The following is a 281755-nucleotide window of genomic DNA, read 5'->3' on the forward strand; positions in this document are numbered from 1 at the left end:
TTTAAAAAAATAATATATTAGCATATCAATTAAACATACTAAAACAAGCGAGTGGAAGAAATTGTATCATATCCTTAGCTGCTGTAACACATATAGTCAGACCTACATGAGTAATACGTATTTATTTACTGACAGAAGATTATCAGAGAAAGATTTAAGTTGGTCTTCTTCATTATGAAGTTCTCCAGAATGGGAGCAGCCTATCCCAATGATAAGGTACCTATGCCTTGCAAGGTAGACCAAATTAGAAACACGGCTAGATGGCTAATTCTACTTTATTGAAAGATTACATAAACAGTATAAACAGAAGGTATGCTTCTGCCCCATGCCCTTTACAGCTCAAGAAACTAGGGAGAATCCATTCTTGCCCTGTTCAATTTCCTGCTGCAGGCTAGGTTTCCTTTTATCTGATTATTCTCTTGGCTGCATCTCTTTGCTTTCTCTTCCAGGGTCGTTTCTCCCCCACGCCCCCATATAATTATATAGTGTGTGAAGGTTTCACTGGACAGGAATCTCTGGCAAAATCCCTCATATTAGGATTTCAGAGGTCTTTCTCAGCCCTAGACTTAGAAACTGAGCACATCGGCATAAAAATGTGTTCCACCATTAACTTGAGACTCTGGCTCTTCCGCACTAGGTGGTGAACATAACAATCTTTGGAAAACGAATTGGTATATGTAACTGCAGAGACCATTTATTTTGAGGAACTATGCGTATAAATTTCTAAATAAAAATCGACCACTCATTCATGTCTGGAACACCAATACCCTGCTGGTGCATGCACTGTTGATAAAGAGAGCAAAAATGTGACACACATGCAGTGTGGCTTTTCCTGATACTCAGAGCACTCTGTAGTGGCAGGAGTTAACATTTGACCTGTTTTCCCCATTTTACTGAAGGTTTGGCAGGATTCTAAGGGACAATAAGTAAGCCTTAAGTCTTGCAAAGGCACCATTTCACCCCTCAAAGGAACAGGAACTTGTGCACCCTGAAGCATCAATTACTCAAAAGTACCTTGCAGCCCATAAGTAGATCTGCATTACACTACAAAGCAATTAGAATCTAGAATTAAAATCATGGTTCTTTAACATAAACAATGTTATCAGCCTTGTTTTAAAAGGAGCGATTTAAACTAGGAATAGCCTCTGTTCATTACTCTTCCCTCTCCATACTGCTTTCAGGATTGATATGTATTAGATTGATGAGCAGATAGATCTGAAGAGGAACCAAGAGGATCCAAGGAAGAAGTTTGCTAGTTCTTCCTTCCATGGAAGGAGGAGAGAGGGAAGGCATCTTTTAAGTCAGGCTATATAGCAACTTTTCTGGACTCTTCTGAATCTGTCCATCCCAGCACGAACTGACTTTAGTGCTTCTGCTTCATTCCAGAATTTCATTGTCGCCACTCCAAATAGAAATCCCTGCCCCAGATTCAGTTCTACCACATGTGCTGCCCACTGGATTTATGCTAAAACAAATATCGACAATAGTGAGATGCTCAGGAATATCCTTAGATTTTTTTTTTAAAGTTCCATTTGCCCTATTTTAAGAGGTCTAGTAATAATCTTAATGCTAATCTTGGCACAAGCCGCATGTTTATAAAAAACACTTCTATTATGATAGACTCTATGTTTTATGAGTATAGGGATTTTTAAAACTGAACAAGAGGCTGCTTTTGTTCTGTTGAGGAGTAGACGTGCTAATTCTCCTTCTCTTCAAAGATCAAGGAGGCATAAAATCAAAACATTATTTCTCCAATCTTTCCAACTTCAATTTTAAATCTTCATCCCATTCTGGAAAATACGTAAGTCCTTTGAACAGAGAAGATTCTTTAGTATTTAGTATGGTCCAGAAATGAAGAAATTGGATTTATTCAACGTTGGTCTGAATTCGAATCTCTGCTGAGCCACAAAACTCAGCAGGGACTTGAGACCAGCCAGCATTGCTCAGCTGGAGCTACCAAAGAGGGTTGCTGTGAGGATAAAACCAGAAGAGATTGTGGAGGAATATCAGGATTAACCTACAGTGCATAAAGCAACCAAAATATGTGTTGCTGTCAAAGGCTGAAGAGCCCAAACTCTCCTTCACCCACCCACCCCCAATCTTTTATTATCCACATCATAGATAATCCTTTTATCTAGAAAATGTTGAGTAGGCATTGTACCTTCAGTTCCTGAACTCTTGTAGCAAAGATGGAATTACTAGTGGCACTAAAGATTAGAATTTAAAGAGAATATATCCCTTGTGCATCAGCTTGTTTTGTAAATGTGTTCCTGGGCTGATTTTTGTCTTTCTGGTGTGTGGGTGTGTGTGTGTGTGTGTGTGTGTGTGTGTGTTTTAAGGTCTTTAATGTCATGCTGGAAAATCAATTTGAGGTCAGGAGCACATGCCACTGTGATCTTTGATTTTTTTTTCTTCCACCAATCACTGTTCTCTCTCCCGCCCTCCCCCTTCAACTTCAGATGCACAAAAAACTAAACACTTCCAAATGTTAGTAAAGCGCAGACTCCAAATGACCACAAGAACTGCCGTATCTTTAATTAGTGGCTTTTTCTTTTCCTAACTAAGGAGAAAATCCAAGCAAAGGGAAGGCTCATTGGCTCCACAGCAAGGTCTCCTATGTCAGGCATAGAGGATGAGGGTGATCATAAAAATGAGAGGGAAGAAACTTTATATCGAGTGGTGATGGCGATGCACAGCAACTCTCATAGGCAGATTAATATGGTTTTTTGGTTCACACTGAAATGGTAGACACATCTGGAAGATACTGATTATTTGGACCTACTTTAATTAGGTTTGCAGCCAAGATACAATACTGAGCTTCTTTTAATTTGCCTCAGTGGATGATCTACACTGGAAACTGGTTAAGTAAAGTGCTATCCTGCTCATTCTAAACCTCTCCATGATATCATTAACCATGGTGTCCTTCTAGACTTTCTGATGGAAGTGATCCTTAGGAAAACTCTTTTGTGGCCATTTCAATCCATCCTGTTGGGTCAGGTCCAGAAGGTTATACTGAGAAATGATTGGTTGATATGTAGGCCATTCACCTATGTCATCCAACAAGGCTCCATCTTGTCTTCTTTGTGGGGATATCCACCTGGTGCTATTGATAGGGGTACCATTGTTTGTTAATAGCACCGCTTGTGTCCATCCAACTCTGGATGAAGGAGAACAAGCTGAAATTAGTATTGGACTAGGTGAAGGAGTTATTGTGACTAGGAAACCAGACTCATGTACCGTGTTCCACCTATTTATTCTGTGGCAGTCTCCTTGAAAAAGGTTTGAAGTGCTCCTCAGCTGGCAAGGCATGTGCAAAAGAGGACTTTGCAAATAGTGCCTTTGTACAATTAAAGCTAACATGACGGTTGTGAACTCCTTGAATAAATTTTGTGGTAGTAATTGCATCCTCTCTTGATTACTGAAATATATAGGGAGGTCTACCCTTGAAATATATATATTTATATGTGTGTGTGTGTTTGTGTGTATGTGTGCGTATGTATGTATATACGTGTGTGTATGTATGTATGTATGTACGAGTCCCTTCGGGGAGAGGGAGCGGTTTATAAATGTAATAAATATAATATTATGTATGTATGTATGTATGTATGTATGTATGTATGTATGTATGTATGTATGTATGTATTTGTGTTACAACCCCTGGTATGCCTAAATATGGGAGGAAAGTCACTACTCCCTCTTTCTGTCCTTCGGCTCATCACAGAAGACCATGCAGGCAGAAAACCATATTTTTATTTTTAATGTTGCCTTTTTATATTTGTGTTGTATTTGTACTGATAAATAAATAAAGGGAGACTAGTATAGATCTATTTCGAGCTAATTAGCTCTCATCAGCTAGCCATACCCTTACTGGGATTTGAACCTGGGCTGTATGATATCTTAGGCAGGAGTCTTAGCCACTAAGCCACAGGCTCGCCTCCTTATCAGTTGAGCCAGGGAAATAGGTATGTATTTGTGTTACAACCCAACTGTGGTATGTATTTGTGTTACAACCCAACCCACTATATATATAGTGACACAGTAGCTCAGCGATGAAGATAATGGGCTTGTTGGCTGGAAACCCAGCAGCCCAGGTTCGAGACCCAAGCACCAAATGATGGGGTGAGCTTCTGTCCCTGCCTCAGCTCCTGCAAACCTAACAGTTCGAAAGCATGCATATGTGAGTAGATAAATAGGTACTGTTAGATCTGGGCAACGAGAGAACAGACTGCGGACACGAAGTGACTTAACAGCTCTTTATTAGTAGTAGTAGTGATCCAGCTTACTCTGTGGTCGGAGGGTTCCCCTTTTATAGGGATCGGGTACGCCCCTCGACCAATCAGAACGATACCTGTTTCCCGCTGAACTTGCTTTATTAAACTGTCTTTAGAGGAGAACCTTGCAACGTCGCAGGAAGAAACCGGTCCAGAGTCCAAACAGTCAATGAGCAACACCGGTACTTCGAGAGTGGGGTCTGGCAAAAGGTCCGGTAGTGGGCAAAGGCTGAGTGCGTCTGCGTGTCCTAGAGTGGAGCCCAGTCGATGAATCAATTTCAAACATCGTCGAACTCCTTAAAGATCTGCTCAGCGCTGCTGTTCTCCACGCTGTTGATCCCGGTGACTTCCAGCCCCAAGGCTTCAAACCAATCTAGTCCTAGAAGGTTCTGTAATGGTGCGGTGGCGACGGTCACGGGCAGCTGGGCTACGATGTCCTTGAAACGGATCTGGAATGTGCCCTGGCCCACGATGGGGACTTGGTTCCCCTGGTAGTCTTGCAGCAGGATGTCTGGAACACGTAGTTGGCTCTTTTTGAGGCTAGGGATAGCCTGTTTCATGGATGCCCATGAAATGATCGTCAGGGACGATCCTGTGTCAACTTCTAGCTCGCAAGGTGAGCCCTCCAAGAGGACTGTGACTTTCAGCTTTTTTGGCCGCTTGGTGCGGACCTGACTTATCGTGGTGAGATACGTTCGCAACTCCTCTCTCTGGGTCAACTCTATCTCAGCATCTGTATCCTGAAAATACTCTCGTTGAGCGTCTTGATAGAACGCTCTTTCAGCTCTTTGTGTGTAATCTCTCTGGGGATACGCTCGCTCAGCTCTTTGGGAATTTTCTCTCTGGGTAAACACTTGTGGATTTCTCTCTGGGCGCCCTTTTTGATTTCGCCAAGCCCCTGGGTTGGGCTTCTGTTGGCGGTACATGGGTGGCTGCCTTGAGGCAGGGACTTCGCTCCGGCACACTCGTGCGATGTGCCCAAGTTTGTTGCAGTGCGAACAAACAACGTTCCTGAACCTACAGGTAGACCGGGGGTGATTCCCTCCGCAGCTTGTGCAGGGCGGCAAACGGAATCCGGGTCTCCCCCCAGGTCTCACGTGACTGCTCTTCATCAGGTGACTTTCCTCGAGCTCGGGATCCTCGAAATCTGGAATGGTGTCCTCGTAGTGGACTCTGGTGTGTCTTGGCGCTGGCTGGCCTGTGTTGAATCCGCGTTGAATTGTCTCCGCTGATCTGTCTGCTGCTTCTGAAGCTCTTGCCTCGTCGAGTACAATCTGTAGGCTTAAATTGGTTTTGGCTAACAGCCGTTTTTGTAGGGAAATGTCTCTCAGCCCGCTAATGAGTCGATCCATAATCTGCTCATCCAGGTCTCTGAATCCACAATGTGTGGCTGCTTTTCGTAGAGCTGCAACGTACTGGTTGATAGATTCTCCCACCTTCTGGTTCCTCGTGTTGAATGCTTGGCAGCAAACATGGCGGGAAGGTTTTGGCGCGTAATGAGTCTGTAGAGCCTGTTGCAACGCCGTCCATGATACTGCCTGTATTGGAGTAGGCGCGGTGAGGTCTCTGGCCGTGTTGAAGACTTCTTTTCCGCAGTAGCCGAGGAAGATGTTTTTCTTCCGGGCGTCGGTGATCCCCGTGTATTCGTTCGCTTCGAGAAAACACTCGAAACGAATCATGAAGGCTTCCCATTCGTCGTTCGCTGGGTCGAATGGAGCGGGGGGAGTGTGCATCGCCATCTTCTCTCGTTTGAATTTGCCGCGCTGTGGTGACCTGAGATGGCTGCCGGAATTTCTGCCGAATTCCTAGGCTGGATCAAATCCGGAGATTCTGGAGGTAGCGTTCTTCGTCCTATCTGTCTCTCGATCCCACCTTCGTCGCCAATGTTAGATCTGGGCAACGAGAGAACAGACTGCGGACACGAAGTGACTTAACAGCTCTTTATTAGTAGTAGTAGTGATCCAGCTTACTCTGTGGTCGGAGGGTTCCCCTTTTATAGGGATCGGGTACGCCCCTCGACCAATCAGAACGATACCTGTTTCCCGCTGTAGCAGCGGACCAGAGAGGAGACTTCCTACGATATATGCTAATATCTAACAGGTACCACTTCAATGGGAAGGTAACAGTGCTCCCTGATGTCATGCTGGCCACATGACTGCAGAAATGTCTTTGGATAGCGTTGGCCTTGAAACGGAAATGAGCATTGTCCCCCATCAGTCAACAATGACAAGCAGAGTTAAATCCACAGGGACTCCTTTACTTACTACCCTTGAAAAGCAGCAAAAATTTGAAGCTGGGGTATAATGCAGAAATTAGTCTTTTAAGAAGTACAGAGGCCACCGAGATCTGAACAATTTAGAAATGCTGTAAGATCCGCTCTGGTTGCTAATAGGTTGTCAGGAATAATTATTAGGGTTCATATTGATCCTTGAACATTCTAGGCATAGAGCCAGTTTGATGTAGATGAAAGTGCTGGCCTAGAAACAAGGAGGCTGTGAATTCTAGTCCCACCTTAGGTATGAAAACAAGCTGGGTAACCTTTGGCCAGTCACTTTCCCTCAGCCCAATTTGCCTCACAAGGTTAATGTTGCAAGGAAAACGGGAGAAGAAGGATTATCAGGTTCACTAAGTTTCCTGCCTTGAATTATTTATAAAAATAATAAAGGTGGGGTATAACTAATTAACTAAATAACTATCTGAGTGTATTACTTCCCAATATAAGCCTGAAAGAGTAGCCCTCCTGAAAGATACTCCTGCTGTCTGAGTTTGTCTCACTCATATAACAGGAGACAATCCCTTGGATTCATTCCAGATTGTGGAATCCATAGCTGCATTTGGCCTTCATTCTGTCAACATTTAGAAATCTGTGAAGACCCATATGTTTTTCAGGATTTTATTTATGAATTGATGTGAAAATAATATAATTTAGATTATTAGCTTTTAATTTTGCTAAATCGATTTGAATGCTCATCTGAGCATAAAGAAAAGAGCATGATTTGAATAAATAAAATAATTGCATTATAGTTTATAGTAATTGTATACCCAAACTCTGAGAACCAATATGTGCAATGATAGGTACCTTACTATTGGACAAGATTCCGGTTCTAATCCTTGTTTACCGTTTATCCTCATTGGGTCATGTGGAGTCTGTCATTTTTCTTCAGCCTAATCTACCTCAAGGGCTGTTGCAAAGGCTAAAGGGATAACTGCATATCCTGGGATAAAGTTAATCCCCCAATTCCTACCCATTACACACTAAACCCAATTCCACTACATCAAATGAAGGTGGATTTCAGGCTTGTTTTGTGATATTTTTGTTTGATGTAGCCAGTCTGGTGCAGTGGTTAAGGCACCAGGCCAGAAACTGGGAAATTGTGTGTTTTAGTCTTGCTATAGTTATGAAATCAGCCAAGTGACTTTGGATCAGTCCCACTCTCTCAGCCCTAGGAAGGGAGCAATGACAAACGACTTGCCAAAACTGCAGGACAGATACAAACACGAATCTCTAATATCTACTTAGTAGAGTCAGGTGAAATCTGGTGTCTGAGGATCTGAGCCCAGCTTTCTGCTACATTCACATGTAGAAGTGAATATCATGAGTTATTTTCTAATAGAGGAGAAATACACTTTTCATTGTTAATCATTTGGTAGTAGGAAAGAAGACTGATCTAGTCTATAAATGACTGACAGATCCAGCAGTAGATCTACTAACCCACAACCTATATAAAGGAAAATGGTTTCCAGACTAAAATCAACCTTTTTGTAATTTGAATTTATTCCTCTAAAATATATTTTTCCCAAGGTAGATATATTCAATACTACATTATCCATACCACACACTGGTTTCGGGATAAAGATAACAGGTCTGGAAGCTGCTTTCTGAATCTTTGCTCTTACAATAATACAATACAATAGTAGAGTTGGAAGGGACCTTGGAGATCTTCTAGTCCAACCCCCTGCCTAGGCAGGAAACTCTACACCGTTTCAGACAAATGGTTATCCAACATCTTCTTAAAGACTTCCAGTATTGGGGCATTCACAACTTCTGGAGGCAAGCTGTTCCACTGATTAATTGTTCTGACTGTCAGGAAATTTCTCCTCAGTTCTAAGTTGCTTTTCTCCTTGATTAGTTTCCACCCATTGCTTCTTGTTCTACCCTCAGGTGCCTCTTAACTTGTGATGCTGAAGCAGTATAAATGCCAAAGCTCTAGAGCACTACTGTTGCCATCTTTTGAATTGACTTGGCTTTCCACCATCTTAAACAGTTGTCTGACTAAAAATTTGCACCTTATGAATCAATGTTATACTTTGGGTCAGCTTAGTTGAAAAGCAATTTAGCAGAAGTCGTCTGAGATCTCTGGGGAATTCCACTACAAGTTTTTTTTTTAAAATGAGAGATACCTGGAGTTTTTCGAATTAACTCAAATGTTGCCCTATGACTCATAAGAAATTATGACATTCTGTGGAGTCCTTGGTGCTCTCTGAGCTTGACTGTTTTCTTGCAGATGTTTCATTACCTAACTAGGTAAGATCTTCAGTGCTAGAAAGGAGTGGGGCTTGCACCAGCAAGGAACACCCAGATAAGCAGAGAACAGCACCAGACCAAGAATAAAGCAATAATAATACCCCAATGAAAGAGCTACCAACTCAGACAAATGATCAAACAAATAGGAAACAAAAGCCTAATCAAAGAACAACCAAGAATGAAACAACCCTCCCACAAACACTGACAGGGCAAACCACTGTATATAAACAGAGTGTAAACACCACTCTTTTCTAGTTCTGAAGATGTTACCTAATGCGGCAATGAAATGTCTGCAAGAAAACAACCAATCTCAAAGAGCACCAAGGACCCCACAGTTCAACCCTGAGCTACATTGGTATTATCAGATTCCTCAGAAATGATTGGAGAAACTTCACTAACAAAATTTCTCTACATCTTTTTCCCAGCAAAATAACTACACGTGTTCCTTCATTCCTCTAAACTATATTGGGGGGGATGCAATGTTCCGATTGAAAATAGTTGGCAGAATTTTATCCAAGATCTCTGAGGTCAGCATTCTGTGTCTTGCGGCAATTTAAAGATGTTGAATAACAACTTTTCATCATACTGCCTGGAGATAATGGGAATTGTGTAATCCAAAGCTTCTGGAGGGGCGCCAGTCGCAGGCCTACATGTTTGTCATTGACTATGGTATCTGCATACATTTGTATGATGCCATGAACACTTATCAAATATTCTTTACAGGTAGTCCTCAAGTTACGATCACAATTGAGCCCAAAATTTACGTTGCGAAGTGAGATATTTGTTAAGTGAATTTTGTCCCATTTTATGACCGACCTTGCCACAGCTGTTAAGAGAATCATTACAGTTGTTAAGTTAGTAACGCGGTTGTTAAGTGATTCTGGCTTCCCCATTGACTTTGCTTGTCAGAAGGTCACAAAAAGTGATCACATGACCCTTGGACATTGCCACCGTCATAAATATGGGTTATTTGGCAAGCGACTGAATTTTAATCACATGACCATGGAGATGCTGCAGCAGTCAATCATGTTGCTTTTTTCAGTGGTATTGTAACTTTGAACAGTCTCTAAATGAACTGTTGTTAAGTCGAGGACTACCTATAGTATGTAGTGCAATCAATTATTCTTTACCATATGTTTTGTCCTTGTTGAATAAACGATGCTTGCCCCTGGCGAGGAAAGCTATGCCAAATCTAGACAGCATACTAAAAAGCAGAGACATCACCCTGCCAACAAAAGTGCATATAGTCAAGGCTGTGGTTTTCTCAGTTGCAATGTATGGCTGTGAAGGTTGGACCATAAGAAAGGCTGAGAGTCAAAGAATGGAGGCCTTTGAACTCTGGTGCTGGAGAAGTCTCCTGCAAGTTTCTTGGACTGCAAGGCGATCAAACTGATCAGTCCTAGAAGAGATCAACCCTGACTGCTCTTTAGAACGCCAGATCCTGAAGATGAAACTCAAATACTTTTTGGCCACCTAATGAGAAGGAAAGACTCACTGGAGAAGAGCCTAAGACTGAGGGTAAAAGAAGAAGGGGAGGACAGAGAATGAGGTGGCTGAATGGAGTCACTGAAGCAGTAGGCATGAGCTTAAATGGACTCCGGGGGATGGTAGAGGACAGGAAGGCCTGGAGGAACTTTGTCCATGGGGTCGCGATGGGTTGGACATGACTTCGCAACTAACAACAACACTCTAGTGAACAGAAATGATTAAACTGGATAATTGCTGGGATAGAGCTCACTATTTCAACTATCTGAAGCGTACAAGCATTTTTCAGCTTTGCAAATTCCTAGTTCTGTAAATATCTCGTTTGAAAGATTTGGTTTTAGTTTACAATAAAAGGACTGAGAAAATTCAGCCTTAGACAAACTTTGCAAAACTGCTCCCATCCATGGTCGGTAAATAGGTTTCATGGTAGACCATTATTTTGTTTTTGCTCAAAGATTTCTCAGGTGGTTAAGAGATAGAGAAGATATACTCAGGAAAAATGGAAGGATTTCTGACTAAGCAGAACCAATATTTTTCAGATGTTTGAAATCTCAAGGTTTCTTTCTTTTCTTAATTAAATTGGAAAATAGAGACAGAGAATGCTGGAGACCCAAACAAATTAGAGGTGTGTGTGTGTGTGTGTGTGTGTGTGTGCTCGTGCATGCATGCACGTGCATGCATATGTATATATCTGTGCATATTTCTTAACCTCTTTTTCAAATAATAAGTAAATATCCTCACTGCAATTAAGGGTTAGCCCAACTAATAGTGATATCTCCATCCAAGTTTCCTGGGCAGTGGATGTTGCTAGAATGTCCCTTGGACTATCAGCTATAAGCAGGTTATGTCATGGATTTTCCATCCTTAATTCTTCCCTTGGAGAATTGCCATTGGCCACAAACAAAGGGATCAACGCTAGGAGATGCTCAGAAATTCTACAGCAGAGAGGAAGTTGGGGATTTAGATCCTTAAGATGGATGAGGGAACAGAAGCAGCACTGTGAAAACTTGGAAGAGATGCTGATGGATTCTATATTTTATGAAACTTTAGTAAAATCTAAGTGAAAGAGCTAGAACCGTTTCTCAATATCGTCACTGACAGATAACACCTATGTGGTCTATTTATTACAAGAAGTTTATATCAATAGAAATAAAAAGTGTCCATTCATTATTTTGTTTACATTTATGCAGAATAAACAAATACTTTCCTGGCAGTAAGCCTACTGAACACATGGGATTTAGTTTTCTATACATCTGCACAGGATTATGTCATTGGTTTCATGGAAGATGCACCCAACAGTAGGATCTTTGAATTGTCATTTTTTAAAAAAGCAATTCTCAGAACCTAGATATGTAGATACAGTATATAGACACTACGAAAGATGTAGCTTATCTTACAGTAAATCTCAGAAGACCACTTTAAAATTCTTTACTGGGTGAGCAACATGTAACCTTTCAGATATTGTTGGACTGCAATTCCCATCATCCCTTACCATGCTGGCTGCTGGTGATGGGGCTTGGAGTTCAAGAATATCTGCTAAGACACGTTATCCTTTGTTGCTATATTTTTAAACATTTCCTTCTAGTAAGCCAGCCAAGGAGTTCCAAGCAAGCCTGCTTTGGTGCTGGACAAGAAAATCAAATGATGTCCTGTCCACTCATCTATATACAATACAATACAATAGTAGAGTTGGAAGGGACCTTGGAGGTCTTCTAGTCCAACCCCCTGCCTAGGCAGGAAACCCTATACCGTTTCAGACAATTGGCTATCCAACATCTTCTTAAAGACATCCAGTGTTGGAGCATTCACAGCTTCTGGAGGCAAGCTGTTTCACTGATTAATTGTTCTAACTGTCAGGAAATTTCTCCTCAGTTCTAAGTTGCTTCTCTCCTTGATTAGTTTCCACCCAATGCTTCTTGTTCTACCCTCAGGTGCTATGGAGAATAGTTTGACTCCCTCTTCTTTGTGGCAACCCGTGAGATATTGGAACACTGCTATCATGTCTCCCCTGGTCCTTCTGTCTATTAAACTAGACATACCCAGTTCCTGCAACCGTTATTCATATGTTTTAGTCTCCAGTCCCTTAATCATCTTTGTTGCTCTTCTCTGCACTCTTTCTAGAGTCTCCACATCTTTTCTACATCGTGGCGACCAAAACTGAATGCAGTATTCCAAGTGTGGCCTTACCAAGGCATTATAAAGTGGTATTAACACTTCATGTGATCTTGATTCTATCCCTCTGTTGATGCAGCCTAGAACTGTGTTGGCTTTTTTGGCAGCTGCTGCACACTGCTGGCTCATATTTAAATGGTTGTCCACTAGGACTCCAAGATCCCTTTCACAGTTACTACTGTTGAGCAAGGTACCACCTATACTGTACCTGTGCATTTCGTTTTTGTTGCCTAAATGTAGAACATTACTCTTTTCACCATTGAATTTCATTTTATTAAATAGTTCCCAATGTTCAAGTTTGTCAAGATCCTTCTGTATCTTAAGCCTATCTTCTGGAGTATTGGCTATTCCTGCCAGCTTGGTGTCATCTGCAAATTTGATGAGTTCCCCATTTATTCCCTCATCCAAATCATTGATGAAGATGTTGAAGAGTACTGGGACCAAAACAGAGCCTTGGGGTACTCCACTGCATACTTCCCTCCATGAAGATGCAGTTCCATTGAGGACTACACGTTGAGTGCGGTTGGTCAGCCAGTTACGAATCCATCTGGTGGTGATGCTGTCTAACCCACATTCTTCTACTTTATCTAGTAGTAGATTATGGTCTACCTTATCAAATGTCTTACTGACGTCCAGGGAAACTATATCGACGGCATTCCTCTGGTCCACTAATCTTGTCACATTATCAAAGAATGCAATAAAATTAGTCTGGCATGATTTGTTTTTGACAAACCCATGTTGGCTTTTTGCTATTACTTTGTTTGCTTCTAGGTGTTCGCTAATTCATTGTTTGATTATCTGTTCCAGAATCTTTCCTGGTATTGAGGTCAGGCTGATAGGTCTGTAGTTTCCTGGACCTGTTTTTTCCCCATTTTTTGAAGATGGGAACCACATCAGCTCTTTTCCAGTGCTCTGGTAGTTCCCCGGTGCTCCAGGATCTCTGAAAAATATAGTTCAGTGGTTCTGAGATCTCATTTGCCAGTTCCTTCAGAACCCCAGGGTGTAATCCATCCGGTCCTGGTGATTTGAACTCATCTAGGTTCATATATTACTCACTTTGGGCCAGCTCAGCCTACTTCACAGGGCTGCTTTTTTTTTTTGCTGGGAATAAAATTACGACTTCCTTCACATATAAGACACCTTCAGCTTTCAGAGAATGGCAGGACATAAGTATGTCTCTTATACTTTCTGATCATTGATCATATTCAGAGGGGGAGTTATAGTCCAAATCCACGGACCGCTCCAAATTAAAACTCCCACTTATTCCAAGAATGGTGCCCAGTGGATTTATTGTCACCCGTTGCTAAAGCCGCCTTTACCTACTACACTTAGATCTTGAAACTTCCAGTGTACCAGCTGGCCACCGGACCAGCCTGTGAAGGGCTATATATGTTGTTCCTGTGTGTATGTGTCACAAAGCTCTTGTTTTCTTTCTTTTCCTTCCAGGGAGTTCCTTCTTAAATTTCTATTCCCCACCCCCACCCCCGGCTTCCTTTTTATTCCTTCCTGTGCTTTGTTTTTTTCCTTTCTTCTTTTTAATCTCTTTCTATCCCTCTTCCCCTCCTCTTTTTCACCCTCCAAAGTCTGAGAAAAGGGGGGGGGGAATAGGAGAAGCCACTCATTCTTGAAGATGTTGACTGTTCCCCCCCTCCATACCACCACCACCACCACAGTCCCTCCTCCTTTATTGGATACTAGCGGGTCCTCAAAGGCTCCCAGGCTGTAATTAGAGGGTGGATCCTGTAAAGCAGAGGAGCTCTCTCTCTCTCTCTCTTCTCCCCCCCCCACCCCAGTCTCTTCTAACTACAGACCAACCCGTTCTCTTTTTTTGCTTGTCTCTCTCCTTCCTTCTAAAAAAAAAAAACTGCAGCAAACCCCCTCAGGCTGGGACAGAGATGGCAACGCCACTGCTCGAGGTAGCCTTCCTGCTGGGTGCGATCAGGGGGCCTGGAGAGTCCTGACTTGAAGGAATCTGGAGCTTTCCTCAGACCAGGTGGGAAGTAAAGTCCAAGCCTCAAGGACCTGGGAAAAGTAAGCATCTATGACTTTATTTATCTTCTTGTCTTTTCCTCCTCATTTTTTTGTTTTCAAAATAAAAGAACCACGGCAGGCAGGCTTTTAAATTTCAGAAGTTGGAAAGCTGCAATTTAAAGCTGGGGGGGGGGGGGGGGAATGTGGACAACTTGAAGAGGAGGCTGTATATATCAAAGGTTAGCAGCGGACTGATCAAGGTTATTCCGTCGCAACTTTTGAAAAAGTCCGTTTGATGTTTGAAGGTTTTCCTTTCCGAATTGCCCGAGTGTCATCTGTATTTAGTTTGTCATGAAGGCAGACTTTATTTTTCTTTTTAAAACGATTATTCGATTTCCTAATGTAGTGGATATGTGTATAACTCTCTCCCTACCCCACCCCACCCACACCCCCATTGAGTAGAGAAACTGCAAATGTTTCTCCAATCTGGTTTTTGAAAGAGAAATGTTGAATCCAGAAAAAAATTATTTCATTCTGAAATATCACCACACTCCTGCTTCTGGAGAGAGTAGTAAAAAAAAAGAAACCTACTGGAGAAAACCAACTTCTCAACCACCGTATTCACAAATATTTAGGTTTCATCTGAGAACAAAAATCCTAGTTCAGGGCTATTTTCAGATTTTACTGGCTACAGATATTTTCTTCCTCTCATTTAGCTGTTCTGTTTACAGCCTTGTTTTTAACTTTAAAAAAAAATGCTAAAAGTTAATAGCTGATGTAACTTAAAAGTGTAAAGTTTGAACATTTGAAAAGTTAAGTTGATAGTAATCTTTTTAAAATTAAAAACTGACTAAGAAATGACTCTAGAATAAAACCAACACCAAGCATAGAGGGGTTTTTTTTTTAATGGCAAGTTCTTTGAAGTTTGGCTTTTTTTTCTAAAAGAGTTGAGCAATATAGACTTGAAATAGGTGCCCTAGCAAGGTTATGTTTCACATTTTAAAAAATCTAGATACAGACTTCCCTTCCTCAAGGCTTAAATGTGTAATCTTGGAAAAATGAAACATAGAGGCAAAATAGTGACATTTCATTAGTCAGGATTCCATTCTTGGCATTAGACTTAGGTGTTCCAAGGGAGAGAAAAAGTGTATTTGCGCTTTTGAACAAAAAATTATTAGAAGCATTGGGGCTTAGTCAACCACCGAAAAAAATTGAAAATCAGCTAAATACCTACCACAGGGAAGCACACACACACACACACACACACACTTACTTTAAAATAATGTGATTCTTGCTAGCTGTCACTTAAAGTGTTCAGGAAGTTTTTTCAGTTATTAAATAGGATTATGTTAATGACAAGGGTACTGCATAGTTGATTCATTTGGCTAAAACACCTTCCTTCCTAGCAAAAACTGTTTTTGTCCATCTAAGGTAGTATTAAGTAATACCGGTTATATTAAGTGTATTATCCCTCCAATACAGTGGCTATACAGGTCCATTTTATTTCATCCCACATTGCAGAAATGGAAACAAATCTGAAAGTCAATGATTTGTCGAAGCCCAAAGATTTCAACTGATTATTTTGGTTCAGCTCCCAAAAAAATTAATTCTTGATTTTTCAGTTGACTGAAAAATGACATTGGGCTTAATATTTGGTTGATTGAATGGTCTAAACTATGTATAGATTGGTAACATAATTGGCTGACTATGATCCAGGGACCATGGTACATAGTAGTTCTTTATTACAATCTGCAACACCAGATTATTGGGGGGAAATTGCAGTTGCTCCATTGATCTTAACTAATCATTAAGTCATCTTTAATCTAAGAGGTTGTCATGGAGTTGCCTTGTAAAGTCAAGCGATTGATCTCCCTAGTTTTGTGCTCTCTAATCACAGGATGGCTCTCAAATGCAACTGTCTTTGAGCACCTGGAAACGGAGTTGCTGGAAGACTGCACCTGAGAACTTCTATAAAGCAAATACTCTTTAACTTAGCTTTAACAGCTACCCTTGCAAAAAACATTTCATATAATATGATATGAAAGACTGCACTGCAGCTAAATTCTTAGATAGCATTAATGATCGTTATGGACAATGCTCAGTTTGATCCAAGCAAGCTTTGCTTTACTGGCATTTATAGCAGTAAATTTGTCACTGACTAATACAATGTTTGCTAAATTTGGCAACTATAAAACAAAACCTTTAGTTAAAGTCTGTGTGAAATAGTTGTCCTCTCCTTTGCAGTATGCTAGGTCACGTTTTCAGTAGTTCCAAAGCAAATCAAGGATGTTCCGAGTTTTGGTAGATCCCTCAGAAGTGTTGGCCAAGAATTCTGGGATTTGAAGTCCAACATGTAGGGAAACACTAGTTGGGGATACTGGTCTGTACTTTGGGGACTAATCTTTCATTTTGGATTGTGGTTTTAAAAACAAGGAAAGTAGCAAAATAAGGAGAGAAATGAAGCAGATCACACAATCAAAGTATCTCACTAAAGGTTATCTTGATTTTTTAATCTCCAAAGATGGCCTTCACCCAAATATTGAAAAGGGAAGCATACCTACATTTTGCAATATGAAGAAAACACTGATTGGTAGGGACATTGTCAAGTTTTCTATGTGTATCCATGAGAGGAAAGAGGATGTAACATGTCTTAGAAGGAAAGAAAGAGGCCGACCCATTTAAACGCCTCAAAAATGCTCCTGTGAATTGTGCCTTTCAGTAACTAAGTGCAACTGATTTCAGAAACTATGACATATATCCACATAAAAACAGAGAAGCTTTTCAGGTATTTAAAGAGATATTGCCAGCAGCTGGCATTGCTTTGATCACTGGGATCCATCTGCCTGGGAGTTCCTGTACCCGCATTTCCTTTGAGATACTAACTTTCCTTTGCTTAGCAATGCCTTGACATTTTTGAACAGATCTCTGTCTTGCTTTGGACCCTTTGCACCTTTTAAAAGGAAGAAGAAACAATCGGGAGGGGTTACATTAAATTCAAAATGTACCCCACCCATTTTATGGCCATTTCTTTCCTCCTAAGAAGGAAGACGCAGCTCAAGAGAATAAATAAGAAAGAAAGAAAAACCTAATCAGAGAGTGTTTGTTCGTGGAGAACAAATAAATGTAATGGATAAACTAAAAAGGCATATAAATGATGACATGATTAAATTCACAAAAGCTTGTGGCATAATACATTTATTAGTTTTTAATTTTCAGAAAGATAGCTGTATTAGTGATTTGCAGCAGCCTTGCAACTGAAAACGTGTATTTATTGTACATCTAATAATAAATTTAGTTGATCGTTAAGGAACTGCAAATTTTTTTATTGTTAATGTCTTAAGTTTGAGGAATGGAACTATTCTGTCTTGAATAAAATAAAGTAAAATAAGCAGAACAATTGACAAATCCCTCCACTTCCATTGCCATCACCACCCGCTTTTCAAATGCTTCCTCTTGGCAAATGTTGTTTTTATATATTTCATTTTGGACTTTTGTTACCTGTCCTGGAAAATATTTAAAGGGAAGAAAATGTTTTAAATTAATATTGGTGAACATGCACAAAAGAAGGACTGGGTTACTGCCAGTATTCAATTTCTTTTTCAGAGAAAAAGAAAATTATTATTATATATTTGTTGACTCTTGTACAACCTGAAAAGAGTTAATTTGTAATCAACTATTTTTCAGAAGTCATTGGAATGCAGGAATAGTTAAGATTTTGGATACAATATCAATCAAAATGAATGTGGATGTAAGAGAGACCAATTGTTCAACGATGATATGGAATTAGACTTGACTATATTATATAACCTGTTATCACTTGCAGAACAGAAAAGAAAGATTCTTGGGTTCTTTGCCCTTAGTTTGGAAAAAGGAGTTGGATATATAGGCAAAAGTCATTCATTTTCCATCCAGTTTTGGACTGAACATATTAGGTTAGCCCAGTCATTCCCAAACTATGTGCTGAGACACAGACAAATGATGTAAGAAAACAGCCAGTAGTATGGGGGGGGGGCATTAATAATTAAAACTTCCCATTAAATCTAATGCATCTCCCTTTAGAAACTTTTTTTAGTATCTGAATAATCTATTAAGATCGAATAATCTATTAAGGCATTAAGATAATGCCTTCCAATCAGCCTAGATTGGGCAGTGTGTGTGTGTGTGTGCATCTCCATCCTAGGCTGCCTATAGCATCTCTGCATGAATCACTGCCCTGGGATTCTTCCTTCTAATTAGATACCTTTTGGAGTGTAATCCACTTCTATTACCAAATGTCCAAGAAATGTGCTATTTTTCTTTCTGATGCTTTGCCAATGAGTGAGTCATTTGCTTCTTCAGCACACTTCAATGTTGATCATATAGATTCCATTTTACTAAGTTGCTGCTCTGTTTGTCAAGAAGCAAAGGGAGGAACAGAAATACAGTTTCTATTTCTGCACGCTGATGATTGAATTTAACCAAGTCTTCATTAAGCACAGTGGCGCTTGCTTACAAGTAAATATTATCCATTATTTATCTATTTATTATTTCAACACAGTGTTTAATATAGTGTGAATGCTAAACTTGACTGGAACCTGTCCAACAAAATCTCAATTTATGTGCGTACTTGTAGCCAAGCTTGAGGCTTTAGAGCATTTATTGAATTTCCCAGAAGATGTCGCCCCTGCTTATGATCCTAAAGTGTGACTGTTTATCGACGCTGAATCTGTTAATCAATGTAGTTTGTTAGACTGTGATTCCTGCACTCCTCAACAGTGATATAATGGACTAGTTTGTAATGGTGATCACATCACAAATTTCTCTCCCCATTTCATATGCTATTTTATATCCGCTACACATCTAATCTATTTTTCCTCCCTCCCTTCTTTGACACCTTGTGTTTGACTCCTTGTACTGCCCAGCAGTTAAAGTATGTATTTTCTAGAAACAGTACTTTTTAAAAGCTAATTCTCTTCTTTTTAAAATAAAGGAACAAACTGCTGATTAGAAACAGTATTAACACACTAATATTACCAGCATTACCTAATGAAAAGAGGGTCTTTGTTTTGAGTGGGTGAAGCGTAGGATTAATGAAAACCAGGTATAGAGAAACTTTGGTAGCTATCAGCGCATTGACTGAAAGACCCAAGATTGTAGGGCATTTTAAGCTTGGAGAAAGGAATATAAAGAGCAATAGCACTTAGACTTATATACCGCTTCACAGTGCTTTACAGCCCTCTCTAAGCAGTTTACAAAATCAGCCTCTTGCCCCCAACAATCTGGGTCCTCATTTTACCCACATCAGAAGGATGGAAGGCTGAGTCAACCTTGAGCCGGTGAGATTCGAACTCCTGGAGTGAGCAGTGAGTTAGCCTGCAGTACTGCATTCTAACCACTGCACCACCACCTCTCTTTTGTATGCAAAATAAATGGTATGCAATAAGTGGAAAGGGAGAAATCTCTCCTTCTCTGAACTCTGTTTCACCCAATCACAATGATTGACAGTAGCAGTGGCACAGCTAGGTCATATTTAACTTTTTTTGCGTTCATAGGTATACCGCTGCCATCCTCTCTTAGTTGATCAGTGGTGTTCTTTACCTTACTTTAACAAGTTGGCATTCCATCTAGCTTCGTTTGTTAGCTTTGCTTACAGATCACGTATGGACACATTTTTTCTACTGGCCTAAGACTACAATACACTGCTGGCTGATTGTTCTTATTCAGCCTGCTGAATAAGAATAGCACCCTAGGCTGCTCCTTCATCCCTTATGGGTGCCATGATAAAGTAAATTCAAAGTTATTGGTAATTAAGAAATTAAAAATGTGGCAAGATAGGGTCAGGAGTAGGGACTGCAAATGTTTTGCTATTAAGAGGGTTTTTTTCCCAGCTCAAGGGCCAATGAATTGTGTAATCCAAAGTGTAATCTGTGTGGGGCAATGATCCTCACTGAAGCTCTCTCCAAACTGAATTGGGTGCATCATCCAATGAAAAAAGAGAGCAACATAGTTAAGTCTCATATTAATAGATGAATAAGGGTAGAGGGAGCTGTTATTTAGGGATAGATACTAATTTTGCACTGCTTTATGTTATTTGCATGATGATGTCATTATACAAATGAAGCATATTGCATTATTTGTGTTATTTATTTATTTTTGCATCATTTGTGTGATAACGTATGTGCAAAGATATAAATTGAAACAAATGATGTAATTTGTGTGATGTTGTCCAAGCACAAATGATGTAAATCCCAATAGAGATTGGGCCCTTTGCATGAAAAATCCATTGTACTGAGATCTAATCATGAAGCTTATTTATGTTAGGTGCCATTCCTTGTTGCATAAGATTAATTCCAAATATTGGAGTTCGGTGTGAACATATGTACAATGTAATGGGCCGCCTGTGTTTCTGTATATGTTAGGATTGGTCATTCAGCAAAACAATTGTTGGTAGAATCCTGACATGGTGGTAGTATTACTTCAGATAGCAGGCAAAGTATCGTTTAGAAATATCCTTCTGCATTTAAGAATAAGCACAGTTCTTTCAGGTTGAAAGAAGGTGCTTCAAAAAAAGCAGGTCACGTCCAGCCTACTCTTGTGCATTTTCTACTTCTAAGTATTTAATTGTGTGCTGCAAAATTTGGTGACCATTTCTGAAGCGGTACAGTCTGCCCCATCACCTCAGGAGAATTCCACCCACCTCATTTTGCTGCAAGAATAGACTGTGCCTGTATTACTATTGTTCTCGATATTTTATTTTGCCTCACTATATACAACTCAAGATGGGAAACATACCTAATACTTTCTGCCTCCTTCACTTTGAAACTTTTCAAGAAAGGGTGGTAGCCATGTCTCTTTGGATGTTTTGTCTAGATAAAGGAGGTATAGTTAGGTTCTACATTAAATGACTACCCAGCCAGAAATTTTTCAGACCAGGGACGTGCGGTCAGAGGAGGCAGGGGAGGCAGAGCCTCACAGCTGTCATCATGAAAAGAAAAAAAAAGGGAAAAGGGAAAAGGCACACGTGGTCCGATTCCCTGCCTTCCTGAGTCAACATGAAGGGGACCACGGAGCGTGCTCCGCCGGCTCGCGCTCCGTGGTCCCCTTCATGTTGACTCAGGAAGGTGGGGAATGGGACCACGTGTGCAGGAGGCTGAGGCAGCCTCAGCCTCCTGAAACGTGGTCCCATTCCCCGCCTTCCTGAGTCATCATGAAGGGAACTGTGGAGCGCGAGCTGCGCGACCGCGGAGCCTCAGCCTCCTGCACACGTGGTCCCATTCCCCGCCTTCCTGATGACATCACCAGCCTCACCAGCCATAAACCTCACCGCACGTCACTGTTTCAGACAAAAGACAGAAATTTAATATTCTAGCTCAAAATAACTAGACATTCCCAACATTTCAAGGGGTTAAATAGTAAATAAATTACAGGTCAAAGGAACTCACCTGGGGTGGGTTCCGGCTGCTGCTACTGCCGATTTGCTCAGGGATGTGCCGCGCAAGCGCAGTAGTAAAGAAAATACTTCTGCTCATGTGCAGAAACCAAAAACAAGCCTAAGGCGCTGTCGAGAGAACCTGTTGGAGGGCCTGGCAGGCCTGGGTCACTGCCAGTTCCAGCGACCCAGGCCTCCAAGTTACTACCTATTCAGCCGAACCAGTCAAAACCGGTAGGAATCCACCTCTGAACTCACCCATCTTCATTATCGTGTCCCTTGAATGCTCAGCTCAGGTATTATAGAATATAGGAACAAACACGGAATTCCAGGATCAAACAGAAAAGGTTTATTGCGCAAGATTCAGTCGCAACACAAGGAAGCACAGACTGAATCCCGAAGGATTCGTTTGCAAAACTATTATAGATCTGACAGGCTCCCCCCCCCACAAGCCCTCCCCTTTCCTTCTCTCAAAGCTAAAATAACATGTGGCTTTTCTAGTAAGTCACAGGTACTTGCAAAACTATCTAAGTTTCCTGTCTTCAATTCTGCGGTTTGGCTAGGTGTGATTTAAGCTTCCTCTTGCAAACCCTTAATCTCCTCACTAAAGTTTTCCTCTTACAGAAGTCTTAACATGCTCCATTATAAAGACAGTTACATATATTTAAGATTCTTATTATCCCGTATTACAGGTGTGTCCAATCCACGGCCATCAGGCCACACGTGGCTCTGGACAGCTAGTAATGTAGTCCCACAACATCAAAAAAGTTTAATATTATTATGTGATTTATGCATGTTAACTATATTATGCATTTTATATCCGGCACAAGAGCATTCCTCTTCACTCAGGCAAGCTAAAATGTTGGGCACCCGTGGTTTAATAGTGCTTTTGCAAAACCAAAGGGAACACAAATTTTCTAGAATTAGCAGGAGTTAAGACATGGACCTCACATACTATATCAAGGCAGGGGCAGGAAACATGCTACCTATGGAAATTCATGCGCCTCCACATACCTCCATTTTAAAATTAAAACCTTTAAAACAAGTTTTTTTAAAAAAAATATTTGAAACATAAATGCATCAAGCTAGCACGCTGCAAAACAAGTCATTAGCCTTTAGAATTATTTTTATTTGAGGTCATGCTTTTCAGTCCCACTGAGGTGGCAGAAGAGAATCTCGTGCATTTAGTTTGCTTGTGGGCGGCTGTGCCAGTTGCAGTGGCCATTTTGTGAAAATGCCATTCTCTTACATCAGGGGTGTCCAAACTTGGGAACTTTAAGACTTGTGGACTTCAACTCCCAGAATTCCCCAGCCAGCATAGCTGGCTGGGGAATTCTGGGAGTTGAAGTCCACAAGTCTTAAAGTTCCCAAGTTTGGACACCCCTGTCTTACATGAAAGATTTTGCAAGTGTATCTCAGAATCCCATTTATGCCCCCAACCCCAAAATATAGTCTTTCCTCCTTATTAAGCCCCCCACCACCTGTTTACTTCTTCTAATAAGCTGAGCACTGAATATATAAGATAAAAGGAACCCCTGCCCCCAGGACTAAAAGTACATTTGGTTCACACATAGAAAGGCATTTCTCTGCAAAATACCAGAACTAAACAGTTTTATCAATAAAAGATTTTGTCAGGCCCAAGTCCAAAGATACGTCCAGTTGTTTATTTTTTACAACTCATGGACAGAATCTGGCCAAACTAAAGCTATAATCTTTTAACTATTAGATGTATCCTGAGAGGGATTACCCCAAACCTCTTCCCTCCTCCCTCCCCCAGGTCTGGATTGTGTAGTCTCTTAATCCGAGTCCTTCTGGGAAAGCTCTGACTTGCCCAAACTCCTATCCACTGGTTCTCTATGTGCGCAATCCATCAAAGATAAGTTGCATTTTAATTTGGGTGCTTCCGTTATATTACCCAACAGGGATATAATTTTATCATGTATATGTTTTGCTGTTTTTCACCATCTCCTTCTGAACTGATAGAAGTGTGTGTGTGTGTGTGTGTGTGTGTGTGTGTGTGTGTGATGAAATCTAAAGAAATGTGATATTCCAAACTCTTCCAAATATCAACTTTTAAAGTAATTGTAGATCTGCAGAATAGTGTACAAAATGGTTGCATCCCATCACAATGATTGTGTCTAAAACACAATAATTGAAAATTATAAGAGCTGAAGTCCACAGCATGAAGAGCAGAAAGATGCCCAAAATCAGCAATTCTCGAAACATTTTGATCTCAGGACTCTTTTACATTCTTAAACATGATAGAGGATCCCAAAGAGCTTTGGTTCAAGTGGGTTTATATTGTATCTACTGATATGTAGTGTATTGGAAGTTAAAATGGAGAAATATTGAAATATTTATTTGATTTCATAGACCCCTCAAGACATGTCTCAAACGTTTCCATGAAATAATTGATGTAATATTTATTTATTTTTTCGTTTTTAATCCTGCCTTTATTATTTTTACAAATAACTCAAGGCGGTGAACATATCCAACACACCTTTCTCCTCCGATTTTCCCCACAACAACCACCCTGTGAGGTGAGAGTGACTGGCCCAAAGTCACCCAGCTGGCTTTCGTGGCTTGAAGTTACATTAAATGGAACAAAAATATGGCATTTTCTTTTATAATATAATTAACCTTCCCAACATGGCACCCTACAAATATTTCAGATTACCATTCTTAATAGCCTTTGAAAAAGTGTGATAGGTGTTGTAATCAAATCTTTTGAAAGCAATACTCCTAGTTGTGGAGTGTGTGTGTATCCTGTATAAAATATATATATCCTGTATAAAATATTTGCCCTTGCAGGCACTATTTAACTTTGGTTAACATTCTGAGATTGGGTAGAATTACCTACTACTTGCCTTCACTTAGTTGGCCGTGTTATGAAAGAACCTGGTAACATACATTTCCTAAGAAGCTGCATTGAATATCAGATTTTTCCTACCAAGGGCCCACATCACATAGAAATATCAATAGAAGCCACAGGAGATGAAAGCTGGAGCTACAACAAAAAATGGGCAGAGATTCCCAGCTCAAATGTATAGATTGCAATTGCTGTCTGATTTACTTCTATACTTGCCAATTTTGGGGGGTATATAACCAATTTTGGGGGGTATATAAAACAGGCCGTCAATTTATAATTAATATAACTTTAGCTGCAGGAGAAGCATTTCTGATTGATAGTTTCTGTTCCTCTGTTTGAGTCTCTTGGGAAGAGTCTATGATTTCTTGCCAGTAATTTTCTGTAATAAATCCGTACTTATCTTTTATATACTGTGGTCTGGATTCATAGATTACAGTAACTGAATTTCTTACTGAGAGTTGGGGAGGGGGGTGAAGAGGGAGGGGGAGGGAAATGTTCTCTAATTTGTTGAGAAGGCTTACTTAGCCATTATTTTTAATCTCTCATCCCTCATGGGATGTCGATCAGTGAAAGTTGAAATCCTTAGCATGATTACCAAGAAGCAAAGACAACTGAATTTCTTAAGATTACTTCCCAAGGGAATACATTTGGCATGGAAAAGGAAACAAATTGGGTATTGGCAGAAAACATGGTCTTAGGAACCTGGCCTGCTGCTGCTTTGTTGCAAAGGGAAGGTGGGACAGAGGGAAAAAGTTGTAGGAGAAAATGCATATAGGTGAGTAATAATTACTCATCTAGGATGAATATTTATCTATAATCCTCTTTAGCCAGTCTTCCAAGCAAAAGGGAAAGCAAATAGATCAAGAGGAAAGGGGACAGCGATAGTTGTGAAAGAGTTATGCTTTGGAAAAACAAGTGAAAGAGCAGCACCATGAAAGAAACCCTTTTCTAGAGGTTATGTTTAAAGGTTATCTCCTCTTTGAGTTAACTTTGCTTTACGCAATCTGATGAATTCTGGATATACCGTAGAACAGTGATGGCGAAATCTTTTCATCTCGGGTGCCAAAAATGCCCCGTTTTCTGACTTCCAGTGGGCCCGGTTGGTCTGCTTTGTGGGAGTAGCTTGCCAGCCATGTGACTGAGTGGGAGTGGCTTGCCAGCCATGTGACTGCATGGGCGTGGCCAACTTATAAAATGTGGTGAAACACTCTTGCTTAGCAACCAAAATGTTGGCTCAGAAACTCTGGCATTTGAAGCACGCAAGTCTTAAAGCTGTCAAGTTACAAGACCCTTGCACCCCTAACCCTTTAGAAAAAACCCCCAGGGGTGTTCAAACTTGACAGCTTTAAGACTTGTGGACTTCAACTCCCAGAATTCCTCCTCTCACTCTTCAGCTTGATGATGTGCGGAGGGTGGAGGGAGGGAGCTGGAACCAGTTCTAAACGGCACTGTAGATTTGTGGAACCTAAATCCACAAATTTAGGTTAGAACTGGCAGGAACCCACCCCTGGTGCTAACTTCCTACAGTATCAAAGCTAACTAATAGTTTTGTCTTTACTTATTTATTGTGGGCTTAGGAAAGAGATCAGTGGAGTCTCTTGGCTTTATTTTACTTCCCACGAGATGCCACCTAATGGCAAGAAAACTAAGCAGTCACTTTGGTGTAGTGATTAAGGCACCAGGCTAGAAACCAGGAGGATTTGAGTTCTAGTCCCACCTTAAGTACAAAACCAGCTGGGTGACTTGGGCCCAGTCACTATCTCTCAGCTTTGGGAAGCAGGTAATGCCAAACCACTTTTGAAAAGGTTTCCAAGAAGACTGCAGGGTCCAGTCCAGTCATTCCTCAGGAGTCAAGATTGACTTGAAGCCATCAAACAAACTAAACAAAGACACTCTACGCTCCTTAAGATGGAATTGGGAGCAGTGGCCAAGTTTAGATTGAAGCTTAGAGTGGCAGATTTAGCTACCCTTCAAGTTGCCCAACTAATAATGGCAGGCACTGGGGTTGGGGTTAAGAAACTAAGATAGGAAAATAATTATCCTGGGATAAGAAAAAATACTCCTGATGTTCCTCATAACCTTTCTTTTTTCTAAGGAGTTTACTGACACTATTGAACCTCTACACAGAGGAAGGGCTGAATGGATCTGATCTTGTACACCTGAAAAGACCTAAGAAACACTTGGGGAGCTTCTGGAAGTCCCGGCTGACAATTACATTATCTGGTCATCTTCTACAATAAGATATCAGTGGTGTTTCTTGATGGGATTGTTCCCAAGCAGCCTTACTCTAATTGTTGATCCACGGGAACTTCTTAGCTTATTGAAAAGCTCCAGCACGTTAAGCTGTAGAAGTGATATGGTCCCATAAAAACTTGATAGAGTTCCTTGAGAGAGTAAAGGGGGGGGGGGAACCCACTTGATTGCAGCAAACTTTCTGTGTCTAGAGCTTTGCCTCTTGATCAGGGATTCCAGGACTTTTAAGAACCTTAAAATTCTAGAATGTTGCTGGAGTTGGATCCTGACTGGGTAAATGCACCTAAGATGCCAGAAGTTTTGTCTTTTGGAATTAACTTCAACTGAGGAAGCATGCAGTTCATCTGTGCTATTAGCTCTGCAACCTATGGATAAGATTTCTGCCCTACCTAGTTGGTGAAAGTGACCAGGGAAGTGACAAGAAACTAAGTGTGAGAAGTGGAAAATGCATCCTTCAGTAATAAAAGCAGTGCCTCTTACTTAAAAAGAGGTGTTAGTATGTCCCCGTCTCAAGATTCCTTCAGTCAATCAAATAACTGTTGACTTGTATAAATCTTCTCCTTTAGGGAAGATGGTTACAAAGAGACCTAAATGAAACGGATTAACTAGACTCAAAATGACTTAAAATAAGTTAAGATTTAGACCTGAGTTTATATGTGAAACAATAAGTCACTGTTGTTGACTTTTGACAGTACAGTGAAATCTCGGTACTCATTGTTAATCGGTTCCGGGAGGTGTGATGAGAACCAAAAACAATGAGTACGAAACAAATTTTCCCATAAGGAATAATGTAGTGAGTCACAAGACAGCTGACACCAAGAAGTTTTAATTTGTGTATTGAGTACTAAACAAACAATGAGTACCAGGACAAATTTTTCATGTCAAAATACATTGAGTACCAAATACAATGAATTTCAAAGCACTTGAGAAGCAAGGTACCACTGTATTGGGATGCATAGAGGACTGTCTTGCTAGACTTCTGGCTTTTGCTGTCATTAATCCTGATATTCACTGGCTACAAGGCCTGGGAGTGGAGGCTATTGTTTTAGAGTGGTTCTCTTTCCAGAGTGACCAATTCTAACATGGGTATGAGCAAACACTTGGATTGGGGTTGGTCCTCACCTAATAACCAGTAGAATTGGGTTTGGCAGTGGGGAATGCTTGAATTGCCATCACAAAGCAATGCTGTCACATAATATTATACGTTGCGACCAATTCAAGGCCTTGCTTGCTGGTGGCTGACCATCCAACCTTGGGTAACATTGCCCGAGGTTGGATGGTCATCTTGCCACTATCACTTCATCTTCAGGACTAGGGACTAACATGGAGCTCTACAGAGATCCCAAAAGATTAACTGATCCCAAATGACCTTCCACTATTTAGGGACCACCTATTGACCCACAGATATTTACTTGACATCAGTTTTACCCCTAGTCATTTATCAGCTCCTTGGATAATCCCATTGACCTTTCAATATCGACTGCTTTGGGGGACTCTGTCCTAGTGTCTGAAGTGTCTAGAATATGAAGAGATATTTCATGGAGAAGCATTTGTCATGAGATTATATATGTCTCTAAAATGTTTTGAAGTGGCTGGGAAGTACTTAGGCAGAATTTCTAATTTTCTACCTATTGAGAAATTTAGCGCTCTCTCACTCTTTCTCTGTCTCTCTCTCTCTCCCTCCCCCTCTCTTTCTGTCTCTCCCCCTCCCTTTCTATGGGGGTGGGGGTGGGGAGGGTTGCATTATATGGGTCCCAAGGGAGCAGTTTTACAGGACTTTTCTGTGGGTAATTTGTTCTACCTAAGTCAGTTAAGCCTTATTGGCTGTTCATGAGGTCACTGCATAGGCCTAACTATTACCGATGCCAGCTAGGATTGATAGGAGGTGGAAATCAATAAAATCTGAAGGGCCACACATTAAATAATTGTATGCTACACAAACTGCGGCCCTCCCCCTCATTTGAGAACCATCTTTTTAGGCACACTCTTTATGCTTTTGCTTTTCTGCACACACAATCAGCTCCTTCCATCTCTCGTTATACAGCAGCATTCTGACTTTAAAATTTTTGTATGCCTATCTAAATGGGATTTGTGTTTTTGGTCAAGATAATTCAATAGCTGGTCTTGACTTTAGAGCTGGAGCAACATGTCCACAAGATGAGATGAGAGGTGGGAAAAAAAGTCAAGATAGTATGGTGGCCATGTAATCAAAACCTCACCCCTTTTTATGTCTGCCAGACAATGTACCTAAAAGGGGGACAGGTTTTTGATGGCATAGATATCATCTTGACTTTTTTTGACACTCCCCCCCCCCCATACTTCTGTCTTTGGCTTGTTAGTTAGTGGTCTATCCTAGCGCTCTTGTTCCCAAGTAGCAGCATGTCTTCCAAATTTCAGGCTTAGATTTTTCCAGGTCTTGGGTGAGATATCAAGAGTCAAACCGAAGACTCTTTGGATTGCTTTTTATCAGGTCTGCTTTCTAGAAATTGTAATAAACAAACAGCTGGATAGATCTCATAACTGCCTTTCTGGTTTGATGGACCTGCTCATCCTACAAAATTAGAATGGGATAATACAGCATAATTGCTTCAACATGGGTCCTAGAAACACCTTTTTGTTAAAAAAAATAACCCCTCACTGCCCCCAGAACACATACTTCACAGCAAAGTTTTGATAGAGGAGAATTATCAGTTGTGATATGGCATCGGTATGCAAAAATACTAATAATATAAAACTTCCAGTAAGGAAGATAAGAGCACAAGGTCCTCATTGACAAATATTGATTGGAAAGTTGCAAACTAGTCTAATTCTGGGACAGATCATCAGGGGTAATAGTATTCCTAACTTCTAATGAGCAGCAACTAAGAGTTCCCCACCCCTTCCTTTGGTGCATCTTCATATTTGCCTTTCCTTTGATTTCTTGAGGTAGAAAGCTCAAGGCTGTTTAGAAGGTCAAAAGTCAAAACGCAGGTGTGATTCTATTGTGTTCATCCCACACCCTCTTCTCTCTATGCCTTCCTTTGATCTTTCTAGTGAATATCCCAGCTCAAAGATTCCAGGGAATTTCCCAAAGAGCAAAGATACTAACTGTTCCAAGCTGAATATGTGGCTTTCTTAGCTCAGGGTTACAGACCAAACATGAGTCAACAGGATGTGAAACCAGATGACAACTATTGTATTTTGTTTTCAGCTCTTTGGATTGTGAGAATTCAACACAATTTTCCATATAGTTCTTAATTTTTTTAAAAAAAATCAACAATAATTGGCATAGATTGTAGAGCAAGTTAATGGCTGTAGAATTAGGGTTGACGCAACAATACAAGTTTGAATTACTGTCAATATATGCAGATTAAACAGAAAAACCTCTACTGTTTTTGAAGGCTATTATTCTTTTAGCAAGACAGATATGAGAAATTTGTGGTCTGACTTTTTTGCCATGTTTTGTTTCCCAACATCCAATACTGCAAAATGCTATTCTTGCCAGAAATGTGTGATAATGATCTGAGAAGTGGTGTCTTATAGTCACTGGGAAGCAATTAAGGCCAGACTGAAAAGAATGAAAGAAAGATTTAGGTGAAAACCAACAGAATCCTAGTTTGAGTTGACCAGCAGAAATGAATGAAACCTAATTAATTCTAACAAATGTATGATCCTTTTTTCAGTAAGCCTGGATTTTACCCATACTTTCCATTTTTCTTTTTGTGCCTGTGTGGGTTTTGGTATAATCAGAAAAAGGTAGCACCTGGCAATCTGAATTAGGTATAAACCAGGGGTGGGTTCCTGCCAGTTCTAACCTCTTCTATAGAAGAGGTTCCACAAATCTACAGTGCCGTTTAGAACCGGTTCCAGCTCCCTCCCCCCGTCCATCTGCACATCATCAAGATGAAGAGCGAGAGGAGGAATTCTGGGAGTTGAAGTCCACAAGTCTTAAAGCTGTCAAGTTTGAACACCCCTGTTTTTTTTAAAGGGTTAGAGGTGCAAGGGTCTTGTAACTTGACAGCTTTAACACATGCACACTTCAATGCCAGAGTTCCTGAGCCAACATAACTGGAGGAGGAATTCTGGAAGTTGAAGTCCACAAGTCTTAAAGCTGTCAAGTTTGTACACCTCTGGGTTTTTTTCCTAAATGGTTAGGGGTGCAAGGGTCTTGTAACTTGACAGCTTTAAGACTTGCGTGCTTCAAATGCCAGAGTTTCTGAGCCAACATTTTGGTTGCTAAGCAAGAGTGTTTCACCACATTTTATAAGTTGGCCACGCCCATGCAGTCACATGGCTGGCAAGCCACTCCCACTCAGTCACATGGCTGGCAAGCCACTCCCACCCAGTCACATGGCCATCAAGCCACTCCCACCCAGTCACATGGCTGGCAAGCCATTCCCACAAAGCAGGCCACACCTACAGAAGAGGTTTTTAGAAAATTTGAAACCCACCACTGGCATAGGCAGAGAATGGTTATGTGGTAAATGTCTGTCCATGGTTAATTTGCAGTTTACTGAACCCATTTTTTGAATTCACATTACACATTACATGATGGATTCTCAAATTATGAAACTCTGGGGAAAGGGGCTTCACACAACTTTTGGTGCTTACAATTTTTTAAGTTGCACAGATTGTATAGGCCAGTGATGGCTAACTTTTGTCCTCGCAAGCCGAAAGTGTGCGTGCGCACACCCCAGTGCAAACACAGGTGCCCACACCCATAATGCAATGTGTGTGTGACTCCCTGTGCTCCCCCACCCCACCCCCATTTTGGGCTTAGCAGGCCTCCCTGAAACCTCCTGAGATCAATAACAGGGTGCAGGGGGCACCCCCCACAAGAGTGTGTGACCTCCCTCTTCCCCCCACGCATGCACACGCGTCTCTCACATGTGTGGCAGAGACCCAAAAATCAGCTGGCCGGCAGGAGGCGCACACACACATGCACGATGGAACAACGGCTCACATGCCAGCAGAGAGACCTCCATGTGCCACCTGTGGCATGCATGCCATAGGTTCACCATCACAGGTACTATAGGCAAAGCAGAGCACTAGCAAACTATACTTCCACTGTTTGTGTAAAGTGTGCTCATAGGTAAAGTACGGAACAAAATCTAAAATGAAATTTGAGAAATGGCTAAACCCCTGGTTCTAGCCCTCTATCAAAAAATCTCCACTCCATCTGTTTTAATCATTACTTTTATTCAGAATTTTAGTAATTATTTTTAGGAAGGGAGTGTCACACAAATGTATTTGTCACTTTAGGAAGTTGAAGGACCACCAACTTAGAGAAGCCCAGCATTGAATTAAAATGGGGCTGGCTACTTTGGGATTCAGAGTATTGAGTTAACCCAGTGAATATGGCCAACAAAAGGGCTGGCGATTTGATTTTTGGAAGCAGATTTGAAAATAGGGCAGCTTTTCCAAAGAATTTGAATGAACTGAATGGCTGAATCAGATGTAAAATTTTACAGAATATGATTAATTTGTGGGAATCTGTGGCTGGACACTGTGTCTAGGTTTAACAGCAATGTTCAGACAAATGTAAAGGATATCCTTGAGTTGCAAAATTTAGCCTGACTGATATGCTAAAATTCTGGAGATAAAACACAAGAGATCAAATGTTCCAGCCTTGGTTTGAGACTCTTTTCTTGATGCTATACATCGAATAACAACCCTTTCTTGGGAAAATGGAAAACGGCCACTAATATTCTCCCATCCTGGGGCAGTTTTTCATTAGATACAAAGATTTCATTAGTTTGTCCATGTGTGGTTGGATGGGAGTTATCCACATACAGGTTTCTTTCTCACCAGGTGGCTGAGACAGAGCTTGAGGCAGGCTCTGACACTTTCAGATAATGTTGACTTACAACTCCCATTGATATCCCAGGCAACATGATGATTTATCAGTTATATTTATCGATTGGAGAAGAAAGTGACACTAAGGAACAGAGAACTGCCTGGTTATCTATTTTGAAGCAAATAGTTCCTCCTCTGTTTGATACATAGTGTTTTTCTGGTACATGAAAAAAACAAATTACATAGGATGGAAAAGCCAGTTTGTTCTGTGTTGGAAACATTGACCAAATGCTTACTTTAACACTGTGCCCATTTCTTATAGCAATTGTATTGCTTGTTATGATTCCTCTTATAGCCAAAAGGAGTACCTCCTGATGATGGAGCCCAATATTGCCTCTCGAACAAAACTGAGTCCTGTTTCATCTTTTCCTCCATAATAGATTTCTTTTAATGTAAAGAAAAAAATATCATAAGAACACATGGGAGGAATAGAATGGAAGACAACAATAGAATGCAATCTGTAACATTCCTTGAATGAAACAGGATGATTGCTTGATTTAAAAAAAAAAAACCCACCTGGGAGTACACTAGATGCTTGCCATGCTTTCCCCATTCCAACATATATACATTTATTTATTTAATTTATTGGCTGCCCATCTTAGGTAAAGGTAAAGGTTCCCCTCGACATATGTGCTAGTTGTTCCCAACTCTAGTGGGCGGTGCTCATCTCCGTTTCAAAGCCGAAGAGCCAGTGCGGTTCGAAGACGTCTCCGTGGTCATGTGGCCAGCATGACTGTTTAGTCATGCTGGTGCACAAAACGCTATTACCTTCCCACCAAATGTAGTTCCTATTTTTCTACTTGCATTTTTACGTGCTTTCGAACTGCTAGGTTGGCAGAAGCTGGGACAAGTAACGGGAGCTCATTCCATTACACGGCGCTAGGGATTCCAACCGCTGAACTCCCGACTTTTCTGATCGGCAAGCTCAGCGTCTTAGCCACTGAGCCACCACGTCCCTTAGCCACTGAGCCACCCATGCCCATCTTATCACCGGATAACTCTGGGCAACTTGCAAAACCTTCTCAATCAATCATGAGAGGAAAATGCATCTCCTGGTGTCAGAATTGCTCCTTCTAATCCCAGAGATCCATACAACTAAATCAGTGGTGGGTTCCTACTGGTTCGGACTGGTTTGGAGTGGCTCAGCCTGCATGGCAGACTGGTTCTTCCATGCCCCGAACTGGTTCTCCTGACAGCGCCATAGCCAGCGCCATCTTGTTTTTTGCTTCTGCGCATGCGCAGAGCAATTTTAGTTGTACTGCGCATGCGCGCGCAACACCCCTGACTGAACCGGCAGTAGTCTCTGCCGTAACCCACCCGTGAACTAAATGGCTGAGTCAAAACGTCCTCTTAACCTAGATATGAGAAAAAATTAAATCAGGCCTATTTTCCTGTTTAGGTTTTTCATCCAAGATATGTCATCCCTTTGGTTCCAGAATCAAAACAAATTTACCTGAAATCATTGTAAAAGCTTTTACATTATTTCCCTGAAGGGTAATACTTTATGATTCAGTTGCAGATCTGAATGTCATTATGACATTTGTGTGGGATAAAAATTAAGATATGTAAGTCATAAACATGCACTCAAACCAGAAACTGTACCTTTGGTTTTATTAATAGAATTCAATAGCAATATCAGGTTAATGTACTTAAAGCAGCAACATTGCCGCAATGAAAATTTATGTTCTACTGATGGTGAGACATTATTATCAGAGTGTGCCTATATCATTAAGCAGTATGACATGCCCTGTCTTGGATTGCAGTTTGCAGGGATTATAATTAGCAGATCTGGATTTATTTTATAAACATTTAGCTTGTACATAGATTTCTCATCACTAAATTCCACTATATTCAGCAAAATTCTTAATTTTGCGCATGATTGCTTGATTATTACAATTATTGGGAAGGCACCATATGGTTTCTATCTTGGGCACTAAAGTTTTGTAGACTGCCTCCATCAGGTACAGGTGGTCCTCGACTTACAACAGTTCATTTAGTGACCATTCAAAGTTACAACAGCACTGGGAAAAGTGATTTATGGCCGTTTTTTACACTTTCAAGCTTTGCAGCATCTCCAGGTTCATGTGATCAAAAGTTGGATCCACGGCAACTGGCTCATATTTATGATGGTTGCAAAGTCCCAGGGTCATGTGATTGCCTTCTGACAAACAGAGTCAATGGGGAAGCCAAATTTACTTAACAGCGGTATTACTAACTTAACAACTGCAGTAATTCACTTAACAACTGTGGCAAGATAGGTTGTAAACTGGGGCAAATCTCATGTAGCAACTGTCTTGCTTAGCAACAGAAATATTTGGGCCAGGGGTAGTTCCGGCAGGCACTACAGCCGATTCGCTTGTGTGTACATCATGCCTGCGCCCGCGCTTGATGTGCACTGCGCACACATGCGCAGTGCAATTAAAATTGTTCTGCTCATGCACAGAACTCAAAAACAAGATGGTGGCGCCTATGGCGGTGCCCGGAGAACCGGTTCAGGGGTGTGCCAGGCCTGGGTCGCTGCTGGTTCCAGCGAATCTAGGCCGCCAAACAACTACCGGTTTGGCCGGTAGGAATCCACCACTGGTTTGGGCTCAATTGTGGTTGTAAGTCGGGGATTACCCATTGCCCAGTCTGCCAAGTAAAATTAAGCTAAATAATTTAATTAAAGAATTAGTGAAACAGTTGATACACATTTCAAAGCAAACTATGTCTTAGTCTGAGCGGATTTGGGAAATCTGGCATTACACAAACTGGCTACATGGCAGTCAAGAAGAACATCAAGAGCAACATAAACATACATTAATTTTTTAATCAGATGCAGATAGAAATGACTGAATATACGGTTTTGTGACTAGGACCTGCAGAATCTTTGATTGAGAGTCATAATATATCTGTGAAGAGGGACATGTGGTGGGCTGCATGTAATGACAGGAATATACTAATAACAGGATCTGTTCCATTAAGTAAATGAACATTTGGAGAACTTATGGAATGCCTACAGATTTCTCTGGCTTTGTGTAAATACCCTATTTGAACTATCTGGAACACATGGAGTGACATGGATTTTATTTGTGGCTTCAACTGGCCTAGCAGATCTTCTATGGGACCAACCCTTCATGTCCATTTGCTGAATGCTGTCCCCATTATGTACTGTTGTTTTGCCTGCAAGAGAGATTAGAACACTGGCTCTGGAGCCATAGCTGTATTTTGAATGGAGGGTCACCAGAGGTGGTATTCAGCTGGTTCTGATCAGTTCTGGAGAACCAGTAGCAGAAATTTTGAGTAGTTCAGAGAACCAGTATATACCATCTCTGACTAGCCCTGCTTGCATCTATTCTCTGCCTCCTGAGTTCCAGCTGATCGGGAGGAAATGGGAATTTTGCAGTATCCTTCCCCTGGAGTGGGCATGGAATGGAGATTTTGCAGTATCCTTCCCCTGCCATGCCCACCAAGCCACACCAACCAAGACATGCCACGCCTACCAAGACATGCCCACAGAACCCCTAGTAAAAAAATTTGAATCCCTGCACTGAAGTTCACCTATTGATATAGCACAACTACCCGTTTCTCAAACATTGGCTCTCCAACATTTTTATTTTTTAATTCTATTTTTTATATCCCCCCCAAAAAGTTAAGATACAAAATACAAGTACAAAACTTCATTAAAAAAACAGATAAAAAATACAAAACAAACAATGCACATTTTAAAAGTGCATTGAAAAAACCTTTATCACATAAACACATATTATTCCACACAAACACACACACACACACACACACACACCGTAGTTGAATACTGATTAATGTATGGCAAAAATATTAAAGCAGGAGCTGTAAGAGGCAGTTGTTAAGTGAGTTTTCCCCATGCTACTACTTTTCTTGCCACAGTTGTTAAATGAATCATTGCAATTGTTAGTAACACGGTTGTTCAATTAACCCAGCTCCCCATTGACTTTGTTGTCAGAAGATCACAAAAGGTGATCACATGACCCTGGGACATTGCAACCGCCATAACTATGATCCAGTTGCCAAGTGTTTGAATTTTGATCCTGTGTCCATGGGGATGCTGCAACGGTTGTGTGAAAAACAGTCATACGTCACCCCTTTCAGTGCTGCTGTAATTTTGAGCAGTCATTAAACAAACTGTTTTAAGTCAAGGACTACCTGTTCTAGCTTTGTTGATTGATAGGTCCTGTTTTAGTTTCTCTGATCAAGACGTGGGGTTAATTGTCTGTCTATCTGTGTGTCCCATGCAGCGGGGAGACGATGAGGCTGAGTGGAGTATACATACATTGAACAGGGCAGTATCACATACCCTATTTCCCCCAAAATAAGACCTCCCCAGATAATAAGCTCAATCAGGCTTTTGAGCACATGTACTAAAATAAGCCCTCCCCTGAAATAAGCCCTCCCCGAAAACATTGCAACACAGCAGTAGCCAGGAGGTGACCACGTTCGCCACCTACTGCACCTCAAAAATAATAAGACTTCCCCAAAAATAAGGCCAAGAGCTTATTTCGGGGGTAAAAAGAAAATATGATCCTGTCTTATTTTGGGGGGAAACATGGTACATGCTGTGGTTTGGTGTTTTCTTTGTACTTCACAGTGTGCAAAGTCTAAAATAATGGGAAATTGCCTTTCTGGTTGCTGGCAATTACAACAATGAGATTTGGTGAGATAGACAAAGGGGGTCCCAAAGATTGCAAAAAAGGGGAGGGGGTTTAGAAAGGATCCCTTCTTTCTCTGTTGGATCATGTGGTTAGGAGAGAATATTCCTACTTACCATTTCCTATTCTATATGACTAGCTTGTGATCACTGGCATCTCCCATTTAGATAATCTTTTAGGTTTTGTTTTAAAGTACTGCGGTCCTTTCCAAACAATATTTTCATAGCACCTTAAGAACAAATCCTCCAACTCTAGTATGTTCTTGATACCTATCGCTGTGAACAAAATCCCAGTGTTCCTCTCTGAAATTCTTGTGTGATATTTTGGCCAAAACAGGCATCCTGCTTTACTGATTTGGTCCAGAGATACTAGGAAACTATTTTGGTCTAAAAGAGGCAAATCATAGTTCCTAGTGGCATCTAAATTTAAAATGTCATGGTTTATTTAAAACACACTTTGAAAACAAATCTGAATTTGAAACCACATCTGGCATTTACTGGTAGTTAGTTGTCACTATCTTGTTTAAAGTTCATATCTTATGAAAAAAATCTGGGCAGCTAAAACCAAAAGCCGCAGCTTCCAATTTGTTCTTTACTATTACAACAGGAAAGGAGATAGTTTTGGATACTACAAACCTGATAAACAATTCATACTTACAACAGGAAATCATAATGCATTTTTACTATTTATCGTGCTTCCCTGTGTGTGGTAATGTCCTAGAGCAGGGATCTGCAACCCGCGGCTCTGGAGCCACATGTGGCTCTTTCATCCCTCTGCTGCGGCTCCCTGTCACTCAAAATATGCGCCACAACTGCCAATGTGAGATGCCTGCCGGCACACAATTTATTGAGGTTTTACAACCATCTTTTTTTTTTCGGTGTTCAAAATGTTTTTGTTGCATGCAGAAATAAAAATTTGTTTTCTCTGTAGCAGTTAATTGATTTCATAAATGCAACACGCAATAGGTTTTTTTTATACACAGCATTAAGGTTAAAAAAAATAATATGTGCAGTGCTATCTTCAGATGTCAAAAGGGTTTTGTGACTCCTGGGGTTTTCTTTTCTGTGGGAGACGGGTCGAAATGACACTTTTGGTGTTTAAGGTTGCCGACCCCTGGCCTAGAATATCAGTTAATATCATTATATGTAATGTGTAAGTTAGGAAACCCAATTTTTGACAAAAATTGCAAGCTCATTTTCTGGATCAGTAAATTTCTTCTCTGAAGGACTCTTGCTGAACCAAGAAGTTGAATGTTGGTTGGTAAGCAGGCTGTGAATTGCTTGGGCCCCCTCCAACTCTCATCCCCATAGACTTCCTTTCCTAAAAGAGTTCAGGGTTCAACCATTTTATCTGTAAAGATGCAGCCAAATATATTCTTGATTCTTTGAGCTCCAGGAAGCAACAGAGGTGAAATTCATGCCCTTTGAGAAGGGGCGAAATTCGACCGGTTTGGACTGGTTCGAGCGAACCGGTTTGAATCGGTTCGCTAAACTGGTAAAAAACACCCCTGGTTGGCCCCATCCAGGTCTGCCCGCTCACCCGCCGCTCACCCCTTCTGGCTGCTCACTGACCACCCTTTCTGGCCACTTGCCCCTTCCAGCCTCTCACCCCGCCCACCCACCCAGCCCTGTGGGCGTGGCTTGGTGGGTTGCCGTGAGTGATGTGAAGTTAGCCATGCCCATTTAGTCACATGACCCCCTACACAAGCCATGCCCACAGAACCGGTAGGGAAAAAATTGAATTTCACCACTGCCTTTGAGCATAGCTGAACCTTCCCCCTCTTGAAATACTCAAGGCCCTTGCAGTGCTTTTCTTAATTTGTGCTTATTCTTTCAGAAACAAAGACAGCTTTCCCTTGCTTGATACTTTGCCAGGAAGTCACCATAAACGAATTGACTTCTCCAAAGCCAGTTTCACTCCTTCTTCATTTCCAGTCTTGCCTATGATCTGAGTGCCTTGTGCTTATGTTGCAAAACCAATAAGAATCACCAGTCTGCTTCAACAGGTCACATTTGACTAAAAAAAACAACAACCCAAACCTCTGAGATTTTGGGAGTATAGGAGAAGAATGTTTCTATAGAATCCTGAGCTGAAAAACAGCCACTGACTCTGCAAATTAAGCAGCTTTGCCAAAATTGGCTCAGGGAGCTTGTATGAGTAAGCCTAACACTAAACTGACAAAAAAGGTCATGTTCCAGGAGAGTCTGTAGTCAGGCCAGATTTATTGATCTTGTCTGTGGTAAAAGCAAATGGACTTTGTTCCACCCCCCTCTCCTGCAGAGTCCTGTCTCCTCTTGCTGGTGGTCTTGAGTCTGGGATGGATTCACTGTCTCCTCTTTTGGTTGTCTCAGAGTCCAGGAATGTCTTCAGGACACGGCAGAACCCACAAGCTGAAACCAAATAACAAAAGTGAAAGTGACCTTGTTAGAAACTGAGCTGGCTTTAACACTGCAGGGCTTTCAAAGAGCAGCAGAAGGTGGCTTTCCCAAATGGGGCGCCTTCCAATATAATGCACCATATTTACTGCCATCTTCTGTTAGTCTACTGGCTTCCTGGATGGAGAAGATGGGAGTTGCAGTCCTACATGCCAGGAGGGCACTTGGTTGATAAAAAAGTAGAATGGGGCTCCCTAAAAAAGGAGCAAACGTTGCCAGGTAGATCCAAATATACAAGAAGGTATGCATAAGGTTAAGAAATATGAAGTATAAATAAATAACTAAGCATGTTCTCTCTGTATCTGACCACTAAATGGTCAGCAATAAGGGGCACTCCCACACAAGGATTCTGTGTCATTTAAAAAAAAGTTTTAGACTTCTGTGTTCCTATGACATCAATGGAGTCACCAAAGCAGTAGGAGTGAGCTTAAATGGACTCCAGAGGATGATAGAGGACAGGAAGGCCTGGAGGAACGTTGTCCATGGAGTTGCGATGGGTCGGACACGACTTTGCATTTAACAACAACAACAACAACAACAACAACAACAACAACAAGAACAACATGGCTTCAATGGTATTGAATAGTTGAGCTGGTTTATTTTCAGTTCTGGGTACATAATGAAAACTGCAGCAAAGTTAGGTTTGTTTGTTTATTTGTTTGAGATACTCACGTTAAAAACGTGTGAAATGAGACCAGAGGATAAGACAAAGGTTTTTGTTCTTGGTTCTCAATATTACAAGTTAGCAGAAGTGAAAGACTGCTTCCATGGATTAAGGGAGGGAAGAGAAACAATGCTGATGTAGAAGAGCCCAAACTAGTATCTATGGAGATTCTCAGTCATCCAGGTTATGAATTGTCCCAAAGGTGCTTTTTCAAAGGGCAACTGGACTTCCTTTGTTTTTTCTCTTGATATTTCGCTTCTCATCCAAGAATCAACTTCAGCTCTGACTGAATGATGGGGAATGGAAGATTTATATTCCTTGGCAGTCATCTGGTTGTTAGCACTTTGAAGGTCGGCCATTAGCTGTCTGAGAGCCCTTGAGGCCCCTTGAATGCCCTCAGGGTCATCTGAATCAGAGTGCAAATGTGTGTGGAACCTTCTTGGAACTGCTGAAAGGACTGCGTTGTGAACAGGAGATAGGTGGTGTGGTATCTCCCCCCCACCCCACCCCGTTGAGAGAAACCTGCTCAATTTTAACAGAGGTGGCCTCTTTTATTCCCCTTTCAAACTGGTGGTCCTCTCTGTCCAGAATGTGGACTTTGAAGATAGAGGGGGGGGGACTCAATGACTTTCAGAGCGCTAACAACCAGATGACTGCAAGGAATATAAATCTTTCCATTTCCCCACCATTCAGTCATCTTGGATGAGAAGTGAAACGTCTTCAAGAGAAGAAACACAGAAAGTTCAGTTGCCTTTTGAAAAAGCATCTTTGGGATGCCCAAACTAATGTATCATAGAATTTGGACAGGATCCTAGAAGTCATCTGGAACTGAGATGAAGACCCTTTCACTCTTCAAATCTTGTTGAACTGTGTAGCTGTTAGAATGTTCACTGTGGGTTAGGAAAGATGGGGATTCTAGGAGTTGATTTTCAGCAACATTTGGAGGACTAGAGATTCCTCACCCCTGATCTTTGATCAGTGTGTTCTTCCCAGAAACTCCAACATAAGTAATTTTTGCAATATCTAAAGTGACACAAATTCTCCTGCCTTAAAAGGGATCTTTGCAGCTGTTCCACTGTCAAACAGTTGTTGCTGTTAGGAAGTTTCTCCTAATGTTTAGCCAAAATTTGCCTCCCAGATATTTTTCATCCGTTAGTTTTAGCTGTGTTACTTGAAACAACAGGGAACAACTCTTCTATATGACAATCGTCTTGCTATTTGAAAACCTTAATCTACTCTTCCCCCAAGGTAATCATTCGTTTTAATTTGCATGTAGTGCTTTTGATTCTCATTTTAAAATTTCCATTATATAAGCATCACAGACCTAAAAAATTGGTCCGTGTACTAAGCCATATGCCACATTTACATGATTGAATTTGTAACTGATTTTTTTTTTTTTTTTTGCGTTTTGCATTACTTCTCAAAATAGAAGCAACAGTGTAATGTTTTGCATTGGTTCTCAAATGTCAACAGTGGTGTTATTGTTAAGTGTGGACTGAACTTTTCTAAGTCTTTGGGCTAAAGGTTAGATCTAAAATTAATTTGCCCTCCAAGCTTCAGCACCACTGATTAATCATCAAATATATAATTATACAGGGAGTGAAGAAATTGGCACAGGCCAACATGTTTGCCATCTTTGGACTTAACTTCAGTACAAAAATATCTCTTTAAGTATAGGCAGATTTTGATCAAGTAGGCCAAAAGATATAATATGCCAGGAGGCAATAATTCAGTAGTTAATAAAAGGGAGTAACATAATTTATTTCTATATGCATTTAGGTTGCAATGTAATATTGGAATGAGACAACTCTGTGTGGCTAGCTGGGGGAAGGACCCCCACCACTGCTAAGTCACTTCTGCCCACTCTCTGCTGCCAAACCATTGCAGGACAATTCACTGCGGGGACAACCCGCTGTGGGCACCCAGATGGAGAGCCAGAGGGCAAGTCAGCAAATGAGGAGAGGCAGGCAGGTGGCTGGGTGAGCATCTGCACAGGTGGGCAGAGTGCACAGCGGTGATGGCAGCAGCCGGGGGCAGATTATGCTCAAGGTGAAATGAGATCGGAGTTTTTAGCACTTTGGGAAGCCCCCAGCTCCTCGTTGGTACGTGGTATTGGAAAAGCCAAGCAGGAAGGAAGAGAAAAGGAGAAAAACTCTACTCTCCAACAGTGAGCAAATAAAGATATACCAAAACATTTGCAGCAGCTGCTGCTGCTACATAATGGAACACCCCCGTCTCTTTGCTCCCTGGCACTGTTGGTCTTTCTTTCTCTCTCTCTCTCTGTCCCCCCACCCCAACGGCTCAGAGTTGATAATAAAAATTATATAGGTATCTTATATATATATATCTTACAGGCTCAAACATATATATATATATATATATATATATATATATATATATATATATATATATATATATATATATGCTGATAAATAAATAAAGGGAGACTAGTATAGATCTATTTCAAGCTATTTAGTGCTCATCAGCTAGCCATACCCTTACTGGGATTTGAACCCGGGCTAGCTGATGAGAGCTGATGATTATATTATATAATTTTATATTTACCTGTACCCAAACTTTGCAAATGCTGAACTGTCCATCTCGTCCATTCTCCTTTTATAACATAGATTTGTGATATCATCAGGTATCTTAAGCCTATGTTTGATGTCTGATAAATAATATTGCTTATTGAACTAAACCAGGAGGTATGTATAATCACATAGAGCCACTAAAATCAGTATGACTTTAAACAGTGTAATAATATTGATTTGAATATTTCTAAAATTTACATGTTGATGTAACTTTTTTGGAATCAGGTTTTGGAAACCACTACCTTTAAATAAAAATGTTAGGAAATTCTCTTCAGCAGAAAACAGACAACATATTTCTTTGGTTGACTGTGGGTCCCACCAACTTGTTATATTTGGAAAGCACATCACATACGGTTGGAATGACTGGAATTCTCATAAAAACACTTCCAGTACACAGAAGTAAAAACAGGGAGAGAAAGAGATGGTAACAGCCACAAATAACGTAATATGAAACATATAGAAATGAAGCGTCTAAGATAACAATCTCTCTCCAGTAGCAAACAGGTTTAGAGCCAGATACACAACAAACAGGATCAGAAAAATTACACATTGCTGCTCCAGTTGGATAGGGATCTATTCTTGACCTCAAGACAAGTTACTAGCTGGATTTTGCAGTCCAATATAAAGTTTATGGCTCCTGCTAGAGCTGCCAAGTTGTAGGTCTTTTTTTCCCCACTTCGGAATACTGAAGCACTAAAAGAAGTCGCCACTAAACTGGCCCTACTCTGTTTCCTTTCCAGGCTCAGATAGTCATAATTCTTTCTCATCTGCGTTTGGTTGACCGCGGAATGGGACAACACGCCAATTCACCACAGTCAAGTTGCCTTGGCTAACTCGCCACAGCCAACTCACCATGGCCAATCCTCCATGGGATAACTCTCATGGAACAATTCAACAATTCAATTTAGTTATTTTAAATTACTTTAAAAATTATTTTGATTTTTGTCACTCCCAATTCATTGTGTCCCTCCTTTGGCATCCTTTAATGATTATATTCCACCACTTCTTCGATATGAGTATAAAGTGTCCCGCGGAAAGTTGGCCACAGCAAGTTGTCCTGCGGTGAATTGGCTGTGGCTAGTTGATTGTGGCAGGTTGGCCACGGTGAGTAGGCCTAGCTCAGCACCAAATCCCAATTCTTTCCCTAGCTTTTAACATTGTCAGGTAAAAATGGGGCAAATGCAAAGAATAAGAACATCTGAAGATTTTAAAAATAATTGAAAAATTATTCATTACAAAAAATAAACTGTAACATTCCTGACTTGGAAATTTTGGAATGCCTTGCTCTCAGCCAAGGTTAAGACTTCTAGTCTATATCATTGCAGTGGCAAAGTGGTTAGAGTGCCGTACTGCAGGCTACTTCTGATGACTGCAGGCAGCCTGCAATTTGGCAGTTCAAATGTCACCAGGCTCAAGGTTGACTCTGTCTTCCATCCTTCCAAGATGGGTAAGATGAGGATCCAAATTATTGGGGGCAATTTGCTGACTCTGTAAACCGCTTAGAGAGGACTGTAAAGCACTCTGGAGCGATATATAATTCTATGTGCTATTGCTATTATGCACCCCATATACAACCTGCTTTGTGTGTGTTATAAGCTCAAGGGCACAGAAAGAGCTTCCAGAGAGAAGACCTATAGTGCTATGAGTCAAAAGCTATAGTATACTGATTAAAATATAGAAGAAGCAGTGTGTGGACACATAAAGGTTCTAAATGAAAGCATATGCCTTGTAAATGTTTGTGTCACAATGCAAACCCTTACAAATGAGTCAGGATGATGCCACAATGAAAGCTATACTTGGAAGAACCCTCAATCACAGGGGAGAGTAATATGAATTCAACAGTAGATGTTTTCTTGAAAGGAACTGCTTTAAAAAGCACTTGTTGGATTAGTTCCATAATGGTAACTCTATAGACTAAAAATACCGTCAACATACCACACCAAAGTATATCTTCTCTTATTCTTGTGGCAACCATTTGGAAGTCTGCTTTCAGCCACAGAAATATCCCAATGGAATGGAATGTGTGGATGACTTTGGGGAATGAAGGGAAGAGATGCTGCCTAAGTAACAGTCACACAAGAGAGTCACACCTCCAGCAGCTTACTAGTCAGAAAAAGAAACTGAGGAAGGACCCTTGCTAGTGGATCAAGCGGTTAAAAGGGAGGTATGGGTAGGGATGTGTGCATGTGAGTGAAGGAGAGATTCTTCTCTGCACAATTGGCAGCTTGCCAGCTTGGATGTGGACAAAAGTCCACAAGCTTGGAATGATGTGTGTGCGTGTGTGTGTGTGTGTGTGTGTGTGTGTGTGTAACCATGACTCCTGTATAGCGTATCTTTCTTTTCTGGGGGTGGGGGGGCTGCTGGATAGCGAGGCTGGGAAGCCTTCAGGGACAACAGAGAATGAAGTGGCTGGATGGAGTCGCTGAAGCAGTAGGCGTGAGCTTAAATGGACTCCAGAGGATGGTAGAGGATAGGAAGGCCTGGAGAAATATTGTCCATGGAGTCATGATGGGTCGGACACGATTTCGCAACTAACAACAACAACAACCAGGCTGCCTTTGGAAACCAGACTGGAAAGCCCAGGTTTGCAGCAAGTTGACTAGGACGAGTTGTCCCCTCAGTGAATTGCCGAGGGTGAGGTATCCCACAGCCAGGTGGCAGTGGCCAAGTGGCCGTGTGTCCCTTTCCGATTAAAAGTGCCAGTGGGAAGTTTGTACTTAATAACCTTACAGGTAAAATAGAATTAATACATCCAGGTACCGTACTTTCTGGAGTATAAGACGCACCTTCCCCCCCCCCAAAATAGAAGGTGAAAATCTGGGTGCGTCTTATACACTGAATACAGCATTTTTTGCCTCCTGAAACTCCGCCACTTCACCAAAATTGCCGTGCATAGTTTTTAGGAGGATTTCAGAGAGCTCCTGGGGGCTGGGGAGGGCAGAAATGAGTGAAAAACGGCCTGGTTTTTTGTCCCCCCAGCACCCAGGAGTACTCTATAAGTTTCCTAAAGGCTATCCATGTCCCTTTTTTTTGACAAAAAACGGGCCCATTTTCGCGAAAAACACCATTTTGGGGAGGTTTGCAGAGCGCAAAAACTTTTTTTTAAAAAAAATTCCTCTTCAAAACCTTGCTGCGTCTTATACTCCGGTGCATCTTATACTCTGAAAAATATGGTATGTTTCCTATCTGCTTACCAGCTGACACTCACATTCTAGGCCTTGAATCTTTAGTGTGATGCCCACGTGCCTTCAGCTATCTTTCTTGGGACCAGGCTCCCTGTTTTACCTGATTTTCTTTAAAATAAATATTTTCATACTAAAAACAATCATTTGGATTCTAACACTCTGTAGCTCAAGCATTACTGTTTTTTCTAACAATATTTTTGGATCACATATATCTTCTTGAAAAATAAAAATGAAGATTAGCTGCAGTCCAGAGCTTTGTTTGGAAATTTTCCTACTTGCCTAGTGGTGGGGGTGGGCGGGTAAATAAATGCAAATTAGGGAGAGACAGGAATTGTTCTCATGTGTTTGTTTTTGGGTATATTGTTGTGTTGTGACTTGTGGTATTCCCTTTAGCAGTCATTTTGTGAGAGCGTTTATAACATGCTTTGAATTCTAGATATGTTAATGGCTGAAAATGGTTGGAAATTTTTGTCCTGGGAAAATAAACCCTTTCCAAACTATGGAATGATAGACAGGGCAGCTGCAGCCAAAGTAGATGTAACAGTAACAATAGAATGGGATATTGTATACTGTACCTCTTACTCTGAACCAATATTATACCTCTTTTTATTGCATACAGAGGAAAATGAATAGAAAGACTAGGAGAATAGCAAGTGGGGATGCACCATTAATGCTGTATCTATGTATTACAAAAGCTCTCCTTGTATTTGTCTGTTTGTACCCTCAAGTTAACCCCAAAAGTGCATTGCACCACAACAATTTTGAATCAGGATACCAAAAATTTGCTAACGTAAAGAATTTTTTAAAAGCCCAGGACCCATGATTTCCAGGACCCATGATTTCCCTGGAAATGAAATTTTCACAATGTTCAGACCACTTTTATTCACAGTTTATGGCCCTTGTAGCATCCACACAATCACATGATCATGATTTTCAGCGCTCCCTGCCAGCTTCTCACAAGCGAAGTCAGTGGGGAAGCCAGTAGGAAGTCAGAGGTTGCTCCCACTCCCACTGGGTTTTTCTTTTTTTGGTTGGCCCATGGTCATAATGTTTATTTGTTTAGATAAGTAAATATGAACTTATGATTGAAGTATACTTGCTACTATAATTATTTTTCTATTTATAATACATTCTCTTCTTAGATGATCATGGGACCCTCCACCATAGAGGTAAAAAAATATGGTCAGCCCCAAATTTAATGCATCACATCAGGTTACACTAACTTTATGCAGCAAAGGATGACCCAATTAGTCTCAGGTTTATCTAGTTAACCTTAGAGTTAAGTCAATTTCTTTAGGTTGTGACTTGGCAGCCATACAAATAAAATCAATCCGTTGTCATTTGAAATAAATATGCTTCTTTTTTCCCCTTGCCATTTATCATTACCTTCCAGCTAATAATATACTGTAAATGCAAGGGGGAGGTGAGGTATGGAAATATCACAAGATTGTGAAGAATATGGGTTGAATTAAAAAGCTGTTTTAGGATTATTCCATCATTTAAATGTTTTGATTCTTAGGAGGCATCTCCTGTATTCAATACAGATTGATTTTTATTACAGGCTTTGGAAGATATAAATCTGAGTTAGGACTCTGAGTGATTAGCTGGAACAGGATTCATTGGATGGTGGATATGTCTGTGTACTGTATGTGTATGTGTGCATGCTTTTAACATAGCATTTCATGTCAGGATTGGCGAACCAGCACTGTTAAAGGACCGGATTAAAAACATAAAAGGAGCAAATGAAAAGGAAGTCATTCAGGGAAGGGAAAAGAGATGCTATAAAATGCCACAATGTAATTCAAAGACCCATTAAAAAAAAATAACGAGATTGAAAACACGAGTTGCTCAGAAGCCACATTGGTTTCTGCTTAAGGTTTACCGGCCTTTGTTAGATATGCAATTATGATAAATTGAAAAGCAAGCTTTGAATAGGGCTAAAGATTAAGCTGCCAAAATACATTCTTATCCCCTCCCCATTGTGTGTGGTAGCACAGAAATGTGTCTCTTAATAGAGAGAAACTTTCCCTGGGACTTTTAGTATTTTAAATTGGTAAATTTCAATGAATCTTTTAAACTGATCCACTTGCTGCTTATATTTTATGTGTGTGTACTATATTATTTTTTATTATATAATGAGGTTGTTTTGTCTTTGTGCCCCAAAGTCATTATTGTCTGCTCCTGATTGAGCAGACACCACAGTTTTCTTGACAAGTTTTTTTTCTGAAGTGGTTTGCTCTTGCCTCCTTCCTAGGGCTGAAAACGAGTGACTGGCCCAAGGTCACCCAACTGGCTTTATGCCTAAAATGGGACTAGAACTCACAGTCTCCCAGTTTTAGCCTGATACCTTTAACACACGGGTGGGTTCCGGCTTCTTCTACTGTCAGTTAGCTCAGGGATGGGCTTCGGGCGCGCATGCTACACACACATGCACAGTAGGTAAAAAATGCTTCTGCGCATGCGCAGAAACAAAAAACAAAATGGCGCCGCCTACAGCATCGCCGATAAAACCAGGTCGGGGGCGTGGCCGGCTGAGTTACTACCTACTCAGCCAAATCAGTCTGAACCAGTAGGAACCCACCGCTGTTTTAACCACTATACCAAACTAGCTCTTATACTGTAAGTTTAGGATCCTGGAAAAGTCTATTTTGAAATTTTATTAAAAACAATATATAACAATATTATTAATATTAATAATTAATATAACAAATATTTTATAATATATATAAATATATTTAATTATAATTAATATTATATAATTTGTAATAGCAATATTAATATTTCTATACAGCCTTTCTTTTGCCAATTCAAGGCAGTGTTCTTAGGACCAGTTTCTTTCCATGACTGGCTGTAAGAATATGCTTGAGCAAAAATAACAAAGTGAGCTTTTATGGCTAAGAGTGAACTTGAAGTTGAACCTGGCCCAACAGGTTAAACTCTACAAATTTGCTCTTGCTCCAAGAGAAACTGACTGGCCCACCATCGCTCATGATCTTCCATGGTTGCAGGGGGATTAGAAGATAAGTTCCTGGCTCCCAGCCTGGCATTTTAACTACTACACCACACAGGATGGCATTTAAACAGAAATAAAGACAGTATTAAGTGAAACGATTAATTTGTTTTATATTGAGAGCACCATACTGCTGATTTAAGCTGTTACTCAACAGCACACTTCCAATTTTTGAAGGAAGAACAAAGCAATTTAAAGCCTTAGTTTGGGATGAATAAAAGGGGATGGGCAGGTTTCCCAGTGAAATCCTTTTAATATAAAAAGGCAACTTCCAACTACATATTATACACTGATAAAGAAGCATGGCGTTAGGAACTAGTAAGCATTGTCAGTTGTAATCTGGCTACTTCTTTTGTGGTTTAGTATATTTTGTGAAGTATTTGGTTTTTATGTGTTATGTCAACCCATAAAATGGGTAAATTTATTAACCAAATTAAGCACATTATTCTGAGTCATCGTGTGAATTTCTTAACAGATGTGGTTTAGAGCCAAATCCAACATTGGACCAAATCTCTTGGTCCAAATCCAACACTCAATTATTACAACATAATCCAGTGTATGGTTAATTTGAAAGTAAACCAGTTTACTTTCTCACAGATTAATGTATTTAGATTTGCACCTAATTTCCCTTTTATATAACAGGCTGTTAGGCTAATTTGCTAAAGCTTAGAAAGGAACATTTTTACTTAGCAGTGGTAAAGTTTAGTTGGAACTACAATTTAAAGGTAAATTAATTTAAACTTGGAGACTATTTTGATTGCAATGAAGAAAATGCACACTAAAATAAATTAAAATGGACATAATTTCAACAAAGCAGTAGTGGTTTTTTATGCAGTGGTGTTTTTTAAAATGCTAATTTAGCATAATATTTTGTTCCTTTAAAAATAACGTTTGGGGTATATGTACATTTATTTTCACTTTTATAAATCTACAATTTATAAATTAGAGCATTAAAAGATAGGGTGTAAAAATGTAATCTTAACCATGCTAACTCAGAAGTAAGCCTTTATACATATTTTGAAATAAAGTAAGTTTATTTCAAAATATGAATAAATAGAATGTTGCAACCTTCAGCTTCTTTCATGATATGAGCCCTACAAACTAGATGACAGCTGAGACAGCCAGTCCGCTTGGCCCCCTAAATACAAGAACCGGAAAAAGAGCTTCTGCATTTACATATTACATGTAAGAGGAATGTGCAACTTCAGTAAGCATATGAAGTAGAGCGAACCAGTAGTAAAAAAATTAGAAAACCACCACTGATATGAAGAAGAGGTAGTGCCAACAGCTGCAAGCAGCACTGAACTCAGCTTCTTTTTATAGATAGTCCTTGACTTACAACCATAATTGACACAGGAATTATGGTTATAAATTGTGCCAGTCATTAAGCAGGTCATCATATGCTTGATCCAATTTTGCAATTTTTTCCCCCAGTGGTCATGAAGCAAATCACCATGGTCGTAAAGCAAAATTCATTATCTGCAATGGGAGTATTTTTTGCCATAAACAAAAAACTGGCTTTCAGCAAAAAATGGCATAAATCACAGTCATGTACACAGCAAATGGTCATATTCTCCCATTCTCGCTCTTATAAGTTTTCTGTTCGTTCCAATTGTGCACTTTCAATTGCATTTTGTGCAGAGGTGGGTTGCTCCCGATTCGGCCAAACCAGTAGTGGAATTCAGGCCTGGGTTGCAGAACCGGCAGTGACCCAGGCCTGCCACTCCTCTCAACCGGTTCCGTCGCCACCGCTGGGCCACCGCCATTTTGATTTTTAGTGACTGCGCATTGGCAATTCACTGTAAGTTGTTCTGCGCATACACGAAGAACAATTTACATTGAACCGTGCATGCGTACGCAGCGTGGTTGCGAACTGGTAGTAAAACTGGCAGCAACCCACCCCTGATTTTGTGGCAATTTTCCATAATTTACAGGTGCAATTCACAGTGCTATTTTTAAGCTACAAAGTCCTATACCTCTTGTTCTCCAGGCCAGTGGCCCCCAATCCTTTGGGCACCAGGGACCGGTTCCATGAGGAGAGGTTTTTCCATGGACCGGAGGGGTGTAGTTTTGTGTGCTGCCTGCATCCTGCAGATGGGGCTTCTCTTATTTGCACAGCCCGGTTTCTGGCAAGCCATGGCTCGGTGTTGGTCCATGGAGACCCCTGCTCTAGGAGTTAGCTGGACTGCTTACTCCATACAGAAATGGCCTGCCTGCTGCTCCCAGTCATCTCACCAATATTTTTTAATGGTCCTCCATGTCACTGCGTTAATTGTTTGCTAGCTGAACTGAAAGAGTTATTGCGCAGGTCATAAGCCCTTATCAGCAATTGATGTACTGCGCCTGCTCATCACACATTCCAGAGACTTCTTCCCTTTTGATCTTCTGTCCGTCTGCCAAGAAGGTGGACGAGAATTGCTTTTGCCAAAATGTAACAATTAGATAGATTTGTTTATTTTCTTATTTCTTATTTTTGTATTAAAGCTTGTTTTAATTAGAACATATTCTCGGGTTTTTATTTTTGTTTTTCTTGAAGATATGCTGTTTGGAAAAGCCGTCGATTCTAGACCTCATTAGCTCAGGGTGATTTTTCCCCTGACACCCCAGGCCTTTTAAGTCAAAGGAGAGTAGGCTCATGGGCTATGTGTTTCAGCTATGGTGCTTGAACTAAGGAATATCCTCTTTCTGGCACCCTTAGCATTGGCTTTCCAAATTAAAAGACTGAACTTTTTCTGGAAGGCATTTGGTGAATGAATGGCCACTATTGTGCTAACTCTATTATTGTACTTTTAGCCAATTAATTATTTTGGTGCTGTGTCTTTTTGCTGCTCATGCTTTCATGATGTAAATCACTGGAAGTGTTATAAAATTATAATGAATAAATGGTACTTTTGCGGTGTGGCTCCTTCTACTATGTGGTTGGGATTGAAAATATACGATGACATTAAAAAGTGAGTAGAACATCTGTAAAACTGCCTGTTAACTATTTTGCGTAACATCTGTCGAAGAGTTCTCTAGATCACAAACACATTTCTGTTTGCTGTTTAAATATAAAATTTCTTGAGATGCTGAATTCAGAATTATATGCCAAACTCTGAAGCTGAAATGATGGATGTGACCCTGGTAGATAATTCCCCATTGTTGCTTAATATGTCTCTGCTATATTGCTATACACAAAAATAGCTTCTTTTTTTTAGAAATAACAGTTTAAATGTTTTCAATCTGATAAATAGGGGCTGAGTAGCTTTCATTTGATACTAATGAAATTGGAGTTAGGAATACAGATCAACTCCCACATAAATCAACCACAAGAAACTATCACAGCACTAAACATGTTTGTTCGGAATCACATGTACTAAGTTACTGTTTCAATATTTTGTGTCCTTTTGAAATCTCAAGTGTTTTGAAGTAGGATATTTCAATTAGCCAGCTATATTCTGGAACCATTACAATGGCAGCTATAAGTCCAACTGTAAGGTTTATAGCACAGGACAAATGAATGCAGGAATTTTAAAAATCATCCAAATATTCTAAGGATAACATAAAACATGATTAAGACATTAGGAGAGTAAATACATTTTTATTAGGTACCAAAAAGAGTAAAATGCTAGAGTAGATTATTTACCATGAGAATATATACATATATATATGGCTGTGTGTGTATATTCCAGCATAACTCTGGAACGCCTCTGGCAATTTCAACCAAACTTGGTACACAGATGATTTACTCGCTGGAGACAAATACTGTGGGGGTAAGATACCCATAGCATCCCTCGGGGTAGGGGGTGTTCTGTTAAGATGCAGCCTGTTGTTGTGCCTTTAAATGGCTTCTACTGTACAGCACAGTGGAATTGCCATAGTAATGGCTTCACAGTACTCCACAAGGGGGCTCTCTCTGGTAAGGTGGAAAATCCAACATTAGAAATTACATTTGGTCCGGACATTTCCCCCCTATAAATAAATACCCGGGCAACGCTGGGTTATGGGCTAGTATTTCATAAAAATCAGTAGCATAGGAGAGGATCCCTTCTCTAGTCTGTTCTTCAGAGCTAGTAGAACCCCCAGGTTGAGTGTGAAATGTGAAGAAGGGAGCAATTCTTCAGATATGATTCCAAAAAGGTGGACATAGCAGCTTCAAAGAGTTGCAAGCAAGTGCTACATTCATTGGCTAATGCATACTAAAGCCCATTTAGAACTCAGGTCTGAAATGTCGCATAGGCTTAATTGGAAGATACATACATGTGTATGTGAATGTGTGCTCCATTGTTTCCAGGAGCATTAAAGCACAAAAATAGGGCTTTGAAATGCATACTACAAAATTAGTGCGCTCAGTTAACCTGTAATAGGCATATGGATGTTCTTATTCTTTATCGCAGTTATTAATGCTGAAGACAAACATACGATGCAGTGGTGGTGAAAGTATTGCTTGAAGAAACACTGTCCTTCCTCAATCAAACAGGGCTTTGATATTGCCTTGATTTCCAAAGGGACTGAACGTTTCTCCCTATTTTCTCTAGTCTCTGTTCCATTTGCAACCACCTCAGCCCCATCTTCGTTCATCTTCCCATGCTATGGAACAGGAACATTGCTGTGCACTTATTAAAGGTAGTCCTCAACTTACAAGCACTTGTTTAGTGACTGTTGAAGTTACAGTGGGACTGAAAAAGTCACTTACAACCGGTCTTTGTATTTATGATTGTCGTAGCATTCCCATGGTCACATGATAGCCATTGGCAAGCTTTCCAGTTGGCTTTTGACAAGCAAAGTCAATGGAGAAGCCAAATTCACTTAACAACTGTGTGATTCACTTAACAACTGCAGTGATTTGCTTAACAACCATGAAAATTTTTTTACACAATTGGGTGTGACTCACTTAACAACTGTCTTGCTTAGTAACAGAAATTCTGGTCCCAATTATGGTCATGTCAAGGACTACCTGTATATAGTTTAGACCAGTATAATCTGTGTATGATAGATTGTCTTACTAGAGTTGCATGAATGAAATAATCATTGTAGATGAATTGCCAATCTGTAATTAAACATTTCTGAAAAACAAGATCATGTGTATTGGCTCTAACTCTTACCCTTTACTCTTACTCTTTTCAGAACATGTTCCTATATATTGCCATAAATTACCATGATGGTAATTTTCCTTGCTTGTAGAAGAAATTTTTGAATTTCACCTCTGGCTGTGATACCACAAGGTGAGATTTGTGAAACAGCTAGAGTGAAATGCAAAGCTACTTGAATTTCAAGTTTTTTCACATTTTTGTTCCTGGCTTTGAAACGGGTACCTTTTCCATGGTTTAAGATGAATTTTTCCAGTAAAAGAGCCAGTTTTTTGTATCTCAGTTATGTAGCCATAATGCAGGTTACCAAAGAATACAGGTTCTAAATTAACTAATTAACAGAATAACAGAGTTGGAAGGGACCTTGGAGGTCTTCTAGTCTAACCCCCTTCATAAGCAGGAGACCCCATATCATTCTGGATCAAGGGCTGTCCAATCTCTTCTTAAAAACCCCACAACTTCTGAAGGCAAGCTGTTCCACTGGCTCCACTTATCTGAAACTAATAAGAACAAATGTAAAATTGAGAACAGGTTTTATGTGGTATGCAATCATTAATTATATGAATGGGAATGATTTAAGAAGAACACATAACGTTCACTTTGGGATAGTTATATTACTTTGTGATCCTTATGCCATAGGGGAAAAAAGATCCCTAGGCAAATAAGGCTGGCAGCTCACCTGAGACAAGGTAATAAAGGACAACTATCACAAGTGCCCAAACTCTGTAGCTACTTTAACACACACACCCAAAAATCTTTTAAAAAAATGTCTGGACAGGCAGAAGAATAGAGTCATTTATTCTTTGGGATCCAATCCTATGGTTTTTATTTTAACTCAGTGATGGTGAACCTATGGTACGTGTGCCACAGGTGGCACGCTTAGCCATTTGTCAGGGTACGTGAGGCGCTGCCCTGTCAGCTGGCCAGCGCGCATGCGCGCGCTGGCCAGCTGAGTTCACCTTTTTAAAAGCCATTTTTTGCCTTCCCCAGGCTCCAGAGGCTTTATAGGAGCCTGGGGAGGGTGAAAAGAGCCTCCCCGCCCCCCCAGAGGCCCTCCGGAGGCTTCAGGGACCGTCCGGAGGCTTCCCTGACGCCTTCGGAGCGCTTAAAACCACCCTCCGAGCAAACCGGAAGTCACTTCCGGTTTGCTCGGAGGATCCTTTTGAGCGTTCCGAAGGCTTCAGGAAAGCTTCCGGATGGTCCCTGAAGCCTCCGGAGGGCCTCCGGGGGGGGAGGCTCTTTTCACCCTCCCCAGGCGCCTATAAAGCCTCTGGAGCCTGGGGAGGGCGGAAAAAGCATGTAAAAATGGGGGGGCACGTTGTGCACGCATGTGCATTGGGGGGGTCGGGCATTGCATTATGGGTGCGACCCCCCTGAGTCCCCCCCCTTGTGGCACGCGAGCCAAAAAAGGTTCGCCATCGCTGTTTTAACTGCTATATAGCCCCTGCTTAAGATAACTGCAGCTTCTCCCTTAAGATTGTTTGAAAAATGTGTTTTCCTTTTTTTGCAATGGCAAGACTTAAGGTGTTTTACATGAAACCTTGATCATTCCAAGATGCATTCACACACCCTACCTGTGAACTTCTTAGCAGTGGGAACCAGAGCAGATGGAAGTTCCCATTCAAGGTTTTCCCTATCTCTTTAACTATACAGGTAGTCCTTACCGTATGACCACACTTGGAACTTGAATTTCTGTTGCTAAGCCAGGCAATTGTTAAGTGAATCACCTCCAGTTTTATGACCTTTCCCCCCCCCCCATGATTGTTAAGTAAATCATTGCACTGCACTGTCAAGTGAATAAGTGTTGTTAAGTCAATTGTGTTGTTATTGAGCAAGTTCACCTTCTCCCATTGACTTTGCTTGTTGGGAGCTGGCTGGGAAGGTGGGAACTAGTCACATGACCCCGGGATATTGCAACCATAAATACATGCTCGTTGCCAAGTGCTCAAATTTTGATGATGTGACTGTGGGAATGCTGCGGTGGTTGTGTGAAGACCGGTCATAAGTCACTTTTTCAGTGTTGCTGTAACTTTGAACAGTCACTAAACAAATGATTGTAAGTTGAGAACTATCTCTACATGTGCCATAACAGTGCTGAGAATGTAATATGACAAGTTGTAATGGCAACTTACAAACTTTTTTTTTTGCTTTTTCTCTCTTTTCCCACCCCCTAGGAAGAAGTGCAGTATGGCTCCAGTTCCCTGGCTATGTTGATGGACACTTGGGATAAATTTGGAGATTGTAACCCAGTTCAAGAATCAACCTCTCCCAGAAACTCTGAGAACAATTTGGGAAGAAAACCTTACGTTTTGGGAGTAGAGTCTTTTGCTCCGAAACTCTGGAGCACTGAAGGCATGGGCGATTCCTATGCAGCCACTTTCCCCAATGGGAATGGATTGATGTCACCTTCAGCAAGCCCTCAGGCTTCCACCACTTACAGCAATGATTACAGTCCTTTCCCCCATTCCTTCTCAGCCTCACCCACAACTCAAGATCCTTCTTCGTTGCTGGTGCCTAAGGGGCATCTATCCCCTGATTGTCTCCCCAGTGTCTATACCTCCTTGGACATGGCACACCCTTATGGCTCCTGGTACAAAGCTGGCATCCACCCAGGCATCTCTACCAGCTCTAGCAACCCTACGTCGTCTTGGTGGGATATGCATTCCAACAGCAACTGGTTGAGCTCTCAGCCACAATCAGATGGACTCCAGGGTTCCTTACAGTCCATGCCGAGTCAGGCGCCCATCAGCCCCCAGCTACCCAGTTACACTTCTGAGTTCACAACTTTGAATCCTGCTCCTTATCCTGCGGTGGGCATTACTTCTTCATCACACCTTCTCCCTTCAGGACAACATGTGCTACCCCAAGAAATGTACAAACCCAAGCCAGTGGCCAATAACTCCCTGATGGAAGGTGGGATTGCCTTGAAGCCTGGAAGAGGGGGCTCCTTTGGCAGCACAACCGGCAGGTCCACTTGTGACTGCCCTAATTGCCAAGAACTAGAGCGGCTTGGGGCCTCGGCAGCCAGCCTGCGGAAGAAGCCTATCCACAGCTGCCATATCCCAGGCTGCGGGAAGGTCTACGGGAAAGCCTCGCACCTGAAAGCCCACCTGCGATGGCATACTGGGGAACGTCCTTTTGTATGCAACTGGCTCTTCTGCGGCAAGCGTTTTACGCGCTCGGATGAGCTGGAGCGCCACGTTCGCACCCATACCCGGGAGAAGAAATTTACCTGTTTACTCTGTAACAAGCGCTTCACTCGTAGCGACCACCTCAGCAAGCATCAGAAGACCCATAATGAAATGGGAGTGGGCAAACCGCCAGAAGGTGAAGCAGAGCGCGAAGAGGTTGCTACAGTGGCTAGTTCTCCCAGCGCTGCAGCCCTTCAAGATGGCCTGGCTGGAGAGGAAAAAGATGCCACCAGCCCTGAGCAAAGCAGTCTCCTGGAAATCTAACGGGTACTGCGTGTGCTCCAGCTTGCTTACTTCGTACCATCTTCACCATTCTTCTTTGAGTGCTTCCCGCTAAATAATTTATTTGTGGATGAAACACAACCGCTGTTGCCGTTAGCCGTTCCTCTAGCTAAGATTGTATCTTATGTAAAGCTTCCCTAACCCCAATCCAGAAGCCGAATTCAGCTGGGACCTCAGAAGGTCTATGACTTTGTGGCTAAAGAATCGGAGGCAAAATCTGAAGCTACATCCTCTATTGTTCCTTAAGCTGTTAAAACCAAAATAGCTTCCCTGCGGAGGTCTCTATGTGATCACTTGGATAATGGCCAAAACGTTGAACTCGTAATATCATGCGTAGGACTAGCCAAGTAGCAGGCTGGGCTGGACTGAAATAAATTTTTCTCAGGGTATGTATAGGAATCACTTTCCATCTTATGTAAACCCAACTGAGCATATGATTCTGAGCACCTCTCCTAACCTCTAGCACCCATAGGTGATGGGAAAACACAAGGACCTTCTTTGAGATTAGAACACTGTATCGGCACCATTGAGCGTGCCCTTGTTCCCAGACACTAGTGCAACCTCTTACTCAGAAGATAATAGTCAAATAGTCATCTCACAGTAAGATGGGCGACAAACAAATTTGATAAGTACATAAATTAATAAGTTGGTTAGCTTCAGATGCTGAAGGAGTGCTTATTATAGCTTTAAGAGCTGCAAGGGAAAAAACATTGAGCAAGGAATGGCTCTTCAGGCGACTGATAGCATTGATGAGAAGCCACAGCTGGTAAAACTGTGCCTATTTGTCAAGCTCTTTAAGATTTGTAAGCCCTGGCAGGATCCAGATATGGAATTTTATTACTAAGCCTCCACCCTTTCTTTAAATAAACTTGGAAGCTACTGGTTAGAAATTGTTGCTTCAGTAAATATAAAGGGAACTTTTGCTATTAAAATCCCATCCTATTTAAAATTAAAAGTCTTGGTTTTGGGCAGTAGGAGGCCTTAGGTAATAATTCCGGAAGGACAAATTAGCAGCCAATTATACAGCCATCACTCTTTCATCAGTATAAACTGGGATTCTATTCTCCCTTGAGTTCTGTCCATGTTTTTTTTTGATGCAAGATCACCAAGGATTGTGCAATTGATTGGGTCATGCAGTGATCACTTCAAAGAAGATTTTGGCATTTCGCAGGTAGAATTTCTGCCTGTTCCCCTGGTTTTGTATGAATGTCACATATGATGGCAAGAGCTAATTTGGGCCTTATTTTAAATATTAGGGACATGACTTATACAGTACAAATGGACTGTTCCACAGAAGTGCGGAAATAGAGAAATTTAAGTGTTCCTTACCAAGGTAAAGGAAGTTGAAGAGGAACACCAATAATTTCAAAGGAGAAATAAGAAGAATAGCTCACAAGATGCCCCATATAGGTGCTGCAAGGCTGTTTTGAACCTTTCTCTTCCCATATATTTAATCTAGAAATATATTTATCCTTAAATTATGATGGAAAAATAAATAGAAGTGAGGAGGTGGCTGGATTCTCCAAAAAGCCTCTTAACCCAAGGCATCTATTTTCTGATCAGAATTGTCTCTCTGTCAATTGGGAAAGGGCTTTCCTTGTGCAAAACAGTGCCATCTGCAACTTGCTTTGTTCTTTTTAGTTGTAGTTTCATATTTCGGGGGAGAAGTTGAATATTTATAATCTAAAATGCTTTTTGTTTTAAGTTCTGTTCATTTTTTATTAAAAAAAAGATTCAGGTGGATTTGGAAGCTTGTTAATATTGGATATTTTGAGAAGCAAATTCTCAATATTTGAGTGTTCTAATTTTTGGTAGGGAACTACTTGGTTTAGCAAACCAACTAGCAACAGCTTAAGCGTTAGAAGGAAATCCCTGGCACAACCCTCTATTGTTTTGGGGCATTATTCCTTTTCAAGAGTCTAATGCCTGTGGACCTATGTGGTTAAATGCTTCCCATGTTGCTTTGATCTGTTTGCTTTTCAGCTCAGGCCAAGGCCACTGGATAGAAGACGAAAACTCACAGGGTTAATTACCAACAAGAGATCATTGCTAGAAAAAAATATTATTGTGTCCAGTTCTCCCCTTCCATCTTGCAGTATTTAAGCACACTATTTCTACTGAGTTTCTGTGTGCTGCCCCTCCCCCCCTTCCAACATCATTAATTGGCTTCTCAAAGGAAACCTCAAATGTGATTAACTCATAACATGGAGAAACTCTAAAGATTTTGAGAGAGGGGAGTTACTATTAACTAGTTAATACAAAATGTAGTGGAGTACATTGCTTCAAAGGGTGCAAATCATCACTCTCTGTTGTTTGCCTGCTCAGGCAGCTCATGTGGAAGCTCATTTTTGCTTTGGATTTTGCTTATTTTTAATTTAAAAATAAATATATAAGCTATGTTTGGGGGGGGAGAATGCTGAAAGAAACTGGATCCTTATGTATGGAAGTACAATCCAATCTGGTGCTACTGTACCACATTTCTAATAAAGTGGCACTTTTACTGCCTGCAAAGTCATTGTTTTTCTGGAGCCTTTGTAGCTGCTCACAAGCATGCAAGCTGGGGGAAACCTGGGATCTATATCAATCCCCCGTTACCCAATATTCAAATACACTCACATTTCCCTTCCACAACTCACGAGAATAGCAGGAGTCAAAAAGTGTGTAAGAGTGAAATATCTCCTCCTCCTTCTGCAATGCCCAGTCCATCCATCTGGAGCAGGGTTTCTCAAACTTCACAACTTTTAAGTCTGTGTGGATTTCAACTCCCAGAATTCTCCAGCCTGGACTTAAAAGTTCTCAAAGATTGAGATATGCTGATCCCTGCCTACTTGAGAGGGACGTGGTGGCTCAGTGGCTAAGACTCTAAGCTTGTCGATCAGAAAGGTCGGCAGTTTGACGGTTCGAATCCCTAGCGCCACATAACAGAGTGAGCTCTCATTACTTGTCCCAGCTTCTGCCAACCTAGCAGTTCGAAAGCATGTTAAAAATGCAAGTAGAAAAATAGGGACCACCTTTGGTGGGAAGGTAACAACGTTCCGTGCACCTTCGGTGTTTAATCATCCCAGCCACATGACCACCGAGACGTCTTCGGACAGTGCTGTCTCTTCGGCTTTGAAACGGAGATGGGCACCGCCCCCTAGAGTCGGGAACGACTAGCACAGGGGAACCTTTACCTTTACCTACTTGAGAAAGACAAACCTAGATGACCCTTTTAAAGAATGAGCCCACTGAACTGTGGTGTGAGGCACTCGACTTCCCTCCCTCTCTTATTAAAAGGCTTGAGTTTTGTCTTGTCTTCGTAGTAGTAGCATCTTTGCCCTTGGAGTCAGTTATCTTGGAATTGGCTAGGGAGCCAGGCGTTGGCTCTAGGGGTCACCGAGGGGCTGAGTCCCCTGCTTTTAGTTCCCATGGCCAGGGAGGAATTGCACTCCACAGGACAATTGCCACAAGCTGTCCTTCGGGAAATGTTGACTACTGCAGCTCCCAGCCTCCCTCCCAGATCACCCCTTTGGAACAAAGACCTTCTGTCAGCCGGGCTTTCACAAGAGCACAATAGACTTTTGTGAGGAGACAAACTCTCATCAGAAGGAAGGGCAATTACAGCCAACACTAGCCAGGCTGGACTTTAATTCCTTGAGGTTCCCTATATTGGCATAGTTCATATCTGGGAATGAGATGTCCCTTGGAGGCTTTCTTCCTGTCTAGGCTTACTCATAAGCTCAATATCAGTCTAAGGCAGGTCACAAAATGGCCCCTCCACCTGCTTTAAGAAATCCCAGTCACTGTGCAGATACACCCGCTCCACTGTCTGAGGTAGGCTGCTTCATCTTGTCACAAGGCTTCGTTACTTTCTGAAGTACAGTATTTTTCGGGCTATAAGATGCACCGGTGTATAAGACGTACCAAGATTTTGAAGAGGTAAGTAAGACAAAAAAGATTTTGCCTCAGCCCCCAGCAGCACTCTGCAGGCTTCATCGGGGCTGGGGCAAGTCAAAAAACCCTATTTTTCTGAAAAATGGCCCGTTTTCCGCCCTTTGTTTGCAAAAATGGAGGCATTTTTGCCTTGCCCCAGCCCTGCTGAAGCCTGCAGAGGGCTGCTGGGGGCTGAGGGAAGGCAAAAAAAGCCTCTGTTTCTGGGAAAAATGGCCCGTTTTTTGCAAAAATAGGGTGCGGGGTGGGGCTTCGGGAGGCCAAAAATGGCTGTATTCTGTGAATAAGACACGCCAACATTTCCACGCTCTTTTGGGGGGTTAAGGTTCGTCTTATACTCCGAAACATACGCTATTAAGCCTCTTAATGGCTAATAAACACCCCAAATTCTGGTGGAAGTTTGTTTTTCTAGCAGTACAAAAACAGCATTGGAATATTGGAAGTGGGGAATGGAATCTCGCATAGGAGGGCAGCTGGATGTCACTGGGTAAGTAAGTGCAATGGAAAATCTGTTTTCAAACTGCGTTTTTTTTGAAATATAAAATTCTGGGAACAAATAAACAGTAAGGTAGCTTTCGCTTCCTGCCTGCCAGCTTTTCAAAACCTGGCATGACACAGTTAGGAAGTGAATACTTAGCTAAACTGATTGTTGGCCTTGACCAGCAGAATACTGAGCAACCCACATTGTTTAAAGTTCTTTCAACTATTTGGTTTCTTTTCTTGACTTACAAAATAATAAAATACCATTTACAGGTAGTCCTTGACTTACAACAGTTTGTTTAATGACTGTTCAAACTTACAACAACATTGAAAAAAAGTGACTTATGAATGTTTTTCATATGACCATTGTCGTGTCCCTGAGGTCATGTGATCAAAATTCAGACACTTGATAATTGGTTCATATTTTATGAAGATTGCAGTGTCCCGGGGTCATGTGATCATTTTTGCAATATTCTGATGAGCAAAGTCAATGGGGAAGTCAGATTCGCTTAACAACTGTGTCACTAACATAATAATTGCAGGGATTCATTTAACAATAGGTGTAAGAAAGGACACAGGATGGGGCAAAATTCACTTAACAAATGTCTCACTTAACAACAGAAATGTTAGGCGTAACTGTGGTTTGTAAGTCAAGGACTACCTTTTATGTGAGACTAGGAATGTTTCACATATAGTTCCACTGAGGAGCTGTAATCAAGTTGAACACATCTGCTATACAGGCATATATCTGCTATATATGTAAAAGTCTCTTGGAGAGGAAATGCAGAATGAAAATTTAATAAGAGTATAACACCAGTGTGAGCATCATCATGGTTTTATGAATTACATCTGGGAAACTAGATTGGACTTTATTCAAAGAATTATGTAGTAATTCCTGCGTCCTTTCTGCAGAGTGATATTGTTCCAAGATTTCCTAGGAATAAATCTGTGAAACTCCATACTACTACCCCAGCTAATGGGCACCCATCACCACCTACTTATACAGAGCTGCATTCTAAAAGTTGCTTAATTTAGTCAGCCGCTAACTAGGCATAATTCTGGCTTGCTGGGTTTTGCAGCACATAATAAGGCTCATCGGCACTGGACTCAAAGAGGAAAAGCACCGAGAGAGCTAATTTCTCAGCTATTCCTTAAACCAGCCGCGTCTTTTCTCAAAATTACATGGTTATAATCACATCTGAAGCACAATCTTGTGGAAAGCTATCTTTGATTTCAGAAATCATCAACTGGTAATAGTTGATGATTAACAGCTTCAATCTCAAACTGTCTACTGTGGACCTCACCCCCGTCTGGTCCAAAAAGGGGGCTTGCATAAGCACACCAGCGTGCCTACCGTCCATGTCTTACTGTCCCTATTTATCTGTATTTACTTTCTTTGTTCGTGTTTATGTTCATACCTATACTTGTTATCTTGTACATGTTTGACAAGTAAATCAATAAATAATATAAAGGACCCTGATGTATTCCAAAATACTTTCTTCTCTTTGAGTCTGAAGCTGTCAGACACAAAAATCAAATTCACACATGTAAACTATAAACTAGCTACTTTATTGCTCAAGCCTATTTTACATCTTCTCAGACTGGCAGCTTGCCCCTGGAAAGACTAGATAAGGTTCAATGGCATTCAAGGGGTTTCCCTCTTGCGTTGGAAGGATTCTAGACTGATCCCCTGCTTGACCGCTCCTCCCAAATGGGACAGTCTCTGTTTAACAGAAGCACTGACCGCACAGCCCTAACACAGCCAAATGGCCATGGACCTGCATTTTAGAAAGCAACGAGTCCCTGCTTAATTCTTTCAATCCTGCATAATGTCCCATGACCCCCTGTGGCAAGAGAATGTGGCAAGGCTTCATTAAATCAATATTCCTCTGTTTGACCAAGCTGGCAATAGTAGATGAATAACCAACTAAAATTATAAAAGGGACATTTTAGTTTTTAGCCTTGTTTTTATGGGTTGTTGTGAACCTCCTGGAGTCATTTATATGAGATTGGTGACCAGAGAAGGCCTCTAAATAAATAATCACTTGCGAAAGCAGCTTCTAAATTTGTAACTTCTAAAGCTACATAGCACATGTTTATTAAAAGAAACCAACCGAACTAAAATTAACTTTCCATAGTTTGAGGGTAAAATGCCCTTGCATGGATATGATCCTAATATACTGCATCCACTCTACCAAGCAAGATACAGCCATATAGATGGCAATGATCCAATTCAGGAGGAAAGTCTATATTGCCACTTTTTTTCTTTTAAAACAACACTTTTTATCAGTAGTACGTTCCTACAGGTTTGGATTGGTTCGGCCGAACCAGTAGTAACTTGGCAGCCTGGATTGCTGGAACCAGCAACAACCCAGGCCTGCCACGCCCCTGAAACGCTTCTCCTGGTGGCGCCTATCACACCACAATCTTGTTTTTTGCTTCTGCGCATGTGCAGAGGAATTATAGTTGTACTGTGCATGTGCACACATCACATGTCAAGCATGCACAGCGCGTCCCCTGAGCGAACCGGCAGTAGTTTCTGCCGGACCCCACCCCTGCTTTTTATCCATTGTATGTATATGCAAAATTGACTATTATTGTACTCAGAAGAAATGTTTATGACAGATGGAAGGACTTGAATGCTATTTTGCAGCTATTTTGCAGGATGCCCAGTAAAAATAACAAGTTTTTAAAAGCATTTTAAAATTAGCACTGAAACACGCATTTCTTAGTATTGTGTAATAACTCCAAAATAGTTTTAATACTTGGAAACAGATATGCTTGTTGCCGAAGCATATGTGCTCAAAAACACAGAGAGGAAAAACAAGTTTAGTGCTCTGTCCCAGATTGTTGGTAAAGATTAAATGCTGCAGATGAAAAGGCATCTACCAAAACAGTAACTTCCTCCGGATGCATCACTGCCCAACTCAAAAGTTTAACATCTTTTTATATTGCAAAGGCAATTATGTTTGCGGATTAGGTTGAAAAAAAGCCGAGGTGTTGTTTGTTTTCTTTTGCTTCTGTTGTATTGGCAAGTGCTTAGTGCTTCCAGACAAGGTTTTTATTGTACAAGTGCCCAACCTCATTCCCTGAATGTTATGCAGACAGATGTTCAGCTTAAGGATATCTTGAGTTATCCCATGTTTTCCCAGACTTTATGTCAGGTTTTTTTTCTTTCTGCAGAAACTCAGGTAAAGAGGAAAAGACAACATGGCTAACTTCACACGTTGCACTAAATCTTAATATGACTGCTTGGGTTGAGCTCACTATATTGTACAAATCAGGGACGTGCGGTCAGGGGAGGCAGGGGAGGCAGAGCCTCACCTCTCTTCATGAAATAATAGTATATAACATTATATACTATATATACTATATATATATATATATATATATATATATATATATATATATATATATATATATATATATATATATATATATATATAATATTATAATATTATATACATCTGTCCGGCCGCGCCCGGGAGCTGTGGAGGCAGAAATGTTGTCGGTGCTCCCGGATGATGAAGGCACGAAAGCGACTGGGTCGCGGGAGCGCCGACAACATTTCTGCCTCCGCCCTCCGCAGCTCCCGGGCGCGGCCGGATGGATGTAGCCACAGCGACGCCGAGGCGGTCCGGGCAGACGAAAGAGCGAGCGAGGCAGCCTGATCCTCGGTCACTCGTCTGCCAGACTGCCTCGGCGCCATTCCGGCTACTTCCATCCGGGCGCGCTCAGGAGCTGCGGAGGGCGGAGGCAGAAATGTTGTCGGTGCTCCCGGATGACGAAGGCACGAAAGCGACTGGGGAACGACGAGAACCTTCCTGCCTCTGCTGGATTTCGCGTGCAAAGTCCAGCAGAGGCAGGAAGGTTCTCGTCGTTCCCCAGTCGCTTTCGAGGACTGCAGAGCGCGAGCCGGCGGAACACGCTCAGGAAGGCAGGGAATGGGATCACGTGTGCTGGAGGCTGAGGCAGCCTGAGCTTCCAGCACATGTGGTCCCATTCCCCGCCTTCCTGATGACGTCACCAGCCTCACCAGCCATAAACCTCACCGCACGTCACTGGTACAAATCCAGCCAACGGTGGTTTATTCATACGTAATAGCTTAGTGTGAATCCTGTTGGTAATAGCACAGTATCTTGTGATTCAGTATACCAGGAGTGCTCTATTTCTCTGAAAAAAATGTTAGAAAAAAGGAAAGCAATGATTGAGTAACGAGATCTTGCAAACTCTAAAAAAGGGGGGGGGGGATGAACAAAGCACAAATGATGTTCCTATATTGATTTGTTTTATTCTTTGTTGAATAAGCCATAATGGCCACATTGATGCATACTCAAGTCTGTTAACTAAGCCAAGCCCAAACCACATGATGGCTTAGTATGATATATGAACTCAGCCTTTGTCATTGCAATGCCATATGTGGAGGCACCCAATCTTAATATTATATTGCATCAGCTCTAGACCAAACATGTCTTTTTTTCATTGAAAGCACACTGACCTCACTTTGTTCCTTGAATACAGGAAGAGCAGGGATTGATTAAAAAGCTGGCAATACTAGACATAGCTATGTGGGCAATCTTTTGGTGACCAAGGGCTATTTTAATATTTAGGGAGGCAATTACCACAAAGTGACACGGCCACATCATACACGTGGGTGGGACAAGGTTTAAGGGGGAGAAATTTAGAGGTTTGCTGCTTTTTAACTGTGAAATGCCTATACACCATATGTAACTTTCCACCTTAGAATGGCAGAAGATGTGCCTTGTTTTCCACAATCAGGGCCAGAGCACTTCAAGAGCCTCAAAAAAGAAAAAGAAAAGAAAAGAAAAGAAAAGAAAAGGCAGAAGTATATTTTGGGTCCAATTATTAACCCACCCCAGCTAAGCATAATCAAGACATAGGAAAAGGATACCCTCCTTCCAGACATCATTTTTTCTGCTTTTCCTTCTTCTTTTTTCTTTTTAATTGCGCATCAAGATTAAAAAAAATAGAATACAGAGTTGGTTGGGTTTAAAAAAATCAAGAAAAAATGCAAAAAAAAAAAAACCTTTGGGAACATACATATACTACAAAGATGCATGCAACAGGTAAGGAAATAGAAAAAGATTTTTTTTTTAAAAAAATCAGCATTTCTATCCAAAACAATATTATAGAACCATTGTTAATGTATCTTAATGATATTCATATCTAAATCATCATATCCCTAATTTGTTTGGTTTTCCCATTTTTTGTTAATTTTTTTTAGCCAAAGCAACTTCCCACACTTTAAAATACCACTCATCCAATGATAGATGTACTTTTAATTTTCCATTGTTTTTCAAATAAGATATGTAATAGCTAGTAGCAGGAATCACATACCTTTACTGTATTTTTTAAATTAATAACTCTAAGTAAGAAACATACACAATACTTTCAACCTTTTGCTTTTCACTGTTTTGCAAATAAAATATGTAACAGCTAGTAACAAGAATCATTTACCTTCACTGTATTATTTTTTTAATATAAATAACTCTAAGTAAGGAACATACATAATACTACTCCCCCCTCCTATTTTCTTACAGCAGTTTCCTCCTCTGTATCAGTTTATGTTTGAATAAATATGGATAATTAGGCCAGTAGTGAGTTTTATTATTTTGAGAGGATTTTTGAAATTTCTTCAAAGACCTTTGACTCAAGGGAATACAAGCTGAAATGTTACTCTGTTAATTAATAAAAGATGTTATAGTATACTAATTAACTTAACACATGTTGCACCGCTACTTTCAAACCATTATTCAGTGATACTCAGCCACTTTTGATTTGCTGCCAAAGAATCTAGAGCACAGATGGTGAACCTTTCAAACTTAACATGTCAAATTCGGAAACTGCATAACTTGACTCTCCAGGTGTGTCATTTGCACCCCAACAAAACAAAAGAGAAACAAATCTTTATCTCTCCTTCTAGACCACCCTTAACCCCGGCACTTGGCAACAGCACTGAGGCTCAGCCTGAAATAAAGAACCAGGCCTTGACTTCATCCTGGCCCCATCACTGCCATCAAAAAGTCCACCTCATGCCGTCTCCCAAATTGTGCAAGCCTGGGGAACAGCACGATCGTCTTCTTGGCCCAGCGCTTTCCAGAATCTGCCACACACCGCTTACTGTCAGGCAGTGTTATCTTTCTGTTGACAAGTCCCTGAGGCTTACCAGTCTGCGCCAGGTCACATGAGGCCTTCTGTCAGGCACAGGAAGTCAAGAATGACCTGAGTAAGAGCAAAAAGCAGTTTCTTATTGTATGTTCGTCCATAGACAGAATCTTGCCAGAGTAAAGCACACTCTGCATAAGTATCTGAAAAATGCAAGAAGAAATTAGAGAAGTCCCCTTCTGGGCTGCTTCTTGTATAGCAACGATTCAAGCCTGATGTTTTTCTTTATTCTTTTCTCTTGAAACTTCAGTGCCAGATTCAACCACACCTTTTGTTCTTGAAGCATGTCTTCTGCAGCCTCCGCATCCTTAAAAAAAATGTGCAAGAACAGGTTGTACTTTCAAAAATAGTTATTGTCAGACATTGGTGAATGCTGGTGTGTCACCCAAAATGCATTTCTTGGATTTCTCATCACTGATCTAGAGATTTGTCGTGTAACACCTATTCAAAAATTATTTGCCCCTTGTCTACTTGAACTTAACAATGTTTAATATAGAAGAGGGCAACTTTTAGTAGACAAAGGGTTAGATCTGCTGGCTTTAACATTATCAGGGCACACATATCACACATGTCGTTGGAGGGAGCTGTTTAAGTTTCTTTGTGTTTTTCTACTATGATGAGGGTTACCATCTTTCCAGGTCTGTCCAAGAGATTCTGGTTTGTAGCCTGTTGATCCAGGCTGAACCACAGAACTCCATCCTCTACAGTGTGATGAAGAACAAGTCTACTCATCATAGCATGCAACCTTCCCCCCCCACCCCCAAAACACCCTCCACACATATACCTATCAGCTGAGAATCACAGGGCTGTTGTATAGGGAGGGAAACTCCTGTGTATTGCCCAAATCCTTATGCCCGTTGGATTGTATAATGCAGTGTGGAGGAGACTCTCAGTGTGCCATATGCTCCCCCCTCACCAGTGCAACTCACAACAGCACACACCCTCCTTTCTTCATGAGATTGTGCTGCGAGCAGAAGGGAGACTCCCTCTGCATTGGAGAAAAATTGCTTTCAACACTAAATCAGTGAAAGTGATGGGATGGAGGGGTTGTATGGTCTCCCAAGTATAACATATCGACCCATGATGGCAAACCTATGGCACATGTGCCCAAAGTGGCACATGAAGCCATGTCACCCGGCACATGTGGCCTTGCTGTTTTTCTTCTGAGTTTCTGGCGCACATGCATGCATGACGATCATCTCCCTTCGCGCATGCAGCAGTGCTGAAAACCGGTGTGCACATGCCAGTTGATTGCCGGGCGCGCATGTGTGCCAGAACTGGAAGTTCAGCTTTTCCGGAGCGCAGACCTTTCGCCTGCGCGGCAGTGCTGAAAACCGGCCTGCATATGCGCACCGGCAAGCTGATAGTTGGGCACGCATGCGCACTACAACCCAGAAGTTTGACTTTTCTGGAACACGGGCTGCGACGAGCATGCATGCGCGTGACATTTCTGCAAGTGCCAAAAAGATTCACCATCACTGATGTAGACCCTCTTTGCACAGATCATTTTTTTTAAGAAGCCTATCTTTAAATACACCTTTCATGTTCTCAAAGTCTCCAATCAAACACAGAAGAATATCTTAACTGGGATATGCCCACAGAGGATTTGCCCTCCAGTTTTCCATCTCAAAATAGTCAAACCCTATGCTGTCAGTTTTCAGCAATCACGGACAGAAGTGACTCCAGGAGCTATTAAAATATATTCTGTCAAGATTTCAAAATTTAAAATAGAAACATAACTCCAATAGTTCAATGCAGTTTTTGGCTCCTACCCCCTCAAATATTCCTAGCAAATATTCTGTCTTTCAAGTCCAGATTCAACAAAAGACCATTAAAAATGATAACATTGTTGAGGTGCTTTCCTGAATCCCAAAATCGGGCAGTAAGTTATACCACCATAAACTGTGCTGCCCTTACTTCTATTACATAGAAGTACATTGCACATATTCTATTTGCAAATTGGCATCAGTTTAGGGAAAAAATGAATTCCTTCACCACCTCACCCACCTTCGAACCATTGGCAAGTAATAATGCCTTTAGATATTATCAGGAAAATGCATTCATAATTTCTTCCTTGTGATTACATAGAGAACTTGACCAAAGTTAGCTAAATTTGGCCCACTGAATCACTTTGATGCCAAAGATTTTACACACATGCAGTGACATCACACAAATGCCACTATTATATTTTTGCTTCCTGACATCCTGACATCTGATGGGAGTAGAGAAGTTGTGGCATTTGTAGGATGGTGTTATTACACATGCTTTAGTTATTTGCGTCTCAATGGATGCCCATTGCTTTCCTTCTAAGTATTGCTCAGAAATAATAAACCTCTCAATTTCTGTATATACAGGAAAAACATAACCAAGGAAGAGGACTGAATTTTTTTATTTCATTATTCACAGGATTGTTTGCTCTGAAATGGTTGCAAAACGTAAATGTTTCCAAAATGGGAGGAAATTAAATTTTCCATCGATAAAATTGACAAAATGAACATGTCCAAAAGAAGCTCCCTACAGGGAAAGAAAATAAAACCAGAGTCTGGATAAACAGCTGTTTAAATTCATTCATTTTAGAAGATCCTGGATTTTTCTCCAGGGTAGAGTCTGCTTTGCGACTGCACAGTGAATAAAGGTGAGTTCTGAGAAATTCACTGCAATTGATAGATTTGGGATTTAAAAGCTATATTCAGCTCTTCTGCTACCAGTTGCCACTTACACTTTGAACCATCCTGTGCCTTCAAAGGGGGAAGGTTTTTTTTTTTTAAAGGAGCTGAAAGTGTACCCAAAGTAGATTGGGTGCTCTTCCTGGTATTTGTGGATGTTTCAGTGGTTCTGTGGACAAGGCAGATTAAAGAAACTGCAAAAGTATGCAGAAGAAAATATTTTTAAAAATGATCTTCTGTCTCATTATAAATGTGGCTTTGGTCAAGATTTACATAGGCTCAGAGCCTGGAGCTGCCTTCAGCCATCAAGAGCAATGCTCAAGCCAGATCTCAGTCTGGAATCTTAAAGGAGAAGTAATTAGCCTCACAGGTTGAAAGCCCTGAAAGATACCTCCGTGGACTCCAATTTCCTGCTTTTGGTAGGTTCATTTCAATCATCCTGGAGAATGACTCCTTGCAATTAATAACTGAGGAGAAAGCAAACTCTCAAGAGTTGGGTGTGTTCCAGAGGTTGGTTGCTCCCAGTTCGGACCGGTTCAGGAGAACCGGTAGTGGTAATTGGGCGTGAGTCGGCAAACCGGTAGTGATGGCTGGCTGGCCACGCCCCCGAACTGGATCACTCTGACGCTCGCCCTGCCTCGTCTTCACCATGTGCATGGGCTGCTCAGGGAGCCCTAAGGCTTCGCAACCACGACCTCATAAGTGGGATTGAGCCTCCCCTCCTCCCCGATGCATGGAGGTAGGAGACGGCAGTTTCGTTTGCTGCCTGCAAGCTCTGGGGGTGGCAGCAGCCAAGTGAGCATGCCAGGATCTGCCGGCTGCCTCTAATCTGCAGTTTACTCGTGAGCAAGTTTACTCATGAGCAGGGTGTTCGGCAGCGGGCAAATTGCTGGCTTGCTTGCTCAGCTGCTCCCCCCTCCCCCTGGAGCTCACAGGGAGCAAACAAAACCACACACTCTTCGGACCCATCTCAGCGCGGCTCAGGTTGCTGCTTTCTTTGGCCTTTAAAAAAAAAATTACGGCATTTTTTATTTCCCATCTACAATCTGAAACATAAAGTTGCCAAGCCATGCCCATAAAATAAGCCACACCCACAGAACCAGTAGTAAAAAAAATTGAAACCCACTCCCGGTGTGCTCACAGTTTAAGTGCCTTTAAATGGTATCAAACACGTTTAAACGCTGTCGGTTTCCTAAGATATCAAAAAGTAAAAGAAGGGGCAGCTAAAAAGTTTGGGATGAGAGCAAATCAAGGACAGAGTCATGGCCAGTCATGACGCTACTATGGTTTGATTCAAAATATGTCAGTTACCTTGTATGCAGAGCTTAGAGTACTGCTGAAAGATATGCTCAAAGGCTCAAGTACTCAGCAAAGACAGCACGCTACTCTGCAAAGAAACAACCGGATATAAAGATGTTTAGTTAGCCTTCAATACGTATCTTTCAACTGTGGGATATTCTGCACATTTACGTTTCAAATGTCTCTCCTTTTGTTTATTTTTTAAAAAATAAGATTGGGATGTGAAACAGGATCTGGACACAGCATGTGGGGAGTTGCTTTTTTAAAAAAAACTCACCTCCATATGCCATGTTCCCAACAAAAATATCGCACACTATGCTCAAAGCTGTTTTTGGCGTCAACAGAGGCTTTTTGGAACAAATGCCAGCTTCCGAGATAGGGAGAGGGGAAACGACAGTTTTCGTTTAGGTGAGGGAATATTTTAAAATGCTTTCCACAAATGCAACCATGACTTAAAGAAAGACGTGAAAAAAAATTATTCCAAATTTCATAAAAGTGGAAGACTGGATCCCTTACTGTGTTAGGATCTACCCTGTTAGGCTGTTTGCTGATGTGTACTTGAGAGAAGTATGTTCTGACCAAGGCTTCCCAAGAGCGTGAAGCAAACTCCTGATCCCAACAAAAAAAACTTTTATTGATTTACTGTGAATTCTGCTCATTCACATCCAGCAAAGTCTTTCAAGGGAGGATTTACAGTCACAGGCCTTATCTGGCTTGGAGAGCTGCCAGGCCGATAACTGCAAAACTTGACAAGGAGTCTCGGAGAGTCAGGAACCAATTAAGTGAACAAATTGTCTCCTGCAAACTCCACTCCCCTTTCGCTCCTCTTTTATTTCCTCTGGGAGGGGACATTCATCGTCCACCTGTGGCCTTACTCCCAAGTCGACCCTTGTTCTTTAGATGTTCCCTTCGTCTGGCAATTCTGCACATGCACACACCGGGAACAGGCTCCAGCTGTTTGTCTGCCTCACTGATCTCTGACTCTGAAGGCAGCTGATAACTGGCATACGGCTCTGACCCCACCTCTGCCTATGACACAGAGCCCTCATCAGAGCCTTCCCCAGACTCCAGGACTGGCCCATGTTTCTCCCCAACCTCCTCATTGCTGACATTTTTTGGAGGGTGGAGTGTTAACATTCTATGCCTTTCTTTAAAAATATGTGGCACAGATTTGGCAGGTGATATTTTTCTGGCATGGAGAACTCGTGTTAAATTCTTTGTTCATCGGGTTTTAAAGGCAGAAGAGCCTTGCTTGAACAAAAGGTGACATAATAATAATAATAATAATAATAATAATAATAATAATAATAATAATAATAATAATAATAATAATAATAATCATTTGAATTTATTAGCCGCTCCCTTTCCAGACAGGACTCGGGGCGGCGTACAATGGAGAATATAGAACATAAAACATGAGTACAAACACATAAACATACATATATACAAAGACACACATGCACGGAGGAGGTAACAAATTACAACATTAATTAGACAGTTAATTAGACAGTTAAAAATCACCATTAAAATACCCCAATTGTAAGAAACCCAATGTACAATTAAAATTTAAAATTTAAAAAGACAGTCAGGAGGAGTAAGAAAAATTACGGTTGAGCCAGGCCAGATAATTGAAAGAGGTGGGTCTTCAGCTGTACACGGAAGGAGCGGAGATCGGAAGTAATCCTGATGTCACGGGGGAGGTCATTCCACAGGGCTGGGCCCATCACAGAGAAGGCTCTGCTCCTGGGTGTCGCCCCCCGACACTGTTTGGCGGACGGCACCCGGAGAAGTCCCTCTCTGTGTGAGCGAATTGGTCGTAGGGATGTGTGGGGCAGGACGCGATCCTGCATGTAACTAGGTCCTGTGCCATGAAGCGCTTTAAAGATCATAATCAAAACCTTGAAACGCACTCGGTAGACCACAGGAAGCCAGTGCAGCTCGCGCAGGAGAGGTGTTACAGGGGAGTATCTAGTCCTCCCCATAATCACCCGCGCGGCCGCGTTCTGGACCAACTGTAGTCTCCGAGTGCATCTCAAGGGAAGCCCCATGTAGAGAGCATTGCAGTAGTCCAGGGGAGACGTCACTAGCGCATGGGTGACTGTGCGTAGGGCATCCCGGTCCAATAAGGGGCGCAATTGGCACATCAGGCGAACCTGATGGAACGCCCCCCTTGCCACGGCTGTTACATGGTCATCCATGGACAGCCGGGCATCTAGGAGGGCGCCCAAATTGCGCACTTGTTCCATGGGGGCTAGTTGCACGCCCCCGATGGTCAGAGATGGAAGCAACTGGTTGAACCGGGAGGCCGGAAGCCACAGCCACTCCGTCTTGGAAGGGTTGAGTTTTAGTCGGTTGCCATCCATCCAGACCCGTACGGCCTCCAAACACCGGGACATCATTTCGACGGCCTCATTGGGGTGGTTCGGGGTGGAAATGTATAGCTGAGTATCATCAGCATACAGATGATATCCCACCCCAAAACCACAGATGATCTCGCCCAGCGGTTTCATGTATGTGTTGAACAGGAGAGGCGAGAGCACTGATCCCTGTGGCACTCCACATGTGAGTGACCTCCGGGTCGATCTCTGCTCCCCTGCCAACACACGTTGCGTCCGGTCAGAGAGGTAGGAGCCAAACCACCGTAAAACGGTGCCCCTGACTCCCAGCCCCTCTAGCCGGTGCAACAGGATACCATGGTCGATGGTATCGAACGCCGCCGAGAGATCTAATAGGACCAGGATAGAGGAACAACCCCTATCTCTGGCCCTCCAGAGATCATCAACCAATGCGACCAAGGCCGTCTCCGTGCTGTGCCCGGGTCGGAAGCCGGACTGGCGCGGGTCTAGATAATCATTTTCCTCCAGGTGACGTGGGAACTGCTGTGCCACCACACTCTCTACAACCTTCGCTAGAAAAGGAAGATTGGAGACTGGATGATAATTGACTAGGTCCGTTGGGTCCAGGGAAGGCTTCTTGAGCAGGGGCCTCACCACCACCTCTTTCAAGGCGGCCGGTAGAAACCCCTCACCCAACGAGGCGTTCACTAGGCCCAGGAGCCAGTCGCGCGTAACCTCCCAGGATGCCAGTACAAGCCAGGAGGGACACGGGTCCAATAAACATGTGGTGGGTCGCAGACGTCCACGCAACCTGTCCAAATCCTCGATGGCAACCGAGTCAAACTCCTCCCAAAGCGGTCCCTCAAGACTCGCCACGGGCGTCTCTACTGGACCACTGAAAGGGGCCCATCCCATCCGGATTTGAGCGACTTTGTCCTGTAGATATTTCCCAAACTCCTCTGCTCTGCCCTGTAAAGGGGCTTCCCGCGGTCTCTCAAACAAGAGGGAGCGAGTCACCCGAAACAGGGCGGCAGGGCGGTTATCTGCGGACGCAATAAGAGCGGCGCAATGTTGGCGTTTGGCCGCTCTTAATGCCACAAGGTACGTCCTCAAATAGGCTCGTGCCTGTGCTCGGTCAAATTCGGAACGGGAGGATCTCCAACGACTCTCTAGGCGTCTCTTGTGGCGTTTCATCACCCTTAGCTCCTCGGTAAACCAAGGGGCCAGGGTGGTTCGTCGCCGCAGGAGAGGCCGCAAAGGCACCACCCGGTCTAGGGCCCCGGTAGTCGCACTATTCCATGCGTCCACCAGGTCCTCCACTCGGGGGCGGGTCAGGTCCACAGGAGGTGGCCCAAGCTCCGTCTGGAACCTATCTGGTTCCATCAGGCGCTTGGGGCGGAACCATCTAATACCTTCCGGTTCCGCCTCCTCGCGGCCGGGGGTAGCACCAGGGAAGTCAAGCCGGAGAAGTGAGTGATCCGACCATGACAGGGGAATAATGGCTGGATCCCCTATTCCCAGATCACTCATCCACTGGCCAGAGACAAAGACAAGGTCCAGCGTGTGGCCTCCCTCGTGAGTAGGGCCCTGAATTAACTGGGTCAGGTCCATGGCTGTCATGGAAGCCATGAACTCCCGAACCCCCTCAGACGCTTCTCCCATCGACGGCAGATTAAAATCCCCCATCACTAAAAGTTTGGGGGTCTCAACCGCCACCGATGAGATCAGCTCAAGGAGTTCAGGCAGGGCCACTGATGTATAGCGAGGAGCCAGGTATACTATCCGCAGGCCCAACTGCCTCCCTGGGCCCCATCTCACGACAAGGGACTCACACCCGGATGTCTGTGGCACAGTGAACTCTCTCGGCTCTAAGTCTTCCCGGATAATCACTGCTACCCCGCCGCCCCTTCCCTGGGCCTGAGGCTGGTGAAATGCTCGATAACCTGGCGGGCACATTTCCACGAGGGGTAAACCTCCCTCGTGGCCCAACCAGGTCTCGGTTATTCCTGCGAGGTCCGGCTCCCCCTCCAAAATTAGATCGTGAATGAGGGGGGCCTTATTAACAACGGACCTCGCGTTGCATAACAGCAGTCTCAGGCCTTGGGTCTGTAGATCCTGACCACCTAGTATGCAGGGGTTGGTACAAACGACCGGGAATGACCAAAAACCCCGGTCTCCCAACCGACTACGCGCTCTTAATCTGTTCTCGCACCTGCCCCTCCCCACGACCGTTGGTATCAAAGAGCCCTGCACAGGAATGCTATCTTCCCTCTCCTCCCCCACTCCTCCCCCACTCCGCTCCCTCCTCCTTCGACCACACCAAGGTGCCTGGCTCTCCCATCCCTCCTGTCTTGTTCCCCCCCCCCCATCCCTGTAACCCCTTACAATTTTTAAAAAACAATTAATTAAAAAACCCCTCAACGAGCGCTTCCTCCACCTCTCTGGGTTAATGAACCCGTCCTCAAGGTGGGCCCTCGAAAGGGCTGGAGGCCATAACTGCGAGAGGGGGGACTCTCGTAGCTGTAGCAGGTCTAGCCTCGTGTATAACATAATTGGACAGGGCCAAGTTCATCAAGTGGGTGCTGTAGATGATAATATGCATCAGCAGCCGCAATTCCCACTAAGGGGATGGTCCTGGCAAGAGGATAGTCCAGGCAAGGGGATAGGCTGATGAAATACTCCGCATCAGAATGGAAATGATGGTTGATGGAAATAAGATAAAATAGCCAGTTGATGGATAAAAGATTGCAGCTAAGAAATAGTTCGTAATAGATGGTAGGTCATAATAGGCGGTAGGGCGAATAGCCCATAGTAAGTAGGTGGTAAATGAGTGGGGGGGTAGTGGTGAGTACAGCAAAGCACTGGGTCTGACCTTCTGCATGGGCCTCTGATGTTCCAAGCCTCCATTCCATGGCCTGCCATGGTTGTGAATGGTCCTCCGTCCATTTGGCAATCCACATTCGTTGTTATTGGGCCCGGGAGGGCTGCATCGGCCTCCCTGCGGCCTCCCTGCAGCCCTTCCACCGTTCTTTCCGTTCTCTACTTCCTCCGGCGCCTCAGGCCTCACTCTCCTTCCCTTCTTCCCTTCGGCGCCTCGGATCTCACGGGCCTCCCTCGGGCCTTGCACTCCTTCCCAGGGCCCTCTCGCCGGTCTAAAGCACAATCGCCGGCTAGCTTGGAGCTCAGCGATCCATAGATTTATAGTTTGGGCTGCTCGGCTCTCCTGGGTTGCCACCATCTTTTTAAGTATCCCAAGCCAAAATCCGCCCAGTCACACAGTCACACAGACCCCCGCCGCCGTCCTCCACCTCCTCCAGCCTTCTCCGCCCTCTCCACTCAAGTCTTTACCGCTGCGCTGCTCCGCTGGCGCTGGCGCTCCGTTTCTCTGCCGCTCCGACTCAAAAAACGCCAGCCGCCATGCTGGCTTAAAACGCCAGCCGCCTTGCCGCGCTGACTGGCGCGCTATCTTCCTCCTGTCCGGCTACCCGGCCGACCCAACGGGCCAGCTTGGAGCCGGGCAGGGTGCCAGGATCTTCGGCGCCCGAAATCCCCGACCCTCAAGGTGGAAATGAGGGTCGGCAGCATCCCGCCCGTCAAAGAGCCCTCCGCATTTAGCGGAGCTCAGAAGCAGTCCTCCATTCCCTTCATGAAGGGAATGGAGGACATGAAGGACATGAAGGGAATGAAGGACATGAAGGACCGTAATGAAATGCAAAATTAGAACAGTCAACTGTTTATAATACGCTGCACAACAACGCAGGAGATTTCCCCCGCAGGAACTCGTTAACCTAATTTTGCTTTGTGTGAAATCTTTTGTCTTTCCTACATTTATTAGCATCCGACTTAAAAGGATGGTATTGCATTCCTGTTGCAGATGTTCCAAGCTGTTTGTTATTTGGAAGTATCATCTGGACATTTTATTACCTTCTTCTCTACGCTTAACAACACAGAGAAACAAAACTTGTGAATGGCTTTTTACAAAGAAGAAAAATTAAAGATTGACAAGTTTAACATTGTCATCCCCTGCATTAAGACTAGATAGTGGCCCTGCTCCTTGTTTAATCATGATACTTGACAATTTAACAGCATTTCCGTAGTCTAAGACTGCATGCGCCCCCATGTGTTAAATTCAAGAATAATAAAATCCCTTTCAGACATTTTAGAGATAGTAGAAAAATCTCTAGGCATTAAACTAAGTAAAATTTACCCTGGCTAGGTAATTAGAGGATGCAACTTAATTATTTCTTTTGCATGATGTTTGTTTTAATCCATTGGCCTGCAGCTAAACAGGTGTTAATTTGAATTGTGTATGCACTCTTTCATTAGGGCAACCATGTCTGGTTGAATCATCTATTCAGACACCAAATAATGACAGAAAATTTTTTTTTGTCACCTAAAGGTCCTTAAGATGTTGGTAGTCCAAATGTGGAAATCTGAACTGTACATCTTTTGAAGAAGAAATTAGGAAGATAGAGAGGAAAAAAAGAGAGAAAATGCACCAGCAGGCAGACAATGGGTTGCAACAATTGGACCCATGAAGCTCAATGGCTATTAGCCTTGATGGCAAGTGTGACTGTCTCTAAGACCACCTGCTGGGACAGTGGTGGGCTTCATTGTGCCATTAATTGATCACTGTGAGAACAAAGAGTTGGATTAGATGGGTCCAATCTTGCTTGTGGTTTTATCTTCTTCGTGCAGGAGAAAGAGAAAAAGAAGAATTAGTATAGATCACAGGTGTCAAACCCACGTCATCACGTCATCATGTGATGTATCGTGACTTTCCCCTCCTTCATTAAACCAGGGGAGGGGGGGTGTATGGCCAGCATGTGAAGCATCTGGCCTGTGGGCCGTGAGTTTGAGACCCCGGTCTAGATCAACTTTCATCGATCCAGTATTCTTCCAGTTTAGGAGCACTTATAACACTCCTGGTGTAATGGGTTGGTTGGACAGTTGCCACAGTTCCCATTTGCTATTGGTGGGGGTGGGGCATGTGAGAGGTGCTGCATTTGAGCACAACTGAAAGGTAAGATATTTGCACAAGCTAATAAACAGAGAGAAACAGTAGGGATACATATAAAATGTAGGTCCTGTATCAGGGATAGTATATACTTACCTTCCCTACTGGTTTGCAAATGTGAGCACACGCATGCACTTTTGGCGAAAAAATGGCCTAAATGGGATGCCATAGAGCTGGGCGTAGGTGGGTGGAGCCACCCGCAATTTCTGCTACCCGTTCAGGCGATCCAGTCCGAACCAGTAGAATACCAACTCTGTCCTGTATATGGAAGTCTTGAATTTCACTCCTTCAGACTCTACACAGTTATGCTTTTCCTCTTTCTTGTTTGTCCTTCTCTTTCTAGCCTATCCTATATATTTGGTATAATCACTTGAGCAGGAAATATCCTTTTTGTTCAAATTAATTCTTAAAATAAAATGAAAAACGTAACTCACCAATTCAACAGCTTAGCCCACGCTGCATACCATCCTTTCTTCCTGTGCTTTTGAGGTAGCTTAAGTAAAGTTTTAAATTTGCAGACTGATCTGTAGCAATCTAACTCTTTAAAATCATTATCTCCATGCCAGAAATATTTCCCCAGTTCGGTTTCTGCAGAAGAAGCTGTACTGCACTTAGTTCAAGGCATATAAAAGTTAACTACCATTGACATACATTAAGGGGTGGAGGTAGGTAAAATAGATAACTTAAATGAAGCTAGAGTGGGGCGGGAAATCTGTTTATGCAGGAATAGCAAAGGATTGACAAAAGACAAAGGAATGAATAACAATAATAGTAATAATGAAAACACCTTTGTTCTAAAAGCTATGGGTAATAAAAATTTTGTCATCCTTAAAAATAGGCTTTTATTTATGGCAGAAACAGGCAAATTTACCAATTTCTTCCTAGGTAATTGCAGGCAACTGATAAGCATGTAGATTTCCAGAGGTTCAAAACAGTAGCAGTGACAAAAACAAATGCCAATGCACCAGTGCTGGGATTCAAAAATGTTTACTACTGGTTCTGTGGGCGTGGCTTGGTGGGCGTGGCAGGGGAAGGTTACTGCAAAATCCCCATTCCTTCCCGATCAGCTGGGACTCGGGAGGCAGAGAATAGATGGGGACAGAGCCAGTCAGAGGTGGCATTTGCTGGTTCTCCAAACAATTCAAAATTTCCACTACCGGTTCTCCAGAACTGGTCAGAACCTGCTGAATACCACCTCTGCAAGGCACATAAAATTACACTGCAGAAATAAAGAAAACTTTGGGTAAACAGAAAAGGCTTTTGGTATAAAAGTATGTGAGCAATTTTCTGTTCTGGAACTCAGGGTGGATAATGTTTCCATTCTAAGGATATACCTTTTATAACCAGGTCAGGCTTATCTCAGATTTCTCAGGGGGAAAACAGACCCCCCCAAATCAAAGTAGCTGTCACAGTTTTGAAATCTGTCAATTTCTGGTTTAATGTGTTGCTTCTTGCAAACACCAGGGGGCCCCCATACACCCCTCTGGATGATGTCTCCCACCGCGGTTCCTGCAGCAGCCTTCAAAGCGCTCACCAGAACGACCTCTGTGGACCACACACCGTCAGCATACAGTAGCCAGGCACAGCTGGGAGCACATCTGTTCTCCCTTTGCCTTATGCAAACACACATTGCCGCGTGCAGTCTGCGCCTCTAAACCCCCCCCCCCGGGAGCCTTAAGCTCAGAGGAAATCAGTGCACCATGGCACAATCCAACCCACGGCCTTAAGACAGGATATCCTCTCTCTTGCTAGGCATTCCAGACAGATGCTTATCCAATTCCTCCCTCTGCCTCTCTCTCTCTCTGTCTCTGTCTCTCTCTTTCTCAAACACACACACACACACACAAAAGGAAAGGAAGGCCCAGGTAACTCTTCTAAGCATCTTCCGAAATCTGAAATATGTCAGCTTCAGCTAGGTTCTCCAAATGTCTCTCTGCCATATTGTTTAAAGGTAAAGGTTCCCCTCGTACATATAAGCTAGTCGTTCCCGACTCTAGGGGACGTTCTCATCTCCGTTTCAAAGCCAAAGAGCCAGAGTGTCCAAAGACGCCTCCGTGGTCTTGTGACCAGCATGACTAAACACCAAAGGCGCACAGAACGCTGTTACCTTCCCACCAAAGGTGGTTCCTATTTTCCTACTTGCATTTTTTACATACTTTCGAACTGCTAGGTTGGCAGAAGCTGGGACAAGTAATGGGAGCTCACTCCGTTACGCAGCGCTAGGGATTCGAACCACCAAACTGCGGACCTTTCTGATCTTAGCCACTGAGCTAAGTTTAGGCAAAATTAAAAGGAGGCCCTAATTCCTGCCTTACTTCTTCTTTTCCTTTAAGGGTTCAGGAAGCCTTGAGCTTCCCTTCCATGCAGAGATAGGAGAGGCTCTTATTTCAGAAGCCGGGGGGAGGTAATGGCTGCACCAAGCTAGAAGGAGGAATTATCTGATTTGGCATTAAGCAGCTGCCTAATTTCAGTGGGAAAGGTTATCTTTTGTGGCGAACCTCTTTTTTTTTGGCTGGGCCATGACTCAAGGCTTGTATGTGAAGGATCTCCACAGGTTTATCCTTTGACCCCCTTGTGCTCCTCCAGATACAGGTAGTCCTCAACCTATTATTACAATTAGGACCAGAATTTCTGCTGGTAAGTAAGGCAGTTGTTCAGCAAATTTATAACCTGTTTTGCCACAGTTAAACAAATAATTGTAATTGCTAAGTTTATCAGGTAGTTGCTAAGTTGATCTGACTTTCCCCCATTGACTTTGCTTGTCAGAAGCTGGCTGGGAAGGATGCAAATGTGGATTATGTGCCCCCAGGACACTGTGAATGTTATAAATACATGCTGATTGTCAAGGGTCCAGATTTTGATTGTGTAACTGTGGATGCTACAATGATACTACGTTGGAGAACTGGTTGTTAAGTCATATTTTCCAGTGCCATTGCAATTTCAAATGGTCATTAAAGGAATGCATGTAAGTCAAGGACTACCACTAATTGTGAAGTGGAGGAGAGGGAAAATTTGGTGGGTGTTTACACCCTCTTGTAGGATAATCTTCCAAAAGACACTCACTGGGAACCCCTTGGAATTTCCTCCTGGCACCTGCAAATATTTAATCAGAGTAGAGCAGGAAGGGACCTTGGAGGTCTTCTAGACCAACCCCCTACTCAAGCAGAAGACCCTATACCATTTCAGACAAGCGACTGTCCAGTGTCTCTTCTTAAAAACCTCCAGTGACGAAGCATCCACAACTTCTGAAGGCAAGCTGTCCCACTGGTTAATTGTCCTAACTGTTAGGACATTTCTGCTTAATTCCACATTGCTTCTCTCCTTGGTTAGCTTCCATCCATTGTTTCTTCTGGTGCTTTGGAAAATAAGTTGACCCCCTCTTCTTTGTGGCAGCCTCTCAACTACCCTTATCATGTAGTCCTTCTTTTCCCTAGACTAGCTGTACCCAATTCTTGCAACCTTTCTTCATATGTTTTAGTCTCCAGGCCCTTAAACAGCTTAGTTGCTCTTCTCTGCATTTTATATACTATTATAACAATAGTGTTGTCTTATGGTTTGTAGTTCTTTAGATTGAACTAACAGGGATATCACTCCTAATTGTTCTTTATTTTTCAGAAAGCCTTGCTAGATGTAGTACAGTTCCTTCTTCTTCCAATCCTTTATATGCTACCTCAGTCCCACTGAATTCAGTGAGATGTACATAGCAGGGTGGTGCACATTTTGGAAATAATTTAGATGTCCTTCTGACCTCACACAAGCACAGCACTTCTCTGTTATTCATTAAAGCAGCCTTCCCCCCCTCCACCCCACCCCACAATCACACAATGGCTGATTGTGTTGTTTTCCGTGTTTTAGACTTGATTATGTTACATGTAGTTATGATCTAACCAGATTCATTTAGGAAAAGGGGTCGGTTACAGAATAAATAATAAACAAAGAAACATTTCCTTTTGAAAAACAACCCCTACTCCACCCCGGTTTTGGGATTCTGCGTGAAATAGAAAGCCAGTGTTGTTTTGAATCTGAAAAATGATTGCACGCTGGAAGTCCTGCCAAACTGTTTCTGCTGAACTGGGGTTCAGCAGAAACAAAGTCTATCCCACCAATATGGTTGGATTGCTCTGGGGTGGGGCTGATTTAACAGGCTGAATAGGCCAGTTAAAGAGGCAGCGTCCCCTCTTCCTTCACGTGGCCTTTTTGCCAGCTTGCTCACTCTCCAAGCTTCCCAGGGCCTCCCCTTCATCCCCTTCTCATAGCTTTTGAGGTCAATGCATACTTCTGCTGGGTGCTGCTATTTTTATTTATTTACTTTTATTTATTCATTGAGTTATATCCTGCCTTTCTTATTTTCACAAACAACTCAAGGTGGTGAACATATCCAACAGACCTTCCTCCAGTGGCGGAATTCATTTTTTTTTTTACTACCAGTTCTGTGGGCATGGCTTGGTGGGCAAGACATGATTTGGTGGGCGTGGCAGGGGAAGGATACTGTCAAATCTCCATTCCCTCCCCCACTCCAGGGGAAGGTTAGTGCAAAATCCCCATTTCCTCCCAATCAGCTGGGACTCGGGAGGCAGAGAATAGATGGGGGCGGGGCCAGTCAGAGATGGTATTTACTGGTTCTCCGAATTACTCAAAATTTCCGCGACCGGTTCTCCAGAACTGGTCAGAACCTGCTGAATATCACCTCTGCCTTCCTCCTCCTAATTTCCCCTGCTAAGGCAGGACTTGAACTTACAGTTTCTCACTTTGTAGCCTGGAGCCTTGATCACTGCACCAAACTGGCTCTCTACTGTTGCTGTTGCTGCTGTCGCCTTGGTTTTTTCCTCCATTTTAAACCACCAATTCTTCCCAAAAACAACGATGTTTTGATCCCTATTATAGAATTCACACAAGGAATGATCCATGTCAACTGTACAGAACATTTTATAGAACATACAAAAAAATTGATGGCCTGGTCACTGATACATATGCAAATGTTGATGCACAAGGAAGAGAACTTCAGAATGAGATTCCAGAAAAGTTTTGTTCAGAATTAGCACCTAGGGAGTAGGGGGGCAGTGAAGGAATGGGGCAGGGGTGGGTTGCTGCCAGTTTTACTACTGGTTCGCAACCCGTGCGCAATGTGCGCACTGCACATTGTGCAATGTAAATTTTTCTTTGTGCATGCGTAGAACAATTTACAGTGCACGCGCAGTCACTAAAAACTAAAATGGTAGTGGCCCAGCGGCAGCGAGGGAACCCGTTCAGGGGTGTGGCAGGCCTGGGTCGCTGCTGGTTTTGAGACCCAGGCCTGAATTCCACTACCGGTTCAGCCGAACTGGCCTGAACTGGGAGCAACCCACCTCTGGAATGGGGTGAGAAAAAGAGAAAGAAAAATAGAAAGAGAAAGGGAGAGTTGAAAAGAGAAGTTAAAAACACAACTGTAAATAGTTCTATTTCTGCACAGATATCTCTCTGTTCCATCTCTTATGAATGTATAATTAAACTATAGAATTCATTCACCAGGGATTGCAAGAATTCTGCCATGTAACTGATAACTTTAATGAAATCTGTGATAAACCATACAAAATAATTCCACCAACGTTTTTACTGGTGATAAAATCATCAGTACTAGCGGCTGAGGAAAAAACTCTCGTGGGTGGCTCACATCTTCATTCCCGTCCTATGAATTTCTTATTACTTCCATGCCTCTCCCAAAAATACTAGGAAAAGTAAACTGATGGATAATCTTGCATAATCTCATAAGCAAATGAATATACAGGAATACCGGACTCTCGAAAGAAAAATATATTCCTGAGCTACTGCGGCCGAGAAGTTTTTGAGACGGCCAGGGACCTCTCTGAACCAACCCCCATTCAGGCGGTATCATGGACGGCGCTGCAACAAACGCTGCAAACCCATTACGCGCCAAAACCTTCCCGCCACGTTTGTCGCCAAGCATTCAACACGAGGAACCAGAAGGCGGGAGAATCTATCAACCAGTACGTTGCAGCTCTACGAAAAGCAGCCACACATTGTGGATTCAGAGACCTGGACGAGCAAATTCTGGATCGACTCATATGCGGGCTGAGAGACATTTCCCTACAAAAACGGCTGTTGGCCAAAACCAATTTAAGCCTGCAGATTGCACTCGACGAGGCAAGAGCTTCAGAATCAGCAGAAAGATCAGCGGAAACGATTCAACGCGGGTTCAACACAAGCCAGCCAGCGCCAAGACACCCCAGAGTCCACTACGAGGACACAATTCCAGACTTCGAGGATCCCGAGTTCGAGGAAAGTCACCTGATGCGGAGCAGTCACGTGAGACCTGGGGGGAGACCCGGATTCCGTTTGCCACCCTGCGCAAGCTGCGGAGGGAATCACCCCCGGTCTACCTGTAGGTTCAGGAACGTTGTTTGTTTGCACTGCAACAAACTTGGGCACATCGCACGAGTGTGCCGGAGCGAAGTCCCTGCCTCACGGCAGCCACCCATGTACCGCCAACAGAAGCCCAACCCAGGGGCTTGGCGAAATCAAAAAGGGCGCCCAGAGAGAAATCCACAAGTGTTTACCCAGAGAGAAAATTCCCAAAGAGCTGAGCGAGCGTATTCCCAGAGAGATTACTCGCAAAGAGCTGAGAGAGCGTTCTATCAAGACGCTCAACGAGAGTATCTTCAGGATACAGATGCTGAGATAGAGTTGACCCAGAGAGAGGAATTGCGAACGTATCTCACCACAATAAGTCAGGTCCGCACCAAGCGGCCTAAAAAGCTGAAAGTCACAGTCCTCTTGGAGGGCTCACCGTGCGAGCTAGAAGTTGACACAGGATCGTCCCTGATGATCATTTCATGGGCATCCATGAAACAGGCTATCCCTAGCCTCAAAAAGAGCCAACTACGTGTTCCAGACATCCTGCTTCGAGACTACCAGGGGAACCAAGTCCCCATCGTGGGCCAAGGCACATTCCAGATCCGTTTCAAGGACATCGTAGCCCAGCTGCCCGTGACCGTCGCCAGCGCACCGTTACAGAACCTTCTTGGACTAGATTGGTTTGAAGCATTGGGGTTAGAAGTCACCGGAATCAACGCCGTGGAAAACAGCAGCGCTGAGCAGATATTTAAGGAGTTTGAGGATGTGTTCAGCCCCGGTCTTGGTAAGTATGTGGGTAAACCAATCTCATTTAATTTAGACCCCAAAGTGGCGCCAAACCGACTTAAGCCGAGACGAGTGCCTTTTGCACTCCGCCCAAAAATAGATAAGGAGATAGATAAGTTAGTGGAGCAAGGAATCCTTGAGCCGGTGGATCACGCGCGTTGGGAAACTCCCATTGTGACCCCCGTTAAGTCAGACGGGTCAGTCCGCATCTGCGCGGACTATAAATGCACAATTAATGTCGCGCTACAACAAAGCGCATATCCTGTGCCAGTAGTACAGCATTTATTGCACTCGTTGGGGCCAGGAAAGATATTTGCTAAATTAGACATGGCACAAGCTTACCAGCAGTTGCCCGTAGATAGCGCCACAGCGGAGGCCAAAACCATAGTGACGCATAGAGGAGCATTCAAATGCAACCGGCTACAATTCGGTGTGAGCATTGCTCCAGGTTTGTTCCAGAGCGTCATGGAACGACTTTTGCAAGGGATACCGGGAGTCGTCCCCTATTTTGACGACATCTTAGTGTCCGCTGCAAATGAGGAGCAATTAAATAAAAGAGTCAGAACTGTTTTGGCCAGAATCAGAGAGAAGGGTCTCCACCTTAAAAAAGAAAAATGCCAAATTAACGTGCCTAGCGTAGAATTCCTGGGTTATAGAATTGATGGTCAGGGAATACACCCCACTTCAAAGAAAATTAAGGCGATCCAGGACGCCCCCACACCACGAAATCAGACCGAGTTGCAGGCCTTCCTTGGACTACTTAACTTCTACAGCGTTTTCCTGAGACAGAAGGCGACCGTTGCTGAGCCACTACATCGACTACTCCAGAGGAACGCACCATGGAGATGGGGACGATCCGAAGCAGCAGCTTTTGCCGGGGTAAAGCGCCTGCTCACCACTGACTTGCTGTTAGTCCAATACAGCCAGACACTACCGCTGGTATTGACCTGCGACGCATCACCCTTTGGAGTTGGCACAGTCCTTAGCCACAGGATGCCAGACGGAAAAGAAGCACCCATCGCCTTCTACTCTAGAACTCTTTCATCGGCCAAGAGGAACTACAGCCAGATGGACAGGGAAGCGTTAGCTGCTGTAGCTGGAGTAAAATGTTTCCATGAATACCTCTACGGCCGAGATTTTGAACTAATTACAGATCACAAACCGCTGTTGGGACTTTTGGCGGGAAACCGCCCCACTCCGGTCTCCCTTTCTCCACGCATGACCAGGTGGACTGTTTTCCTGGCTGCGTACTCCTACAAGTTAATTCATCGACCGGGCTCCACCCTTGGACACGCAGACGCACTCAGCCGTTGCCCACTACCAGACCTTTTGCCAGACCCCACTCCCAAAGTACCGGTGTTGCTCATTGACTGTTTGGACTCTGGACCGGTTTCTTCCTGCGATGTTGCAAGGTTCTCCGCTAAAGACAGTTTAATAAAGCAAGTTCAAACTTGGGTTTGGAGGGGGTGGCCGAAGGGAAACGTGGGCTCGGAATTCAAAGTGTTTTGGTCGAAACGGGACGAACTCTCAGTGTTACAAGGTTGTTTATTGTGGGGGGATCGAGTTGTTATTCCTTATGCGTTACGTAGAAATGTGTTAGATGCATTACATGTTGGGCACCCGGGGATCGTTAGGATGAAGGCGTTAGCGAGAAGTTATGTTTGGTGGCCAAACATGGATAAAGAGATAGAGGAGTGGGTGGCCACTTGCGATCCATGCCAAGAATCGAGACCAGCACCCCCGGAAGCGCCCGCCACAGAATGGGAAAAGCCTAAAGCACCCTGGTCGAGAATACACATCGACTTCGCAGGGCCAGTTCAAGGTCAGACGTTCTTTATAGTTGTGGATGCATACTCCAAATGGCTAGAAGTAGTCCTAATGACTTCAACCACGGCAGAGGCAGTCATTAAGGTTCTACAGTGACTTTTCGCCACTCATGGCCTGCCCGACCTCCTGGTCTCCGATAACGGGCCCCAGTTCACGGCCATGCAATTCGAAACATACTTAGCAGGTCAGGGAATTCGGCATGCCCTCGTCGCGCCATTCCATCCGGCATCAAACGGACAGGCGGAGAGAATGGTGCGATCCGCAAAAGAGGCCCTCGCTAGGATGGGTCCAGGTGATTGGCAAACACGCATTGACCATTACCTATTAATCCAACACATTACCCCCAGCGCAACGACGGGTAGGAGCCCTGCTGAGCTACTCATGGGCCGCTGTCTACGGTCTCACCTGGACCGTCTTCACCCAAATTACTCTGCCACAGCACCCCCAAACTCCACAAGCAAAATTCGGAGTTTTAGCATAGGGGATTCAGTATACGCCCACAACTATACAGGGGGAACATTGTGGATGCCGGCAAGGGTCATTGGCATCACGGGTCCACGATCGTATCTGTTAGAACTGGAAGATGGGCGGAACTGGAAAAGGCACATCGATCAACTTCGGGGTCGCCTGGCACACTCAGACCTACAAACCGAGGACGAGAGCTACCTACCAACGCAAAGTCAGCCAATCGAGAGCCCCAACACAGAGAACTACGACACCTGCGAGCCCAGGTCAGAACAAGAGGCCGAGCACGAAACGGAACAACCCCCAAGCAACGTGAGCAAGCAGACCCCCGAACACCCGAGCAACGAAAGCATGCAAACCCCCGAACTTGAAACTGAGAAAGCAGCCGATCCTGCAACCACTCCTGACCAACCCGAACTGCGACGCTCCACTCGAGTAAGGCAAACTCCAACATACCTTAAGGACTACATAACCAACCGCAATGTTCCATCTAAGAGGGGAGGGGTGTTAGATATTAGCATATATCGTAGGAAGTCTCCTCTCTGGTCCGCTGCTACAGCGGAAAACAGGTATCGCTCTGATTGGTCGAGAGGCGTACCCGAGTCCTATAAAAGGGGAACCCTCCGGCCACAGAGCAAGCTGGATCACTTCTACTACTAATAAAGAGCTGTTAAGTCACTTCGTGTCCGCAGTCTGTTCTCTCGTTGCCCGGATCTAACAGGAATATTAATAAACAAATAAATATGTACTACTTACTTAATTAATTAACTAACTAGTTTCTTCTCCATTCCTGAAATCCAAGGCTTTTTTTCAAGCCGATTTTCACTCCCCTCTTTCTGCCCCATTCCATTTCTAATTAACGCCAATGTTGATAGATACCCAAATGGACACGGTGGCTCAGTGGCTAAGATGCTGAGCTTGTCGATCAAAAGGTCAGCAGTTCAGTGGCTCGAATCCCTAGTGTCGCATAACAGGGTGAGCTCCTGTAACTTGTCCCAGCTTCTGCCAACCTAGCAATTCAAAAGCATGTAAAAAACGCAAGTAGAAAAATAGGGACCACCTTTGGTGGGAAGGTAACAGCGTTCTGTGTGCCTTCGGCGTTTAGTCATGCCGGCCACATGACCACGGAGACATCTTCGGACAGCGCTGGCTCTTCAGCTTTGAAACGGAGATGAGCACCGTCCCTTAGAGTCGGGAACGACTAGCACATATGTGTGAGGGGAACCTTTACCTTTACTGATAGTTACCCAAACATCAAACATCCAAAATCAGACTGACTGTGTTAAAATCAGGCTGGCAGAGACACAAATAATTTCATGGAGTGGACTATACTGAGCCATCCTGTTCTAAAAACCTTGATAAAGTTTTTGGAGTGAATGTTTGATACTTTTATTTGATCATCTGCCGAAGAAGTCCCCATTTTAAATCATTCTGTTCCCACATGTACTCCTGAATGGACTATGAGAGGTGGCTTTAGCAATTCATTATTTTTTTATTCTCATTGTCCCATCACTCACACAATAATATTTTACATCTATTTTGCCCGATTATGGTCACCTAATAATCTTTCTTCTGTGACAGGCACAGGCTGTATTGTAGGGACATAATCTGCGGTACCTATTCCATACTTACAGTAGGCCAGTCTGAAACCAAACACCGATATGGCCTCATTTTTCCCCCTAAGAAACACACCTCTTTTTTTCTTTTTGTTGGAAACTAATGGCACATTGGTTTTGTCAAAATTGCTTGCTTATAAGGGATTTTAGAAATTAGTGAGATGGATTGTAAAGAGGATCACAAGCAGAATGAATCCACAGCACTTGTAGCATTTCAATTGCTATCTAAATGGTAGGTCTTAGATGTTGAAGAAGAGATGCATACTTGAAAGCACAGGAAGTAGTAATTCTGGTCTAAGGCACATTGATCAGGGTACACATGGAATTCTGTATCCAATTCTGGTTTCTATAGTTATATAATGAACTGGAATAAGAAGAATGAGCACAATGGTGAGGGGAATCATACATTTTATAAACAACAATTAAAGGAACTAGGTATGTTTAGCCTAAAAGAGACAAGGCTAATGATAGCGGTTTCTAATTCTCTGCAGGATTTCCTAGGAAAAAGATTTCAGATATATTCTCCATTGAGCCCCCGAAAATAGGATAAGAACTAATAGGTGGAAGCTTTACAGAGAGTGATCCAAACTTGAAATCAGGATTGCTTTCCTAACCACGGGAGCTATTTTCATGCCATCTCAGGGCAATGGCTGTCCAAACTTTCCTTCAATAAATGATGAAACATCAAGTGATGAAGAACCTATGACTCCAGGAGACAGTGGACCCTGCCTCCTGGGACCTTATCATGGGATGTTTTCAAGCAAAGTTTAGACAGCCATTGGCCTGAGATGGCATGGAAATTCTTGTCTTGGGCAGGGGGCTGAATCAGAAGATCTCCCAGCTTCCTTGCCACCCTATAATTCCATAAATCTATAAGATGCTAGACTCTAACTCACACCTGGCAGCTGGGCGTGCAGCATCTCCTAGTGACTTGCCCTCCCCTTCCTCTTCCTTGGCTGAGGTTTTAGAGGCCTCCTCCAAAGTCAAGCTTGTTGTGGTGGGTGGCTCCACGAAGGCTGAACTGTGCCAAGTGTAACTTGCCACAGGCTGACTCTTCACAACGCCTTGGGCATCAGCCAGCCCTTTGATCTCCTGGAGTTTCAGTTTGGGGCTTTTTTGGTTTCTGGAAGTTTTTTTTTTCTTTTTCTTTTAACAAGAGGCCTTCAATTCATCTGCATCTTTCTGCCAGTACAAACACAGGAGAGGAGGGGGTGGAAGAGGAGCAATTGCAACCCTGGCTAAGCTGCAAGGGGGACACGTGCAAATGGTTACACTGTTTATGAAAAGATTCCTAGCAATAGGATTCTCTGAGGAAGTGCCCTCTTGCTCATGACGGCATCCATTCCTTGTTTACTAGGCCATGCCATTGAGAAGGGATTTGCTGAGCCAGCTCTGTCAATAGCAGCTAATAATGCGAGGAAGGGGACAGGACAAGGATACTGCAAAGACCCAGGTTTTGTCCAACTTCGAGTCGTCTTTGGGGGGAGAGGGGAAACTTACTTTTCTGCTGTATGTTACTCGCAGAAGTGTAATGGCCACCTACCAGCGGTTCTCGTTCTCAGGGTTACTACTACATTTTCTACTCTGGGAAAATGGGAAAATATAGAGTGTGGGTGATATATAGTCAACATAATATTCTTTCTCAGAAATCAAGGTCATCTTGCACTGCAGCTGTGATGGTGTGGCTGGGAGGCATCTCCAGCAGGGACGGTGCCTGATTGGGCCACTTGATGGACATGTGGGTGCTGGGCAGGGACTTGAACTTTCACTTGGGCGGGGAAAACCTGGAAGCTTTCAGATTCGGGTTTTCCCAGATGTTGCCAATGTGACATCTCTAATAAAATGAACTTTGAGCAAACTCAAGCCTTGGAGTCTTCTTTCATTGGGGGTGTTACTTGGAACTCTATGTGCGCAAGTTGTGCACTGCACAAAGGAAACATAATACAGTGAGTGCCAAACGATGGGGATGGTATTAGTGCCTCATTGCAAAATGCCAGGTTGGGGGGAAGGAGCCTAACCAGTTACTGCTCCACACTTCAGAACATGTGCTGTAGAACAGTGGTTCTCAACCTGCGATCCACAGACTCTTGATAGGAGCGATGCCATGACAGGGGGTTTGCGAAGCCTTGAAGAAATATGATGATTTCAATCTTGAGTTCAGTCTTGGTGTTCCATGGCCACAAAAGGTATTTAAAGGGGGTTCATGGTAAAGAAAAGGTTGAGAACCACTGCTGTAGAAGTAAAAGGAGAATGGAGCATCTGGAAATTGTTGCTACCATGTGGCATATCAAAGATAGGTGCCTTACAGGTGAACAGGTAATAAGGGGTATTTAATATTGTCATTGTATATATGGTTTTAGCCTTGTCTGTACACCACCCCGAGTCCCCTTGGGGAGAGGGGGCAGTCTATAAATTCAATAAATGAAATGAATGAATGAATGAAATGAACGGCAGTCCTGCTTATTCTGTATACAGGTAGTCTTCGGGTTACGACCACATTTGAGCTCAAAATTTATGTTGCTAAGTGAAACATTTGTTAAGCGAGTTTGCCCCATTTTACAACTTTTCTTGCTAGAGTTGCTAAGTCAATCATTGCATTTGTTAAGTTTGTAACATGGTTGTTAAGTGAATCTGGCTTCCCCATCAACTTTGCTTGTTAGAAGGTCAAAAAGCTGATCACATGACCCCATAAATATGAACCATTTGCCAAGCATCTGAATTTTGACCATGTGACCATGGGGAGGCTGCATCAGTCATAAGCGTGAAAAGCGGTCATAAGTCACTTTTTCAGTGCTATTGTAACTTTGAAAGGTTATTTATGAACTGTTGTAAATCAAGAACTACCTGTATTTTTTCAAAATAAAAACTCACCCTACTGTATACTACTGAACAGAACATCATAGGATGCAATAGGGTGGATGGGTTTTTCTCTGTATGTCCCATCGACTGTCTTCCTTCCCTGCTGCTCTTTTCTTGAGATACTAATAGTTGGGAGCACACACACAAATGCTTTGCTCACTTTGTGCATGCAGCCTCTTTCTCTTTGATTTGGTTTATTTGAACATTAGGTACACAATTCCAGTTTGACAATTATGGGAATCACAAGCCTACAAGGGGGGAGACTCCACTGGTGAATTCTGCTGATGCAATGGAACTGTACTCTCCCATGTGACCACAAAACCTTCTCCAAAGAGTTGAAAAACTCTTGAGTTGTTCAAGAGTTGGGCCCAAAGCAAGAAGGGAGAATCACTCTCCTCCCAATGTGGTCAAAGAAGCCACAAGCAGAAAAAAATGAGAATCCAGCCCTCATGCCATGTAGTTTGTTGGCTTTTATGTACATATTAGAATTCTAGCTAGTAAAATGGCCACTGACTAAGAGAAGCAAAAAAGCATTTATATATTAAACCCTGAAATTCTGAACAATAGCAATAGCACTTATATACAGCTTCGCGGTGCTTTTACAGCCCCTCTAAGCAGTTTACAAATATCAGCCTATTGCTTCCAACAATCTGGGCCCTTATTTTACCGATTTTGGAAGGATGGAAGGCTGAGTCAACTTTGAACCAGTCAGGATGGAACTCCTGGTAGTGGGCAAAGTCAGCTTGCATTACTGCATTTTAACTATTGTGCCACCAGGGCTCTTAAGAAAGGAAATTATACGTGTAGTGGACAGTTGATGTACTTTTCAAGAAATTGGCTTTATAAAAAGGTTTATGCAGAGGTATGTGTATAAATCTGGGGTCTAGGGAGAGGGAAGAAAACAGAGGATGTGTATTACTGCCACTCCCCCAACCCAAACAGCAACAGTAATTAGGCTTAATGAAACAACCCCAACTTTGGAAATGCTCCATTCTTGCGCTTAAGCAAATTGTCACTGTACAGAGGAAGGAAAAAAAATAGATTAAAGATAATAAAGATGGTGCAGCCAAAGGATAATAATGTCAACTGGATTTCCTGTGAAATTACTATAATCAACTGTGCACATTCTGTTTATTAAAAGATTCTCTGGAAACATCCTAAGATTATATATATCAAATGTGTGTGCGTGTTTGTGTGTGAGAGAGTAATTTATCATTTACCATATGAATGTTTCAATATATTTCCCTAAACAAGTTTCAGTAGGTTGGGACTGTGGAATAGTTAGATTTGTGTAAACTAGTGCATAGCCATCATCAATTTTATGCAGAGTTCCGTATCATTTAAAATCACCTGCTAACATTCCCAATGCATCATCAGTATTTGAGACCTGGGGTTTTGTTTGTTTGTTTGTTTGTTTGTTTGACTTTGGTTTATTTGAAACTGAAGCAAAACTGGTATTTCTTCACAATCCCAGATCTTTGCCAAGCATGGGTGCAATTTGTGTTCTTATTGGCAAGATATTTTGCTTCACATTCGCTCTTGCCTTTGAACTTCTTGTTGAAGTTCTTGATGTAGGCATGGTTCGGAAAGTATCCACCCTTTTTCCCCATTCCTACCCAGATAGTCCTCAACTTACGGCCACAATTGGGACCAGAATTTCCACTGCTAAGCAAGGTTATTGTTAAGTGAATCACATGCACTTTTTTTGGTCATGGTTATTAAGATGTTAAGTGAATCATCTGGTCATTAAGCAAATCCTTTTTGATTTTGTTTGTAAATGGCAATCACATGTACCTGGGATACTGCAACCCTTAGTAACAGGTAGTCCTCGACTTACGACCACAATGGAGCCCGAAGTTTCTGTTGTTAAGTGAGACATTTGTTAAGTGAGTTTTGCCCCATTTTATGACCTTCCTTGAAACAGTTGTTAAGTGAATCACTGCAGTTGATAAATTAGTAAGCCGGTTGTTCAGTGAATCTGGTTTCCCCATTGACTTTGCTTGTCAGAAGGTCACAAAAGGGGATCACAGGACCTTGGGACACAGCAACAGTCATAAGTATGAACCGGGTGCCAAGCATCTGAATTTCAATCATGCCAGAAACCCAGAAGAGGAACAGGCAACACTGCGCATGCCAGGCAACATGGCTCCGCCTGCCACTTTGGGCACACATGCAATAGTTTCGCCATCACGGGTATAGGTTCCCCTGCTTGAGCAGAGGGCTGGACTTGAAGACCTCTAAGATCCTTTCAGATTCTATCCTATCCTATTCTACTTTTTTCAGTGCCATTGTAACTTTGAATGGGCACTAAACGAACTGTTGTAAGTCGAGGATTACCTGTACATGCTGGTAGCTAAGCAGGACCTAAATTTTGATAGTTTTTTTGCCCTCCCCAGGCTTCAGGAAAGCCTCTGGAGCCTGGGGAAGGCAAAAGCTCTCCCCCTGTGCCCGGGGGGGGGGGGTTGTCGTGCACGCATGCATGGGGGGGGAGTCGCATGTGCGGGTGCGTGGGGTACATTGCATTGTGGGTATGGGCACGCGTGTGCACCCCCACACAGTTTTGGCACACCTTTACAAAAAGGTTCGCCATCACTGCCCTAGGGGGAATCATTATTGTTCTCCTCTCCTATTGTCCTGAATCCAAACAAACCATCAAAATATGTTGATTAACTGGCTCGGGTAGCACAACAGGAGCCGGGAATGAAGCATGGAGGAGTGCCCAGAATCCCTAGTGACAATTTGTTACAGATTCTGGAAAAGTATTTCTCAACCTTGGCAACTTTTAAGATACCGTACGTGGACTTCAACTCCCAGAATTCCCTCAGCCATGTTGAGAAGCACTGTTCTGGAGGATGATTGGTGGCAGCTCTTGCAGGTGGCGGATGATGCGAGCGGAGAGAGGAAAACCTGAAACAGTCACCATTCAATCTGAAAAGGTAGCATCACTCCCTAACCTTGTTTGCTGAGACCAGAAAGTCTTAGAAGTAGGAGCAACTCTAATTATGTTGGTATGCTTTTCTGCTGACTTGCACACAAGTGGAATCCAGGTTGATCAAGGAGTTTCCAAGGGAGTTCGAAAAGCTGAGAGAGTAGTGACAACAGTGTGATCAAAGTTGTGCTCCTTTTATTGTGTGGCACAACACGTGTAAAGGCTTCAGACATATGGTTATGGCCGTTATCTTGACTTCCTCTCTGCAAGCATCTCAGAGGTTAATACAACCATGGAAAGAAGCACCCCTTTCACTGGTCTGTCTAATGCAGCTCTCCTTGTCTTCTCATTTTTTTAAAAAAAAGAGGGGAGAGTTGTAACTCCAACTATTTTAAGAAATGGGTTTGAAGCCCAGAAAACCACTTTGAAAGTTTTCATTCAAAAGCAGGATGGTAAGTTAATTAATGGTCTCAGCAAATGTAACTGAGCCATGAAGCCATTTAAACAAAACAAACCAGGATGTCTTCTGCCTAAAAATGACATTTTCGATTTTCTAACTCGCACGTTAAGCAATTTGGAGAATTCATTTCTCGTGAAACGAATATCTGAAGTTCCTAAAGTTCTCGTGTTGCGGAGTGTTGTTTTGTAATGCTTATAGCAAAATTAATTGGTCCATTTGAGGCACATGCAGGGCGTGGTTTTAAAACAAATCAAGACGGCAGTCATGACATTGTGATCAAAGCTTGGCCCATTTATTATGTGTGCCATGATGCACATAAATCACATACCTGGTTGCACTGGACCATTGTGGCCACCATCTTGTAATGGTACTTGGGAGACAAGGGGCAGAGGTGCTGCCTAAGGGATGATCAGATAAGAGAAGGCATAGCCTGCAACTGCATAATGGGCAAAGACAGAGGTTGAGAAATTCTCAGACTGCAAAGGAGAAGGTGGGGGATTTGTTCTTTCAAACCGGCAAAATTCTTTCCCCCCCCCCCATGTTTTAAAAAGTTTTATTAAATATAAAAAAATCCATTCCTAAATAAACTGTGTTGCCTGCGTACAAATAATTTTGAGAAATAATCATCATAATGTTTACAATAATATTCATCACATTACTATTGATCTCATGATAATAGTAGTATTTGCTTATCCATCTTAATAAACCTTCATTATAAAATTAACCCTTCTCTTATATTTCCGTATTTCTAACTTAGACCTGCAAAATTCTGTTAATGTAGCCTTACAATAAACTATACTTAGCTCATCTACTCGTCTTTCCTCCCTGCTCTACCTGGGAAGGCTGCCACATCTTGACACCCAAAATCAGTACAACCAACCCCCCTGACTTGGTAGACAGGTTAGGGACTAGCAGCGTGGATGGCATTTTCTTTGCTGATACATTTTGCTGCCAGCTTAAGTACAGGTGGGTAGCAGTTTAACTGAACTTGGGGAAAGTCTTACAAAGCACAAAAGTTGGAAGGGGCCAATTAGAACATCTAGTCCACCCCTATGTTTAGTTCAGGAATAAAACAATCCCAGTTTTGGCTATGGAACCTTTGTTTGAACATATTCAATGTTAGGAGGCCCATTGCTTTCTAGGTTCAATACTGATAGTCCTCGACTTACAACCCTTCATTTAGCAATTGTTGAAAGTTACAACAGCATTGAAAAAAAGTGACTTGTGACTGGTCCTTGCATTTACAACTGTCATGCTACCTCCATGGCCATGTGATCAAAATTTGCTGTTGGCTATGGGCATGTATTTATGAAGTTTGCTACATCTCAAGGTCATGTGATCACCATTTTCGAACTTCCCGGCCGGCTTCTAATGAGCAAAGTCAATGGGGGAACACTGGATTCACTTAATGACTGCAGGAATTTGTTTAACAACTATGGCAAAATAAAATAAAATCAAGTGTGATCATCCTCTGTGGGATTTTCCTATCTCCTGCAACACTGCTTCATAGAGTAGTAGAGAATATTCAGAGCAATGTCTACATTAGGGCTAAAGTGGTGTTGGTTCCATCTGGAAAAATCTTTGTTTGACTGCTAAGCATTTCATTTCAGACCGGAGAGTTCCTGTTTGCACCACTTCCTCTGTCCTTGATCTAGACCAGAGGTGGTCTCCATATTTGGCAACAGAGGTGGGTTGTTGCCGGTTCAGCCTGGATCGCCCGAACCAGTAGTAGCAGCGCGGGAGACTCCGCCCACCCGCTCAGACGCTTCTGCGCATGCACTTGCGGGAGCATGCCCGTCCCAGTAGTAAAAAAATTAGCAACCCACCTCTGCTTGGCAACATTAGGACCTGTGGACTTCAACTTCCAGAATTCCCCATTTGGCTGAGGAATTTGGGAGTTGAAGTCCACAAGTCTTAACGTTGCCAGGTTTGGATACCCCTGCCCTAGACGGATGCAACTTTGTTCCTTCTTCCCACTGAATATGCTTGACCTCTTTCCTATTCTTTTCTGACATAGCTTTCAACCCCCTGGAGATGGATGTGTTCAGCACCCAGTACATGACTAATGCTGAACAATTATAACAGTGTAATGCTGGTATTCTCCTGGCTATATTATCTGACTATAAAAAGAATGTGAAACCTCAACGTCCCGTCCCCCTCTAGAACCCCCATCCAAGTCAGCACTCAGCAGGGCATAAGCACCGTGGGCTCTTTAACTCACTTATCTCCCCCCCCCCCCCAACCATGGCCTACCCAGCTTCTGCCTGTTTGTGTCCAGACACCAGAGAACGTACGCCAGGCCTGTGGTGTTTCTAATGTCTTTGAGGCAACGGCGCCATCGAAATCATGTTGGTTCCTTCTCTTTTCTCTCTCTCTCTGTCTCACTCTCTGATGGGTCAGGAATGCAGGTTTGCAGACCCCTCCCCCTGGCCACAACATTTATATAATATCCTGAAAAAAAATTAAAATAACTTCTGTGGCCTCTAGGAAAAACAAGATAAATATAATAAAAATGAGACAAAAATATAATTCCAAGGAAGGACTGGAAGCTTTCCTAACCAGCACTTAGCATCAAGGAGGGGTATGAATGTAAAAGGGAACACACGAGAGCACACATATACACAAATAAGACACAAATAAGAACTTGCCTAGTTAGATGCAAAATGTGATACAGATACCCACGAGTATGAATGCAGAAGAATGATCTTTCATAGATCCACACTCTCTATCACTTTCAAATAAAGAGATGTGTGTATGCACACACAGTGACATATATGGATGAAATATGCACGCCTCCAAATTGTAGCCTCTGGAATCACATAACTAGGATACTCCTAAGCAAAAAATGTCACCAATCACCATTTTACACACTGCAAGCAACTTCCAAACACAGAGAATATCACATGAGGCAGCTAGCTTTCCACACAACTGACCAATAATAGGATGTAAACTCTGCATTCAGTCATTGCCAACCTCCTCCCCATCCATGTTCTCAATTCATGATATATTTGGCAATTAGTGTTGCCAAATTTTAATCCCTCGGGAGTTATGGGTCCTAGTATCCTATACTTAAGTCCATTTGAGGTATCTTTGCTTGCAAGGTTTTCACCTGTGATGCACCATTATTATTATTATTTCATATGGCGTAGCAAAATGCAGCATATAAATGATACACCATTTTGCCTAGCTAAAGGTTAAAAAGGTAAAGGTAAAGATTCCCCTCGCACATATTTGCTAGTAGTTCCCAACTCTAGGGGGCAGTGCTCATCTCCATTTCAAAGCCGAAGATCCAGTGCTGTCCAAAGACCTCTCCGTGGTCATGTGACTGGCATGACTAAATGCCAAAGGCGCATGGAACGCAGTTACATTCCCACCAAATGTGGTTCCTATTTTTCTACTTGCATTTGTACACGCTTTCAAACTGCTAGGTTGGCAGAAGCTGGGACAAGTAACGGGAGCTCACTCCGTTATGCAGCGCTAGGGATTCGAACCGCAAACTACTGACCTTTCTGACAAGCTCAGTATCTTAGCCACTGAGCCACCGCATCAGTTACAGACACACAAGTTTTAGCAGTCAATAGATGGATGCATGTGTTTTTATACCTGTTAATAAAAGAGGGGGGGGACCCCAACCCGAGCTTGAACAAGTAAACCCAGCTTCATCAAGGTCAATCTTAAAACCCAGAGAGCTTGCAGAGAACACCATAATCCAACCAGTTTGCCTTCTAGTTAATTAACAAAAAGGAACAACAGTAGCAGTCAGTTCATAGCTCTTGAACTGCCACAGCTTCTGATACAAACATTCTTGTACCCCCATTCCACAAACAAAATGTTGCATCTTTCTGGAATCACTCCTTCCATCCCTAAATAAAGAAACTACAAAAGAACACCGAGCTCTTTATAGAAATGTTTCTTCTTTCAAAATAGCAAAGGAGCTATTATAGAAGATTCTCACTTGTACAACTGTTGAATGAATGAATCTTGGTCAGATGAAGAGATTTCATTAGTCTTTGAAATTTCAAGAATTGTGTAGAAGAACTATGTGGTAGAAGTTTTTCACCGTGCAACAAAGGCTTTAAAAAGATTTCCTTTTGCCTAATTCTTTTTCTTATTAAAACTTCCAAACTGACATTAAAATTCCAAACCTAGAACTGATGATATTTCGGTACTTAGTTTGGGTATGTTGGAAGAAATATCCATCTGTATTCAGTTCCACTTGGGGAGACATTGGAAATATGGAGGCTGATTGGAAAGATGATTTATTGGTGAACAGGACCACATGGGTTTGAAGTCCTGGGTAGCTGAACACATGGAATGGAGAGTGAGTGTTATTTTTACCCTCTCTTGGGCTTTGAGCTTGAGCTTCCTGTTCCTGAGGCAAGGGCATGCATTCTATTGGCTGTCAGACTCCCAGGGGGAGTCATGATTGTCTAAATCAAGTTTGGTTGAACCTTGGGCTGATGTAATGAAGGGGCTTGGTTGTGCCGTGTGGTGAGCTCTGCTGATAGATAATCCTATTATGTCCTGGAGGGTGAAGGTGTTTTGGCTTATAGATAGGCTGGCATCAAAATGTCTGCTGGGGGCAGGGAGCTGAGATTTTTATTTCTCTTTTAGGGGAAATATTCTGCCTTTTAAACATTTCCTAGAATATTTAATTCTTCTAGGAGAGGAGTGGGTGCTAACTTTCTACAGGTAATAAAATGTCTGCAAGAAAACAACCAAGCTCAGAGAGCATTGAGGACCCCTCATTTCAACTCTGAACTACAAATCTTTATTGGTTCCAAACCTAAACCTATTGCTTGGTGAAAATGCAGACTTGTCACAGCTACTTTCTGGTTCCCTCTGGTTATTCTAATGTTTCTGGTATTCAAGTCTCAAATTCCCAGCACAATACTCTTTGAATCAACTCATAAGTTAAGTTTCATGAAGGTCAGGCATCCTTGGTTAAATGCAAAGTTGCAAACAGGAAACAGCAATGTCACAAATAATGGACATTATGCACAGCACTTTTAAGGACTGTTTATTAATTGTACCAACTGTGGATCATAATGCATTCCCCAAATAGGGGAATAAACTTGTGGGGGGGATCTTTGTCTTTTACAGCAGGCTCCATTCTGAGCATAACGGTTTGAGCAGTGGTGTATTAACCATTAAGCAGACTAAGCACGTGCTTAGGGCACCAGGCTCAAAGGAGACACCACAAAGTTGAGAAAGAAAGAAAAAACCAAACAAGATTTGTACAGTATGTACAAAGGAGGGGGAGGAGCACCAAGATTTGTCAGGGTTTAGGGCACCAGTGAGCCTTAATCCGCCACTGGGTTTGAAGATACACTAAGCCTTTAACATAACACAGAGCTGTAATAGGCACATAGAACCGGATGCTAGTCGAACACAGCCGGAACGGCGGGTGGGGGTGGGGGTGGGGGGCGCTCTGGCCCTTTAAGACATGAGCGTTGGGAACGCCTGTTACGCGCCCGATCCGCTAGGAGGCGAATCCATCCCTAAACCGAGCCAGCTAGAGGTCCGCGGCGAAGGCAAAGGCGTTCGCTTTGACTCTTTTTGACCCCGTGCAGCGCCCGTCGCCGTTGCCTGAACGGTTACCCGCGAAAAGCTGAAGTTGCCTAGAGCGCCTTCCTTCGTTCCCAAAGAAAGCCTATTTGGGCGAGGGATTCGCGGCCGCGTAAGTAATTGAGGCAGGCTCGGCCAGGCCTGGTCCCGCTGCTGGCGGAGGCGGCGGCGGGGGGGGGGGGACGAGGTGGGGGGCTAGGCTAGGCCTTTTCCTTGTCTCAGCCGAGCGCTCCGGATCGAGAAAGGAGGGGAGGCAGCGCTTCGGCTGGTTCGCCTCGACAGGGTTCGGGAAAATGTCGAGGCACCGGGTTCTATTTTTACCCATTTCAGGGCCAGCGCTTCTGCCTCCCGGGCCCACAGCAAGTGTTTCCACTCCCTTCGAGGAAGCTCAATTACAGCCGGATTTATAATCCTCCCTATAATGGTTGTTTTATTCCAAGTAGGAACTCTGAAAGTGAGTCCGCTGGGTTTATAATAATTCCTATACACCGTATATAACAAAAAATTAAAATATAAAATGTTATTGTTTTTTTTACCTCAAGGGGATAAAGTGAGCCCACTGGATTTATAACAATTCCTGTCACTTGGGGGTCCTCGACTTACGACTCACAATGGAGCCCCAGGTTTCAATTTTGCTCAGTGAGACAGTTGTTGAGTTTTGCCCTGCTTTACGACATTTCTAGCCACAATTGTTAAGTGAATCAACAGCAGTTGTTAAACTAGTAACATGGCTGTTAAGTGAATCTGGCTTCCCCATTGACTTTGCTGGTCGGAAGGTTGCAAAAGGATGATCGCAACATCCCAGGACACTGTGACCGTCATAACTATGAGTCTATTGCTAAGCGCCTGCATTTTGATAACGGGGCTAATGCAATAGTCTTAAATGTCAAAAGTGGTCATAAGTCACTTTTTTCCCCATGCCGTTTTAACTTTCAATGGTCACTAAATGAATTGCTGTAAGTCGAGGACTTCCTGTACAGTTATAGTATTATTGTTTTATCAGAAACAATACTAGCTGTCAAATTGGGACTGCTGGATTCATAATCGTTGTTGCTGTTATTACTTCTTTCAGATCATCCGAGATGCCGGTAATGACCTGAATGCACAACAGTGATAAACACAGGAATCTCTGCGCTGAAGGCCACGTTTCAGAAAGTCCCTGGATTTGAAAAAACGTCCATTTAATCTAGCGCTCTGCATCTTGCAGCTGTCAGCCAAATGCCTTCTGGAGGCTCACCACTAGCAGGGCATGAGGGCCATTCGTCTGTCCCTCTCTCCCCAACTCCCAGCAACAGGTATGGCATGTTTTGGGCAATGAGCAATTAGCTTCCTCTTCCACTCACCTGTTAGGTAATTCTTTAGAAGTATCTTGTGCCTAATTCTGTGCACATTTACATGGCAATAAAGTCAGCTTAGGCAACTAACTTCCAGGTACGGTTAGTCACTGCAGTGTTACTGATGGTGTGAACGGATGACCCGTTTAAAAAGGGACGCCCTATTCTGCTGCTGCTGTTTCCTTGAGAGCTCAGCGCATCATGATTGAATTTAAAAAAACCTTCGTGAATTGTTCATGACTTTGGATTTTTGCATCAAGTTTTTAATAAAACAGTTGTAAAAGCAACGTTCAGTGATGCATTATGTCATACATTTGATGCAGGCAGTCCTTGAGTTACGATTGTAACGGAGCCCGCCTATCATGGTCATAACTTGTGATGGTCATAAAGCCAATCAGTCGTCATTAAGATAACCAATGATTTGCTGTGGGAGTGGTTTGCTGAAAATCAGAAGGAAATGTCGGTTTTTGGCAAAATCATGGTAAAACGTGGTGACATGACCACAGGACAATACAAACAGCCTGGTTGGCTCAGTGTTTGAATTGCTGGCTGGCTCAGTGTTTGAATTGCTGTCAAATAACCAGGGGGCGGGGCATGGGCATCAGTACTTAAAATACAGGTCATGAGTACCCCCCAGGTTTTTTAAATGACCATAATCCTATTGAATTCCTGTAGAATTATAAAAACCCAATTTTTCTTTCGTGTCTTGGACCAGAATACAGCTCTGCTGGCTGGGGAATTCTGGGAGTTGAAGTCCACAAGTCTTAAAGTTGCCAAGTTTGGACATCCCTGGTGTAGAGGATGTCATTGCTAGCCTTGATTATGTATCGTATGCTGTTTTTGCCAGCTTATTTTGCTTCAGTATATTATTTATTTTCCTTCTAACTGTCTTTTCTGATGGTTATTGTTATTCATCACTCAAAGTCACAAATTATGAGAGGAGCAATTTTTCAAAGCTTTTAAATTAATTGCCTAAATTATTTGTAATAAAGTAGGGGGCTAAAAGGGATGTGGTGGCTAAGACGCTGAGCTTGTCGATCGGAAAGGCTAGCAGTTTGGCTATTTGAATCCCTAGCACCGCATAACGGAGTAAGCTCCCATTACTTGTCCCAGCTTCTGCCATCCTAGCAGTTTGAAAGCGTGTAAAAATGCAAGTAGAAAAATAGGGACCACTTTGGAGGGAAGATAAAAGCGTTCCGTGCGTCTTCGGCATTTAGTCATGCTGGCCACGTGACCACACGGACAACGCTGGCTCTTTGGCTTTGAAACGGAGATGAGCACTGCCCCCTAGAGTCGGGAACAACTAGCACATATGTGCGAGGGGAAGCTTTACGTTTACTTTAGGCACTAAAACTTGCTATTGGCCTCTCTGGAGTAGTAGCACTATGTCTAGCAATGTAGAATTACTTTGGAACGTCCACTCCAGCATGGTATGCTTTAAGGAGTCTCTTTTCTTTTTCTTTGCTTTTTCCTCAATTACCAGAAAGATGTGTTCCCTCGCACTCTTTCCATTTCCACCTCCTCCAGGAGACATCACCCTTTATGAATTCAACAATGCCTTAGTTTCTGGCCGGAGCTATGAGAAGCTTCCACTTACTTTCCAAGGTCAGGTAAGTCATAATTTCCGACCATAGAAAGAAATCATCTACCATCTTGTCTTAATAATAGGAAGCCTTCCAAAAATTTAATGTCAGATGGATGCTTGACTTGATAAATAAGGGAGGGAAACAATTTGAACTTTTCTTTAATCTGCTTGAAAGGATTAGTGATGGGTCTCTGCCTCTAGTCTAGTGGATCAACACTCCAACTCCTTGTTTCATTGAAATAAATATTTCTGGGAGGGCTACCTGATCCGAACTGCAAAAATCCAGACATCCATTAAATAGCAGCGGAGTGATGGAGAAAAATCTTGATTCTTTACTGCCTTCTAATGGTTGCATGGATTCTAACAGCTCACCTCTGGTGGCCTTCATCTTCAATGATTTGGGAAAAATAAAGTGGCAGGAATTAGCCTCAAAATATAAATACAAATAAGGAAGGGCAGAAGAATTGCTTATAGTAAAAGCAGTACAGGCAGTCTCATTTTAACAACCATTCATTTAGTGACTGTTGAAGTTACAACAGCACTGAAAAAAGTGACATGACTGGTTTTCACATTTGGAACATCCTCATGGCCAGCGATCAAAATTCAGGAACTAGGCAACTGGCCTGTATTTATGATATTGCACTGTCCTGGGATCATATGATCACCTTTTGTTATCTTCCCAGCAGGCCTCTGAGAAGCAGAGTCAATGGGGGAAGCCAGATTAATGACCACAAGATTCACTTAACTAGTGATTCCCTTAAAATCTGTGGCAAAAAAGGTCATAATATGAGGCACAACTCATTTAACAACTGCCTTATTTAGCAATGGAAATTTGGGGCTGAATTGTGGTTGTAAATCATGAGCTACCTGTATGTGTCTTGGGGATTGGCTAATCCCCATCAGAAAGTCTTCAGAAATACTGTTTAAGTAGTCTAGCATGAACATGAAAAGGATGTTCAAGCAGAGGAAAGTAGCAAAATATCAGAAAGTAATAGGCTGGGTTTGTTTACATTTGACCAACACAAACAAAATTATTTTCCAAGAAAATCTTCAATTCTGTATTTTACATAATGTTTAAGTAACGTTTCCGCTAGGAAAAGGCTACACATAAAGCTCTGTGCCTTTAACTATAAGCTTTAATTTCTAGCTTTTGGAATGTCTGAGCAATTTGAAGTGTGGAGGGAAGGAAAAGGAAGAAACACGTCCATTACTCTTCCATTGCTGCCTATAAACCAAAGTGAACCTGGAACCTTGATTGGTTGTCCTATTATCAAGCTTTTTGTGTGTGTGTGTACTAATAATCCTTGTCAAGGAATTTTACTTTCTTCTTAATTCTGTGGATAATTGTGCAGATGGAAAGTCTTCCCACCCCCACTATTCCCAAAGAAAACCTAAAAGCTTTCAGTCGCCTGGAACACAGCACCAAGCCGGCCTTCATTCATCACCAGGAGTCCCTCTGGAAGAGGTGCATCAGAGCCTGGTAAGTTTGGATTGGGTTAGTTAGGATGATCATGCCAGAACTGCATTTTTCCACACACCAATTGCCCTCAGCTTTAAGAAAAGGGCACACACAGTTCTCGACTGAAGAACTATAAGAGGAACACCAGGTTTTTTTTTATTCCTGGGATTTGTTTCTCTGCTGTTTTCTTTTTTCTTTTTCACGAATTTCTCACTTTCGGTATATGAATCAGAGGAGAAAAGCATTGGTGGAGAAAAGAAGAACAAGCTAAATAGTTTAAAAAGTGGCAGCATATTCTTAGGACGACCTCGCTTTCGGGTGATTAGATCAGATTTGGATTTAAGTCTACAAGCCTTCCACCTTCGTGTTTTTATGTCCTTGTCCAACTTTTACATTGTCATTTTCAGTTTTAAATAGAGTTGCTTAATGTTCACAACATACTTTAAATCAGTTAAGAGAACTGCATTTGTGTCTTAGTAGAGTTGATGCTTAAAAGTAAATTTCTTATTTTAGACAGTAAATCAAGTAATAATACAGATAAATATTCTCTGCATAACCTATCTTTTTGATTGACATCAACCTGGTATCTTATGCATAAGAAGCAGTTATGGCCTGCTAGGCTATAGTTATTTGCTTGACGGCTATTATGGTGCTGACAAATTCCAGAACTAGGCTGTGGGAATTAGTAATGTTCTCCCACCTCTCTTAGTATTAAGGACGGACACACAGACACACACACAGACACACCCTGCCTGCATTATAATTCTCTAGCGTGGAGAACCAGCATAACATGACAGCTGTGCTTGGTCTTCTCGCCATTCTTGATATGTTTTCCCTGGTGATGACAAAGCAGCACAGCTTTCCTTTGATTTCTTACAGAAGAGTAAGCGAGGAAATTACCTGGTTGAGTTGAGCAACCTGAAGAAGGTTTGGCTTCTAAATGTAGATTTTCTACAACAAATCAGACTTTGGTGACTGAGGAGAGTATTAAGTACTTGGGTGATCAGTGAGCCAGGAGGATAGGGAATAAAAACTGAGGCTGGGTCACAGAAGAACACTGAAGTTCTCATTAGAAAAGCTGAAAGAGAAAAGCTGTGATGGCAAACTCTGAAGTTGCTTTCATGTACATCAAATTACTTTTCCAATTGCATGTGGAACATAATCAAGCTCCCTTTCACCTATAGCCGCTTTCACACAATATATTTCATTCAGGCGTGACATTGGAGTGGCTGGTGTCCTTGAAGAACTCGCAAACGCAGAAGAGGAACAGGACTCGGACCAGGGAACCAATAATCAGTCTTGGGTGGAATCTTCAAAGGAGCTAGGTAAGTGTACTAAGAATTGTACAGTACAGCTTGACCGGTTGAGGAGTGAATAGGAAAATCTTTTATTAGCTCTCTCTCAAAGTCACATTTTTCTAGAAATTTAGAAGCTGGTGATTGGTGCAATAATATGAGCAAACAAGGATGTGGAAGTGATGTAGCTTTGATACCCGCTGCTCTCATTCATCCTTGGGATTGATTTGATTAAATTGGCTCATTAGAAGGATATTATTTCCTGACAAATTTCTCATGGGCACCCCTCCAAAAGCTCACTGGAAGAATGATTTGCCGTCTCCCAGATAAGTCATTCTTTCTTCTAGCAAGGATGTAATATTACTCTTGCTGGAAAAAAAGGATTTTTTGAAGATAAGATATAAGCATGAGGAAAAAAAATTGATCCAGCCCACTAAGGTCATTTTTTAAAAACATGTACATTTTTAGCGTTGGCATACCTTGTAGGTCTTGACTTCTTCTTCTTGTGCCATATCCATTATTGGACATTGGCGATCATGTTGGCAATCCTATTTTTATCAATAGCCGCATAAAAAAGTGCTGCTGAGTTTTGTCCAAAGCAGTCCCTTAGATTTTGAAACCATGATCTTCTTCTGCCTAGACCTCATTTGCCTTCAATCTTTTCTTGGAAGATTAAGTGAAGTATGCTGTATTTTTCTGGGTGTCACATCATGTGTCCAAAATATTCTAACTTTTGCTTTTTTCTGGTTTTGATGATTTCCCAGGTGGCTTATTACCTCCTCATTTCTTATTTTGTCAATCCAGTTTATACGTAACTGTAAATCCACATTTCAAATGCTTCTAATCTTTTCAAGTGGCTTTCTGTCAGAGACCAACTCTCCACTCCATAGAGCCGGATAGAAAAAATGTAACATCTGACAAGCTTGATTTTCAATTTTAGGCTTATGTCATGACTGCAGAAGACCTTTTTCATTTTGAAGAAAGTTCTCGACTTACAACCACAATTGGGATCGGAATTCTAATCATAAATCATTATGGTCATAAGTCGAGAGACCACATTACCAGGGCCAGTTTTTTCAATCATCTTTTTATAGCAGTTGTTAAGCAATCTCGCAGTCTTAAATCTAAATCCTCTCTCTCCAATGGGCATTTTGCCATCAAACAACTGATTGTAAGTTGAGAACTACCTGTATTATCTTTCAGCTCTGCAATGGATGAAATCTGGATCTCGATGTGCATTAGGACTCTGCTGTTGGATATCCTCCCTCCATGGCTCCTTCTTTCCCCATTTGTCGGTGAGGTTTGCATAACATAGAGCCCGAGTAGAAGAGAGGGGCCGGGGGAATTAGTGACTGGGAAGCATGCCAATCCATAGTGGGATCAATAACTGCTTGAGATGTCAGATATGATAGCTGTGCGTTCTTTCCAATTCATGGAGGGAATCTTTCCATCTCCCTTTAGCCAGTTTCTCCTGGGTATTCAGATATGGCCACTCTTAAGTGGCTGCCAGTGAAGTATTGACACTGCTGTTTCTTCTTTCTTAAAGCTGCCAAGTGAAGATATAATAGCAAAATTCTCCCAGGCTGTGGATTGGTGAGTCCTGGGTGGTTTGCAAGTATCCAGTAACCAAATATTAGTTGCTATCTGAACCTTCTCCCTTGTTGGAAAGGAATCCAGTTGATCTGCTTTAAATCTGAAATTGACATATTTCATCAACATGATGCATATTCTTCCCCTTTACTATGTATAGAAGTCTTATTGACTAGATAATCTGCAGAGCCCTTAATTGTATCTCTGAATGCATATTACTTTGTGTAAATCTCCTATTTATACAGTATCAGTTAACCCTAGAATAGCAGGTATTACCATATTTTTCGGAATATAAGACGCACCTTTTTCCCTCAAAAAAGAGGCTGAAAATCTGGGTGCATCTTATATACTAAATACAGTATTTTTTGCCTCCTGAAACCCTGCCCCCTGGCCATGCATAGCCTTTAGGAGCCTTGCAGAGTGCTCCCGGGGAGGGCAAAAATAAGCGGACCATTTTTTGCTCAATTTCTCCCCCCCCCCCCCCAGCCTCCAGGAGTACTCTATTAGCCTCCTAAAGGCTATGCATGCCCCCCCCTTTTTTTTTTTTTTTACAAAAAAACAGGCCGTTTTGGGGAGGTTGCAGAGTGCAAAAACTTTTTTTTTTATTTGCCTTTTCAAAACCTTGGTGCGACTTATACTCCGAAAAATACGGTAGTTCCCTGCTAATCATAAATGCAAGCTAAAGCATTTCCTTCACACAAAAGTGTTTTCTGAAACAATTGCCTTGTTGGTTAGCCATTCTAACATGACTCTTCAGAAGCACCCAGTTTTCATTTACACTGACATTTTCTGTGGTAGGCAGCCAACCAACCAACCCCAACCTTGTAGCGTCTATCTTTTAAATCCCGTTTGTCTTTTAGATGGAAACAAGCCCAAATGATTTTTTTTAACGCCCCTTGTCTTGCTTACACAGGGCAGGCTGCTCAATCCGAGCTTTTGCGTGGCATCCTCATACCAACAAATTTGCAGTGGCCCTTCTGGATGACTCCATCCATGTTTACAATACCAACAGGTAAGGGACCTAACTGACCTAGGTAGAGCATTACTCTGAACAGACTGAGGCCAGTGGCAATTTAACATGGCATATGACAGAAAGCTTGAACTCTCCAGGGTGGTAGAGAAAGTTCTATTCAAGAGTTTATTTAGGAGTTGATTAGTACAGGTCAAGGAAAAGAAATACAATGGCACCTTGATATTCAACTGCTTTGAAACCTATCAAATTTGGTAACACATTTTGATGTGAAAAACTTATGCTGGTACTCGTTGTTTGGTACTCAACATGCAAGTTAGAACTTGTCGATGTTGGCTGCCTTGGGACTCACGACATTATTCCTTATGGGGAAAATTTGTTTGGTACTTGTCATTTTTGGTATTCATTGTGCCTCCCGGAATCAATTGAAGATGTAGTACCGAGGTACCACTGCAGTTGGATTATTGGACCTTGAGATGAGAATACTAATGTGAGCTGTGCATAAGAACAAGCTACGTTTGCTTGAAAACAAGCTGTTCCCAAAATGTATGGGCAGAGTGGGAGAAGGAGATCATTTGGTCTAAAGGTCAATTCCTTAGACTCATTTTGCTGATATGTGCCTAGTATCTCTGGGCCCTCTGGGCAAATTTATATCTGTTTGGGTTTTCTTCTCCAGTACTATAGTCCCAATCCTGAAGCATCGTTTGCAAAGAAATGTAGCTTTGATGGCCTGGAAGCCACTGTGTGCGTCTATCCTTGCTGTGGGGTGCCATAGCTGTGTGTTGATTTGGCACCTGGATCCCACTTCCCTTTCTACCAGGTAACCCAGACAGATCTTATGGATTAATCAGTGGTGGCAGCTAGCAAGTCACAATTGCTATTTTGTTGCTGCTATTTGATGGAAATGCTTGTTAGATATCAGATGCGCAGCCCAGTTCTTGTTCTGGCCGAGGCTTCCCAAGAGCATGAAGCAAACCCCTTGTCCTGACAAAAAAACCCTTTTATTAATTTACTGTGAATTCTTCTCATTCACATCCAGCAAAGTCTTTCAAGGGAGGATTTATGGTCACAGTTACAGTTATCTCTGGCTTGGAGAGCTACCAGGCTGATATCTGCAAAACTTGGCAAGGAGTCTCGGAGAGTCACCAACCAATTAAGCGAACTAATTGTCTCCTGCAAATTCCACTCCCCTTTTTATTTCCTCTGGGAGGGGCCATTCATCGTCCACCTGTGGCCTTACTCCCAAGTTGACCCCTATTCTTTAGCTGTTCCCTTTGTCTAGAAACTCTGCACATGCGCACCTGGGAACAGCCTCCAGCTGTTCATCTGCCTCACTGATGTCTGACTCTGAAGGCTGCTGACTCTGAAGGCAGCTGCCCTCAACACAGAACCCTCATCAGAGCCTTCCCCAGCCTCCAGGACTGGCCCATGTTCCTCCCCAGCCTCCTCACTGTCTGAATCTGCTGCTACAACAGTTCTTTTACTTTAAGTGTATTCTTAGTCTCTTCCCCGTTACAGTTTTTTTTCCATTTCCAAACTATATATGTTCTTTACCACACATCCCTTCTCACAAGTCTATGATCTAAACAAAGAATGCAAGAAAATGAAAGTCCTGTATTTATTCAGTTTCTGCTAATTGGAGACAAAGAAAGGAAAGCTAACATCTCCCCCCCCTTCCCCCGCCCTTTCCCGGAAGTCTTAGCAAGTTCTGGGTCTCCTCTCAAGGACATAGGCAGCCTTCCAGCAGTTAGTGGCAGTGTATGAAGATCTTTGTGGCTTTCAGATTCCTTATTTTAATGTCTTTGTTTTCTTCAGTTTCTCATCCATTTTCCGTTGTCTCGATATGGCAAGCTTCTGAACAGAGACAATATCTTTTTATCGATCTGGGGGTTATTTTTGTGGAAGGCTGAGATCCAAATATTTAGGCCACTAAGTGCCCACCTGAATCCCAAGTATAAACAGTGCTACTCAGTCTCTCTGATGTTTGGCCATGCGGTTACTTGCACACATTGCTCATTTCTGATAATGGGGGATGTGGTAAATTCTGCAGCACTGGATGATGGATGTACCGATGTACCTTGTGTGGCCCAGAGAACATTTGCAGAAGGACTGTTCAGTGCTTCGGACTCAAAGGGAAAAGGTGCTTTGGAGCCTTCAAGGTCGCAGCCTAAGCACCTCCCTGCAGTTCCTTAAAGCAGCCACATCTTTTCCCAGCACCGCACACTTGTCATCCACAGTGGCAGCACAACCTTAGAAAAGGGTACATTTGGGTTAAGGAGAGCTGTGTGGTGCTTTGTAGTTCTTAAGCCTCTTCTGACCTTCGGATTTAAACTGCTATACAGCCTTAATGCCCAGTTTTATTTTGCCAGCATATGTGCTCGCATCTGGAAAAGCACTGCATAACACAGTGACTTCTGGTTTAATTGTGGCTTGCTGAATGGGTTTTCATAAGATGCCAGTGAAAATCAAAAGAAATCACATTATGAGCTTCCTGTGATGTGTGTCTCTTGTTTCCTGTAGGCCTTCCTCTGGCTGTGCTCAAGTGCTCAGCCACCCCGGCCACAGTCCCATCACCAGCCTGGCCTGGGCTCCCAGTGGAGGATTGCTTCTGTCGGCCTCACCTGTTGATACATCCATGCTTGTAAGTATGTTGCACTGTTACTGCTAATATGGTATAGAACAGAGGTGTGGAACAAAGACCCCTCTATGACTTGCGGACTTCAACTCCCAGAATTCCTGAGCCAGCATGACATATAGAACAAGAGATAGCATAAAAACTGTGGCAAACAGAGCCACAGACATTACTCTGTAGTGAATGCCTTTTTGCAGAGATGGTTCTTTTGGGCAATGAAGATCCTGAAATGGTCAACGGGTTTGGGGACAAATGTTTCTGCCAGTCTTCTCAGAAGGAGTCCAGGGTGCATGGTGTTAATTAATTTTTCTTCCATCAGACATGTGGTGTCATTTGAATTTAAAGTGAGGGCTACTAGAAGATTCTTGTTGGAAGAAACATAGGGATTTCTTTCCACAATGGCTTCTCTTCTTTTGACCTTGTGCCACTAGGTATGGGATGTTTCCACAGAAAACTGTATCCAGTTGCAGTGGTTTGGAGGAGGCGGGGTCACATACCTGGCTTGGTCACCTGATGGCAGCAAGGTGCTAGCGGCAACACCTTCGGCAGTCTTCAGGTGAGCAGAGGAGCCTTGAAACCAGCCATCTAAGATCAGTCCTCTTTCTTTAGTGGAGTAATGGATGGTAGGGTAAGAACAGTGAATGCCATTGCTCTTCTCCTAGTTGAATGGTGCTCCCAAAGCAATTTCATTTCTTTTCATCAACTTGTCCATCTTGTTGCAGAGTGTGGGAAGTTCAGATGTGGACTTACGAGAAATGGCCAACTATCAAAGGTCCTTGTCGGGTAGGTTGAAAAAACAGGATGGTGAAGGGTTCTTATTTATTTACAAAAACTGCGGTATTGCCCAGCTCATTCTGTTCAGGGTGGCTTACAAAAGGGAAGACAGAAATAGCCACTTAAAAATGATGAAATGCAGCACAATAATATTACAGAGCCAAAGATGTAGCTGTCTGGTTGCTGTAAAATCTTGAAAAATACTCTCAAAAAATCAGTTATCGAAATCCAATTCAATCATGTAGTCTTTTCATTCAGGAACTGTATTCCTATTTGGGATTTTTTTAGTGCTTTTAATATTTTCATTCATTCATTCATTTATACTCTTTCCTGCCTTTTAAAAACACTAATAAATAGGTTGCTAGATGTAACTCCAGGGATGGGACTCTTAGCATCCCCTTCCATAAATCTGGCAGATTATTCCTGGGATATTCTGGAGCCAAGCTCTCCAGAGGATTTTATTGGCTAAATCAGACCAATTGATTTGGATGCAGACTACCAACCTAGCCAACAGAGCAACCACAGGACCAGTGTTCTATGACAGGGACAGTTTTTGTGGTGTCTGGACAGCTTTCAAAAGTATCTTCATGTAGAATGGAGTTACAATAACCTAACTTCTCCAAACTGAAGAATATGTATATCTTAAGGTTGAACTGTTGGGTTCTTGGTATTCACTGAACTTGGGGTTTTTAGGTGTTTTATTAGCAGGCCAAGCAATCAGATCAACAGGGTTTGCTGTTGAGTTGGACTGCCAGTCTTGGTTGGATATTTTTTTCTTGATGGTTCCTTGATTACGATATTATTTCTTCTTCGACTGTTTATCTGGGGGTTGACTACCAGCAGGCAAGCTACCTATAAACATCTAGCAAACTCCACTCTCCCATGGACCGATGATGTTACCTAGCTTCCCATCGCAGGAATACGACCAAACATAGCAAACATCCAGATCTCAACAGTCGATTTAGCAAAGGATTTTGGTCCCTTTGTTTTACCTGCATTAAAAGTGCATTTCTTTTCCATTTCCTCTGCCTGATCCCAGACTGGTTGCTGGAGTCCAGATGGCAGTCGTTTGCTGTTCACCGTCCAGGGGGAATTTGTGATCTATTCCTTATCTTTCTTGGAATACAGTGGTGAGTGTGCAGCTGTGACACGAATACGGCTTCTCGGTTTTTGCAGTATGAAAAGTAGCTTTAAGGAACATGCTTGAATCTTGGTCTCTTTAATGAAGTGGAGGTTGGGGTTGTTGGGTGGTGCTCTTTGGAGATTCTTGTATATGCAGTGCATTGGAGCAGAGAAGAATAGATTTTTTGGCCCGTCTGGCTTCAGTGCCTTGCATAATGTGACTTCATATTTGTTTAATGTACAGATTTGATTATTCTGTGTGATACTTGGTTATTAAACGAATACAGATAATAAGCCAAGTAGAATCTGGAAGAAGCGACAGGAGAGACAAAGAGGGAATCTGATCTGCTTGTAAAGCCACTTTCTACTTACATCCTCCTATTGTTTGGTTTCTCTCGTAACTTCCAATATTTCAGGAGAGCAGCAAAGGCAGGTCGGTGGGTCTAAAACAGCTTCCATTGTGGCAGATCTTTCAGAGACTACGTTCGAGACGCCCTATGGGGAGGAGAGGTGAGAGAAAGGGAATATACCATGTGGAGGAGAGGTGAGAGAAAGGGAATGTACCATGTCTATGTGGAATTGGGTTGAACTTTTCTAGCCTTCTTGTGGTTGCCTTGGAGCGTTGATACATTGGTTGCTGGAAGCGTGGAGAACTGGGTTTGGGTGGGAGTCAAAAAAGATTTTTCTGAATCAGGTTTCCAGTAATTAGAAACCGTGGAGCTAGAGTGTATCGCTCAGAAACTCCTCAACCCTCGGGATAGGGTTGCAAATAAATTTAATGTAGTCATAATTATTGGATAATAATATACATTTGTAGAATGAACTAAGGTTTTTTTTAATATAGTTTCCCCCCTATTAACAGTTTTTTTAAAAGTTTTCTAATTCCGGACTCCCAACTATTTCTTCCTGTTGCCGCAAACTTTGAATGTTCGTGGTTGACCATTTTCCTCTGCTTCAAGTCCTCTGTCCCTGTGTTGCAGGATTGGAGGAGAGGTGCAGTCCATGCTTTGGGATCCAAGCGGGGAGAGGCTTGCGGTGGTCATTCAAGGTGAAGCCTGCTTCTTTGAAACTCTGGGGGGGAAGCTTGGGTAATTGGAGGGTGAAGGGGGATACCTTCAGCAAACATGCCCATGCCAAGTTCTGAGTCCTTCTCCAAATTCAGCATTTTGAAAAACCATTGGCTTCCAGAACGGGTTGTCTTTCGTCTTTGAATGTGAGTGCAGGTGATTCGTGCAGCCAGCCATAACAGCCCCCTCCGCCCCTCTTGGATATACACTCAAGCAGCATTCATATCGTTTCAAAAGCCCTTGAGCAATAACATAAGGATGTCCTCTGTGTGCATCTTAAAGGACTTTTGTAGGTTACATTTCAAGGCAAAAAGAAGGATATCACCAAACCCAAAAAAAGAAGGGGGGAAAAATGCCTTAAAGTTGTTCAAAACAAGGATGAATCTAGTGGTTTTATTAGGATGATTGTATTCCTGTACTCCTCAGATAAAATCCTCAAAATATGTGAAGTATGTTACGATGTGGATAATTCAGAATGTTATGACACTTTCAGTACATTATGTGGCTTTTGCTCCTTTATTCCGTCTGCATCTTACATTCTGCCTTTCCTCCAGAGAGCTTCAAATGGAACATGTGATCCTTTCCTCTTTCCCACAGTTCACCCACAGATCTATAAAGGCTGAGACATTTGCCCAAACTGACCCCCCGTCACTTTCAAGATTATATATTTGGGGGAAAAGGGACACGGATGAAAGAATACCCACTTCCTGCTTTATAAAAGCACATGCGTAGGTTAATCGCTTGTATTGGGGAATGGCACATCCTGCTAGAAGACTGAAATGACCCCCAGCTCTTTATTTTACACACACACACACATTTTTTTTTGTAGAAATGAGGGGAAGCATGAAGTGGCTACCTTGCTGTGCCTCAGAAAACTTTGTGTTTTAAAACACCCTAGCGTTCTCTCTAAAGCTGAGAGTTGCCTCTTCCTTCATGATTTCTTAAAACACTCTTTTGCCAAATAAGACAACCCTCCTCTAAGCTCTGAAGAACCTAGGTGGGAGGATAAGCAGTAGCTATTTTATATCTAGGGCCTGTTTTTAATGCTATGGTTCTTTTGGTTTATAGCTCGTTTTTCTGCTGAACACCATCCAGAGTCAATGCTGAGTTGGGTTCTAAGTCCCTATAAATCTAATAAATAAAACAGCTGAGAAAGGCTGGTGGTATAGGAGAAATGTCTTGGCCGAGAAAGAACTAGAAACAGTTGCTTCTGCATCTGAGTAAACAACTCTATGCCCTCCTTTCTCACGTGCACATTGAAGTTGCTTTCTGTTTTGTTTTTTTCTCCCAGAAAGATTTGACAGTGCAGTCCCAAGGATATTTATTGGAAGGAGTCCCATTTGGTTTATTGAAATTTATTCCTCTGACAGGGTGCACAGGATTGTGCTGTCAAAGACCACCAACCACACCAATTGCATATAGCTGTCAACCAGATAGATCATCTCTCCCAGTTCAGGCCCTGTTGTGCTGTAACCAAGAGGAAAGGCTCTTCTTATGCTAGCTTGCTCTGTTCTAAAAGCTTGGTGTAAATTGCCCTGTAAAACTGAGTTTGGTGTAAATTGCCCCGTTTTCCTTCAAATACATTTCCGTAGGACGAGAGGAGCAATATTTAAACATCAAGTCAATGTCATCTTACAGCAACCCTGTAGATTTTTCTCCATGATGATCTATCCCTTACCTGGTCCTTCAGATGCTCCACTGTAACTGAATGCATCCCCCTTGCTGCTGGTCCTGCTTGTTTCTTCCTTTCCAACTTCCCTTGCATTAGAGACTTCTACAGAGAGCTAAGTCTTCTGATATAACATGTCCAGAGAGGGATAATTTAAGCCTGGTCATTTGAGCCTCCAGGGAGAAACCTGGATTGATTTGTTTGATAATCCATTGACTTGTTTTCCTGGCTGTCGATTGTATTCTCAGGAGCTTTCTCCAACCCAAATATTCAAAGCATCAATATAAGTAGACTCGGTCTGCAACCATTTGTCAGTAATGATGGAGCTGAACAAAGACTGGTCCTCAAAGTTCCAGCTGCCCCAGCACTTTGCAGTCCCATGATCAAAATCTGCAACCTGTTTGCCCTTATGAATGGTTGCCGAGCACACCGCAATCGTGTCAAAGTCAGTGGGGAAGCCAAGGGGAGGTCATAGGTTACTGAGCTAAGTCTCCCTATTTTACAGATGAGGCCCAAAATCTCACGTATCTGGTTAGAAAGCTATTGCGGGGAGATCTAGGAATCTAAGCACAAGGTCCGTCCCACCTTCAGCTGCTTTAGGTGATGCCACCAGTTTAGAGAACCCATTTCTTGCTGTCACGTTCTGCCCACAGTTCATATATTTAGTGCTTTGTTAAGCTCCTTACTTTTTAAAGTGTGTTTTTTTTTTCTCCCCGCAGGAAATTTGGATGTCTCCAAGACTATCATTGCAGTGTTTCGGACTCGCAATAGTCCTGTGTTTGAACTTCTGCCCTGGTTTGTATTGTCCTGTCCCTCTTTATCTGGAAATGGATTCCATAAGGCATTTCTTATGTATAAAAATAAATCAAGATTTTTTTTCTTTAAATAGTTTTAAGGTGGGGGGGGCTCTTCAAATTATTGTCAGTATGGTAGGGAGGCAGATGAGGTAGGTGGTTCTTTCCCCCCCCCCCCCCCCCCTGTCTTGGGTTAAATTCCAGGTCATGTTCCTGTTAAGTGAATTTCTGCAGTTGTTAAGTAAGTAACACGGTTGTTAAGTGAATCTGGATTCCCTATTAACTTTGCTTGTCAGAAGGTCGCAAAAGGGGATCACGTGACCCTGGGACACTGCAACCGTCACAAGTACATGCCAGATGCCAAGTATCCAAATTTTGATTATATGACCATGAGGATGTTGCAATGGTCATAAGTGTGAAACACAGCTGAAAGATATTTTTCCCAGAGTAACTTCAAAATCTGCAACCAAAGAAATGGTTGTGAGTTTAGGGCCATTGTGTGGTAGATAAAGTTTGGGTTGAGGGACACAAGAGTCTAGACCAGGGGTGTCCAAACTTGGGAACTTTATGACTTGTGGACTTCAACTCCCAGAATTCCCCAGCCAGCATGGGAGAATTCTGGGAGTTGAAGTCCACAAATCTTAAAAGTTCCCAAGTTTGGACACCCCTGGTCTAGAGTAAGAGGTGAGGTCCTTTTGGCCCTTCAGGGAATTGAACTACAATTTCCAGACAACTTGAATACCGGGAAAGATAGCTAGGAGATTTCCACTAGAGTATAAGTTGCTCACTCTATACAGGTAGTCCTCGACTTACAACAGTTCATTTAATGACCGTTCAAAGTTACAACAGCACTGAAAAAAATGACTTATGACCATTCTTCACATTTACAACCGTTGAAGCATTCCAATGTTCACATGAGCCAAATTCAGACACTTGGCAACTGACTCATATTTCTGACCGTTGCAGTGTCCCTGGGTCATGTGATCCCCTTTTTGTGACCTGACGAGCAAAGTCAATGGGGAAGCCAGATTCACTTAACAACCGTGTCCCTAACTTAACAATTGCAATGATTCACTTAACAACAGTGGCATGAAAGGTCATAAAATGGGGCAAAACTCACTTAACAAATGTTTCATTTAATAGCATAAATGTTGGGCTCAAAACTACCTGTATTTAAGCCAAAAAAGCAGGAGAGGTAGCACTCTTGGGATATTAGAGAGGGAGTATTAGACATCACTAGGACAGGGAATAAGTATTTTAACGTACTTTTTGATGTGTCCTGTGGGTCCCAGACTGTGCAAGCCTCCAAGTACCATCAAAACAGCCTTTAGGCATCCCGTGTTATAATATATACTCTTCCTTCTACCACTTCTAGTGGTTTTGTACAGGGTGAAGACGGGGTTCAGCCACAGCTGATCACTTTTCATCCTTCCTTTAAGAAGGGAGCCCTTCTGACAGTGGTAAGTTCAACCTCCAAGTACTGAGAATTATGAAGAATGCCTGATCCAGCTGGGAAGAACTGTAGCTAGTTTTTCCATTGCGGTTGCTACTGAAATCTATGTTTTCTAAGTACTGTAAAGAGGACTAAGCTGACTAAGGAGAGGGAAGGTTTTGCTGTCACCAGATATCCTAAAACACGGGTGGCAAACTTGCAACATCACATTGCTGTGACGTGACATATTACAATGTTTTCCCCCATTCGTGGAGCTGGGGTGGGCGTGGCCTGCGCGTGATGCATTCTGCTTGTCTGCCAGTTTGACATCCCTGTCCTAAAACATATACAAAATAAAGTTGGCTTATTTGCTGACTTGTCCACATTTCCCGTAGCACTAAGAACAGTCTCTCTGGATGGCTATTATCTGTGTCAGGGGAAAAACACCCTGTAGAAAATGAGGTCTATGGACCGAGGCTGATTCCCTTCCGCATATCTTTTGAGATATTAAGAAAATAAATAAAAGTCTTTAAGAAGTATTCTAATTAATAAACAAACTTTAATAAAAGTAAATAAAAGTAAAATAAACTAATTGTTACATTTTGATAATGAAAGCTCACTTGGCAGCCGAACAAAGAAGAAAGGAATTAGTTCTGGAATGTGTAACGCATGTGCAATAAATCACTTTCAGATAAGAACTTTTATGACCTGCGCAATAATTCTTTCTTAGTTTAACTCTTGAGTGTCAGTTCATGCCTAGCAAACTTTTTAACATCGTGACAATCTGGGCATGGAGTAATTATAAGATTCCTCTTGTCTATTCTAGAATATCCTAGGTGAAAATTTAAAGGGATATATTTTACTCAACAGCTGGGCTCTTCCCAGTCAACATAGTAAGGATTAGTGTAAAATTATCTCCAGATCCAAATGGAGTGGATTGCTTTGTAGCCTCATGTAATTCAGCTTAGATATTACTCTGATACTCAATGATTGTTTTGTTTTTTTGAAGTGCGTAGATTGATCTATTTGCAATCCGTATTTAGGGATTTGTTTGGATTTTGTGCACATTTCATGATTCTATCCTGGGCTAGGTATACAATTAGAAACTTAAGAGTCCCAAGATTATTAATTTTTAAAAGCAAGCTTTGAAGCCCTTAAGATATTATTTCCAGACTTTGAAAGCTGAAATGAAATATGAGGCATGCTTGATTCCTGTGCCAAAATTTTATATTTATTTTATGTAAGAAAGTATATCACTCTGACTAAAAGGAGATCAATCCCTATTTCAACATAAATCATTCATTTAGACATATTACCACTTTGGAAAGAGGTTATTTATTTATCTATTTATTGTGCTTTTAAACTCAGTTCTCTTCTGCGGGGCAAGAAAGTGCAGGATAACACCAAGCCTGGCTATAATCCGCTTCAAAAGTTACTACAAAATTGAAAATTTTAAGGAGAAGGATGAGAAAATTACAACAACTAATGCAGACCCCCAAATTTACCAATTGCTCCCTCATTTATGCTGTGCTCCTCATAGGCGTTCTCAGCTTTCTATAATGTGTAAATGGAGATCCCTGTTTTTTCCCCCTCTTAAGAATTTAGGAATAAGAATCCAAGAATAAACTATGGCTTCTGAGCATAACATATTCGAAAGTAAGCAGACCAAGTGTCCCAATCAACGGGTATGATCATTGAATATTAGACCTGTCAATCAGAACAGGGCAGCACCAGCAATTCCTCCCAGTTTATATTCTGGAGAGAGATGGGACAGATGAAGGAAACTTAAAAGTCCTAGGGAAAACATATTAATAATAATAATAATAATAATAATAATAATAATAATAATAATAATAATAATAATAATAATAATAATAATAATAATAATAATAATAATAATAATAATAAAAAATAATTTGAATTTATTAGCCGCTCCCTTTCCAGGCAAGGGGGGCATACAATGGAACATATAGACATAACACATGTGTACAAACGCATAAACATACATATATACAAAGACATACATGCACGGAGGAGGTAACAAATTACAACATTTAGACAATTAAAATCACCATTAACATACCCCAATAGTAAAAACCCAATGTACAATTAAAATTTAAAATTTAAAAAAGACAGTCAGGAGGAATAAGAAAAATTACGGTTGAGCCAGGCCAGATAATTGAAAGAGGTGGGTCTTCAACTGTACACGGAAGGAGTGGAGATCGGAAGTAATCCTGATGTCACGGGGGAGGTCATTCCACAGGGCTGGGCCCATCACAGAGAAGGCTCTGCTCCTGGGTGTCGCCCCCCGACACTGTTTGGCGGACGGCACCCGGAGAAGTCCCTCTCTGTGTGAGCGAATTGGTCGTAGGGATGTGTGGGGCAGGATGCGATCCTGCATGTAACTAGGTCCTGTGCCATGAAGCGCTTTAAAGATCATAATCAAAACCTTGAAACGCACTCGGTAGACCACAGGAAGCCAGTGCAGCTCGCGCAGGAGAGGTGTTACAGGGGAGTATCTAGTCCTCCCCATAATCACCCGCGCGGCCGCGTTCTGGACCAACTGTAGTCTCCGAGTGCATCTCAAGGGAAGCCCCATGTAGAGAGCATTGCAGTAGTCCAGGCGAGACGTCACTAGCGCATGGGTGACTGTGCGTAGGGCATCCCGGTCCAATAAGGGGCGCAATTGGCGCATCAGGCGGACCTGATGGAACGCCCCCCTTGCCACGGCTGTTACATGGTCATCCATGGACAGCCGGGCATCTAGGAGGACGCCCAAATTGCGCACCTGTTCCATGGGGGCTAGTTGCACGCCCCCAATGGCCAGAGATGGAAGCACCTGGTTGAACCGGGGGGCCGGAAGCCACAGCCACTCCGTCTTGGAAGGGTTATAATAGCAATAGCAGACTTACATATCTTTACAGCCCTCTCTAAGTGGTTTATTTTGCCCCAACAATTTGGTCCTCATTTTATGCCCACCATGGCTACACCCACCTGGCCCTCCAAGGTCAAATCCAACCCTGATGCGGCCCTCAATGAAATCGAGTTTGACACCCCTGGTCTAGGCCATCTTGAGGAAACAGGGATGCTCTGTTTCTGCTGCCTTTGGTTTGATGCTTGTGTCTTTCTTTCACAGTGCTGGTCAAACGGAAGCATCAGTCACGTTCCTTTCTTCTTTGTGACCGCTCAGTTTCCTTCGTTTAGTTCTGGGCAGCAAAGTCCTCCTGTGCCCTTGGGCAGTTGGAGCAACACCCGGGAGCAGCCGCTGTTTTCCGAACTCTGAAGTCTCAACTCTCCTAAGACTTTGCTATGAAGGGCTCCCAACTTCTTTCTCCATCAGCCTGGGGAGATCCGGGACTGATTTTAGATTTGACTTTTGTACGAGTGTCTTTCTTCCGTGAGCTGGGCATGGATTAGATGGTTAGATGCAGTAGAGGCTGGACCTAAGGAATGCCTGCCTGCTTTTCCTGAAATGAACAATGTTGTAGTTGTATTTAGGGCCGAAAATTAAATAAATCAGTTCAAGATCCTGTTTTTGCCTCCCTGCAAGTCTAATAATCCTCTCTACAAGCTTGTTTTGTCTAATTGAGAGATTAACTATAATTTTCCTGAGCATGTTTTTCACTTGCTGCCTGACGTGGGCTTTCCCCAAGGGATTTGCTCTGAGGATTTGTGAACTTTATTTCCTGGAAGTATAAAAGAGCAAAGACAATTTGCTGCCCTTGAAATATTTTGAACTATGAATCTCACAAATTTTGCCATTCATCGTGATGGTTCCATTGATTGAAGGGGTGGTTAAAATTGGATAGATGCCAAGTTGTCCACCACTGTTTGGCTGGGGCACTCATTGCAGTAAGTTGTGTGTTTACTCAGTGTTGGTTTGGCCAGTTGCATGAACCCCATGCACTGTGGTGTGTAAACCATAGTTTATGACTCAGTATCATGTGTCTTCCTGTGGGTTAACACAAGATGTAAACCAGATGAGTAAAATTAGCTATTGGTTTAGGGCAATGAGGGAACAGGCATTTTAATGAATCAAAATAGAGTAAGATACTCATCCCCAAACTTGAATCTGGTCAGTCACATTGAAATGTTACAGCAGAGTGTATTGTGGAGTGAGGGTATTTGAGTAACTTCATGAAAATTTTAACATGTATTTGAAAATGAAATTGGAATGTGTACCTCTTGCACACCCAAATGGGTGTATGTAAGATATTTGTGTACATGAGAAATTTTAATTTTCCTGACAAAGCAAGCAGTGGTGAAGTTAGATCCCCTTATATTTAGGCTCTTGGTTCCATCTTTCATTTTTTTAAAAAAGTTTGCAAAAAGAATTAAGTTGGAAGTTTGCTGGTGACTTACTCTGAGCTGTTAAAATGTTGAGCGAAGGATTTCTTAGATCCAATTCCTGCACCATGACATGTTTCTTGATAGTGAAGATTACATACAAGTGTTAGTAAATAATATTATTATTATTTTTAAATTACTGTATACTGGTAAAGGTTTTTTGTTTTGTTTTCAGCTTTGAGAGTTGCTGCAAAGAGTTCCCACTAGGGATAATTGTAAACTGATCTTCAGAAAGAGAAGTGTTTTTAAAATAAGCAACAGCAACAATGTTCGGCTGTCTTATTTGGCTCCCAGCCATCAGCACTTCCATCTCTGTCACTGATCCTCTTATATTTGGACTTTGGCTTACAACCCCTCCTATCTGGACTGAGTAGCTGAGAATTGCCCAAAGGGAGGTTGTACGCGGCTGCAGATGGAGTTTCCAAGATTGTATTTCCCCCTTGCACAACTTGGGATGAGTCTCCAGCCCACCATGTTGTACATTTCGGTGTGCCTATGAACTGAACAGCATTTACTCTGAGCTGCTGACTGATCTTTGGAAGAAGGAAGAGGAAACCCCCCCCCCCCAGAACCCTGCAATTCTTTCAGATTGCTAAACCCATGTTCAGAAGAGCTGTGCCGTGTAGGAGGTCTTTCACTTCCCTGTTGACTGCTAGGTTGATTCCTGGCTTGTCTGGCTGTCCTTATGTTTGTGATACACTTAATAAAGTTTTTTTTATTTTTTCATTTTCATAACAAATAACCACATGTATACTATTACATAACCAACGTCATATTATATTGTTAAATGTTTACATCAATTCGTCTTACCATCAACTCCCCAAAATAATTATTGGCTCTTCTGCTCTCCATACAACATATTTGTACCTTACCCATCACTTTCTTCTCCCTCTCTCCTCCCCCTCCCTACCTCCTTTCTTCCCTCTGTCGTCCTTCTCTACTTCCCCTTCCTCTCTCCTTCTCCTCTCTCCCCTTTCCACTCCTTTCTCTATTCTTATTCTCCCCCTTCCTGCCCTCTCTCCTCTCCCTCTTTTCTTCCCTTACACCTCTCCTCTACTTCACACTCTTCATCTCATTTACTTGGTGTATTTCAGTTTGTGATACACTTAGAAGTGATAAGAGACTCATATTTCTGATGATATTATCTGAGGGCCAATGCAAATACGCCAAATACATATCAAGAGCTCATAAGGAACTCTTCCTTTCAACAGGAAGTAACTTTTGCTTCTTCGATCCAGTAGGCTGGTATTTTCCCATGAATACCGCCTTTTGTATCAGGAGATACAATTTTACGATAGAAATTGTCTGATCAATTTGCAAAGCAGATTTGCAAAACAGAGAAAACCGTCAAGGCCATATTTTTAATGCCCCAGAAGAGCCTGTTAGATGACTTGATCAAGTAAAGCAGGTTAAATGACAACGTCTGAGGCTCAAGAAAAAAAGGATGCAAATTTACTCCTTGCTTGCTCTCCAAAGGTTTTTAAAGGGCATGTTCTTATAAAAGCAATTTTATAATAGGTAATACTGAGTGAAATAGCTAATAATAAACTCCCCGTCCTTCATTGATTCTTGAATTGCTGTTAGGATATGCTCTCGTTTGGGCTTGGCAGCCTAGCTTGTAGCCCTTGATGCAGCTAATACAGCCATAGATTTGGAAGGAGAAGCTCACGAAGGGGTTGGGGCAAGACAAACTGCTTTGCTACGTGTTTAAGCTTGCTAATTACAGGTAGTCCTCGACTTGCGACCACCATTGAGCCCAAAATACCTGTTGCTAAGGGAAACATTTGTTAAATGAGTTTGCCCCATTTTATGACTACTTGCCATAGTTGTTAAGTGAATCACTGCAGTCGTTAAAACTAGTGACAGTTAAGTGAATCTGGCTTTCCCATTGACTTTGCTTGTCAGAAGGTCGCAAAAGGGATCACATGACCTCGGGACACTGCAGCCGTCATAAATATGAGTCAATTGCCAAGCGGCCAAATTTTGATGGGGACGCTGCAACAGTTGAGTGTGAAAAATGGTCACAAGTCACTCAGCGCCGTTGCAACTAACGGTCACTAAATGAATTGTAAGTTGAGGCCTACCTGCAATGGATTGATTAATAAGATTGCGCTTTCCACGGCAGTAATTGATGGAAAATAAAACACCCTGTTACAGGTGGGATTCCAAATCTTTTCCTACTGGTTCTATGAGAGGGCGCTTTGCGCGCACGCTTGAGCGCAGCACTCAAAGACCACTCTCAGTGTTAGCGCACACCTAGTGAGCTGAACTGATCTGCCGCGTGAATCAGCTGAGCTAAAAACAAGGGAACGAAGGAGGGAGGGAGGGCAGGGCCAGCCAGAGGTGGTATTTGCCAGTTCTCCAAACTATTCAAAATTTCCACTACCGGTTTGCCCCGAACTGGCTGAATACCACCTCTGCAAAAGAAATATTTACACAAGAGTAGCGGGGGGCTGGCTTTTAGGGGGTACCCCAGGTACCCATCTAGTCACCAGGAATCAAACTTCATTCATGGTGGATTGTACCTTAAAAGGATGCAACAAATGACATTACCTTTCGTGAATTAAACTATTTCTACTTCATGAAGCATGAGTAGCTGATAACAATTGAATAGACTGTCTTCTGGAAACAGATGTGGCTAAGGCTACTGAGCAAAAATATTCCCATCTTAATTTTAGTATCATCCAATCCTAAGGATTAAAATAGACCACCGTACTCTCACACATATTTAACATATTTATGTAGGGTGATATGTGGATTTGGAAGGATCAGAAGGATATAGCCTACTTGTAATGCAGGCTTTAATCTTTTTCTTGGCCTTGAGTTGTAATCTAACAGCAACAAAGAAAAATGTAGGCCAGTACTTTATTGCTCGTTAGTCTACTCTAAAACATAAGGATCAGACAAAGGTGAGTTTGGAATTTTAGATGTACTTTTATTTATGTAGGCACAGCCACCAAAGAAGCAGAGTTAGACACACAGTACTTTTGGTTACAAATATGCATTTCATGTTAACGATGGAAACCTGTTTTCTCCCCAAAACAGCATTTCCTTGGAGCAGTGGGTGGGGAGTGAAGGTCAGTTGTAGCTAGAGCCAAAAATCATCCTATTTCTTTCACCGTCACCCTTGTTTCTGTTTCCACCAATCTCCCTCCTTTTAAAACAATTGCTTTATTTGTGGAGATGCTACCAAGAAAAGCAGAAATAGCTGTTAGTCTTCTTGAATTGAATTTTGCTTCTTTGGAAATTAGATTGAAGATGTCAGCTGACCACTTCTGATGTAATACACTGAGAGTCTTTAAGAGGATATCAAATCCGTTTTGGGAGGTGGGGAATGGCAATAACTGAGCAGATTAGATGGAAGCATCTCCGTAAAACACCAGGGATTAAGAAACTGGGATTTGTTATTGATTTCATGCTTTGCTCCCTGGTATTAAACTACGATATATTTAGAAAGAGGGATCCAAATTGACTGACAGGTGCTTTATCTGGTGTAATTATAAGAAATGGTGTACACAATAGAAAGGGGATCTAGTTTTTAAACAACTGTTTTGGATTATATAGCACGGTGGCCCGTGGGGGAGACAAAAGGCAGAAATAATGCTGCAAGTGCAGTTTTAAGGGGCATAATTCCAACAAGGATTACAAGGATAATTACATCTGATTTTCTTTTTCTTTTTTGCCTTTTGTTCCACTGTTAAAGGCAGAGGGGATGCTTGCCAGGAAAAAATGGAGATGCCAACCATTATGCATATTACTCATGCTTCAAAGTGTTTACAAAAAGTGGCCACTGGAAGAAAAGAAAATCTGCAAACTTTATGGGTGGGAGGGAAGACAGAAACAAAGAATACACCCATACAAATGGTCTACTGGAAGTGGCTTTCAGCAGCCCAAGTGGAGAAGATAAGGCTCCCAGTTTAAACAGACATGTTCCCACTGTTCCCACTTTCACCAACCCACCTAGTTGGTGAAAGTTGTAAATAAAAATTTTGGAGGATGATTTTAAAGCCAGTCTCTGATCCAGCCATCTTAAGGGCATCCACAGTTGGGGAAGGGAATTATCACATTTCAGGTTGCTACTAATTTAATCAATCAGATATTTATTGGAGAAGCCGGGAGAAAAAGAGTCTTGTCAATGATATCGGTACAAATTTATGAGTGGAACCTAGTGGATTAAGATGTGAGTTTACTAGGGGGGCAAGTTGTTCTACCTTTAGAGCAAATATTCCTAGTTTATTCTGAAAAAATAGCAAGTAGCATACTTGGGCAAACTACCAAATAAACACCCAAGATATCTGATTGGTTGCAACCTGAGCCAAACCCAGTTCAGCCCAGTGTTTAACCCTGATAACATTCCAGCCTATCAGTAGAGAAGGACATAAATCAAGTAAAATCATACCGGATTAATTCTTGTAGCTAAAATTATCATGTGAGAGAAATGGATTGGCTAGAGACTTATGTTAATGTAGTCTTACCGTGAAACCAGCTTGCTGTAGTGGTTAAGGCATCATGTTAGAAACCTGAAGATTGTGAGTTCTAGTCCTATCTGAGGTACGGAGCCAACTGGGTGACCTTCGGTCAGCCACTCTCTCTAACCCTGAGAAAGTGGACAATGGTAAGACACTTCTGGAGAGGGGGAATCTTGCCAGGAAAACTGCTGGGACTTGTCCAGGCAGCTTCTGAGAATCATACAGGACTGAATGGAAGGAAGGGGGGAAAAGACTTGTAATAGAGTAGAATTAGTTCATGTACTTGTGTTTCCTGTCTGGACTTCCTGGTAAGGCTGACATCAGTCTTGTGCATCTGAAAATACAATTCTCCACTGTCTCTTTTACTTCCTGAGAAATTAAGGGTGATCCCTTCGGAGCCTCTAGTATCATCTACTATCCAGCTGCGGCCCATGCTGTCTCTTATCTGACTGGTCCCTAGGCAGCATCTCTTGGCCCAGACTCCCAAGGTCTTCCCCATATAACCATTACATTTGGACAGCAGCATTGGTTCTTTGTCTTAAGCAGCAATTTTTTTGGGTTGGTCTTTAGATTTAATGCTAGCGGGACAAATTCTTGTATGATTAAATCTGCTTCCAAAGCAGTTCGGTTGTGTAGCCCCAGCACATGTGTGAGTCTAGTCCGTCAGAGGATTGTGCTGTGTGTATTATCTTCATCCACCTCCTTCTCCTGGGGTTGCAATGAGCTCCTGGGAACCGGCAGGGCTTTGAGGTATTCCAAGTGACGCCGGGATTCGGCTTGGTTGCGCCGGATATAATAGATGACGTAAGTGATAACGACACCAAACCAGACAAACATAGTGAGCAACATTGCAAAATCGGTGTTCTTCTGATGAGTGATGCAGAAGTTGACGCCAGTACTGACCAGATGGGACAAAGTCTTCCCAACATACTCCTTCCAAGTTGCAGTGGTGCACACAATGTCTTCTGCTGTCCCGGCTCCCAAGGAAAGAGCCTTCATCAGCTCCTGCAGGGAGCAGTCACAATGCCAGGGGTTGTTGTAGAGTTCTAGCTTAACCCAGGTCAGCATGACGAAAAGAGCAGGGTCTATTTTTTGCAGCTTGTTCCCTGACAGATCCAGGAGCCTCAGGGCATTCCCCAAGCCATGGAAGGCTGCTGGAGAGATGCTCTCGATGAGATTGTCCGCCAGGTGAAGTTCATGGAGGAGTTTCAGGCCATGGAAGGCCCCGCTGGATATGTGGACAATCCAGTTAGAGTCTAGGTACAATACTCGGGTGTCCTGAGGAATGTCGAAAGGGATAACCATCAGGTTTCTCCAATTGCACCACACCACACCGTTTCCTGGCGGGCAGTCGCACCTTCGAGGGCACAGCTGATGGCCATGCAAGCCGTGGATCAGGAACAAGAAGACAGACCACACCGACATTTCCGCTGTGTTCTTCACAAACAGCAGTGAGATCCTGGCTCACAGGACCAGAACTCTGATTGAAAAACAAAGGGATGGGGAGAAAGTAAATGAGAGCGATAAAGGTCCTTACAATACATTCAATGCAGTGCTGTCAAACTCACGGCCCGCAGGCAAGGTGTGGCCAGTGCACACACCAACCAGGTGTGGGTGTGTGCAGTGGCCTCACCCATGCCTGGTTTAGTGAAGGTGGAAAAATCGTGATACGTCACTCTGATGAGGCGAGTTTGACACCCCTGATTTTAATGGGTTTATTTTGACAGTAGCTGTGATCATATGACCTTAAGCCGTAAAGCTTTACTAATAAATGGGCACATACTATTTTTTGTCTGTTATGACTTATACAGGAAGTCCTTGACTTACATCAGTTCATTTAGTGACTATTTAAAGTTACAACCGCTTTGAAAAATGACCATTTTTTCACAGTTATACCCTTTGCAAAATGCCCATAATCATGTGATCGAAATTCAGATGCTTGGTAGTTGGTTCATATTTATGACTGTTACAATGTCCTGGGGCCATGTCATCTCCCTTTTTGCGACCTTCTGACAAGCAAAGTCAATGGGGAAGTCCGGTGCCTTTAATAACCAGGTTACTAACTTATCACCTGCAGTGATTCACTTAACAATGGTGGCAAGAAAAATCGTAAAATCAGGCAAAACTCACTTAACAACTGTTTCACTTAACAACAGAAAATTTGGGCTCCATTGTGATTGTAAGTTGAGGGCTAGCTGTACGTAACAAAATAGCTTAGCAAAAGCTATTTAACCTAGCATTTCCTCTCCATAAAACAGTAGCCCCTGTTTTGGTCTGGTGCAAATTGTTATAGTTTATAAATTTATTTTCCTTAAACCAAAAATAGTTAATCTTTTGAAAATGGAAGATAAGAGAGCCCTGAATCTTATGTGACGACAGTAAAATGGTGTCATAGATATATACTAACCTATTAAGCTTTTGGTTGTATGTATGCAAGCAGGTTTTCCATTTTGGAAATTTTTCATTCTTATTTCAACAAAATGTAGGTCTGATTTTTAGTGGCAGATCTTGGTGATTCCTATAGGTATCTACCCCAAAGTAAGCCTGATTTAATTCCAAAGTGTTCATTTCCAGGTAAGTGAATGCGATTGTCAAAAGAAATATTTTTCAAAATTCTCTTTCATTTTTTATAATTTGGGCATGTTGACTGATGTTCTTGCTTTAGAGATCTCATATGCCTGCAGCTATTTTTCTTCTCAAATTCAGCAATGGAAAGGAAAAGGAAACATGTATATTTGGCATTGAAAATATAGGTTCTATATATAAAATCATAATTGAATCTGAACTGCCAGTGGAACTTATAACTCAGTGATTAGGGGAGAGAAATTCAGATGAAGATATAAAAGACAGGACTTATTACAAAAAAAAACCTAATACGGTAATAATGGTAGAAATTGAAATATCAGATTAGTAATAAATATAGGTAAAGAAAGATTAAAAATGAAAGACTGATTAAGAAGCAGGTTAATTATCCTGGTCAATTTGCTTCGGATGTTGATTATTTTCTTTCCGAATATTACAAAAAAGAAGCTCATATATTTACAGTACAACACTAATATCTTTTGATTTTCATTTCCTAACCTTGCTTATATGCTTGCCAGATTTAAATACCTGCTCTTGTGCCTTTAATAGAAGCAACATATGATTCTTTCTCTGCCAGGAAATACTCCCCTTTTGAGCTGCTACACACAAATTGCCACCACACACCCAAAGTTCGTAAGCCCCGTGTCTCCCAGTCTTCTTTTTGCTGATTTAGAACATTACAATATATATTTTTAAAAATAGTTTGCTACCGTTGTTACATACTCCAAAAACAACACATCTGTATCATCCATTTTAAAGGAATAAATGAACACCAACGTTTTGCTCTGCCTTTGTTGGGAACAGATAACACTGATGCTTTTCTATCTGTGTGTGATTTTATGATCAATCCACACCCAACACATTTTTGGTTAGCCAAGATTGATCAGATAACGCCACACCCATTGCTCAGCCATTTGTGTCTTTCAGCTATTTTACGGAAATACTTGAAGGTTGAAGCAGCACAGTAGCTGGGAAACCTTGGAGGATAGTAAATTGAAGAGATGTTTTTAAAGATTTCCATAACATTCCTAGTATGAGGCAGAACCAAACAAAACTTTTCTTAAGATACATCATCTAGGTGTTGGGTATATCATCTCTGGCTAACTCCTATGTCCATTGATTTGATGGGAAACCTTGGAGGTCCCCCCCCCCTTTCCAAATCTATAATATGTGTTGTGCTTTTATGCTATGCTTATCTCCCATTGAGTTTGAACATTGTTAGATGTGCACAGATTTAGGAGTATAGTATGTGCATGCACAATTGTGGCCATTTATATGACCAGCAACAGGGAGATACTGGCTAAACTACCTAATCCAGGACTGTACAGTATTACAATTGTCTAAAATTCATCTGGCCTCCATGTTTCTAACTAGGATGTGTAAACATTAAGGTGGGGCTTTGTGTATTGTTTTATTTAGCTGTGGACTGGATCGTGTTACACTGCCCACTGTAACATACCTCCCAACTTTTACCTCCTGTAAATTTTAATTCTGATGAATCGTGATGCAAAAACAGCATTGACTAATCCAGGTCTTGATGTGATACAGAAGAAATCATCTACTGCGTGTCTGCATCAAACCAGATTAAAGACTCTTGGGTGAAGTAGCCCAAGTTATTAGTTGATAACTCCATCACCTAAACCACCATGCCACACTTACCTGCATGAACAAGGTGCTTGAATCCGTCTGTCTGTCTGTCCCCCAACTAATGGAGCCTGAAGACAAGGGAGTCTCCCAACCTTACCTGCAGCTTCTGCTTTGGCTTCCTTTCAGGGATGCAGGAACCACAAACCCCACAGATCAACTTCTCCCAGAATGTCCTCTCTCTGTCTACTGTAGTTCCCTGCCTGCTGTCCATCAGCTAAAGAGCTTGAGACACGTGGCTTTGTGAGTGGGAGGAGAGAGAGAGAGAGAGAGAGAGAGAGTGCCCCTACCAGACTGCAGGAGGTGTGGCAGGGAGAGCTGTCATCTTGTGTTTGTAATACACGAACACAAAAACAGATGAAGCAGTGGCCTCCTCCCATCTCATCCCATAATTGGACATCATAACTTTTGGGACTTTTTAATGATTGGCAGCACCCCCACTTCATATTTTGTAGGAAGAACCAGCATTTTCTGCTGTTTTTTTAGTTAGATTTTTTTTGGCTTCCTTTGCTGAACAAATTAGGTTCAACCTGTTTTACAGAGATCCAGTGGTTACGGCACAAGGCTGAAAACCAAGAGGGTGAGTTCTGCATTAGCTATAAAAACCATTTCTGAAAAACCTTCCCAAGAAAACTGTGGGTCTTGTCCAGGCAGATGCCAGTCCACACTGACCCAAAGACACCAAAATAAATCTGTGTTAGTTTTATAAACTATTTTTGCTGCACATCCTACCTTGTTATGGTAGGAGAACATGCCAGACCCAATAATGTGAGTCTGATGGATGAGGCCCTTTTAGAAGGACTGTCAGCAGAAATGCTATTTCCATCCAGGAAAGATTAGGAAATGTTTTAATGGTACTCAAATCTGAACATCTTCGATAAACAGTGTTAGCACTTAACTGCTTGTAGCAGGAACATCTTTAATTACAGTACTTTTTAAATTTGTTTTTGAAAGTGGCTCTCAAAAATAAAAAAAGATAATGGCTGTTTATGTTGGCCATTTGAATTCTCTTCTATTACTTGAAATCCATTTCAAGTTTAGAACATTGCTAAATAAGTGCCCAGGAATAAGCCCAACATGTTAGTGAGATCACCTATCAGATCGGTAAATTGAGTTCCTTCCCCCACTCCAGTAACTACCTCGGTTTTAAGATAACATTGGTGCAGTTTAACCAGACTGGCTCTCTGTAAAAAAATTATTTTGCTGTTCCAAGACTTGAAAGCAAATCCCATTTAAAATGCTACCTGTTTTATGAAAATTCCTAAGAGCACAGAAATAAGATAGGATGAAATCTAAAAGGAAACCTTCTGGTGCCAATGAATCCAAAGTAAATGATTGAAGCCAAAGGTCCAGGGTAGCTGTCTTCTCCAATTTGGTATTTGGCAGATGTAGGAAAAACTAAATGTAAAGGTTCCCCTCGCACATATGTGCTAGTCGTTCCCGACTCTAGGGGGCAGTGCTCATCTCCGTTTCAAAGCCAAAGAGCCAGCACTGTCCAAAGATGTCTCCGTGGTCATGTGACCGGCATGACTAAATGCCAAAGGTGAACAGAACTTTCCCACCAAAGGTGGTTCCTATTTTTCTACTTTGATTTTTTACATGCTTTTGAACTGCTAGGTTGGCAGAAGCTGGGACAAGTAACGGGAGCGCACTCCGTTATGCAGCCCAATTCAGACCTTTCTGATCAACAAGCTAAGTGTCTTAGCCAGAGACACCATGTCCCTTGAAAAACGACATGTCCCATAATTCCTATCTACATTGCTCTAGAGCAGAGGGTACAAAATTGTGGTCCCCTATCACTCCTTTTGTGCCCTCCTGAAATGCCTTAATGACCTAATTTTTTTGCTTTTCCTTTGAAGGAAGGATTTCAAACGTCAAAAATTAGGCCTTAAACTTAAGTGGGGAAAGGCATCCATTTCAGCTCTTAAAAGCCCTATGTCTCTCCCAATTAGGACTTTGTATCCCAGCCTTTGCTCAACTTGGGACATGATCCTAAGTATGCTTGCAAAGTCAATGCAGCCCTCCAGTTAATAGATAGTGAGTGCCCTCTTCCAAACTCAAAATATGCTTGTCATGGAAACAGCTGATCCATATAAATGCAATTAAGGTAATTTGCCTCCATTTCTACAAAGGGAAGGTGGAATACTGACTGAAATTTTAAGGGATTTTGTTACTGGTATGTAATTGTTCTCATAATTTCAGCATTGTTTCTTGATGGTGGCCATAATCACCAAGCCTAGAAAAAATAGCTGATCCTTGATACAAATCACCTCTACTAAAATCTACAGAAAGAAATGACACAATTTTTCCAATGTGTTTCAGGTCAGAAAATGTAAACTGTTTGGGGACAGAACGTTATTTTATTCATAAAACATACACATGAAGCTGACATAGTCCACATTCTTCATAGATCTTTTTCAATGTAATTTGAATAAGCCACCTGGCCAAACTCTCTTCACTCTCAATCATGTCAAGACTTTTCTTTGGATGCGTTTTTCTTCCAACTCCAATCCAAAGTCCTCCTGCAATGAAATCAACCCTTATCTTGACCACTCCTGAAGATGAATTCAATGGAACACCTTGAAGATTTCCCTCCAATGCAACATTTTCTCTTCAACAATTGCTAAATCAAATCCCCAAAAATGAGTGGTTTTAATTGGCTGATTTGATTTTCGTTTTAAAAGCTTACAGCAACCCTACAAAACAAGCCACTTCCCAGGAATACAAAACATTTTTTGTGGGGGGAGGGAGGCAGATGTGCCAAAGGGGATGGTTGACAGGTGGCATCTGATTCCCTCAGTTGGGTTCAGCTTGTTGAGCCAATGTCTTTCGAGCCATTTCCAGGGCACCTTCCTTAGTCCTGTTTCCTCCAATGAAGCCACTGGAATGTACAAAGATACAGTCTGAGATCCCGCTGACCCGGGAGAGGTCTTCATCACGTAAACCCCTCCATTCCTCCAGCAATGACAACCTATGGGGAAGGGGAAGGGGGGAGAGAAGCAAAATCAGAAGGTGAGCAGGGAGATACAATCCTGCCATGGAATCCAGGTATAACTTTGATTAAGAGGAGAGCAGAAGCTGCCTAGAAACCCATTAGATATAAGAGGCAGGAGCCCACAATTGTTTAGCAGTTTTAGGAAGGACCTAGCGAGTGGGAAATTAGCACTTTCAGACCTGCAAGATTCTGTTAATGTTGCCTTACAATAAAGTAGATGTAGCTCATCTAGTCGTGTTTCCTATCTGGTTTACTTGGGAAGCTGACAAACCCTGGGGGGAATGTGTCAGAATATTCATGAACTGGAATAGGGCACGGTAACAAGGTCAGCCAATGGGAGCTGAAATAGTTTGGAGTCTGGGTGTGGCTCAGCTCTGAGGTCTGTGCCGAGAACTAAACTAGACTTGTCTGTCTGCTGAATTAAAACTGAAACTCCAGCCGCTCCTCTGCCTGTAAACCAGCTGTTGATATTATGTATTATATTATATATAAAGAGAAGTTAATGAATCCTGCTGCATCAGTTATCTGGGTGTGCTTTCTGGATATGACTGTCTGCTGCAAACTCTGACAGAAGGGTCTACAATAGGCTCCTTCCAATTTTCTGGAACTCACTTTCCAGAGAACCAGCCTGGCTAACTGAAAGCAAGGAACTGCTGGGCACCTAAAGATCTTGAGGAAAAGGCTACAGAGAAGATGGAATGAGGCCTCTGCTAAGACACAATGTAATGTCAAGAAACTTTATCCTGGAAACACTTAAAATGTTTATTTTATTCAATTTCCAGAACAAATCATTATTCCGTGTGGGTGGGTGGGTGGGTGCATGTGTGAAAACCTTCAACTCGGTTTTAACAGATTTTACTCTTAATTTTGAATAGTTGGATTTAATTTAGTTTAAGCAGTAACCTAAGATCTGGAGCTCCCCAAGAGAGTGGAATTACAATGTTTTCTACTTATTATTTATTTATTTATTTATTTATTTATTTATTTATTTATTTATTTATTTATTTATTTATTTATTTATTTATTTATTTATTTATTTATTTATTTATTTATTTATTTATTTATTTATTTATTTATTTATTTATTTATTTATTTATTTGTGCTTCTAGACCGCCCCCTCTCCCAGAAGGGACTCGGGGCGGTGTACAGTCCATAGAGAATATCACAAAAATACAATAAAAAATTAAATATTAAATATGTACAGTTTGGAGGAGGTTAAAATGCAATTAAAAGAACTGTACAAAGCTGAATAAATATAATTTTTTAAAATCCCTAAAACGGACACAACAGATTAAAAACCCTAAAATAATCAGATAATAATACATTTGCCAGGAGGGACAGTTGTAATTATGCCAGGCCTGCTAATCGGAACAGGTGAGTCTTCAATTTTTGCCGGAAGGAGCGGAGGTCAGAAGTGGTTCTAATGTCGGGGGGGAGGTCATTCCAGAGGGTTGGGCCCATCACAGAGAAGGCCCTACTCCTTGGTGTCGCCCGTTGGCATTGCCTAGTGGACAGCACCAGGAGAAGTCCCTCCCTGTGTGAGCGAATTGGCCGCAGGGATGTATGTGGGAGGATGCGATCCCGCAAGTAACTAGGTCCCGTGCCATGGAGCGCTTTAAAGATGGTAATCAGCACCTTGAAACGCACCCGAAAAACCACAGGTAGCCAGTGCAGCTCGCGGAGAGGTGTTACGTGGGAGTACCTCGTACTCCCCATCACAGCCCGCTACTTACCGCTACTGTATTATATATACACCTCTAAAAGGAAGTTGCTGAACTTAAGATGATACTCATGGTTTGTTCATGGAAAGAACAGACAAAAAAAACCCTGATCCGTACCATTTGTTGCGTACTCAATTAATCTGAGGCAACTTTTCCACGGTAGTGAGGAAAAAAAAAGCATTAATCTTTCTTCCGGGGTAAGTCAAAGGGAGTTGAGGAGCCACACTCACCGGTTCTGAAAGGTTCGCAGCCCTACCGGAACACATTGTACCCGCCACTGGCCACTCAGATCTGTGTATAAGACGAACTTCAGTGGCTTCTTCACATCCATCGTTTGTTCCAGCTGCAGAAGATGCTCTTTCCATGGACAGCCTCCTTGTGCCAGGACCAGAATTTCACCACTAGGATCCACCTGCCCATAGAAAGAGGGGCACACCATTCAGAGGTGCTGGGTTTTTACCAGCCCAATGGCTGAGGTGTACAAAGCGCTACTAATACACTAGAGGCATTTACTGCTACATTCGCGCAAGTCATAAGGTGCCTTATTGTAGATTCTAATCCAAAATTTAGCAACATCAGTCTGAGAGAAGTTTCAGTTCATTTCCCTCAAGGTTCTAGTCCTCGTGATGACATACAGGGAATCACGGAGAAGCACACCGAGTTCTAATGGTTCCAGAACTGGAACGGAAAGAAGCAGCAAGTGGCTGTCATGCAACTCTGAATGCATCACCTCTGTCCTTCTAACTGTGAGAATACAGCAGCCCTGGTGTGTCACCAGAAAGCTGCTTTGCCACCTTTGGAAAAAATGAACGCTTAGGCCAAAAAAAATGGTATCTGACAGGTATGTTTGTAAAGTTGTCTCCCGTCAAGCCTGCAGTTTTCTTTTGGATCTTTGGCCTGCCACACTATCTATTATTCTACTATGCCTTTTTCCTATTATGGGAAAATAGGAGGGGGGATTGTACGGAGTTTCTTACTGTGTAGCCAAAACAAAATTCTTTCTAGAAAGCCAAGGTCATTCTTTGTCTCTGCACCTGACCGGAACTGGATGGGTGGAAGTGCCAGCATGGCAGTGGGACATTGGACCATGTGATGGACTTGTGGGTGTGGGGGCAAGATCTTGAACTTTCAACTAGGTGGGGAAAACTGGGAGGATTTCAGATTTGGGTTTTCCCAGGTGTGCCAACATGGCTCTCTTAATAAATTGGAACTTTGAGCAATACTTTGCCTTGGACTCCGATTTATTTTTGGATGCTCTTTGGAACCCTGACAATCTCCCTCTTAGGAACTTGTGAACATGAGAGGTACCTCAAAGCGCTGTTGGATGGCATCCTCCACAAGGCTGCGTGCAGGGTGCCAACTGTAGTGATAGTAGTCAAGCCGGTCTAAGAATTCATGGCCCACCAGTGTCATGGCCTTCTGGAACCCAGCCTGGAAAAGAAGGATGGATTTGGCAATTACATTCTCAATCCAAGGGCATTTTTAACTTGGAGCCATGCAATCTGTGCTATGTGATTATAGGAGGGGACATTGCTTGCCACTCTCTCTCTCTCTCTCTCTCTCTCTCTCTCTGATTCCTCAGACAAGCTATCATCTGGCTGCCTCTTTCCTCTTAGCAGATGAGACATCAGTAAGCTGCTTACGCAAAGAGGTACCAAGTCAGAATTCCCCAAATACGAGTAGTCCTCTACTTATGACCACAACCCCAAAATTTCTGTTGCTAAGTGAGCCATTTCTTGTCGTCCCACTTTACGATGTTTCTTGCCACAGCTGTTAAGTGAATCCCTGCAGTTGCTAAGTTGGTAACGTGGCTGTTAAGTGAATCTGGATTCCCCACTGACTTTGCTCAATGTCAGAAGGTCGCAGAAGGGGATCGCAGGATACTGCAACTGTCATAAATATGAGTCAGTGGCCAAGCACCTGAATTTTGATCCTGTGACCATGGGGATGCTGCAACGGTTGTTAAGTGTGTAAAATGGTCATAAGTCACTTTTTTCAGTGCTGTTGGAACTTCGAACAATCACTAAAAGAATTGCTGTAAGCCAAGGAATACCTGTAGCCTGTAGCTGGGCTCTCTAGAAAAAAAATAATTGCCCTGAGTTGATTATGGGTCAGCAAAAACAGCCATACCCAGGAAGCTCTACAACAGGGGTGTCAAACTCAAGGCCCACAGGCCAAATCCAGCCCGCGATGTGATTGGATCTGGTCCGTGGGGCCGTTCTGGTCTACCCAATGGGAAGAGGAACAACCAGGCCAGCGTAGCTTTGGCCCGGTCTACCCAATGTGAAGAGGAAACATGCCAGCAGTTTGGGGACTGGAATCAAGCTGGCCACGCCCACCCAGTTGGCAAGGCGTCCCCGAGGTCAACCACAGCTGTGATGCGGCCCTCAATGAAATGGAGTTTGACACCCCTGCTCTAGAAGAACTGGCACAGAGGTCTTCTTCACTTTCACCCTCCATAGGTAGACCACTGCAGGACAAAGAAATGAAAAAAGATTAAGATTGCCCTGGGGGGTGTCAAAAGACAGCAATATAAGCAGCAGGCTCTCTCTTCTTTATTTATATGCTTTCATCGCAAGAGTGGGTTAGTCTACACTAGCCAAAGACCAGGAGGAGCCTGGTAGCACTTTTTCAGGCTAACAAATTTTATGAAAAGGCATATGTTTGACGAAATCTGTCATCGTTCATGGGAGTTTATGCTTTTTAATATAATTCGTTAGTCTGAAAACCTATCAGACTCCTGATGTTCTCAGTGCTGCTTTGATTTTGTTTTTTTAGATGCACCACAACTTTCCTTTGCATCTCATTTTATTTATTTATTTATCCATTCTGTTGTGTTTATGTAGTGTATATTGGAGGTGGTGAGTCTTTGAGAGCTATATGCAATGAAATTTCCTTTTTAATGTATGTCATTAGAGTACATTCAAAGTAACAATAATGTTATTCCATTCCATTCCATTCCATTCCATTCCATTCCATTCCATTCCATTCCATTCCATTCCATTCCATTCCATTCTATTCCATTCCATTCCCTGCCTTCTTCTATTATTGTTATCCAAGCTGGCTCAAGGTACCTCAGTGTCTTGATCCTTGTTGTTCCAGCGAGGATTCAGGTAGCCCACCCTGGAGCTCACGTTGGTGGTCATGGCGTAGCGAGGCTCTTCATCCCACTGGGAGATGCCATTGTCGATTGCATCTATCTCCTCTACAAAGTTCTCATACAACTAAAAAGGGAGGAGGATGGGAATGGGAAGAGGGTCAGTTCAGTGAGGAATAATTTTTGGAGTGTGCAGGTAAGATGAGACCATCAACAGCACTCTTTACATTCTTCCTGCAAATTATACATATCGAATCCACTAACAAAAGTTGTTTTAAGTAAGTAAAACTTGATGCTTTACAGGGCCTCCAGATACTGCTGAACTACAATTCCCACAATACTTCCCCACTGGACATGCTGCCTTGGGCATTAGAGAAACTGTAGTCTGACACATCTAGAAGTTATTAAGTTGGAGAAAGCTACTTTGGCTGCTGAAAAGGTCTCCGTTATTTCTCTTACGCCAGACTTTTTTTTCCACATATCCTCACCCCAAATATGGATCTAGATACCTTGTCATAAAGCAGACACACAATAGGATCTTCCTCCTTTAGGCCCAACTTGTTGGCTAAAATCTGGGAGCCAAAGTGCACATATACCAGCCCTGCACTGCTCAGCTTGGTCTGCCATGGTTTATCAGGTTTTAGGCTGTGCATTGACTCGTTAAATGACCTGTGAGAACAAGGCAGGGGATCAGAAGAGACTGGGAAGGCAGCAAGAGTGACAAAATCACACCACCTTGAGAAAGAGCTCGGCTTTCCAAAATTCCTCTTCTTCGTAGACTGGTAGAACTGACCTTTAAAAATATACTTCAAAGCGCTGCCTACAACAAGGAAACCTTGCCCAAAATGTGCTTTCCTCTTTCTTAATGCTTTTCCTCCTTTCCCTTCTCTGTCATTTTTAGACTGTAAGGCCGAAAGAAAGGATTGTATTAACCGTATTATACCTGAGTCGAAAGATACTTTGAAAAGCACTTTAAAATGTTGTTTAAAATACTAAAAATAAAGATGAATAGTGGAAGTGCATCTCGAACAAATTCTTTACCTCAGTAAGAAGCAGGGCAAGGAATGAAAGAAAAAAAGAGATTGTATGTAATTTCTCACTTTTTTAAAAGAAATATTATTCGAAGGAGGCTTCTTAATGGTCACAGCTGGCTAGCAGTGGTGGCAACTAATCCAAGAAATCCGGAAGACGTTAAATCTAGGGTGATTATCTTTCATTATCCTCTTGACTTCCTCACCTGCTGGATGGTGAGACTTACTGACTAGGTTAAGATGGCAGCATATTGAGGAAAAGTTTAAGAAATTCCTTGTTACCTCTGGTGATGGTCGTAGCGGTGCTTCTGAGGATTATATTCACCCCCAACGTCCACCACAACATCACATGAGGACAGCAGCTGGGGATCCCGAGTCCTGATAATCTCTGCATCCTAAAGCCATAGCGAGCAGTGTGACAACAACACAAGCAGTGAAACAAATGCATGACTACCAATCTTGTAACTTTTGACTCTAGTCCCTTCTAGCTTCTGCAACAAAGTGGTAGTTTTTTTTTTTTAACTTTAGATTCCTTTTAGTTAGACAGTTTGCTTTACCGGGTAGCAGGTATCTACAGGATGAAGAATTCTCCACAATTCTGAGAGGTTGCAGATTCAAGTGATAACAAAAAAAATAATAATTATTATAAATTAAGACCTATTTCCCCCATTTTATAATTCAAAAATTCCAGAAGCAGCAAGCTGGGATTAATGTGTTTTGTTAAAAAGAATTTTGGGTTATGATCCTTGTTAAACTGAGGAGACATATGTTTCCTGAATATGCAGAACCCATTATTAGATAAGATCGCCCAAAAGAAAGATCCCAGTAGCACTTTACCCCAGATTATCTTTTATTGTGGGTCTGAAGGATACAGAAATATTACATACGTGTTGGGGACTCAGATTCTAGCAATACTCAGATTCTAGCATAAAAGTTGATATGAAAGAAAGCAGCAGTAAAAACTTGACCTTTAAATGCCCTTCTATTTCTTTCAGCTATAAAAGCAGCTTTAAAAACATGTAGATGTTTAATGAAATCTCAGAATCTGGGGCAATTGGGTCATAGTTGTAACTACAGATGCAGGATTAAGAATAGAGTAAGAATGCCAATGATTTATAATGTAGCAAGACTGCAAACATTGGCAGCTTCTTAAAAGTAATTTGTTTTCCTTTGTAAATCTCAAGATGCAGGGATTCCACTCATACCAAGATCCGGGTGGAGGAGGGAAGGTAACTTTAAATCAGGGGTTGTCCAATCTTGGCAACTTGTGGACTTTTAATTCCCAGAATTCCCCATCCAGCCATGCTGAGGTTGAAGTCCACAAGTTCTGACTACTTTTACACCCGCAGCCACGCAATTACTGAAAATAACCGGAAAGATGCTATGTGTGATTGTGATGCCTCGCAAAAAGCCAGGAAAGCCAGCAAGTTGTGCTTGCCTGATGGGATGTGAAAAAGCACAATCTCTGCACACCCCAAATTTAATCCCACATCATGTCAGAAGAAGACAGCACACGCCCTCCGTATGTTTGGACTGCAATTCCCACAATGCCTTACTGGCCACGCCGGCTGATCACAGATCGGTGTCTCAAAAATATATGTAAAGTATCAGCTTTCCTCAAGCCTCTAAATGCCGGCTGGGCACCATAGGAACTGTAGTCCATTCCAACACGTGTGTGTGTGGGGGGGGGGGGGGGAGACGCAAAAAAGGAAGGCTGTGATTGCACTGGTTTGCCGGGATCGCTTTGTACCTCTGGAGCGGGACTGCCCTACCTGGTAAGAGGGAAGCAGCTTCAAGAGGAAGCAGGCGAGCGCCTCGTCGCAGTGAAAGGTGCCCCCGTGGGTGCCGATGCGGGGGTGGCGCGCGCGCTTAGGGCCCGGCATGAAGCTTCGAGTCACACGAGGAGCCCAAGAGAAGAGACGGAGCATGCGCATAGCGGCGGTTGTACGGCACTTCACCCCCCCCCCCGCGCCTGATTTCCGCCGCCGGAGTCTGACGGCGGCGCTTCTACCGTATTCCTGCGAGTTGAGGCGCATCAGTTTCTTCTCCCCAAACACTTTCCCCGCGAGACAAGATATCCTTTCACGGGGAAGAAGAAGAAATCCTGAAGATGTTCGGTATAAAAAGTTGTGCAATCCGTGCAGGCATCTGACAATCCCTTCCAATTTCTTGTAAAGAAAAATGAGACACTTTAGCATCCAGTTTTGCGATTGTAAGTAAGCCGAACCGGGGATGCACTTGCGGGAAGCAGGGCGGCAAAATTTCGTTCCTTGTATGAAAAACTGCGGAATAAAAGTACAGTAAGTTGTTCCTTTAAAAGAAAAAACTACTTTTCAAGAGAAAAGTCTGTATATTACTGGAGATAGACTTCCACGCAGCCCAATTTATTTCACAGGGTTGTTTTCAGGGAGGACTCTCCTGGTTGCCCTGAGCAACTGAATTATTATTTTTTTAAATGTTCTTAAAAAGTCATCGAAGCCAGTGAAAATATTTAAAAAGTGAATTGAGTCTTTAAAGTCCCCACTCCTTCCCCCCCCCCCAATTTGACGGCCCCGTGGGCCCTTCACACCCCAAACCATTCGCTTTCAAGAAACAGAATGCAATGTAATCATTACAGTCAAAGTTAACCATATTGATAGGGTTAACATGAATGTATGTGAATATAATTAATAAAGGTGGTGTATAAATTAGATCATACTCTGCATATTTTCCCTATGCGTGATGTTCCCCAGCAACGAACCTATAAACAAAAGGGAGCTATCGTGAACTGTCTAGCTGGCAATTCTGTGCTAAATGCTTTCACTTGTTACCACTTTTGCTAAATGCTTTCACTTTCCATGGCCGGATTTAGATGAAAAGAGGCCCTAGGCTATTCCACTTATGGGGCCCTTTCACCTCCCATTTTTAAGTTTGTAAATTACATGAGAGATAATAAAATACATCATTACTGTGATATATATCAATATATTAAATGAAACATGTTGTAATTGGTACTAACCTTTATAAAAAATGTGGCACGGATAATAAATAAAAATAAAAGCCCCCTCTTGATCTTGAGGCCCTAGGCTGAAGCCTAGTTAGCCTATAGGAAAATCCGGCCCTGCTTGTTACCACTTTTAGCCAGGGTTATGAATTCTACTTGCTGGACGGCTTCAGGCTGAATTTCTAATATTGCTGATAGGAAATTAGATGCACTCCAAGCTAAAAGGGTCAGAGAGAGCACTAACCAGCATTCAAGGAGGAGAAGGAGGTGGGTGAAGGAGTTGGCCATATTCAAGCCTTTGACTGTCATCAATTCACTACTGGCGAGGCATTTGCACATTCTGTGAACAGGCAAGACTGTGAGGAGCCCTTGTAAAGCGAGAACCACTGAAATATGAATTTGAGCTGCCTCTGGCAAAAGGTGAAGTAAATGTAGCATCATGTGGAAATATTCTTTAAAAATTGATTAGTGGAGCATCTTCATGCTATGGGCAGCAGTATGTGAGGATAAAGTCATTGATGCTTCACACAGATCTCCAAATGACTTCCTACAGTCCAGTAGTTTCATGAAGAGAGTGAAGTGGCAGTGAGAGGCATGCAGTCTCGACATCTAGTTCTGGAGAGCTTGGCCCATTAACTTTAAGATGCCATCTTATTCCTCATGCTAGTTAACATTTAGAAACAGTTTATGCACTATTAAACCTTTAAAGCAACTGCATCAGCAGTTATGCACATATGTATTTTAGGAAGTTTTTAGGGTTCCAACTGATATAATTTTCAATCCTCTAATTGTTAGATTTTCCTCCTTGATAATATCAGTGTTAAATGGAAATAAATCCCAGGGCATTTAAATGATTCGTTTCTGAGGAAACATATCTGAGGAAACATAAGCAGGGCCTTCTCTGTGATGGGCCCAGCCCTCTGGACTGGAATGACCTCCCCCCGGATATTAGGATTACCACCGACCTCCGCTCCTTCCGTTCAAAACTCAAGACCCACCTTTTTCAACTAGCAGGCCTGGCTCAACCATAGTTTCATTTTACTTCTCCTGGCAATTTTTAAACTTGTAATCTCCATTGGGGTATTTAATTTTAACTTATTTTAATATTTCTATGTTATTATAATGATTGAATTGTGTTTTTATACCTCCTCCGTACAATGTGTAATTTTCATAATATGTGTTTTTATTTATTGTACGCCGCCCCGAGTCCCTTTGTGGAGAGGGAGCGGCTAACAAATTTAATAAATAAATAAATAAAAAATATCAAATTAATCACTCAAAAGGTTTTCTCCGTTTTTTTTTATTAATAAGATAACCAAGCATCACATTTAAAACTGCAAAACAGTATTCAATCATTCTTTATTGTTAAAGCTCTGGAATATTATATTTAAATATTAGATCTTTATTTGTTAGAAAAAAAAGCCAAAAGATGTACAGAGGAATAAAAGGATAGCCTTTATCTCTAAGTTTCCATCATTCATCATCATCATCACCACCACCATCATCACTATAATTAAAATATATATCTCTTTAAATCATTATATTGATTTGTATAAAGTGCATGACGATTTACTACATAAGGCAACAAAATGGAGATGATTTGTGTTTCTCATCTAGTAAGCTACCCCTTCTCTAACTGTACATTTTGGCATTTTTCATGCACAGGTTGAAAAAGAGCCCTAACGTTCTTCAGAAGAGAGCAGCTTTGATTCAAATGTCATTCTTATTAAAGCCTCTAAAATGAATTCACATGAAAAATTTTCAGCCTCTCCTAAATAGCCATCATAGTAACCTGACTGGCTGGTAACAAGCATGATGTTCAAACATCGGTGTATTCAGTTGAGGGCACAGCATTTGAGAGGGCGATTAGTTCCACTCCTCTCCTAGGCAGAAAAAGCTTTAACTATTATTATTATCCTCCTCCTCTTCCTCTCCTTCCCCTCCTCAGCATGGAGATTATTTCCTGATATGGCATGGATTCCAAACCTTACATTCATGACTGCAGCACCTATAAGAGCTTCTTTTTCTTCTAACTATGAAAAAAAATGACAAAAATGTCTCTAAGGTACAGAAGCAAACACCCCCTATAGCGAATTAGCATGCTTATGTTCCAGCAGCATTTTAAATAGAGGACAAATTAGCAATGTGTATATTGTGCATTCCATATTGAGTACCGGAATTTTCTTCTAATCTTCTCTTTCAATACTTGATACCACCAACGAGTTCAAATTTGCCCTAACTCCCTTCTGCGACTCTATGTATTTGCGGAGGTGATTTTCATGTTTAAAAGTGGTCTTGACTCAAGCGTATGGTGGAAACATAAACTCACCCTATCTTTAAAATTATTTATCAGCTGAGATGCTGAGATAAGAGTACAGATATTGATTAAAAAGCCCATTCAAGTGACCAAAGCTAAGGAGGGTTCATTGAAGCGATGGTGCGTTTCTGCAGTTGAAGGAGCAAGGTTTAAAAATGGAGATACTATATCTAAAATGGTTGGGTTGGATAATGAAAAATCCAATTTATTTTGGGTTCCAAAGGTTCAAGCTTTAATATGCTTTCCCTGCGAAAGGAGCTAGCTGAAGGAGGGGCACCTACATATGCTCACACACATCCAACCACAGGGACTTGTTGCATGTGGGTGGGCTGCCTTTGTGCCAACTCTCAGAGAAGTACAGAAGGAAGTTAAGGCTTTGATGAAATCTTCCAATCCCAGTAATTTAAGCTAATTTCAGAGTAAAACAATCTAATCATTCTAGAAAAATATAAATTGCTTTGCAGCAAACTCAAGGCACTTTCACAAGAATTACAGGATAGTCATATTACCCTACTGACACCTAGTGAGCGTAGGGCAGATTTCAATCCAAATGGGAAATATCTATCTCTGCCTTCTTATATCATCTGTAAAATCTATCTAGCACAAACTTTTTTTAACTGCTTATCTAATCTGTTTGTGTCTGTGAAGAATAATTATTTTACCTGATATATTAAAATATATAGCGATGTATAGAGTGCAAACTGCTGTTATCACCAAGAATTAAAACCAAACAGAACTACACAATGGTGAATGTTCAACGTCTTTGAAGTAAGCAATATATTCTACTACCTAAGTTTCAGCAGGAGAACATTCGTCTATAATCAGGTTTTCTCTTTCAAACTGACAATTAACTCATCTTTTAATGGTGCAGTTTTAATAAATCTCTCACCCAAATGTTTGTAGACTCCTTCATCAAACAGAAATTGGTCCACATCTTATTTCATATTATTTGGGACCAATGCAACAAAAAGCTACCTAAACCACACTTATTCTTGGTGAAGTCATTATTGTTGACAAGATCTTTTCTTTGTCAACAAATGGCTCATATGTACTTAATTTTTCTAGAAATCAAGTAGCCCAGAGGTTGTCAAACTTAGAGTAAACATTTTACCAGTATCAAAAATAAATTAGTTTCAGCCTCCTGAGGATGACTTAAGAACTGACTCAAACATCATAGCCCCAAAATGGAAACAATGAAAATTGCTTAATCTCTATCAGATAATTAAGCTGCTTTGTACATAATTTAATCTGATCATAGGAATCCTTTTTACAATCCATTAAAAATGATACTATACCATTTTTCTGAACAAACCAAACATTCTTTGATAGACTGAAAGTCAGCATTATATGTCTGGATTATTCTTCATCAACTCTTAGTAATTAGTAGTGTCAGACACTGTTTAAGGCTGAAAGTGGCAAACATGGCTATGGTTTTAATAGTGCAGAGATTCTGGCAGAAACCTGGTTTTTAAGAATGTGCCCATATTTCCCACTGAGGAGTGTATGATTAAATCCAAAGTCTTCCAGTTCCTATTATAGATTAACAAGAGCTAAAAAGTGCTGACATATTTCTATGCATTTGACAAATTGCATTACCCCCCCCCCCACACACACACAAACCCAAGAATGTGGTTGTTTATTCTGACAAATCTTTTTTCTATTCTTCATTTGGCTAATAAATATAAGTTTTGCTGCTGTTAAAGCATCTTATTATTTAAATTTATTTCTTAAATTTATATGCTGCCCTTTTCACTGCTAAAGTGACTGTTGGTATTTGGCAGGAAATTATATTCAATAAAAACGAGCACTTTGATATCTCTGTGTATTACAATTATCCAGGACTGAAAGCTTTTACTAGCTTATAGAAAGGAGAATATCCAAGTTCCCTTTTTCATTCTACTCATTCTCTGTGGGCGCTCTTACACAATTGGTATCTTTCTAAGGCCACGTTTCAACTGCTGGCTTGAAAAGCATTATTTCCTTTCATCCCTGCAAAGCAGCAACAGAGAAAGCCATTCAGTTTTGAAGGGCAGGTGGGGTGAGATGAATCAGGTTGCTCCTCAGGGAGACTGGAGATGTATATCAAGAATGTGGCTCTTCAGGTAGCATGGGGGGTGGTGGGAGAAGAAATCAAAATTCTCACAGACAGACTATACACAATCTCACGTGGGGTAAAAACTTTCAGTCTGTAGCCAGTGAAAAGCTGGGCTGACACCCCACACACACTCTCTCTTGATTTCCATGTGCTTTTTCCTCAATGGTGACTCAGGAGATTTCATTGCCAAAGACTTCAAGGACCAGCGGAGTGAGCTGCATGCTATGTTCAGGCAGGAAGGAGAGGCAGCGATATTGCTTGGAATGCTCCTCGTTCAGGCTCCTCAAGTCTGTGAGTTTTTGGATCATCTTGGGATAGAGCAAGCGGTTGCCTGGAGGAGGGTGTTGGCAAAGAATATAGGTCTGCAGGATTTGCGAAAGGCGGTCCTGGATGGATTCCACCAGAGCTGTGTCCTGAACGCCAGGGCGATCTAGGAAACCAAACACAACACACATTTTTACCTGATGGAGGTAGTCAGTGGCACCCATGACAGAGCCTGTATGTGCTCCACTTTTACTTAATTCCATTTCTCTTAATAGTAGTTTCTATGAATTCCCTTAATTCCTCCTCTCCGACCCTAGATTCCTTAGCATTTTGGGTCAAGCAGAAATAGGCTTGGGTCAGAAATAGTTAACTCTTATAACAGGTACACATGTTGATTAGATATTAATCATAAAAACAAAGTAGTGCAGGTAAGGATGTTTTCAAACAAAGGATTTCTTTTGCAATTGCTCTGCATGGTATTCTACAGGTAGTTAATTTGTAACTTTCCCCCATTGGCTTTTTTTCTTACCGCCTTCAATCCATTAAAGAGGTTTGATGCCCACAGAGGTGAATGACACATACCATCATTTTAAAAGTATTGCCAGGGGTGTTCCAGATAACAGCACATCTTTGGTATTCATATAAGGGGAATTGTCTCTCTGTTGGCAACCTGTAATTTCGAGACAGGCCTGTGCCACTGAGTCCTACTACTCTAAGACATCATAAATTCCCCAGCCCAGTTTTTCTTCAGTTGTAACCAGCAAACAGATGCAAGAGGGATCATAGCACAATAAACAGGACAAAATTTTCTTAAATAGTGTATGTTGACAAAAGTCAGTTCCCCACTAGTAAATTATAGCATCTTCTAATCACGCACGCACGCACAGAGTTACCCCTTCGCCATCACAGGCAGGACAGGGACAGTCAAAAGGACAGATGTGGCCCGTTTGCCATAATAAAACACCCAGGTCTCTTCTAATGCCATCGAACAAATTTCTGACAAATACCTAGCTTCCTTCAGTATTACAGTCATGAGTTGAATGTTTAATTCCCACATTGACACACAGCAAATATATTGAGCAGAAATTCTCAAACCACCTTTCTCTATTCTATTCGGGGGCGGGGGGGATGCGCTCTTCCCTTTCTTATTGGGAAGCCATATCATTCCATTTAGATTCAATAAATCCCATCTATACACCATATGTTTAGTCTCTCCATCTATTCACATGATGAAAAACAATGTTCAATTTTAATTTGATTACTTTCATAAACATGCAAATTCAAGTTATTTGGAACCTCTGAGTTACTGGGGGCCCTTTTCTGGCTGATCTCTGAAATCGCCCAATTGTCATAAAAAGTAACCTGGTACTTTTTGCGTGGTTGTCCATTTGAGGGCTATATTGACTCATTTTAGAGAAACATTATCCATGTTTTTCCCTTTACTTCATGTGGGGTTTAAGCAACTGCTCAAATATGTCTATCATAGCACGTACTGTCAGAAGTCACTGCCTACTAGGCAAGAGATTTCCTGATACACTCCATGTCAGCTCACTCTGTTTAGTCATCTCCTAGTCTCTCTGCCTTAAGCGGAGGGGGGGGGGGGGAGTCCATGCTTGGCTGGTATTTACAGAGTATTCTGATGTCAGAGCTCCTTGCCTATTTAATCTGGGGAAACTCTCCCATTGACACAATGCCAGAAGATCATACATTTTTAATTCCACAGCTTTTTTAATACCATGAAAAACAGCTACACTTATCTCGGATCTTTTTTTCCCCCATCCCCTGACTTATATGTCAGGCTGTTTGGAATCTGCCTCAACCAAAAGTAATTCTTCCAAGGAAGATTGGCTCAGTTTTTTTAAAAAAAATGAGATCTATTGACAAGAAGGGACAGAGATATAATAATTTTAGCAAATAAAATATTCCCAATTTAGAACCATTTCCTGAAAACTGGTGAAAAAGTGGTACTTTTCACTATTGTGAAATAGGTTGAAGGTGGCTCCCTCCAAACATAACCTGCCTGACAGGTAGAAAAGGGGCACAAGGTGAGTTGAGAAGCAGCTATCAATAACCATGAATTCCATCAGTAACTAATAACACAAAGGAATGGGTGTGAATGGCTGTGGCTAGCAACACTCCAAAGTAGTCTATGGAGTAGGCCAAATGGGGTAGCTAAATCCAACCCCTACTAATAACACAATGAAAAGTATAGTCACCTAAACCTTCGTGTCAACAAAAGCAGCAGAAACCTGTACTGCACTCGCTGATGACAGAACTAGCAATGTGCAGATTGTACAGTCTGCTCTCTTTTTTCCCATTAAAATTAAATTTCTGTTCACCTCTGACCTAGTGCTTTGGAGAGAGGGTTAGTCCTGTTTTTAAACGCAGGCCTAGCATTCTTTCAAAATACTGGTAAACTTTTGTTTAAAAATAGGCCTAGTATTGTGTCAGAAGAACTCTAAACCTGACAATGTAGGAGGCTACATTAGACCCAAGAAGCATTTTGGAAAATGATCATAAGCATTATCTAGGCAGATTTAGCAGTGAAAGCCAGATTTTAGTTTAAGGCCCAACTAACTAAAGGTAACTAAGTTGTTTTGATTGTGGGCTGGAGATGAGACAAAGGAAATGTCATAAAGACATGGCACATAAAAATGGCATTGATACATGTTCATGCAGTAGTTAAGTGGATATGAACACTTCTGCTCGGAAAACATCAAGTTTTCTTCAAGATATCACTATAAGCTCAGGACATCCTGATGTTTGAATGTATCTGAAAACAATCAAAACAGTCTGGATCTAGCCAAGACCTGCTATAAAGTAGATTCAAAAGGGCCAGGAGGGATTGATCATTTAGAATTATTCCGAGATAGATCAAATTCCTTGAAAATAATCCCTTCACTCTATGCTGTGGAAGGGATGCAAAAATTAATTTTCTATAGATGGTCATTTGCTCAGTAGCTTGTTTCCTTCACTGAAGGACATCCAGCACATTCATTTGGTCAAAAAGATGATTATACTTTTTATACATGGTAGAGTACACACCGTGTGTGCTATTTCCTACCAAGGCTTTAATACAGGGACATGTAAAGTATGATAACATAGTTTACTGATAATATTTTGAGATAGCTGAAATGCAGCCAGGGACCCTGAAGTTTTCCTCACCAGGAGAAAGGATGCAGATAGCCATGAGGAGCACATGTTCTTCTTCATGCAGGTTCAGTTTCTTCAGGCTAATTTGAAATTTAACGAGGGGCTCCAGTAAGTCTAGGCTGTGGCCAGCTGAAACAGAAACAAAGCAACTTTTGAGAGGCAGGCACTAGATTACTAATTACCAGCTAGCCTAAAACAGGGGAAGTAACAAATGTAAGCATAAATCTTGGCCCTGGGTTTTCCTTCCAAGGCACCCAATTCTAAGTGTGTTATCAGTTGTGTTGTCATCCCTAAGGTGAGCAGAATGCTCAAAGAAACCAAACAACCGGAATAACAACATCCATGTTTCATTAAAACTGGGCCTTTGACAAACCTAACTTGTACTGGATTCACCCTTGAGGTGGTGCAATTGTGCAGTTTATGTGATTACTTTTTCAACTTCCTGTTCCTCCCCATCTTAGTCAGATGGTTGCCACAGAAACTGAATATTAAGTTTGCAACTTCATGAAACATCAGCCAGCTGAGCAATCCGGACCCATCAGACAATCCACCTCCTCATCCCAATTTATTATTCATCGTGATAAAACAACGTTTCAGTGAAAGACCTTGGAGAAACGTTTGCATGTGTAGCAGAGTGAATTTTATTTTATCTGGCCCACGGCCCATGCTTCCTCTCACTTTTTTTTCTTATTGGGTACCACCCAGAAGCTCCCACAAGAGTCTCTGTGGTGCAGCAAAAAAGAAAAAAGAAAGAGAGAGATGGGGGAGGGAGGGAGGGAGGTCTGGAAGCACCTTTTTTAAACTAACACATTTTATTAAAAGGCATCAACTTTTGTGAGCTGCAACTCATGCCATCAAAATGTCTTTCTTTCCAATTTTTTGGTTTGGGCAAGTAAGAAATCTCTTTTCCTCTCTGAACTTCAAGCCCAATATACAAGGTTTCAGTCACCTCACACTGGCCTCTTTTTTTAGGTAGTCCAGACAGGTGCTTTCCTGCTTGGCTACATCTGAGGAGGGTCACCAGCGGTGACAAAGCTGGGATCTCCTGCTTTGCCCTGGGGCTCCTCAGCTTTCCCCTCCCCTCTTCCTTTCTTGAGGAAAACACTACAAGCTTCCTCTGCAGCAGCTGTGTTTTAGCACATGGGACTGAGGGGAGACAAGGACAAATTACCTGGGAATACTGCCCTTTGCACACCCCTGTTGGCAAGCTAGAGAGAGCTCTTGTGGATTCATCTCTTGTCCTCAATGTTTTGGGGCCTCCTAAAACACTCCCAAGGAAATGTGGGAGTATTTCTAAGGGCATATTAAGAATGGGGATTGTGTAAGAAGGGCTTGTCAGTCATACCTGCTGTAATCACAGGGTACTGCATAAAACCCGTGACACACAGGGGAGATGGCAAATCAGGATTTACTGCCAACAGTACCTTTTTTTTCATTATTGATTATGTTACACCCCTGTCATGGTCAGATCACTCATGTCTCCGGCTGGACTTCCCTGGCGCTACCCCCCACCACGAGGAGGCGGGACCAGACGGTCCACGCTGGTACCGCCCCAAGCACCTGATGGAGCCGGATAGGTTCCAGACGGAGCTTGGGCCATTATCTGTAGCTCTGACCCGCGCTCGGTCGGAGGACCTAGCGGCCGCCTGGAATAGGGCGGCGGCTGGGGCCTTGGACCGGGTTGCGCCTTTGCGACCTCTCCTGCGGCAGCGACCCACCCGGGCTCCTTGGTATACCGAGGAGCTGAGGGTGATGAAGCGCCACAGGAGACGTCTAGAGAGCAGGTGGAGGTCCTCACGCTCCAAATCTGATCGAACACAGGTAAGATCCTACTTGCGGACCTACCTTGTGGCATTAAGGGCGGCCAAACGTAGATATGCGACCCACCACATGTTTAATGGACCCGTGTCCCTCCTGGTTGGTACTGGCATCTTGGGAGGTGACCCGAGGCTGGCTTCTGGGCCTGGTGAATGCCTCATTGGGTGAGGGATCCTTACCAACCGCCTTGAAGGAGGCGGTGGTGAGGCCCTTACTTAAGAGGCCTTCGCTCGACCCAATGGAGCTAGCTAATTATCGTCCAGTCTCCAACCTTCCGTTTCTAGCGAAGGTTGTTGAGAATGTGGTGGCGCAGCAGTTTCCACGACACCTTGACGAATCCGAGTATCTAGACTCACGCCAGTCCGGCTTCCGACCTGGGCACAGCACAGAGACAGCCTTGGTCGCGTTGGTTGATGATCTCTGGAGGGTCAGAGATAGAGGTTGTTCCTCTATCCTGGTCCTATTAGACCTCTCGGCGGCTTTTGATACCATCGACCATGGTATCCTATTGCGCCGGTTGGAGGGGATAGGAGTCGGAGGTACCGTTTTGCGGTGGTTCGGCTCCTACCTCTCCGACCGGAGGCAATGTGTGTTGACAGGGGGACAGAGGTCGACCCCGAGGCCACTCACTTGTGGAGTGCCACAGGGGTCGGTCCTCTCACCTCTCCTGTTCAACACATATGTGAAGCCGCTGGGTGAGATCATCCGTGGTTTTGGGGTTGAGTATCACTTCTACGCTGATGATACTCAGCTGTATATTTCAACTCCAAACCACCCCAACGAGGCTGTCGAAGTGATGTCCCGGTGTTTGCAGGCCGTCGAGGTCTGGATGGGGGACAACAGACTTAAACTCAACCCCTCCAAGACTGAGTGGCTGTGGCTACCGGCACCTCGGTTCAGCCAGCTGACCCCATCTCTGGCCATAGGGGGCGAACAATTGCCCCCTGTGGAACGGGCGCGCAATTTGGGCATCCTCCTTGATGCCCGGCTGTCAATGGATGACCATGTGGCAGCCGTGGCAAGGGGGGCGTTCCACCAGGTTCGCCTGGTGCGCCAATTGCGCCCCCTACTGGACCGGGATGCCCTACGCACGGTCACTCATGCGCTGGTGACGTCCCGCCTGGATTACTGCAACGCTCTCTACATGGGGCTGCCCTTGGGACGCGCCCGGAGACTGCAGTTAGTTCAGAACGCAGCCGCGCGGGCTGTGATGGGGAGTACGAGGTACTCCCACGTAATATCCGCTCATGCGCGAGCTGCACTGGCTGCCTGTGGTTTTCCGGGTGCGTTTCAAGGTGCTGACTACCATCTTTAAAGCGCTCCATGGCACGGGACCTAGTTACTTGCGGGATCGCATCCTCCCACATACATCCCTGCGGCCAATTCGCTCACACAGGGAGGGACTTCTCCTGGTGCCGTCCACTAGGCAATGCCAGCGGTCGACACCGAGGAGTAGGGCCTTCTCTGTGATGGGCCCAACCCTCTGGAATGACCTCCCCCCCCGACATTAGAACCACTTCTGACCTCCGCTCCTTCCGGCAAAAACTGAAGACCCACCTGTTCCGATTAGCAGGCCTGGCATAATTCAACTGTCCCTCCTGGCAAATGTATTATATCTGGTTATTTTAGGGATTTTTTAATTCACTGTATCTGTTTTTAAGGGTTTAAACTTATAATATATTTGCTTTGTACAGTTCTTTTAACTGCATTTTAACCTCCTCCATGTAACTGTCAACTGTACATATTTAATTTTATTGTATCTTGTTATATTTTGTATGAACTGTACACCGCCCCGAGTCCCTTTTGGGAGAGGGGGCGGTCTAGAAGCATTAAATATTATTATATTATTATTATTATTATTATGTTATACATTATTAAACAAAGGACAAAAACCCAATGCTCGTTCTCAGATACACCACTATCATTAATTCTTTCTAGCATTACCAGATGCAAAATAATTCATAACATACCGTCTGCCATAGCGACTTGCCCTAACCCTAACCCTATGTAGCTTTAGGACACACTTTCTATATATATCTTAAGAGGTATTTAAAAGTACTGAAGGAAAACAGAATTGGCATGAGGTGGTTGCTCCAGGGCTGTCTTCTGCTTTACCATACAGGCCATACCTTGAGTGACATCACTGACTTGGTATTTGAAGTCATTGCTGCCGCAAGTCCAGGACATATCCTCCAGGGAGAATGACTGATTGGAACGGAGCATTATCACTTCAATGGCACTGGATTTCAAGAGAGCAATCTGATCCTCCGCTGTGAGGCTTCTGCATTTAAAAAAGGAGAATATGAAACTCAGATATCAACCAGTTCGTCATCATAACATTCTGTGAGGTCAGGATTAGATACAGTTATCCTTTATTCCCCACTGTGCTGCTATTTCTCTTGGTATAAACTGATCTGATACAACAGCTCGGAAAGCCATCCCCAAACATAAGCTCAGTTAATCAACGACAAACTCTTAAGTTGGTTGCAGACATTTCTGCTAGCAGTTCACTGTAGCCTCAAATGATGGCTTTACCAGTGTGAATGAGGGGCCACAAGTCAGATGTTTCTGATAGAACTTTCATGTCACTTAATATGGATATTTTAGTAACACAGTTCACACCCTGAATTAAAAGCCAGTCACAACTGGGCTATGCAATGCTGTGGATTTGATTAAAGAAAGTTTCTTTGGAGCATGCAGGAGAGTGAAGAGTATTTCCTGGAATCATGATACAAATCTTGTGGGGCCACAAAACAAAATGAATCCCAAACTTTTTGGAAAGAGGCATGGGGTTCTAGGCAGGATTTTTGCTTCAGGTAGAGCTCCACAAAGCAGATTCAACTTTCTTGTCAACAGTGTTTAACTCCGTTCATAAAAGCAGCGAACCTGTGGGAAAACTCTGGCCACAGTGGTTCTCTGCAGGCCTGTCTGCGCATACACACACAGTACCCTTCCCAGTCTCCTTGGTCTAATTTAAAAGGGAATCTGAGATGCCTTGTTCAAGGTCTCTACCAGTGGTGGGTTCCTGCCGGATCGCACCGGATCGCGCACGCTCCCGTTCGGCAAGGAACCCGGAAGTAAGTTCCTGCCCCGCCCCTGGTGACGGGACGGCACTTGCCTGCGCTCCACCAGCTCAGGCGCGACCGGAGACATTTCTCTGCTCAGACATGACTTCAGTGGAGCGGTGGCAGCCTGGCAGGCTGAGCCTGCGTCCCTTTCAGGAGCTCCGCTCTGCTGAGAAAACGTCTCCGGTCCCAGCCGAGCTGGTGGAGCGCAGGCAAGCGCCGTCCTGTCGCCAGGGGCAGGGCAGGAACTTACTTCCGGGTTCCTTGCCGAACGGGAGCGCGCGCGATCCGGTGCGATCCGGCAGGAACCCATCACTGGTCTCTACCAGTACCAAAGTGGCATGCTAGCCCTTACCTGCAGCAACAGGTTGAGAAGCCTTCTATCACCTCGCAAGGAAACAGCTGTTAATGGATTTCAAGGCTTTAAAAAGACAGAGCTGTTCTGAAGGTAGGATTTCAGTTCGACTGAGGAATGATCATATTTATTTACATGGCTTGTTGTGTCAAGATTTTGTTGGGTTTTTAAGGTGACCCGTTTTTATCTTTTGTGTGACTTTGCAGATTCTTCTTGAAAGCTCTGTGGTGTTGTGCATTGATATATATGTATTTAAGTATGACATATCAGACACAGATACACACCTCTAAGGAAAAAGAAGGCAAGGGTTCTGAAGCTACTTCTAAATTTCCTTACCTGAACCCTGGAATCATTTTAGCAAATCCAATAACTTTCTGGATGCTGTAGCTAACAAGATCAGCAAGGTGAGGCAACATAGAAAGGTGGGATAAGTCAATGGACATGGTTGTGCTGTCATCGTTCAACTCCAGACTGGAAAGCATCATTGGCTCTGGTGGAAAAGGAGAGTTGGAAACAGCTTAGACCCTATGTCACACCAGCAGGGAAGGCACCACTCATTACAGCACGACAGGTTAAATGTTTTAGACTTTACACAGCATTAGTTGGGCTACTTAACGATTACTATTTATTATTTTCCTTTCTGTTGTGTATTGATTTGCATCGAGAGAGCCATATTGTGAAGGTAAAATCAAGGAGCTACTGCAGTGGCCAGGACCTTGCTGTCTCTAGGCTGACTGAAAGCCACTGCTGGTAATAGTCCAATGGGAACAAGCAAAACCAAAGAATCCAAAAAGGAGTAATTCTGTGAGATCAAAACTTTTAAGACTGTAGAATTCCTCAGAGTCCAATTTTTGGATCCTTTCCACATGATTTAAAACATGCCCCAATTTTTCACTTTAATCTATTGCTCTGTTCTTTCCTAACCACACTTACAATGGGTTTTAGACAATAGCCATTGCAGTGCAGCATAACAAGTTACATACATGTATTACTAAAAGTACAATCTTTGGCACAAAAGCAAGCTCAAAGTCTGAACACAGAATCAAGACATGTCCACATTGAGTTCTGGTGCTGCTCCTGCCATGGTGCTTCAGGCTATTGTCCCCAATGTTCCAGCCAAGCTGACTTTTTTCTGCATCATTTTCTTAAACATTCAAAATTATCTATTAATCTCCAGTGTTTATATCACATGCCAATCCTGATGGACTTTGGAAGAGTAACATTAAGAAAAAAATATTCTGTGCCAAACTCTTTATTGTAAGACACACAATGTGTCTAGGAACTTTCAAAGAAAGTGTTCATTTGAAGACTTCAGCCATGTCAACTTCATGGGGTTGTGATGGATGAGGGTTGTTTTTCCATTGACAGAAATCCCCACCAATCCTCACTTCCCAGTGCCTCTTTCTCTCATTCAGGCATTGTAGTGTGCTGTAGCCTTCACACAAAGACTATGGTGCTCTTCCAACCCAACCAGCTGTTTTTTTTTTCTTCCTCCTCCACCATAAACAAATGCAACGCAACAAGGGAAATGCTCTTGGCTGTCACTCAGTTTCCACACTTGTCTATTGTTCAGGTAGAAGACGGACAGGCTAGACCTCCATTCATGTAAAAGCTATGACTGGTGCAATCACAGGCTTTGCAGGAACAGCTTTGAAGATTATGGAGATGGAACGCCGGCCATGTTGAAGTGTCCTCACAATGCATCTTGATATGATGCCAGAGGCAGTATTTATTATGGGCCCTTTTCTGAGTTTCCCTAGAATTTCTTTTATTTTTCCACAACCCCAGTAAAAGAAAAAATGGAACAAAAAGTGTTGGAATTAAGAATTCTCTGAATAGAAGTACTCTAAAATTCATAAGACTATGTTAGGTCTCCTAAGGGGAAGAGAAGGAGACCTTTGTGAAGGAATCTATTGGAGATACTAATCAAATAGGTATTTATTTGCCTTTCGTCTTGCAGGAATGAATTATGTAGAAACATTCCAAATGGATATAACAGGACTACTGTGAATGTGGAGCAACCCATCAAGTGAGAAAGCAGAAGCATTAAATTTGGTGATTAGTGATCTCCCCAAAGTAATAAACAGATTGGCCCCTTCTCCCCCATATTATGCAGGTCAACCTATTCTCTGGCATGTTGCTATATTTTACATTAACAGATTAATTCTATGTAAAGGACTGTTAGCTGGAACTGATAATATTGTAACAACCCTGGAAAACTGATATTATAGCAGGAAACATATATGGGGACTGTATTTTCAATGGCAATTTTGCACCTCTTAGAAAAGATAGCCCTGTCTTTCTTTAGAGCAGATTAATAAAGCCGAAATCAACTATGAGCCATTGCACTTAAGCCAATGACAGAGAGAGGACATGGGCTGCTTAGCTGTAAGTTAAGATTTGTTGTAAAAGTTTCACAAAGAAACTTCATAGGTACAAAAGAGACAACTGTAAGATTTGCCATTTAAAAGAAACATAGTTGTAAGAATTCATGCAGTTTACCGTGATTGTAAATATGATTCGCACTCTGCGTGCTACCTGAAGAGAAGCTGGAAGTATCCGAAGAGTCATCTGAGAAGGAAAAACCTGGTGTCATGCTAGAAGAAGATCTGCTTGTATGTTCTTTGTTTTCATTTTGTCTTACAGGAGGCTGAAATAGAAAGGATACCATTTGATAGTAGCCTGCTGCTTTCTTCATACCTTCCTCCTGATTCTACGGCAGTTGCTAGAAAGTTAGCTTGTTTATTTATTTATTTATTAGTTTGTCAAACACGTACAAGACAGCAGGTATACGTATGAACATGGAGAACAACGGAAATGAATACAAATAAAGGGGGGACAGTAGGACAGGGACGGTAGGCACGCTGGTGCGCTTATAATTAACAGAGATAATTTACTGTGAGGAAAAAGGTGCCCTGAGGCTTCCACCCACTCTACTTCTGTTTATCCAGTCTACTGAAGGTTGTTCAATTCTATGGATTCATTTCTTAGAACAGGGGTGTCAAACTCACGGCAGCGTCACATGATGTATCAGGACTTTTTCCTCCTTCACTAAATTCGGCGTGGGTGTGGCCAACATGTGACGCATCCAGCCGGAGTTTGACAGCCCTGTCTTAGAACAACCGCCTAAGAGAAGAATCATCTGTTCTAATATCCTATGATTTTAATTTTTTTAAATCTCTCCTTTATTATTTTTATAAATAGCTCAAGGCTGAGAACATACCTAATATTTCTTTTTTCTCCTATTTTGCCCTAACATTTTTTAATTACTTAATTCTTTAAGAAATCAGCATATTTTGAACCAAATAGTCACTGCAACTGCTATCTCATTTGCATAATAACCTTGAAAAAATGTACATTGCAGCCTCTTGGTTGAAGGTAAAATAAATAAATTTGGTTGTATCTATCCGATCTTCAGGTTGAGAAAGCAGAAGGTATGAAGAGGCTAATCACCCTATATTGGAAATAACTGCTTTTGTTCAGAAAATATAAACTAGTAGAGAGAAGTAAGGGGGAGGGGGAGTCTGTTGGGAAATATCACAAAAACAAGACTAACTAACTCTAGGTTTTCAAAACCATGCGTCATCCACAGCTAGTTCTCTTTCTTCTACTTCTTCTTCTATCTACCTCAGCTGTTCTCTGACGCCTCATGTGCATCACTCAACTCAAACCTGTTTTGCTCTTGTGACAGGGCAGGAAACACTTGTGGCTGCTTCAGCCACAAGTATCTTCTTCTTCCTCTTTTTCCCTCAGAACTGATAAGCCTCCTTATTCAAAGATTTGTATGTGGCTTAGAAAGGCAGGTTGGACAGGTAGACTAATGGGGCCCATCAAGAGGCCTGCTACTTGGTTATTCACTCTGCTTAAGGGGACTATCCCCTGTTTTGTTCTGTCAAGTACATTTTTTAAGGACAGATTGTGATGAAGCCATACTGGGCAGCCTACATAATGCAGCTATCACCAACTGAATCCTAGTCACAAATACACTTAATAATTTCTCCAAGCAGTACAGTTGTAAATCCAACTGGGGTATACAGATAGTCCTCAACTTACAACCACAATTGAGCCCAAAATTTCTATTGCTAAGTGAAATATTTGCTAAGTGAATTTTGCCCCATTCTTGCCACAGTTATTAAGACAATCACTGTAGTTATTAATTTAGTAGCACAATTTTTAAGTGAAATTGGCTTCCCCATTGAATTTGTTTATAAAAAGGTCGCAAAAGGTGATCACATGATCCAGGGACACTGCGACCGTCATAAATTTGAGTCAGTTGCTAAGGGTACAAATTTTGATCAATGACCATGGGGATGCTACAACAGTCATAAGTCTGAAAAACGGTCCTAAGTCACTTATTTCAATGCCGTTGTAACTTTGAACAGTCAGTAAGCGGACTGTTGTAAGTGAGGACTACCTGTATTTACAGATGTATTTCATGCTAACCTAGGTACTTGCGGGATCGCATCCTACCACACACTTCCCTGCGACCGATTCGCTCTCACAGGGAGGGGCTCCTCCGGGTGCCGTCCACTAGGCAGTGCCAGCGGGCGGCACCTAGGAGTAGAGCCTTCTCTGTGATGGGCCCAACCCTCTGGAATGACCTCCCCCCCGATATCAGAACCACCACTGACTTTCTCTCCTTTCGACGAAAACTGAAGACTCACCTGTTCCGTTTAGCCGGCCTGGACCATTCATAACCTTATTATACCTCCTGGCAGATATATTTTAACTGGGTAATTTTAATCGGGTATTTTTAGGATTGTTGATATACTGTTTTTATCTGCTTTACCTGTACAGTGTTGTATTGCCTCCTCTTCTATGTTTTTATGTTTGTATGTTTGTAGTCCATTTTATCTATTTCATTTGACTGTACACCGCCCCGAGTCCCTTTGGGGAGAGGGGGCGGTATAACAATCGAAATAAAGGTAAAGGTAAAGTATGAAAATAATTTCCAGTCGGAATAGTTCTAAATCCGGTGACTTGGCTAGAGAGCTTCAATCTGGGACACAGATCCAATTTAAAAGACACATTGAATGGTTCTTTCATACATGGAAAACCAATGTGAGGAAAAAAAACCTAGTGGCCCATCAAGGCTGCCCTTTGAGCTTATTTGTTTTTTGCTTTATGTTTAATTTCTTTTTAATGTATTTATTTATAATCAAGTGTAGATTTGAATCTTCCAGCAATGTTACTTTTGTTAAGTGGGATGTGGACAAGTTTGAATCACTAATTCAGAAAAGTTACAAAGTTGAAAAATATTCATTTTTTTCACCAGCAGATGTCCTACTTCTCACAACAATAGTAAAGTACCATAAAAAAAAAGTAAGCCGAACTTACCCGGAATTGAGAGAAATCTGAATAAGTGGGATCATAAGTTTTGCGGTGGGCTTCAAGAAGAGTTTCAATCACTCGCTGTTGTTCCTCCAGCAATTTGGGCTTTAGGCTTTCCTTAAGAGCTTCCTCCTCCTTCCTCTTTATTATCATCTCTCTTTTCCTCTGAACCTCTTCATCCGTCAAAATAACTGTAAAGGCAAATAATAAGCACATTAAGAGTATAGATAAGAGTAAAACGCTAGCCTTAGCTGAAGAAATGACAGCATTTGTTTCCTTAAGGGTTATTGTTTATCGGGACAAGAGGGATTTAATAGCTAGCAAATGTTAGAAGAAAGAGGGACATTTGACATGGAGAAGACATCCCAGCTGGATTACAGTCCAGCAGGTGATCTTCAAAAAATTCTGATTTTAAAGCTGTCTTTAAAGAACCCTCTGGCTCACAGTGACTTCCTTCCAACAAGATGTTTGCATACTTGCTGAGGACATGAAGCCAGATGTACAGTTTAGAAGACCTCATACACATGAATAAATCTTACTGCCGCTTAAGAATACACAGCCAATAGTTTTTCTTTGCATGGTTGTGCACTACAGCCATTTTGGGGACTGGAGGAATAGCACAGGTCCATCCTTAACATCAAAAACAACTTGAAGGCTATCTGGAAAGCTACCTGTATGTGTTTTGTGACATCAATCCTCCACAAGCTGTCTGTGCAACATGTCAACGCACACTGCTTTTGTGGACTATGGCCCTTTCCCTACTTACAATTAACCACAGCACAAACAACCTCTGGGAATATGTTCCCAGGACGTTCCCTCACATTTAGTCCCTAGAGACAAACTTATGTTGCCCAATGTGTTAAAGATGTGTTTTCTTTCTTGCTTTGAAGACCATCCGAGGGAAGCCTCAAGGTAGGTAAAGTCTCTTAGACCTTGGAGGGAACTTAGGTGGGGGGGGCTGTTATTGGGAACAGAGGGGATAAAGGCTGACAATGAGGGCAATAATATCATCCCGGGGTGCAGTTTTCTGTCAGCTAAAAGAATTGCGACAAGCAGAGCAACTTAGCAGCGGCCAGAAGCCTTCATTGCCTGACCATGTTGCTGAAAATTCAGAAATTACAGTCTGTAAGCAAGTGAATATTTTGACAGGTTTTCAGCTCATTCTGGCAATGCTGTAGACACACTGCTGGCACAAATATTATCACTTTTATACAAGGTCACCGATGCATTGCACTGAGAAGCTTCCAGGCCTGCATGTTGGCAAATAGAGACAAAAGTCAACTTCAGAAAACGAAAGACAGAAGCCAAATTCCTCTAAATACAATTAACAAAAGCAAAGAATCGTGTTATCAAGTGTGAAGAATCAGAAGCACACCTTAAGTTCTGGTTAAGCTGATTTATTGCTCGTGGCTATACACTCGTGGTCAACTAGTGGGCAGCACTAAATTGGTGCTAGGTAAGAGCTAATGGAATTCAAGGGAAGCTGGTCTTGGAGGGTTTGTGGACACCTAAGGATTCTAGGCTAAGTCCTCTTAACTCAGGGGTGTCCAAACTTGGCAACTTTAAGACTTGTGGACTTCAACTCCCAGAATTCCCCAGCCAGCTCTGCTGGCTGGGGAATTCTGGGAGTTTAAGTCCATAAGTCTTAAAGTTGCCAAGTTTGGACACCCCTGTCTTAACTCTATCCCCAGGCTTTGCCTGCTCCTCTCCTACACATGTACTCCAATAGTATCCAAAACGTTTACATTCCTTTGTTTGTTTGTTTTTTAATAAAATATAGCAATTAAATCCCCAACATTGATTTATCATTACTCATAACCCTCCCCAGTCCTAAAGATTCTAGTCAAGATGCATCAAACAACGCAAAATCATCACCATTATCATCCCAAATATTCATCAAAAACAGAAGATAGCAGGGGGAAAAAAGCAAGGATAAAATCCAAAATAAATCCATGATAGGCGCCAATAGTCATCTGGGTCGGCAATAAAATACCTTTTAGAGAAGTCTAGCAAAGTAAGCCTTTTAATGCATCAGGCTTCGGGATAATCTGTCTTTCTGTCCATTCATCCATCCATTCCCTAGCACATGGACATTAACTATATCTTGTATACTAAATGATAAGATTTCAAAGATGGTTGGGAGTAAAATACGACATGATGGCCCCATATGAGAAAGATTAGATTTGGAACGTGGGAAATTGGGGGTGGGGGATTTCCTATCTCAACTTACCTATTCACAGCTTTGAGCAGTTTCAATACCTGGATTTTTTTTATTTTTTATTTTTTTTAAAAAAGACCCATGACACATAATGAGAAAGATTACAAAGCATCCTGAATACTAAAAGCAGTATAAAGGTCGCCTTCTAATTTAGGATGTATAAGCAGAGCTGAGCAAGCACAGGGCTTTAATACAAACCAGCTCCCTTTGCACGCAATAGCTACAAGCCTTATTTTGGCATACAGGAGGAAGTGTTGAGAAAGATCTCTACCATTGTGAGGAGTGGGAGTCTGTCTGTGCAACTTTTCTCTTCCTGTGACAACCCTAATCCTGGAAGAATTCTTGCAACCAAGTTTCTAGCTTGCTTCTTTTAAGTATAAAGCATCCTATAAAGAACTGTTCTCAAATATTTTGGTCTCAGGATCCTTTACATTTCTAAGAAGGATTGATGACCACAAAGAGCTTTAGTTTATATCGATCAGTATGTATTGTATTAGAAATAGAAACCAAGAGGTTTTAAAATATCCATTTAACTTTGTAGACCCTCTGAAAAAATTATGGGGGAAACTTTGAGAACCCCTGTTATAAAGAATGGTACAGTGTCACAAATGACCAGGTGTTACGTGTTTACTTAATTAACCTTTTATAGAGCCCCAATCCCAAATTTCTCAATGGCATAAAAGCTCAAGCAAACAATAAATAAATTCCAACATTCATAGTTATACTTAGTTATCCTAATAACTATAACTTAGTTATAACTATAACTAACTATAAGTTATAGTTATAGTTATAACTATATAACTATATAACTATAACTAACTATAAGTTATAGTTATAACTATAACTTAGTAATAACTTAGTTATCCTAACTAATACATAGTTATCCAGCATCAGGGGCAGTTGCTGGGATGTGCATTAGAGAGGGCAATTAATCTTGTGTTCTTTTTTGGTTGGCCCCTATGGTTCCCCTTTCCCTATGGGGAAAGAACCTTTGGTTTCATCTAACTGAGCCCAAGTGACATTCCTATTTCAGAACCTACTGCTTCAGATTCATTTCAAAACAACGATGGTGTAGTTTAAACTAGCATGAGCTTTTTCTTAGAACCGCTGTAACTGGATGTTTGAAATGTGGAAACGGAGGTGTTAGATGAAGGAGACCCTTAGATTAAGCCTGCAGAGGTCACCAGGGCTACTCTTTCTCCTGTCTGGTCATCTCTCCTTCCCTGCTCTCCTCCAGAATCAGCACAGACCCATAAAACATGGGATAGAGAAATTGCTGTGTTGGCACTCTTGTGTAAGACCTATTTCAATGCCATCCTTATCACATCTTATCTTCTCTCTTCCAGTTTATGGCACCATCAAAAGACATCCAGTAAGTTCTAGATCAGAGATCCATACATCTTGTACTATTAGGGTAATAATGTGTATACAAAGGAAAGAGCACTGGGTGAAAGGGCATTAGTCTGGCTCCTTGATTTAGAATTTATTTCATATCGCAGGGAACTAAAAGACCAACCTGCCCTCTAGTCAACAGGCTGTTTACCAAGAACCTTCTTAAGAGACTTTTTCTCTGAATCAGACAATATTATTTACAGGAAACTTGCACAATACTGTCGTGTGCATCGAACATTTCTAAAGGAAGTGAATGTGAAGCATTAGGTGCCTGAGAAATCAATACCACATCCGGATGGCTATTCCCTACTGTCACAATTTCTTTCCATTAAACTCGGATATTTTTCTAATAGCAGATATTTTTCTCCTAAGATCTGTCAGGTAGTCAAATCACTTTGATCTTTTAAAAAAATAACAATAATGGCATCGAAAACTTTAAAAGAAAGAAAATCTGTCCACTTTGTGTAAAAGCCCTTCTTAGCATTCTCTTGCTTTCCACAAAATACCTATTGTTCTCTATAAGGTAAATTATAGAACAAGTGCACTTTGAAGTTTGAGTTTAGACAAGTACAATCAGATCATGCGGGAGTGCTATGTATGATGTGGAAAAGACAGCTAATGTTTACTTTTTCTGATTCATGCCGATCTATTTACTTATCTTCTGATTAGATTTCTATGTGGCATTTGCAGAGGATTCTGTCTGAGGGCTGACAAACATCAATTTGCCTTCTAGCCAAAGAGGAGAACATATTATTCTGGAAGCCTGCGCCTTTCCCACACTCTATATGCATTTTGTTGGCATGTGGGGACTGCTACAGAGTTGGTTGCAAGGGGAGACTGGTATGAATAAATGCATTAGGAAGCCTCAACAGTTTTCTCTTCTGCTTGGCAACAGTTCTGTGCTACGCAAGAAATCCTGGGAAAGCAGCATTCTAGCAGGCCTTATGAACTACAGCATCCCAGCAGAAACTGGAGGAGTAGCAAGACCACAACATTTCTTCTGCAGATGTTTTGGTGTCATGGAGCACACGGTCCCTCCCCTGGGAAAAACAGATGCCTGCTAACACAGATCAGCTCCATAGTCACGGCTTAATTGTAATTTTAAGAAATGTTTCACTTTGATCAGTGCTTGCTTATACCCAATATTTTCTGACTGATAGGAGGGATGGTTAAGAAATCACTACCTGAAAGTGCTCTTTATGACTAAAACTCTCAGAGTTGAGTAAGTTAGGCAGCAAAGAAGAAATTTATTTTTAGGCCCCATTATGAAAGGAGTACGCTTGCAGCGGTAATAAATGGGGAAAGTGTGCAGAATTCAGGCTTATTCTATATAATCTTTGACACTGGAAGAGAATGCAAGTTTATTATAATGACTGAAGTAAATAGTAGTTTATCTTGGAACCAACTGATGCTGTCGTTTTAAATATGAGCTAAAGCCAGTTGTCTCATATATCCTGAAATCTCGTCTGTCATAATCCAAACCAATCCAATCCAATCCAATCCAATTCTAACCAAACCAAACCAAACCAAACCAAACCAAACCAAACCAAACCAAGACACATAATGAATGGTTACGTTTACAAGGATATTCACCATGCCAAAAATCACTTGGCTTCACTGGTCTCATCATATTTTTTGAAATGATCATATGCATTATCTATTAATAGTTTTTCTGATTTAGATTCACACCCAATTTAGGGAGGGAGTTTCAATAATAGATTGATGTGTTATGATTGAATGAGCTGTGGTGGTGCAGTGCTTAGAAGGTAGTAGTGCAGGCTAACTCACTGCTTACTCCAGGAGTTCAATTCTCACTGGCTCAAGGTTAACTCATCTTTCCATCCTTCCGAGGTCGGTAAAAGGAAGAGTTAGATTGTTGGGGGAAATAGGCTGACTCTGTAAACAGCTTACAGAGGGCTGTAAAGCACTATGAAGCGGTATATAAGTCTAAGTGCTATTGCTACATGGCCTACCAAAACCACAGCCAGAGGATGACTAACAGTTATACAGTGTATACTGCATGCTACTTACTGATACATATTATTTCCAAATCCATATGTCTGCCTATTTTGCTTATGGAAATGGCATTTCTTTGAAAGCCTGAATCTTAGCTGAAATCTTAGGATCTTTTCCCATTGTTGAGCAGAAGCATGGAGTAGATACTTGAGTTGGCAGAAAACTACAATGGCATGGAATTTGGCATCTCAGTTGTCCATCTCTATCCTGCCAGTATTTCTTCTGTCCCCTAAAACTGCAACTCACTTGACTTTCCTTCAAGGTAATGAGCAAAAAAAGCCTAATAGATTTTTAATTGCCTTGAGGCTTCCAATGAATGGTGTCAGAATAAAGAGGGGGAAAAAACAACAATAGTTATTGATAATGTCATGGCAGTGTGGCAGACAAACGTACCTAAGAATTCAATATCTATTGTAACACCTGAGAATTGTAGTTTACAAAATCTGGTATGGAAAGAAGTCCTACATTCAAATATTCTATTCTCAAAAAACTATGATTATTAAATATATTGACCTTCCTTGTGCTGGCATTACCTTACCATATGCCAATTCATTAAGGGAAGAAGAAGAAGAATCCAAGACCCAATTTCCCCCCGATATTTAACACAGGAAGTTTCGGTTGTACTGAAGATTAATGGTGTTTACTGAATATTCAACATGTATACAGGGGAATCCTATGTATATTTACTCCAAAATATTATGTCCGGGGAATTTTGCTCTACTGAGTCTGTTCAGAGGTTACTACCATAATGTTTATGTTGTTGCTTTCACAACTATTCAATACTGCAAACAATAAAATACAAGCAGAACAGAAAAGCTTTATACAGATAGCCCTTGACTTACCATGTTTCATTTAGTGACGTTCAAAGTTACAAAGGCACTGAAAAAAGTGACTTATGACCATTTTTCACACTTACGACCATTGCAGTATCCCCATGGTCACATGATCAAAATTCAGCTGCCTGGCAACTGGTTCACATTTATAATGGCCACAGTGTCCTAGGGTCATGTGATCACCTTTTGCGACCTTCTGACAAGCAAAGTCAATGGGGAAGCCAGATTCACTTAACAACTGTGTTACTAAACTAACTGAACAACTGCAGCGATTCACACAGGTGGCAAGAAAGGTTGTAAAACGGGGCAAAGCTCACTTAACAAATGTCTCGCTTAGCAACATAAATTTTGGGCTCAAGGTCATAAGTCAGGGACTACCAGTATATCAAATACGCACTACGGGATTCCCCCCCCCCTTGTTTTTGCACTACCATCCCTTGTAAAAAAGTTATTTTGGAAACCTTTTCTTAAAAAAAAAACAGTTACAAATTACTAACACCCTGGAAAAAGAAATCCTAGCTGATAACGTTTCATTTATACTGGTAACCTTTAAAGAAAACACCCAAACATTAGCAAATCACAAGGGAAACATTCATCTTATGACCAATGGCTGTTGCTTTGAGTTTTTTTTCCCCAGACCCTAGACGGAAAGAACATTTTATGGTTAAGGTGGAGTTTGGAATGAGAGGTCTGGCAAGAAAAAATAGAAGCCAGATCATTTGTTGCTGTGGCATAACTGGGTGATGCAAGCATTCTGCAGCCTGCAGCTACGTCGGCCAAGAGTTAGTTAGACACTAGTGTTTTTCCAATACAAACGTTGCACAACTGTGTACATTCTTGAAAGTGATCTACAGATTAGGGTAGTGTCTAACTGTGTCTTTCCAGACTACGAGGTGGCCTGAATACCAACATTCCCCCACCACCCTCGGGATGGAATGATATTACTATACAAGCATTTTTAAAAAAGATTTACCTTCAAAATCAATCAACTAAGACATTGGTATAAGCACCAAAATTGCTTTTAACATGAAAGAAAGAAAGAAAGAAAGAAAGAAAGAAAGAAAGAAAGAAAGAAAGAAAGAAAGAAAGAAAGAAAGAAAGAAAGAAAGAGGACTCTCTTAACTGCTGAAAAGTAAAAGCAGTTCCAGTAGACACATTTATATTTAGAGTGTTACTCAACTACTGAACTTCCTAAGAATCAGTTCTGTTGACTGGAAAGTAGGAAATCCAGATCTGTAAAAAAATTTGAAGCTAGAATCAGAATGGAAAGAATGCAAAGTAAAAAAAAAAAGATCATTGGAATTAATGCTTTTGGGACATGTATTCTGGAAGAATATCTGTATCACGGATTCTCCTGCTTCAATTGGAGTTCTAAATTGGGCAAAATAATTTCTTTTGTTTCTCTGCTAAAACTATGCTACTTTTGGAGGGATTCAAACTTTACACTAAAGCATATTTTTTAAAATCCAAAATAGTTTGGATAAACTAGTCACAAATCGTACTTAAATTACAGGTTTAATTTGTTGTGTGAATCCAGCCAATCTACTACACTATGTCAAAGATAAACAAATAACCTCATGACTTAATGAGATGTGAAACCAAAGTTTATGCCACTGCATCCCTGGGGCAGCTGAGAAAAGTCTTCGACCTTGGGAGTTTCCATAGATCTGTAATCTTTAAAAAAAGGCTTAAAATATAAAATGGTAAATTATGTTTTTCTTAAAAATGTAGAAGCACTAAACATAAAGCTACACATGTGCAGGGCTGCACAAGCCCAGTTACTGAGCTAGCTAGAAGAGAAACAAGCAGACTTGTATCAGGAAAAATAACAGAAGATTGCAGAGACAGGCAGAGGAAATATTAAATCAAATGATGGAGTATGTGACATACAGTCTTTCCCTTAAAATAAGACAGGGACTTATTTTCTTTTGACCCCTGAAACAAGCGCTTGGCCTTATTTTCAGAGAGGTCTTATTATTTTTTTGAGGTGCAGGAGGCGGTGAGCGTGGTCACCTCATGGCTGCTGCTGTGTTGCAATATTTTCGGGAAGGGTTTATTTTCAGGGGAGGGCTTATTTTAGCGCATGCGCTCAAAAGCCCAATTGGGCTTATTATCCAGGGGTTTGGATTGTTTTAAGGTTGGATAGTAGATTTGCTTGAACATCTATTATGATCGATTAAGGCTAAGAGGTAAAATAAATTAGCAAACCTTTGTCCCTTGCTGCAATATTCCTACTCGTATCAAACTAAAAAAAAGGGGGGGGGTTTGGTATTTTGATTCAGCTGGAGGAGTGATGTGGACCAATTTATAGTTCCATATTTTTATTTTTTATTCTTCTTGGGGAATTCAGACCACCCTGCCCTTACCAAAGAATGAAGCAACATGTACCTTATGAGGATCCTTACAGAAGAACTTATATTGAGCATTCTGCAAAATCAAATCGATTGATCCATGAAAGACCAAAATTAAATTGCTCATCAGCTAGCATTTATTGTTGTATCCCTAAGACCTTTGGTCAAATATATGAAGTTTAAATGAAGCTAACTCCTCCTGAGCTAGTCCCAAGGCTCCAATAACTATAACGAACACTTCAGCTTTCTCTCAACATCTATAGCGGGGGTGTCAAACACACATCGTCATCGCGTGACATATCGGGACTCCCCCCCTCCTTGCTAAAAGAGAGGTGGGCGTGACGCATCTAGCCTGCGGGTCAGGAGTTTGACAACTCTGATTTATAGGAATAAACTAACATTTTTAAGTCTATCTGAAATAATCCCAAAGCATATCTTCCCAGACATAGTTGGCCAATGGAGCACATTTTATCAGAGAAATAGGACTTTAAAAAAAACATTTTTATACCTTTGATGAAAATTCCAAATTCTTTTTGTACATAACACACACACACACACACACACACACACACACACACTCCTTTACTTTTAGGGAGCGGTGATGTTATTTCCTCGGAAAAAGTCACATTTTAAAATTTGTAAAAATAGATGAATATTGTGGACAATGCTGGACATTGCAACAGCTTGTGTGCCAATACCAAGTGTAGGAAATGAATCACTGCCATTGCCCATGCAGTGCTGTGTTGAGAAAGATTGAAATACAAATACTTTCAGATTAATGAAGATACTATTACAGTTAGGCACCTGGCTTAGAAGGTCCCCATCTTCTAACTCTGAGGTTGGCTTTTATGATACCCGTAGCTTGTTAGGCAGTTGCTGCTCTCTTCAGATATGATGACTATTCCTGGCTGTCTGCCAGAAAACATTGCAAAAGTAGCTAGAAGCGTATTGGTGATGCTTCCTCAGCGCCACAAGGCCTTTGCATTTCCTCACTATCTCTTCCAACAGAATACAACCCGAGTCTTAAGGAAACATTCAGACATGGCATGTGGCCTGCTGGGTGTGCAATTTTTCTGACTGAACTCTCATGCAATCATTGCGTGATTTTCAAGAAAGGAAGCTACATCGTACAATTCTTCTATAATGATTTTGTGGAATGATTAATGTATCAGGTAAAAATTCTGAGAACTTTCTAGAGAATACATTTGCACAATGACAGGCAAAGGGAGCAGAGATATTTTCTCATGCACTGGACAGGATTTGTTCCCTATGAATGCATCACATTCTCTTTACAGTATTTTTATGAATACTTATTGTGAGCACTAGAATTTTATGACAGTAAAAGAGTAGCTAAAATTTAACAAAATATTCTGAAGATATAAACCACTGACTTTTATCTGTTAATATACTACGCAGTTACGGTACTATAATAGGCTTAAAAACAAAAGCAACAAATGATGAACGCGTGTTCACACTAAAAGTCTATGGAGATTCTCAGTCATCCAGGTCATGGTTGTCCGAAAGGTACTTAGCAGTCAGAGTTGAAGAAGCTTCTTGGATGAGCAGAAAAATGTCTTCAAAGAAAAAGCGAAAAAGTCCAGTTGCCTCCTGAAAAAGCACCTTTGGGACACGTTCACACTAATTTATACAGGAAAGTTTAAGCAAGTGTCGGAATTTGTCTGGACTCTGAAGCTAAGCAAGATTAGGTCATGACAGAGTTTCACAGGTGAAACCTAAACTGTCAAACATTATTTCAAACTTGTTTTTGGCCCCAGGAAGCTTCAGGAAGGCCTGCTAGGCCCACAACAGGGCACGGGGGGGGGGGTGTTGCACACATGTGTGTGGGGGAGCATGGGGGGGTCACACACATGTGCGGCGGAGGTGGGGAAGCGGGGAGGGGGGCGTGCACGCATGGGGCATTCATTTTCCCAAGCTAACATCTAGGCAATGAGGTCTGTGTTCTGAATTTAGTAAATAATAAAGTCAGTCAGAATTATTCTGTAACTTATTGGAAAGAAAGAACATGTAGTAACTGCATAGAAACATACTCAACTAGGCTCTTTCCAATATGGTTGCAGGAGTGAATGCCCTCTGGATTCACTGGTGTTCTTATCCTATGTTAACCATGAAAATGGGAATGGTGGGATCTAATACTCACCTGATCTAAGGACCCAATTTCATATAAATTTAAACCCAATGCATTAACATCATTTGGAGAGCAATATTATGGCCAAAACTATATATGACATTAAAACTGATATTAATAATATGAAGGAACTGATCAGGGTTTTGCTTACAGCAGAGGTAGAAGAGAAATTTAGCCATGTGCTCAGTGAGGACTTCTTGATATGAATACTGTATTACCTTCTGGTGAAGGAGTTTCTTGAATAGAAAGAGGAAAGGATTAAATTCTTCATCTGTATCTGGGTTTCTTATAAATGATTAATGCCTTCCCTTTCCTGGATGATACTACTGATATAAACAGATCCTCCTCATATTTTAAAATGTGCAGGTTCCATTGTCCCAAGTCTGTTTTGGCCAGGCAGCCTTCACAAATGCAAATAAATATTTACCAAGTAAGTGCTTCTTGATGTTGCAATTTTTGTGGGAAGGTTCTTACGAGATTTCATTCAAGAATGATTTCACCATCATTTAAGCAGAATCTGATGACTTCCCAGTTCAGAACACTGCCAGCAGCTTGATGTAAACCTTATGTAGGTTGCAAAGTTGCAAGGAAGAGAACAGCAGGCTTCTTCTAAGAAAAATAGGGATATATTTTTCCTACTTCCTGCAAAAATAAGAGGCCCACTAAAGTATTTTACTGGAACCAGTAGCATTTTAGGGAATTTGCAGCAAGAGATAAGAAATCTGGGTGGGGGGAGAGCAGCCAGAATTCAGAAGCTCTGTGCGGCTTTTCCAATGCAATGAGGGTACTAGTTTCCCATGCTTTATAAGGCAACAAGTATTTGCACTCATGGGCAATTTCCAACAATTTCCCACGTCTAAAGATGTCTGTGTGACAGGGCCACTATCAGAACCATGCCAGAATTTTTTGTTCCCATTCATCAGCCACAAAGAGAAGTGTTTTTTTTCAAGAGCAGGAATCCATGATATCAATATGGTTTGCTAAAAGTAAGCAAATTATCAAACCAATTGTTTATGTCAAACTACTGCACCTATTTCTCAAGTGGCTTGCCGCTGATTTTGAACAGCATGATTTCTAGGGTTATAGAAAGGGTCTCAGTAGTTATAGGAAGCAAGCAGGTGGCCCATTCTTTCTCTCTCATCTAATCAGGCATCCTGTGGCTAAAATGATTCTCCTGGTGCTCGTTGTATGATGCTCTTTCTTAAATCGCTACAATAATTTCCTGCCGCCTTATGGATTAATCACGATCTAAATGCACAAGGATTGACATGGTGCATGACATGAGGCCTTCATTAGATCATGTTACAATACGTAGAAGTTACACAGGGGTAGTAAATCTTGCTGAGAGTAAATGGAAACTTTACCAATATTTTGGATGACACTGCAGAAAAATAAATCTTCTTTCAAATGGCCTTCAGACTATTCTTTTCTTGCCTGCCACCATAATTTGTTGTTTGCCTGCAGTTTCTGTTCACTTATCATGTGTTTAAAAGAGCGTAAAAGATAAGAAACTGAACAGCTTGGAGTAGATTGGGAGATATCAGAACTTTGCAACATAAACATCTCTACATTTGTACAACAAAAATAAGCACAGATTAGTTTGAAAAAAAAACCCATTCTTATTACATTATTTATGCTATATTTATCCATTTTTAAATAAAATAAATTTAAATAAACTTTTTAAATAAAAGTTTTGAGAAATACTTTGCATATACATTCCTAAATACTGAACGTATGTATTAACAAGTAGTCCTTGACTTACAACCATTTGTTTAGTGATCATTTGAAGTTACAACTTTGAAAAAGTGGTTCATGACCTGTTTTTACACCTATGACTATTGCAAGGATCCCCACGGTCACATGATCAAAATTTGGATGCTTGGAAACTGGCATCTACTTATGACAGTTGCACAATCCCAGGGTCATGTGATCACCTTTTGCGCCCTTCTGAAAAGCAAAGTCAATGGGGAAGTCGGATTTATTTGATAGCTATATTACTTAACAACTCAGGAATTCACTTAACAACTGTGGCAAGAAAGGCCATAAAACGGAGGCAAAACATTCTTAACAACTGTCCTGTTTAGCAACAGAAACCTTGGGCTTAATTGTGGTTGTAAGTCAAGGATACCTATATATTCTTATAGTGGAGTATATCAATGCAGCAAAGTTGTAATTTTATAATTTGTCCTGATCGAGAAGTTGAAATCAAAGGAGACATTACTGCTCAGTACTTATTCTTAATCTATTCTAAAGTCCCATGAAACTATTGTTTTTTTTTAGATGCCTCCTCTCTTATTGTAATATCCTGTCTAAGGGCCGTTCCCCACTGCTGAGTGAAAAGAGTCCCCACCTGTTCTTGAGTCAGCAGAAACACCACAGTGGTGTGAATGCATTGTCCCCGTTACAAATCCCCCAGTCTCCGTTCCTACTCACTGCTGAATGATACTGTCCTGATTAAATACCTCTAGAGCATGTTAAATAAAACTATTGGTTTAACATTGGCTGTGCTGCCCCCCAACTCCACAACTGTTGGAAAACATCCACCAATCACTACAGAATTAGAAGAATCAGGACAAAGCTTCATATTTTTGAGCTTTGTTTTCCCTTTCTCCGGATCTAAATGCTAAGTGCTGGGAAGTGACTCGGGTCTGGGTGGCAGCTGAATCTTACAAGTGTGCAGAGTCCCACAAATGGTAATCCCAGGGATGTAGCATACAGTTGTTGAAGTAGGACACTGCACAAAGTGCCAGCAAAATGCAGGAATCAGCAGTGTTTCCCTTTCTAGGCAAAGCAACAGTGAGCAATCCACCAGTTGAAGGAATGGCACTTGGGCAGCTTGGCTAAGAAGTATGGCCAGCTTGTTCCCCCTCTCCCCCCAAACGGATGGCTTGCTCACTGAGCAGAGCAGGGGACACAGGCTTCCTACATCCTCCATTCCTGGGACTCCTTTGGTAATTCACATAAATGTGCTGAATAGACCAGAAGCAGCTCTGGTCAACTCCCCCTCATTCCAGGGGGCAGAAGAAATAACCTGAATGTGATTTCACTCTTATACAATGCAACATTCTACTTGGTGAATGAAGTGACTTTTTTGGCTTAACAGTGGACAAGGTAGCAGAGGCCCAACTTTTAAAACTCCATAGCACTAGTGGCACCACAGAGTTAAACCCCCTACTTGTTAAACTCCCTGCTTTTAGTGGGACCTTCTGGTATATGGAAAAAAATGGAATAGATCTTCCCATCATGAAACACACAAAGAGCAAAACAATGCACTTAGACCTTATTCTTAACTACTCTGTACAGAAGCATTAATGGAAACTGCCTTTGGTCACATTTGAAGAAATACCGTGCAATGACAGGTGGTTTTCCTTTTTTAAGCCTTCAGACAGTTTTTAATTCTTGGTGACTGTCTCAACTAATCCTTGCAGTTTTTTAAAGCAAGATTTTCAGAAGTGGTTTCCCCTTGACTGCTGACTGCTTTCTATGGCTAAGATTGAGAGACTGGCACAAAACTAGAATTCATAGTCTTCTTGTTTGCATTCTGGTGCCTTACCCACTATGCTAAATCAGCTCTAAGACAGATATCAGAATCCTAAAAAACATAACTGTTTCTTCTCTTGGTGAATAGTTTAAGAGGTTAATAAAATAAGCTTGAAAGCCAGTAGAAGTATGGAATTAAACAAGTACTGGTGGGTTGTAGTAGTTTAAGTGCTGGACTGGCATTGGGGAGACCCAGTTTCTAATCTACCTTCTACTACAGAATCTCCCTGGGTGGGCCAATTACTCTCTTGCAGCCCAACTCTCTCCTCAGGGTAGTTGTTGGGGAAATGGGGAGGGAGAAAATACTACATATTTTGTGAAGATACAGTAATCTTGATTTAAATCAGGTAAGTCCAGTAATCATCAACAGCCATGGGAATGTGATTTGTCACAGTCATATGGTTATCACCATACTGAATGTTCTACAATAATTTATACTACCTTCAGAAAAATTGAGTTTCCAGCCATGCAAAGCTGTGCAGGTACTGTATATATGATAAGAAGGTAAGGTTATCGCAAGAATTATTGCAACAAAAATAAAGTCTCAGACGCTCTGCAGAATATACATTTGTTGCTATTTTGTCACCTTTCTACTTCACTTGTCTTATGTTATGAGATGATTGGTTCTTCTTCAGAAGAGCCTCCAATTTCTAGGAGTAACTTCTGAGGCTAGCAGTGGGCAGTTCAAATTCCTCCCATAGTCACCTGATTGCAATTCAGGCAATGGGCAACTGGCTTGCATTTGCAACTGGTTGTGGCATCCTGCAGTCTCCATTCGGAGATCTCTGAACCTTGGGTTAGGGAAGCTTAGCAAGTCGCTTTGTTGCTGGGCCATGTAGCGCAATCCCAGAAACATCCACCATTTTCCAAGGAACCACAATTCTTTGTGGCCATGCTGAAATAACATCTGGTTCTTCAAGGTGGCTCCCACAGCCCAGGCACAGTGAGGGATGATGTGGCTTGGCCTCCTTACCCAACGTGAGGTCCAGAACTCTAAAGGTGACTGTTCCCCGCATATGCGTGCTAGTCGTTCCCAACTCTAGGGGGTGGTGCTCATCTCCATTTCAAAGCCGAAGATCCAGCGCTGTCCAAAGACGTCTCCGTGGTCATGTGACTGGCATGACTAAACGCCAAAGGTGCATGGAACGCTGTTACCTTCCCACCAAAGGTGGTTCCTATTTTTCTACTTGCATTTTTACGTGCTTTCGAAATGCTAGGTTGGCAGAAGCTGGGACAAGTAACAGGAGCTCACTCTGTTACGTGGCACTCGGGATTCGAACCGCTGAAATGCCGACCTTTCTGATCGACAAGCTCAGCGTCTTAGCCACTGAGCCACCACATCCCTAAGAGATCTTCAAAAGATCAGCGTGTAATACAGGGGGAGTAGGGGAAGCCCAAGCCCTGCAGGGACTTGATTTTGGGGGGCGGGGGGCAAGGGGAGAGAAAAGAAACCCCAAGGGTTGTAGGCACTCTGAGGCGTGGAAAATGGAGCATGGTGTGTATCTGGGGATGGGTAAGGCTTTAGGAGACCCAGGACAGACAGGTCTGGGTCTTCGCTATGTCTCCCAGGTTCTTTCACATCGAGGCACCCATGCTCCACTTAATGACCTCATCAGGGAGAGCAGGAGATGGATTTTGTTAAGCAAGGCTTAATGGCCATTAGGACATGCTATTTTAACGGGCAGGCTTCATTATGGTCACAGGTAGGGCACTATCTGTACTACAAACACAGCAGCTGGCAAAAGCAACTCAAAAGTTACAGGACCATCCAACTGATGGAAAGGTGGCAAGGCCATTCTTTTTTATTAGTATTATTTCTGAATCACAACACTTGTTTCCAGGAAAAAGAAAAACAGCTAGTGCTGTAGAAGTCTTGTACAGAGATCCCAACCTTTTTAGTAATTTGGCCTACAGGTCTTCGAAGCACATTCTGTTCTCATTCATTTAACCCGAGGTCAGCATGGAAGGGCTATTTTTAGCTACAGTCTGTTAAGGTTTCCTTTATCAAGTAACTATTTCACTAAAAGGATCATTTACAAGTTGACTGCTACACTTTACATGACCACCATACTGTAGAAAACATCCGCCTCCATGCTGACACTGGGCCTCCCTAATTCATAGGGGATACACTTTCCCTGAAAGTGCCCTTTGCTCATACTGTAGAAAAATCAAAGTCCTCAAAACTCCTGGGGCTTTAATTGGTTATGCAAAAGTATCTCTATAACACGAAATCAGCAACTCCATTTAAATGCTGCCTGTCTAATAATCACCACAAGGTAATTAAGAGTGGTGGTGGTGGTGGGGAGGAAACACTGTTACAGGAAAATAATAATCCGATCTGTAGATTTGGAAGTAATTGGAACTAACTTCCTTTCTCAAACAGGCAATTGTTTCTCTGTGGAAACAGATTTAACATTAACATCGTGAAAATACTGGATTCAGGGAGTAGCTGAACAGAATTTAGTCTTCAAGCATGCTTCCCAGTGCAGCCACATTGATTTCCTATAGCCTTTAAATACAACATTCTTTTAAGCCCTGACAGCCTTAAAGCTTGTATGAAGTGCCAATGGAACTTGAACTTAAACTCACTTTTAGCACAGATACAAACATGCATAAAGTGGAAAAATTCAATACTGTTAGTGGAACAACTTTTACTAAAAGGAGCACAGGTTTTGCCCAGGGGGCATATAGGAAAAAAAAACAGTTTAAGATTTTAGATGAAAACTTCATTGCTGCCTGTTGCCTTCTAGCTTTTCATCTCAACAGATATTTCCCCAAATATGAGTCTATGGAATTTTCCAAGTAAATGGTTCTCCATACTTTATCTGCTCCATTTTGCTGGGCTGATCATACAGACAATGAAGCACAGGGAGAGCAAAATATGGAAGATATAGATAGTCCTTGACTTACAACCACAGTTAAACCCAATATTTTTGCTGTTAAGCGACACAGTTGTTAGGTGAGTTTTGCCCCATTCTGTAACCTTTCTTGCCACACTTGTTAAATGAATCACTGCAGTTATTAAATTAGTAACAAGGTTGTTAAGTGAATCTGGCTTCCTGATTGACTTTGCACATCAGAAGGTTGCAGAAGGTAATCACCTGACGCCGGGACACTGCAACCGTCATAAATATGAACCAATTGACATTTTGATCATGTAACCATGGGGATGCTGAAATGGCCGCTAAGCAGTGGTGAAATTCATTTTTTTTTTACTACCAGTTCTGTGTGCGTGGCTTGGTGGGCATGGCAGGGGAAGGATATTGCAAAATCTCCATTCCCTCCCCACTCTGGGGCCAGCCAGGTAGTATTTGCCAATTCTCTGAACTACTCAAAATTTCCACTACCAGTTCTCCAGAATATATCAGAACCTGCTGAATTTCACTGTCACTAAGTATGAAAAATGACCATAAGTTGTAACTTCAAAAGGCCACTAAATGAATCGTTGTAAGTCGAGGATTACCTGTAGCACGGTTGTTTTAAACAGATAAATGACAATTGTTGCTACTGACTTGCTTATAAATCACCACAGGTATCACTTAACTATTTTAACTTCTTTTGCATCTTTTTGAAACATGACACAGGTTTAATTTTTTGGATCAAAAGTAGTAGTTTAGTCCCTCAAGGATGGGTTATTACTGTCTGAATTTTTTTTCTATGATATTGTAGTCAAGCCACCAAGAAATGCATTTCTGAGAGTGTTGCTACACCTTTCAAACAAAAACCACAATGTCTTTTTTTCATATCTCACCCACAAAGTCAGCAGATTACTTCATGCCATGAATTTATTTCTTGGAAACAGGTTCTTTAGTCATAAGGGGGAAACCCATGAATAGTCTGTCAATATAAACCGAGGAAGGTGTTTTGTTATCAAAGACCATGGACAATACCCTTCTTTTGCACCTTGTTATGTCATATGCAATCAAGTAGTAGTGAAAAGTGTTTCAGCCATTTCTTCAAAGGGAAGAAAGATTCAGTGAAGACAAAGAGATTAAGATTAAGCTGAATGTTTTGCCTACATGTCAAGGAAGGAAAGACATCATTGATGAGAAATAAATGAAAAAAAGAGTGTATACATTCATGCATAACCCTGTTAAGTTTAAACTAACTCCATTCACTATATAATTCCATACATTTATATCCTTGCAAACCATTCTTGCCTCTAACACATCCGATATACCACTTCATACAAAGCTTAAGAGAAAGTAGAATTACAACTGGAATTCCAGAGGCAAGTAGAATTAAGGTCATTTTATGCTTTTCCTTCTTAAAAACAAAGACACCCTAGTATCAACTGGTGCATTACTACGACTCTCCTCCTCTTCCCCTCCTGGCAACATTTATCACCTAATTTGCAACATGGCATACAAAGAAAGAGGAGAGAACTTGTACACATACACAGTTTCCAAACTTTTGCTTTTGAAAAGGAAATCTAAATTCCAGCTAGGGTTTCCCCTACTTTCTACAAATGAGGCTTTAAAAAAATCTTGTCTCTTTTGCAAAGTAGTGAGTCCTGAAACTAAGGTCCTGCTTTAGTCCACCTTTAACACATCTGGATAAAAAAACAGCTTCTTCATGAGATTGTATATGGATTTTTCCTGTTCCTATATGAAAAGCTTGGGATTTGATCAATACTATGATATGAAGAAGGCAATGGTATATAAACATATGTTTTAATCATTAAAAATATTTTAGAGACAAAACTAATCCCAAAATGGATTTAAATAATCCAAAACACATTAATAGCCTGGACATTTAAAAAAAATTACAACACCAAAAAGAAAACAGTCAGTAGTAAAATCCAAGGGCAGTTACAGCTAAAATAATTTCCATTCAGTTGTCCAAAGTAGACAAAGCAACTGAGAAAATGGATATTTTTCAATGCATGTTAGAGAAGAAGCCTTATAGCACCAGTCTGAGGTAACAGAAGAATCACTGTAAGAAATAAGCCAGTTTGGTGTAGTGGATAAGGTGCTTGCCTAGAACAAGGAGACCGTGAGTTCTAGTCCTGGTGGCTTTAGATCAGTCCCTCTCTATCAGTTGAAATCACTTGATTTGTTGTGAGGAAATAGGAGGAGGAAGAATTACGTGCATCCCCTTTCTTGAATTATTTATAAAGTGACAAGGGCAGCATAAAAAATCTAATAAATAAAATAAGCAGATGCATAATGCCTGTGAGAGGCAGAGTCAACTAACAGCCACATCTTGGCAATGATTCAAATACATTATTCAGATAATTCTGGCTACAATGTTTCATATAGTTGTTAAAAAGCAAGTAAGAGAAGAAGGAACTTTGTGGCAAACCATAAACCACCACAACCCCCCAAAAAAATCACAGAAGGACTTGGGAAAGGAAGTACCACCTTCTGCAACAAATTCCAGAAATTTAGCAACCCTAAAAGCCAGAGGATACTTTTGTCTGGACATATTTTGGTCAAAAGTTCAGTGAGATGTGGGACTTCAAATGCTTTAGCATTCTTGGTAAAAGACCATAAGTTGGATGTAGCAAAGCCATATTTTAGCCACTTCTGCTGATTATGGCATTCTTCAGAACTGTCTGGTTGGGCAGGTATTTTGCAACAATATGTTGCAATAATTTTATTCCTTCTTATGTCATTGTTATATTAGGGAAGTCCTCATTGTTGCATTATCCAAGAATGTCCCAGTGTACTGTTTCTGTTTTGCTGTTTAATATGCACATAAAATGGTGGCAGATATTATCTAGAACAGGGGTTTCCCAAACTGTGACCTTTACCTCTCTCAGGGTGTGACAGACAGAGTCCAGGGGAGGTGTGAAGAACCTTTTACTTATACATTGGCACAATAAATCCACCTTTCTCAAAATTTCATTGCATTCTTTTTATTGTTCATTTATGTTAATCTTGGTGTTTGTATTTTTAGGAGAGCTGTATACATTGAAATTACACTAAAGGGAGGCTTGATGATAAACCATATAGGAAGCCCTGATCTAGAGTCTTGGCCATGAGTAAACTAATGGTGCTCAAACCATTTTTTATTACTATAATCTAATAACAAAGAACCAGTAGATACCTCTGAATGCTACCTATATTTGATGAAGGGCTGCATCAAATAATATGGGCAATATGAAGATTATTTTCTTCATTTTTTTTCTATTTCTGGTATGTGTGGGCGGAAGACATTGTATTCTCCCCCTAAAATACTGTAATAGGTTTACAGTTTACACTTGCTCCATAATCCATTGTTGTTCCTTGATTTCCAGGTTGCTGGTAAAGAACAGATAAACGGAAAAACACTTGCTCAAACCGGGCAAGAAGCTATATGAATTTAAGTCTTACCTGTGACAGAGCAACGTGCTTTATGTCAGGCTATTTCTAAAGACTGCCTGGGAGCTTCAGCCAATGTACAAAGCAAAAGCTGTGCTAACCAATGCACAGTAATATCCTTTCTATCTTGGCAAATCATTTTTGCTTCCACGCTGGCATTACACCATACACTGCCTTTGAACATTATAGAACCATACCAAACTGTATGTAATATCTTACATCACCTTCAAATGTTTTTAAGAGCTAAAATATTACATGGCAGTTTTGATCTCATTCTTTTTCCTTCCTAGCATCTTCCTGCAAGTGCAGAATCCACCTTTTTCAGATCCATTGGTTGCAACAAGAATTGATTGACCTAATGTCATGGACTAGGGAAAGCATGACTGCCCAAAAGTCACCCAGTCAGCTTTCACACCTAAGGCAGGACTAGAACTCACAATCTCCTGGTTTCTAGCCTGGTGCCTTAACTGCTAGATGAAGAATAATATACTCACAAACGAATTTCCTATGAAGTGGAATGCTTCTAATACAGTGGCAGCAGTTTGGGTGTCTCTATTAAGATGCATTCCCATGACATTTCCCATTTGCAGTAAAAGCTCCAGGTCTTATGTTACACTTTGGCCTCAAAAATATGGAGTCTTCATTGATCTAACTTAAATACATTACAGACAATATACCGGTAAGACCTGTATTTGCTCCCACAAAAACTCCTATGCAGCCTCCAGAGCCATCTGACGCAAACCCCGTGAAATGAAAGTGTTCCACTACTTCCTCTTAATATTCTAGAATATTAACCTGTTAAAATTAATAATTTGTTGCCAACTTTTTGTAAAATACCCTTGACTTGTCATTTCCCCAGATCACTATTTTTTCTTCTGAGGTCTAATTCTTTCTAAATTCAGGAAAGCTAGGTATTGCTTCCAAGGCTATCAGACTTGAGCTACAGGAATTCCATGGAACTACTGTATGGTAGCAGTATCTGCCTTTTTTTCCTGTGCTGCCACAGAACTATGATGCTGTCCAAGAATTTGTTGATCACACCTGGTGGTCCCAGTTTTCTGAAAAAGAATGCTCAAAGTTTAGGAAGCAAGACTCTGTATTTTGAGCCCAATAATTCTCTGCCCTCCAGAAATCTATATCTGTACCTGAGACAAAACAAGATAGAGAGGGACTGATTTGAAGTGAATTTGTGGAGATTACACACACACACACACACACACACACACACACCAAGAGTCAATTTTCAATTTATATTCTCAAGATTGTCCAGAATAACAATGGTAACAATCATTGTCACTAAGTAAATGGTGCAGATTTTAGGAAATAAATACAAATGTAATTTAGAAGTGATTTACAGAATGTTACATTGGACTGGAACAATATATACAGTATTTGTGTTTTAGAAGTTATAATTAAAGCAAAAATCTTTGATAGCGCAATAGTTGTTTTTTAAAAAAATAATTACTATTTTTACCATAGTCATAACCTGAAGACTTTGTCAGCCAAACTAGGAAATCTACATAGACCTCATGAACAAGAAGTCTGCCTTGGGCTCAGCCCTCCTTTCTCCAGACTGCATTTTCTGCTGCAGTCTAATAGGATCAACAATATATTGTCTTGCCCCTGTGCCATCACACTCAAAGTATCTGAAAGTCCTACAAATGAATAGAAGTGTTTCAGGACTCTAAACTGCCTATTGATTCATTACAGCCCTTCTATCTGAATAAAACTGATTTTTCTCTCTCCTCAGCTAATCATAATCATGAAACTAAACAAAACTTTTTTTTTCTCCTGAGCTAAAACTTTCTTAATCACAAAGCTAAAAAAGTTAAGCAGGCACCTTTGGCTTTGAAATCAGTACTGCTACAAAAACACATTTCCCTGTAGGACTAGAATATGCAACCTGTGTCTCAGCGACTATTGGTGGTCTCAACAAATACTGCAGGAAGTTCCTGGTATGTTAGAAAAAATGTTCCAATGTTAGAAAAAATAATAATAATGAAATTGCACCAAGCTTACAAGATTGGTGATGTTCTCACCTAAAATCCTATGGTGTTTGGAATTTTTTACTCCAAATTTTATAAGATTTCAGGTAATAGCCATAATTTTGTATGCCAATGATGCCAAGTGTGTGATGCTTCCCACGGGTGCCGTATTGTTGACTCTTGGCTTATTTGGTATTCGTCATTTTTTTTGATACTGCATAATAGTCTCTATAAAGAAAATAGGTGGGGATAGTTTACCTACATTAGCAGGAGAGTGTGAAGCAGCCTATTAAATGAGAGAGAGAGAGAGAGACAGGCAGACAGATGGAGTGAACAAGTGCCTGGAAACCTGAATCTGGAATTTTCATTATATATTTTCAAGAAAGATGCCCAAATTACTAACTCTTCCCAAATCTCCTGTGTAAAGAAGAGAAGGGAGCACATTTACTCACATTCTTTCATCATGCCTATGTCAACGCAACGCTTCAGCCGGCAAGCTTGGCAGTGTCTCCGGTTATCTTTGGTAATTTTACAGTCACCATTGAAGGGACATGTGAACATTGCTTTTCTTTTCATGCTCCTCCTGAAAAAAAATAAACAAGAAAATGCATCAAATTGGCTTACTCCTTGATAGGGTAAGTCATAATGTATAGTTTCTGCAGAGATATTGCTCTGAAAATAAATAGTATGGAAGATTGGCGTGTAAAGTGAGCTGTCAATTAAAAGGCACTACGCATAACTTACCATCAAGCATAGGAGAGATTTCTCAAACACAACTACGGTTATGTTTCTAAGAAATATGGGTATTTTTAAAATGTGCTCTGTTATTATACTTGGAAGACACTAACAATTTGCCTGTCTTCATGGTTTTTCCCCCCCAACAATCATTTAATATTTTATGGACTACATGCAGAAAAGCAGTTTCTTGTCAAAGAGAAAGAGACTGTACAATAAAGGGGAATATATTAGCCATAGTTCAGATGCCTAAAACAGCCATCTTTAAATATAGAAAACTATTTAGATCAGAATTCAGTGGAAGCCGGCAATATATACAACCACCTCAAATCACTTGTGATAATATGGTTTTTCTTATAAGCTTTCAGTCAATTGCGGGATCGCATCCTGCCCCATACATCCCTGCGACTGATTCGCTCTCACAGAGAGGGACTCCTCCGGGTGCCGTCCACTAGGCAGTGCCAGCGGGCGACGCCCAGGAGCAGGGCCTTCTCTGTGATGGGCACGACCCTCTGGAATGACCTCCCCCCCCGATATTAGAATAACTACTGATCTCCGCTCCTTCCGTAAGAAACTCAAGACCCACCTGTTCAACTTAGCTGGCCTGGCCTAACTGTAGTTTTGTGTCCCTCTAGCCTGTTTTTTAAATTTTTAGGGGTAGGTTTTTAGGTTGTTTTAATTTTTAACTATACTGTACAGCCTATTTAATCTGTTTTTATGGGTTTCTAAAAATATTTAATTTTTGTATATTGTTTTTATTGTGGTCTGTACACCGCCCCGAGTCCCTTTGGGGAGAGGGGGCGGTCTATAAATTTAATAAAATTAAAATTAAAATTAAAAATTAACTTGCTTTCCAGACACATGAAATGGATTCAGAATGCAAGTACATTGGAGGATGTATCAGTTCAAAAAAGCATAAAACAGAAATTTTAAAAAAGGTTGGAAAACATCAATCACAACTTTTAGATTTCAAACATGTCAGCAATTAATGCAGAATAAAGTGGGTTAATGTAACACGTATCACATCCGATTTGTATTTTTGAAAGTTTGTCCTGGCAATATACCCATTCAGAGTTTAATGGTAAACCTGCCTGTTCCATCAGAGAACCTGTGAATTAATATATGCTCACTAAGCCCAGTGCTTAAAATTATTCATTCATGTACCATCTGCAAATGTTTGATGTGATGGCAGTATAGATTTATGCTACTTTAATCTAAATGTTTTGATAATTAAACAGGTTAAACTATCTTCTGCTGAAAATCACGTCTTACATCCTGTGTAGGAAATTTGAACAAACCGAAAGGGCATCTCAGAAGATTAAAAAAACCTATCAACCTCTTCAGGTACACATGCCAAGTGTCTGCATAGAATACATAGTGTATGAAGAGGCAATATTACAAGCCTAAATGTTGGTGACAGTATAAATAGCATTTAGTATGGAACGGAATGATACAAACATGTCTCTTTCCTAAAATAAATCAATAGAAAATGTGTTCTATAAAGAGCTGGGAAACTAAGTAAATGTTGTTTGCACTTGGAATGAAGCTGCCTAATGTTTAACATTATTTAAATGACTAGTTAGACTCCTGTTATATCAATTCATTTGGAGATGACCTCACAGATCTCTTGGCCAAAGAAATTCAGAAAACCAACCAGAAGACCACCAGACAGCAATCAGAAGCTTTTCCTAAATCCCCAACAGTGAATCACCATGTAATACTGGAAAACTGAAATTCTCCTTCCCTCTTTTAAGAAACAATCATGCCTCAACTGTTGTTGAATTCCCTTTTCCCTCTTTGGCTCCAAAGCATAGTTGAATGGGCTGGCACTCAAACCATTACCTGCTTTTGGAACACGTTTCTCTTCATCTTTACAAGGCCATGTTCAATGTTGGTCAAATGAACAATGTGAAATGTGCTAGGCTGGAACTGTGAATAGCAATAGGCGTAGGAAGCTGATTCCGTTCTAATGCTTTTCAGTACACAGCAGAAATGGAACCTGAATGTGTCCTATGAGACTATCTTTTTTATAAAAAATGTTATACTCTATGCTACATAATGACAATAAAATTACATGTTGCACACAGGCAAAGAAGCCATTCTCACCACCGTTACGTAAGAAGAACACATAAATTGTCTGGCATTACGCACCACAAATATATTTTTATCTCACTCTTTCTCTCAAAACCCCAATTCTCTTGTATTTTAAACAAACTAAATATATCTATATAGCCATGTTATACAATATATTATTAATGTTTAGGTCCTTTTACATAAGAATGGGAAAATATGGTCAATTAATGATATAAGCTAGCATGTTCAGTCTAAATTTCTGAGCACAATCTGTAGCTCCAGTTGGCAAAATATTTGTTCAGCTACAGAGGTGAGTTTTTCAGATCACTGTTTAACAATGGATAACCTTCTACCCTTATACTGTAGTATCATGTTTTCCCAACCGTAAAAGCATGCCATAACCATTTGTTTTTTTCTTATTACTTCTTACTTGCTTCTAATAAACATCTACAAACAACTACGAGTGTAATCTTTTATAAAGAATTAGTTGTCTTCTAGTGTTAGGAGTTATTTTAAAAATGCCATTTAAGAGACGTGGTGGTGCAGTGGTTAAAATGCACTACTGAAGGCTACTTCTGCTGACTACTGGCTGCCTACAACTTGGCAGTTCAACTCTTACCAGGCTCAAGGTTGACTCAGCCTTCCATCCTTCCGAGGTGGGTACAATGAGGACCTAGATTGCTGGGGGCAATAAGCTGACTCTGTAAACCGCTTAGAGAGGGCTGTAAAGCACTGTGAAGCGGTATATAAATCTAAGTGCTATTGCTATTATTTTTCACAACAATCTATAAAGAATTGTTTTTTGTTAGTGCTGAACACGATTCTGACCTTTGTAGGTATTGGCGCATCCCAATATCTCAGCATCTTTTTCCAAGCCCTACATTGCTACTGTGCAAATTCCTTGTCTATGTCACACTTTCAGCTGTCGAGAGTAGGGTAATCAGCATAGTGCAGTTTACAAGTATTCCTTGCTTAGCAACCACGATCAGGACAGCAACTCAGTTATTAAGGAAAGCAGTTGCTAAGTGAAATTGCAACTGGGCTTACAATCTTATTTCAGCTTTCCTTTGCTTTACAGTCTGCAAAGGTCGTAAATGCGAGGACTGGTTGCAAAGTTACTTTTTCATCATTATCGTAACTGCACATGGTCACTTTCTGAGGATTACCCGTATTAATACTTCTTCCTTCAATTTTAGAATCATGCCATCGTCTTCCACTCCAGCCTCTCTCAATTCAAGGATGAGTAAATAGAGAGAGAACAGGGAGCCTTGTTTCTCACCTTTGTTCCCCTGGAGCCAGTTTATAATAATGTCTCTTGCTTCTCAGTCTTTTCTAAGTTCAAGTTGAGTATCTGGCATCCCTTTTGCTTTAATCTGTATTCAATAACCTTAATCATTACTTTGCCAGCACATGCAATTAAAAATATTCCTATTAGTTTGCATATTTAAGACTCCATTCTTTGGTAATGCTATATGGAGTGACGTATTCGCTAATTTGTTCTCTGCCTTTGTTAGCATAATTTAATTAAAACCTTTGCTGATTCTTCCTCTCTTGTTTCCCATATTTCTATAAGTATTACATCAACTTCTGTCACTTTACGACTTGGTAATGACTACAGTACTTGAATTAAAAGCTTATTTCTCTTATTATCTAGTATTATAATTCTGTTGCTTCTGGCTGTTTGTGAACCGAGAAACATTATTTCACAAGATTGGTCTATGAATAACTGTTTTCCCAACTTTCTGTACACTTAGACTTGTGTCACTAGTGATGATAGTCTACCTTCTTGTTTCATGTTGGGTACTTTTCCTTCAATTTTCCAAACATCAGGATCTTCTCCAATGACTACTAACTTCTTATTGCAGTATATATCTAAGATATTTAAGGTTTACATCCTTAACTTCAAGTAGCATCTAATGTTTTGTTAAGAATTACAGAATCATAAATGAAATTTCATATATCACCTATCGAAAAATGTCACCTCCTTTTCCTGATAGCTGAGTCACCACAGTCAGCCACATAGTTCCTAGTACAACCTTAGCTTAAGCACCTTGTCTAATGTCACCTTGACCTTAGATAGGTTTACCTCACCATTACTTCACCCTTATATATTCTCTGCTTTAGTGAAATTATTGCTTTGTTTAACATTCAGCTATATGTCATTAGAATCCATTCTTTAAAAATTAGATCATTTATATTTTTCCTCTGCCAAACCGAAAGGGGCCCATCCTTACTAAAAGAGAGAATGCTGAACATTGGGTTAGGGAAGGAGAAGCTAAAGAGACAATCTAGATCCGGGATGGCAAACCTATGGCATGCGTGTCACAGGTGGCACACGGAGCCATTTGTCAGGGCATGCGAGGCGTTGTCCCGTTAGCTGGCAGCGCGCATGCGTGCGCTGGCCAGCTGACTTCAGCCTTTTTTTGAGGCCATTTTTCAGCCTCCCCAGACTCCAGAGGTTTTATAGGAGCCTGGAGAGGCCGAAAACAGCCTCCCCCGCTCCCCACAGGCCCTCCAGAGGCTTCAGGAGTTTCCCTGAAGGCTCTGGAGGGCAAAAAACAATCCTACCTACAAGCAAACCGGAAGTCACTTCTGGTTTTTCTGTAGGGCCTCCTGAAGGTCGCTGAAGGCTCCGGAGGACTAAAAACGGCCCTACGGACAAACTGGAAGTCACTTCCGGTTTTCTCGTAGGGTTGTTTTTCGTCCTCCGGAGCCTTCAGGGAAGCCTCCTGAAGGTCCCTGAAGGCTCCAGAGGACTAAAAACAGCCCTACTTCCGGTTTGCTCGTAGGGTCGTTATTTGCCCTCCAGAGCCTTCAGGGAAACCTCCTGAAGGCCCCTGAAGGCTCCGGAGGGCTAAAACCAGCCTTACTTCTGGTTTGCTCGTAGGGTCGTTTTTTTGCCCTCCAGAGCCTTCAGGAAAGCCTCCTGAAGGCCACTGAAGGCTCCGGAAGGCTAAAACTAGCCCTACGAGCAAATTGGAAGTCCGTTCCTGAACTTTCTGTTTGCCCATGGGGCTGGTTTTTTGCGCTCTGGAGGCTTCAGGGAAGTTCCTGAAGCCTCCGGAGGGCCTCCGGGGGGTGGGGGGAAGCTGTTTTCGCCCTCCCCAGGCTCCTATAAAGCCTCTGGAGCCTGGGGAGGGTGAAAAAAACATGCAAAAAATGGGGGTTGCGCTGGTCATGCGCGCATGTGTGCTGGGGGTCACGCATTGCATTATGGGTGTGGCACGCCTACATATGATACCCCTGTGCCCCCCCCCACGCTTTTGGCACGCAAGCCAAAAAAGGTTCACCATCACTGATCTAGCTAATCATTTGTACTGATGAATGATGGAGGAGAAAGAGGAACTGCAGCATTTTAGGCCTCTTCCTGAGAATGACAAGCAACCCAGATGCTTAGAACACAGTAAAACATCTCACTAGCATAGCAGAATGTGTGCAATGAGAAGGAAATTTTCTACTTTATTTTAAACTCAGAAATGTTACAACCACAGTGCTAATTTTCTTTTTAAAAATGTGATTGATTTAATATGATATAAAAACAAGTTAGCCTAGTACCCTGACCCTATTGCCAATCACAAGAGATGCCAAGGGTTATCAGAATGAAAGAGGGAATCTAATAAAGCCTGTCCAAAGATGAAAAGGATTTTAACTATTTCCCAATACAGCAGAAACCACAAACTGCCTCAACATCAATTTTACAGGATATCTAAATCTGTTACGAAGGACCTGATGTTATAGAGCAAAGTTCTGGTTTAAAATTCACATGCCTGAGCAGCAATTAGTCTTCTCTGCTAAGATATGCAATTCTTATAGTCCTTGACAAATAGGACGAAGGTCAAGGTAATTGGCTATCATTTTTAAATCCATGCTCAGGAGGGGAAAATGTCCAGAGGGTAGGCAGGCCCTTGGCAGGCATCTTGTTTTTAACATCCTCTTTTAAGTATCAGGGTATTATTACTGTTGCTTTGAAACAGCCTATTGCAAGTTTCCATCAAAATATGCCTTGCAAATTTCCATCAAGATAATTGTCTTTTACCTCAAGGTCACTTATTGTTTCTGATATATCCAGGCTTCCATTACTGACGCCACTGATGTTCTTGCAGCTATTACTATCTCAGCCACAGCAATTTTTACTTTCCTTTAGTGCGTATTTTTGGAAATTTGGCTGCGATTGCTCTGCTATGTTTATGAGCCAGAACTAAATGTTTCAAGACAGCGTGGCAGTTATATGACTACTCCTTCTCCTCTCTTTCTGATACCTCTGCTATACAGGTAGTCCTCAGCTTGTGACCACAATTGAGCCCAAAATATCTGCCACTAAGCAAGACAGTGAGTTTTGCTCCATTCTATCACTTTTCCCGCCACAGCTGTTAAGTAAATCACTGCAGTTGCTAAGTTAGTAATACAGTTGTTAAGTGAATCTGGCCTCCCCATTGTCAGAAAGTTACAAAAGGTAATCACATGACCCTGGGATATGGCAAATGTCATGTCAGTTGCCAAATTCTGATCACAAGACCGGGGACTGGCTGCAATGGTTGCAAGTGTGAAAAATAGCGGTAAGTCACTTTTTTCAGTGCCGTTGCAATTTTGAATGGTCACTAAACAAATAGTTGTAAATTGTAATGTTGCACTGTTTGCAAGTCTTCCTTCCCCAAATCACCAGCTAACAAAATGTCAGTCCCAATAATATCACACTGTAGCTTGAATTATGCTACCTATTAAATAGGAAGGGTTTTTTTTTAAAAAATAACAATATGTTCACAATAATTTTGTTTCAATGGAACTCATTTATCCCAGCTCTCAGGTGAAAGAGAAGGTTGACTACGTCTCTTATTCCTAACATGGGAATTAAGATTATTTATCTAATTCAAAACATGCCTAATATCTGATTTAACATTTTAAAATATAGCAAAAATCTGCAAGCACAAATATTCAGACATTTAAGGTTTTATCTCACTTCCTTTTATATAATTCATTCATTCATTCATTCATTATTTTGATTGCTGTTTTAACCTGCTCTACTCATTGTCTTCAGTTTTTTAATAATCTATTTTCAATATCTTTCATCCTCTTTCATATCATGCCATGTTTACCTTAGAGACCTAATAGTCTGAGGACAATATTAATCCTATTATAGATGGTGAGTGTCAGATACATTTATTTCCCATCACCATTTCAGGAATGTCTGCCTAAACCAACATTGCATGTGGCCAGCTCCGAGGCGAGGAAATGAAGACAGACCAGATACTTGGCTTGCCAGGGGCATCTGCCATATAGTTCCTAGGTGGCAATTCAGAAAATCCGGAAAAAGTATTATACAGTATGTGCAGGATTACCAACAAGGAACTGTAGTTTGGTGCACAATAATGATGCTAGTGGAAATCAAGAGATAATTGGTCCAAAGGAACTCTTTAGTTATTTGTTTGTTCGTTTGCATTCCACCTATATTATTTTTACAAATAACTCAAGATGGCAAACCTATTACAACAGGGGTGTCCAAACTTTTTGCGAGGAGGGCCAGATTTGGTGAGGTGAAAATGTGTGGGGCCGATCATTCAGCCTGACATTCTTTGAACCCTTAACATTAAATGCGAATTAACTACCGTATTTTTCAGAGTATAAGACGCACCAAGATTTTGAAGAGGCAAATTAAAAAAAAAGTTTTTGCATTCTCCCACGAAAATGGGCCTTTTTTTTAAAGGGCATGAATAGCCTTTAAGAGGCTTCTAGAGTGCTCCTGGGGGCTTGGGGGGGGGCAAAGTTGAGCAAAAAACGGCCCGTTTTTTGCTCATTTATGCCCTCCACAGCCCCCAGGAGCACTCTGAAAACCTCCTAAAGGCTATGCACAGCCATTTTGGTGAAGGGGGCAGAGTTTTGGGAGGCAAAAAATGCTGTATTTAGTGTATAAGATGCACCCAGATTTTTAGCCTCTTTTTTGAGGGGAAAAAGATGCATCTTTATACTTCGAAAAATACGGTATTTTATGAAAGACTAAACAAATAACTCCAGTGGGGAGAAGAGGCTGCGGGCCGCTTGAAATTTGAAAAAGGGCCACATTTGGCCCCCGGGCCGCACTTTGGACATGCCTGTATTACAACATTGAGGGACTTCAACTCATGGTCTCCTACTTTCTAGGATGGTGCCTTGCCCGCCAGATCAAAGTAGAATAATGGTAAGGTAAAGAAAACAAGTAAAACTGCCATGACAAACTCTTAAATCTTTAGAATTAGGAGAGATAACAATTACATGGAAAGCTGCGCAAAGGTTCTCCTGAGCAGTGGAAAGAAAATTGCCACTATTTAGAGTTGCTGCTTCGCCACAGCTTTAAGAATTCAGCATACAAAAGCTTGGCTCTTGGTCACCTGTTTTGAGGTACACTAGACACTACTAGTGATACATCTTCAGTTTTTTATTTGAGAAAAGCACTGATACTTAGCTGCCATAATTTGAAGAAACAATGAGCTACAAACGTGAAGGTATTCCTGAATCGAATAAGTAGTTATGATTTTTAGTATACCTCTTAAAAAGAATTATTTCAATTACATTTTGGTAACATGTTAAGAGGGAATGAAGTACTCATTACCTTCCCAAGTATCTATCTGTTCTCTCAGCTAATGGGTCATTAACAGGAGAAAAAACTTAATCTAATGTGTTTTATGTCTAGGACAGAGTGTACATGATAGATTAGCCAAGGGCACTGTGTGGAAATGAACCTCTGACAGACAAGTTACTCTCTTAAGCAATTGCGATTGAAGAAAATGTTGCTCTTCTAGTTAGCAGAGTGCGCTGTGACCTGACTGGAAAACTGGCTCTGATATCTATGGTACACAGACCATTTTATCTAATTCTCTATTTTGCAAAGTTAATAGCTTTCCTACAAAAATATTGAAATAAAAAAAACACATTAAGAAAAAATTGACTTTTAGAATTCCAACTTAATGTTTATGTAAATCTCTTATTGATACTATTCCTACCTTCCAGTTTTAGTCTTAGATACATGGGAGATTTCCCTTCGTTAGTAATGTTTGGCTTTTGATGTATAGTATTACTCATCTACCTTAATCCAATGCTTCCCGGAACAAACTCAAATGTCATAACTATACAAAGTAATCTATGAGAACTAAGCATTTCATGCATGAAAGATGCTAAGCTGATGAATGTTTTGAAACATGCGAGTGTATATGCAATGCTAATTAGAAGACTAGAAGACCTCCAAGGTCCCTTCCAACTCTGTTATTCAATGCTAATTTCCTCTTAACCAGAGTTAAATTAGGTGGTGAAAGTTAACCACTTTCTTATTTCCTCTTCCCGGTACTGTACTTATGTTTATTGACAGTGATTTGCAAGCAGGTAAGAATTGTATAGGGATGGAAACAATCCCATGAACAAGAAAAATATTAGTTCCTATATGAATTAAATGAAAATATCCCCAATGACAGTTAGTCCTGTTGAGGCCAGTTATCTATTTCACTACAAAACAGACTGTACTTCCACATTCTGCAAAAGGAAGAAACAGTGATTTAAATTCTTTAACTCTAAACAATTTCACCTTTTACAACAGTCCTGCTTCTGTTTATCCTATACCAAATAGATCCCAATTCCTACTTCCAGTTTTGCTCCTCCTTATTTCTATGGATGCCTAACAGAATTTACATTCTCCATTCTGTTCAATACAAAACATGATTCAAACATTCCCATTATGCCAACTTATTCTAGTGACAGCAAATGTTATATCTATGAAATATTATAGAGCACCATAGGTGGCACGCGGAGCCATTTCTCAGAGCCTGGGAGGCGCTGCCCTGTCAGCTGGCCAGCGCGCATGCACGTGCTGGCCAACTGAGTTCACCCTTTTTAAAAGCCATTTTCACCCTCCCCAGGCTCCAGAGGCTTTATAGGAGCCTGGGAGGGTGAAAAGAGCCTCCCCTGCCCCCCCCCCCGAGGCCCTCCAGAGGCTTCATGAGCTTCCGTGAAGCCTCCGAAGCGCAAAAAACCAGCCCTATGGGCAAACCGGAAGTTCGAGAACAGACTTCTGGTTTGCTCGGAGGGTTGTTTTGACTGCTCCAGAGGTTTCAGGGAAGCCTCCTGAACCCTTCGGAACGCTTAAAACGACCTTCCGAGCAAACCGAAAGTGACTTCTGGTTTGCTTGGAGGGTTGTTTTGAGCGCTCCGAAGGCGTCAGGGAAGTCTCTGTCGGTCCCTGAAGCCTCCGGAGGGCATCCGGGGGGGCGGGGGAGGCTGTTTTCACCCTCCCCAGGCTTGTATAAAGGCTTTGGAGCCTGGGGGGGGCGAAAAAAGCATGTAAAAATGGGGGGGAGCGCCTGTAGTGTGTGCATGCGCACTAGGGGAGGTCGTGCATTGCATTATGGGTGCAGCACACCCACACACGACCCCCCTGCGCTCCCCCCACTTATGGCACGTGAGCCAAAAAAGGTTTGCCATTGCTGTTATAGAGTAAGATCAGTTTGAGGTTCCAATCAAATCGCTTACTACCTACAAACTAGCCACCATATTGCAAGCGAAACCATTAATATGCTCCTTTCCTTCCTTACATATAAATATATGTAAGGGTTCTTTTAAAAATGCTTTCCAGATAGTATTTGCATTTTTAAAAAAGAATAAGATAAATAATCTTTTTTTGATCAGTTTTTGATGGTAAGTAGAAACTGCTGGTCCAATAAAAAATAAACCATGGACCAAAATGTCTTAGTTTAAGTGAAGAACCACATACCTAAAAAATCCTTTGCATCCTTCACAGGTCATAGCATTAAAATGAAAGCCGGTAGCTTTGTCTCCACAAACACCACAGATCCGCGGAATGTTCCTGTCAAAGTCGCTGGCTGTATCAGTAAAGGTTGGACACGGCGCCATCGGCTCCATTTCTATGACAGAGAAAATGAAAAAGTTACCAACTTCATCATAGCAATTTCTGAGTAAATATACTCAAAGTAAGTATACTGAGTAATATAGTGAGTTGGACCATAAGAAAGGCTGAGCGCCAAAGAATGGAGACCTTTGAACTATGGTGCTGGAGAAGATTCCTGTGAGTCCCTTGGACTGCAAGACAATCAGACTGGTAAGTCCTAGAGGAGATCTGACTGCTCTCTAGAAGTCCAGATCCTGAAGATGAAAGCCAGCAACAAGTTCCCTTATCCCATTATCAGTCTGGTTGTGGATATTTCCCCGAGCATAGTAACATGTTTCATTCATTCAAAATGTACAGGTCTTGACAAATATATTCTTGAATTTCAGAGTGCTGAAAACAGATCCTTCAACAAGTTATATTTTGTCTATTCATCTTCATATAAGTGGCTGAATTACAGGAAGTAAATATTTGCAGAACCAGTGTATTTCTATATACCTTTTCAAGAGAAAACATCAAGGTATAGTTTCACTATTTGTACCAAATTTGGGGGAAGGGGGTGTTTCAAACAAAAAAAGTGTGAAAATAATTTCGTTTGCATAGTGTGAGAGTTCCCATTAAAAAGGAAACAAAATAGCAAAAAAAGGGAATTGTCTTCTAATTCTCACTTTACAGAGAGGAGAACTACATATATGTGTCTCTTATTAATCTTAATATCATACATTGTATGACAGAAACAAGTAACCAACCGTTTATTCCTTCAAATAATTCCTGTTCGAGCAGGGGGTTGGACTAGAAGACCTCCAAGGTCCCTTCAAATTCTGTTATTCTATGCTGTGTTCTTTTATGCTCTCACTAGAAGTAGAATATTCTCAAAGAATGGTAAAAATTGAAAGCCAAGAATTCAGAGGTTAGTTACTGAAAATCTCTTATGGTCTGCTTCTACGTTAAAAAAAAATTGAAGCTGTTCTGCAACATATACATAACATGAACTCAGCTTAAAAAAGGTCTGAAATTGAAGTGATTGGGTTCAAACAACATATATTAGGGGCAGATCTATATATTAATACCTTGCAATTCTCTATGTTAAGAGCAGATGAAATTCCCTGTGTCCATACTTATTTATTTTTGCAGCTTATGCCTTCATATGTTATTTTCTCTTAATTCTGGTATTGAGGCTCATGGGTGGAAAATATGTTTTTCAAAGAGACCGAGAAACCGGTTTCATGTATTTTGATCTAAGTGGCCTGTATTCCTTCTTTTAGAACATGATGGGAAGAGACTTTTTTAAGAAAGGATTTGCCCTTTTACCTGTACTTTGGGCCAAAGAGAAGAAGAATTTAGTTTTACTTTTCATTTTCCTCAAAGCTATATAAAATGGGTTGGGGAAAGGGCACTCTCTATTCTCATTCTTTTCTTGCTAGCCCTCTCTTACTTTCTCATTGCCACTTCAGGGTAGCTAATTTATTTGAAATATATGCTTATTTAATTTTGTTTAAAAATAAAAAGAGGTTACTGTACAAATTTCTCTTTTTCATTTATTGGAAACTCTGACCTTTAAGTGTGGCAAACACTGGCTGTCCAAATAGAAAGTGTTCTCATTAGTGATTACTATTAACTGCATGTTTAAATTTGTACTAACCAGTTACGGGTTGTTACTCTTTGTCATTATCCATTAAAATCTCATGTACACCAGAAATAACATTCAGACAAGCAATTAATGTATGTCATATTGCTTTTCATGAATGAAAATCACATAATGTTTTGCTCACAGAAAGATCAAGAAGGGGATCCTCTGAAAATTTGCTTTTACTACTGCCTACATTATATTCAGCACAAAAGTGGATACACATAGACACTGCAAAACACACAGACAAAACAGAGCCCCCTCAAGATCTCACAGGTTCCCTGAGACCTCCAAGTCTGATGACAAAGCCAGGTCCTGAGGAATTTCCTGAATTGAGCTGACCTCACTTTGGGGTCAGAGGAATGTTCCATAAGGTGGGCACCATAGAAGAGAAGGCCGCTTCCTTGACCTCCAAAGCGTAGCTTCCTGATAGACAAAACCTTTGCTAGGGTTCAGCTGAAGCCTGTAGCTTCCCATCTAGACCCTCACAGCTTTCAGATGCTAAGATAAGTTTTCCACAGCATCACTTAATTTGCCAGAGGCGGAGATGTATAATTGGGTGTTATCTGCCTATTGATAATATCTTAACCACATGGTAATGGGTAAGCTCACCCAGTGGCCTCATGTACATGTTGAATAGGAGCAGAGAGAGCATTGAAACCTGTGGCACCCCACACAGTATGGGCCAGGTCAGGGGCAGAATCCCCTCCCGCCTCCAATCATCATTGATTAGAATGAACCTTGGAGAAAGGAGGTGAACTAGCACAAAACAGTGGTGCCCATCCTCAATCCCCTGAACTAATCTGGAAAGATACCATAGTTGATAATATTGAAAGCTGCAGAGAAGTCAACTCAGGCAAGGAGTGGTGCACGACCCCCATCCCGCTCTACCAGAGATCATCTAAAACAGTGTTTCTCAAACTTGGCGACTTTAAGTCCTGTGGACTTCAACTCCCAGAATTCCCCAGCCAGCTATGCTGGCTGGGGGATTCTGGGAGTTGAAGTCCACAGGACTTAAAGTCGCCAAGTTTGAGAAACACTGATCTAAAAGCATGACCAATGCTGTTTCTGACCAAACCCAAGTTCATTCAAGGTCCTCTGAAGCTGCAACCACCCTCTCAGCTACCTTCCCCAGAGGTGTGGTAAGATGCTGTTAATATTTAATATTAAGGTAACTCAGGCTTGACTGAATTTTTCCTAATATTGAAACTGTATCTATAGAGCAGTGAATAATATCTATGAAAAGAATATACACAGAGACTGAGGGGACAGGTGGTTCAACATGTTTGTAAAGAACTTGAACACAGCCATGGAAGACTGTTAGTCAAATTAAGAATAACTGATTCTCTACAACATTGGAAAAAATTATTAATTCAATACAATTAATCGTTTCAGCTGATATCAGCCAGCCCAATGTTCAAGGTTTCAATACACTAAGCATTAGTGCAATGCTAGAATCACTAGTCAACATTGTTCTGTACAGCAAGGTTTACAGCATGCAGCCCTGGACAGCTAGCAATGTGGTCCCACAGCATCGTAAAATTCTAACAATTTTTATGTGATTTATATCGACTATTTTATATTTGGCCCAAGACAATTCTTCTTCATTCAATGTGGCCCACAGCAAGCCAAAAGGCTGGGCACCCATGTTTTACATCTTATTCTCGCTCAAGGGCCCAGATTATCTTTGTTAGCCTGATATACCACCGATCTGTTGGGACTAGAGAATTCTAAATCAGGAGAGCTGAAGGCCACTTTACTACATATGCTGTAACCATTGCATTATTGCTGAAACCTTCAGGAACATATAGGCTCTTATTCGAAAGGAGAAGAGGTTAACTCCACCCTCCCTGCCATGTGCAGAGTGACTCTGCAAAGGACAGCCTTCTGTTTTCATGGAAAGTCTTTGGTGCAAGTTAGGACTCGTGAAAATCCATGATCCTACATTGTGATAGACTAAGGAATCCTCTGCTGAAAACTATCCTTTGTGTGGAGGAAAAACCATCATAGTTGTGGTTCATTACCTCTCCTCAGGTGAAAGACTTTCTTCTTTATCACATCAGAGGAGGGCATTCACTGAGACAAAGAGAATGATCAATAAGCATTTTCTGTGGATGAAGCTAGGCTTCGCAATCCTTGTCTTCATCAATCTCTCCATTTCCCCCATTTCCATGGTTGCATTCTATCAGTACACACACTCCAACATTAAAACTTTGTGTTCCACTGTAAATGTCATGGAGTACAAGAGGAAAAATATGGCTAATAATATCCATTATGTGGACATATGTAGCAATAATGCTTCCTTAGTATTTTATAATAGAAAAAATTGTTTATTAAAACATTTTTGCTATTATAAGAAGACAACAGATCAAGAAAGCAGAGAACCAGCCATTGTCTTCATTTTGCAAGTGAAATACTGACATCATAAAATAAGAGATGTTCATCTTAAGATTGTTTGATGGGCTTATAGCAGAGGTGAGATCGGAAATTGCTGTCCTAATTCAGAACTGCATTTTTTTTAATCACACAAGCACTTAAGTAATTTAAAAGTTGGCACCCTAGTACTTCTAAAAAAAGTTGGCCACAGCTGAGAGACAATCACATTTAATTCAAAATCAGGCCTACATCAACCTCAAATTCCAGAACCAAGGAAATACATGCAAGAAACCAGGCTATTCAAACAGGATCAAAGAGCCTGGCATCATAATTTCAGAATGGCATCATAATTTCAAATACATAATATTTTTTTCTCTCTAGCAGAAATAGTATCTTATTTTACTTCACAGGAACATTTTTGCAAAAAAGAAAAGTGAGGTACTTTACCAACATCCAGATCATCTGGGATACTGTGTTGATATAATTCCCACGGGCTCTGAAACTCTGACATGGATCCACCTGCAATCCAAAATTATTATAAAAAAGTTAACATCCAAGAATTATCGAGGGAGTGTTCAAATCTTACTTCCTGCTTTGAGTTTAGTCTACCTTTTAACTCCAACCTTACTGACGTAAGCAACATACTTTAAAGAGTGAGGCGTGGCACTCAGCAAATAATTCACCACACCTAAACACCAGTCACAAAAAAAAATAAGATATCACTTCAGCACAGCTTCCTGTAACATCACCTCAGAAATGTGAGAGATAATGCCAGTTCCAGTCACTGTAGGGGGTACAACTGTGTAAATCTACAGCAGTTGAAGATCAGGAGAAATCTGGTAACACCTTTTCTAGCTGAAAATTTGTATTAAAAGACACGCTTTGGTCATCTGATGAAGTGAACTGCAGTTTACCAAAGCGTATGCCTTTTAATAAAACTTGTCAGCTGGAAAAAGTGCTACCAGATATTTTTTGAGCACCAGAAAGGAACATTTGAGAATTGTCAAAGATATTAAAAGCTAGCTACATGAGGGGCCTTCAATACAGAGGATTTATTCTTTCCTAGAAGAAATACACAGTTAAACAGAAGGGAAATGACAATGTAACAAGAACAAAATTTCTTCATGGTTTATCTGACAAATATTTCTAAACAGGATTGTAAAAACAGTGTAGTTGTTTTCTAGGGGTAGCACTTACAGATTTCATTTATCATAGCCAACTCATTGTCATCAGGCTTATTTATCCAAAATGCTTAAACTGGCACTTAGGAATCTGAAGAATTGTTCAGGTTCATGAATTTTCACTGTTGATGGTTAAACTGATTAGTCCATCACAGATAGAATAGTACAATAGTACAATCTGCACAACATAGACTTCTAAATGCCACTTTAAAAAATTGAACAATTACCCTTTTTGTAAATTATATTAATTGAAGTTATGGCTAATTGTTTGAAAAATGCATAAACTAACTCTTCTTAATTTTCAGTGTAGCTTTTAGAATTTAATTTTATCATTTAGTATAATACAATAACTGAGTACTGTACAGTAGAGTAGTTAAGCACACTACAAATCCATCCTGGGGTTGCTATCATTGGACATTGTACGGATCATTGGACATTGTATGGATTAGACATGATCCATACAGTCCACTGAAGGTGGATTTGACAAGCAAAGAAGATGAATACAACTACTTTTTGTTATTACACCATACATATATGGATGAGCATGACTCATCATTCTTCTCAAGAATTAGACTGATCTTTTGTAAGCATATCATACACAGAAAAATAAAAATCCTCCTATTTTTATGCATATTTTGTGAAAGGTTATATTACTGTTTCTGCTTCTTTGCAGCATCAGCTCTCACTCACAGCACTTCTCCAAATTCACAAAACCACAGTCTCCTACTTTTAGAATTAAACCTTTTGGTTACTGGGTAATTTCAAATTACCAGCTAATTATAAAATATGAATGTAGTCCTCCTGTTTCACAAGAATAGTGACTTCTTAGATACTACCAGATATATCTAAATTCAGTGCTGAAGTTGGCCCTTGAGTAGATTAGCATTTTGAAATGCTGAATCACACTGATTCACTGGGTATAAGATAACTAAATTTAAGGTTAGGTTTTGCAAATTCCAGATCTTTATTTTAGCAGGAATATACAATCCAGAAATTAAATTAGTTAAGATGATCACAAGTCACTTCCATCTGTGAATGAGATTCAAAGAGGAATATAACAGAAATCTTCTAGCCTATTCCAGCAATTTCAGATTTTAGTATTATGGCAGCATTACTAATATTTGATATTGGCTGTTACACCATTAAAGGAATGCCAAATGGCTTCTCGGTTTATGTTTCTGAACACTGACACAAGCAACAAATCAACACCAATAAATCTGGCACTTTCAAGATATTTTCACTTCCTTTACGCGATGATCTTTCTGATGATTTGACTGATTTTTTTTCCCTTTCTTTCTTTTTGCCTATCACATACACAGAGACAAAAACAGATTCCTTAAAAGATACTGGGAAGATCTGTTTTCCAAAGTTTGCCAAATCATTTCACTATTTTTCTTCTGATGTTTGGAATTTTTCCTTGAGATAAAATAATTTTAAAAAGTAGCCTGATTCATACATGCTATACCATAATTGGGTTTATTCAACTTTAGCATGACATACTGTGGTGAACCTAGCAAACTGTGGTTTATTCAATAAGCCAAGATAAAACAAATCATGAGTTTGTGTGACATGAAGCCTATATTCAGGTGAGACTCTCTCCATAGAACCTAAACTACCAAAGGCCATAATAGGCTAAACTAGCCATTTTAAAAGTTTTTACTGCACATTTCTTTCCCAGTATGCTATCGTCTAGTCCCTTGGCCTCATTTACCCAGTTCCAAGTATTCATTCTTAATTAGCTCTATATGATACATACCCACATGTGAAATATTAAAGATGCAGAGAAATTTTCTCTAAACACAATTATGAATATATCATTAAACAATGACTAACATGTATTTCAGATGAAATTCCCAAATATTAAGCAGTCACTAATTAATTATCCCTGTGGAAAAGGGCCTGCCAGTTTCATTACAACATTCACAGTTTATTACAATACAATACAATAGCAGAGTTGGAAGGGACCTTGGAGGTCTTCTAGTCCAACCCCCTGCCTAGGCAGGAAACCCTATACCGTTTCAGACAAATGGCTATCCAACATCTTCTTAAAGACTTCCAGTGTTGGGGCATTCACAACTTCTGGAGGCAACTTCTGTTCCACTGATTAATTGTTCTAACTGTCAGGAAATTTCTCCTCAGTTCTAAGTTGCTCTTTTGCTAACGGAATAAACAACACGTAACCATTCTTGGAATGCCCCTGTCTGGCATTTGGTTTTTAACAATGAAACTCTGGTTTAAATAGTTACAAATAAATAAATAAGCTAGTATAGTGTAAGTGTTTAAGATTTGGGGCTAGGATCAGGAAGAGAGCAGAGTTCTAGTCCACACTAAGCCATAAAAGCTCACTGTGGGACATAATCAGGGGTGGGTAGCTACAGGTTTGCCCAGGTTCGGGAGAACCCGTAGCTAACGTTATGGCTGGTTCAGAGGACCTCCAAATCCCACCCCTGGCTGGCCCCGCCCACCCCTCCTCTCCCAAGAGTCTCCACGTGGCCCATTTTGGATGCGAGGTAACTGCATGGTCCACATGAAGGCTTGGGGAGGGGGAAAATGGGCCTCCTGGAAGGCCTCCAGAGCCCGGGGAAGGCAGTTTTCGCTCTCCAAGAGGCTTGAGGAAAGCCTCTGGAGCCTGGGGAAGGCGAAAACATCCCCCCCCCTGGTAAAGGAGACTGACTAGGCCATGTCCACCATAATCACGCCCACTCAGAAACCGGGCAGAGAACCCATTGCTGAAATTTTTGAAGCCCACCACTGGACATAATCACCCCAACTTATCGCACAGGAAATAACAGACACTGAAATGTTTGTTGGATAATTTTCTGGTGAAAGACTACAACAGCTATTTATTAAATGTATAGATTCATGTATATATTAAATGTATAAATAGATGCATATATATCTTTCTGAACAAGAAAATACTCATTTTCTGATTATCACATTATTTTCCACCTTCCCTATAGTTTTTCATAAGATTTAAATTGGGCGCTTAGTTTATATTAATAAAAATACAAATAGATCTTTTTTTCTTTAAAAATAATAATAGGAAGCATTCTATTTAAATACTTACACAAATTACCCAACACACATTTTAGAGTATGTCTTATTTTCTGATATTATGAAGCACTTAATGATGATCCTATAATTTTAAAATTATAAGAGAAATCATTTTATGGTTCAGATGTAATCATTAACTTTGAACTGATCCCTGAACTGAAGATAGCACATTGGAGTCATGGAATAAAAAAATGAATCTTGCATATGTAAGTCAAAGTAATAAGCTTGCCAAAATACATCCTACATACATCTCATGGATATACTTAAGAGACTATTGAATGTTACGTGAAATAACCAAAGTAATAACTGTAATAAAACAAAGGAGTTGTGCCACTATAAAGTTTAAAAAGAATATAACCATACAAAACATGCAGTATTTTACTGTCAAGGCTATCTTCTGAAATTCATAAAGATGTTCCAAACACCACCTGCAACTTAGATTTTCTGGGAGGAAAAGTTCAAGCTTAAGGGAAGGCTTTCAGTAAATGCAATCAGAATTCTCTTCTTCTTGTTTTCTGCCTGGTCAGAAAATTTTTGCAATGTCCCAAGTTTGGAACAAAGATGTCACAGGTAAATGTTTTACAAATTGCACAGAATTCAAAGAAAGTTCAACACTTCATTTGCAAATAGACGCAATTAAAAACAGAACCGTTTCATGCAACGTAAATTTAGGACCCAAATTGATTGTTTGGGGGAACTAGAACTACTATAATTAAATTTAACCACACATTTCACAGAATCAAAGTGTCCTTCTGAACACCTAAATGGTCAAAGAATTTGACAGGGATAAACAACAGTATAGTCTTTCTGCTACTGCTGTTCTTCGACTCCAAGCATTTTAGGAAGCACTGCCAATAAGAAATAATGCTGGGAATTGTAGTTCAGCTGAAACTTAGAATAGCAGAAGTTGTTGATGCCTAAAAGTGGGTTGGAAAATGAGCAAGAAGATCAGGTAATGGTACATATAGTTCTTTTTGACGTGTAGAGACAAGGCCTTTATAGATAAGGTTAATTTTCAATCGCATGATAATTATGAAAGCTAGAAGCCTTTGGGGTTTTTCATTAGCATCAAATTAACTGGATAATTGTACGCTTCTCTGTGTTTGATATTCTTAATCAGTTTCCAGACATAATTTCTTTTTGTTATCTGTACACAACACCTTTGATCTGGCTCTTTAAAAACTTGAGCTATATCCATGACTATGCAAGACTTAATAAACTCCAACAACTTTTATCAAAATAGTCCTGGCAAAAAGATGGTGGCTCTTCAGGTTTCCAAGCTGAAGATGCAGATTTTTATCAGTTCAGTTCAAACCTTTATTATCAATGCACAACATGTGTACAATGAAATTGAATGAGCCTCCCTTGGTGCAGCCCACCCAAGAACACAGAATACATCTCAATCAATCAATCAATCAATCAATCAATAAATAAATAAATAAGAAATCCCTAAACCCAAATAAACTAGCGCACATTTACAGACAGACAGACACTCTATCTATCTATCTATCATCTATCTATCTATCTATCTATCTATCTATCTATCTATCTATCTATCTATCTATCTATCTATCTATCATCTATCTATCATCTATCTATGTATCATCTATCATCTATCTATGTATCTATGTATCTATGTATCTATCTATCTATCTATCTATCTATCTATCTATCTATCTATCTATCTATCATCTATCATCTATCACACCAGTATATATATATTGCATGTTATACTGGCACTGTTAGTCTATCACATTAAGCCTGATTGTGGTGTTATATTGCATTTAAAAGTCTGACAGTCCATGGATAAAAGCTATTTTTCAGCTTATTTGTTCGGCTAGCTCTGTTTCTTTATCTCCTGCCCGATGGTAGGAGAATAAAGAAATGCTGCCCAGGGTGTGAATCATCCCTAAGAATTTTCCTCACTCTGCTGAGACAGCGGGACCTAGCAATTTCATCCAGTGGGGTTAGGGGGCAGCCCATGATTTTTTGTGCTGGGCTCATCACCCTCTGTAATGCCTTTCTGTCCGTAGCTGTTAAGCCAGCATACCATATCATGACACAATATGCTTCATAATCAATAGGAATGTTTATGGAGAACCTTTTTTAAAGTTATTAAAGCAGCTGCATGATTTGCAAAGCGTCCACAACTGTTTCAGAAACAGCATTTTTTTCCAACTTCCCAGCCAACTATACAGATCCAGGATTTCCAGGTGTCTTCTATTCAATTAGTAAACAGGTCTGACACTTGAGTTTTGGGGATCAGCAAAGTATGAGTACTTGTTGCCACCACCTAGGTAGGCAAGCAGCCCTGGTGGCGCAGTGGTTAACATGCAGAATTGCAGGCAATCTCTGCCCACATTCTGGAGTTCAATCTTAATGGGGCTCAGCCTTCCATCTTTTCGAGGTTTGTAAAATGAGGACCTAAATTGTTGGGGGCAATATTAAAAATAAAGCTTACACTGTAAACCACCCAGAGAGTGCTGTAAAGTGCTATGGGGTGGTATATAAGTCTAAATGCTATTGCTATTGGTGGAAAAGAACAGCTGATAGCAAATTGGAACTCCTGAATTACTATTTGCTTAAAGCTGGATCCTGCTATCCATCACAAACTTACAATTGTTATAATCTACCAACTATGATGAGTACAATCCGTGGATTGATTTTGGAGGCTTTAACAGATCATGGCATAAATGTCAAGAACAATACCAAGAAAGAACAGTGTATCGTGTTGCACACTAAATTACAGCTGATTTGTTTTCACTGAACAATATAGTGTGTGGAGGAAGAGACAAGAGAATGTTAGTTGACAGACATGTGGATTTGCTAAAACTTTACCTCAGTGAAACATATCAGACTCAATAGTAGCTGTGAAGGATTGAATTATTTGGAGAAGATTTTGAGAAGACTCTCTGCACTATAGAGAGTATTTTAAATTACTGCACCTGTGTATGATTTAATAATTGCACAGTGGCAAATAGGACAGCACTCCAGAGGGTTAATATCATTGCCCAGAGGATCATTGGTTGCCCTCTCCCCTTCTTGGAAGAGCTTTATAGCTCCTGCTGCCTTAAGAAAGTTCAAAACATTCTTAAAGATCCATCCCATCCTGGGCACTCTTTTTTTGAACTATTACCATCTGGCAGATGGTACAGGACAATAAAAACAAGGACAAATAGGCTGAAAAACAGCTTCTACCCCAGAGCAGTAACTATATTGAACTCTACTGTATAGTGTAATATTAATGCAGTATCAGGGGTTTTCAATTCAATTGTATAGAATGTGAAGGATGTGTGTTTGTTGTATTTTTATAGTTTTCCTATGTATGATGTACACTGAAGATGACATTTAATTCTGTTGTACGAAGTACAATGACAATAAAGTAAACTAAACTAAGATTTCATCATTTTCTTCTCTATTTTTTCCAATTAAAAGTAGCCCATTTATGTATCTTGCAAATCTACACTGGTTTGAAACTGGTAAAAAAAACCTATTATTTATTTAACATGCCTTATGTGCTGTAAGTTTCTTCTCTGCAAATGCATCTAATAGGTTCAGAAAAGGCCTCAAAGATGACCCCTATTGGCTCATTAATTTGATGTATGACAAGAATGCCTATGATGCCAAGATTTTTGGGCAAAGGACTTTGGAATTACTTCAGACATACTTTTTCAGACATTGTCATTATTACTGATTTCACATAATGTGTGTTATCCTTTGCTTCACTATAGCTTCTTGCTGATGGTAGTGGAAAATTAGCAATCAGAAGCCGAGATTCAGAATATTCAAATCTTGGAAGAATGCAAAAAGCTTAATCTACTACATAAATTAACGAGAGAGGTATCTCAGCTAGATCAGGGCAGGCAAGCAGGCATCATTTTCATAAGCCAAGAAACAAAGAAAAGGTTTAGACCACGGGTGTTAAACTCAATCGTGTCACGTGACGTATCATGAAATTTTTGCCTTTGTGGAGCTGGGGTGGGCGTGGCCTGTGTGTGATGCATCTGGCCCATGGGCCATCAATTTGACACCCTGATTTAGATCATCCATTTCATTATTTGAAGGTACAAGACCTCTCAACAAACTTCACCTGGAAAAGAAAGTTGGAAACCAGGCAAAAGTTGTCTGGATGTAAACAACTTTGCTTCAAGCCTTCCATATGATGCCATCAAGGTTCTCGTATTGAGTTGGATTTTGTGAGGGTCTTGATCAGGAAGGACAGACTTCATCTCAACCATAATAAAATCTAGGGGCCGTAGTTTTAGTCCCCAACTCTGACACAAAAAATTTCCAGTATTAACTCTGAATCGGATAGCACTTCCCTTGATAGATTTGGTGTGCAACTTCAAGATCTTCTTGAACTCATAGCTCCTGCTCAAGAAGCCACCATCAAAGGGCCCTTTGTACCTGATATCTCTATTCTTGTTTTGAAAGGTTCTGCTTTTGCTTCCAATCACTCACAAGTCATTACTCAGTTGGACTATTACAATGCACTTTAGATAAGGCTGCTTTTGACAAGCATTCAGGACCTGCAGTTGGTCCAGTGTGTATAGTTCACTTACTCTTAAACTGGTGTGTTTTGTGGGTTTTTTTTTAAAAAAAAAGGTTTTAGAATTATCAGCTGCTTAGATTTCTTAAAGGGGGCAGCTATATAAATGTGATAAATAAAATAAAACTTGTTAGCTATTTCACTATTCTAGCTGACCTATTTCAGAAGATCTCTTTAAAAGGTTTAGAAGACCTCCATTATGTTGACTACAGCTTTAAAAAAAAAACTCGACATCTTCACAATATACAATAGACTGAACTCCTGAGGAACAGCAGGACAAGTTATCTCACCCACCTTTTAGTCACAGAGTAGGATGAAACATTAGGTGAATAGGCCCTTAATATTGTTTCTTAGCATTCACAATGTATCACATAATTTTCTTGGTAATTCCTACAGCAAAACTATAATAAGGCTAGAATTAATCTACCTGTATTACAGGACGCACGCTATGTCTGCAAGAGATAGTAATTTGATGAAAGATCAAGTGAAGGAAGCTTTGAGAACTGGGAAATTCCCAAATTACAGTCTACGCCAAGCTATGATGCAATCCTGCTGTTATTACCTGTAACCTGCATAATTCTTAGATAAGAGACAACGCTACATTTACTCAATTCTTCCATGATAGTGGACTCCTCTCAGCTAAACCCAGATATTGTGGTCTTTGGTTTACTGCTGCTGTTGATGAGCAGCAGAGCATGGTGGAATTTTGAGTTTCATCTGCATAATCATCAAACTGAATGTGGATCCTTTGATGAAGGAATGATTATATATGATACAACGTGTTATGTCAAAATTCAGAAATATAATTAGTGCCTTTTGATCAATTTCAAAGAAATTTACCTTTATTTGCTGAAGGAATATATCCCAGAAATCAGGTTTTCCACTATGCTTTTTCTTTGATCAAAGAAAAATGTGATTTTGCTTTGTAATCATTTTTACATTCAGTTGATAACAGAATGCTTTAAACTGTGAGAAAAAATATTTATTTTTTAACAATCTCCAACCTGATGCTTAACTACTATGACAAACAGGCTCTCATTCCTGCTATATATAACTTCAAAAAGAGAGAGTCTTGTTCTCTTTAATATAACTTCCTACCAATCTTTCATAGAGTGTCATGGTGTTCAAATATATAAGCAATTTTCTCTGTGCAGGTGAATATTGTATGTGTGTCACAATTTACTCCCCTAACCCGCTTAAGGGCAAGAAGGGTGATGATGTTACTGAAAAGGATAAAGCTTCATTTCTGGATGGACCTAAAGTTGGAATGCGAAGCCATACTTTCTTTCTCTAACAATCCGGAGATAATTAAGGGAATTCTTATTGAATTATGTTGTGCAATTCCCAATTGCAATTTGAAATAATACCAGAATACAAAAAGAGAAACATGGCACTAAGAAGAAATTATTGCTTCTTAATGGAAAACAGTTGTTAAAAATAGTTGTTAAAAAGAACAACTGGAATATCCTTTTAATTTTTTTTAATATTTCAGTGTCCACATGTAAAAGTTGGGGGAGGGGGAGATCCATACATATTTCTTGATATTATGTCGTAGGGGGATTTTACCTATTTCTTTTCAAGAATAGGTGGAAAATACCTTTTTATTTGTGACACATTGATAGAAGCCAAAAACAAAACTCAAATATTTTAATAAATCACTTAAGAAGCTTATTTTCATAGAGCACGTAATAAAAGGGAATAAGACTTTCCCAAATAATTTTGCAGACAGTAAAGAAAATTGGAAGAGTTTGATCCCCACAAGCCAGTCCACTGTATGGTGTCTTCGTAGTTCCCAAATTAGACTTGTTTTGTATACGTTCCCCTTGAAGGCAGATGATGTCATGACAAAAGAGCAAACAGGCTATCCCCCAATATGTACAGAAAATATTGAATGGACTTGTCCTATTTTAAGTCACTACTAAATCCCTCTGACCTTACTCCTACCAAAATAGTTACAGTGGTTTCTTGGTTGATATAACAAGTGATCACCTTCCTACCGTAGATAAAAATTGTGCTGCATTTTGCTGTTATCTCTGAGACAACATATATGAACTTGTGTAAAGAATGCTATTGTAAAAACTAGCCTAAGAGAAGGAAACGTCAATCTCTGTATCTAATTCATATCTATATCTACATCCATATCCGTATTTATAGTGGGTTTTTTGACAGAAATATTTATTCCCTTGTATGGTAAATCTGCAACAACTATTGGAGATTCATATGGATCCATCAAAAAGACCTCTCTGTAGAGTCCAACACTACTTAAGCAAACCAAGTTTTTAGAATATGAAATAAAGTTGAAAAGGACACCTTGGCAAACATTAAGAAAGCATATTCAATCTTCCTCAAAGCTTTCAGATTTATTTTGTAAAGATAACATCCCAAGATGGATTCCTTAGAAGAGAAAACCCTCAGATACCTTCAAAGAGAAATTCGTGGCTAAAAAATCAAAACTAACAGAGGAAAGATGATTTATTTGTGATTCAACTTTGTAGTCATATTGAACATTAGCAAAGACAGCTTTTTACAGACCTGCAACCCTCAGTTAACAGGCTCAAGGAGCTCCAACTTCTGACTTCCCATCCAAAACCCTAATTGCAGTTATAAGCTTAAAGAGAGCACATGCACATATGTACAGTACATGGATAATACTAGCTCTGCACAACAGAAGGGAATAAATTCTGTGTCTGTATAAAATGATTACTAACACCTATACTAAGCAACTTGTTTTATGTAGTTTTTGTGCAGTCTAACACGTGTGAGAAATAAAAAACAAATGTACACAAGACAGTGCAGAAACCCGAAGAGTCATAATGAAGAAATAGATTTGTTAATATTGGCTTGAAAATACAGTATCTGTGGAACTGGACACATATAGAAGACTGTGATTATATTAAATAATAATAATGCAAAAGGCATGTCATATCTCTGATATAGTCCTCCATCGGACTATATGAGTGCATAACTTTCTTGGAATTGCATGTTTCACCTTGCAGCTTTACTATGATTTGAACAATCCAGCAACTGTCGAATGGAGACTTTTTGAAACCTCTCATCATAGAACAAAAAACTAAGCTCTGAAGTGCAGGATCAGGTAAGGAAAATCAGCATAGATCAGGCACAGCTCACTAGCTATAGATGTTTAGCAGCGTATGTTTAGTAAATAGCAAGGTAAAAAAATATCCATTATTTTCTTTCACCTTTAATGAAGGCAAAAGGTGAACTTTCTCGGAGATATCTGAGTGACAGTGGAATTGTTAAAGAATATTTAAAGGAAAACCAGCGATCATATATTTCTAGTACTGAAGCCTCCCTGTGGTAGATGTTACCTATATGCATGGATTTTGTCTACATACGTGGCTACCATAGCTCATCCTGGGAATCAGGCAACAGTTAGTGGTGATGTACAAAAACAGTGAAAGGTACTCACAAGAAAGGAATTCCTTTTGCAGCATCACTGTTATCAGAATGTACCTGAAATAAAAAGATTTTCTGACAGAAGGGCAAAATCAAGAACCAGAATGCTGATTATAAATAAATGTTTGAAAATATGGCTGAGCCTCTTTAATGCTCGATTCTGAGCCAATACTGATAAGCAGATATGGGATGGAAAGCATTTTGGAGAAAAAGATGCTAAATTGGGCAAAAAACTTGATACCTTAATCCATTTGGGAATTTCTGGTTTACCATGAGTCCCAAACAGACAAATTAATTTCTGGAACTAAGCCAGTATACAACAAACGGAGGATGGGTATAGCATTGATCAGGTAGACGACAGCAACATGAATTAACAACAACAACAAAAAGCAGGTTCTTCACTACCATTAATATTGAAGCTAAAAGATTTGAAAATATAGCATGATTAGTACTATCACAACAGGAACAGACATGACACAGATGGGAACAGGCGCTTCATGTTACAGCTCTTTGCATGAATGATTAACTACCCTCTCATTGGTTGGCTTGCAAATCCATGCTAAAAAAACCAGCTACAAATAGAGTGCACTGAAGACAGATGTCCAACAAAAGATACCATGCAGGAGTAACTATATCTTTTATAAAGAATGTGGTTAGGGTGCCGAGTGAACAAGACAGAACAGATCTTGGGAATAGGATGTTCTGTTAAACAGACAGATCCAGCAATAGAAGCATACAGTGCCTTCCGTTCTAGCCTTAGTTCCAAAATATGTATAGTGCAAAGTAATTGCCTATTTTTAACCTGCTAACCTAGATAATGCTGTAAATATATACCCACTGACAGACAGAAGTTGCCAATTCAAGAATTGTGATTGGGAAATGTACAATGTTAATTAGTAACAGGTTATCCACACACTGAAAATATAGGGAAATAAAGAGTTATAAAATGAAAGATTTCCACTTTATTAACAACGAAGAAGAAAATATCAATGCAAATTATATATTAATATTAATTTGATATTACTCATTGCATACTTAGATAATTAATATCTTACAAATCTCAAGCTTGACCCTGTCATACACTATGCAGCAAGATTTCTATACTAGATTTATCACAGATCTCTTCTACGATAAAACACATTTCTAGGGCAAAGAAATAATGTTTGACAACAGAGATGATCTTCATGCCTTTCCCTTGGCTGTTTATTCCTCAACTCAGGCACTAATTTGAATTTGAATGTCATTTTTATTGCCATTTTCCTCACTACAGTTGCTTTTCCACCCTTTTTTGCACGTGTTCCATCTTCTTTTTTCTTGTCAATGTTGAATCCACTTCACCTTCCACTAAATACGCCTTGGGTTGCATCCATCCAACACACATTTATTTGCAACCACAAATAAAAAAACTTGGCTTAGAACTGTTATACAAAACTACAGCTATAATTAACAAGGGCCCAAAATACCTCCGATGATTTTATTACAAATGGACTTTATTTGAAAGCTAAACAGGAGGGTTTTTTCTGAGGGTTTTGTGCAGGCAATGTGATGGCATATTGTGAGTTACAGTTGTTCTCAGTTGGATGCTCTCTTCAAAACAGCTACCAGCAGCCAAAGTCTAAAGAATCAAAGCTGACAGCAAATGAACAAACTCTGAGTAACAGACTGGTAAATCCCTCTATTTACCCTCTATATAGGGCAGAGGTAGGAACAGTTTCCCTGCGACTACACAAAGCCCTGTAATACTATTTCTCCACTTGAAATCCAAAAGAACAATTGCTGTACAAAGATATGGATTTTCAGGAGAATATTAAAATATGCAAATCTATTTTCAGATTGGAATGTAACAGAACATTATGCCTTATTTGACCTTTAAGAGTTCCAGATGTTAAAATATATGTAAATATTTTAGAACTCTAGGAAAAATGAGCTAAGAAAAAGAAGTAATTTGAATGGCAACAAAAGAATAAAATATTTGATTTCTAGTCACTAAATGCATTATTTCTGCAAACTGCTTTTTGGCCCTCTCTGGAAAAGCAGTGCTTTTCCCTTGGCCAATATAATTTCCATACTGAGTCATTACCATCTTATAACTGATGAGTAGCTATAGCTATACTATGTTAGCTTTCAATTGATACAGCTGAAAATAAACACAGGACAATTAAATTCAATAAAACATTTTATACCTCTTCAACGTCCCAGCTGAATTGGCATACATGACCCAAGTTTCAGTCTACATAAGTATTAGAAAGCATATTTCCTGCCTCATTAGTTAGAATACACAACTGCAGATCACTGTAACTTGAGTGATAATCTACACATTTGACCAAAGAATCCTTTGGGGATTTCTCAGATTCAAGAGAAGCAGAACTGGGATTCATTATTTTACATATATCTACAAATTAATGTAAAAACGGGGGTGGGGGAATATACGTTGGCATGCCGGTTAACAGCTGATGAGAGGTGATAAGACACCTTATCTCTGTGTGAAGGCAGAAATACAGAAGTGACTTTTAATCTAATGCTGGTACTGTTTTTTTCTTTTTTTTCAATTATACTAAATAATTCTCATTTTTATTTGACAAATTCTAATAAATAAATACTTAACAGGTGCCATAGAAATAGAAAAATAGAAAAGAAATACAGTGAGCTGTATCTAGGCAAGGAATATCCAGAAAAGAAGGTATTAGGAAGGTTATCAAAAGCTTAGATTAACAAAAAGTTCGTCTCTTTTTGATTGCTTCTATAATTGGAATGAGCAATCTGGGATTCCCTTCAAATCTGTTTCTGTGAATTTTCCAAAGCCACTAGGATTGTACAGCTGAATTTGGTGCAAATCACCTTTCTCGGGAGGGGCGGGTTCTCTTTTCTTCATTTTAAATAAGCCCTTCAAATTAAATGTAAATTTAATGCACCTTGTCACAAAAAACTAAGATAAAGATCAACCTCCCACTGATATCACAGGATACTTGTAAACCTTCAGGGGCAAAAACTAAAGTTTCTGATCCCTGGGAAAATATTTCTGTTTCCACTCTATATAATGGCAACAGATAACCCAAGAGAGACCGTTCTTCAGAAATTAGCTAAATTTGAGCTGCAAGACCTGTGCAGTAACATTCTGTAGCCACATAGCTATTTACACACTTTTTTTTGTAACTGTAGCCCATAATTTGACCAATTAATCATCTTTATGATTCATTACTGACACTTTTGTAGCTAGAAGTGATATATGATGCCTATGTACTGATTGCACCATCAGTAAGCTGCATTAATATGCTGGCTGATCCAAATACTTTTCCTTATATTGAAAATAATTTCAAGAACTGACACCATGTCTGAACTGAGAATCCAGTGTATGTTAGGAGCCTGACACTACCCTCAATAGCCCTGATTACTCCTACAGCAACAGTACCCCAGCCTCCTTATTTCTATTCTTAATTATGTGATAGTCCACTCGCACTAATGATTTTACCTAGTTTGGGTAATGAAACATCTGTGAGAAAACAGGCAAGCTCAGAGAGCACCAAGGACCCCTCATTTCAACCCTGAGCGTCAAATATTCTCCTTTATTAATTCTACTGGGCAATAAAAGGCCCCATTCCCTGGTTCACACCAAGGACCCCCCCCCTCCACTAGAATTTTCTATATAAGAAATCTTGCTTATAAGAATATCCAAGTGCATAAGAAATTCTGCTCCTATTCATGCCACAGAAGTCATAGAAATGGAGAACATCTAGGGATTAAAAAGATGAAACGGATTAATTTGCCCATAGAGGTTAAGGTACCAGGTTAGAGACCGTGAGACTGTGAGTTCTAGTCCTGCCTGCCGAAGGCATGAAAGCCGGACATTTTTTCTCAGCCCTTCGCATATGGGTTGTTGTTGAAGGGAAAAATAGGAAGAGAAAGAAGAATTAAATATGCCTTCAGTTATTTAGACAAATAATAAAGGCAGAATAAAAAATATAGGACAGATGTGTCTGGGTTTTTTTTTTTACTTCCGTAGGCTTCTGAACAAGGTAGAAGGTATAAAATAGTATAACATGTTTAATGCACTCTTCTGTACAGTATAAATGCTCCCAAATTTCCAATTTACCTAAATCTTTTCCAAGTTACCGCCCAGTCTTTCAAGATTTTTTACCAGATCCAATTGCCCTGAAAATTAATGAAACCAACACAGTTGCTGCTAAAGACCACCGCAGTACTCCTCACATATTTAAACTCCTTAAATCCAAAATACAGTAGGTAAGTCTTTTAGGATGAGGAGGTCATTTGCAGAAAACCATTGTATGCAGAGGTTTCTTTCTACTGATACACCACCATCAGTGATTGCATTCTGGACATTATTTTAATGAAGCTATAGCTTATATTATTGTTTATCAGGCATTATTCTTTCAGAAAATATTCCACAACAGGATCTATGAAGAAAAAGACACTACTAAGTTCTTCTCTGATGACTCAATAGAACAAAAATGTTCTCAGCTCTTCTTGGATATAATATCCCTCATTTTTCCAATATATAATCGAATGGTCCTAACTTGCCTTACATTTCCAAGTCTTTAATTCCCAAATACATTTACAAGTGCTTCTGCCTACTTTAATATTCGGGGTTGGGATTTGTTCCCAAGACTGCAGCATAAATGTTGTATATGTTTTTGTATAATGTCACTTAATAAAGCATCACACAATCAAGGACTCCCCCACCCCCACCATAACAATCCATATTTCTACATGTAGCTGCAATTCTAATGTGCACTGGCATACAAAACTAAGGTGACTAATGAATCCAAATTTAAAATGTAGCCCTGTTTACGCATACATTTAGAAAGTAAAAAAAAAGAACTAGCATAATAGAAGGCACACATTGAGATTTTAGGGAGAAAAATACCGATTTCTATACAAGTGTGAACAAATAAGAAAGGAAAATAGTATTATCAGCTATTAAAATGAGGAAAAATACATACATAATTAGAATACTAAAACATAATTAAGACTAATTTTGGAAGGAGTTAATAAGGCAATTGATTTAAAGCTTTCAAAGTCTACAATATCAACGTTAAACTCGCATCATCACGTTACGTATCATGATTTTTTTTCCCTTTTGCTAAAACAGGGTGGGCATGGCCAGCACATGACGCATCTGGCCCGCGGGCCACAAGTTTGACACCTCTAATCTAATGCATAGTAAACCTTTGTTTTGACAACAAAACAAAGGTTTACCAAATACTTTGGGAATCAATACATGGCTTGCTTTTTTGAATAATTTACATAGACCAGTGGTGGGCAACCTTTTTTTTCAACTGAGCCAAATCTCGCCAAAACCACGATTGAAATTTATTTTGAGAGCCACATTTTTAAAACCAAAAATACATAGGATGGTACACTGTTTTTACTTTCAATAAACTCTGGCATTTGAAGCACGCAAGTCTTAAAGCTGTCAAGTTACAAGATCCTTGCATCCCTAACCCTTTAGGAAAAAAAACCCAAGGGGTCTTCAAACCTGACAGCTTTAAGACTTGTGGACTTCAACTCCCAGAATTCCTCCTCCAGTCATGTTGGCTCAGGAACTCTGGCATTGAAGCATGCAAGTCTTAAAGCTGTCAAGTTGCAAGACCCTCGCACCCCCAACCCTTTAGAAAAAAAAACCCAGGGTCTTCAAACCTGACAGCTTGAAGATTTGTGGACTTCAACTCCCAGAATTCTGAGAATTGAAGTCCACCAAGGGCATCAATCATATTAGCCCAGGCAGGGATCTGCAAAATTGGCTCTTAAGACTGGTGGACTTCAACTCCCAGAATTCTGAGAATTGAAGTCCACCAGTCTTAAAACAGCCAACTTTGCAGACCTCTGTGTTAGCCCAAAGCCTGGCGCTGGGCGGGCCTTGCTCCCCCATTGGTGGAGCCCCAAGAAGCGAGGAGGGAGAAAAAGAGACGGAGGCCAAGGAGTTTCCCCCCCGCCCCCTCCCAGCAAAAATCTAACCGGGGAGCCGGGCAGGCAGTAGCAAATTAGCCGATCACGCACGCAGCGTGATCGGCTAATTTGCTACTGCCCGCCCGGCTCCCCGGTTAGATTTTTGCTGGGAGCGGGCGGGGGGGGAAGCTCCTTAGCCTCCGTTTCTTTTTCTGCCTCCTCGCTTCTCGTCCCCGCCCGACTTCAGGATCCTCCCTAATCATTGTGGGGCGAAAAGAAAAAAGGGAAAGGGGCGCTTGTTTTGAAGTGCCCGAGAGGAGGGAGGGGAGCGGGCGCCCGGCACACAGAAGAGCCGCATTAAAATGTGTAAAGAGCCGTATGTGGCTCGCGAGCCGCGGCTTGCCGACCACTGACATAGACAAACAGATAATTTCAGTTTGTTGAAGATTTTTAGGCACTCCAAAGAAAATGTTTTATTTATTTTATTTTACCCTGCCTTGGTTACGGAATTTTGACGAAGGGAATGAATTTCAAATCTTTGTCTTCCACTGGCAATATTTCTCCCAATCCTGTAAGAGCCGAACATCATAAGGCAGGAACCAAGTCAAGCCTGATAGAATTGTTATGTAAACATGAAAACGCATGTCTCTTGATTCTTGAAGCCAGAAAAATAATGATCAAAGGTCCTTTGATTTGGGGAAGTGGGGGGAGGAAAAGACCTAGGCTTGATTTCTAAGTAGGCAAATCTTCCACATATTTTTTTTGTATGTGCAATACAATAACCCTTGTGGAGTCTACAAATCTGCTGCTGTAATCTAATTACAATACTGGCTATAGGGCTGAGTTTCTAAAGACCTCAGACTTACTGCCATGCCTGGTACGTACTCTGACAATTTCTTTCTATGTTATTATTTATTTTCATGGAATCATCTAAAAAGGAAAAGACTGATAACATACCTTCCGAATACTAGTGCAAAGAACTGTATCAGCATCTTGGAATCACATAATATTATATACTAGCAAGCCATTTCTAGATGGATTTTAAAAATGACACCAGCACTTATACTTCCTTTAGTACCAATTTTGCTATATCTGTACACCAAGACATACTTTGGAAACCCAGCTGTGAAATTCAACAACCTCATCCACACTCTTGTATGGCTTTCCCCCTTCCAGTTTCTGATTAAGACTCAGTAGTTTGAAACTGGCAAGAAAAGAAGTATTATTTGTGAAGGTATACTCGTCTTGCGTTCATCACCAAGACTAGAATAGTCATTGTTTGCAACTGGACTGCCCTAATCAAATGGAGATAGAATGGAAGGCCAATATTGAAAGTAACTAATGGAAGCTAAATTGTTCAATATCCTTGCAGCTTAGCTCCCATTCCCCCATTTTGCCACTTCCTTCTCACCAGGCTTACATTGTAGTCCAATTGTGGCCTAAAGAGGTAGAAAGATACTTATTAGAGGTTGGCTTGGGTAGACAGGTCCCACTCTTCAACTGAATGTGCCATGTTCCCACCCTTTAAATAATGTTTCAATGGATGATTGCCTAAATCAAAAGATCAACCACCATGTACTTAGATTCAGCTAAATAAACAAAAATTTATGCGGTATAAAAGTTTGAGAGTTGAACCTAATTTGAAGGTGATATTTTTCCCTATCTTAAAATAATGAACAATAAAAACCACCAAGAACCCAGCTTGGTTGGATAAAATGCTTCACTTCAGCTTTCTGATCCCTGAATGCCCTTATCAGGGGAGTTTGAACTACCCAAGATTGCTAATAAATGATATATATCTATCTTAACAAAAGACGAATGATACTATTTCTACCCCTAACTGCTTTGTTTTTCTTTGTCTAGACTGCTACTTTTCATACAATTATCTCCTTGTCTACTTGCAGTCTTCTGAGTTCCTCACTTTAATTTTTGCCTTTATATGATTGTTCTTACTATGCCAGCATTTCCTTCAAAAATCCTGTTCAAAGGTCATTCTCCTTTTTTGTGTGATAAATCTCATTTTCCAAGTTCTTTGCTGTCAATTTATCCAGACATCCTCAAATAGGTCACACAAAATATGTTGTCGTAGAGCAAAACAAAAATGCATCACAAGTAGTCATGGTTTAGCAACCATACCTGGGACTGCCAACTTGGTCATTAAGTGAACCTGTTGCTAAGTGAAGCCACAACTGTGCTTATTTTGCTATAGCTTTTTTCTGCCTTACCAAACTTCAAAGATCGTAAATGCAAATATTTATTGTAAAATTACTTTTCAAAATCTTTGTACATACAAAAGGTTGCTAAATGAGGCGGTTGCAAAATGAGGCAGTTGCTAAACAAAAAATGCCTATAATCTTATATATTTTCCTTATGGAGATATCTGTGTTGAAGAACACTATGCAAATATTGCTCTTCTGAATGAAAACCAAAAGGGACTTGTATATAAAAGCATTGTGTATTACGCAATGGTAATATCTTTGTTATTTTATATGTATATTTTATTACACTTATATAAAGCTCTTCATCCAGAAATCACAAAACGATCTACAACAAAACTCAATTAAGAATAAGAAAAACAACAACAACAATAGAAAAATAATAATCTGAAGCAAAAACATCAAGCTGAGGTCTGAGGCAGAAAATATCTCTAAGAGATTTCAAACATAACAAAGGCACATCCGGCTTATAGTGTAATATGACAAGGAAATGAAATGGGAAGAAGGAACTAAGATTTATAAGACTTTTTTTTTTCCAAAAATGTGCATTAGATAGAATCAAAATGCTCTGCTGACTCAGCCAATATTAGGTGCTCCTTTTCAGCTGTATCTCCGTTTACATGTAATTCAGTGCTTCACTTTAGCAGTCTGGAAAGGACTAAATCAAATTTGGATTCAGTTCCTACACTCCAGAACGTTCTTCTATAGTTACACATGCCATCCACATTTAGATCTTACTATACAAGTGAACTCTTTTTGTTACAAAATATTTCAAACAGAAACCATTCTTTCAAACCAGTGTCATTGCAAATATTTCCATCTGCTACATGTATCACATAAGCTTATTGTCTTGTGGTATTATTTAATGGAAAGTCTTTTCAATGGGTTTTGTTGCACTTAAAACACAGTCACTTTTATTAATTACAAGTATCCTCTGAAATTTTGCATTTACACTATGGAACTTTTGGAATAATGTACATTCCTCGTTCAAATGTTAGTTTTGGAACATTCATCAATTTAATGATGTTGCAGTATTCCCAATTAAAATTTATTTGCCTGTTGCATTACAAATTCTAATAAGTTATTTTGCTTAAAAGTCCTTTTTAAAGAAATGTTAAAATTAAATTTTCATACATGTGTTTTTGTTGCCTAAATGTAGAACCTTACTCTTTTCACCATTGAATTTCATTTTATTAGATAGTGCCCAATGTTCAAGTTTGTCAAGATCCTTCTGTATCTTAAGCCTATCTTCTGGAGTGTTGGCTATTCCTGCCAGCTTGGTGTCATCTGCAAATTTGATGAGTTCCCCATTTATTCCCTCATCCAAATCATTGATGAAGATGTTAAAGAGTACTGGGCCTAAAACAGAGCTTTGGGGTACTCCACTGCATAGATTCCTAATAGATTCCTGACCTGCATAAAAAGACAAAAAGGTTCTCATATCTGCTTTGAATTTCTTTAGAAATATCACCTCAGCTTTCAGACTGTTCTTCCTACATCACTTAGGAATCCAACTGATGGATACTGCCTTCCTAATTTAAATATTTAAAGTATTTCCTTTTTTCTTAGAAACAGAACAAAAGAGCAAGTTAACAATAATGTTGAACTCTGTGCACTCAGTCATAGCTGCAGGCATTCTTCACTTTTTGCCAAGAACATTTATTTTCTTGATAGTCTGCCCTATTAGACAATATGGTGTAAGCAGTTAAGGCATCAGGCTAGAAGCAAACAAAAAACCCACCCCATGAGTTCTAGTCCTGCTCTAGGCATGAAGCCAACTGGGTGACTTTGGGCCAGTCATTCTCTCTCGGCCCTGGGAAGGAGGCAAAGGCAAACCACATCAGAAAAACCTTCCTTAAAAAACCGTCTCCAGGACTTCAAAACTGACATGAAGGTACACAAAAACAATGTTCCCTACTAGACCAGAAGAAGCAAACTTTTAAAAGGAAAAAGTATGGCAAAAATTATGTTTATCCCTATTTTCAAACATTAACATTCAATGAGAAAGTTAATTGCTACAACTATTATGCTACAATACTTTGAGAAACGTTTAAATCTGCCTTCACTTTCTGAAGGATTGCATATGGATCATATTGCTTTTTTGCCAGCATTTAAATACCTGATCACAAAATGAAAAACTGAGCTTTGTGCATAAATTAAAATGCTAAAGGATTACATTGGAGTCTGATTTCAGTTAAAGAAGAAACAAGATTAAAAACTTACCTGCAGGTTGGCATGGGACTTAAGCACACCTCCTTTGAACTGTGCATTCAGAGAGTGACTGCTTGATCCCACTGAACAGGCAATTTACATTCTGTTAAGAGTAACTGTCACGTGACTCAGAGGAATGGCAAAAAGTACCAGCTTCCAATTGCTAATTTCTTTTCTAGCATTACTTCTGAGGACATTAATCTGGTTCTGTTATGCTCAGGTTGGATTTCAGATAAAATCTCCTGGGCTTTTATTCACTCATTCCATAAACATCATTATAAAATAAAGATGCTCTTGTTTGTGTGTGTGGGAAAAGCTTTCATAAATACGGTACATAAGAACACATGTGCATTCTGTACTGTAGTTTTCTATGTTTTTCCTGATTTAAATGGGCTTAATTCTGAAAAAGCACATACAGAATTTCAAAATGCATGGTAGCAGCAGCAGTGATCATACTAAGAAAAATATGTTTTTATCCTCTATTAAAAGTTATCATGCACTTTGACTAGCTTTGTCTTTGAAGGCAGCAAATAAATTTCAGAGCAATTGTTATTAGAGCCTGTGCAACTTCCAAATAAATCAAATTACTTCTGAAGTTTTGTCTCTATTTAATGCCAGGAATTACTCATCAAATAAATCAGAGGGGGAAAATTGTGTCCATAAACACTTCAATAGATCACAACATCTGTTAACATTTTGCAACATTTTACAAAGAATTCTAAATGCATTAGTCATTCATTAAAACTGCAAGCCATGTTACAACCCGTTTTAACAAGTATATCTTGCAAAGCAAGGCTCTTGTCAATATATATACACTTTTTGATACACCAGCTTCTTTAAGAGCAACATTCTATTCCAATGATGGCAAACCTATTCGGCACCAAGTGCCCAAAACGGAACACATGTGTGTATGCCAGAATGCTAGAAGCCTGAAGACCAGCTGGCTGGGGTGCACGCGCGTGCTGGCAACCAGAAGAGCAGCTGGTAACGGCCCGCATGCCCACAGAGATGGCTCTGCATGCCATCTCTGGCATGCCGTTCCATAGGTTTGCCATCACAGTTCTATTCCATATCCAATTCTTGGTATGTGCTGCAAATCTAACAGATCCCAAACTTTAAACTTGGTATCATTTGGCAGGGATACTTGTTTCAAGGGGGGGATTAATAATAGCACTATAACAATAAAATCATAATTCTTTGCACATTCTTTCCACCTTTCCAGTCATAGTTAAACATTAAATGCAGACACACAGAGTGAAATTTAGCCTTTTGTTTCAGCAGTGACAGTTTACTTCAAAGCAATATTGTTCCTGGTCCCTTAATTAAGGAAAGGGATCCCTTCCGTCTCACAGAAAATCTTGCAGGTTTTTTTTTTAAAAATATCTTTAGCTGCTTTAGGATTCATTACTACTCCAAGTTACAAAAAGCAGATACGGAACACTGGGAGCTACCCACCTCTGTAGAAAGTGCTCCTTCCTGCGTTAGAAAGAACAGAGCCCAGATTTTTCCAATAATTTAAAAGTTAGGAGTTGGGGGTTTGTTTAGGAAGCTGAATCAATTTATTTCTGACCTTCAGTTCATTGGAAACAACAACATTTTTCTTTCGAATGACAAAGTTTCCAAGAAGAGCAGGCTAGTTTCTCACTGGAAAGATTTCTTGTCCTACCCCACCTCCTGACTTCCGGGCCATTACAGCACGCGCAATGAAATACGCCCCTCTCCCTGTTCCCTATTCACCGTCTTATTCCTTAGGATTTCTCTCTTCCTATATGGATTGCTCAGAGCTTATCGCCGATCACTCCCTGGATCCAGCCTCTTTGGTTGTAGCGCTTGAAAAAGCTCCTGGCTGCAACGTTGCTGACACATCAATCACCAGGTTGTTTTTACAACTACAGAAGCTTCTTAAAACAACAGTTAACTATGTTCTAGATGAATGGGAAGGATTGGGGAAGGGGGGAGAGGTCAATGGGGTACCCCCCCTTACATTTTTTAAACATCTTTCTTCTGCACAACTTCCTTTTAGTCTAAAACCTTTCAGATTCCTTAAAGAAAACCCAGGTAAATGCACATTGAGATAAATCCAGAAAAAACATGGATAAGGTCAAAAGGTAGGCAGCAGTGATGGTTTTGTTTTGCTTTTGCTTTTATATTATTATTCCTGAACACAAAGTCAGAAGGAAGCTGATGGGAAACTCTTTGCACACTCCTGTAGGTAAGCCAGAAAGATAGAGGATGGGCACTGATTGGCTTATGGTGTCTTCCGAGAATCCTAAATTTGCAAATGGAGACACACAACAATGCTCAGGGCATGCAAACTGGGAAAGCAAACCAGAAGGTTTCAAACTGCTTTATACAGAAGCACAGATACAGTGCAGCTGCATTCGTTTTAATCAGTTTTACTCCACGGGCCCTACTGAACACTGCATTTACCATTGTGACACGTTCTGCTTGTATCAAGATATCTTTTATTACAAAAATGCATGCTTTCCTTTTCTTTTAAAAGCATCGCTATTCCATTACATTACTTTTTTAAAAAAAATCAAAAACAGCATCAGAAACAAGGATATTCACAGCATTTGTGGGTATGAAAATTTACAGGAATATTACTTTCTATTCACAAGGAGAAAGATTCAGGGATCTCTTCCAGGGGGAGCTAAAAATAAAATGGTAAAGTCCAAAAGGGGAAAAAAGTAAGTTAAGCACTCCCTCATTCCTGCTATTTTGTCTATCTGGAACTCTAGTTCTTTTCAAATTAGCAGAAAGTTGTCCAAAACTTGTAATGCTGATTCTTTGTGACTTTTTGGTCATTTTTCTAGCAAATGTCAATATTTTTTTGTTAAAGAAAACATATTCAGTTGTACAGGATTTCTGGACACTATTCATGTTCAAATTGCAGCTCCAAGAAATAGCTTCTATGTGTTAAAAGAAAATTCAGGATTTGCGCTTATATGCTAGTATCCAAGACTGAGTTAAGAGGAACACCCTATCACAGTGATGGCGAACCTATGGCACGCGTGCCACAAGTGGCACGCGGAGCCATTTGTCAGGGCACGCCAGGTGCTGCCCTGTCAGCTGGCCAGCGCGCATGACTTCACCTTTTTAAAAGCCATTTTTCGCCCTCCCCAGGCTCCAGAGGCTTTATAGGAGCCTGGGGAGGGTGAAAAGAGCCTCCTCCGCCCCCCAGGAGGCTTCAGGGACCGTCCGGAGGCTTCCCCGACGTCTTCGGAGCGCTTAAAACCACCCTCCGAGCAAACCGGAAGTCACTTCCGGGTTGCTCGGAGGGCGGTTTTAAGCATTCCGAAGGCTTCAGGGAAGCCTCCGAACGGTCCCTGAAGCCTCCGGAGGGCCTCCGGGGGGGGGGGGTGGAGGCTCTTTTCGCCCTCCCCAGGCTCCTATAAAGCCTCTGGAGCCTGGGGAGGGCGAAAAAAAGCATGTTAAAATGGGGGGGGGGTCGCGCATGCACACTGGGGGGGTCATGCGTTGCATTTTGGGTGCGGCATGCCCACACACGACCCCCCTGCGCTCCCCCCACTTGTGGCACGCAAGCCAAAAAAGGTTTGCCATCACTGCCCTATCACATAATTGTGGGGCATTTAAAAAATATCTGCCTTTTCTTATGCTTTCAGAGATACTGTCATAGATCAGTATATAGGTAGTCCTCGAATTACAAGAGTTCATTTAGTGACCATTCAAAGTTACAATGGCACTGAAAAATGTTGCTTATGACTTTTTGTCATAGTTATGATCTTTGCAGTACTCCCATGGTCACATGATCAAAATTCAGATGCTTGGCAACTGGCTCAAATTTATCATGGTTACAGTGTCCCAGGGTCATGTGATTCGCTTTTGCAACCTATTGATAAGCAAAGTCAATGGGGAAGCCAGATTCACTTAACAACCATGTAACTGACTTAACTATAGTGATTCACTTAACAACAGCATCAAGAGGTCGTTAAATGGGGCAAAATTCACTTAACAACAAAAAAAATAGCCTCAATTAGGGTCGTAAGTGAAGGATTATGGGGCCAGAGAAAAGGCCAAGATGAAAGAAGGAAAGCAGATCTGTACATCAACTGGGATCCCATCTAAGATGCACACCATCATGCCAATGGTAACTTGTAAAATTATGCCACCTATTACCAGCCCCACCTCATTAAGGACCATATTACATAAAGCAGTAGTAAAGCATACATGAACCACTGTGCATTATAAATACAGCCCCACTGCATTTGGAACTCTGGTTAGGTAGCAACACTAGATTCTGTGTCATGTTCATCAAAGAACTGATCAAATGTATTTTAAGCCATGGGATCAATGAGAATAAAATCAGTCAGATGGCCCAAGTAAGACATTCTACATCTTTATGTAAATATGAAATCTATTTCCACTTAGAAATAGCTTCTGGACGAAAAGAGAAAAGAATGAATCTTTGGTCTTAGGTTTAGATTACTTGATGAACTTTGTTGTTATAGAAATGGCATGCATCTACTAAGAAATGTAAAGCAAAAAGGTGAAGCTGTAACTGTATTTTATATTCCACTGAATTGAAATATGTTGAAGTCCCTTTTTTCCTCTCCTTTTCTTTTTGCCTTGCACTCCTTTCCCCTTTGATCTTTATTTCCATTTTTAAACACTAAATCCATTTACTGCTCCTTTTTGCTTCTTCACTTTACTTTTTTGTGTATGGCTGTAGTGGGATCACTAAATAACTACTTTTATTTTCATGTAATTTTTGGAAATCTTCCACCAAAAGAATGGAAAGTCATGAATACCTCAAATCAGAGACTACTAAGGAATTTGTCTGTATTGTTGCCACTTAAAAAATTAATTTCCAACTTTTTGGAAATTAGAAATATTAAAAGCAATAAGTTTCCTTTTTGTGGGTTGACAAGGTTACTAGAAACAAATGGAAGATGATATAATCCAGGCCCTTTACAAAAATTTTGAATAAAGTAGAACTACTATGCAATATTAAACTTCAACCAGAAGCACCATATAACTTTTTCCCTAAGAAGCAATAATGGAATAATTACAGTCTGAACTACCGTCCTTATTTTATTACCACTTAACAGTTGTAAAAAGATTCTTTACATATAATCCAAGGTCAGGAAAGCAACAATTCTACTCCCTGTATAAACAATCACAAATATGCCAACAAAATCTTTAGATTCTAAGCATTCTATACCAAACCATAATGCTACATTACAGTATGTTTCAACTTCTAATGAATACATATTCATCTCAAATAACTCCCTATTTCTGAGAGCACTCCCAGAAAATATCAGATTCTCACCTTGGAGGCATATTCCTTTATTACTATGTCCCTATATTACAGCAAAAATAATTAAGACTGATGTCCCAGTTATTGTCATTCATCCTAGAAAGAGGTAACTGATTACAGTTATTCCAATGAAACACACTACATTTATATGTGTGTCTGCACATAAATGTCAGTGCTTAATCAACACTATTTCCCACAAATCTTAAACTTACAAGAACTTTCAGATGTTAAAAACTGCTGACTTCTGACAACTTCCCAAGCTAAGGTGATAGGTTTTGCATGACACATTAAACCTGGCTAGTAGAACTGAGCACACATGCTACCTTCTTGCTCCAAACCTTTATAGCTCCTATCTTGGTGGTTATTGTTTCCACAGTTAAGTGGATGAGAGCAGCTGCTACCTTAGGTGAACCTGAAGTGGAATTTAATATTATAGTTTACCTATAGCTTTCAAATTCTGGAAAATGCTAAGTAGAACAGGTGAGAATTCTGTATTTACCATGCAGGAGTCTCTGATCATGTTTAAGGCACCACATAGAAAGGATTAAGGTTTAATTAAGCAGACAGGTTTAATATGACAGGTAGGCTCTCTATCAAAGCCCTTCTGGATAAAAGACAGGATATAAACATCTGGCGAAAACATCTCAGTACCACAGAGACTATCTTAATTAGCTTAATCAGTAAATCAGCAGCTAAGGTTCTTTTCCAAATGAGGTGAGGCAAATATTGGGCAGAGAGATGACTGCTTTAGCAATAGAGCTGTACTATTAGACTTTCTTCCCAGTAAAGAAGTCCTATCAATAGGCAAAGCACTTGCTTCATTTCCTAATGCTTTTAAAATTATTAAGCTGTTTGTCTTTACAAACTATTTACAAACTATATACAAACGGTATTGAAATAGTTTCTTATTGTTTTTGTGTTAATACTACTTCGTGAACTACTATGGTATAAGGCAATATAAATAAACAAAGTGAACTCTTTATCCAGTGGAAGGTTCCTTGGGGGGGGGGGGGTGTTAGATAGATTGCATATTGTTCCCTTTAGGTGAAGCACTGTTCCCGTTTTGTTTTCTATATTCTATTTTTGTTCTACCTAGAGTCATTCTTGCAAATGTGATTTATAAAAGCACGAATATGATGAGTTTTTTTAGTCATAGTGAATAGTTCAATTTAAAGATATTGACTCAATTTATGGCAGATGTGAAAAAGCAAAATTCCGTGCCAGCCTTATTAGGAAAAAGGCTGAAAATAAAACTGCCTATAGGTTAATCCCATTATGCAAACCTATGACATGTCTTTATAACGTTCTGGTCACGTTTGAAAAAGAATTAGAAGAGAAGCAGAAAAAGAGAAGACAACAGAGGATACAAATAATCAGATGGCTCAGAAACTGTTCATGTGAGAAAAAACAGATAACTGGGAACTCTACTTTAAAAAAAAGGAAAATGCAGGGAAACGTGATGGGCCCCTGGTGGTAACGTATAAAATTACGTACAGTTTGGAGGGAGAAGAATAGGGTTTCTTCCTCTCTCAAAATATTAGGGGGATCATTGAAACAAGCCAGTTGGAAGGAGACTGAGAACAAACAAAAAAAGCATAATTGTGGAATTTTTTTTACGACAAGACGTGATGATGGCTACTAACTTGGATGATTTTAAAAAGGGGATGGATAAAGATGATACGTATACCACATGCTATTATTCTTGAGATTTATGTTAGTTAAAGATTAAGAACAATATGCAGTGTCCAAATATCAGCTGCAGTAGAACCCTGTAAGGAGAGGAATATATCTCCACTTATAGGGAAACTTGGTTGGCCAGTGTGAGAAACAAAATGCTGGACACAAGATGCTTCTAGCTTGATCCAACATATGGGTAATCTTATATTAGGGAGGAACATCATAGCTAACTATGCCACTAAACAAATATCTGACTTAGTTTATCTATTTGAATAATTAACATATGTGTGAAAGAGTTGACATGTTTAAAAGAACACTTTGTCCTTGCCCTTCCAAATTCTGCTACCATTTGTATTATGTTTTTGGACATCATTCTTGGTTCAAATGTTAATATATGAACTGTTGAGTTAGTCTCTGAGTTTAATATAAGAGTAAACTAATCACCTATCTTTTGGGTACTTTGAATGAGGGAAACAGGATTCAACTCCTGTCTTTACAGTTGGCTGCTATGAAGTGATGAGAATTCATCAATGCATCAGTACCAGAATTAATTAAACCTAAAAATATGTATTGCAGTTAGAAGAAATGTGCAAGCACTTTCATAATTTTTTTAAGAATACGCTGGTGGCATTTCAATTTTTATTGTTTCATTTTAGATGTAAGCTGTTCCAAAGATGACTCCTGAAAGAATATAAACATTTTAAAGAAATAAAAGTATAAAATAAAAGAGCGAATCAGCTGTCCAACAAATATAATACACCTCTAAATAAAACATATATTAGCCAAAGAACACAGATCCTTCATTTCACTCAGATCCATCTGTACCCAAAGGTCAGAGCCAAATTACACAAGCACACCCTCACACACACCTTCATGTACGTATGCTATTTGGAGATTGTTTAGAGAATTATACAGAAAATGCCAAAGCAGAACACAAGTAAATTAATTGCCCTATTTTTTTTACAGATACGCCACAAAAAATACAAAGATCATTTAAAAGTTAACCAAAATAACAAAATAAATCATAATTAAATGTCGATGTTCTTACCAATGTTATTTTGAAGTTTTGAAGAAGAGATGTAGTAAGCCTCGTGCCAATCTAATCTAGTGTTATCCAAGGAGGCAAATTCTGAAATCACAAAATATAAATCAGACATGTATTTCACCAGAGTTTTCATACGATATCAAGCCTGGAACAGAAAGTTCAGTTGAGCAAGTAATATTCAATTAATAAAAATAAGAATAGGGATAGGAGCTGTCCAATACAAAATGTAACTCTTCACATGTTTTACTTATATACTCTATAGGTAGTTCTTGATTTATGGTCACAATGGAGCCCAGAATTTTGGTTGTAAATCACTGCAGTTGTAAATCGAGGAAGCACATTGTTAAGTCTATCCCTGTTAGGAGACTAGAGTTCATCAGCGGAATGTAGTAACGAATAAGCTGTTGAATAGTCACTCACAGCCACCAAAGGTAAAACAAAGAATAGCTTTACTTGCGTAACAAAAATAGGATAAATAGTCTCCAAACAGACTATAAGCAGTCTTGAAGTATATACAGTCTGTTTACACCTTGTTGAAGTTACAGTTGCTCAACTCACAATTCACCATGTAAACAGGTAACTTAGTTACAGACTAGCCACCATCCAATACACAGTCTTCTCTCCAATACAAAGCTCATGCAGGAACAGTCAGGAACAGTCAGGAACAATCAGTAGCTGGATGGTGGTGGTGGGGGAACCGCAATAGTTCCTTCCTCCTTATATGGCTGCTTAAAGCAATTAGCATCCAACTACATCTCTCTAGCATTTAAAGTAACAGATACATTTGCTACCATCATGGCTTATATACATTGCCAAGCCAAGGCTAGGGTTACATCCCTAACAGACATGACCACATCTGATTTTATGACTGTTTTTATAATGGTTGTAAATCAAGACCCCCATGGTCATTAAGCAAATTGTGTGATTTTTTAATTGAACGCTGTGGTTGTTAACTGAATCTAGCATATCCAAGCAATATTTTTTGCCATTTTCTAGTGCCATTTTCAAAGTTGCCTATTGTGGTTATGTGACCTTGGGATGTGCAAACGGGTGTCAATGCAAGTCAGTTGTCAAATGCCCAAAATGCAATCAACTGGTCATGGAGGTGGTGATGGTACAGGAGTTGTAACTTTAGAGACAGGTTATAAGTAGCTTTTTAAAAGCCCATCGTAGCTTCAAATGGTCATTAAATGACCAGTCATAAGGATTACCCATATGTAAATAAAATTGCCATCAATTACATACAGGAATTTTGTAGTCAAAAGAAATCAGTAATTGGAACTCTCTATATACTTTAAATGGAATCTTTATGAAAGCACACAGAAAGCTTCATTTCCTTGGATTTTTAAAATTTAACAGTTCTCAACAGGCACACATTTAAATACCTTGCATGTAAAATTTCAATCCCAAATCAATTACCATTTGGGAATGATTTCATGATGTTTAAATTATTTTAAGGAAAAAGATCACAAACTCATCCAGTTTTTGTAACACCTAAACATTATTCTTCAGTTTAAATCTCAGTTTATAGAGATTACTAATGGGAATGGTTCAGACTTTAAAAAAAGAAACAATATAATTAGAATAGAAAATGAATTCCATCATTTACATATTGATTTTTTTTTTCTAAATATCAATTCCCCAAGTCACCAGACTCAATTAAGTAACTTAGGATAAGGCATAATTGCCATAATTATGGCTTTGTTTAGTTTGCTTAGTTAATATGGCACAACCTAAGTCATTGCTTGCTATTTACCTCCCTAACTACTAGGTTCCCAATGTCGTTGTACTTGGAATTGTAGAGTATTCATCCAAAACTGATCCCAAAAGTTTCCGAGATGTTTAATTTACACGCCAAATTTGTATTTCAAATCACGGTGCATGTGAAAAAGCCATTTCAGAAAACTATGTAACAAAGTAAATTTAACACCTTTAGCCGCCTTTGCCCTGTCTTATCAGGTTGGACTTTTGTTCTGGCTTATCTTGCCATTTATATTCCTTAGAATCTGAACAAACAATTCCTTTTTCCATTCCTAAAAGTGCAGAAAGTTCCTGACCTAATGAACGGCTGTTCACTGAGACTACAAGAAGTGCTCATAAAATGGGGAAATGCTAATAAATAAAATGTTTTTCTCAATGAAACAAATAAGTAGTTGCCCAAATTATACACATATATTTCACATCTGAGTACAGATAGTCCTCAAATTACAACCACAATTGAGACTAGAATTTCTGAGGTTAAGCAAGGCAGTTGTTAAGTGAGTCCCACCCAATTTAATGCCTTTTTTGCCATGATTAAACAAATCAGTTCCAGTTGTTCAGATAATACCACGGTTGTTAAATGAATCCGCTTCCGGTTGGAAGTCTGCTGGGAAGGTCACAGATGGCAATCACAAGATCCCAGAGGGCTGCAGTCATTACAAACAAATGCCTATTTGCCACGGCACAAATTTTGATTATGTGACCACAGGGATGGTATGACGGTTGTAACTGTGAGTATCAGTTGTACGTCACTTTTTTCAGTGCTCTTGTAACTCCAAATGGTCACTAAATAAATGGTTGTAAGCAGGGGTGGGCTTCTGCCGGTTCGGTGCATGCGCAATTTGCACGCGCTCACTTCGCTTGCCCACACGGGCAGTTTCCTGTAAATAGGTCTGTGCATGCGCAGAACCTTAAATATGTCAAAAACCATGTCGCGGCAACCAAGGAACAGGTTTGGGGGCGTGGCGAACCTGCCATCCCTACCCATTCAGCAACCTAGTCACAATTTCCTCTACCAGTTCACCCAAACCGGTGCGAACTGGTAGCAACCCACCTCTGGTTGTAAGTTGAGGAATACTTGTATACACGCTGCATTACCACATACTCCGACTATAGATTTATCTAACTGAACTGAATAGGGCTTATCCTGACCAAGCTGGCTTTTTTCTTTTTTATACAGCTTACAGTACTTGAAAAGATTAATAGACATTGGCCTTGCTCACATTGTATAGGTAGTCCTTGGTTTACAACAGTTCATTTAGTGACCGCTCAGTCACATCATCACTGAAAAAAGTGACTTACGACTGTTTTTCACACATTGTAGCATCTTCATTTACATTTGGATGCTTGACAACTGACTCACATTTATGACGGTTGCAGTGTCCCGGAGTCATGTGATCCCCTTTTGCGACCTTATGACAAGCAAAGTCAATGGGGAAACCAGATTCACTTAACAACGGTGTAACTAATTTAATAGCTGGTGATTCACTTAACAAATGTTGCAAGAAAAGCCATAAAATGGGGCAAAACTCACTTAACAAATTTCTCACTTAATAACATAACTTTTGGGCTCAATTATGGTCATAACTTGAGGACTACCTGTATTTATATACAAAATGAGTGTAATATAAGGACAAATGGGAGATACATAGCACTGACACAATTAACGGGATTAGAAATTCATTGCCCATTAAGTCATGTTGTAGGTTGTCAAAGCAACAAAGGCCCAAACCCCAATAGTAAATAGACTGACTACAAATATAAAAAATTACAGAGACAACAAGATTTAATTGTCAATAAGACAAAAGTGGAAATTCTTTAAAACTTTCTTTTTGGAATTGGATTGGTTCCAATAAATTCAAATAAGTACTATTTTTTCAAAGGAATTAAAAAAACAAGGGCAAAGTCTCACAAATTTGGCTGAATTTTAAAATATTTAAAACTTTAAAGTCTTTAAATCTTAAAAACAAACTTTGGAATGATTGCTGGCCTTATTCTAAATTGCTGGTGAAATATGATTCAGAACTGGAACAAATTATAGTCTGTATTGACTAAACGGATGAAGAATTTAGACAGAATCAGAGATAGGCAAAACTAGCAAACAAAAAAATTCTAGATCGACAACGTTAAATGGTATATCTTATGCTAGTTATGATCTATACAGATTTAGAAAAAGTAGAAAATTCCAAGGTGTCAATATAAAATTTTAAGTGTCTAGCATTAGGACTGTTGGTGATTTTTATTTCCTCAAAGTTCAAATCCCGAGACTAAGTACATACATGTTAAAATTAAGTGATGATCCCATGTATTCTGTGGGCAGTAACTTCCCAGAAGTTTGAAGAGTCTCCAAAATAAATGTGAACTTGGAGAAGTATCTTTCAGAAATAAAACAAAATTAATGCTACAGCAACCTATCCTTTAAAGGAAGATGAGTCACTACCCAATATTTAGTGTGGGAGGACAGCATGACACAGAACAAGGCAAGTCTTAAAGCAACTCTGTCTAAAAGATCATTTCTATAAAACTTAAATAAATTATCAGATTTTGACAGAATACAGGTGCTCCTCGGGTTATGACCACAATTGAGCCCAACATTTCTTTTTGCCAGAGCAGTTAAGTGAATCACTGCAGTTGCTAAGTGAATCATGAGGTCCTTAAGCAAATCTGGCTTCCCCCATTGACTTGGTCAGAAGCCGGTTGGGAAGATTACAAATGGTGATCACATGATCCCAGGACAGTACAACTACCAGTTATCAAGCACCCAAATTTTGATCATGTGGAGGGGGGGAAAGGAAGGGAGATATATATATACACACAACAAATGGACCCAAAGCCAAAAACAAACAGACTTCAAATCTCTTTAAAGAACTTATTCTTTATTTGGTATTACTTGACATACAGAATAAAAGTAAAAATGAATTGTGCATATTGCAATATTGTACTTAGCTAGGTTATTATCTTCATAGTAACTATATACATACTTACACCACCTACCCATCATGCTATTCCTTTTCATCATAAGTAATATAGTGCAATGCCTCAGTAAGAGCAAAATTAGTAAAGGAAGGAAATAAAAATAAAATCTGAGTCAATTTGGTTTACATCAGCACCACTCACTAGACTGCTCCATAGCTTTCTATTCTGGGAAGCCATCTTTATTTCCACTGCATCCATATACTGCTTACTTGGCAGACTGCCATTTGTTCGTTAAGACTTCTTGCCTCTCTCTTCTGGGCGATCTCATCAACCAACCTTGAGTTTCTAATCTTTGCCTTCCTCTCACACTTCCATATATTCATTTTATGATTTGACCAAACCATCTTAATGTAGTTCTTATGTACTGGCTATCACTTTTGTATTCAGTCTACATTTATTCAACACTGATTAATCCATCCCACCTTTGGCTCATTTCTACTTCATTCAACTTAATTTTATCTTTCTTCAACATGTTTAATTCTCATATAATAAAATGGCCTGAAAGACAATCTTTAGCCAGTTTTGCTTCCCTGCCTCACACTATGTTTTACTTCTTTTTTTTGAATTTAATATACTTTGCGATACTTTTCACCAATCAAATCCAAGTGCTGTAGTAGCGCAGTGGTTAGAATGCAGTATTGCAGGCTAACTCTGCATTCTACTGCCAGGAGTTCAATTCCCTCAATGCAGATCGGCTCAAGGTTGACTCAGCCTTCCATCCTTCCGAGGTGGGTAAAATGAGGATCCAGATTGTTGGGGACAATATTGCTGATTCTGTAAACCGTTTAGAGAGGTCTGTAAAACATTTTGAAGTGGTATATGTCTAAGTGCTAGTACTACCTTGATCTTTTGATATATTCAGTTTCATATCCATACTAATCGCATTATATACTTTATTCAGTACTCAAATTATTCTGTTTCATCTACATTTATACACAATTTCCAAGCACCATAACAACATCACAAGCATTATTTATGCATTTATCCATGATAACATGACAACACATACTATCACATTCTTGTCTTACTTCTGCTCAAGCATTCATTAAGTGTTTCACTTGTTCTCAGCAATATTTGATTTTTATTTATTTAACAATGTGGCTGATCAATTAAAACTATGCACTGTGCTATTCTTGAACAGAAATTACAGCTCGGCTTTGGCCTTCCTTCTGAGGCTTTTAATAAGCAGAGCAAATTACATGTTTTTTTTTTACAGAATCTCAGTCCAAAGCATTTGACTAAAATATGGATGGATTTTTATCTTCTGTTTGGAGCATTTGCCAATCTTTCCTTGGAAGTGCAACGAAAGAGGGAAGAATTACAAAAGTAAATGATAATATGCAAGGGAGAGGCACTTCTTGGAAAAAGAAAAATGTTGTGTTTGAGCACATCTTGACATATGCACAACAGCTTTATTAAAATTTGGCCAATAAATTAACTAATACCACTTGTTGGATTTTTAAACACCTAATTATCATTTCCAACACAGAGAATGACATACAAAAAGTAATGTGTAAAATATTTAAGTTTGCTTATCCACATGAATACTCTGTGGGGAAATTTTAAATGCGAGCAGAACTGGAAAGATCTAAGGCCAACCAAGAAATTAATAGGAGTGATAATTTGACATTCACTAGATTTAACTAGTTTTCAGAACTTGTATTAGACAGCCACAACAAAAAGTATGAACAAATGATGAAAACATGTTTGCAAGCAAACAACCAAGCTCAGAGAGCACTACGACCTTAACAACTGAGGTTTTAATTAGAGAAATTAATCAGTGAGGGGAAGGGAAATAGCTAAATCCCCCCCCATCCCATTAACCAGGTTCAGAGCAGGTTTGCTTCAATCAAAAATGTTTCTGAAGATAAAAAATATGAGGAAAGATAGCATGTAGAAAAGCTTTTATGGTGCCTGTCACTTTTCTAAATGTCTGCAGCCTTTGCAGTATTGTTAGCTGGCAAACAGATGGGGGGATGACAACTGGATTAGTATGACAATGGTTAAAAGAAAAACTTGAGATTATTTTGCAAACTTCAAGAGATTCCACTTGTTGAAGCAAGAGATATAGTTTTAGTGTAGTTCTCCCATACTGTGCACATCAAGGTGATATACAACCACCGAATCAATCCTCATTATCATGAAGAGTGGTAATTTATAATTAATAAAGCAGCAGGATAAACCAGAAGAGAACCAAATAAAATAAATGTCTAGGGGAAAAGAAAAGCCAGGTAAGAAGTATTAATGAAATGCTGTTCACATTGTGTGTGATGTCAATTATACCAGCACTTCAAACCCATTGTTTAATTTGAAACAAGATTAATCAAAGCTCAACTCTGAAATATATGATACAATATAAAATGAATCTAAATTGGAAAAATCTAGACTTGAATTTTACCTTCAGCTATAAAGTTTACTGAGCTAAATGATCCTGAGTCAACAAATTGCTCCCAATCTAGCCTGAGGATGTAGCTCCATGGTATATGGTATTCTGAACTTATTTAAAGGAGCAGGAAAAGAAATGAAAAAAAAAAACCAATTACAGAAAGCTCCACAAGTCTAGGATTCCGGGTGAGGTACTTTTTAATCTTTTTAATCATTTATACTGCTTTTAAAAACTATGTATTGCTCAAATCTCATACCACCCCTCCTAAGATTCTAGGACCAGAGTTGGAATGTAGACCATGCTGCCCATCAAGTCTAACCTTCTGCTGGGGGTAGAAATTCAAATTACTAGCCATCCTGCTTCTAGTTGAATATTTCCAGTAATAAGATCACCACCATATCCACAGTCATAAGATTGTAACATAGGCTGCCTCTATCACAATACTTTTAGGGCAGAGAGGTAGTAATAGAACCACAGCATGCACCATTCCATATTCTATACTTTGATAATACTTAAAATGTATCTTGTGCTAAATAAACGATAATTCAAGTTACTTTTCTTTGCAGTTTAGTTTTCTAAAAATCAGTAAGCGACATCTTTAGTTTTTGATTCTTTAGAAAGAGGCAGCCAGCCAGCCATTTTCAAAAGGCTAACGAAAACAACAAAGGCAGGATAATTAATCATCACCTCCACTTTAATTCAATTCTGGTTCTTTAAACTGGCAGACTGTTTTTTGAAGGTGGAGGGGGTTTAGGTGTCTTGTTTACACTTTAGATGCACTAGGGAGTGCAGCAGGATAGGATCAGTACACATGATAAAAGCCGGATTCCTGGCCTCTCATAGGTCAAAAGGATATTTCTCCTTTTTGACCCATCAGGCTTATCTCCAGGTAGCAGCAATCAACTATGCCTGTGACTAAGAACCATCTAAATTCCTCTGAATGCTCTGAATTGATGTGATACTGGGGATATTGAGAAATTATCCAAGCATATTTTGGGGAGGGACCAGGACAAGCACCAGCAATTAACTAGCAGGGTGGTGACAATCATACAAAATGTCACACGTTATTCTCAGGCCATTTCCTTTTGTGTCCTTTACAGCTTGTTGTGGCATCATTGGGCTATCTCTGAGTTGCTCTGATAAAGCCTGTCCTCGTTCTTCTGCATTGTGCCATAAGCCTTTCCCTTCATCCATGTAAGCACAGCGCAAATACTTTTTTCTTCTTCCATGCCATCACAACTTTTAGGGTGAGGGTACCCAATGTTTTTGACTTCAGGTGACTGCTTGGACTGCCTGCAGTTTTCTTGGCAACATTTTTCAGAAAGCCCTTGCCTGCTTCCTAGGGCTGAGAGAGTAACTGGTCCAAGATCACCCAGCTGGCTTCCAGGTCTAAAGCAGGATTAGAACTCACAATCTCCAAGGTTGGTGCCTTGACACCTACATCATTCAAATTCTCTGATCATAACATTATCTTCATCTTATCCCTGTTCAGATATGTTTAGATTATCCTTAACTGTATAAGGGTCAAAAAGAAGTTTTTCCCATGTTCAGCACCATCAAAAGTTATCCATAAGGTGTATAAAATTTATTTAGACTTTGTTACCCATTACTTTAGAAGGAAATCAGGTAATTAGAGTAGCTGGGAAGAGAAACAATAGAGGTAGGACAGGCATTGATAACTGGGTAATAAATATATCACTATAGCCATAAAAACCGGCTGGGTGACTTTGAGCCAGTCACTCTCTCTCAGCTCAACTTCACAGGGTTGTTGTGGGGAAAATAGGAGGAGGAAGGTCCGTTGGATATGAGTTATTTGTAAAAAAACAATAAAGGTAGGTTATAAACAAAGAAATAAAAATAGTGTTCTTCAACTCTAGAATGGACAAAGAATCCATCTCAGCAAACAGGGAAAAGGCATACAAAGGACAGCCTTATTTCTGATCCATATATAATGTCATAGCTTTTGAAAAAGATATTTAAACATGTCAATACCATGACCCCACCAACTGTGACAGGACAAAGCAATAATACTGTCCACAAAACATCTAACTGTACACAGTAAATTGTGAAAACTAGATCCTGGAATCTAAAAATTTCACATACTTTCATTAAAAAAATGTTTAACAAAGTTTCTGGATGATAAGCCCCAATAGTCTTCAGGTAAAGAGTAACACCTCACATCCTACTTGCCAATTTTTGTATAAGTCATGATGAACTTTAAGGAAAAAATATATGTCATGACCATATAGTTTCACTTAGGGAATATTAACTTTCTGTTCTAAAATTATAATACCCTCTTCTTTTCTGAAGAAGCTGCAACTTTTCTTTTTTGGGCATTGGTTAATGTAGACAAGAATGAGAAAAACCCTTTTCCAGGGACCAAAGGAACCTAAGTCCCCTTAGATGGGAGAACATTAAAAAATCCCCCCCCCCGTTGTCCTTCCCCCCTCTTTTTAACCAATTGTTTTCCTTAGAAAATGAAAGCATCTTCAACTCAGTGAAAAATACATTCACACCAAGTAACTGTAATATTACATTATTTAGCGAGCCAGGGGAAAACATATGGTTCTGATAATGAGGAGGATCTAGAAAAGTTTTTTTTTTAAAAAAAAAAAAAGCCTGAAACAGCCTCAGATCTTTTATTTCTCATTTCTTTTTTCCACTCCCTTTCTCCAAGTCCATTCCAGACACCCTCTTTTCTTGTAAAGGAAGGTGAGGGAGGAAGATTCATACGTTTCCCTTCCCAACCACACGCGCGACCATTTTTTTTTTTTTTTGGCATTCTACTTCGATCACTTCAGAATAGGAACCGTAACCCAGTCCCGTGAAAAGCCAGACTCCCTATATACCGCAATCGCCGTACCGTCGCGCGTTCACAAGACCGCGAAGCTCGCGGGTTATCCCCTCGCTCGCACACGCGCGCCCCACTCCACCACACGCCAAGCGCTCTGCCCCGCGAGCCAACGGAGGACTCTCTCGCTCAAGACCAGTACCTCAGTTCCCCGTCCCGGTTCTCGGAACTAACCGTCACCTCCCGCCACCCCATCCCTTAACCCGCCTATTAACTGGAAACCACCGTCTACTCGACTCCGCCCCGACGCCGCCTCCTCTGCTAATTTCCCTCAACGCGCCCAATGAGGGGCCGGCGCTCCCCTCTGCCCCACCAATAGACTTTTTAGCCGTACCTGGTTCTAACCCCGCCTCTTTATGGCTCTCTTCCCTCCCCTCTCAGGGACGGCTCGTCGCGCTCCGCCCGCTCCCCGCCTGCACGTCAATGGGCAAGGTGACGCGTGAAAGGCGGGGAAAGGGAAATTGAAGCGGATTTTCCAACTGGTTTCGGCTAAATGTCGCCTCAGATTGTCCTGCTGAAAGGAAAGATAACAACAATAACAATAATAATAACAACATGGTGATGGTGGATGAAGAGGAAGAAAAAAAGATTATTGTTATTATATACTTTATTCATTAAACATGAAAGTCAGCCAACTGAACATTCAAAAATGCATTACAAATACCAGTGACTGGTGCTAATGGTTGATACGAGTTGCTGCCAGCGTCCTAGGTATCAACCAAGTACCTTCTTAAAATATAAGATGTTCCGAGTAGCACAGTTTTCTGCAGTTCCGCTGGTGTTATTGCAGGAAGCTGCAATTTGATGATGTATCTTGTAAAATTCTTGGACATGATGCCAAGTGCCCTGATGACAATGGGTATCACTGTTACATGCTTCATCCCCAGCCGTGTAGTTTCGATGGCCAGGTCGCGATATTTCATGATGTTTTCTAGTTCTTTTTCTGCGACTCTGGCATCTCCAAGAACAGCGATATCAATAAACTCTACACTTTGGCCCTCAACAACCGTGATATCTGGCGTGTTGTGCTCCAAATGACGATCTGTTTGTATTCGAAAGTCCCATTATTATTATTATTCCACATCCATCATCGGACATTTGTGATCATGGTGGCAATCCTATTTTTTGTCAATAGCCGCATGAAAAAGTGCTGCTGAGTTTTGTCCAAACCAGTCCCTTAGGTTTTGAAGCCATGATGTTCTTCTTCTGCCTGGACCTCCTTTGCCTTCAATCTTTCCCTGGAGGATTAAGTGAAGGATGATGTATTTTTCTGGGTGTGTCATCACATGTCCAAAATATTCTAACTTTTGCTTTTTAATGGATTTGATGATTTCCCTTTGCTTTCCCAGGCGGTTTATCACCTCATTTGTGATTTTGTCAACCCAACTTATACATAACAGCCATCTTAGTCTCTTCAAGTGACTTTTTGTCAGAGATCAACTCTCCACTCGGTAGAGCAGGATAGAAAAGATGTAACATTATTGTTCTGGGACTTTAGAATTCAAACAGACATGTAACACCCCAGACTTAATCATTGTTGATAAAAATGGCAAAAAAAGTCTGGAGAGTGGATGTGGCAGCGCCTGGAGACAGCAGAAGAGAAGAGAAAGAACTGGAGAAGATAACAAAATACAAAGACCTATAAATAGAAATAGAATGACTGTGGCAAAGGCAAGCAAAGATAGTACCAATAGTAAATGGTGCCTTGAATACAATCCCAAAACAACTGGAGCACCACTTGAACATCATTGGCATTGACAAATTCTCCATTAGTCAATTGCAAAAAGCAGCTTTATTTGGAATAGCTTCCATCCTGTGACGATATCTGTAACACTGTCAAACACCCAGATCTACCTACCCCGGGTCCTTGGTAAGGCCTGGATAGGTAGACAAAAATGCCAAACCCAATCTGAACATCTTGGCTGACTGTGCAATGATTAGTCATCATCATCATCTCTTAATAATAACACTCTCAGCCTAAACAAACTACCTTGGCTCCCGTAGCTGCTTGTAGCTCGTCCTTCAAAATAAATCCCGCTACACATTTTACATGACATGGTTAATTAATTTGCAGATTTTAATTCCATTTGTATGGTTAATTAATGGAGTTATGAGTACATGTATGTGACATGCATAATGCATTTAGCCAGGGACAGCTCCGGTATGCCTCTTTCTCTGCAGGATAACTGACTGAAACTTGTAGCTTGGTGGAGATCAGGGTATTTTTCTTGAGAATAGCAGCAGATTATAATGTATAAGTGTTTCCAACCACACTCCAGGCGGGTTGGACTTCCACACTCTCCTAATTACTATAGATATTGCTGTGTCAGTCCCCCAAAGTTGGAGAAAATGGTTAAGATTATAGGACCCAAAAGAAGTGCCAAATGCTGTTTTACATCATTTTCCCAGCAGTGGCATTCAGTTCTGGAAAAGGGGAAAGAAATCATCGCCACAATCCAAATAATAAAACATTGTTTTTAGATGGCAAGATTAGTCAGTGCCTTTGATTTGGGATTCTCTGCTGGAGAAGTCAGGTTTAGGAAGTCAGAGCAGATAACAGATAACCTGAATGATCTTTAAAAAAAACTAAGCCTCATCAGGTTTGGCTAGTACTTGGCTGGGAAATGATCAAGAAATACTGATTACAAATTAGACAAAGAATTAAGAAAATCTGGGAAATCTGTAATAGAATGCCATTTTTATATTACTGCCAAGAAAAACCCTTGATGTATTCCTGTGGCCTTCAGGAGTCAAACTCAGTTTGAGGGAGCCTTTACATACCTTCTGGCACCAAGTGTTTTTTAACAACTGCTGCTCAACCACCACACATTTTGTACTGCTCTGGGGTGACTGAGAGATATGGGCCATAGTGAGTGGTGACAAGCTATATCCACGTCAAACAGCATCAGAGAGACCTGAAGACAACCACTGTAGAATATGTAACAATGAAATGGACAAACGCAGTATCATTCCATTCTAGTGCAGCAATGAAGCACTCTGGAACAGTGAGATTATACGTTAGGCTCTTCCAGATGGAGGAGTTATGTTATCAATAAAAAAGCAACATGCAGCCATTTATTTCATTAAATGACATAGAGGATGATAATGGAAGAATATCAATGGCAATTCTTAGTCATCCAGGTTGTCTGGAAGTTGAGTTATGGCAACTGGACTTAATATTTTTTTATTGGTTTGAAATGTTTCACTGCTTATCCAAGTAGCATCTTCAGTCTCAGCCGCGACTCTATGCATGCTCATATTCCCCCTAAGCAACTTGCTCAGACTGAAGAAGCTACCTGGATAAGAAGTGAAACGTTTCAGTCCAACAAAAAATAATAAATCCAGTTGTCATGACTCAACTTCCAGATAATGGAAGAAGTGGGAAAAGATGGAAGAATTGTCATCTGGGCTGTTTATAAAATTTTCTGAGGCAGATACAGGTAGTCCTCGACTTATAACAGTTCATTTAGTGACTGTTTGAAGGTACAACTGCACTGAAAAAAGTGACATGACTTTTTTTCACACTTAACAACCATTGTAGCATCCCCAGATTCATATGATCAAAATTCAGACACTTGGCAACTGACTCATATTTACGACGGTTGCAGCGTCCTGGAGTTGGGTACAACTTTCTCAATGGGGAAACCAGATTCACTTAACAAACATGTTACTAACTTAGTAACTGCAATGATTCACTTAGCAATTGTGACAAGAAAGTTTGTAAAATTAAGCAAAACTCACTTAACAACTCTCACTTATCAACGAAACTTTTGGGCTCAATTGTAATCATAGTTTTTACTAGCTGATGGGGTGGGGGTGGGGAATCCAAAATACCTTTTGAATGCAACCTAGTGATTCTGCAATGACAGTATAGGTTTATTAGACAGTATCAGCTACAATCCAGCAAGACTTAAGAATGGCCATGAGCAGTGAAAAAAGCCGTGGGAGTTAAGAGTGACTTTCTACTTCCTGTCAGCTTCCACGTTGAATCTGCTTGTGGGATGCTGGCAGGAAGCATCAGAAATCACAATCACATGACTGCGGGCTATGCTACAGCAGCCACAAGTTTATGAATAAAAGTGGTCAAAGATTGCTAAAATTTCAATTCCAAGGGAATAATGAATCCTGGGTTTTTGTGGTTTTTTTACACATTCTTCAAGTTAGCAGATTTGAGGCACCTTGCTTCAAAAATTGTTGCAATATGATGCACCATTTGGCCTAATTGAAGGGTACAAACAGACAGACAATGAAAGTAGTATATAGATCATTGGGCTGATGATGCAACATCAGCCCAGCTTCTATGAGCCAGCTTTGGCTGGTCCCAGCATTCTCTCTATGCTCCAGTTACTTAATCATTTGCAGTAGATAGTAGTTGGTAGGAATGTTGCTGAGAAGGGGAGAGGATGAACCTTGGAAGTCACATTCTCCTCTCCCAGGTCCCTCAGGAGGAGCTGGGAGAGGAGCTACCGTATCAACAGCTATGTCATTGAGGTGACTCAAATGACAGTGCTGGCTGCACCACATCCAGGGCTGATCCAGGGAAATTCCTCCTTCTACCAGCATTGCCACTAGGAGTGGCTTGCTCACATTGGCACTGGCGTGCTATACTGCACCGATCCCCCATGTAGCAGATTGGTTGGTTGCAACTGGGTGACCATGCTGGTCAAAGTGGGACACTTCAGGGCATCACCTGTTTGTGTCCTGCCAATACAACTCACAACATGCCACCTGGGAGATCCCATAGTCTCCCGGCATCACATGTCAGTCCTTATGTGGGCAGGCTGTGCATGTAGCAGTGTTGGCTGAAAGGAACCTCTTGCTTTGCCCCATCCCACTCTGAGCTGCCTGTGGACCATAAAACCTTTATTTATTTATTATTTTTTCTTTTAAAGAGTTTTATTGGTTTTTGAACATTTATAGGGAAAGGTAAAAAGGGTACAAAGAAAATTTTGGCAGCTCCCATGCTAGTGGTAGAAATCCCCCCAAATCTCACAATTTTTACAATGTTAAAAACAACGTATAAAAGATAAGCATAAACAGAGTCTTGTTTTACATTATATCAACCATATGTTCAATCATCTCTTTCTTTGTCACTTTCTAGTATATCAACAATTACCATAGTATTTCAAATACATTTATTTTTGTGACCTGAGCCTTTTCGATATTGCTCCCTCCCTCCTGTCCCCAGATGGAGCCACAGCCCCCCCTTCATATCTTGCACATTACTACCTTTTTCACCACCTCCCTTATTTTCGTCCTCTAGGAGAGAACTATGTTTTTTAATGAAGGCAAAAGAAGAAAGCATTCATTTAGATGTGAACTTATCAATACTTGACTTCCCACACAACCCTCCCATTTATTTCATCACTTAGTCCTGCTTTTGCATCATTATTAACAACCTGCTAGTCACAAATAAATTACACAACCATGTCAAGTTCCTTGGACTGTATTGTATTGTATTGCCAATAGCAAACAGAATTTCTTGGCTCCTTTATATGAGAAACCATAAAAAGTCATTCGTCCAAGAATGTGGACTACAACGTATAAGACTGAGCCAGGTAGATAAGATCTCTACACTTCTTAACCCCCTTCTTGACGTTTCATACCTATAGACACAGACAGACACACACACACACAGACAGACACATCCCTGATTTATAAGATTTGGGCAATCAATCCATGACTGTTCCACAAAAAAGTAATTTAATAATTTGTCAGATTATTAATCAATTTCTGAATTATGCATTACCCTAATGCACTTAGGCAATTGGGATTTAAAAAAAACATTTTATTAATGAATATCAAAAGTGGAAATATATGAGTAAGATTAGTAACACTTCTTAGACATATACCACTTTACAGTGTTTTACAGCCCTCTCTAAGCGGTTTATACAGCATATTTACCCCAACAGTATGGCTCCTCATTTTACTGATCTCGGAAGGATGGAAGGCTGAGTCAAATATGAGCTGGTGAGACTCAAACTGCCAAACTTTAGGCAGCCGGCAGTCAGCAAAGGTAGTCTGCAGTACTGCATTCTAACCACTGCACCACCACGCCTCTTAATATATCCAATATTTTTGAATAATTATCAAGATGACTGTTAAAATATTACATCCCTAATACCTTTCAGTCTATTTTAGTGGTAGAAATTTAGGGTTTTTTAGCAAAAGGGAGCAAATCCTTAAAAAATTGTCAATTCCATTTCCTTCTCAAATTCCAAAATTGGCTCGGTTACAGATGGATGGTGCTTACACATTAACGCTGTGCAACAGAAATACAAAGTCCATCCAGACTCTAAGGACTATATGGCTAATATTTTTTTAGAATCTGTTGCTGGCGCTCTGAAGAATCTGAAAGACAAGGTAGTTTACTTTACTATTTCACTAAATTGCCAAAATGTACCGTAGGTCCTGCAAAATACCTTTCATTGGAAAGTGAAAGTCTAATGAGAGTAAAAAAAAAATTGTAAGTCGTCAGTTAATTTGTTTTCAAAAATTTTAAAAGCAGACAAAATGCTTGGGGTTACCTATCACTTTCATATCTATTCTCAGATTCATAGCATTGTAGTCATGGACATACCTGATTGCGGAAATCTTGGGCTTTACAGGGATGGGCTTCAAAAATTTTAGCAAGGGGTTCTCTGCCTGATTGCTGGGTGGGCATGGCCATGGTGGGCGTGGCCTAGTCAGCCTCCTGCACCATGTGTGTGTGGGGTATTTTTTGCCCTCCCTGGGTTCTAGAGGTTTTTCTCAAGCCTCCGGGAGGGCAAAAACAGCCTCCCCATGCTCCAGAGGCCCTCTGGAAGCCAAAAACGGGACTGTTTCTGGCCTTCCCAAATTTTCAGTTGGCCAGTTTTTCACCCTCCCGGAGACTCCGCAAGCGCCCTGCACTTACCTGCATCCAAAATGGCCATGTGGGGATTCCTGGGAGGGGAGGGGTGAGGTGGGCAGGGCCAGCCAGGAGTGGGATTGGGGGTTCTCTGAACTGCACAGAATCTTAGCTAGAGAGTCTCCCGAACCCCTGCAAACCCCCAGCAGCCCATCCCTGGGAAAGAAATCACAAATTTTCACCTGATCTGTATACATGCTGACCGTTGTATATATGTACGTCCATTTTGCACACTTACATATCCTGATCCCCAGAGCATGAAAAATGAATTGATAAAATCCCTTCACCCAAAGTAATTTGCTACTCCCCCCCCCTCCTACATCATGCATTTACCCAATACATTTATCTCCAGCTTTTTTGCATTTTATAAAATAAAAAATATTGGAAGGTGATGTGGTTGATGGAAGAATATATATGATGTAAGAAAACGATATATAAAGGAATGCTGTGGGTAAGAACATTCAACTTGGTAGCTGCAGCCCTATGGTAAGGTAATAATGCAATTAAGTTTTCCAAATGAGAAAAAAAATCTGTGGATTGATCCTCATCACATGCTGTTTTGCATGATGGAGCTGGAGGAACAAAAGAATTTTGGAACCAAAACAGTTAAATATTTTATATATTAATTACATGATGAAAACTTTTAGCTTTAACTTTTGGCTTAGGTTAGCTTTTCCAACCGAATTCCCTTCAGTTCTATTAGGCTGCAGTTCCCATCATCCCACATCCAACATGGGTATTATTCATTGTTTATACTTTCTGGAATGATTCGTACTGAAATTCAACACCTCTGAGGAAACCATATTAGTGAAATAGTGAAACCATGTTTTTATATTCTGGAAAAATCTGTTAATATTTAGATTGTGCAAAGATGTAGTGAATACTATCTGATTTATGAATGTTTAATGAAATGTTCCAATGCTTTTCATTTGAAGTAAGATATGACTAACCCAGTGGTTTTTCGTCAAACTGAGATTCTAGCCTTGTTTAGGAACGAATGACTCCTGCTTTCAACAGGGGAAAAAATATTTTTGAAAAGTAGCTTTAAATTAACAAAAAAATATTCTTAATGTTGTTCTTACATTACCAGTTTTGGTGTCACAAAATGAATACACATTGAAGCATTTTGAGGTAATCAAAAACAAAAGACACATTTATTTGAATGGCCCTTATTCTCCCTCCTGATCTTTGTCTTTTTATCTGGGCAAGTAGACACATTTTCAAACACAGCACTCAGCTGCAGTGGCCTGTAATTCTTCCACATTAAGAAATCTGGGCCTAGATTGTATGGATTGCATTTTATGGGCTCAGTGTGCACGCATCTTCCTGTTTTAAGCATTTTAAGTTATAGAACCAAAACCTGGGTTTTTAAAAGTGATGTAAAAGGATACTTAGGGCAGGAAGACTAGTAGGCACATTATGTTTGAAGGCACATTTGGCACTCCCGGGCACTCCATTAGCGATCTCCGTCCTAATTTGCATTCCAAAACTGCAGTCCTCAACTCCACACTATTTCCTTTAGCTGCAAATCCAAAACCACACCCTGCTTGGCGGAAAATGAAAAGCCTGCAGACTGCACAGACTTTAAAGAACTCAAAACCAATGAGCAAGACAGTCATCTCCCGGAGGGAGAGGGGGAAATTCCCCAATGATTTCATGTTGGTGGGGTTACTCGAACAGCTGGGCAACAATAGCCTATGTTTGAGTGGGCCGTTGAAAAGGAACAGATTCCTGCAGAAGTCATTTGTCATATAGGTATTAAAGGCACAAAGGGCCCTGTATTTTGTGTGTGTGTGTGTGTGTGTGTGTGTGTGTGTGTATGTGCCTGGCCACTCTGATCTTTGCAGAGGTCAGCAAGTAATTGATTTAAGCATTGAGAATTGCTGATGATCATCTCTGCCTTGGGACCTGTGCACACTGCGGAGTTCCAATCAACCGTGGTCAGGGAATGCTGAGATTTTGTTGGTCACAAAAAATGGTCACGTGTTCTCTGCATCTCTCTCCCCGAGAACCTCTGAAGATGCATAGATATTCTAACACTAATATCTATCAGTGACGTGCGGTGAGGTTTATGACTGGTGAGGCACTGACACAGTGCTGGGTTTCAAATATTTTTAGACTTGTGGACTTCAACTCCCAGAATTCCACAGCCAGGCATGCTCAGTTCCAATTTAAAGCGACAGCATTTGTTTTTCTCCTTTGCTCCTTCTTTCTTTTTCTTTTTCTTCTCCTTCCCCTCCTTCCTCCCTCTCTCCCTTCCTCCCCCTCTCTCAAACACACACACACACACACACACAGAAGTTGGATTGGACTATCTCTCCTACCCCTTCCCTCTCTCACTCACTCTCAAACAAACCCCCACACACACAAAAGTTGGATTGGATATCTTTTCCAGTGGCTTGAAAGCAGCTCCTCTGCCATCCCCCCCCCCCATTCCCCTGCTGCCTTTCCCAAACACCTCCACCATTGCAAATGCAGCCTGCTGTCTGGGTGGGAAATGCCTGGAACACAATAAAGCCCACCCACCACCTCCTGCTGGCAGGCTGGGGTGAGAGGAGAGGCAGAGAAGCCGGAGGGGAGCCGAGCCGAGCCTTCCAAAAGAAAGAGGCTGGGGGGAAGTGTGTGTACTACAGCATGGCTCTTTGCCTGGCTTCCTGCCTCCTCCTGTGGTCTCCTCAGTGCTCACTTGTGCTCTCCCTCCCCAAGTGTAGTTTGATTGCAGGTGGAGCCACGTTGCCTTTTCAAACTTGTAATCAGTGAAGCTGGGCTAGATTTTTATACAGTTTTATCCAGCTGTGCGTGTGAGAGAGAGAAATGAATGGGGGCCTGGGGAGGAAGTCACTACACTTGGGGAGGGAGAGCACCAGTGAGGTTAAGCAGAGTCATCCACAGTGAGGCAGCAAGTAGCTCAGCTTTTTCCTTTTACTTTTTTTTTTTTCATGATGAGAGTGGTGAGGCTGTGCTTCACTTGCCTCACCTGACTGCACGTCACTGATATCTATGCAGCAGGGGTCCCCAACCCGGTCTCTGGCATACCAGGAATCAGGCTGCACAAATAAGGGAAGGCAGCATGGGAAACCATGCCCCCTCCGATCCAGGGAACAACCTCTCTCCACGAAAACGATCCCTGGTGCCCAAAAGGTTGGGGGGGGGAGGGGCACTGTATTATAGAATCTGAAGGTGGCATTAGTTAGGCGAATTGTAGATAGAAGAATATTAAGTAAGGTAAAAGTAATTTCATGGAAGCAGTAGTCTTCCATATAATGATGTATGGGTGCAAGAGTTGGACCCTAACACTAGGTGAGCAAAGAATTGACACTTTTGAATGTGATGCTGGTGTAAATTATTCCATATACCATTGACAGCCAGAGTAACAAAATGGAGAAGTGTTGAATTGAAAAATGACCTGAAAACAGTCCAAAAATGGCCTGCAAAATGGCCCGAAAAACACCCTGAAAATGGGCCAAAAATCAGCCCCAAAAAAGGACCTGAAAATGGCCCAGAAAACAGCCCAGAAACCGGGCTGTTTTCAGGACATTTTTGAATCTTAACTACTGGTTCACTTGAACTGATGCGAACCAGCAGCAGCCCACCTCTGGACTAGAGCAATTCAAAAATGTTTTAGTTGTGTTTTTTTTCTTTGACCAAATAGCAAATTATTATTTCTATAACATTACCAGTGAAAACCAAAAGCAACCCAAACCCAATCCTTCTCTTGGGTGGAAAAGTAATGAGATTTACTGACAGAAAATAATTGTTCTTACCCAAGATTCCAAGAAGTGTGTCAGTGATATGTATGAGCATATGGTGTTGCACAGAGCCGGCTCTAAGGAGAAAGGTGAAAGAAGAAAACGTCTCTTTTCTTTCTTTATTAATTCCCACAAAGCCCTTTTGAAGCATGTTCCAATCAATGGGGAAACGAGTTGTCAATTGTCTGACTAGCGAACCCAAGAAAAGTAGGCACTCTCAGGAACTTTGAAATTTCAAAAGCAAAACTTTATTGGAGACACCATTTTGGTACTGAAGAATCAAAACCAACTCTGTTTTTCCCCGCACAATGCATACAGTTAAACAATAGCTTTTTTTTCTCCCCACCCTTGGTTGCTCACATTGTCCAATTACAAATCGTCCTTTTGTTTTGAGAACTGTTCACTTTTCTTTCGGATATCTCCAATCACTGGCCTTGGTAAGTTCTTGGCTCTCATGGTCTGTCTATAGCACATCTGCATTCTTTCTCCCATTCCTTTCCCCCAGTTCTTTGGCAAGTTGAATAGCGATAAGACCTAAGGTTTCAAAAGTGGTTCAACTTTGACACCTGTAGGGCAAGAGCAAGATGATTTTTAAAAAATTAAAATCACCTTGCTTGAAAGATGTCACAGCATGATACATGTCGTCCTCAACTTACGTCCATTCATTTAGCAACCGTTCTATTAATTACCAGGTCCTAGTGTCATCTGATCACCTGATCATCTTTCCAGCTGGCTCTCCACAAGCAAAGTTGATGATGGAAGCCCGATTGGCTTAATGACGGCATAATTCACTTAAACAACAATGATCCGCTTAACAATTGTGGCAAAAATGGTTGTAAAATCGGGTACAACTGCCTTAACAACTCCCTTGTATAGCAAAGGAAATTCTGCTCCCAATTTGGTCAGAAACTGAGTGGCATAGCAGCCTAGTGGTGAAGATACTTGCCTCCTTCTTGGAAGATTGAGAGTTCAATCTTAGGTAGTGGCATACATATACATACATACATACATACAAACATACATTCATACATACATGCATACACATACATACACATACACACACACACAGTATCCCCAGTACTGTCTGGAAAATTCTGGAAGCTGAAGTCCGCACATCTTAAAGCTGCTGAGGTTAAGAAGCACTTACCTTCAAGGTTTGGAGCTCCTCTCTGAAGGAGATGGGCAGTTAAGAAATGTGAAATATAAATAAATAAAACTGAGAAAAGCCTGGACTCTGAAACAGCAGCAGCAATGCATATCTGCTTTCTCAACACCTTTCTGTGGGCGAGAAGAACACAATTAGGTTGCCATGGGGACACCCTTTAAACCTGGCAACTGTGACACATTAATACCACTGTAAAATGCTCATCTGGATGAATTCTATGTCATCGCTTAATGCATCGCTGGCTGCTTTAATAGTACCAGAGTATCAGAATAGCGAAAGTCATCTCTGCCTACTGCATTTTTGAGACCCCAAATTGACCTTGGGGTTTTCCACACTGAGCTAATTGCACAATTTGAGAAAGAGAAAGAATACTGCATGCTTCTCTCCCACACACTTGTTCTCCTTTTCCTCTGGGCAGCAACACAACAGACAGTACTCTGAATTCTCAATAGCACGTTACATTTGGATCTCTCCCTCCCTGAAGTTCTACCTTCTAATACTTCCCATACTATCATGCAGGGCCAGGTTTTCCAGATGTTTGCCTAAAGACCACCATTTTGCATTGATGCAGAAGCTCCATAATGCATACAGATGTTTTGGCCATGCCTCACCGAAGCATCTCAAAAATCCTGATGCCCCCACCCCGTGACATATAATTCTTACTATTCAAAAAGTGAACTCCTACTCGTGCGGAGGAAGTCTAAAAGGCATTTTGGTTTATACAAGGTTCCAAAGAACATGGCATCCAGGAAAGAGAAAAATAAAAGAAGGAAAGACAGTAGAAGTACTGAGGAACCTAAAATATAATAGTATGAAGGGATATGAAAAAACAGCAAATAAAGTTTCAAAACATATAATAGAGAACTGAAATGCATAAATATAAAATAATTTTAATGAAAGCTTTTTCTGTAATACTTTAATAATAATAATAATAATAATAATATATTTATTTCTTAGCCGCGCCCTCTCCCGAAGGACTCGGGGCGGCGTACAACAAGACATTCGAAATAAATATGCAAACAAAACAAACATATAACAAGGTACACTAAAACATACATACATATATATAAGGAGGAGATCGATTAATAAAAACAATTAAAATACTGTATTTAAAACCCCTAGAAATTAAATGTAATTAAAAAACCCAGTTAAAAACCCGTCAGGAGCGATATGGTTAAATCAAAGTTGAGCCAGGCCAGCTGCTTGGAATAGGTGGGTCTTAAGCTTAATACGGAAGGAGCGGAGGTCAGAGGTATTCCTAATATCCGGAGGGAGGTCATTCCACAGGGCTGGGCCCGCCACAGAGAAGGCTCTACTCCTAGGCGCCGCCCCACGACATTGTCTAGCGGACGGCACCTGGAGGAGCCCCTCTCTGTGCGAGCGAATTGGTCGCAGGGATGTATGGGGCAGAATACGATCCCGCAAGTAACTAGGTCCTAAGCCATGGAGCGCTTTAAAGATAGTTATCAAAACCTTGAAACGCACCCGATAGGCCACAGGAAGCCAGTGCAGCTCGCGCAGGAGCGGTGTCACGTGGGAGTACCTAGTACTCCCCATAATTACCCGCGCGGCTGCGTTCTGGACCAACTGCAGCCTCCGGGTGCATTTCAAGGGAAGCCCCATGTAGAGAGCGTTACAGTAGTCCAAGCGAGACGTCACCAGCGCATGAGTGACTGTGCGCAAGGCATCCCGGTCCAGTAGGGGGCGCAATTGGCGCACCAGGCGAACCTGGTGGAACGCCCCCCTTGCCACGGCTGTCACATGGTCATCCATGGACAGCCGGGCATCTAGGAGGACGCCCAAATTGCGCGCCCGCTCCACGGGGGCAAGATGGATGCCCCCAATGGCCAATGATGGAATTAATTGGCTGAACCGGGGGGCTGGTACCCACAGCCACTCCGTCTTGGAAGGGTTGAGCTTGAGTCGGTTGTCATCCATCCAGATCCGTACGGCTTCCACACACCGGGACATCACTTCGATGGCCTCGTTGGGGTGGTTCGGGGTGGAAAAGTTTGATCATATTCATTACTGTACATATTAAAATAAAGGTACATAACAAATTCGAAATACCATTTGAGCTCACCTCAAGATCATATTTACAACGCAATCCAATGCATGTCTACTCAGAAGTAAATACCACTGTCTTCAATGGGGCTTACTCCCGGGAAAATGTTGTAGGATTGCAGGTTTAGTCTAATTAAGTTAGTGAGATCCTTATGCTTGATGCCTGCTGCAGAGATTTTATATTTTTCATTCTCAAATCTCCTCATTCAGTGATATCCAGTCGATTTCTTTTCTTCAGTAGCAAATCATTTACAGCACATTCAGCTAAATATGAAGATGGGAACGATAACAGCAGTTTTCTTGCAAAGTAGGTTGAATTTGGGTATTTAGTTTCTGTCTCATCACAAAACCATGCCATTGCTCCTTTTATATTGAATAAAGTTTTAATAATAAGATTGTCATGAACGAAAGGGGAGTTGTACCTTATGACACCCCCCCCCACCCTACTTGCCCACTCAGTTTGAACCTGCAGCTTAGTGGGGAAATGCTTTGGTAGTTCAGTAGGTGGAGGTGAATCACACAGGCCTGGCAAGACCTACACATGCGTGGCCCAGCCCCAGATTGCTCTGAGAGGAAACGTCTTCTAAAACACAGCCGGGGAAAACACAGACTAAAAATAACTGTAAATCTAACAATTTCTTATTTAAACTTGGGTCCTTGTTCTGTATCCTCACTGCTGGCCTTCCCCCAGCAGCCATCCACTTTGTCTCTCCACAGAGCAGTTCTCCCTGCAAAAACCAGAGACTCAACTTCAGTTAATAGCTCATTTTCGAATTGCCACCATTAAAAATAAAATTGCCCCACATTGGGAACCACTGATCTAGAGTGCCAACATAGATTTGCAACTGGACATGCAGTGCAGTTTTGTTCTGTCACCTCATGATTCATACTTGACTACAGGCCAAGATGTTGAGTGTCACAAAAAACAACACAAAAAAGTATTAAAACCGCCACCTGAAAACAGGACGGTTTTAGTGAAAGGGCAGTTTAATGCAGTGATGGCAAACCTTTTTTTGCCTCGGTGCCAAAAGCACAAGTGTGTGCGCTATCGTGTGCACTCGCTTGCCCACCCCCATAATTTAATGCACCCCCGCATGCACGCACAGCTTTCTTGAAGCCTGGGGAGGGCAAAAACAGCCTCCCCCCCGTTTCTGGCCTGTTTTCCGACTTCAGGTGGGCCCAGTAGGTCCGTTTTTCGCCCTCCCCAGGCTCGAGAGACTTTCTAGCCCAACACGCTAACCGGAAGTTCGGGAACAGACAGGAGTTCAGGGAAGCCTCAGGAGGGCGCAAAATGGCTGAAAATCAATGCCAAAAATCAGCTGGCCAGTGCGCGCATGCGTGCTGAAGCTGACAGGGCAACGCCTTGCGTGCCCTCAGAAATGGCTGCATGCCACCTGTGGCACGTGTGCTATAGGTTCACCATCACAGGCTTAATGCTTTTATTTGCAATATTTTAGAGATTTGTTTTACTGGTTTTTCTACAAGCACAATGCAAAAAATTGCCTTTATTGCTGATCTGTATTCTGCCTTAGGAAATAACAAGCGGTGCTCTACTTACAGTATTAATGCTGGACAATTTAGGGAAAATGATTGATGGATTTTCATGTCTCCCCCCCCCCCCTTCCCATCAATTGATATTCGCTAGAGGGAAAAATACCAATTACTCGCCTTAATAGGGGTGGGGCAGGCGGTTGCTTACAATGGCTGGATTAGACATTTGTTGCCTAAAAGTTGCCTAACAGATCACAAGCAAAGAGCTGGCCTATGCCTGATTTGTCAGTCTAGCTATATCTGAACCAAGGTCTAGCACTCTTCTGAAAGGGTGAATTGTGAAACAGGAGGGAACTATTGATATTAAGTAAGGATTGGAAACATTGGCAGTGAGTGACTGTTGCTTGCCTCAGCTTAGAAGGATCCTTCGGAAAAAGGAAAGTGACACTGCTCTACTCACCCTCGGTAATAAAACCAGCAAGAGATTAAAAAGGACAGTCATGTAAAAATCCCTATTGGCTGAAGCAATGGAAAGAACCAGCAACACATACTGGTAGCTTGCAATCCTGACTATTTTTATTTGTTTTAAATTGAATTTCTTTGCAGCACATAGTGGTCCCCGTCCCCCCCCCCAAAAAAACAGACATTAAACTATTAAACTAATCAACATGCAAATCAGAAGTTCGGGAATGGACTTCTGGGTTGCCCATAGGGCTGTTTTTTGGCCTCCGGAGGCTTTTCTCCGGAGGGAGAAAAATGGCCTTATGGACAACCCGGAAGTTTGGGAATGCACTTCCGGATTGCCCATAGGGCCATTTTTCGGCCTCCAGAGGGCCTCTGGGGGGCGGGGGGGATTTTTGCCCTCCACAGGCTCCTACAAAGCCTCTGGAGCCTGGAGAGGGCAAAAAATGGGGGTCGCACGCACATGCGCAGGGGTTACGCATGCAAGCGCAGGAGGGTCACACACATACAATTATAGATGTCGGTACAACCCCCCTGCACTCCCCCTGCTTTTGGCATGCAATGGCTAAGAGGTTAGCTATCGCTGGTATAGGGTTTCCTGCCTGAGCAGGGGGTTGGACTAGAAGGCCTCCAAGATCCCTTGCAACTCTGTTATTCTATTCTATTTTAAATTCAAGGAAGGTAGTGGAATATGTTAACATTTGGATCTCCTATAGCATTCTGTCATTGAGATAAGGACAATTATACAATAAAAGCCCAAGGTGGCAATACAAAAACAACCCCAAAAAGATTGACTTTCACATATTGTATAGATTTTGATTGTGGACCTCTCTTGCTACTTTCTTCAACTACACGGGTCCTTGAAAAAAAAAAAGAAACATATGATTTTGTCCTGTTCTAGCAGTCTCATGTGTGTTCAGATCAAATGATGATGATGAATCTTTCCTGAAATTGTAAATGACGCTGGACATGGTGAACCAGCCAGACTGAGTTCAACCGCTTAATGCTTCCTCTCCGACTTGCTCGGGATATCATGACTTGTTATGGAAGGGGTTTTTGGTCTATGTGGTTTGGTAATGATCCTGTGCTTAGGCAACACTGTTATCATGTGGTCCCAAGGGAAATTTTGCATTGCAAAAAAATGTTTACAGGTGATCCTCGACTTCTTGAGACCAGATTTTCCATTCTTAAGCAAGGCGGTTGTTAAATGAGTCGCACCCGATTTTATGACTATTTTCTCCATAGTTGTTAAGTGAATCATTGCAGTTAAGTGAATCCCGTGGTCATTAAAGCGAATCCAGCTTCTTCCATTGACTTTGTTGGTCAAAAGCCGGCTGGGAAGGTCGCAAATGGTGATCACATGACCCTAGGAAGCTGCAACTGTTGTATATACGTGCCAATTGCTAAGCACCTGAATTTGGATCATGGGCCACTTCTCATCTTCTTCTAATGATGCTACTATGACCATGCTTTCGTTAGACTACATGGATGAATGGCCATGGATTACTCACTCATGAATAAATGGAACTGTACACATCAACTTATCATCAAATCTGCCATACAGTAATGGTGCTTCTGGCAGAAGCTTTCTTTCCTTTGTCTATCCATCATATTTTCAAATAATTTTTTTTCCCTTACCAGCCATTGCCCCGGTTCCTTTCTTATTTTGAAACAAAAGAAAAAAAATGGGTTTTTTTGGTCTCTATTATTATGAACAAGGGTGTCAAACTTGATTTCATTGAGGGCCGCATCAGGGTTGTATTTCACCTCTGGGGGCGTGGGGGGCATGGCCAGGGTGGGCATGGCCAGCACGATGTCACTGGTATCAGGGACGCCTGTGGTGACCTGAGTTCTCTACCAGTGAAAAAAGGCTTCCAAGCTCCATTTTCGGCTGGGATGGCCTCCTGCAATCATCTGCCAGTGAATATGGAGCTTGGGGGGGGGGGGATATGCAGCGCTTGAAAACTCCGTTTTCAGCTGGGATGGCCTCCTGCAACCCTCTGCCAGTGAAAATGGAGCTCGGGGGGAGGCACATGCAGTGCTTGCGAACTCCGTTTTCAGCTGGAATGGCCTCCTGCAACCCTCTGCCAATGAAAATGGAGCTCGGGGGGAGGCACATGCAGTGTTTGCGAACTCCGTTTTCAGCTGGGATGGCCTCCTGCAACCCTCTGCCAATGAAAATGGAGCTCGGGGGGAGGCACATGCAGTGCTTGCGAACTCGGTTTTCAGCTGGGATGGCCTTCTGCAACCCTCTGACAGTGAAAAGGGAGCTCGGGGGGAGGCACATGCAGTGCTTGCGAACTCCGTTTTCAGCTGGGATGGCCTTCTGCAACCCTCTGACAGTGAAAATGGAGCTCGGGGGGAGGCACATGCAGTGCTTGCGAACTCCGTTTTCAGCTGGGATGGCCTTCTGCAACCCTCTGCCAATGAAAATGGAGCTCGGGGGGAGGCACATGCAGTGCTTGCGAACTCTGTTTTCAGCTGGGATTGCCTCCTGCAACCCTCTGCCAATGAAAATGGAGCCCGGGGGGGGGGCACATGCAGCCCTTGTGAACTCCGTCTTCAGCTGGGATGGCCTCCTGCAACCCTCTGCCAATGAAAATGGAGCTTGGGGGGGGGTATATGCAGCGTTTGCGAACTCCGTTTTCAGCTGGGATTGCCTCCAGCAACCCTCTGCCAGTGAAAATGGAGCCCGGGGGGGGGGGCACATGCAGCCCTTGTGAACTCCGTCTTCAGCTGGGATGGCCTCCTGCAACCCTCTGCCAGTGAAAATGGAGCTCGGGGGGGGGGGCACATGCAGCCCTTGTGAACTCCATCTTCAGCTGGGATGGCCTCCTGCAACCCTCTGCCAGTGAAAATGGAGCTGGGGGGGGGGGGGCACATGCAGTGCTTGCGAACTCCGTTTTCAGCTGGGATGGCCTCCTGCAACCCTCTGCCAATGAAAATGGAGCTCGGGGGGAGGCACATGCAGTGCTTGTGAACTCCGTTTTCAGCTGGGATTGACTCCTGCAACCCTCTGACAGTGAAAAGGGAGCTCGGGGGGAGGCACATGCAGTGCTTGCGAACTCCGTTTTCAGCTGGGATGGCCTTCTGCAACCCTCTGACAGTGAAAATGGAGCTCGGGGGGAGGCACATGCAGTGCTTGCGAACTCCGTTTTCAGCTGGGATGGCCTTCTGCAACCCTCTGCCAATGAAAATGGAGCTCGGGGGGAGGCACATGCAGTGCTTGCGAACTCTGTTTTCAGCTGGGATTGCCTCCTGCAACCCTCTGCCAATGAAAATGGAGCCCGGGGGGGGGGCACATGCAGCCCTTGTGAACTCCGTCTTCAGCTGGGATGGCCTCCTGCAACCCTCTGCCAATGAAAATGGAGCTTGGGGGGGGTATATGCAGCGTTTGCGAACTCCGTTTTCAGCTGGGATTGCCTCCAGCAACCCTCTGCCAGTGAAAATGGAGCCCGGGGGGGGGGCACATGCAGCCCTTGTGAACTCCGTCTTCAGCTGGGATGGCCTCCTGCAACCCTCTGCCAGTGAAAATGGAGCTCGGGGGGGGGGGCACATGCAGCCCTTGTGAACTCCGTCTTCAGCTGGGATGGCCTCCTGCAACCCTCTGCCAGTGAAAATGGAGCTGGGGGGGGCACATGCAGTGCTTGCGAACTCCATTTTCAGCTGGGATGGCCTCCTGCAACCCTCTGCCAATGAAAATGGAGCTCGGGGGGAGGCACATGCAGTGCTTGTGAACTCCGTTTTCAGCTGGGATGGCCTTCTGCAACCCTCTGCCAATGAAAATGGAGCTCGGGGGGAGGCACATGCAGCCCTTGTGAACTCCGTTTTTAGCTGGGATGGCCTCCTGCAACCCTCTGACAGTGAAAATGGTGCTCGGGGGGAGGCACATGCAGCCCTTGCGAACTCCGTTTTTAGCTGGGATGGCCTCCTGCAACCCTCTGACAGTGAAAATGGAGCCTGGGGGGAGAGGCCATGCAGCCCTTGCGAACTCTGTTTTCAGCTGGGATGGCCTCCTGCAACCCTCTGCCAGTGAAAATGGAGCTCGGGGGGAGGCACATGCAGCCCTTGCGAACTCCGTTTTTAGCTGGGATGGCCTCCTGCAACCCTCTGACAGTGAAAATGGAGCTCGGGGGGAGGCACATGCAGCCCTTGCGAACTCCGTTTTTAGCTGGGATGGCCTCCTGCAACCCTCTGACAGTGAAAATGGAGCCTGGGGGGAGAGGCCATGCAGCCCTTGCGAACTCTGTTTTCAGCTGGGATGGCCTCCTGCAACCCTCTGCCAATGAAAATGGAGCCCGGGGGGAGGCACATGCAGCCCTTGTGAACTCCGTTTTTAGCTGGGATGGCCTCCTGCAACCCTCTGACAGTGAAAATGGAGCTCGGGGGGAGGCACATGCAGCCCTTGCGAACTCCGTTTTTAGCTGGGATGGCCTCCTACAACCCTCTGACAGTGAAAATGGAGCCTGGGGGGAGGCACATGCAGCCCTTGCGAACTCCGTTTTTAGCTGGGATGGCCTCCTGCAACCCTCTGCCAGTGAAAATGCAGCCCGGGGGGAGGCACATGCAGCCCTTGCGAACTCCGTTTTTAGCTGGGATGGCCTCCTGCAACCCTCTGACAGTGAAAATGGAGCTCGGGGGGAGGCACATGCAGCCCTTGCGAACTCCGTTTTTAGCTGGGATGGCCTCCTGCAACCCTCTGACAGTGAAAATGGAGCCTGGGGGGAGAGGCCATGCAGCCCTTGCGAACTCCGTCTTCAGCTGGGATGGCCTCCTGCAACCCTCTGCCAGTGAAAATGGAGCCCGGGGGGGGGGCACATGCAGCCCTTGTGAACTCCGTCTTCAGCTGGGATGGCCTCCTGCAACCCTCTGCCAGTGAAAATGGAGCTCGGGGGGAGTCACATGCAGCCCTTGTGAACTCCGTCTTCAGCTGGGATGGCCTCCTGCAACCCTCTGCCAGTGAAAATGGAGCCCGGGGGGGGGCACATGCAGCCCTTGTGAACTCCGTCTTCAGCTGGGATGGCCTCCTGCAACCCTCTGCCAGTGAAAATGGAGCTCGGGGGGAGGCACATGCAGCCCTTGTGAACTCCGTCTTCAGCTGGGATGGCCTCCTGCAACCCTCTGCCAGTGAAAATGGAGCCGGGGGGGGGGCACATGCAGCCCTTGCGAACTCTGTTTTCAGCTGGGATGGCCTCCTGCAACCCTCTGCCAGTGAAAATGGAGCCCGGGGGGGGGGGGGCACATGCAGCCCTTGTGAACTCCGTCTTCAGCTGGGATGGCCTCCTGCAACCCTCTGCCAGTGAAAATGGAGCTCAGGGGGGGGGGGCACATGCAGCCCTTGTGAACTCCGTCTTCAGCTGGGATGGCCTCCTGCAACCCTCTGCCAGTGAAAATGGAGCTCAGGGGGGGGGGGGGCACATGCAGCCCTTGTGAACTCCGTCTTCAGCTGGGATGGCCTCCTGCAACCCTCTGCCAGTGAAAATGGAGCTCAGGGGGGGGCACATGCAGCCCTTGCGAACTCCAGTTTCAACTGGGATGGTCTCCTGCAACCCTCTGCCAGTGAAAATGGAACTGGGGGGTGGTGGTAGATGCAGCCCTTGCGAACTCTGTTTTCAGCTGGGATGGCGTCCTGCAACTCTCTGCCAGTGAAAATGGAGTTCAGAGCGCTGCACATGGCCCTCATGAGCTCCATTTTTGCCAGCGGAAACACCGTGGCTGGTCCTTCGCAGTTTCCAGGGCAACCCCGCAGGTCTGATCTAAGCACCCCATGAGCTGGATCTGTCCCCCAAGCCTTGAGTTTGACAACCCTGATCATGAACAAATAGACACAGTAGACACACCTTTAAGAAAGCAATCCTTAATGGAGAGTAAAAGGGAGGGAATGAGTCTCTGCCATTTCCAAAGCTTTAAATAGCTGCGATTCCACCTAGCTAGAAGATACCATCTAGATCAGTGTTTCTCAATCTTGGCAATGGTTGTAAGTGTGAAGACTAGTCATAAGTCATTTTTTTCCCCAGTGCTGTTGTAACTTTGAACAGTTGCTAAATGAATGCTGGTAAGTTGGAGACTACCCAAACAAGAATTATTCTGCTATCTCTAGAAATTCAGAAGCCATATCCATGCTGCCAGGGGAGAAGTATTGTTTGATGCAATAGAATTTTTCATGACGTGATTAGTTTGGATTCAGATTAAGCAGGGATTCCCAAAATGCGGGCTGTGAGAAACATTCAAAATGATTCAAAAGAGGTGCCCCATTTTTCTAAACCTGATCAGGCTTGCATAGGCCTCCTAAAACTCTCTATGGATGTGCCTCCTTGCTTTGCCTATGCCAGCCCCATAGGATGCTTGCAGCACCATGAAGTTTGAGAACCTCTGTGATAAATAGATTAAAATTTAATTATTAAAGGTAAATGCTTTGTTATCTCTTGACCAGCCTAATCTCAGTTTTACTCATGCAGAGAGGGCCAGACAAAGATATTTATTACAAGCTTTGGCAACCTATAATTACTTACAGACATTTGATCAGTGTCAATAGGCCCACTCTATGTACAATTGTAACTGGACCAGGGGTGGGTTCCTGCCAGTTCTAACCTCTTCTATAGAAGAGGTTCCACAAATCTACAGTGCCGTTTAGAACCGGTTCCAGCTCCCTCCCCACCCCGCCTGTCCGCACATCATCAAGATGAAGAGCGAGAGGAGGAATTCTGGGAGTTGAAGTCCACAAGTCTTAAAGCTGTCAAGTTTGAACACCCCTGGGGTGTTTTTTTTTCCTAAAGGGCTAGGGGTGCAAGGGTTTTGTAACTTGACAGCTTTAAGACTTGCGTGCTTCAAATGCCAGTTTCTGAGCCAACATTTTGGTTGCTAAGCAAGAGCGTTGTTAAGTGAGTTTCACCACATTTTACAAGTTGGCCATGCCCACCCAGTCACATGACTGGCAAGCCACTCCCACCCGATCCTATGGCTGGCAAGCCACGCCCATAAAGCAGGGCACACCTACAGAAGAGGTTCTAAAAATTTTTGAAACCCACCACTGATCTGGACCCAACCCCAAACATTTTCATTTCTGAAAATGTTCTTAAAGATGAGAAAACACACGCAGAGAGAATTATACCTTTTCTTTGCAATTGATTAATGTGTCACCAGGGGTGGTATTCACTTACTTTCCCTACCGGTTCGCAAATGTGAGCATGCACGCATCCATGTCCACTCATGTGTTTGGCCTTCCGTGCATACACTTTGGCTTGAAAATGTGCCTAAATAGAACGGCATAGAGCCGGGGTGGATGGGCGGGCCCATTCACGATTTCCACTGCCGGTTCAGTGGAGAGAACCCGTCTGAACCGGCTGAATACCATCTCTGAATGTTACCCTAAATTAGCAATTGTATGGTTTATGAGTCAAAGAATAGAAATGAGATCAAACAAGATTGAATTGTTATAAATAAATAGCTAACTATTGGCAACATCCAAAAGGCAGTATGTGCTATACTAGGTAGAATATCCTTACATTTAAAATAGTATATTCCTTTTTTCTGCCCAGAATAAATACTGAAAAATTAAAAGACTCTGCCATCATAGCCAATAAATGGCAGGTGATAGTGGTTTTCTACAAACCTATGTGGCATCAATCATCATTCTGTTGGGAGAATTCCAGGTGCTAATCTGAAATGGGTTTTTGAGATCCCTTTATTCACAAAAGCAACAGGCTTGCTCCCGGAGGTAACTACAAAGAAAATGAGGTGCAGAGAGGTTGTATTATAGGAGAACTGGTCCTTGGTGTGGACCGGAGGGACATGGGTTTGTGTAGTGTTGGATCTATTGTGGGTGTCGGCAACCCATGGCTCCAGAGGCGCATGTGACTCTTTGACCCCTCTCCTGCAGCTCCCTGCCGACCCGGTCATGCGACCTGCTCTCCACCCTGGGACACTGGCCTGACCCAGTTGCATGACCTGCTCTCTGGCCCGAGAAGGAATGAGCTGAAGCTGAAGGGCAGCTGAAGCGACCCTAGCATTTTCTCTGCAGTGCCCGCAACTAGCTTTTTGTGATTCCGCTTCCTTTGTGGGCAGCTCAGCGCCAGCCGCAGTCCCCTTCATGTTGGGTCAGGAAGGAGGGCAATGGGGAGGAGCAGTTGCCATTAGATGCAGGGAGGGAAGAGTTCCTCCTCTCCTGTGCAGAGCGGCTGGCTACACTGAGCACACAGTGGTGACAGCGGGAAGAGAAGTTGTCACCGTCACCGTGATTCCAGCCCAGGAGGATATCCCACTTGTGCACACATGCAAGAAAGAGATGAGAGAGAGAAAAGGGGGAGGGAGAGAAATGAGAAAACGATGGAGAGAGAGAATGAGAGAGGAAAGAGAGAGACACATGAGAGAGAGAGAGAGAGAGAAGGGGGAGAGGGTAGAGAGAAATGAGAGAGAGCTGGAGGGAGAGAATGAGAGAGAGGGAAAAGAGAGGGAAACAAATGAGAGAGAGAAGGGGAGAGAGAGAGAGAGAGATGAGAGAGGAAAAAGAGAGAAAAACATAAGAGGGAGAGAAAGAAATGATGAAGAGAAAGGGGGAGAAAGAGAGAGAGAGAAATAAGAGCGAGAAGGGGGAAAGAGAAATGAGAGAGAGCTGGAAGGAGAGAATGAGAGAGAGGGAAAGGAGGAAAAACAAATGAGAGAGAGAAGGGGAGAGAGAAAGAAAGAAAGAGAGGGAGGAGGAGGAGTGAGACAAGGAGGAGAGGAGAGGGAGAGGGAGAGAGAGGGAGGGAGGGAGAGAGAGCGGGGGGGGGGGGAGACCTTTCTTGGGCTTTGAACTTTCCTATGGGAAAGGGGTCCAAATGGCTCTGAGTGTTTAAGATTGCAGACCCCCTGATCTAATGTGTCTCTCTGTCAAAAGGGCAACCTTAATTGCCTGTCCTTCTTTGTTGTGTAGATGCTTTCTGGGCAGCCTATTGTAGGCTTGGGGAAGTGTGGGTGAATGTGTTCTTTGTCTGGTTAATTACTTTTGCCCAGGTAATTTAGTTTTACTGCTTATCAATGGATTGCTTAGCCTATCTTTGTAGTGATCTTCGTTAAAATGTTTCTATTGCAACATCGTTTCTTGTCTTGGGCGCCTATAGGCAGCTTTTGGGACAGTGGAGAAGGGCCTAACTTCTTACAATGGAATTGCACTTATTCCCACAGTTCTTTCCCTCCCAGGCCCAAGGCGATTTTGCAAGTGCTTCTGAAATCTCTGTGGTTTTGTTCTGCAAAAGAAAAAAGAAAAGAAAAGAAAACTTAGTTGTCACTTTGCTTTTGAAAGCAGCCTGCCATGACCTTAAGGCATGGCTGGCTGGGGAATTCTGGGAGTTGAATTCCACAAGTCTTAAAGTTCCCAAGTTTGGACACCCCTGCCTTAAGGAAAGACTTTATCATAGGGGGGATTTAAATCAGAGATGCACACTGCAAAGCCCAAGCATGTAGTCCCTATCAACAGGTCTCTGAAGCATTAGTATCTTGAGGGCTATTTGTTTAAATAGCCACATGATTCTCACAACTAACGTATCAGCACATTTTAACCAAGTTCTGGTGATTTAGAGAACATCCAGGTATCTAGCAACGAATGGAAAATTCCTTTTCATTGTCATGAAAACCTTTATTTAGCTTGACATTAAAAAAATAATAATAACATTCGTTCAGGGACTGTTTACAGTATAAACAGAGGGAGAGAAAACCAAAAGAAATAGCTGACACATATATTTGTGTACAAAACTCTTAGAACTTCTACGTATTAACCCTTTTTAACATATACCTTCTACATTCAAATTTTTCATATGTATTTTCCTATGAGGTACATATGTTATGCCTCCAGGACTATGGGCTGTACTGAAAAATTCTGGAACGCTATAAACTTTGATTCGTATGTCAGTTTCAGGTTCTTTTTTGAAATTGGTTTATTTCTACAGTATTAGATTTTTCAGATGGCAACTTTTCCCCCCATTACTAAGCCTGGTTTAATATTCCTCAGTACAGGTAGTCCTCAACCTACAACCATTTGTTTAGTGACCATTCAAAGTTACATTCAAAGAGCGATGGTGGCAATGTGGTTAGAATGCTATATTGCAGGTTAATTCTGCTGACTGCTGACTGTCACCAGTTCGACTCTGACTGACTCAAGGTTGACTCAGCCTTCCATCCTTCCAAGGTGGGTAAAATGAGGACCCAGATTGTTGGGCGCAATGTGCTGATTCTGTAAACCACTTAGAGAAGACTGTAAAGCACTATGAAGCAGTATACAAGTCTAAGAAAAAAGTGACTTATGACCTTTTTTCATACTTACGACTGTTGCAGCATCTCCATGGTCGCACGATCAAAATTCAGAGGCTTGGAAAACTGGTTCGTATTTATGATGGTTGCAGCATCCCAGGTTCATGCAATTGCCTTCTGCAACCTTCTGATAAGTAAAGCAATTGGGAAGCCAGATTCATTTCACAACACTTATTACCGACTTAACAACTGCAGTGGTTCACTTAACAACTTTGGCAAAAAAGGCTGTAAAGTGGGGCAAAACTCTCTTAACAACTGTCTCGCTTAAGCAATGGAAATTTGGAAGTCAACTGTGGTTGTAAGTCAAGGATTACCGGTGTAAGCAATTGGCCTGTTAGAGTACCCTGACCTTCTGCTAGTTTTCTTTGGCGCTCTCTCTTCTTGCTTCTGGCCCTTTGATTTTCATCTGCCTAAACTAGTACTTGGTCACCACTTTGTATTCAACCAAGATTTTTCTAATTCTGACCTTTGACCTTAGCTATGTGATTTAATGCCTAGTCTAACTGGAACCACAATTTCTGTGCTTGGCCCATTTGACAGAGAGCCAGGCTCCTAGGCCTCATTGAAGTGGTTCTGCCATTCATCTATTTGGAGGCCAATTTAATTGCAGTGGTGTATGTATGTATGTGTGTGTATGTATGTATATATATATGTGTATGTGTGTATGTATGTATTCATACACGGAAAAAACAAACATACGTCTACTACCCTGTTTCCCTGCAAATAAGACTTCCCCAGATAATAAGCCCAATCAGACTTTTGAGAGCATGCGCTAAAATAAGCCCTCCCCCAAAAATAAACCCTCCTCAAAAATATTGCAACATAGCAGGAGCCATGAGGTGACCATGCTCGCTGCCTCCTGCACCTCAAAAATTATAAGACCTCCCTGAAAATAAGGCCAAGTGCTTATTTTGGGGGGTCAAAAGAAAATAAGACTTTGACTTATTTTGGGGGAAACACGGTGGGCAGATCAAAAATTTAAAATGAAATACCGTGTTTCCCAGAAAATAAGACCGGATCTTATTTGCTTTTAGGCTTGAAAATAAGCATTTGACCTTATTTTCGGGGAGGTCTTATGTGGTGTTGCCTGCATGAACGGCAGCATCGCTGCAAGCTTTGTTATACCAGCACAGCTGGTTTCCTGCTGCTCATGGCTGTGCAGGTATGTCAAACCTCGCGTGCGCAATGGCACAAGCCTCACAGGTGCGCAAGGTTCGAGCTTCAGTATGATGAAACTCGCGGTGATGCTGCGTTCACACACACAACATCACAACAATCCTTGCAGGGTCCTGCTCCAAGAGGCTGTGGTGGCGGCGTGATGAGTCTCACAAAGACTCATTTCTGACAGAGTTTGCGGGAGAGAAAGACAGACTTCTGCTGCTTTCGTTGTGTGCAGCCAAAAGATCACAAAAGGCAGGAAGGTGAAATGCCAAACTTAACCCATACTCACACCTCATGTATGGGCCGTCCCTGAGTGGGCGGGGGTGGGGAGGCCATCGGAGGAGCCCTGTGTGGTCCTGCCTGCTTCAGTTTCACCTTTGCCAGGATGGCAGGGGCTAGAAGGGTGCTGTTCCGAAGCCTCCCTGCCACTTGGTTTGGGGCAGATGGTGCCCGGCAGGGCCAGGTGCGGTGGGCAGGCAGGTGGATGGAGAGGAGAAGAGAAACAGCAGAGAGGAAATCCTTGCCTGCAATTCTTGTTACTCCCCTCCAACATCCATCTCTCCCTCTCTCTCCCTCTCTCTCCCTCTCTCTCTCTCTCTCTCTCTCACACACACACACACACTTGATCGCCTGAAAGGGACAGGCTGGGCTTTGCTTCTATCGTAAGCATGTGCTTCCCACAATCTTCCACAATTGCCTGTCCTTTTCTCAAGCAGCAGCCAGGTAAGGGGGGGGGGCAATTCCGATGGGCCACATGGCTTCCTGGCTCATCGTAGCAGCAGCCTAAACAACACCAGAGCTCCAGGCCTGGTGGAGCGCAAAATGCGCTCGCCGTCTTCTCCATAGTCACAAAATGAGCTGTGGAACAGAGAGGCCCTCGGCTGCAAGTTTGCCTGGCGCCGTGAACAGGGCCGGGGCTAGCAAGAGTGCGTTGGAAATATCTCCAGGCACCCGGAGAGACAGAACTCCCAGCTCTCGCTGGATCAGCTGATCCGCGGGCTGCAGTTAAGGGGCCCAGCAGCCATGATATGACCAGGGAAGAAAATGGCTGCCTCCTGTGCTGGCCACGTCCACCCCTTCAATAGGGCTTATTTTTGGGGTAAGGCATATATTAAGCCCACACCCCCAAAAAAATCAGGCTAGGGCTTATTTTCAGGGTAAGGTTGTATTTTCGGGAAAACACAGTAAGAATCCATTGCAACTATTTCTCTCCATATCTTCATCCTAAAGTTAGATATGACTTTGCAAGGAATACTGTATGCCAGAATACCAGGTGAACATTCTTTCAAAATATTCCTCAAAATCCAAACAATTCCTCCCTTTTCTATAACATATACATCATTATGGTTTTTTTAAAATTTAATTCAGAAGTGAGTTTTCAAATTTCATAGAAATACGTGAACATATGTACAGTACTGTTCGAGGACATCCAGAGTTGCAGGGGAGCGGGGAATAATTGTAATGATATTTTATTTTTATTTTTCTGTTCACCAGAGCTCTTTGCAGCTTGGTATTAGCATATGTCAAAACAAGACTTGCAATCAATCAAAGATAAACTTGAGTCATCACTGTGATGCAATGGTAAAAACAACATCCATAAGCTTTTTAGACCACACAAAGATTCGAATTCAGGAATGAATCGTACCCCTAGGCGGTTCCCAAACGGTCAGGGGTGCCTTTCTCCGGGAAATGCAGACAGAGTCCAGGTGTACCTTGTTACACTGAATCAACCTTTCCCTAAATTTCATTGTATCGCTTTCATTGCTCATTTGTGCTCATTTTACTGTTTTGATTTTTTGGGGAAATGTGTACATTAAGATTACACACAAAAGGGAGGTGTGATGGCAAAAGGTATAGAAACCTCTTCTCTGGGCTCTTATTTCTGGTTTAAAGCACACTGTGCAAGTAGTCCTTGACTTACAACCATCTGTTTGGCAATTGTGTGAATTTATAACAGCACTGAAAAAAAAATGGCTTACAACTGGTCCTTACACCGACGACTATTGCAACATCCCTGTGGTCATATGATCAAAAATCAGGCGCCTGATATCTGGCGTGATTTTTCCTGGATGCAGCCTTCTGGGTCATGTGGTCACCATTCGTGACCTTAACAATAGCCTTGCTTGGCAATGGAAATTCTGGCCTCAATTGTTGTGGTAAGCTGAGGACTATCCGCTTCCATTTTTGAGAAGGATCTAGGCCAGTGATGCTGAACCTTTTCGGCACCAAGTGCCCAAACCGGAACGCGCATGCCGGAGCACCAGAAACCCAAACACCAGCTGGCTGGTGTGCATGCGTGTGCCAGCCACCTGGTCTTCAGTTTACGGTGTGTGCATGCACGCCGGCCAACTGGTCGTCGCGAGAGCCAGAGCACCGTAAATCCAAAGACCAGGTGGCTGGCACAGGTTTACGGCACGCGCATGTGCACCGGCCAACTGGTCTTTGGGTTTACAACACTCCAGCGTGCCAGCTGGTCAGCACGCATGCGTGTGCCGGAAACCAGAAGGGCAGCTGGTGATGGTGTGTGTGCCCACAGAGAGGGCTCTACATGCCACTTCTGGCACCCCTGCCATAGGTTCGCCATCACAGATCTAGGCAAACTGGAATAGACTTTGAGAGCCTTAAAGTTAGTTAGGCCTATGGAATATGGAGCAAAAGCTAAAAATAGTAGATTATTCCACTAAAAGTAGAAGAAACCTATTTATTTGTAGTCTGCCTTTATTATTTTTACAAATAACTCAAGGCCATAAACACACTGTCCTCTAATTTTCCCCACAACAACAACAACCCTGTGAGGTGGGTTGGGCTAAGAGAGAGTGACTGTCCCAGGGGTGGTTTTCTGCCGGCATTACTGCCAGTTCGGGGTGTGCACGATTTTGCACACACACACTCGCTTCCCTCACATGCGCGTGCAGTAGCCTATAAATAGGTCTGTGCATGCGCAGAACATTTTAAAAGGTCAAAAAAAGACGCCGCGGCAACTGGGGAACCAGTTCAGGGGCCTGGCGAGCATGCCCTCCCTACCAGTTTGGAGACCCAGTCGCCATGTCCACTACCAGTTCCACCAAACTGGTGTGAACCCACCTCTGGACTGGCCCAAAACCATCCTATTGGCTTTCATGGCTAAGGTGGAACTTGAACTCATAGAGTCTCTTGTTTTCTAGCCTTCACCACTAAACGAAACTGACTCTGAGATAATGATGATAATCTACACATACTTTGTTACGTTCTTTCTTGGCAGGTTCTGAACCCAAACCGTAGAGTAGATTGCCACTGAAAAACCTTCAAGTAACATTTTGAGTCACGGCGTTTTCTCAGGTCTCCATGTGGCCTCCTTTCCCATTCTTTACCTCCCGTCTTCCTTTGTGGTTTGTGGCACTTCGCTACCTTCTTCCCTTTCATAGCTAGAAACAACCGATGATAAAACTTTCTGCCCATGGATGATTCAGAAGCTGGAGAGAAATCCTGCTATCTCAAGTGAATGGAAACTCAGCAAAGCTGTGCAAGTGCATTCCTTTTAAAAAGTGAAGGGGGAAGGCAGGAAGCTGAGAAGTAATCATTTAAAAAAAATGGTTCACATGGACCTTGAATCAGGGGTATTGGTTTTCTAAAGGCAAGAGCTGTACGAGCTGTGCTGTTTCCACAATCCTGTTAAAGGTGAGTCACAACACCCTTCAAAACAAATAGAATTTTTAAAAGAGCGTTTTGTTGTGTCTACATGGATGTGCTTCGATGCCTTTACCTTTACATGTATTAATTTAACTGTGTATGTACAAACATATAGGAGTACTTCCCTGGAAGACAATAGCTGACAGTCACTTTTCTAGGTGATACTGGGGGTGGGCACAGCAGGAGAGGAGGTCATATTCACCTGTGGTTCATATGGAATATTTCACAACTTTTTCCAAAGGTTCCCAATCAAGACAAGATTCTCTAAAAACAATTTAGAGTCAAACCAAGATGTGCACAGAACAGGAGCAGCTTAAATAATGGAAATCCCAAGGGTTCTCTTTCGGGAGAATATGAAGGTTATAGAAAGTTTTTCAGCCAAGTAGTGGTTCCTGGTTTCCTTTGATAAGATACACAGAATCATCATCAAGCATTATTGTTCCAAGCAAACTGCAAACTAATCCAAGCACATGAGTTGGTAGAGCTAAACCCAGAGAAGGAACTTAAAAAAAAAATGTTGGCAAATTGGTTGGTTAAATTCTTGCTTGCATTAATAAAGTTTGCAGCAAATAAAGTCCTGTGAATTTCCAGTATGAGTCACCATCTCAACCTGCTTCCCATCAACCCTCATAGTTTTCTTCAGAATTCACTTTTTGTAGCCCCAGCAGTTCTTACAAACTTGCTCCTTACATGCAATTATTTTATGTCCTGGTTACAAGATGCATCTCTGGATTCGTATGTAAAAAAAAAGTCAAGGTAATAGTATTTTTGCAATTTGAACAGATAGCGTTCTGCGTTCTGTATAGTTTTCTGGAATCTCGGAATAATCCACAGAAATAACAAGGAATTTCTGTCTGTGACTGACCTAAACACACTTTCCCCAGGAGAGGTTTGAGTACATTTCGTTGGCTTTTAAAGCACCTTTTACTGAACATGATTCATATGGAGATGTTACTCATTTGTGCCATTATGCAACTTTCTTCTTGATCCTTTTCATGAGATCTGGCCATGGGAATTGTTTTATCCAACATGAGAACTTCCTGCTGCAGATATTTATCATAACATTGATTTGTGAATGCAGCTCCTCACCATTTGGTTATCAATCACTCGTGCTTCTAAGTCTTGATCCTTGTATCATTTAGTTAATTCCATAAGTGTACTGCAGACAGTGGTGGGATTCAATTTTTTTTTACTACCGGTTCTGTGGGCGTGGCTTTGTGGGTGTGGTGTGGCTTTGTGGGCGTGGCAGGGGAAGGATACTGCAAAATCCCCATTCCCTCCCCACCCCACTAACCTGCTTTCCAGCTCCGTTTTCCTGTTCAGGGCAACAAAAGATCAGCTAAGAGGCTGGGAGGCAGTAGGAGTGGGGCCAGCCTATTTGTTGGTTCTCCGAACTACTCAAAATTTCCACTACTGGTTCTCTAGAACCTATCAGAACTGGCTGAATACCACCTCTGATTGCAGATACATTAGATACCTGTATTTATCTGCATATTTCAACCATTCCATCACTCGTCGATCTTACTGCAGCATACAATACTGTATGGAAGAAGGGTCTGACAGGTTTTGACCTTCCTCGCCAGTGTTGGTCAACTCTGAACAGGATCCGTACCAAAACATAGTGTCTACCAGGATTCAGTGTTTAAGTGGGGCCTTCTCTCTACTCCCCAGTGTGACTGTGCTGCTCTTCGACAAAATATACACCACGTTGTGTCCGAATGTCGATCAAGAGCAATCCAATGTCTGATTTTTTTTTTAATGTAGACCACCCTGTCCTTGAATGGCTGGGTGGACTGGACATTAACATTTGGAATACTATAAGTCCATGTATTTGCCATATACTAAATAAATAAAAAAGGAATGTGGTGGCTCAGTGGCTAAGACTCTGAGCTTGTCGATCAGAAAGGTCGGCAGTTCGAGGCTTGAATCCCTAGTGCCACATAACGGAGTGAGCTCCTGTTATTTGTCCCAGTTTCTGCCAATCTAGCAGTTCGAAAGCACGTAAAAAATGCAAGTAGAAAAATAGGTACCACCTTTGGTGGGAAGGTAACAACGCTCCCTGCACCGGCCACATGACCATGGAGACATCTTCAGACAGTGCTTGCTCTTCAGCTTTGAAATGGAGAGGAGCAACGCCCCCTAGAGTCAGGAACGACTAGCATATATGTGCGAGGGGAACCTTTACCTAAATAAATAAATGCATGGTGTGAACCATTTGTCCAAAGCAACTCTAACTAGCCCAGTGTCCCAAGGTTATTACCGCATATCATTTACAATGTACATGTACAGTGCCTTGAGTTGCACAAAATAATGGCAGGATATAAATCTAACAACACACACACACACACACACACACACACACTTGTTGCACACTAGTATTTTCCAAGTTATTTCCCTAGATTTTTGAGACTTCATATCCAGAACAAAAGGGGGCTTCAGCCAGTGGGGAAATTCAATTTTTTTATACTACCGGTTCTATGAGCGCGGCTTGGTGGGCGTGGCAGGGGAAGGATACTGCAAAATCTCCATTCCCACCTATTCTGGGACCAGCCAGAGGTGGCATTTGCCAGTTCTCTGAACTACTCAAAATTTCTGTTACCGGTTCTCCAAACTACTCAAAATTTCCACTACCAGTTCTGCAGAACCTGTCAGAACCTGCTGGATTTCACCCCTGGCTTCAGCACAGTATTCTTTCAGATGAAAGCTTCCTGTTTACATGTTCAGCCCATGTTATTACTTTCCTGCTTACTGCAGTCAAGGGGATTTGCTTCTTATTTGTTCAACCTTTGATTGGCTAGGGAAATGGAGATTGTAAAATTGCAGATTATACTTTCAAGACTGTATTTTTTTAATACTGGAAAAGTAAAGCAAAAACAATATTTTTTTTAAAAAAATCCTAACGGTTTAGTATCCCACATTTAAGGAACAGTAAAATAGTAATCCTATCGTTGTTGAACTGAAAAAGAAATAATGGATCCAAAAGTGTCAACAGGAAGGTCTTAATTAATGCTGAAAGGCCTTACAGGAGGTTTCTATTGACAGAAAAAAAACATTTCCACATAATATAATTTTATACACAGGTGCTAAAGTTTTTAATTAGTGAATTCCCAATGGGGAATGGCAGGTAGCCATAATTTTGCTAGTAATTCTACATTCGTGTTGGGACCATCGAAGTGCTGCTGGGTTGAAAGAATTGAACGGTGACACCACCTTTGCCTGAAGGATGTCCAGTTGGGGGTTCCTTTCATGTCCTTCTTAAGTGTCCCACCAAAGTGGTGCCCATCTATCTACTTCTAGTTGCCTGCTTTCAAACTGCTGGGTTGGCACGAGCTGGAGCCTGTGACAGGAGCTCACACCATAATGCAGCAACCAGATTTTGAACATGAGCCTGCTGATCATCAGTCCTGCATCCTAGCCTTGTAATCTGCCATGCTCCTATTGTTCTGACCCAGGCTTCCTTAGAAAGCAAGAAGCAAAGTCTTGGTCCCTGCAGAACGTCTTTTATTTACACGACTGTGAATTCCTTTCATTCACAGTCCACAAGACTTAGTGAAACAGTCTTTCAGAGGAATGTTTATCCACACGCATCTTATCTTATTTGGAGCTCTGCTAGATTACTAGTTTCCAAATGCAGGGGAAGGCAACACTTGGCACACAGTCTCTTAAAGTCACAAACAAAACTTTCTACTCTTGAACCGACTGAATGAACAAATTGTTTCCTGCAAAAGCCCAGTCGCCATTCGTTCATCTTTTGTTTCCTATGGGAGGGGCCAATCACCTCCAAGGTGTGGCTTTACTCCTAAATCGACCCTGCTTTCGTAGTTGTTCTTGTCTTCTGGCAGCTCTGCGCATGTGCACACTGGGAATAGGCGCCATCTGTTCTTCTGCCTTGCTGCTGTCTAACTCCCTCTCTGCCTCTGATGCAAAGCCCTCATCTGAGCTTTCCTCAGCCCCCAGGACTGGCCCATGTTCCTCCCCAACCTCCTCACAGTCTGACTCTGCGGCCAGCTCTGATGGCTGCCGGAGGGCCACAACACCTATCATATTTTTGCTGAGACCTCAAACCATCTTGTTCTAGAAAACCTAAAGCCTTGGGAGCCTTGAGGCTCTTTTGAAAGTTAAAATCTACGTACGTAGGTTAGGTGATCTAGCATTCTTCAACATCAATTCTGTTGCTCTTATCATTCACTCCATAACTCCATAACTCCATATTATTTCAGGTGATTATAAAACCAGGGTACAACTAGTTCATTTCTGTGTTCATGTTCCTTATTAGCATTCACTTTTGTCTGTAAATCATGCTATGCAAATGCCTGATGCCCAAGGGTTTTGGATAGGCAAGTTCAGACTTACCATCTGTAATAGCAGTAGTGCTCCTAGAGGGCTTTTCATTTGGAATGCACTATATATTTGGAAATGACTATTTGGCAATGACTCTTTCATACCAAATAACTGAATAAGAAGAAAGTCCCCCAAGATGGCAATGAATATTGGCTAAACATGCCATGATAGCATCTCTAGGCTAATCACTGTTTTCTACAATAAGTTGGGGTTTAAAGAAAGCATCTTTATTATATTCCCTTTGTTTGTATCCTATTCTGATTCTATTTTCTATTTTAGAAAGAAAGAAAGAAAGAAAGAAAGAAAGAAAGAAAGAAAGAAAGGGAGGGGGGAGGATGGAAGGAAGGAAGGAAGGAAGGAAGGAAGGAAGGAAGGAAGGAAGGAAGGAAGGAAGGAAGGAAGGAAGTAGGTCTAGTCAGGATGAAATGGAGAACAGAGAAAGTAAAGGAAGGGATTCTAAATACCAGGACTTTCAAATCTCCATGAGCAAGAAGCTTAACCTTCTTCCTCCCCTTCTATGGGAAAACAGATAGCCCTCATAGACCACAGAACAGACAAGAGCTTTCTGAGAAGACATTGAAACATTTCATTTTTCAAATGACAGAAGGAGGAAGAATCAGATTGCAACAGAAGTGGGACTCCAGCTTTTGTGATCCTAGTACCGTGATGGTGAACCTATGGCAGGCATGCCCGAAGTGGCATGTGAAGCCATATCGCCTGGCTCTGGCGGCATCACCCGTTCCTTTTCCGGGTTTCTAGTGCGCATGCACACATGACCATCAGCTGACCTTTTTGCATGCAGCAGTGCCGGAAACCGGAAGAGGCTGGTCTTCTGTTTTCCAGTGTGAGCATGCGTGCCGGCCAGCTGATGGGCGCGTGTGCATGCACAGCAGTAACCAGAAGACTTGCTGGCCGTCGTGCACCTGCGTGCTGGAAACCGGAAGTTCATTTTTTGGCACGTACATACCCCTGGGCAGCTCCTCTTCCTGGTTGCGGCCCAGACGAGCACGTGCAAGGCATGAAGCGCAGGCACACAATGCTCCCTTTTCAGCACTTGGTGCTTGAAAAGGTTCGCCATCACTGTCCTAGTAGATGAATATGAATGTGCAAAAACTGCAAATGTCCTTAGAGAAATGGTAGACGGTTGGTATAAATTCTAAGTCGTTTAAGGATTTATATATTTCTGGTGGGACAAGTGCTTTTGGCATGCCTCTCTCTGAGGAAGACAGCCCCTTCTTAAAGATGACAATTGCTGGTTAAACATAATTATGAGCTGGACATTCTGGTGGCACCACAAGGCTGCCTTATGTACCTTCGATCAGGGATAGAGATATCTTGAGTACATGTGCATTTTTGTATATTGCCAAGGAGAAATTGGGGAGAAGTGTCCAGATTTGGAGGCAGGGGAAAACATCGTTCCTGCAGCTGGAGGATCTTTTTACCCAACATAAATCTTTGCAGGAGAGAATGCCATGGCCTTCTGTTTTCTCTGAGATGGTCAGGAAAAGAGGGTCTCTCTTCAACAGCCTCCAATTTATTCATCAACCCACATTCTTTTCTTGTATGCAGAGATTTTCAAACACAAGTCTGCAAAATATATATCAGAAACTACCTTGCAACAAAGCTTAGTAAAAACATCTAGAGAGAGAAGCCGTAGCTAAATTTATGGCTGGTTCGGAGAACCTCCAAATCCCACCCCTGGCTGGCCACGTCTACCCCAGCCTCCCCTCCCTCCCTTCCCAGGAGTCTCCATGAGGCCTGTTTTGGATGCGAGATAAGTGCAGGGCCCATGCAGAGGCTTGGGGAGGGGGGAAAACGAGCCTCTTGGGAGTTCCAGAAGGCCAGAAATGGGCATTTTCACTCTCCCAGAGGCTTGAGGAAAGCCTCCAGATCCTGGGGAAGGCAAAAATGGTCCCCCACCTTGGTGCTGGAGGCTGACCTCAGCATGCCCACTGTGGCCACGTCCACCCAGCAACCGGGCAGCGAACCCGTTGCTGAAATTTTTGAAGCCCACCCCTGCTAGGCTTAACCTGAAATGTTGGATGTTCTGTTAAGGAACATGGAAGCTGATATTTTCAAGGCAATCTTTGGCTTAATTGGATAATGTTGTAAATTCTACGGGGTCAGTTGAGATTGTAACCCATCAAGTATGGTTTTTCTCCCACTTCAAGTGGGCAGGAGATTATGCAGGTTGTAGTTTAAAAGTCATGGAGGGTCTCAGAGGGTTCCTTTGAAAGTATGGTCTGAGCAACAGCATGCATCTTCAGCAACCTCCGGTCCCTCCTTTATCCGCCCCATATTTTCTCAAAAATATTTGGAAGCAATTTGAAAGAAAGGATAATTACCAGGGATACATTTTTCTTTCTCTCAGTTTCTTCACAGATTAACGTCCTTTCATCCTGTAGGAAGTTATCACCCAGCCCTCTCCCAGAAAAATGAAATATCCTAGGAAATATTGAAAAGGCAGAATATTATATTTTCCTGGATGTGAAAAAGGGAGAAACACATTTTAAACACAAAGTAAATTCCTGCAGCTTCCTGCCCATCCCCACTTTGTCAATGGGCCATTAAGAAGGCCAAGCTAGTCCACTTTACATAATAAAGAGTTCTCCCCTTCAGCTCCAGGGGGATGGGAATGAAGGCATGATAATATAAGCCTTTACTCAACTGACCACATGGCATCTGAGAACTCAACCAAACCTAGGTTCAAAACTCAGCTTAGAGCAGCGATGGCGAACCTTTTTTGGCTCGCGTGCCACAAGTGGGGGGAGCGCGGGGGGGTCGTGTGCGGGCGTGCCGCACCCATAATGCAACGCGCCCCCAGTGCGCATGCGCGCACAACGCGCCCATTTTTGCATGATTTTTTCACCTTCCCCAGGCTCCAGAGGCTTTATAGGAGCCTGGGGAGGGCGAAAAGAGCCTCCCCCGCCCCCCCGGAGGCTTCAGGGAACGTCCGGAGGCTTCCCTGAAGCCTTCGGAACACTTAAAACCTCTCCGCCCCCCCCGGAGGCTTCAGGGAACGTCCGGAGGCTTCCCTGAAGCCTTCGGAACACTTAAAACCTCCCCGCCCCCCCGGAGGCTTCAGGGAACGTCTGGTCCTGTGAACGGCGGCAGCAGCGGCGACAATAGTCGTAACTTGCCGGCGGGCCGCCCCGGCTGGGAGACAAAGGAGGGGAAAGGCGGCAGGCAGCCGAGTTGCGACTATTGTCGCCGCTGCTGCCGCCGTTCACAGGACCGGCCTCTCACCCTCTTCCTCCAGTCGGCAGGCTCCGACTCGTTCGCTGCCTGCCGGGCCCCGGCGCCGCGTTCGAGCGTTCTGTGAAGCCTCCGGGGGGGCGGGGGAGGCTCTTTTCGCCCTCCCCAGGCTCCTATAAAGCCTCTGGAGCCTGGGGAAGGCGAAAAAATCATGCAAAGCCCCCTTCGCTTTCCCCACCCCTGCCCACTTTCGCCTTAATCCTTGCGATGGCGCGGCTAGAGGAGGAGGAGGAGGAGGTGAGGGCAGCGCGGCTAAAGCCTGATGGACTTCACTTCGGCCGAGCCCGTCCTAGCGGCGGTGGCAGCGGCAGCGATGTGAAGGCCGGGCGCAAGGACGCCGAGCCTGAGGCGCCGCGCGGTGGAGGCGATCCGGGCCCGGGCGATGGAGACGCACGTCTCGTGCCTGTTCAGGGACCGTCCCGAGGCTTCCCTGAAGCCTTCAGAGCGCTTAAAACGACCATCCGAGCAACCCGGAAGTCACTTCCGGGTTGCTCGGAGGTTGGTTTTAAGTGTTCCGAAGGCTTCAGGGAAGCCTCGGGACGGTCCCTGAAGCCTCCGGGGGGGGGGCGGGGGAGGCTCTTTTCTCCCTCCCCAGGCTCCAGAG

At 41.6% G+C, this 281755-nt stretch overlaps 5 protein-coding genes across 15 annotated transcripts; 2 read left to right on the forward strand and 3 right to left on the reverse strand.

The window, feature by feature from the left end:
- The first annotated feature begins 14351 nt into the window (after nt 1-14351).
- Nucleotides 14352-60398, forward strand: SP7 (Sp7 transcription factor). The gene is made up of 2 exons (XM_081937654.1): nt 14352-14484; nt 56585-60398. The coding sequence occupies exon 2, from the start codon at nt 56618-56620 to the stop codon at nt 57863-57865; it is 1248 nt and encodes a 415-aa protein (XP_081793780.1). The 5' UTR covers nt 14352-14484; nt 56585-56617; the 3' UTR covers nt 57866-60398.
- Nucleotides 60399-82236: 21838 nt separating this feature from the next.
- AAAS (aladin WD repeat nucleoporin) lies at nt 82237-123913 on the forward strand. 3 transcript variants are annotated; one of them, XM_081935314.1, is made up of 18 exons: nt 82237-82434; nt 103731-103953; nt 105476-105602; nt 106930-107057; nt 108249-108361; nt 109535-109626; nt 109878-109924; nt 110835-110933; nt 111568-111711; nt 113412-113532; nt 113955-114079; nt 114246-114306; nt 115337-115427; nt 115836-115929; nt 116400-116467; nt 118875-118950; nt 120325-120409; nt 123518-123913. In XM_081935314.1, exons 2-18 carry the CDS (start codon nt 103877-103879, stop codon nt 123662-123664), a joined length of 1695 nt encoding a protein of 564 aa, XP_081791440.1. In that variant the 5' UTR covers nt 82237-82434; nt 103731-103876; the 3' UTR covers nt 123665-123913. The 3 variants fall into 3 exon arrangements, with proteins under 3 accessions (XP_081791440.1, XP_081791439.1, XP_081791441.1); XM_081935313.1 differs by lacking the exon at nt 82237-82434 and adding an exon at nt 102556-102770; XM_081935315.1 differs by lacking the exon at nt 82237-82434 and adding an exon at nt 102985-103112.
- Nucleotides 123914-129811: 5898 nt separating this feature from the next.
- On the reverse strand, nt 129812-133609 carry LOC309385114 (leucine-rich repeat-containing protein 3-like). The gene is made up of 2 exons (XM_081939215.1): nt 133525-133609; nt 129812-130677 (listed from the first exon to the last, which is right to left on the reverse strand). Exon 2 carries the CDS (start codon nt 130620-130622, stop codon nt 129861-129863), a length of 762 nt encoding a protein of 253 aa, XP_081795341.1. The 5' UTR covers nt 130623-130677; nt 133525-133609; the 3' UTR covers nt 129812-129860.
- Nucleotides 133610-135764: 2155 nt separating this feature from the next.
- Nucleotides 135765-144222, reverse strand: MYG1 (MYG1 exonuclease). The gene is made up of 7 exons (XM_081936404.1): nt 144041-144222; nt 142551-142663; nt 141747-141906; nt 141215-141364; nt 139449-139571; nt 138371-138552; nt 135765-136395 (listed from the first exon to the last, which is right to left on the reverse strand). Exons 1-7 carry the CDS (start codon nt 144200-144202, stop codon nt 136221-136223), a joined length of 1065 nt encoding a protein of 354 aa, XP_081792530.1. The 5' UTR covers nt 144203-144222; the 3' UTR covers nt 135765-136220.
- Nucleotides 144223-146544: 2322 nt separating this feature from the next.
- On the reverse strand, nt 146545-242828 carry VDR (vitamin D receptor). Of its 9 annotated transcripts, none has more exons than XM_081937646.1 (11): nt 242761-242828; nt 232648-232728; nt 202557-202628; nt 197975-198125; nt 186888-187018; nt 163656-163840; nt 160821-160968; nt 158655-158808; nt 157028-157179; nt 153093-153209; nt 146545-150093 (listed from the first exon to the last, which is right to left on the reverse strand). In XM_081937646.1, exons 3-11 carry the CDS (start codon nt 202618-202620, stop codon nt 149834-149836), a joined length of 1362 nt encoding a protein of 453 aa, XP_081793772.1. In that variant the 5' UTR covers nt 202621-202628; nt 232648-232728; nt 242761-242828; the 3' UTR covers nt 146545-149833. The 9 variants fall into 9 exon arrangements, with proteins under 9 accessions (XP_081793772.1, XP_081793774.1, XP_081793773.1 ...); XM_081937648.1 differs by lacking the exon at nt 242761-242828 and adding an exon at nt 242631-242649; XM_081937647.1 differs by lacking the exon at nt 242761-242828 and adding an exon at nt 233203-233314.
- Between the last annotated feature and the right edge of the window lie 38927 nt (nt 242829-281755).

The sequence above is a fragment of the Natrix helvetica genome (assembly GCF_964273705.1).
Source record: "Natrix helvetica genome assembly, chromosome: 1".
Taxonomy (NCBI): Eukaryota; Metazoa; Chordata; class Lepidosauria; order Squamata; family Natricidae; genus Natrix; species Natrix helvetica.

What these genes read in the sequence shown, in the direction of transcription:
- SP7 (XM_081937654.1), top strand. Translation starts at nt 56,618, where the DNA reads ATGTTGATGGACACTTGGGATAAATTTGGAGATTGTAACCCAGTTCAA.
- AAAS (XM_081935314.1), top strand. Translation starts at nt 103,877, where the DNA reads ATGCCTTCTGGAGGCTCACCACTAGCAGGGCATGAGGGCCATTCGTCT. An exon ending in AAGAGGTGCATCAGAGCCTG is followed by an intron (nt 107,058 to 108,248) that starts GTAAGTTTGGAT and finishes TATTTCATTCAG; the next exon opens with GCGTGACATTGGAGTGGCTG. An exon ending in GTGTTTGAACTTCTGCCCTG is followed by an intron (nt 118,951 to 120,324) that starts GTTTGTATTGTC and finishes TACCACTTCTAG; the next exon opens with TGGTTTTGTACAGGGTGAAG.
- LOC309385114 (XM_081939215.1), bottom strand. Translation starts at nt 130,622, where the DNA reads ATGTCGGTGTGGTCTGTCTTCTTGTTCCTGATCCACGGCTTGCATGGC.
- MYG1 (XM_081936404.1), bottom strand. Translation starts at nt 144,202, where the DNA reads ATGCGCATGCTCCGTCTCTTCTCTTGGGCTCCTCGTGTGACTCGAAGC. An exon ending in TGTGTCTGCTTTATGACAAG is followed by an intron (nt 141,365 to 141,746) that starts GTATCTAGATCC and finishes CTCCCTTTTTAG; the next exon opens with TTGTATGAGAACTTTGTAGA. An exon ending in CCATCCAACAGCGCTTTGAG is followed by an intron (nt 138,553 to 139,448) that starts GTACCTCTCATG and finishes TTCTATGGGCAG; the next exon opens with GTGGATCCTAGTGGTGAAAT.
- VDR (XM_081937645.1), bottom strand. Translation starts at nt 230,210, where the DNA reads ATGTGTCATGCAAAACCTATCACCTTAGCTTGGGAAGTTGTCAGAAGT. An exon ending in GGATGCAAAGGATTTTTTAG is followed by an intron (nt 187,019 to 197,974) that starts GTATGTGGTTCT and finishes ATTTTTTTTCAG; the next exon opens with GAGGAGCATGAAAAGAAAAG. An exon ending in AGTCAGTGATGTCACTCAAG is followed by an intron (nt 153,210 to 157,027) that starts GTATGGCCTGTA and finishes TTTCTGTTTCAG; the next exon opens with CTGGCCACAGCCTAGACTTA.